This window comes from Cucumis sativus, chromosome 4 (assembly GCF_000004075.3).
Source record: "Cucumis sativus cultivar 9930 chromosome 4, Cucumber_9930_V3, whole genome shotgun sequence".
NCBI classification, from domain to species: domain Eukaryota; kingdom Viridiplantae; phylum Streptophyta; class Magnoliopsida; order Cucurbitales; family Cucurbitaceae; genus Cucumis; species Cucumis sativus.
In genome coordinates, this window is record NC_026658.2 from 19,425,305 (window position 1) to 19,713,662 (window position 288,358).

Genomic DNA, 288,358 nt, shown 5'->3' on the forward strand with positions numbered 1-288,358 from the left:
AGTAGTTATAACAAACGAAATTGTTAAAAAATAAACAACAATAAAATTTGAACTAAAGGCTACAACCCTCTCCCCCCTCCCTCTTCAATTTTCTATTTAACCCTTCACCTTAAAATTCCAATTCACTCCCCCACTTTTAGTTTTTTATTCACTCCCTCTTTAATTTTCAATTAATTCACCTCCTCTTTAATTTTTAATTCAACACCCCCTCCATAATTTTTAATTCATTCAACCCCCTTCAAAATTCCAATCTAACCCTTCTAAAACATTTCAATTCACCCACCTTTAATTGTGAATTATTCTAACCACCCCACCCCTCTTTAATTTGAATTCACCCCTCCCTCCAATTTTCAATTCAACACCTGTCTTACAATTTAAATTAAATCTCCCTTCAATTTTCAATCCAACTCCCCTACAACCTTCCCTCTTTCAAAATTTCAATTCAACCCCCTTAAATTTACATTAATTCATGAATCTAAAAAGCAATTCAAATTCAAATTGAATACCAAAAACTAATTCAAAATCTAAATTCAAAATTTTATTCCTAAAAAATAATTTCTAATCTAAATAAAAATAAATTACATCTAAACTAATATAAAACAAAAGTACTTACCGAAATACGACGACAAGCGACGGAAGACGACGACGACGAAATGGCAGCACGCGGCGGGGACCAGCGACAACAAATCTCTTCTTCTTCTCAGTCTCTCTCTCTCTCATTTTCCTTCCTCTTTCGATTCTATAAATTGAATAATGAATTGGGTTTAATAAAAGGTGAACTCCTGACGCAGACCGAAGAACGTCGAGACAGGCAACCCATTCTCGATGCATCACTAATAGCGTCGGAAGTGGTGATCCTTTTTCTCGATGTTTCTGATGTCACGTCAAAGGAAAGCCAACAGTATAATTAATTCTTTGGCCTCGTCCAACGCGACATTATAGACGTCGGTAGTCCCTAAGGCAGTCTCGACGTCCTCATTATCCACGTTGTGATTGCCCACATTTTCCCGACATGCATTATGGTGCGTTGGCAGAAAGAACCTCCCCCGACGTCATACTTTCTACTTCAGAAGAAACCCCTTCTGTCGATGTTCCTTTTTTCGATGCATTTTTTTGCGTTGGAAAAACTTCGATTTCTTGTAGTGTTATCCAAATAGAGAAAGTTGGTGATAAATGATATCAATTTGATTTTTACTTTAAATTTCAATGATGGAATAATCAAACATTTGTGAGTTGTGTGTTGTAAGCTTAGCTTTGAGAAATTAATTTGTTTCTTGAAAAGAATCTTAATAGAGATGATTGAAAGTTTTTCGATTATGAAATGAAGAGTTATGAGTTGGTTTAAGAGAAGGAGTCTACACTAATAGTATGTTTTCCTTTAAAAGAAGAGACTACATTTTGCTTTAAAAGGAGTCTTGAGTTTAGGGAAATGTAAACTCTTCATTAGTAGTAAGGTTGGTATGATTATTATCATACTGTGAGGTAGGAATCATTTGTAATTGTTTAACTTTATTAATGAAGTTCTTTTCATCGAGCACACTGCCCCCAAACGTAGATGTGGTTACACAAAACTAGGTTAACAATTCTAGCGTATGCATTGTTTTATTCTTTCTTTATATCTTTTGTCCAGTAACATTTTGTGTCAACAACAATAATGTTTGACATGTAGATCATATCTTTAGATTCTTCTGTCTTTTTTATACCATCTAAATAAGGTTTAATTTATAATTAATAATTAAAATCGACTCCTACTCGTTGACATCATGGATTTTCCCAAACTTAAAGGGCACAAGTTTGAAAATTTTATACGTAGATGAAGTAAATATAATAAATTGTATATAATATAAGAAAAAGAGAGACACAAAAGTGAGAAAAAATGCCTTAAACACGAAAATCTCGAAAACACATATTTTAGGATGTTTTTTCGGAAGTCATCCTAAGCTTGTTGAGATATATATCGTCTTATAGTGTTTAACACATTTATAATAATTAGTGTGAAATAGTTGGGAGAATTAATCCAAAAATTCACCCAACAAATGAAATTAGGTTGAAGTCAAGTAATAGAGTTTAAAGACAAATAAAAGATTTAAATACAAAATATAAACGTAGGAGGGAATAAAATAAATAGGTTTGATATATGGAGATTTAATTCTTTTTTAAAAGAAAAGAAAAAGATTGAAATGAAGATTAAAGAAAAATTAAATGCTCCCTAATTAAACCTTACTCATTCAACCCATCAAAATTAGCATATTCTATTTAATTAAATAAATATTTTGATATATTCCAATATAAGAGTTATTTTTTTCTTTCTCAACTTATAAATTTTTTATATATATCATTAATATTAAATCTGAGTGGTCCAAATAAAATCTATGTGAAAAGAATAGACATTTTTTTTAGGTCTTATTCTCTAATGATTTTATTTTTTAATTTTATGTCCTTAAATATCAAACTTGTTTCATAAGTCTTTTTTCTTTTCTTTTTTTCTTTTTATCTGCATCTTTTTAAAAGACTTTTTTACTTTTTCAAAATCTTTAGCCAAAATTTAAAATGTTTTTTTTTTCTTCTTCTTAAGCTTCTCAAAGTATATTTATAAGAATAAAGAAAATTGATATACAATTAAAACAAATATATTTTAAAATATGCCAACAATTTTATTTCTTTCTTTTTTTATTTTAAAATTATACGATTAAAATTATAGGTAAATATCTTGAGAGAATACCTTTTTACAAAATGAAAAAAGAAATTCAGATATAGTTTTAAAAAAAAACAAATATTTTCTTTCACAATATATGAAAATAGTTTTCGTAATTTTCTTCTTCCTAATAACTTTGTAAAAATATTTGTAACGTAACTACTATTTTTGAAAAAGAAAAAAAGAGTTAATTATAATTGATAGCGAAGGGTTTGGGCCCAACACATATGGTTTATGTTTAGAAACTTTGACATTCACGACACAGTTGTGTGCCTCCAATCCATCTGTTTAATTGGTATGCTACGTTTATATTCTTTAGTTGAGTTCAACAATATTTGGAGGAATGAAAACTTGAAGAATATATATATATATATATATATATATATATATATATATATATATATTTTTGTTGTTACTTTTAAGTATAACATAATTTCATGTGATTTTATATTTGAATTTGTATTATATTGAAAGTGAGAATATGCTATTTTTGTGAATATGTACTCCCATGAAAGGATATATGTTTGTAGTATGCATTTTTTTTCTTCAACAAAATTGAGTTTTAATAATTTTCATTTAATTTCCATACTTTTAAAACCTAACATTTTGTTCACTTAAATTTATTTTCTTCTTTTGAATGATCCACACATTTTGTTCATTACAATTATATATTTATGATCAGCTAAATTAGCGATTACGTGTACAACAATGAAAGAAACAAGCTTTTGAAAGCGGATAATAAAATGTAATTAAAAGTTTAAAAACAAAATAAAAAAGTGTTAAAATTATAATGGTGGAACCATTTGTAAAAAATTAGTCAAAATTTTCACTCTATTAAAGACCCTATTAGAAGATGTATGTGTATATATAAAGAAAATTTCAAATCAAATCAAAATAAAGGATATATATCACAAGATCACTCAAATAGAATCCACTCTAATTTCAATCCATTCAAATTACCTTTTTGACAAAGACATCAATGAAAAGCATATCTTTAAAAAACAAAAGAAAAGAGAGAGAGAATCAAATGAAATTGCCTTCTCTTTTACCACCACCACTATTACCTCCACTTTCCATTTTCTCAAAGAAAAATCATGGTAATTTTTTTTTTTCTTTTTTCTTCTTCTCTTATTTATTTTTACCCACTTTATATTTTCTTCTAAAGAAAAAGAAAAAGAAAAGAAAGAAAAAACACCTCATTTTCTGACATCAACTGTATCTCTTTAGAGGATTTGTGTGGGTCCAACATTCTCCCCTCTCTCTCTCTCTCTCTCTCTCTCCTTCCTTTCCTTTTCATTACATTACTTTATACTTTCATTATAATATATATTATATCAAAAATAAAAATTAGAAAAAGAGGAAATTTTCTATCTTTATAAATTTATATATCTCTTCAAATGTCAATGGCTACCCCTTTTTTGTGTAAATAAATCCCAACCTGTCTTCCCATCAAATCTTATACTTAAAGAAAGATAGATAGAAAAATCTTCTCTTTTTTTCTTTTTCTTAAATATTTACTTTTATCCGTTCATTCATTATTCATACAATAATAATCCCTACTAATTAGAGGGTTTACTTACTACGCTGATTCGTTATAGTCCTACCACTATGACTTTTGTTTTAACAATTTTACTATTAAAATTTAAAGAGGGTAGTTTTCTATCTTGTGACAACTTCTATAGACTATGTTAAATTAAACTTAATTTGACGGTAATTTTACATGCATGGCTTGATTTGGCGAGGTTCACTCATTCATTTCTTATTTTTTTTGTTAAGCTTAATAATTATAAGGTGGAAGATGTAACTATTGACTTTGTAATTGACTTCTTATCTACTAACTTAGATTAAAATGACAGTTTTGATAGTCGAGGAATTTTGATTTTCAATCTTAGGAGAGTGAAGAATATTAGCTGAATTAAGCAATATCAAAAAGAAAAAAGAAATAATAGAGAGAATCGTAGAGGTTTGAAAAATGAAAGATTAGGAAGATTTTGGTTGAATATAATATGAAGGGAAAAAATGGGGAGTTTTTCTTTAGGGGTTTAATATTTTGCTTGCCTTGTAATTCAAAGTATATCATCTTGGAAAAATATTGCAAGATTTGGTGAGGAAATCTGGTCGGATCTTGCTTTGTGGGATGTGGATTTTGGTGGGTCTTTGTTTGCAGTACAAAGCTATTCATCTCTTCTCTTCTTCATCTTCTCTTTCTCCTTCACCCACCATTGTTTCCCTTTCAAAAACCCACCTAAGTAAACCTCCCTATTTCATTTCTCTCTCAAAAATCCTCTTCTTCTTCTTCTTCCTCTTCCTCCGTTATGGGATCTTCTGTTGCTGCAATGGGCATGGTTTCCGACTCCAAATTCCATGTTCTTGCCGTTGATGATAGCGTTATTGATAGGAAATTGATTGAAAAACTCCTTAAAACCTCCTCTTACCAAGGTATATACAGTGGATGAATCGAATCAAAGTCCTTTTGGGAATTTTGGATTTTGAGGTTTCTGTTTTTCTTATGCATTTTTCTTTTTTTTTCTATGGCAGTCACTACGGTTGATTCTGGGAGTAAAGCTTTGGAGTTTTTGGGTTATGACCCTGGAAATAGCTCGATTCCTTCTGTTTCATCTAACCATCACCATCACCATCAGGTTTGTTTTGTATTTTGTTATTTGATCTGGTTTTTCTTAATGTTTTTTCCCATCTGGGGGTTTTGGAATTTCTTTCAATTTTTGGTGGGGTACTTCTTTGCTTACTTATTTTCCTCTTTCTGTTGTGGGTTTTCTTCAGGAAGTGGATGTGAATCTTGTAATTACCGATTACTGTATGCCTGAAATGACTGGCTATGATTTGTTGAAGAAGATCAAGGTATGCTGCCTCATCTTCTTGCTTTTATTTGAATACCTTTTATGTTTTGTACTGCATACCAGATGTTTGTTGAAATGCCTCTGAATGGAAATTTGCTTTTCTTATGCTAAAATTAGAATGCTAGCTATCTGGGTCCTTCTTGTATCGAGTTTTTGAGATTTTGTTTAATTTTGGTAACATAATCCAAGAAACTACATAAGGAATTCTGAAAAGTAATTTTCTAGTCAAACAAACTGAGCCTTGGAGGTCTTTTTGAAGAAGTTTCTCTGGTTTTGCAGGGGTCTACAGCTCTGAGAAACATACCTGTTGTGATTATGTCATCTGAGAATGTGCCTGCTAGAATCAATAGGTAAGAAAGAGAGTAAATGCAATTGTTCTTGTGAGATGTGGTTGAATTATGAGATTTTGGTTAAGAAGTACTGTTTATGTTTGAATCTAATTGAAGGGTGGTTTTGATGATTGGAAACAGATGCTTAGAAGAAGGAGCAGAAGAATTCTTCTTGAAACCGGTCCAACTTTCGGACGTCAACAGGCTTAGACCCCACATGTTGAAAACCAAACTCAAATGTGACAAACCAGAAAGAACAACAGAAGACCAACCTGATTCAAGCCAATCTCAAGCACTAGAACAACAACAACAACGTGAACAAGAACAATCACGACCGCTACTGCAGCAGATCCCAACATCGCTGCAAGATCAAGATCAGATACAATCTGTACCACTTCTGCCAACACCACCACAGGAGCAAGAACAGTTGCAATTACTCCCTCCAACACCGCCTCAACAATCAAACAACAACAAAAGGAAGGCAATGGAAGATGGACTTTCTCCAGATAGAACAAGGCCTAGATACAATGGTATTACCACCATGGTGTAGTTAATAATGGGAAAACTCTTTTTTTTTTTCTTTTTTTTTTCTTTTAAAATTTTCTTTTATTTTTATTTCTTCCCATCTTCATCCTCATGCTGGTTAATACAGGTTTTCCTTAGGAATGTAGAGATCAGAATGGTTTTCCTGTATACATATTTCTCATGGAAATATTCCCTTCCCAATTTTGTCAAGCTAATCAAAATCATGACAACAAAAATTAAAAGAAAAAAGAAAAGAAAAAAGATACGATGAGTTGTAGCTGTAGATTTCTTTGACATTACCCAATTTCTTGTTTCTAAGTTCATTGATACCAATTTGCCAGAGCTTGTCATTTTCTACTTTCTGTTTGGTTGAATAACTGTATTGAGCTGGTATCATCTGATGTGTAGCTATGCAGCTTCTGGTTCCATTCATGGTTAAACTTTAATTTGCATCGTTGCATCCACTTATGGAGTATAGGAAAGATAAATGAATGAACTAAGATCATGATCGATGAGAGAGATCTCGGTAATTTAGTATGGTTTAAACTTATATCAACGATGTGTACTTTCCTTTGTGGTGGTTCAACCACAATAATTTCAAAGTTAGGCGAGTTTGAAATAGTTTTATGTTAGATGATTTTTAGAAAAATGACTTAAAAAGCACGTGAGTGATGAAAGATATTATTAAAGAACTTGTGTTGATTTGTAGGTAGTAGAGACAATATTCATTTTCACAAGCAGTTTAAGCCAAACAAGAATGACATTGACGTGACCTTTGGCTTAGGGCATTACAAATTTCTCTCGATTAATTTAGTAGATGTCACTTGAGTTTGAACTAATTCTATCAAAATCTGCATGCATCAGAGTCAGGAAGCCATTTTGGTGGAGCCGAGCTTGAAATATTGGTCTGGCTGTCAAACATTTTGGTTCTTATGCATTTATCAAGTTAGTCCTCATCTTGTTATAAATGTCCCAATTAGTAGCTGTTGTTTGATACAAAATCACATGAAAACTGACAAGATTTTCCGATATAGCAACCATTAGTGTGTAAAGCAAGCCGAGTCCTGACATGACACTGCATTTTGACACTCATGACAGGAATGGAAGTTTTAAAGAGTGCCAGGAGAAAGTTACAAACACTGGAAAAACAAAATATTAAAAAATTGTTTGGTACATGTTAGATTTAAGCATACAATTTAATTCATGGAGGAGGAGGATTGTAAGCATTTCATTGAATTATTTGATTAAGAAACATTTCATTGGAAACATGACATGCTGTCACGTTTTCAGACCCCCAGCAAATTAGTTCCAAGGGAGCGAGACTGTGATGGAAAAATCGTGAAGGAGATGGACAGAAGCATGAAAATAAGAGCTAGAGGTAAAGAATGAAAAAGGAAAACCAACAAAAATCTTGGCAATTTGGTCATTTTATTTGACTATGAAATTTTAGGTCATTTGTACAACTCAAAATTCGATTGTTTGTTCGGTAAAATATCCCTTTAAAAAGATGTAATAAAGCTGTAAATATTGAGACGTTTGCAAAAATAGTAATTTTTTTTTTTTATAATAAAGTTCATGTCACTGCATTTTTTCAAATTGTAACAGTAGCAAATTTAAAAATGGATGGCCCTTTAATAGCTCTTGTATTTATCATATTTGCAATATGCAAAAAGAGGTCTTATGGGCTACTTTTTTCTAAATTTTTCTGTCTCCTAAAATATTTATATTGTATATAACAATTCGAAAATGAAAAAAGCTCACACGTCCACAATGGAAATTAACAAAAATACTTCGTGATTAATTGTCACCTAGCTTCGTAATATATTTGGAAATGATTGTTTAGATTTGACTATTTTTTTCCTTAATCAATCATTTAGATTTGATCGTTAAACGATTTTTTTCAAGATTGTTTGTTACACAATCGCTTAGATTTAATCATTTAAATTTGCGTAACCAAATCTCAACAATTTTTTTTTCAATAATTTTTTGTACGATCGTTTATATTTGGTACGTTTTGATTTGATTTGATTGTTTAAATTTAGCTATCCAAATCTAAGACGATTTTTTTAAAGATTCTTTGCTACACAATCGATTATATTTAACTATCCAACAATCCAACGATTTTTTTTTACTATCTTTTATATTTGGTACACGATCTTAAAAAATCAAATAAAAGTAAAAAAAAAAAAAAAAAAGTAGATACTTGGTGCATAATCTTGAACCCAACACCAGTTTGAAAAAAAATAAAAGAAAAATTGCAGAAAAAATTAAAACGAGGATGAGAAAAGATAAAAAAATCGAAAATAGAAAAAAAGATATGAAAAGAAATATCAAATCTGAAATATTTTAAAAAAATGATCGTCATGAACTTTGAGATTTTGTGACCGTAAATATTTTGTCGGATGATATTGCTCTTACTTTTTTTTTTTTTTCTCAAGTGAGAAAATAAGGTACAACTATCTATATACAAAAATTCTTTTTAGATTTTCTACTATAATAAAGTTTATTTCCCCTATATACTTTTAGATTAAATTTATGCTATAGGCCTCCAATGTTACACTTCATTTTGCTATATAAATATGTTGAAAACCATGACTTTATTCCAACTAATTATCAATCTTCATATATTTTTATGTTAGACAAGGTAAGGGTAAAATATATATATTCTCAAATGAAAGAAGACAAAGTAAATAAACATTAACACTAATATTCATGCCATCTCTAAGAATCATATCAAAAAAAAACCATTCTCAAGGGTTCTTGAGATAACATTTCTATAACTTTTACTAATATCTTTAAAGTGACGTCCTAAAATTTTATTAGATTTCTCAATCAATACATTTATTACTAAAAAAAACATAATATTTTTTCTTTTTTAAGAACAAATTATTTTTCATTTTTCTTTTCCAATAAAATGTAATTTAGTGTTTTTGTATGCTTTCATGAGTTAGTGCTATAAAAATGTCTCTATTGATTATCGAACAAAGCTATTAAAACACAATGTGATAATTTTATGGTCATTGTTGGCAGAAAATACTTTATTCATGTTTGATCTCTTATGAGAAAAGGTAACTTAAGTAGGCCTTAATGTTGAGTTTCAAGTTGAAAATAGGAAGAGACCTAAAAAGCACTAGAAAAGTATCTTCTTTTGTTCTTATTTAAAGTTTTTTTTTTTGTTTTGGTTGGATTTGTTGTGCTTGCTAGTGTCTTTTAGGAATTAAGCAAAGAAAATGAGATTCAAGAGTCAAAAGAATTGTCATGCTAGGTCAAAATTTCCCAAAAATTGAGACAAAATAATAAAGATCATATTGAAAAAAAGTTGGGGAGGCGACATGGTGTCACAATTGCAATATTTCCAATACGAGACAAGCGATTGTGCAACACTTGCTCTAATTCAACAAGCAGGGGTTAGTACGTGGACAAACTCGCTATTTGTGTAGCCTCCTTTCACGTTTTAAGAGAAAATGATTTTATAAAACATGAGAGAAAGAAAAGCTTGGTTAACATAATTAAAGAAAGTATTGAAGATTGTTAATTGCAAGAAAGCTTAGATTGTAAAGAGTACAACAAAATTTAATTGAGGGATATGACTAGTGGATTTTCCCTGTAGTTCATTTTAAACAATTTTAAATTTGACAGGCTAGCACATGCAAAGGTGTGAGCGTCACTTACATGAAAAACAACATAGAGATGAAAAACTAACGTACTAAACTAAATACATGACTATGTATAAGGTGGTTGAGGATGATTTGGGCATGTGGTCATAGTACATCCACCCTAGACGAGCATGCTCAATACATTCTCCCCCACTTAAAACTTGACGTCCTTGTTGACTAGCGAAGCTTGCACTCTTCAATTTTGTGTTTCCATTTTGTTAAGCCTTCAGCAAATACCCATCTTATCTTTTCGACGGGAGGTTCTTTCACTTAATTAGAAATTCATGAATCGTCTTGGTGGGTTTTTTATGCTTTTGGGTCCTATTTGCAATCTTTTCAACTTCCTTGCCATCCTTCTGTTTCAGATTGATGATCAGTCTCACAATGTTATTGCAATCGTTGTCATCTAGGTCTGGGTGGTATGGATTGAGAGTGCTAGCATGATTTATAGGGTGAATCTTCATCCACACGTGGGTAATGTCACCTTGTATGAGGTATTTTCGACCTTCTTTAGAACTTCTACAGGGTCCTTGTATTTTTTGATGAGGCGTAGATCTTTGGAGCCTTGAAAAAAAAATCTGTTTGGGTCACAATTTAATGGGGACTTGGTCTCCCACATGCAATTCAAGTGGGTGACACCTTTTATTTGCCCATTTCTTCATATGTTTAGAGGCTTTCTCTAAGTATGCTTGAGCAATCTTCGTGGTTTGTTTCCACTCTCTAGTTAAGTTGTATGCCTAAGGATTCTTTCCTACATAGGAATGATCAATGATATGAGGTAGTAATGCTTTCCTTCCACTTACAACTTCAAATGGACGTTTCCATGTTGATGAACTTGTTTGGACATTGAAACAAAATTAGGCCACATCTAACAACTGAACCCGGTTGTTCTAACTTACATCTACCAGATGTGGTGCAAATGTTCTTCAAACATGGAGTTGAATTGCTCTATTTGGCCATCGATTTGAGGGTGGTTACTTGATGATATATTCAAACTTTGTCCCCAAGAAAGCGAACAATTCGATCCAAAATGTGATAATGAATCTACAATCTTTGTCCTTAACAATGCTTATTGAAATCTTCCATAACTTTACTACATGTTTAAAGAATCAGTGAGTTGTCAGCTTAGCATGACATAGCTTGGGTCTGAGGATGAAGGTGACATACTTTGAGAATCGATTGATGATGACTAAAATTGCCTCATGGTCACCTACCTTAGGTGGATGAGTAATGAAGTCCATGAATACACTTTTCCATGGTATTGTCAGAACTAGTAGGGTTCAAGAAGTTCAAAAATCTTTGCCTTTTCAACTTCATCTTACTGGCAAACTAAATCAATCTTAATGTACTGCATCACATCATCTCGCATATTTTGCCAGAAGTATCATTTTTTCAGTAAGGCATAATAGTAGAGATGTCCACAGGGTAGTGCAAGGTAGGGGATGCCACTTTTTGTCTTCGTCCCTGCCCCCTATCCCATTCTCCATCCTTATAAATTTCCCCATAGGGAACGAGGATCGAGTTCCGCAGGGAAATATTCTCCTCTTTTATTTATTTTTTAGTTTAATCTCACATATCTTTTTCAATCCACATTTACTTGAAATATACATTTCCAATGTTGTTTTCTTTTCGATAGAATATTATTTTATTATTTAAAAAAAAATAGTATAAATTAAACTATTTGAAGATCCATTTAGAAATTCATCAATAAAATTCAAACATCCATACAAAAAAAATCAAAGATCATTCCATAATTATTCTAACAAAGCTTTCAATTACATCATATTTTTTAAGACAACAACATTTTTTTTTTAAATAAAATTTTATAAATCACAAGTCAAAGAACAACATATGATTTTAAAAAAAAGTTCACAACATAGCCAAAATCCAGCCAAGCCATCAATGCATTTCATCCAACTTTGTAGAAAATGATTCATTAAAAAGATATTATACAAATTGGTATAAATCAATATTTTAAAAAAATAATATGCAAACTTATAACTTACATCATCTTCTAACTCCCGATTGTGAAGAATATTTTCCAACACTTTAGCATCAATAGGAGTATGCTTATCTCTGTTAGCCATGTGCAAAAAAATATTAGATCTCAAATTGTAATCAGTAAAAGTTTGTTAAATAATTTGAACAATAGTGTTAACTTATACCTTCAGCCCACAACCAAGCTTGAGTACACATTAAAGCTTCCAATAAGTTTTTCATGAATTTGAGAACAACGTGGATCTACATGTCTACCATCAATACTAAATGCAGATTCAAAAGTTGGGAACAACTAGAACATCTTTTGCAATTTCATACAAAACAAGATACTAGGCTTCATTCAACTTCCACCATTGCAAAATGTTAAAGTCTTTCGTTCGCGATAAAAGATACTTATCCAACGAAAATGGTGGAAGTCTCCACTTGATCTCAAGTTCTTTTGAGGAACTTCAATAGACTTCTGACCTGCTTTCCTCTTTTGCCCAAATGATGTTCCCTTATCAAACCTCTTTGACTGAACCTCATCCTTCTGAATACTCATGTCCACTGTCAGGCACAGTGCTTTAGTCTGAGTAGATGGCTTAAGTGCTCACACAAAACCTCTGATCTCATCCTTCAGACCTCTAACAAATCTCTCAGCTCTAGCCTGCTTATTATCAACTAACTCAAGGGACGAAACATGACAACATATCAAACTCCTGATCATACTCTTCCACTATCATCTGTCCTTGCTTCAATTCCAAGAACTCATGGCATTTAGCATATCTAAGATTAGTGAAGAGGAACTTGGTGTAAAAGCAATCTCTAAACTGGTTCTAGGTGATCTGATTCAAATTACCACTCAACATTCCCATTGTGGACCTCCACCAGATGTCACCTTTATCTCTGAGTAGAAAGACAGCACACTGAACCTTGTGTTCTTCTGGGCACCTCATATAATTAAAGATGGTTTCCACAGAGGACAACCACAATTCTACCTTAGTCGGATTCTATAATGATCCATCAAAAGTTTGAGGGTCGTACTCCTTAAAATCCCTCAAATGTTTAGCTTCAGCCGATAGCTGATTTGGTACGTTTTGTGGCTACTGTACAACTGGTTCTTGTGCATGAGGGACTGCCGGTGTAGGAGAAACTGTTGGAACAGGCTGGTTCTGAGGCATAGCAACAGTAATAAGCTTTGTAAATCTCTGCTCCAGGTGAGCAGACAGAGTAGCCAAATCAGTATGAGTAACAGGTGTAGCAAGGACATGCTGATGAGCTTGGCCCTCAACAAGCTGGTTACGCCTTGCTCCTCTACCTCGACCTTTGAGACCACCCATACATGCACCATTCCTTGGCGGCATTTTTCTAATATCCACCAATATTCCTTTTAGTCTTAACTATAAATACGTCATGCATTCTAGTTTAACGTAGGCAATGTCATGCTCATTAAATCATACATAAAAATCATGAAAGTGTACCTGACGAGTGACGAAGGATCGTGTTAGCCATATGGACACAAAAACATAGACTTACATCATAAGTTAGTCTACATAACCTAAAAGTTAGGCTCTGATACCAACTATAATGACCCAACTTTTCTATCTAAGCCGAAGTCGTTATTTTAAACAAAATACTTTAGTTGACACAAAATATAGTATAATTTATTTGAAACCATAATGATCAAAGAAAGCATTGTTTGGGCCCTAATTCAAACAAATAAAGTTTCAAAAGTACTATTTACAAAATCATTATCCATAATTCAATTCAATCACAAAAAAATTTGAAAACCTTAAGCAGACGCAAATTTTAAGAAAAAGTTAGGTCCCCATATGGCAGTCACGCATCCTTCTTGTCCCTCGTCAGTTTGCCTCTTGTATTACATTTGCTTGATAAATTAAATATAAAAGGGTGAGTATAAAAATACCTAGTAAGAGACCCACTAATGGTCCTGTTAGGAGTAAAAATTGTTAACTTCCTATTGGGTGGTACCTTGCATCATAACAGTCTTGTGATCCCATAGGATGCACATATTAGTCTAGTGCTCCCGAAGGATGCACCTATCAGTCTAGTGCTCCAAAGGGCGCACTTATCAGTCTAGTGCTCCAAATGATGCACAACAGGTGGTGATCCTGTGGGACACCTGCAAGGCACACTACCCTATAGATAAAGCTAACAATTTCCCCTCAGTACATTCTAACATTTAAAATAGTCAACTCAATTTACAATTTAAACTACCATCATGTCATTCTTTCAGTTCAACACATATACAATTTATTTACTCAAACTAGTACATAATCAAACATTATCAGAACAGTTCCTCAAACAATTAAAATTATACATAAGTATCACCCATCTCAGTTCAATCAATTCAATCTACAGTACTCTTTCTACACATTAATATAACAATCAACAACCCTTAATTCAGTCAGTTTAATATTCTCAGTTCAGTCATCATAACTAAATTCACATATCAGTCAACCCATCTCAGTTTAGTAAGATCCATACAGTCAACATCTTAGTTCAATGGAATCCATACTGTCAATACATTCCAAACTCATTATAGAGTCCAGTAGTAGGAACCTCTTCCCTTAGGTTACCTAAGCTTCTTGATCAAACAAAGCCCAACAAACCAACCCTAAACATAAACCGCAGAAATCAACTTTTTTTTTTCAAATAATATCATCTATCTAATTCACCCAAATCTGAATTTGACACATACCCAAGCAAATGGAGAATCAACTTCAAACGAAGCTTAGTGTGAAACTCAAGGATTTAAGCACAACTTCTCCAAAATCACCTTCAAAACCAAACGACACCCAACCAATTAATCCAACCTTATTGCTTACAGTAGCTAAGATTTCTCATTACAAAACAAACTTACAACAAGATAGCAGTAGTGGTTCTAAATAGATGGAATCAACGCGTGCAAAACCAGATTTGAACAACAAATGAAGGTGGACAGAGAATGAAGCGACACTCCACAACACGCGACTATCGGACCTGAAGGATAAATAGATGTGGGTCAGTCGGATGGAGAAACACGACAACGTGGCGTGATGGCGTGATGGCGTGATCGACTAACGTATTAATTCTTCTTAATTGCAAAACTTATACTTAACCATAAAAGATTTTATTGCTTAATCCTTTCTGCGGATTAATTCAAACGCCAACTTCTTTAATACTTTGACCAAATTTTACTTCCTATACTCAAATTAAAAACGAGTGTTACACTGTTGCTCTATATTTCGATGCTGTTAGGGCTAGGAGAAGAAGATGGTGGTGGATCAGCGAGATGGGTATCTCGAAAGATAGGATTTCTTGTCTGTATAAAGTGCTTCATTTTAGAGAATGGAAATTGAGAGATGGGAAGGGTGAAGATTTTGAGAAAGACGAAGGAGAAAAAAGAGCGAGAGAGAAGGGGAGGAGTAGAGAGAGATTCCGTCGTTGAGAAGAAAGATGAGGAAGAAATTTGAAACGAGAGAGAAGCTGTGAAGGGAGGGTTTAGAAGAAAAGAGAATGAAGCTTTTCATGAAATTTGAAATAGAGTAATCAACTAATTGTATCGTAGAGAAAATTAAACATTTATTTGTAAACATAAATGAATTTAAATGTTTTTTCATTTTTTACCCAAACCCAATTAAATTATGAATATCACCATTTTGTTGTGATGACGTGACATGATTTAATTGGCTAAAATTTCTTGTTCAACAGCGTAAGTCTTAAATGACTTAGTGAGGTTTTATGAAATATTTTTCGCAATACATTTTCGTAATCATTTTTGCAAAAGTAATATTAAGTCATTTAAACACACCAACAAATTATTTCATTTCGCATAAACCTTTCTTTACGCTTAATAAATCATTTTTCAACTATTTCATTTTGCCAAGGATCCTGAATCACTCTCTATGTTAGGTCAAACAACTTCGCGTTTAGACTACCGAATCATCAGATCCAAGAGTATCCTGATTTGTCCTTGTTGCTCAGATGGCTAAGCATTATACGCTCCTTTTAACGCATAAGTCATCTTCATCACCATAAAAGTTAGCTTATTCAAAGGAAGTAACCATTGGTTTGCAAAAACTATATCATAAACATTAGGCTCAAATCATGCTTTGAACATCATAATACTTTTTCATATAAATCTCATTTAGAAATCAATTTGAATCGAAATCACTAACACATATCAGTAGAGATAAGGAAGCACTTGACATAAAATATTATGGAAAACACTCACAAAACTTTGAAAGAAAAGCACTCACCACACTTTACCAAAAATCCTTATTTTCCTTCTCTTCTCGCGAAGCCTTCTAACAGAACAGATTGTCATACTTAACACTTGGTTTTTTCTCTCTTCTCGCTAAAGCAAAACAACAATATTTTAGCTCCTTTTTTTTATTAAAAAAATTCTTATGCTTACTCAAAGATCAAGTCCTCTATTTATAGAGCCCTTAAACTATCTTAGTCATATCTAAACTTCTCTGTTCGTCAGCTTCTGCTTAAAACTTTACACATGTAAATTTAATATTCAACCCATCCATGCTTAACTCCTTAATCTTACATGTTAACCCATGTCAAATCATATATGACATTTTATTCGCCAGACCTTACTTCTCACCTAACCTCATACTGCGAAATAACTTTAATCACTTAACACTTCTCGCGAATAACCTTATCTATATTTTTACTACAAGAAACTTGACTCGCGAACTAACCAACTTTTACTCACTTAGAACTTTTATCACAAACTTAAATTTCAAGGCTTCCTCGCAAACTTCTTCACGGCGAAACACTTGGCTTTCATCGCAAAGACTACCCAAACGCCATGTCTAACACTTAGTCAAAACTTCACTTCTTAACTTACGCGAAGACTTTTCTCTTTTTAACGCATAACTTCTTTCGCGAACCACCCACTTAGTTGACTAATTTTACTTCCTATACTCAAATTAAAAACAGGTCTCACAATTCTTTCCCTCTCAAGAAATTTTGTCCTCGAAATTTAAACAGCAAGACAATAACGTAAAAAAATTACTTTTTACTACTTTAACTTTTGGAATTACAACCTTATAACATTAAAATTACAGATTTCTTGTTCTTCTGACTTCCTTCTTCTCCTTTCTCACATGAGTCAGAGCTTGATCTTTTTAAGCCCAAACTCTTTTCCACTCGCAGAGCTGCATCCACCAACTGTGCGTAGTCACTCCTTATCAAAATCAACACAATAGATGTCCTGATCTCCTCCCGCAAGTCGTTTATAGAACACCTGCATCTTTCTCCCTCATCTACGATTAATATTAAGGCGTATTTCGCCAATTTCGTGAATTTTCTCTCATATTCAGGAACCGAGAGTCTTCTCTGTTCCAAATAGAGGAACTCATCTCTCTTTCCTTCTATACGTCATTGGAAAATATTTGCCATTAAATATTTCCTTAAATTCTCCCTTAACTTAATTTTGAATCATATCCAAAATTAAATTTATAAAATAAAATTTAATTAAAATATAAACTTTATATTATAATGTATCACCACACTATTAATTTTCAAAGTAAATTTGATCATTTCAAATTACAACCAATATAAATAAACCTCATTACCCTTTACGAGCTAGGAAATTTAACATAAATCGGGTTATATTCCAGGCTTCATCTAACATTTTAATCAAACTTATGTCCAAATGCATAGGGCGATTAATTAGACATATTAATTGGAGCCAAAGCCAAGAAAAAACTATTTGTATTTTCGGTTTCAGCTTATCGTTTTCGAGATTTGCTCACCCACACATGTGTACGAATCTAAAAAGGGGCTGTTGAGACATTTTGGAACCAATCACAAATTGCCACGTCATTTACTAAATTAATAATGAAAAATACAAATAATTGAATTTGAGACTAATTAAAAAAATTGGCATGTGTCCCAAATTAAAATTAAAGACATAAATTGGTCAATTTTGATGATGTCACATGTTTTCATTATGACTGTTGGATCATGTTATTTATTTATGTTAAAATAAATATTATTTACTTGACTAAAGTTCAATTCAACCTAAAAATAAATTTTAATTTAGCCCAAAAGCTAAATATGATCAAATCCATGTGGTTGAACCCATGAGCCTAGTCCATTGACCAATCAAGCTCAAATCCTTAAAGCTCAACATAGAACTCTATAACTAGAGGAGTTCTCTTCATTTGTGGGGATTGAAATTTTTTACTCCAAAAAGTCTAGAGAGAATTCTCTGAAGAGCTAGAACCCCAACTCTTGAAGTCGACCATCTCTAAAGATTAAAGTTCCTTTGAAGATGGAATATTTCTTTGAAGACTCCAACTTCAAAAACATCACGTGTTTCGCTTTCTTAAATCAAACATAGACATCCAATCAAGAGAGAATCAGAGGATAAAATACTAGAGATCGAACCACATCGAATCAAATCAACATAAATACAACACCAACATAAGTTCAACTCTATGAATTAAATTTTTTCGAAAATGTCGTGTGAACAAATTGGCATGTCCAGTGGGACATTTCTACCTCACATGTCTCTCTTGAAACTTAAATCAACAAACCAACTTATGGCACTAAGGAAAGTTTCATCCAAAGCTACCATCGAGAACGACACTTACACTAGACTTGTCACCCAGAGTCACTCAAAGAGGAGCATGTAAAAACAAGAACAAAGTTTTGTTCTCACAAAGAAAAGTTGGGAACAACTGATGGAATCTCCTAAAAGTGGGATCATCATCAAAGAGAATCCTTTATTCGAAGAATCTACTCCTGCTTCTAATCTATTAGAGAAAGAATCACATCTTGAAATAGTATCTATCATGTTGGTTGATGTAATGATAACATGTATAGATACTCGTTATTATAGTCCCTTTTATTGGAATAATGAGGCCAAAACACATAAAAAGAGGATCAAAACGTGTAACTTATATTGTAAATTCATAAGTATTTAGAAATACATCTTACATAAGCACCATGCTTGTTTTATGTAATTAAAATGTCTAAACGCAAGATAAGTAGGAAGGAGAAAGTTAGTGAATCACATGAGACATCTTGCGCACTAGAAGACAAGAATGGTAGTTGGAGTTGATGTGACTTCATAAAGCTACAATTAGCACTGATACTTTCAAAAGAGGCTTGCATAGGGCCAGTTGACGCTTGTAGGGGATAAAGGCCTGAGAAGGTCAATCCCTAGAGAGAGAGCGGCAGGAAGGAATAACCTTTCTGCTGTCACTAACGTTCTCTTCTTCTTCTCCGATCAGTTGTAAAAGCAAAAGCTCAACATCTAAGTAGGAAAGAATCCATACTTTCGCTTTTCCCTAACTTGTAATACTTTTCCACTCTTCTTTCTCTCCGTTTTTGTACTTTTTTGTAATATAAGTTCTTCATATTATGCAATGGTCAAAGACCTACATTCTTTATATATATATATATATATATATATTACATGTTTATACATTTTCAATCCATCATTCCTTCATTTCTCACTTGGTAATGTGTTATTAGTAGTAGTTAGATTTGTGATAAGTTCTTGATAAAAAATCTAGCTAGCTTATAAGTCTTATTGCATTAGTTGAGCTATATTCATCACTTGGCTAGTGTCAATCAGCAACTACCTACCTAAAAGGGCAAGTAGCAAGGATATGTCTAATGTGCGCAATGAGAAGTTTGACACCAAACTCCACATTGGCGAGACAACTTCCAACATTTGTATCGCGAAAGGTGAACAAATTAAAATTAAAATTTGTATCGCGAAACCTCATCCTTATCCCAAATTAAAATTGTGTTATATTCTAAATTTTTATCCAAAATCAAATTAAATTTTTTACCATCAAATCAAATCAAATTGCAGATAAAATCGTGAAATTTTCTCAATCTAAGGTCTAACTCTTATTTAAAATTTAAATCAAACTCATGTACTAAATTCATAGTTTGATATGTCGAGTTGACAAAAAAAAAAAAAAAAAAAAAACTCGTATTTTGACTTCAACTTTATTTTTTTCGAGATTCATCAATTCATATACGTGCATAAATCTCGAAAACGGACATTTGTTGAATAAGAGATTTTGGGACCAATCACAAATGGCAACGTCATTTACTAAATTAATGATAAAAATACAAATAATTGAATTTGAGATTAATTAAAAAAATTAGCATGTGTCCCAAATTAAAATTGAAGACATAAATTGACAAATTCTAATGATGCCACGTGTTTTTATTACGATGGTTGGATCAAATTATTTATTTTGGTCAAATTAAATATTATTTACTTGTCTAAACTTCAATTAAGCCAAAAAAAAGTTTAATTTAGCTCAAATGTTAAATATGACCCAAATCTTTGCAATTGAGTCCATGGGTCGGTGCATGAATTACCAACAAACTCAAGCCCATAAAGTTCAGCAAAGAACTCTATGACTAGAGGAGTTCTCTTCATTTATGAGGTTGAAATATTTTATTCGAAAAGATCTAGAGAGAATTCTCTCAAGAGCTAGAAAACTCCTTAACTTTTGAAGCTGATCATCCCTCAAGATTGAAGTTCTTTTGAAGATACAAGATTTCTTCGAAAACTCAAAGACTCCAACTTCCAGAACATCATATGCTCTGCTTCCTCAAATCAAGCATATGCATTCAATCGAGAAATAATCAGAGGAGATAAAAGACTACAGATCGAACCACAAATCAACATAAATACAACACCAAATCAACATAAATACAAAACCAACACAAGTTCAACTTCACGAATCAAGTTTCTCCAAAATTCTCGAGTGAATAAGAACATTTATTGAACAAAATATTTTGGCCAATTAAATCTCATCATGGCCAAAATTTTTAAATTTTTTAACTTTTTAGTTCGAGGTTTTTATGAAACTATTCATTAGTTCAGGAATATTTTAAAACTAAAACTTTAATTGTTTTCATCCAAAACTATGGGTAAATATTTTAAATCATTTTTGAGTTTTGAATGTTGGAAACATTTTTTTATCCAACATTTATATATATATAATTTAACCCATTCGTATTATTTTGGTCCACATTACTTTTAATTATATTTCTAAAAAGAATAATTAATTTGTATAAAACCTAAACCATGGTTTCCTCTTTTAACCTTTTCCTACCTCTCACTCTCTCTCGCTCCGGTTGTTTGTTGTGTAGGCGATAGGCGTGTTCTTCCGGCAACTTCACGCAGCCGTTTCCCATCAAGGTCTTCCCGGATCTCTTCTTTTGTCTTTCTCTTTCTTCTTATTTCTTCACTTCAATTAACTTCAGAATAGGGTAAGTTTAGTATTAATTAGGTCAATAAATCTGAGTTGAATTCGGATTTCTAATGAAATGGAGGGTTAGACTACTGTCATTTCTCGATGCATCTAAGATATCTTACATCTTGCTGATAAATTTTGTTTCTAATTTGTTTTCCTTTTCTTTTGAAACCGTTTATTGGGTTCAGTCTGTTGCTAGAATTGTTGATAGTGTAGGAATATAAAGGAGCATTGTTTGTTACCATGATTGGGAGTTTCACTTTTATCTTTCAGTTTGGTGGGATTATTTGAGGGGCTTGCTTAAAGTGGCTACCTCGATTCTATATCGTTGAATGTATGAGGGAAAATTCGATAATGCTCTCTTCAACATGGATTTATGTTTGTGAGATTTGAACCTGTTGGAAATCTCTTTGCAGTGGCCATAGTGGGTAGAGTTTCCTCAATTTGGCTCGAGTCATTACAAATTGAAACCCTGAGAAATCCGGCACAATATAAGCTCAAATTAGTCGAAACTGAATAAATTAACTCAAACCCATTGGTGTTGTTGAAAACTGGGCCTGTCTAATCCATGCTCACTGGATTTGTTGTCCATTTTCACTACTAATATTCATTTAGCGAAAAAAATCTGCAAAATAGAACGTATATCCTTGGGGCTTGGTCTTATGAATAATGCTATTTAAATTTTTTCAAGAACAATTACCCTCTATATTTGTTGCTACTAATAATAGTAGAGCATAGCCATTACCATTGCCATTACTTTGAAAGCTATGTTAGGAATATTAAACAATGATTTGTTTCGATGCCCTTTTGTCACTTATCATTTTTGTATTTATGTGTTAGGATTCACTTCACTTGATCAGAGGTGGTTTCAGTGTTCTTTCATTGTCTTTTTCTGTACGAAATTGGTTTTTTAGGGCCAAAATGATGAATGAAAATAGGGAAAACAATAGCATTTAAACAAATATATTAATGAATAATTAACCGATTGGTAGCTTAGCTTAAGCTTGAGAGGATTGAAGATTCTGATATTGACCCTTATTTGTGTTGTTTAGAGTATAATTGAATTGGAGTAGCCAAGGGAGATGGTGATTCCTCCTCCAATCAAGCCACCAAGATTAACCCAGTATCTAAAGCCATATGTCTTGAAGATGCACTTCACAAACAAGTTTGTGAGTGCCCAGGTGATCCACTCTGAAACAGCCATTGTTGCTTCAGCTGCAAGCTCACAAGAGAAGGCATTGCAGTCGAGTATGGAGTCGACAAGGGATGTTGCTGCTGCTGCAAAGATTGGAAAATTGTTGGGAGAGAGGCTTTTGCTTAAGGGAATCCCAGCTGTTTGTGTGCACTTGAAAAGGGAACAGAGATATCATGGTAAGGTCAAAGCTGTTATTGATTCTGTGAGGGAAGCAGGTATTAAGCTGCTTTGACCCTTTTTTTCTTTTTCCAATTTGCTTCATTTTGGCCCTCCTTGGAAATAGTTATCTGGTTTAATTGTTGGGCTTCATCAATCAATGCTTAATATTATCTGAATTTGTAATGAAATGTGATGAGATGCATTGTTGGACTTTTTGTCTGTCTTTATGGTCGTTTATAAATGAGTTTGAGATGAATATGAACAGTGAGCAGTGTTTTTAGTTTAAGAAAAATTATAAAACTTAAACTTGAGTTATTTCCAGCTGAAGCCAAGTCTCCAATCTTTTTCATAGATCAAAATTTTGCAATTGTTGCTACCATATCACCAAAAGATTTTTTCCAATGTTAACTCGCATAAATAACTTGTACACAAATGTCAATATTATTTTAACATTCTTAAACATAAAAGAATCCAATAAACTGAAGGCCAAACATGTAATTAATGATTAAAAAAAAACCCACCTAGTATGTGCAAAACTTCATAAAATACATATCATTTTAAACCAACAATGTCACACCCCACCCGAGCACCTTCTCTTACTTGAAAAGAGGTGTGAAGCTAGCAAACATCAGTATTTTGGCAGAGCGACTGAGGAAGGGCCGAAGACCCACAAGAAGGATCCATGAAGGTCAAACACCCACAAGAAGGATCCATGAATAGTTGGTAAAGTAGAAGAACCTTCTTGTGGAAGAAACTAGTTGAGAACATGTTGAAGACCTAGAAGCCTGGATGCAGAAGATTAAAGAGTTCAAGGTTCACCAGTCGACAAAGATGTCAACTATTTAAGTGGAGGAGAATGTAACATGCATACTTGTCCTAAACGATGTTTGCCTATGGTTGTATGTTCAAATATCCTCGATTGATCTTATCTTTATGTCTTGTATTTAATTTAGCTAACTGCTCTCCTTTTTAAGTTATAAAGCTTGTATGTGACGTTTCAATATTTTCATATGCAAGTCCACCAGAGCTGAAAATGTTCAAAATGTGCAATAGGAGAGACATAGTAGTTGAATCCCTACTCAAGCTTTGTCGCACTCTTTGAAATCTAAACTTTTTGTTGCAATTGACAGTCTTTAATGCTTGTTTTAACAACGATTTCAATAAAATTATTTCTCTCAAATTTTCTAAAATATTCTAAAAAACGGGACGGAAGGTTGAATCGTACAGTGAGTTTACATCCCTTCATGCCTCCCTTGGTCACACACTTGCTTGATCATGGATGCAGTATTTGGTAGCCAAGCTGCGAGGTGGCAGTATTTATCATTGCAATTACTAACATAGCACCATCATGGTTCTGTTTTTCTTTAATCTTCCAAGGTTGTTTTTTCTTCGGCTTTTCTTTAATTATTTTTCTTAATGCTCATTCTAAAATTGAATACTATTATTGTTATTTTAATGTAAAATATTTCTTATTATTTATTTTGAAAAAAGAGATGTGTGAAGAAATAGCACAATGGACCCAAACACCACTCTAGGTGCATTGATAGTACTATATCATTTGATATGAATATCACTGTTTACCATACTTTTATCACTCTCAGTATCAATATATTTTCAACTTGAAAACATTTTCTTGCATGAAGCTAATGATGCAAAAAAAAAAAAAAAAAAAATCAGAGCAAGAAAATTAAATCAAACAAACGAGTGGCCGTAAATTTATTTTGACCTAATAGATTATGATCTCAGTTGTAAAATACTATTATTAATCATCATTTATACAATGATAGATGACGGACCATTATGAGTGAAAGATTCAAAATTGACAATAGAATGTCTATTACTGATTTATTTTCATAGTTTACATCATTAATAACATTAAATCTCAGTCTCATTTGATAACCATTCAATTTTATTCAATTTTTTTTTAATTTTTAAAAGTTAAAAGAATTTAAAGACTGATTGCACATATAAATTTCTCGCTTTTTTTAATCTATTTTTTTTATTAATGCTTTAAAACATAATTTAGAAGTTCGAATAAAAATATTTCTATGGCGGGCTAGGCAAGATTTGCTTACAATTATTTTAGGTAAAATAAATTCGATTGACCCTTCAATTTTTAAATTTGTTGCCCCTCTTGAATACAAAAATATAATTTTATTTAACAAACAAAAATATAATTTATCAATATAAAGATTAGAATTTTCAGGTATACAAAATAACCCAACAATCAATGATTCCTAGCTATCGCATTAAGAGATCTTATTTTTACGCATTTATTATTACGATCATAGAACAAGCATTCACTCAATTTGGTAATTTAAATGTTCTTTTTTTCTCTTTTGGCGAAAAAGGTACACTGTAGAGGTAATTTACACTTTTTTTTTTTTCTTTTGTGAAATTATATACATAAATTACAAAATAGTTATTGGGAGGGAGGAAAAAAAGTCATTAGTCACTGGAAAATTATATACAATAGTTAAAGAATAAAAATGATCCTACGGAACAAAATTACAAAACCTCCTTTTCAAGCTTCAAAACAGCCATAAAAGCTTCTTGAGGTACATCAACTCTCCCAATCGCTTTCATTCTCTTCTTTCCCTCAGCCTACACATTAGAACTTGATAGTGTGAATGTAAAGGCAAAATGGGAAAAGACAATGGATAGTTATTGTCATAATTAGTCTAGTAGCTAATAATGTCAAACAAACACCTGTTTCCTAAGTAATTTCTTCTTCCTTGTAATGTCTCCGCCTGCAAACAAAAGCAAACACGAGAAATTTTACCTGCTACCCTCTAATACTGTCAACTTTTCGATGATATCAATAAGATTGAACGTCAAACTAATGAGAAAGCATTAAAAGTTGATGCTGAAATATTAAAAAATGGATATTCTTGAACTGCAAGAACAGTTTCTCACCGTAGCATTTCGCAAGGACATCCTTTCTAATCGCTGATATAGTTTCACTAGCAATAATTTTGGAGCCAATACATGCCTGCCAGATAAAGGGGAAAAAACAAGAAAAGGGGTGCTCCATGAAAACAAAACAAAATAAAACAAAAAAGTGTGATTTCAATGGTTACGTATGACTGACAAATTATTTTTTCAATAACGGGATTTCATTTAACAAGAACAAATCAAGTAGAAATGCTAATTGTGCTACCTTTTAGGTTGACACTGAGGGGCACAAAACCGTTAAATTTGCCAATAGATTAAAATTAGTCGCTTAGATTTGATTTTGTATAATATATTGAATAAATCAAAGTACATAATAACTTATACGTTGGTGAATAAATAGTGACCAAAATACTAATATAGGAAAAATACAAATATGGAAAATATTAAATAAGAATATACCCAATAAATCCCAATTTCCTTTAACAAAGGTGATCATGTTCCACATGATCAAATGAGATTTACTTCTCATGAAATTTCACAGTGAACCTTGTTAATTCTCTTGGTAGAAAATGGCACGGCGGGACATCATTGGCCAAAGGATTTTATTCCCAATCATTGTTCCATTTCCTGATTTTGAAAATTAGCCTCGGGGGTAGGAATCTCCATTTGGGCAATGAAGATCCTTTTAGGGAGACAACATTATCTCCCTTATCTCCCATTAATCTCCTTGATCCTATTTTCAACGAGAAACTAATCCAGTTTTCAATATTTTACCTTTGGAAAAGGCCTTCCTTGATTGAATTGGGGTTATCTTGTACAACATTTATAGGTTTTCTTCTTCTAAGAAGCACATAAACTGATGCATGATATGGATACAACACAACATGAACACAGCGACATAGCATTTTTTTTAAATCTTGGACATGACTCTATGAAGACATGTTTATTAAAATATACATCTTTAAAAATATATACCATTTTCATATTAGAAGAAAATTGAAAGTAAATGGGTTGATGCATTTCTATGGTTATTAATTTGATGCATTTCACACTTAATTTATTATTATTGTCATATATGTGCTTTGTTAGTCAATTAAGTGCTCTATACATGCCAGCAACAAATGATGCACTAACAAGTGTAGTACATGTCCAACAAATGTCGCAGCGTGCAACATATGTTGGATATGAACATTCTAACCAATCTGAAGGGTTTGTACTTCTTAGAAAGAGATACCTTACACATGTTATGCTGGGACTCTGTAAAATATGTTACTTGCCGTTGAAAAGGAAATAAGAAAGGTAAACAGGTGCTACCTTTGGTTAGGGCTTGAAATGTGTTTTTCAAAATAATGCTAGCTACCTTTGGTTAGGGCTTGAAATGTGTTTTTCAAAATAATGCTAGGGTTTTTTTTTTAAATATTTTTTTGGAATAGTTGCAAATTTAGCAATTAAATGCAAAATAATTAAGTATATAACAATATTTTTAAAAAATTGCAAATATAGCAAAATTTGTCGAATTCTATTAATGATAGAAGTCTATCACCAATATGGTCTATCATTGATAGATCATACAAATCTATAAGCGATAGTTTTACTATATTTGCAATTTTTTTTAAATGTTCTTATATCCTTAATTATTATTCCTAAAATGGTCATCAATTATAATTACCTTATTTTTTTCTTAAGAAAAAAAGTACCTCAATCAAAAAAAAATTCAAGAGATTTAAGGAAAAAAAAATTTAAAAAGAGTGGAAGATATTCACGACTTCTACAACAGAAAAGCACATAACTAAGTTATGAAACAGTTCATGTCAATCATCAATGTTAGCATGTCACTGCGAAACACTAATTTTACCTGAATAGGCACTTTAAACATTTGTCGTGGTATCAGCTCCTTTAGCTTCTGAGTTAAAGCTCTTCCGACAGAATATGCCTGAAAATGGTATTTATTGTCAACTTCAGAGCAGAGCAAGTTTGTCTAAGCATTGACAAAAGACATTCGCATAGCGACAATTTCAAAACTAATAAGACAAAATAAAGTCTAAAAACATTGCTATAAAAATTCATTGTCTTCCGTCAAGATAGGAGGGAAACCTCCTAAGCCAAATGTTCAAATTATATGATTTTCACCAACTATCAAATTATATTGAGGCAGATCATTGATTAGATGCACTAATGAAAATTTGTTGAACCTAAACTTTTGGATTAATTGATTAACTATAGATATATGATTGAAAACGATAGTAGTGAATGAGGGTATTTTACATTGATAATCGACATCATGAAAATACTTCCTTATTGAAAACGTGGAAGCACCAAAGATCCTGACTTTATTAGACCCTCAACTTAGATGGTTCTTGAAGGAGATTTAAGAATTCTGGTGTGGCCCTAAGAATGGTTTTCTTCTTCAAAACAGTTTTGATGATTTTGGAAGTACAAGACTTAAAATTTCTGTCAAATGCAAGTTGGGTTACGAAGTGTGTTGCTTGGAAGAGAAACAAAAAACAATGCTTCATCCATATTTGTTCGGTGTCTCTCGACAGGGATGGCAATCCTTCACTAAATGTTGAAAAGTTTCTTGATGAAGCTGTTAGATACCTGGATTCACATAGGGTAGGGGTATAAAGGTAATTAGATTTGTTGGTACTTAGTTGGTTATAAATAGGAAGTTGGGGAGGGAAGAAGAAGCATGAAGAATTTGGTGAAGAATTAGGGCTGCAACATTCCTTGAAAGAGAGGAAGGGCAGAGGGTTAGGGTTCTTACTTTTCTTTTACTTCTTTTACATTGTAATTCTGTGAAGGTATCAATAAAATAGAATATCAGTGTTCTATCAGAAGCACCACTATTTGGATTGGTACCGAAAACATCTCCTAACCTCCTCACAGCTTCCTTCTGAGCCACAAGGGACAAGTTATCCTGAAATGGTGAAGCTTAATCGATCCTCTGTTCAGAAATTGTTAAAATAGAATACCTCTTCCCTTGTTTTGACCACAACAAATTAGAGTTCAACTCAACATTGGGAGATAAAAAATCGAAAAGCTTTCAGAGAAGACTTTGATAATCTATGGATTAATTCAAGATTATTTGCGTTTAATGATTGAAAGAAAATTAGAAAAACATTAGAGGATTTTTCAATAAAAATAATCATTAATACATGTTTGTAGAGAATGCTTTGATTGCAGCATAGGCTGAAGGTTATTGTTAGACCTCCAATCATTTACACCTATAAAAGGGTGAAATCAGGGAAGGGTAGTATGGGAATTACACAGAAGATCAAGGGTGGGGAGGTTCTTGGGGGGTCCCACCCCTGATGAGGTATATAAGGAATGTTTTGGGGATTAGCAAAGGTCATGTTTTTGGGGTAAAGGCTGCTGAGGCTTCTGAGGAGAAAATTCCAGCCTTCTCGAAGGAGCTGGAATCCTAGGCATTTATTTCTGTCTTTTCTTTCTTATTTTACTGTGATGTCCTTTAGTGTATTCTGTGGATATTTTGTGAACTCATCTGAAATTTAACAATAAAATCATAGAATAGTACTGTCTCTGTTTCTCTATTTTTGTTGGGATTTTACTCAGTTTCAAAGAATGAATGCTAACAAATTGGTAATAGAGCCGCAATAGTCCTAAGGTGACACAAGCAATGGCGTAAAAACAAACGAAGGAGAGGTTGGAAACAACATAATGAGAGATTAGAGAGCTGAAGGCAATCATTCTGGGACTGACTAAAGGAGTCGAATGGTTGGTCAAAGAGGTTAAGGAGAATAATGCTAGTCGAAGAAGGGAGGACTCTGGAACATCCGATGGATCAGTCCTTGAAGGGGAAAATTGAAGGAACGGAAGGGTCGATGCCTCTAGGACAAGGAATGTCAAACAAAAGTAGGTACAAGAAACTCAAGATGCCCGTCTTCGCAGGAGAGAACTCGGGGTCCTGAGTGTATCGAGCGGAACACTTCTTTGAGATCAATAATTTAGCCGAAGCTGAGAAGGTGAAGGTGGTTGTCATGAGTTTTGCACAAGATGAGGTGATTTGGTTTCGTTGGAGTAATAACTGTAAGAAAGTAACCTCATGAGAGGACCTCAAGAATCGAATCTTCAAGCACTTCCAACCCACCGGAGAAGGAAGCTTGTGAGCTCGTTTGATTCAGATTCGGCAGGAAGGATCTTCACGAATTATCTGAAGAAGTTTATGAATTACTCGGTTCTATTGCCAGAGATGGCAAAGAGTGTCTTAATGGACGTGTTCGTGATTGGGTTGGAGCCGGAATTAAAAGCAGAGGTGATGAGCCACCCCCCAACATCCTTGGAGCAGTATATGAAGGAGGCACAATTGGTCCCAACATCCTTGGAGCAGTATATGAAGGAGGCACAGTTGGTTAATGACCAAAACATAGCTCTGGAAATAGCCCTAAGCGAACGTCAACGAAGAATCCAGATGGTGGAGTTGAGTTTGATAATGGTATCGAGGGAGACTGAGGTGGCGCTTCAATCTATTATGGGATTCTCCACAAAGGGAACAATTAAGCTGAGAGGCAAGGTAATAGGGCAGAGTGTGTTAATTTTGAATGACAATGGAGCGACTCATAACTTTTGTTAGAATTTGTGGGCTAGGCCCTTAGGGTGTTTATGAAAAAGTTATTTATGGAAAGTCTTATCATAACCAATTTTTTTTATATCTTTGTGTATTCTATTTAATCTCCCTCATTGTACCTTTGTAATTCATCCAAAAATAATAAAAGTAACAATATTGTGATTTTTCTCCCACTACTCGACTTTCCATGTAAGCCTAGTTTTTCGTGTTTATTGCTTTCAATATGATATCAAAGTCGAGCAATAACAAAACCCTAGAAAATAGTCTAGGAGAAACCCAGACCGAACCAAAAGCCATCGCCGCCGCCAAGATCGCTGCCATGGAAAAACTACTCCAACAACTTCAGAAACTGTCTATCTACATAGTGGGCCCACCCTTGTCGCCATCCGCACTACCCTCCGACCATAAACTGCCTCATGCGCCGCTGCATTTTCATCTTACTGCCCAACCCAGCCTCCTTTACATGCCGTTGTCTTTCAAACCATCCAACCCTTCCAGTCAGTCGCAGCCCCACACCACCTATGCTCGCCGGAAAGCAACCCTCTACCGTAAATCTATCAAACCTGTATAGCAAGGCTCCGCTGTTCGTCGACCCTTTATAGCAACCATTTTTCTATGATAATGGGACTGATCAACTCCATAACAGATCGAGAGTTGAAGCGGGCGAGTCTTCGGCACATTCCAAACCAATCGAGTTGCCAATATATTCCAAGAACCAGGTAACTTAGTTCCTTAATTTGCCTTCGAATTATATAATTGGCTCTTTGGGATTGACTACAGAGAATTTTCCAAGTGAGATTAAATGCGTAAAATTATTTTTCATGTTCCCAATTAGTAAAGATGTTCCTTGAAGGTCGCCACCAATTCGAGTTCTTAACTGGAGAGACTATTCGTCCTCCACCGGTGACCACTTGGAACGACTCTGGAAAGGGAAGGACTCACTCATTCAGTCCAGGCTATTTAATAGTATGGAATGTCAGATTGGCAAGCCTCTACTGTACACAGTCACAACAAAAGATCTATGGGATACAACTTAGACCCTTTACTCAAAGCGTCAGAATGCCTTTCGATTATATACACTGAGAAAACAAGTCCAAGATTGCAAACAAGGGACCCTGGATGTGACTTCCTAGTTTAATAAGCTCCCCCTTCTCTAGCAACAGATGGATTTGTGCAGGAGACAGTTTGGGACAAGCCAAATGGCGGTATACAATACGCTAAACTTGAGGAGGCTGACCATATTTATGATTTCCTAGCAGGGCTTAATCCCAAATTTGATACTGTTTGTGACCGTATACTCAGACAAAGACCTCTTCCTTCCTTAATGGAAGTGTGTTTTGAAGTTTGCCTTGAAGAAAACTGTACTAATGTCATGGGTGTACTGACTCTGCTGCCTTTAGTGCTCAATCCTCAACTCATGATAATGAAAAGAATAATGGGAAACCAATCCTTGTTTGTGGGCACTACAAGAAACAATGGCACACCAAGGATTAGCGTTGAAAATTCCACGGTCATCCCCTAGGAGGTAAGAAACGGTCCTCCAATGAGAAACAAAACTCAGGGCATGCCACGTTAGTGAGACTACCATTGCCAACACTTTTAAGTCAATTGGCTCTGCTGCAAGCCAGACCAAGACTCCTACTTGGGTGCTTATTAGTGTTGATGGGAAGAATCCCTAAATTTTAGACTCAAGGGCTACAATCACTTGACAGGTTCCTTGGAGCACTTTATCTCTTATGCCCCTTGAGCTGATAATGAAAAAATTCGTATAGCCGATGGGTCTTTAGCTTGATTGCTGGTAAAGGACAAATAGTTCCTTTTGACAGTCTTGCTCTCCAGAACGTTTTGCATGTGTCTAAGTTATTTATGGGAAGTCTTACCATAAACATTTTTCCTTTTTTTATATCTTTGTGTATTCTATCTAATCTCCCTCATTGTACCTTTGTAATTCATTAGAAGTTATAAAATTAACAATATCGTGGTTTTTCTCCCAGTACTCGAGTTACCACTGGCCTTAACGGAAGAGTTTAAGCTGCAGGTGATACCTGAGACAGACTTGGGAGTTCAATGGAGTAGTGAATTGGGGGCCAATGAGTGGCTGGTTAAGTGGAAAGTGTTGGAATGAGTGGGCTTGGCCCTTGGGGTATTATGGAAAGATTATCGAAATATTTACCCTAATTCCTACATCTTTTCCTTTTTTATTTCCTTGTGTATTCTATTTATTATTTCTCATTGTACCTATTGTAAGATTGATAAAAAAATAATAAGAAAAATATCGTGGTTTTTCTTCAAGTACTTGGGTTTCCAATTAAATTTGTGTTCTTTGTCTCTGCCTTCAGACAACGCCGAGAAATGTATTCCAGTCAATTCTGCCGTCGTCCTCGTCGCCAAAACCCTCACGCCTCCACTCACCGCTGCCGTAGCTACACACGCCGGTTTATTTTCCTCAGAAATTTCTGACCATCCCATTTGACCCTCTTCTTCATTTGCAGCCTATATTGCTCCTCACGCCCCGATTCATGATCTGCCACCTAATTCTGGCTGACCACCACCGTTTCTGCCATCAAAGTCGGATGCCCTGCCACCCACTTACCGTAGTTATCATCTTGATGTTAGGAACCCTCAAATTCACTCAATATTTAAGGTTGGTGGATCTTTGGCACATTTCAACCCTAACGTGCAAGATCTCTCTTTTTCTTTGGTAATAGCTTAACAACAACTGAAAGGGCATTGTCAACAAATTTTAGCAATTGAGGCTACCCTAGGGACGATATCCAACACTCCTGTACTGAAGTATTCTAAGAATCCGGTAACCTCGTTCCCTACTTCATCGTCTTCCTATGTTAATGAGAATGCTAATACAACCACACTTGAAGCTATTGTCCAGTCAAGTATACCTCAGTCCTTTAGTCTCATTAGTATTGATGGTAAGAATCCTTGGATCCTAGACTTTAGTGCCACATATCATTTAATCAGTTCGTCTGAACACTTTGTGTCCTATATTCCGTTTGTTGAGAATGAAAAGATAAGAATTGCTGATGGCTCCTTGGCTTCCATTGCCAGAAAATGGCAGATTTCCCTTTTTGACGGGTTCTCATTACACAGTACGTTGCATGTGCCACGAATTTCAAATAATCTTTTGTCGATTAGCAAGATTACTCGTGAATTAAACTGCCAAGGAACGTTCTTACCTAATTCTATTTCTTTTTAGGACCTGAGCACGAGGAGGATGATTGACACTGTCCGACACAATAAAGGTCTTTACTTGCTTGATGATGATGCCTCTTGTAGGATGAGTCCTTTATCTTCGTACTTTACCACTTCTGAAAAAGATCTTATGCTGTGACATTTCCACACGATCCCAACTTTAATTATATATGAAATACCTATTTTCTCATCTCTTTTCTAAAGTTGATATTTTTTCCTTAGCTTGTGATGTGTGCATAAAAGCTACACAACATCGAGTCTCACTTCCCTCGCAACCTTTTAAGCCAACCTGTCCTTTCACTCTTGTCCACAATGATGTTTGTGACCTTTATTGGTGACCATACTCGTCTTACTTGGGTTTTCCTGATCTCCGACAAATCTGAAGTTACCTCCACATTCCGAGACTTCTATCACACCATAGAAACACAATTCAATACAAAAGTGATAATGGTCGTGAGTTTCAAAACCACTCTCTTAACGAGTTCCTATCTTCTAAAGGAATTGTTCACCAAAGTTCCTGTGCTTACACCCCCAACAAAACGGGGTTGCCGAACAAAAAAATCGTCACCTTTTGGAAGTTGCTCGTTCCCTTATGTTGTCCACTTCTCTTCCTTCCTATCTCTGGAGTGATGTCATTCTCACTACCGCTCATCTCATCAACCGCATGCCTTCCCATGTCCTTCACTTCCAGACACTGTAAGATTGCCCCAAAGAATCTTATCCCTCCACTCGTCTTATCCTTGATGTTCCCCTTTGGGTGTTCGGATGCATTACCTATGTCCATAGCCATGGTCCGAACCAAACTAAATTTACCCCTAGGCTCAGGCTTGGCCCTTAGGTTATTTATGGAAAGATTATGAAAATATTTACCCTAATTCTTAAATCTTTTTCCATAATATGAAAATATTTACCCTAATTCTTAAATCTTTTCCTTTTTTATTCCCTTGTGTATTCTATTTATTATTCCTCGTTGTATCTGTTGTAAGATTGATCAGAAAATAATAAAAAAAGAAAAATATCATGGTTTTTCTCTCAGTACTCGAGTTTCCACGTAAATTTATGTGTTCGGTCTCTATTTTCAATACAAAGGATGTCAGCAAGTTTGATTTTGGTTCTCAAAATATGTATTTTCCAATGTTTAGCAAGTTTGACAGCGTTGAGTTTTTCCTTAACATAATCACAATTTATTTCTCTAATGATAACACAGGTAGTTATAAAATGAAAGTTATTAAAACTAGGAATGGAAAACTCTTAAGTCACCTGTTTACCTAAAGACTTAAGCTAGTGGGTAAAGGAAAATTTAGTTATAGAAATTTAGCAAGTTTGATTTTTGTTCTCAGAATATGTATTTTCCAATGTTTAAGCTAAATGTTTAAGCTAGTGGGTAAAGGAAAATTTAGTTATAGGAATTTAGCAAGTTTGATTTTTGTTCTCAGAATATGTATTTTCCAATGTTCAGCAAGTTTGACAGCATTGACAGTGTTGACTTTTTCCCTAACATAATCAAAATTTATTTCTCAAATGATAACATAGTAGGTTATAAAATGAAAGTTACTGAAACTAGGAATGGGAAACTCTTAAGTCACCGATTTACCTAAAAGCTTAACCTAGTGGTCTTAAAATATTTTGAAGTGAAAATCAATTTTAATTGGGGAGAAAACAACAATTCAGGGGTTTGAACACAGGACCTTCCTAGACAAGTTGCTCTAATAGCATCTTAAATCGTCGATTTACCTAAAAGCTTAAGCTAGTGGATAAAGACAGATTTAATTATATATCACTAACAAAAACTATATATTCTTATTCAGTGAGTGATGAGAAAGACTCAATTTATACAATCGTCAATTAACAATAGAATAAGAAGTATTTACCACAGTTTTGACAGCAAGTATAGTTGATATAAGAATTACCTTATTGTTGTGCACTATAGTCGACAATGGTTCCACTCGATCACCATTTATCTGAATGTCCAGTTTTATCAATTCACTTTCTCTGTACCTGAAAGTTATTCCCCCACCCATCACAAAAATAAATAAATAAATAAATAAATAAACAATCTTAACAATACGTACTATAGCTGCACATCCTTTTTTATTTTGAAAAAAAGATTGGCCTCATTATTAAAATAAGGATGGAGGGTTATATAAAAGTACAAGAGAATTTTACAAAGAGTAAAGATAAAGAAACTAAAATAAGGATCGAGGAGGCACACCCAGACATGTCAACTAGGTTGACACCTCAGTGCCCTCATCATATCCAAGAACGCACCAAACATGGAATAAGAGTGCCTAGACACTCCTAACAATACTGAGTAATCATCAGACAAAACAAAACAAAGCAATAACAAAATAAAGCAAAAATGTGACAGCTTCAAAACTTGTTCAAAAAGAAAACTTGAAAGGAAACAATGGAAAAACAAGTAGTAGGAGGTCTTCAGCAACTTCTTCATGGAGCTTGAGGATCTTGGCCTGCTAAATTAAGATGGAGATCAGAAATGCACCGAAAAAGCCAAGTACAACAACTGTAAGAGCTATCAAGGCTGTGAGATGAAGGCCGGCCAATTTGAGCACAAGTCCTTGATGGAGTATTTATTAAATTCCTTGTTCAAAGTGCACCAAGTGGCAGCATTTCTTTTACCAATGTCTAGTCGTTCAGGCCAGCCCATTGCCTTGACGTGGAAGATTTGTTGATTGCGTTCAAACTAAAGTTCCACGAACAAGGCTTTAGACATGTTTTCCCAAAAAAATCTCAAACTCTTCATCAAAACCAGACCCCTAAGCAACTGAGTTTAGTGAAACATCAAAAACCCAAGCAACTCTGAAAAGAGAAGTTCCCCCAACAGTTGGCTGAATAAGAGGGAAAACCAAGGGTAGAAGGCAGTTATTAGGGAGTTTTCTCTGCATAACGAGGAATAACTATCCTTGGACTACTGGATTTCCACAAAGCTTTGTAAATCCCCCTATCCAACGAGGATGAGGGAGATAGGTGGGCCTAGAGAGATTTAACTGAAAAACTGCCGGATGGATCTGATGACCAATGTCTTCTGTCATCCGAATCTACCACCCTTTTACGTGAGAGTAGGTGAAGCAAAGATTGGAAGTCTGAAATTTCTTCCTCTTTTAAAAGTCATAAAAAAAACAATTCACCAAGACATGGTGGAATAGTCCCACTGTGCAGCGACAAAACCACTTGGTAGCAAGGCAATTCTAAATAACTTTGGGATTTGAAGATTAAAGGAAATATCTTCGATTCCAAAAATCAGACCAGAAATCAATTTTGTTGCCGTTTCAGATCTTGAGTAAGGCCAAGGATTCCACCTTCCTCGAAGCTGTTGAGATGCTAATCCACCTTTAGTAATCACAAACATTCATTTCCCTTATTCATTGATTTCTTGCGTATCCTTCAACAGTTTCTCGACGTTTTTGCTCATAATCAACATTGTTAAATGGTAAAAAAGAGAACACTAGGTTTATATGAAAAACCCTAGAACAGGGAGAAAAAACCACAATACACTTTTTATTGTTTTCACATACTATGAAAGATACAAGAGAAGACAACTTTATAGGCTCTAGCAAACACTGATAGAGAGAAATAAACTTAGGGTAAAATAAAATACTAAAATACCCTCGGGGCTATAAACTATAAACAAAGCCGCTATTTCCATCAAACATCATTTCTTTGAGGATCTTGAGATCCTCATTCCTGTCTAATCATTATTCCAACTGTTTTTGTGTCATTCTCCTCATTTGCTTGGGATGAACGTGCTTTGGTGCCCATTATTAGGTTTCCACCATAGCTTCTGCACTAAGAAAAAGCCATCAGTGCAAAAACAATATAGGGGAAATGCTCTTTTGGCTGATTCAAGGGCACTGATATCCTCTCCTCCAAGCAAACTTCTATTGCTAAAATGAACCCTGCATAAACCTCACCCCTCCCCCTGTTCATAAACTTGTACATACTCCCTTGCACAAACCAACTGTCAAAGGTGAAATTCCCTTCTGACCCCATTTTTATTCCGCCTCTCATAGGTATGCAAAATAGGCCTTGCAACTTGCTGTAGAAGGTCCCCTCTTTTATTCCTCCTTTCTATCAATTTCTCCATTGCAATTACTTTGTTCCTTGTTTGTAGGAATGGGCTAATTTCTATTATCATTGTCAATTAAGGAGGATTCTGATTTCTAAATATAAGAAATGTTCAAAATAACAAGAACAAGATTTCTTCCTCATAAATGACAATGTTGACATATCCAACAAGAATGTAACATGTGAAGCCAATAATTATCCTATTACGCCAAAAAGCAAAAGCACACTAGGAATAATGATTGCGTCCGTCTCAAAAAAGAAACACACTCTAATTTAGAAAGTGTATATTAAAATTTTGTACTTTTACCCAGTAAACGAGTACTCCATGCTTGCATAACCTTTGCTTCTGGATTTCAGTTGATCAAAGAAATCACCTACCATCTGAAGAGAGGGAAGTAAATAAGTATAAATAGCTACCACAAAAATAAAACAAGAAAAAGAGAGAAAAAATATCGGGATTTGAGAATAAAAGTTCATAGATGTTGAAATTTTCAGTTTCTTTTAATTAAAATTACTTAATCATTTTCATTTCTTTTTTAAGTTCCTTTTAGTGTTATTAGATTTCATTTTCAGTGTTTTTCTAATCACTTTCAGTTTTGCATTTAATATTTGTTAGAATTAGTGGGCATAAGCCCAAGGGTAGATTTGCCCTAATATTCTTTCTTTCTTTATAATAAACTTGTCTATTTATTTCCCCCCATTGTATCTTTTGTGAATATGAAAAAATAAAAAGAAAAGTTTGATCGTGGTTTTTCTCCCAATTCTCAGGTTTCCACGTAATTTGGTGTTATTTTTCATTTTTAACGCTTTCAATATGGTAACGGGGAGGGATAACAAAGAAACCCTAGACACCAATATTGATGGACCCAAACAGAGAAAAACCACCAGACAGCCACCGCCCGGATCAGCGCCACTGTTGCCACCACCATGGACAACCTGCTCCGTCAACTTCAGACACCGCCGGCGAGAAGCCAGCTACACCACTTAGGGGACTTTACCAGCAGTACGAGCCAAGTGGATCCGTACACAAACCGTCGCCTATTAACTCTGAAGTTCAGCTAGTGCTATCCTAGTCGTACTGCTCTGTCCAATCGCAACACCCTTTTGTTCAGCTGCCAGTCCACGCACCACAAACCTGCCACTATCAAACACGTTTGTCCATGCGCTGCCGCCAATTAACATGTTTGGCAAATAAAGCATCTTTTGATGAAGTTCGTAACATCCCTATTGAGTTGTGGCCAAAAGAATTTAGAGCAAATTACAGCCAAAGTTTTTTCTCGACTAAAATGTCCTGCCAATCCACTAAAGTGTGCTTCTTTAATTATTGCCTCTCTTAAAGATGTATGGGGAACACACAAAACATCACCTTTGAAGAGAAAGTCATTAACAATGTGGTAATCTTTGCAAGGCTTATTATGGTTAGAGCAAGTTTCCCAAATACTTTTAAAAGCAGTGTCAGTAGGGTACAATGTAGGGATGTGATAAAAGGCAATTACTTGAGATTGGAGTATGGTGAGAAGTATACCCTTTTGGTTGAGAGCATCGGCAGCCTTAGTTTTACCCAAAGTATGTTTAATTACAAAATCGAATCTTTGCAAGAATTGTAGCCATCTAGCATGCATTCTACTAATTGTTTTTTGGGAATTCAGAAATTAAGAGAAAAGTGGTCAGTAAGCAAAATAAATGTCTTCTTCAAGTCTGGACCGGCAAGAATATGAGACACATTATTCTTAAAAACACGATAAAAAATCCAACAAAAATTGAATGCTTGGAGAAGGCTGAACCAACATTTAGAAGCAAATACACAATCAAATAAAAGGTGTTGGAAGTTTTCCATGTTATTAACACAAAGGGGGCAGGCATGAGGTGAGAGGGTATGGGAGGAAAGCTTTCTTTGAAGTACTGAGGCACAGTTTAAATTTTCGAAGAGCATAATCCATATGGAAACATTTATCCTTCTTGGGCTGTTAGATTTTCAAAGCCTTTTGTACAAAGAACTTTCCAAAGGAGAAGATGTCAAAAGATGCTTAACTAGTGATTTTACCGAGAAGGAAACTGAGGTTTCAAGGAACCAAAACCTTTGATCCGGAAAGGAGGCTAGCTGTGAAGAAGAAATCTGACTCAACAAGGTCTGAAAATCTAAAATTTCCTCATCATTTAGCGATCTTCTGAAATAGATGGACCAAAAGTTGGTCGAAGAGTCCCAATGATCTGAGACAGACCCATTTGGATTGAGTGCGATCCTAACCAATCTTGGAAATTTACACTCCAAAGTGATAGTGTCCATCCAAGGGTGCTTCCAAAACAATATTCTGCTGCCATCACCTAATTTGAAAAAAGCCAATGATTCAATTTTGCGCCATTGCGTTGATGTGCAGTGCTGTTTCCTTTAATAACAAAGACTAAGATAGGTGCTGTTTTTTATGGCAGGAACTCCTTACCATTAATTACTGAAAAAAGTTGTTTTCCTTTATTAGGGTTAGGTTTTGTTTCGCAGGAGTTGCCTATAGGTAAAAGAACTACACGACGACTCATCCAATCAAATTCAATAGTGTTAGCTCTACCTCTATGAATGTAATCTATGTCATATTGCCAAGATTGTCAAAGAAGGATGTGGCAAACATCCATATCAAGAACATCACATATAATTTGGCCTTTATAGTGCTGTCCTATTGATAAAGAAATAGTACAAACCTCACTGACAGTAGCTTCTCCTCCCTTTTTTATCGAACTAACCTTATAGGAATTCGGGTGTGGGTCAATTTTTAAATTTAGGGCAGAAACTAGTTTTTTAGACACTAAATTTTCACTACTACCACTATCAATGATAATTTGACACACTTTACCGTTAATGGTGCATCTTGTTCGAAAAAGGGAATTCCTTTGAAGTATTTGTTCAGCAGTAGGAGTGAAGAGAATTCTTTGAACTACACAAGATAGTTGATCTCCTTCATCCGATGTTGAGATCTCATAGATGTTGTCATCTCAGTCATCTTCTTATTCTTCTTCGATTGTCAAAGTTCTTCTTTAAGAGCACTAATTGGAGAGGTGTCCTTGTTGTCTGCATATGAAACATTTACCCAAAGTAGTACGGTTATAAACGTTGTAAACCTTATTTTTTGTAGTATTTTCACCTGATTTAGTAGCTGTTATCTTTGGTGGGTTGTCATCTTTCTTAGTGGGCTATGAGGATGTGAAGGAGCTTCCTTGTTGAAATTTTCTAAATTAATTAGTTGGGTTAGTTCTTTGCTGGGTTGTCATCTTTCTTAGTGGGCTATGAGGATGTGAAGGAGCTTCCTTGTTGAAATTTTCTAAATTAATTAGTTGGGTTAGTTCTTTGCTGTTTGTCCTTGTTCTTTCTTTGACAAGTCTTGGTTTTCTTGCTCTCTTCACTATCTTCAATCTTGGAAGCCAAGGAGATGGCATCTGAAAGAAAAGTTAAAGGATGTAAGTTTACAATACCTTATTTTCATCTCTTAGACCATGAATAAACATGAAAAACTGTTGGTGTTCAGTTTTAGGAAGGTTATTTTGAGTGCCAAGTCTATAGAACTCCTCTGTGTAATCCATGATGCTTCGTGAGCCTTGATGACACTATTGATACTGATTGTAAAGTAGTTGCTGGTAGTTGATTGGTAGGAAACTCTTCTTCATTAGACGTAACATCTTTGGCCAACTTCTTATTAATTGCTTATCGAAGGGTCATCTGTTATTTTGTAATTGATCCCACCAAGAACTTGCGCCACCTTGGAGCTTGAGAGCAACTTATCGGACCTTCTTGTGTTCGGGTGTATTGGCATAGTCGAAAAAATTCTCTACGTTCTTGACCCAATCAAGAAACTTCTCCACGTCCATTCGAGCATTGAAGGTAGGAAGATCCACTTTCATACGTATTTCTCGATCCTCTTGAAAATATGGTTGAAAACCAAGCCCTCATTGCGGTTCTTGATGAATGTTCACCATGCTGTATTCATTGGAAGAGTCAGAATCGTCTAACAAATATCCAGGTAAGTTGTTCCCATATAGCCAGATATTGTGGATGTGAACAAGTTGATTTCTTGGTTGTCCTTGGTTTGCAGCTGGGTTTCTTGGTCCTTGCCTTTCTTGGTTTGCTGCAATTGGGTTTCTTGGGGGTTAGATTGCTTCTTCTAAAGGTTGGGCATGGAATCGAGTAAAAAGATTAGTCAAATGTACCAATGATTGCTCTATATACAACTGTCCTTTTCAAAGTTCTTCAATATCTTGTTCGGCCAACTGCAAGTGTTGGTTTAAGGAGGTTTCCGCATCCATGGTTGTGAATAGTAAGATCCAATTTTTTTGTGGGAAGGGTGAGCTAGGATCACGCTCTGCTACCAATTGATGCTACTATTGTGAAGCTTAGGAAAATTATGAATAATTCTTCTGATATTTTTTATTAATGAGAGGAGAAGCCTTTTACAGGCTGGAAGTTTACAAGAGTTTGTTGAAGTTAGTTATTTTAGAACTAACTTTGGAACTGAGTTAGCTATTTTAGAACTAACTCAAGATATAAGAATTAACTAAAGAATAACTAATCTCAACATACAAGAATGATAATTCAAGATACTAAAAAATTAGTTAAAGAAATATTAACGAACTTAAAGAAACATCGAGAAAGGAGGATGTTCTACATCAAAGAGGTACTTACTTATAGACTTGCCGCCTAGTTTTGAGGTAGATCTTGGGATTAACAAAGTGTGCAAGTAAAAGAAATCATTATACGGTCCTCTAAAGCCTAGTTTGAACGTTTAGAAAAAGCAGTCATGATCTATGGATTTAGTCAAAGTCAAGCCGATCATACTATGTTCTATAAACATACAGGAAAGGACAAGGTTATGGTTTCGATAGTTTACGTTGATGAAATCATTCTTACAAGCAAATATGAGACAGGACTGACTTTCGTGAAGAAAATATTAGCTGATGATATTTTTTAAACGAGAACTGATATCTTTATTAATAGTCAAAAGGAGAGACAAGCTCAAACTATCAGAGGGTTATAGAAGAGATAATGATTTCCAAATCAAAGACCTAGGAACTTTAAAATATTTCCTAGGCATGGAGTTTCCCAAGTCTAAAAGTGACATTCTTGTTAACCAAAGGAAGTACATCCTTGATCTACTAAAAGAAACAGACTTACTTGGCTGCAGGGTACCTAAAACTCCCATTGAGTAGAACCTGAAATTGGAAGCTGCTACTGAAAAAGAAATAAAAGAAAAAGAAAAGTATCAGAGACTTGTGGGGAGACATATATCTCTCACACACATCCTGACATCACTTTGTAGTTAGTATGGTAAGTCAGTTCATCCATGCTCCTGGACCAGCTTACTTTGATGTTTATAGAATCCTAAGATATTTGAAAGTTACTCCAGGAAAAGGCATATTGTTTAAAAAACATGACCGCCTATAAATGTCAAAGTGTACACTAATGCTGATTGGGCAGGTAGCACAACTCACAGAAGATCCACTTCGGGTTATTGCTCATTTGTTTGAGGAAATTTAGTTACTTGGCAAAGTACAAAGCAGAGCGTGGTTGCAAGAAGTAGTGTAGAAGAAGAATTTAGGGCATTTGGATAAGAAGACTATTGGAAGATTTGACATTCTCCCAAACAATGCCTATGTGCATGTATTGAGATAACATGGCAACAATTTCTATTGCCCACAATCCAATCCTTCATGATAGAATGAAACATATTGAAGTTGATAAACACTTCATAAAGGAGAAGATTGTTCAAGGAATGATATGCATCCCTATCTTCCAACAACAGAAAACTGCAGATGTGTTAATAAAGGTCTTCCAAAGTGGCAATTCAATAACTTAATTGACAAGCTGGCTATGGATGATATCTTCAAACCAACATAAGGGGGAGTGTCGAATATTTCTTTTGTTCATTCTTTCCTTTATTGTTAATATTTTCATTGTATGTAAAGATATATTTGTGTATTTATATTTTTCCTTATTTTGTATTTTCCTACTTTGTATTGGGTATTTCTTCTATTAAAGAAAACCCTTTTCTTTCTATGTGAAATAAGAGAATACATTTTAGACAAGAACAACCCACCCATTACAAATAAGGAAAACATAATTTTCGCAAATCTAATACAACTAATACGATAAAATATAATATAAAAAAAGAAATAATCATATGTTCCATGTATTCATGTTGAAGAAGTATATTCTGAATCCTTTCAATGTATTACAAGCACAGCCAGTGAGATTGAAGGAGAACCTATCCTATGAGGAAGAACCAGTGAAGATCCTAAACAGAAGGGAACAAAGGAATTAACCTATACTTTCACCCAATTACCCAACAATCTAAAAAAGTTCAACAACTAAAGGACCTGAACTAAAATTCCAATGTTCCTGAAATATTACATGATACAACACAAGATGATATGGATAGGCACATTGACGTAAGGAAAGGTGTTCGCTCATTACAAATAAGGAATGAGAATAATAATAAAAAAGAAAAATATTGACAATAAACTTACTTCTGCTAGTGGTAGTGCATAAGTGATTGACGCTCTAACTTCTGTGATAAATTTCATTTCTTGAAACTCCCCTCTTCTTTCCTGAGCTAATTCCATCAGGGGTCCAATATACTCTTTTGGTGTAAGCATCTCAATCTATAATTAGATTGAAACAACATATCATGTTATAACATACAATAACTCAGTATGATAAGTGCATCCGAGCATAGAAGAAGACCTTCACAAATGGCTCTTCAATTGACCTCCTTTTTCCAGGCTCAGGAAGTAGGGATGGATTTGAGCATTCAACCTTAAGAAATGAAAAGTTTGTCATAAGGTTACCATGAGATAACAAAAAGTTTTAATTTCCAAAGGTAAATAATTATTTGTCCCATCTTAAGTTATGCACACATACCCACATATGCACAATTGCATTCAATGAACAAAAAGATTATATAACTCTCTTGTATTTCCCTTGTTTACATCTTCTTTATTGTTCTCTTTGTATAGCTCTCTTGTACTTTGGGTTCTTATTAACAATGAAATTTTTTCTCCTTTTCAAGAAAAAAAAACAAAAAGATTATAGAGGAAGGAGCCTTAATATTCCTACATTGGTAAATGGAGAAACAAGTGAAGTGTATAAGTTCAATCTTAATTTTATAGGCATTCTAATGAAAAGGATTCTCGCTCCCTTTGTTGTAAGCTGTCTTTCATTCTCTTTGTTGTAATAGGCATTCTAATGGGATATGAAGTTCTGGTGCTATGAGGGTGTCAACCTAGTTGAGATGTCCAGGTGCACCTTCTGATTCCCCTAGTTTTTTCTTTTTGCTCTTTGTATAATTCTCTTGAAATAAGTTGTCTCCGTTTCAAAAAAAAAATCTTAATTTTACAGAAGTGTTGGTTAAATTGAAAGATGGAGTGGAGCAAACATCAGCTATCACCAAACACCAGTAAAGTGTCACCATAAACAAAAAAAATAGTAAATAATAAAAATTAATTCACTCTTTAATTGAAACGCATTTCACTTTAGCTTATTTTATAAAAGTGAACTGTCTACTTATATCTTTGATTTATTAGTCGCCTCATTGGATTAAAAGTTCCAATATTTTTGTCAGGTCCTCTCCCTACCCCTTTTTCCAAGGTTTAATTATGTGAAGGTACATGAACGTTAAGGTTGTATTCAACCCAAGCTTTTGAGTTTTGCAAACAAAGTTTTTTGAGTCATCAAGATTATTGAGCACTTGAATAGAACTTGAAGTCACATGTTGCTCCAGATTCACAATAAAAACAAGTAGCATGACATACTATTTCCATTCTTCCCACTACCATAGGATAATGAAGCATAAGTCTTGGAATAGAGGAGAAAATTACAGTATCACCGTTTACACAGTTAACTCTATATACAACACTTGGAGCAGTTGTTATCAGGCTTAGGTTGTATTCCCTTTCAAGTCTTTCCTGTATAAAAGAGCCATTTGTAAGCATGATAGCTAGAGCAAAATAAGAAGGCATTCTCTCACTTCATTCTATACAATAGAATTCAATACATATAGACATACATGGAAACCCTAAATAAGGACTAGCAAATCACAATAGAGGACAAAAGACTAAAAACGTTCTATAGTGACATTTATACCATAACACTCCCCCTCAAGCTAGAGCATATACATATATATTAGTCAAGCCCAGCTTGTTGCATAAATACTCTACTCGAATTCCATTCAAAGTTTTTCTAAAACTGTCTCCTAATTGTTCTCCAATCTTCAAATATCTAATAGACTCTAGACCTTGTATTTTTTCCCGAACAAAATGACGTGTACAAAGTTTCCTCTTATTTCTCTTAGAAAGAAAAGGGTTTTCTTAAATAGAAATACCCAATACAAAGTAGGAAAATAAAAATAAATAAATACACAAATATGTCTTAGATACAATGGAAATATTAACAATAAAGGAAATAATCAACACTCCACCTCAAGCTGGTTTGAAGATATCATCCATAGCCAGCTTGTCACTTGGACTCAAAAAGACAGGGTGCAGCTTGTGGGTCATTACTCTGAAGCTAAAATCTCTTATTAGATCTTCCTTATGCAATTTTGGGTTCCCAGGAACAATGAGGTGTTCTTTATTTTTAAAGGAAACAAGTCTCTTTATTAATTAATTAAAATAATGAGACTAATGCTCAAAGTACAGAAGGATAATTCAATTATTAGAAGAAATTTAGGGTTCCTAGACATCTCAATTAGCTTGACACTCCTTTAGCGCCTTCATCACGCCCTAGATGTCTCTGATACCATGTTGTAGTTACAGTGAAATATGAAATAACTCCCTTCCTTCTATAAAATAGAGTTCAATGTATAGAGGCATACATGGAAACCCTAAATAAAGACTAGTAAATTACAGTAAAGAACAAAAGACTAAATAGCTCCTATAGTTATATATATACTATGACAACTATAACAATAAGAAAAATTTTCTTTCAACGCTGAAAATACAAACTAAGGATAAGAAGCAGACATATTTCTTTCCGAAAAGATAAAAGGAAACGAACCTGGACAATTTCCATGTGAAGAAGACCCAAGAAACCACACCTGAAGCCAAAACCCATTGCGCTGGATGTTTCAGGCTCAAACTGTATGAAGTTGGAGTGTCAGAATGATTAAAATTCATATTAGATATTGTTGCAATCAATCAGATTGGCGATTTCCCATCCTGCTATGGTATGAATAATAGGAGGTATTGATTGTAAATAAGATAATTAGCTGTAGAAACATCAAGGATTTTATATTATTCCCAATATAATTATTTCCTTTTATGAATAACCTTTCTTTCTCCTATATACAAAGACTACGTATCTTACACTTCAATCGTTGGAATAACAAAAGAAAAATGATTCCATGATACAAAAAGAATAGAAGTTTGCTATAAAAAACCTATTGTCGAACTAAATGCTAAAAAGTTCCTTTGGCATAAGAATATGAACTAGCTAATCCTCCCCTGTAATTATTTTACAATTTCTACACCTTCTCACCGATCTAATCCGGTTAAGCAGATCAAATTATTGAGCAATTTAAACTATGTAAAGAATCAACTTAAAATTGAAATATAAAAAATAAAATAGATGGTTCAATAACCTTCAACGCAGCATCATTAAGTTGTAGCTTTTCAAGGGCATCGCGTAACTCTGGGAACCTGAAAATGTAAAACACAAAAATTTAGATTAAGAAGAAAACAAGACAACCATAATTTTGTAAAATTCAGAACATAGTAAATAAATGAGAATAAGTAGGGGATCAATACTGGTCTGCATCAACCGGAAAAAGGCCACAGAATACCATTGGTGTGGCCTCCTCATATCCAGGTAGAGAGTCTTCGGCTTTTCTGCCATGGTGAGTAATGGTGTCCCCGACTCTTGCATCAGCTACTGATCTTATAGAAGCTGAAAGATAGCCAACCTGGAAATGAAAAGGGCAACAAAATAGAAGAATAATATTGAAATGAGCAGGCAACCCAAATAATCAAGAAAACAAAGAGTAGAAAGGTAAGTTTTCCCTCTCTCCTCTCTCCTCTCCCCTCTCTCCTCTCTCCTCTCTCCAGCCCAAACCATGTTCGCCAGCCAGTCTTTATTTTTCAGATAAGTCTCAAGAGTTAGTATGGAAGTTGTCAGCTGCAAATTAAATCAATAAAGAAACGGAGACAAAAACTTCTTTATTAATAAGAACTCAAAGTACAAGAGATTTATACAAAGAGAACAATAAAGAAGTAGTAATCAAGGGAGTCCTAGAGGGATCAGGAGGCACACCTAAACATCTCAACTAGGTTGACATTCCCATAGCGCCAAAATCATATCCGAGTACAACCAATCAAAACAATAAAGAAAACATAATCAAAGCAGCCAGTTTAGTACAAAGGTCCAGAAAAGTATATGGGACCAGAAGAAACAACAAGAAGACACTAATAAGGGGGGCCAAAAGACAATCTAAAGCAGGGGCGGTCTTTCAAGGCTTCGAAAAGCAGTAGAAGGCTACAAACTGTATAATCTGCAGACATTGAAACTGAGGCAGCAAAAGATTAGGCAGGTTGAGAAAGAAAGGCAGCCCAATTAAGGAAAATATCTTTTATTACGTCTCTTGACTCCACATATATTCCTCACTTTGTTCATGAAGCTTTATCTCATCCTCTGGTGAAATGCAATGATTGAGGAGATGACTGCTTTAGATGATAATGGTACTTGGGATTCGGTATCTCGTCCTGCAGGAAAGGTCATTGGTTATAAATGGGTGTTTGCTGTCAAGATGATCCTGATGGAACAGTGGCTCGATTGAAAGCTCGCCTTGTTGCCAAAGGTTATGCTCAAGTCTATGTAACTGATTATTTAGATAAATTTTCTCCCATTGCCAAATTAACTTTCATTCGCTTATGTCTTTCCATGGCTGCTACCCATAAATGGTCTTTACATCAACTTGACATTAAGAATGCTTTTTTGCATGGTGATTTTCAAGAGAAAGTTTATATGGAACAACCACCTGGGTTTTTTGCTCAGGGGAAGAGTGATAAAGTATGTCGCCTTCGAAAATCTTTGTATGGTTTGAAACAAAGTACTCGTGTGCGTGGTTTGGTAAGTTTAGTCAAGCTCTTGTATGCTTTTGTATGCAGAAGAGTACATCTGATCATTCGGTTTTCTACCGTCAATCTGATAATGATATAGTTCTACTAGTTGTATATGTTGATGATATTGTTATTACTGGAAATGATGCATTGGGTATTTCGTCTCTCAAAACTTTCCTTCAGAGTCAGTTATATACGAAAGATTTGGGACAATTGAAATAATTTTTGGTGATGAGAAGCAAGAAAGGTATTTATTTTTCTCAACGAAAATATGAACTTGATTTGATGTCTGAGATAGGAAAATTAGGAGCCAAACCAAGTGGCACTCCCATGATGCCAAATCAACATCTTGTTAAAGAAGGAGAATTATGTAAAGATCCTAAGAGATATAGGAGATTTGTTGGGAAGTTGAACTACTTAACAGTGACTCGACCAGACATTGCTTATTCTGTAAGTGTTGCAAGTCAGTTCATGTCATCCCCTATAGTGGATCATTGGGCTGCAGTAGAGCAGATTTTGTGCTATCGAAAAGCTGCTCCTGGACATACGATTTTATACAAAGATCATGGACATACGAGAGTTGAATGTTTTTCTGATGCCGATTGGGTGGGATCTCGTGAGGATAGGAGATCAACTTCTAGATATTATGTCTTTGTAGGTGGAAACTTAATATCATGGAAGAGTAAGAAACAAAATGTTGTTTCTCGTTCGACTGCTGAGTCAGAATATAGAGCTATGGCACAGTTTGTGTGCGAAATAGTATGGATTCACAAACTATTATCTGAGATAGGCTTCAATATTACCGTGTCAACTAAATAATTGTGTGATAATCAAGTTGCACTTCACATTGCATCTAATCCAGTATTTCATGAACGAACTAAACATATTGAGGTGAATTGTCACTTCATTCGTGAGAAAATCCAAGATGGGTTGGTGTCCACATGATATATAAAGACTGGAGAACAATTGGGAGATATTCGGACTAAAACTTTAAATGGAACAAGGATAAGCTATCTGTGCAACAAGCTGGACATGATCGACATATTTGCTCCAGCTTGAGGAGGAGTATTATGATATATATATATATATATAATATATTTATAAACATATGTCCTTTATTGTAATTGTACATAGTGTCTAGGGTTTATTTTATTCTCTATATAGATATGTAACTTTCCTTTGACTCAATATAATAAGAAATATACTACTCTAAATTTTGGATTATAGTATCATGTGTAAGATATACAATAAATTAAATTTTTACACCCGACTATGGAGAACAGTGATGCTAAAAAAGAAAATTGCAGTTAATTTCAACAGAGAAACAATAGTTCAATCAATCATCTACCTCTCCAGCATAAAGTTCCTCCACTTCCAACTGATTGGGAGATAAAACTCCAACTTCATCAGCAAAATAATCCTGTCAATATAGTGGTTTTAAATTAAATGTATTAGAGAAAAGGAACTCCATTAACAGAGTGTTGCAAGAAACAAAAGACCCTAATTTACTTTCAGCTGAATAAATACAAGACAGTATTTTGAGAGTCTAGAGAATTACCTTGTCACTTGCCATGAAATATATTCTATCGCCTCTCTTTATTCTCCCATCAAGCACTCGAAAATAAACTATAACACCCCTATATGGATCATAATAACTGCACAAAAACAAGGTAGCCTCACAAAAGATCCATCAAGTTCATCAACATTTAGATTTTACTGGCAGAACAATGAAAGTCCAAGCATTCCTATCAGCAAACTATTTAGTTGGAATTTCTTCTACTTGTGTGTATATTAGTTGTTAACATTTAGTCTTTCGTGTAATTATCCTCTCTTAAATCACTAATCGACTAAAAATCTGGTGTAAACTACCAAAGGGATTTTGAATGAATATCATTCTACCTATTCTACCTCCCAAAGGGAGAGCAAGGCTTTATTTATAGAAGATTTAATACACAGTTAGTTACTAAGTAAGTAACTAACTGAATTGTTTACACCATAATCCACCCCTAACACTAGACTCGTCCTCGAGATGGGTCAGCAATCTGGAACTCATCTGGGGTGTGGTATTTCTTTAAGTCAGCCACAATAAAAACTGGGTTGATATTCAACTCTTCTGGCAGTTCAATCTTGTAGGCATTAGAATCATATTTTGCTAACGCTTTGCAAGGGCCAATCTGCTTATCATTCAACTTCCCGTAAGTTCAGTTCGGGCTGGGAACATATTTTATATTAAGTGTGCCATAACAAGGTCTCTTTTTATCTTTCTCTTCTTTATAGGATGTTGTATTTTTTATGAAGTGATCATAGACTTCTTTATGAAGCTTCTGTACACGGTCTGTCATATCTTCCACTTCATTTTGTATATCCACACCCAGTGGCGGAGCCAGAAAATTTATTGACAAGAGGCTTTCAGTTGTAACCTAGAGAAAAAATAAAAGTCTGGAAAAAAACTACATAAGGAAGACTTGAACTCTGGTTGGAAGAGGGGCTGACAAAAATAGTTACCACTAAACTGCCTACAAATATTAAATATTAAATGGTTTTGTTTATATATATTATATAAAGACAATAAAGTTGACGGGGGCTCAAGCCCCCTGGGCCTATACTAAATTCGTCGGTGTCCACACCAATAGGTAAGTTGGCTATATCAAAAGTGAGTCTAGGAGCTTTAGCGCAGACAACATCGAAGAGACCTTTGTCGGTGGTTCTAATCTTCATATTACTAAAGTCAAATTCAACATGTGCGAGAGTCATGTCTCATTCTTTTGGATGTGCTCCACTAAGCATCAAATTAAGTTCCCTAACGACCTATTAGTAACTTTGGTCTGACCAGCAATTTGAGGCTGTGTGATGGTGCTCAATTTGAGTGTAGTATCAAATTTCTTCCAAACAGTCCTCCAAAAGTGGCTAAGGAATTTAACATCCCTGTCTGAAACAATGGTTTAAAAATTTCATGAAGTCTCACAATTTCTCTAAAGAAAAAGGTGGCACCATAAACAACATCACTACTACCATGACAGCATCAAATCCCCTTTGAGTCTTAGGCAAGCCAACAACAAAATCAACTAAGAGATCTTCCCAAATATTCATATGAAAAGATAGTGGAGAATATAGGCCAGCATTAGTTGTAGTCCCTTTGGCTCTTTTTTTTTTTTATTTTTGAAACGGAGACAAGCTTGTTAATTAATAAAGAAAAATGAGACTGATGCTCAAAGTACAAAAGAATTATACTAAGAGCAAAAAAAGAAAAGACAAAAACATCCAAACAAACTGCCCAAAGATGATCTCGGCCAATACAAGGGAAAACGACCAAAACAAATAAACAAATGCAAAGAACAAGCTAAAAAGGCAAAATTGAACAGAAAAAATGAAGTTAAAACAGAACCAAAACAAAGAGATCTAAATACAAAGCACAACAAAATAACTCTCTCAAAAGGAAACCATTCGGATCTAGAGACTAGCAAAAAGATGCAACCGGTGATCTCAAAGCTACCTTGCCAAAGTAGTCCAAACCCAAAAAAGGAACAAAACAATCTTTCAAAATATCAGCATCAGCAAAAGGTTGTACTTCCATTACAGCACCTCAACACACCATGTTGAATCTTCAAAGACAAAGTTTGATGTTCCAATTGAAAACTCATCCCTCATTAGTGTAGAAATATTAAAAATATTCACCAAAATATTTCTCCCATAAGCCACTTTAATAGATTCCAGCACCTTTTTCAACCATAACACGATTCATGATGAACAAGATAATCTCAGAGTATAAGCTTGGGAAATATTAGAAGAGCAACTATAGTTTCTGGCAATCAAGACTTCTAAAGATGAGTTGCACAAAAGATTAATATTTTCGCCTTCTGAACTAAATACTTCTTGGGAGTACCTTGGAAAGCCAGTAATACTTTACCATAGGAACCACGAGCAAACGTTTTCTTCAACACATACCTCAATACTGAAGGTGAATGCTCAAATAGTTGATAATCTGAACTAGGAACATGAGAAGGAAATGATTCAAGCAAACCTTTAGTGAAGCCTTCAAGATTAAAGCAGTGATCTTTAGCTTCAATCTTTTTTTTCTTTTTTGAAACAAAGAAAAGTCATTCCACCCAAGTCATCCCGAGCAAAGCCATTACACAAACTTTCGACTTCTCTTTCTGCTTTCTCTTACTATATTGGAGGTCAAACAACATGGGAGGACTGAATTGATAATTTAAGCCAAATAATTCCACAATCATCGACTATTGTCAATAAATCCTTTGGCAGATCCAAGGGAACTTTATTTGGAAGGAAGCCTCCACCCCTTCAATTTCAGAGTCTAATTTAATGTCAAACGCGCTGAGAGCACCGACTGATTCTTCATTACTAACAATGAATGTAGAGGAAATATCAAGTTGGTTCTTGAAAGAATAATCAGCTTTGCAGGGGGAGCCTTGCAAAATAAAAACCTTTGTGTTAGTGATGGTGGATTTAGAAAAATTGAAAAGCTCAAATGTAGAACCTGCGTTTGCTGACCCAATGAAGCATTCAGGGGCCTTAACTTTAGAGTTGTATACTTCCAGAAGATTCGGGTTTTTATCAGAAATGGAGTGCTTGATGGGATAGATCCGAAGAGAGTCCAAAGGGGGAACTTTAAGGTCACATGCCCCATTTAATTTCAATTTTAGTAGGGCAGTCCAAACATTGTCGAAGGAGGTTTGCTTGCAGATGTAATGTTTGAAAATTTTTGGAACATGAGATGATTTACCTCCTTTGGCACACTTGAAATGATTGCAAATTCCATAATCTGGAGAAAGATGGGCCCCTGCACTCCTAGAAGCTTTCTGGTTCATTCTTCAATTTTGTGCGAGGTACTTCTTGTCTCAAAGAAGTGGAGAACCCGGAAGATGAAATAATGGAAGTTGAATCAATCACCAGTGTAAGCAATGCTAAAAATCAACCAAATTGAGGTAGAAGAGTTCCAAACAGAGAGAGAAACTAGAGGATAGTGATTCTCTCAATCCAGATATTTCCAAGCTCTTTTCCTCCCTAGGAAAAGAGAGTTTGTGCAAGCCAGCAAGTATCTTCCCCTCTCAAGAGTTCATTTCATTCTTAGCAGCCTGCAAAATTGAATTGATCTAAGGCAGAGATAGCTAGGATGATGATTATATCGTGGAACACTCTAGAGGGATCTGCAAGGACCCAACGCCTGCCACTCAGTAAAATCCCAACAAGCAATAGAGAAACAGAGACAGTACTCTGTATTTATATATTGATATAGTTCTAACGAAAGACAAGGTTCATATACTACCCTCTAACGAAGGAAACACCACACTAGTCAATATCAAAAAGAAAAAAACAAAGATAAAGGATAACTCTCCAGCTAATTCGAGAATGATGGCCTTCTCATCCAAAAGTTGCTGCTACTCTTTTCTCTATGATGATCCCTCAGCAATCCCAAAACATTCCCTTATATACTCCCATACCTTCCTGTCGGTCCCACATCGGAATATTCCTTCCATACCTTTTCTGCCCCTACGTTTGTATGTGTGAATGATAGGGGGTTTAACAGGATCATGGGTCAATCGAAACAATTGGCTATTAAAAAACTTTTGAAGAAAGTAAATCCAGATATAGCAATGATTCAAGAGACCAAAAGAAAAGAGATTGATAGTTATATTATAAAGGCACTATAGAGTTTAGAAGAAATTGGTTGGGACCTTATTGAAGCTAATGGCAGATCAGGAGGATTGCTGATTATGTGGAACGAATCTAAGTTGTTAGTTATTGAAGTCCTGAAACGAGACTATCTTTCTTTATTCCTTATTCCAACTCATGTGGCAACTTCATTGGAAAAAATCATGAGGAACTTCTTTTGGGAAGGATTTGCCGGCGGCAAGATCAATCATCGAGTAAAGATGGAGGTCTCGGTCTAGGGGGCATTAAAATTCAAAATTCGGCTTTGCTTCCTAAGTGGGGCTGTCGTGAATGGCCGGCTTCTGAATGGAGAGTGGAATGCGAGGAAGCGTAGTTAACAAAAAGGACCTGATCATATTTAGGAAGCATATCCAACCTTGTCGGGTTTCTCCTGAGTAGATGTGGATGAAGGATTGTACTCTAGAGGTACTTCAAGCAACACACCTTAGAAACCAAGCAAATGGAGTTTGGAATTTGGATAGTCTTGTTGTTCCGCTTTCATTGCTCCCAAATTTGCTGAAGAACTTCCAATCTAGTTCTTTGACTAGAACCGCTATTAAATCAATGAACCAATCCAATTGAGTCTTGGATAAACTAAAGATTTTTTTGGAAGTGTACATCTTCAATATTGAAACGCCTCTTTTCGAACCTAATGCAGTAGAAAGAGTCTACAATTTTACAACTTTTAACTTCCATTTTAGGAAAAAAAAAATGGAACTGTGACTCATCAGACTGGGCGGAGTGAGGGAGGACGACGGGATCGCTTAGTGCGATGAGAGAAGATGTGACTGGAAAAACCATGGCCGAAGTGAAGGGAGAAGAGGGTGGGTGAGAGGAGAGAGGAAAGAGGGAAGAGAGAGAACTTACCTTTTAGTTCTCCTGTACTCAGTTTTAATTCCTTTGCAAGACCTCATTCAATGCTCTCTAAATTCTCTCCACCAAAGCTTCCACAAACAGCAAGCATCTCGAAAAGGTTTTTGGAGAGAGGACATGGGTATCTTTCGCCTCTTGATTCTGAGCAGGTTGCATTCCATGCCGGATAGCCATAGGACCCGAGAGCATAAATGCTATGATACCAATTTGGTGTAAACTACCAAAGAGATTTCGGAAGAATATTTTTCTGCCTCCCAAGGGAGGGCAGGGCTTTATTTATAGAAGATTTAATAGAAGTTAGTTACTAAGTAACCTCCAAGACCACTTACTTTGATACCATCTTAAATCACCGATTGATTCAAAAGTTTAAAAAGATGGATTAAGATAAATTTAATATTACATCTAACACAACAATTCATTAAAATAATAGACATGTAAGAACATAAACTATGAAACGACGTATAGTAATTTAACAATACATCCGTATAGAAGGATTTAGTATCCTATTAAATATTAATCTCACTAATTAAAGAATTTACAAAGAGAGATTAATTATTTGGCAGTCTAATACAAACTCTTTGTATAGGATACTCCACTCGCATTTCTCCACATGAATAGTTTGAATCAAACTATTTATAACCATTACAAAGTGAGTCTTATCTATAGTCTCCATAGAATAAGACACCCAACCTTATCCATACGCTATAGATCTTTACGTTATTACTTGAAAAGGATCCAACAAAGAAACAAACATGAGAAACCAGTCTTCAAATTAACAATATCTAGGGTAAAAAAGAGTCATTTGATCATAAACACAAATAAAGAGAGATAACCAAGCTAGTTTATATACCTATCAAATATTAATGCTCGAAGTGGTCTATCAGCAGTATTACGTGGTGGAGGAACTCTTTCAACAATCGCATTTAAAATTTCAATTATACCTATCCCCTCCTACAAAAGATTAGTACTTTTAAGTAAGCAGTATTAAGTATTCACCTCTATGGAATAGCAATATCGAGTTATTTACTGGTCAAGCGGAGCAACCACAAATAACAAGAAAAATATTTGAAAACTAACCTTTGCTGAGCATTGTATTGCATTGCTACAATCAAGACCCACAATCTGCAACAATCATGAAACAATAAGTTTAATTTTGGGAACAATATAATTCTAGTGAATAAAATACAAACACAATTTAGAAATAAGGAAAAAATATATACAACAAATTCCTTACTTACAACTTCAAACTCAATGGAGGTAATGTGTTGTATTCACAACTCTTATTTTTGGGTATAGTGTGAGAAGAACATGTTTATTATTAAGGACTCAAGTAATAATCAGAGGATCTCCCTTCCTATCTCTCATTTGTATTGGTTTAAACTAACATTGGATCATTTACTATAGGATCTGGCCATATGTTCTTTGTTAGGTAACCTATTATATTGAAGACTCTTCGGTTTCTTTCAAACCACAAATCAGTCAGCACAGCTTTCACCCCATTACTCTACATTTTATTGAAAGGAGAGACAGAGCACATACCAATTTACATGGAAACTCGAGTACTGGGAGAAAAACTACGATTGTTTGTTGTTATTATTTTCTAATGAATAATACAATAGGTACAAGGGATAATAAATAGAGTATACAAGGGAATAAAAAAGGAAAATATTTAGGAAATAAGGAAAATATTCCCATAATCTATCCATAAATATTCTAGGATTCTAACAATGAAAATCTTTAGAAAATAAGGATTTCAACACTTCTTAAGCTTTGGCACTGCCAAAATCTGAAAATCATGGCTTGCGGCTGTTTTTTCAAAAACCCAGCTGATGTCAAAAAAATTTAAACCATGCAAATCAACAATTTTGAGCATAATTGCACTCTACAAGGATGTGCTAAATGTCTTCCTCTTCTCCTTTGCACGGTGCACAAATACTTCAAGACAAACCATGGGAAGGACATTTTCTTTGTAAGACCGAGGAGCAATTTAAGTGACCAAAAATTATAATCAATTCCAGAATATTAACTCATCTAGGACTTCTCGTCTTCCATAAACCCTTCTTTAGTGTCGTGTCAAGTGGAGAAGCCAAAGAGAGATGATTTACTAATGATTTGACTATGAAGGATCCATTTGCTTCAAGGAACCAAAAGCATTTGTCACTAGAAACTGTCACCTTTTCCTTGACTATGATACATAACAAAATTTGGAAGTCAAGTATCTCATCATCCTTTCAGAAATAGAATGTAAGTCAGAACAATGACTAAGCCTTTTTAGGACAACTAAGATACTACTGAGAAAATAAAAAAGAAGGCATAGAAATAAGCTCCATGGAAGTCCGGACAGAAAACACCACATCGGAAGTAGTCCTAGGAAACTGACTGAGATAGAAAAACTGCACTGTTGAGACAAAGGTCTCGAGTGGAGTAATTTGCAAAATTCTTGTTTAGAGAACACCAAGTTGCTGCATTAGATTGCACTGGATTGAAAATTTCTGAGCTTGATCTTTACTTGTCATGAAAGATCTGTTGATTATGTTCAACCCACAATTCCGCTAAAAGAACTTTCAATAGTTTTAACCAAATCAGCTGAGGCGTCTTAGGAAGAGGCAGACCCTCCAACAGCTGACGCACCGAGGAGCTGACGGAGGCGTCAAAAACCCATGCAATATCAAAGATGGAGAAGAAATTGTTCCAACAAACAGAAGAATAGGGGCAAAGTAGGAAGAGATGAAGCAATAACTCATTAACAATTCATATAGAGAGAGCAAACCAATGGCTGGAGGCACCTGCTTGGGGATTTCTTTTGAAGAATTTCTGCACAATTTAGGGACCCAAAAAACATGCTCCACATCAGAACGTTCACTCTCCAAGGGCAACGTGATTTCCAAAGGGCTTTAAAGAGTTTTTTATCCGGAGGCAAAATTCAGGTGGGCTGAGAGAGACTTAACAGAGAATCTACCTTGCTGTCCAATTGACCAAGACTTGGAGTCATCAATATCAAACATTTTTTTGGACGCAAGAAGAGCTAATAAGGAACTAAAGACTACTATTTCCTCTTCTTTCAAGCTTCTTCTAAAGGAAACAGACCAAGATAGGGTAGTATGATCCCAATGACCAGCAACTGCGCCTTGTGGTAATAAACCAATTCTGAAAAGCGAAGGAAAGAGTTCCTTAAGAGTAGAGGCACCGACCCAGAAATCTGTCCAAAAACCACTGCCACTGCTAAGTTTAAAGAGGGCTAAATGCTCCACTAGCCTCCACATTCTAGAGACATTGACCCAAGAACTCCTTAAGCTATTTCCAGATTTTCCCCAAAGTGAACCAATCAAATGGCATATTAGTAAATAGTTAGTAAGTTGGTTAAGTTTTGTAGAAAGATTTCCTTGTAAGTGATACATGGGAGAGTCTAGCCCTCTTGAAAAGGGTAGGGTTACTTATTACTTGTTCTTATGATCTTCCAGTATATATTCCATATTTGAATGTTTTTCTAAGTGTTCTTGAGTTCATCTTTTCTTCTTGAGATAAACCTTGTTAGGTGGGATCCTAACAAAGTGGTATCAAAGCCGTACCATCTTGAGGGTGACACAGGCTATGGCGCAGAAACAAATGGAGGAGAGGTTGGAAAAGAATGAGGACATTAGGAAACTGAAAGATTTAGCTTTGGAGTTGTCCAAAAGGGTCGAAAGGCTGGCAGAGGAATTGAGAGAAAACAATGTTAGTTGCTGACGAGAAGAATCGGGTACGTCGGATGGATCAATATTGAAAATGAAAGGAAAGATGGAAGAAGACCAAAGCACGATTGAGAATGGGACTTGGGAGCAAGCGCTTAAATGGGCTGCCGATTGCAAACGTGAAGTGGCTAAGAGAGAAGAAACTCCATGGACATGGAAGCAAATGCAGAATGGATTGCGGATTGCAAGGCAGAAAGAACACAAATGAATGCTAGATCAATGCATCAAAATGGATGCAAAGAGTAAGAAAGAGAGGAGAAGAAACTAGGAGAAATCAAAGTTGGAGAAAAAGAGAAACGGAAAAATGACTTGAAGATGAAGTGATCAGAGAACGACCATGAAAAAGATGGAGGGAAGAGATGGAGCCAAATCTAATTGTGCATTCCCATGGCCAACGATGAAGGGTGAGGTGGTCGGTGACAAATACTTAGTGCAAACAAAAACGCCGAATAGAGGAGGCAGAAGCATGGGAGAGGAGACAAACATTATTGACAAGAAGGGCAGGAGATTGAACGACAGAGAAACGACAAAGGAAGCTATCATTGACAGCCAGTGGTAGTGAAGGAAACAAAAAGAAGAGTCAAACATCAATACCTATGTGGAACAAGTCGACCAGAATACGACCGATGAAAATAGAAGAAATGGCTCAATGGAGTGGCGGTGTTGGAAAGTTGATCGCATACATGGGCCATCAGTTTCTTGAGGTACGGTGCTTTATTTGCTGTTCTTTTGTGGCGTTCGAGCTATATCAAATTAGGAAAGGGACGAGGAAGTTATGTAGCGGAGAAAATGAACGAATGAATTTCAAGTCAAGATTATCAGAATAGTCAAGGTCATCGGAGGAAGATAGAAGGGGTGATGACAAAGAAGTGCCGCTGGAATTAGTAGAGGGATCACAAAGAGACTAGCGAGCGGAATCGTTTCTGGTAATGACGGAAAATCAAGGTGATGATGAACAGAAGCTGCAGCAGAGGAAGGAAACTGAGGTGGTCACCGGTGGCTAAAGAAAGAAGAAGATTGGTTTTTGGAAAGTCCAGTTGTGGGAAGAGGAGATGGACACAGGGTACATCGACAGTAGGCGATCTAAGGCACAGATGGAGTTTGTTGGAATGCAGATAGCAAAGAAGCCTTAAATGAGATCAATAATATTCTCAAAGGATGCTTTGAAATTTGCAAATGGAGTGAGCAGCTATGGACAAATAAGAAAGCAAAGAAAGGAGACGGAAGATTTCGTGAAGAAAAAAGATTCTTCAATCCACATGAAAGTGTCAGACGGTGAGACCAGAAATTAGAGACAGCTACAGCAGCAATTCTGATTTGTTTAATGGGCTGAAACTAAATGAAAATTGAAAAGGCCCAGATTTCCTCAAATGGACTTGGCTTGTGTGGAGAAATTGGGGCTCAAATTCCTAAGAAATGGCAAGGAAAACAAATTGTATATGTCATCTTCTACGATGTCAATGAGAGATCGTGAGTATGATTCAGAGTTTCGAAAGGGTTTCTTACTAAGAGGAGAGCTGCAAAGGTGGATTTGAAGATGTCTAACTCAAGGGGAAAAAAGTAAATGCCAACCTCTTCATCTTTCAAGGCCTCCCTAACTCTCAATTGATCAATGGGATTTTTGAAGTCTTTAACAATAAGACTACGTTTAGTGGGGGATTCATAATCTCAATAGCACCAAAATTCATGAAAATATTACCTCTATTAAAATCTGTAATTTTGATGGTTGAAGGCATAAACCGCATAACTTTTGTTTAACTTGAACCCTTGCATCTAGGGGTGTACATAAGCCAGGTCGAGCTGGGTTGGTGAAAAATTATAGAACCAACCCAAAGTATCCAGGGTGGCAAAAAATGAACCCTACTGTTCACTATGTAATAGTCAACCCAACCCAACCCAAACTAAAAAATCCGGGTTGGACAGGGTTAGGTTGGCGGGTTGGTCTTGTTTTTTTTCTTCATTATTGCTCTACTGTAATGAAAAAATAATGGTTTTTATTGGCATTCTTCTATTTTAAACAGTTTATGCAATATAACTATTTCTTTTTTGTCAATAATCTTTGATTTCTCTCTTCCCAGCTGCAGACATCCATATTGAAAATTTTAAAAAAAAGATTGCTATAAGAGCCAACATGCAATAGATTCATAATGGATTTTTTGGTGAACAAACCCAACACCATTTTCATATATATGTTTTTCAATCCTCCATTACTGATATTAATTTAGTGCGTCCCAGGAATTCTCCCACGTCTCCTATTTTTGAAAATATTGCATGTGAAAAGATTAAAAAAGGAGAGCAAAGGTCACCCAACTCTAAAAGGAATTTAAAAAAAAGGAAAAACAGTTGTATCTTTCCTATTGATAACAGTGTCACCAAGTCAGAATCTCTATATCCAATCTCCAACAGTTTCTCTCCTCTCGAGCACTCAACAACGTTCCTTGGGTGGACTATAGAGCACTCAACAACGTCACGATTCCAGATAAGTTTCCCATTCCTGTTGTAGAAGAGCTCTTTGATGAACTAAATGGTGCCAACCTATTTACAAAGATTGATTTAAAAACTGGGTACCACCAGATTAGAATGTATAGTCGGGACATAGAGAAAACAGCATTTAGAACCCATGAAGGGCATTATGAATTTCTGGTGATGCCATTTGGACTAACAAATGCCCCGGCAACTTTTCAATCTTTAATAAATACAATCTTTAGATCATATTTAAGGAAATTCGTCTTAGTTTTTTTCGATGATATCCTGGTCTACAGCAGGGGAATGGAGGAACACTGCCAACATAATGAATTGGTTTTGGAAATTTTGAGAGACTATAGATTGTTTGCAAAAAGGAAGAAATGCAGCTTTGCCTATCCTAAGGTAGAGTATCTGGGGCATATACTAACTGGAGAAGGAGTAGAGGTAGACCATGATAAGATCAGATCAATCAAGCAATGGCCTATTCCAACAAACGTTCGGGAAGTAAGAGGATTCCTTGGGCTAACGGGGTATTATCAACGTTTTGTTCAGCACTATGGTTCCATCGCAGCTCCCTTAACACAATTGTTGAAACTTGGAAAATTTAAATGGAATGGGGAAGCTCCAAAAGCCTTCGAAAGATTGCAACAAGCAATGATGACCCTACCAATATTGGCTCTACCAGATTTTAACGCACAATTCGAAGTTGAGACAGATGCATCAGGCTACGGGGTGGGAGCGGTCCTTATGCAGAACAAGAGACCAATCGCTTTCTATAGCCATACACTAGCTTTGAGAGACCGGGTCAAACCAGTTTATGAGAGGGAATTGATGGCAATGGTATTAGCAGTGCAACGTTGGCAATCATATTTGTTAGGAAGAACATATGTAGTTAAGACAGATCAACATTCTCTTAAGTTCCTATTGGAGCAAAGGGTAATCCAACCCCAGTACCAAAAGTGGATTGCAAAGCTTTTGGGGTATTCATTCGAGGTGGTTTACAAACCAGGGCTGGAAAATCCGCACCTACCTTGATTGACTTGAAGGTTATAGGAGAGGAGGTTGACAAGGATGAGCACTTGCAAGAAATAATCAAGAAGTTGCAGGGAGGAGAAGAGGTGACACATTACAACCTGCAGCAAGGGGTACTTCGTTACAAGGGCAGATTGGTGATTGCGAAAAACTCCTCATTGATCCCTACCATTATGCACACATATCACGACTCTGTATTAGGGGGCCACTTAGGCTTCTTACGAACATATAAGAGGCTGACAGGAGAACTATTTTGGGTAGGGATGAAGCTAGAAATACAAAAGTACTGTGAGGAGTGTGTTACTTGTCAACAGAATAAAACGTTGGCACTTACCCCTGCAGGGCTATTGACTCCACTAGAGATACCGAATAGAGTATGGGAGGATATATCCATGGACTTGATTGAGGGATACTTAAGTCCTTGGGGTTCGAAGTGGTATTGGTAGTGGTAGATCGCTTCAGTAAGTATGCACACTTCCTAGGCCTCAAACACCCTTTTGATGCCAAGATGGTAGCTGAATGGTTTGTCAAGGAGGTTGTAAGATTACATGGGTTCCCACAAACAATTGTTTCTGACAGAGACAAGATTTTCCTAAATATTTTTGGAAGGAGATGTTCCGACTAGCAGGCACGAAACTGGATAGGAGTACCGCTTATCACCCGCAAGCTGATGGGCAGACAAAGGTGGTGAACAGATCAGTAGAAAGCTATTTACAATGTTTTTGTGGGGAGAGACCGAAGGAGTGGATAAAATGGATTCCTTGGGCATGTACGACACAGAAAGAAAGCCCAGGGCCTAGGGGTCGGGTGGGGCTCGTTCGTGGTGCACAACGGTAGCGCCAAAAACAGTCCAAAAATGGTCAAGGCTTTAGCCTACAAAAAATCGGCCGATTTTTAACCATGTGAAAAAAGTCCCAAAAATTCACAGATAACTACTAAGTGGCCTCACTTTGAGTAATATTAAAGTTTTTTCCCATAAAAACCGCTCGGAGATGCCCCATACTCAGTTTTTATTTTTCTCCCAATACTTTTCTTCCCATGGTTTAGAATATTGGTATAACACTACACACCAACGTTCCTTGGGTGTGTCACCATTTCAAGTAGTCTACGAGCGAACACCACCAGCTCTTATATATTATGGGAATCGAAAGACTACAAACTCCATGTTAAATGTGCAACTAAAAGAAAGGGATATAGCCTTGGGAGCCCTTAAGGAGCACCTACGCATAGCGCAGGAAAAGATGAAAAGCTATACTGATTTGAAGCGACGACATGTTGAATTTGATGAAGGAGATATGGTTTTCCTTAAGGTCAAACCCTATAGACAAGTATCGATGAGAAAGAGGAGGAATGAGAAGCTGTCACCAAAGTATTTTGGGCCCTATCGAGTCCTGAAGAGAATCGGCCCGATCGCATACAGGTTGGAATTGCCTGCTAACGGAACAATTCATCCGGTGTTTCACATATCACAATTGAAAAGAGCCCTTGGAGAATGCGAGAACAGAGAAGAGTTGGTACTGTTCCTGATCGAGAATCATGAGTGGTTAGTTATACAGAAGGAAGTCTATAGGTACCAAAAGAATGAGAATGGACTCTGGGAAGTTTTGATGAGCTGGAAAGGACTACCACGCCACAAAGCGACATGGGAGAACTATGATGATTTCCAGCAATCGTTTCCTGATTTCCACCTTGAGGACAAGGTGAAACTGGAACGGGAATGCAATGATAGACCACCTATAATACACCAATACAGTAGGAGGAAGAAGGGCAAAGAAAAGAAGGAAAAGAATGAGTTAGTTAAGAATTGTAACATAATGGGGGGCCCATAGTGAGTGGGAGGGTAATGTGGAGAGGGACAACAAAAGGAGGAGAGCTTTAGTATAAATAACAAAAAGAAGGAGTGAGGGAGGTAGCTTTTTGGAAGAGAAACTTTTTTGTGTATTCTTGAGAGAAAGGATAACGGAGAGAGAGAGGAATCAACGAAGGAAACATATATTGTTTCATTCGTTCGTTAGTATATTGTAACGTTTTCTTATTTCAATCAATAGAGTGTTAATCCAGCACATTTCGTAGTGTTGGATCAGTGAGAGTTTCATCAAAATCCCAAAGCACTTGGGTGACATCATCAAAGCTTGTGGTATATCTTTCATTTGAGTTCTTTAAACTTTTTCTCCAGCATTGTAAATAGTCTTGGATGTGATAGTGCATTGAAAGTCCTTAATTAAAGGGAACTACGAGCTTTATAAAATAAAAAATGGTACTTAGGAAGCAAATAAAAAAGATCACCCCGATTTTGGTTTTGCTACAAGTATCAAAAAGTAAAGTTTTACTCCAAATTCCTCAATTCCTTGTGAAGATCTTTTGCTCTTTTGTTGCTTATGAACCATTTGTAAAAAGAATTATGGATCACATTTGAATATTGACTGTATGATCATAAAGAAACGGTGTATTTGACTAGAACTTATTTCTTTATCAAAGTTCAATGTAGAGCCTTGATCTTTTGGAGGTAATTAAGTTTCGCAAGACGATTTCCAGCAGTCAGTATGACTTGTGAAAGAAGATGTTTAGTTGTTTAAAGTGAGTGAATTTCAGATTCCTTTGGGGCTTTAGTAACATTGGAAAGAAAGGTTTATAATTGATCAAAGATAGTGGCCGTTGACTCCTGTTGGAAATTTGTTGAGTTATTTCCTTCCTCTGAATAAAAGTTGTGGATCTATGTTTGGAATTTGGTTTTTGGACATGGTTTATCCCCTTCAATCTAGACTAATGCTCTGCCGCTGGTGATTCCTTATAGCACATGTTTGCTTTTTCTCAATTGGTTTGTATTATTGTCAGAATTGTGCTGGGGAAAGTTTCAATAAAGAGGTCGTCTCCTTTTAAAAAAAAACCACCATTACTGTTTATTTAAAGCCTAAATAATTTTCAATTTTTTCCAAACAAACCCTAAACTTCATCTAATACCTCATCAAAACTAAACCCCAAAAAATCATGAGTTGACTTCAATGAAAACCAAGGAAGAATATTCAAGATCAAACCTTAGATATGTTCAAAGAGGGGCGAACGACAGAGAAACCGCAAGGTGGAGGTGGAGGCGGAGACTAAGAGGGAGGTGAATGACAAAGAGGCTGGCTGAAGGAGAGACTGCAAGGTGGAGAGAGGAGGCGAACGACAGAGAGCTTTTGAAAGGAGATGGCTGCATGCAATGACGAAAAGGTTGAAGGAGAGGCGAGCGCAAAGTGGGCTTTTCAATAGTTTAGGTTTTAGGTTATATATATATATATATATATATAATGAATAACCGGGTCGGGTTGGGTTAACCCAACCCCTTACCAGTCCAACTCGGCTACCCGGCCCAAAATTTTATTTTTCCATTCTTTTAACCCAACCCAACTCTTACGGTTTGGCTTTATTGCAATTCATGAAACTTAATATTTCTATAACAAGATTCTCGAGGCCCCCAAAGTGATCACCAATAATTTCAAATGTTTTCCTACATCCATAGTCTAAAGGAAGGTTTTTGATTCTTAACCAGTGTTTTTAAAGGCTCAAGGCGCACTAAGGTGCATTGGTCCTCTGGAGCCTAGGCGCAAGGCGCAAAAAAAAGCGCGAGCTTTTTTTCATAAGGCGCACTATATATAAAAAGAGAAGAAAATATATATACACACATATAGCAGAGCAACAATGTATAAAATATAGGTACCCAATATAAGTTGTTATAAATGGAGGATTGGAGGGGAGTGTGTTATGAGATGGATGGGATGAAGGTTGAGTTTGATGGGTTATCGAAGGAAGTTGAAGTCGAGAAGTATAAGAAGAAGAAGATGTAGACTTTAGAGAGTTTTTTCTAACTCAATGGGTATACCATGCTATGAAAACAGAAAACAATGGAGTTTGATGTTCTTGTCAAAGAGTTACAGAAGAAGGAGAAAGCAATGCAGATGTTAACTGAACGATTGAGATACTCACCCGTGATAAAGCTGAGATGGAGGAGGCGAAAACTGAAGCACTAGCACTGTAGCACAGAATATTATTGTCTTCTCTTTTCCTCTGTTTTTGCACCAAAAAACATAGTAATGGCAGCCGCAGCACCCGTTTTGTGTGAAGAAGAAGGGTGGCCGGAACGGAAGGGTGGAAAAGGAAGCAAACAGTTTTTGAAGTAGAAGCAGAACGGAAGACGAAGAACTAAAGAAGTAGATGAAGAGTCGTGTTGAAGAAACTTCACGCGCGAAAGGAGAAGGGTTCTTTCTTCACGTTTACGTAATAGGTTTAAAAAACCTAGATAATAATAGTTTTTTATATAATTAAGGCCCAGCCCATAACTTATAAAAAAAAAGCCCACGCCTAATTCGACTTGCGCCTAGGCGCGCCTCAAGGGAGGCGCGCGCCTAATATGGGCCTTTTATAATTCGCTGCGCCTCCTCACAAATAAGCCCCATGTGGGCGCCTTGAGCCTAGGCGCGCCTAGGCGCGCGCCTTAGGGCGCTTTTTAAAACACTGTTCTTAACCATCCTTCAAAACCTTTTGCAACAGGAGGCTGGTTATGTTTGAATTTATCCCATTTCTCAAACTTGAGATGAAAGGACCCCATCTCCAGCCATTTCCCTACTTCAAAGATGAAGTCCTTATAGCCCTAATCTAGACTTATGGGAGCATTCTCATTAAACAAAAGATTGAAAATGATCTTTGCTTGAAAATAAACTTCCAGCATTTTCCAAATCTCTCTTCATCATTGAATGAGAAGTCAACTATCCAAAGATGACTGAACTTTGCTTGAATAATTCCAATGTTCTTAATCACCTATTGACTTTGTTTCTCAACCTTCAAAACACAGAAAGAACGAGCATAACCTTCAACGCTTCTGATGTCAGTTTGATCGCCAGTTTTAAGGGCGTCCTCTTTTTCTTTCTTTTTAATAAATTCCTTAGTGTTTTTTGGTTTGACCATGTCTGAATAGATAGAATTGTTGGCCAATGGTGAAATGTTAGCCTTGAAGTAGTTGAGCGAAAACAATTTAATAAATTCCACCTTAGTTAAGAAATTTCCCAACATGTCATGAAAAGACCTCCATCCATGTTTATCTTCCCTTAACACACCTTTAAGGTTGGGTGACATCCTGATTTAGGCCAAAAATCACAACTTAACACCGAACCAAGCTTTGATTTGAACTTCGACATCTTCAGTCTTCCTCTATCCGAATCTCCAAACTTTTGATAATATCTATCTTCTAGACCTTTTAACAATTCAAAGACTTGCCTCGAAAAACCATACAAGTTGATTTTCTGAAACTGACAAGATTTCGTGAGCTTCCACATCTTTAACATGAAAACGATCTCATTCGTTCCAGATACAATAACGCGACTATAGAACTCAGTGAATTCCTTATTTAAAACTCGGGGCATCACATGTGATGCCCCGAGTTCTATACTCTGAATCAATAGATAATAGATCTCGGGCTACCACTGCACCAAGATATGCATTCTGAGAACTAAAATGGCTTTAAATTGACATTGCAATGAAGAAATAGTCGAAGGGAGCAAGATGATGCGTAGTTTCAAAAACTGGGAATAAGAAAGGTTTGAACTAAAAGGGCATTCATTTTTATGCCAAGTCAAAAAAATATATATATATATATACATATATAATCTAATATGATGATTTGTTAAGGTATTTGTTCAATAAATGAAATGAACAAATCAAAAAAGAATACTAGGTAAAGTAATTGCAATTGTTGAATGAAGAAAAAGAATCACCATCGGCCATTTTCATTCTGGTTCTCCAACACCCAAGCTCTATTTTGCCTTCGTAAGTATTTGCAGACTTAGATTCATTTGAAGGTGAGGAAGAAGATGAACTCGACAACCTAAATCTCCCAAAGAAGGAAAATATGTTACGAAATGTTCATCGAATTCCACAGCTCTCTCTTCCCCTACTTCTTGTCGAAGCCCATGAAACTCTTCTTGGAATTATGCTTTGTTGGTTAGATCGTCTCTTCATAAACTTATAAAATTGATTTTCTTGAAAAAAAATTTGAATTATGCTTCTTTTTCATATACAGAGACAATCTAACCAGCAGTTTTGTTCATTCTAGGTTTTAAGCACCCTTTTATAAGTCTCCGTATACGTAAGTCGTCTTCTTCATGATTTTTCTTTTTATTTTTTTCAGATCTAATAGAGAGAGTTGAGATTATGGAGGGAGAGTGTGTGAGAGAAACTGTGGGCTTCGGAGAAGAACGTTCAAGTGACAAAGAAGGGAAAACGAAGGGAGAGGAAGTAGAGAGGAGTGGTGAACAATGCGGTGGGGAGTTGTGAACAGTGCATTGGGAGAGAAGGGAGGTTTGAATAACCCTCATCCCTAACTATGCTAACCTGTGGGCCAAACATGGAGTGGACTATACTCCACTCTAATCCTTAAGCCAAATAGCCCCAAAGAGTTTTCATATTTGGAGATTATCCTTAAGCCAAATAGCCCCAAAGAGTTTTCTTATTTGGAGATTTCAAAGTGATGTCTTTGAGCATTAGCCTCTTTTCATTTTTTCTTTTTAAATTTGGACCATTTCTCGATTTATGCATGTCATCCTTGTGCAAGGCTCATGCTAATCTTCTCTATATCGTTCCAATTTTATCGGATGTTCCAGGAGGAACAAAACATATTTAATTTTCAACAAAAAAGTTTTTTTCAATATATATATTTGTTAATTGAGAGTGGGGATGTACTATGTATCCATTTGGTTTTTTGGGCTGTTTTCCACATCTCCACAAATAGGAGTTTCACGTTTGTAAATTTCCATTTCACCAATAAAAGAAATTTACGTTTTTCCTTTTAGTAAAATATTTTTTTAAAAATAACAACAAAATTTTTAAAATGGTTAATGGATCGTATTGTTCCATCATTGCTTGTATTTCCATTGACAAAATCCAACATAAAAGTATTTTGACTTAAGAAAAGAATGTATTAATACAGGCAGAGCAAATGTTACATCAAACAAAACAATTACTTTCTTTTTTTTATGGTACCAACCTCTTCAATCTCCTTTATAACACGAAGTGGGTCAGCACCCGGAAGATCTATTTTATTTAAAACCTACAACATATTAAATCAATAACCCATCAATGAAATTATTATATTCAAATGCAACAAACAGAACAAAGTGTTAACAAAAAGTTTTAAAAAATAAATTAAAACAGAAACAAGCCACTTTATAAAAGATAATAAGACTAAAGCTCAAAGGACAAAAGTATTATACTAAGAGGAAAAGAACTAAGGGAAAATACAAGCTAAAACCAAAACAAAGTCAATACTCGGGCAACATAAATATGATGGAAACGTAAAAACAAACCCAAACAGAAAATACACGAGCTAACCAAAGCTACTCAAAGACAATACACCAATAGAAAGCTAAATACAAAGCACACTTCAAAAGATAAGTCCTCTCTCCTCTCTCCTCTCTCCTCTCTCCTCTCTCCTCTTTCCTTTCTCCTCCTCCCCCACTCCACGGTTTCTACCCAGCTTCGGCATCCTCTAATTCCAGCAAGACATGTAGTTTCAAACATGGAGGTGAAAAGCTGCAAAATCCAAGATTCGTTTTACTGCATATGGTTTGAAAGAGGATATTTCCATATTGAGGGTGTGGATTTTAGAAAAATTCTGAAAGTGTCTAAGATCCAACTTGAATGGTTCGTTGAAGCTATTACAAACCTAGCGAAAGAACCAGAATGGAAGTTCTTTTTGGAAAATAGAAATGAAGGACGTGAATCCGCAAGGCTAACTAAATTTCGAACTCGTTCAGGGTGGTCCATGAGGTGTGTAGCATGAAAGGATACACTGACTTCTCCTTTATTCACATATTTTCAGCTGATTCTAAGAAAGGATGGTCTTCATTTCTTCATATGATCGAGGACTTTTTGTTGATTCACAAATATGAACAGTGGCATTCCTCCCTACAACATGACTCGTTGACGACAGAATCACGGCCTCCTCCAGCAAACTCCCTGGTTTTAAGCTATGCAGATAAAGTAAAGGGTGCCATGAGAAATTGTCAATCAATCATAGAGGAAAAAAATCAAATTTTGGACAAAAGGCATTGGGTCCAAAAATCAGACGATTTCATTAAGAAAAACTTCTCCAACCTCTGGATATTATCACGTTTATTTGCCTTCGATGAATGGAAGGACATAAAAGCCCATCTTGAGGACTTGTTCAACATCAACATCAACATTAACCCGTTATATGCCGATAAAGCCGTTATCAAAGTACCAAAAGCAAAGGTTGAAGATGTAATTATCACACCCGGAAAATGGTTTAACTACAAAAAATTTCACCTATTATTTGAAAAGTGGGATGATGATAAGCATAGCAGAGCAACACATATTATAGGGTATGGAGGGTGTCTCTCAGTTAAGAACCTTCCCCTTAACTTATGGAGGAAAGATGTCTTCAAAGCAATTGGTGAGTATTTTGGAGGTTTGGAAGAAATAGCTTTGGATACCATTCACCTTATTGATTGTTCTAAAGACTGAATTCAGGTGAAAGAAATGATGTGGGTTCATACCAGCCACCATTGAGATAAAGAACACTCTAAGAGGAAGTTTCTTCCTTAATTTCGGTAACATTGGGTCGATTGAAGCTCCACAGTTGATTAAAAAAAGACCTAGTACTTAGTGACTTCACTAATCCTATTGATTTATGTAGATTAAATGCAGTAGCCTTGGATGAGGAAATTCAAGTGGACCTCCCGTCAATAGATAACAGTCTAAATATGGAGCAGATTCCGGCAATCAATAGAAACCCTTTCGAAGGAAAAAAAAGTATGGCTGGTGCTGTATTTTTCGACCGGTCGGCCTACTCCTTGCCGGAGAAAAAAGAGCATAACAAGCGCCAAAATTCAAATTCTGTAGGAGATCAACAGCCGCGCATGGGGAAAGAGGCAAAAGATTTATGGAGGAAAGAGAAAAACAGTGGCAATAAAGAATCTGAAGTGAATGCTTTTTGTTCTCCCAAAATTCCATCTGTCAACAGCTCCCTAAATGAATTAATTGCCACCAATTCTGTAGGAGAAGAGCAACAGCCGCGCGTGGGGAAAGAGGCAAAAGATTTATGGAGGAAAGAGAAAAACAGTGGCAATAAAAAATCTAAAGTTAATGCTGTTTGTTCTTCCAAAATTCCATTTGTCAACAGCTCCCTAAATGAATTAATTGGCACCAATAAAAAAGAATCCAACTTGATCGGTCCCACAAAAGCACCTTGCAAAGGATCTTCAGGGTTTTGGTATTCCAACAAGGAAGAGGAGGAGATGGGGCCCACAAATATTAAAGATAATGGTTCTCTCTCCCTCCCTAATGAAGCACTCCAACAGTCCATCTCTCTGGGCAACAAAAACAAGCGTAAGGTCAAAGGAAAAAAAAGATCAAACAAAAAGTCCCTTGTTCAAACAGTGGTTAATGACCTCCAGAAATCCAAGAACTACTAGAAATCCTACATCAAAGGAAAAACCACATTCCAAAATGCTTGGACTGCCCTCCTGAATTCTGATTTAGTTGAGGAAAGCTGTGTGAAAATTCAAACTTTTGGACTAGAATGCGAAAGGTCAGAAAATAATACTCGCATCTCTCCTAATTTTAATCTATCTCCTATAAAAATTCCACTCGGGCATTAATCTTGTGCGAGTTACTCTACATTCAGCATCAAATATTACAAATTCCGGAAAAAAAAATTAGATGATGAAGTTGCCATAGTCATTACCAGCAGTGATGAATTAGAACTGTTTAATTTAGAGGAGAGAGACGACGTGTTGGCTGATTTTGAGGCAAATAATCTAGATGATGCATTGGGTCTAGATTTTCCTAAGTTATTTCTCACCCCTAAACCCAAGGCTTGTTGCAAAGAATTCGCAGAAAGCTTTCCTGCAGAATTAGTCCCTTTCATTGCTGCTTGTGGAATTGATTTTATCTAAGGAAAATCTGAATAAGCGAAACATGAAAGTCATATTGCGGAACACTAGAGGCATCCTAAATAAATCAAACAATTAGCCTTGAAAGAAGTACTGAAGTTGACTTATCGGAGACAAAAACAAGAGACTATTGACAACTCCTTAATTAAGGCTCTATGGAGTTCGAAGGACATTGGCTGGTGTTATATTGAATCAACCGGTAGATCTGGAGGAAAGTTGACTATGTGGAATGAACGTAAATACCTGTGACTAAAATCAATAAAGGAAGATACCTTCTCTCGTTTAAATGCAATACTATTTGCAAGAAGCCTTGTTAACATAATACAGAAAGCTTGCTGAAAACTTTGGCAAATGAGGAAGACAAGGATGAGCAGCCAGATTTGGCATTAGAGAGTAGGACCCAAAAATGGTTGGTGGAAGCTAACATTCTGGAACTATATAGGAGGGAGGAAAGACCTTATTCAGAAAAGAAAATTGAACTGAATGGAATTAGGGGATGTGAACACCTAGTCTTTTCATCAGTTCCTAGCTGCCAAAAAATAGTCTAAAGTTTTTGCAGAGAGTAGAGAATTGGTTAGACAGCTTCTAGGGGGGCCTCATCTTAATAAGACTGCACAGTTTCTTTGATGGAATACAGTCAAAGCCTTATTGGCTGTTTTGTGGTTTGAAAGAAACCAAGGACTTTTCACAACAAATCTCTCAATTGGGACGATCGTTTTGAAAATGCTCATTGAAATGCCTCCTCGTGGTGCATTATTTCTAAGGAATTCAACATGTGGTGAGACATAATTATAGTGCAGAAGAAAGGAAAGCCCTTGTTGAGCCGGTTAGCTATATAAAGAGCATTGGGTCAATGATACAGCAGTGTGATACTATGATAGCTGATGCTTTGTGGGAAACAATTCATGCTGAAGGATTGCCCATGTGTAGCCTTTAATTTTGAGATTGTTTTTTTTTTTTTCGGGCCTTCCCTATTGTTTCTTGCTGTTTTTTCTGGTCCCATATTGTTTTCTGGACCATTGTATCAAGCTGGATGTTTTATTATTGTATCTTTGTTGGGTTTTTTATGTTTTTACTCGGGATATGATGCTTGGCGCTATGGGGTGCCTTCCTAGCTGAGATGTTCGAGTGCGCCTCTTGATCCCTCTAGGACTCCTTGATTATACTTCTTTATTACTCTCTTTGTATAAATCTCATGTACTTTGAATTCACATTAATAAAGAGGATTTATCTCTGTTTCAAAAAAAATAAGAAGCAATACTTAAAATCTCTCAAAAATAGCCCACTCGACTTGAACCAAAAATCTTGCATACCCAAATCTTCAAGATGAAAGGAGAGAGAAAGCCAAGAAGATGCGAACACATGCCCCAAAACTAACTTGCCAACGCAATCCAAAGCCCAGAGGAACTCGAAGTAGTTTTCCAATCCACAAAAACTTGCCAGCACTGCCTTCAACACATTACTCCAGTTATCAAAGAGAAATCCTTCATCCGGCATTTCATCTGTATTTTCTATATCCTCATCATCTTCTCTTTCCAGTTCTTCACTGCTTACACTTGCCAATGACTCTTCATTGAAGTCTTTCAAACCTTTATGAGAAGTTGTCTGAAAAGTGCAATGTAATCCTTGCACAGAAGAAGGATTGAAAGACGCTTGGGAATTATATTCGAAATGGGAACCGGGTTTATTCAAAAAAGGTAAAGAAGCTGAGCTGTTTTTATTTAGTCCAGGGACTTGGATCTTGACACAACATGCCTCAAGCAAGTCAGGGTTTGTGATTTTTGTCCAGGAATTATTACAAGAAGTCCTTTACCTGGCTAAGTGTTTTTGGAAAGGCTTAAACAAATACAAACTTCCTCAAGACATTTTATGATGGAAGAAATCTATATATTGTATTCAGCAGTATGGCTCATCATTTTCATTTATTAACTTATTTATCATTTGATAAGAACCAACTTTTTATCAAAACAGGAAAGACTTTGGGCGCAGGTAAGCTTTCTCCCTTCTCTCTCCTCTTTCCTCTCCCCATCCCCTGCAACCCCATTCTTCTTCTCCGTCCAGCAATTCTGTACAACCACCTCTCTACTATCCCGCGATTCTGTCCAGATTCTGGCACCTATTCTAAGCCTTCCGGGTATCCCTGATATGGAAGTGAAGAGCTGCAGAGTGAATGACATTCATTTTTTGTTTCTGGTTTGAGGCTGGGAAGTCTTTGTGGAAGCTAACCGGAAAATGATCCTTTTCGATTCGCAAGTAGTCTGGTTCGTGGATAATATTTCGGAAATGGCAAAGAAACCAACGTCAAGTTTTTTTGAAAGAGAAGGAAAAGATGCAGATGGTAGATCAAAGCTCTCAAAAATCAACAAAGCAGGAAAATGGTCGATGAGATGTGTAGTTTGGCCTAAGGTAGGGGATAAACTATTCATTCATGTACCAACAAATAAAGCCACCAAGGATTAGCAGGTAGCTGAGACACTTAGGGACATTCAACTGCCTCATCGGAGTAGAAGGATTTCAAATAAATATCCCAAGGATTCAGGAGAAAAACACAACAGAATTGGAGAATGTCAATCTTCCAAGGAATGCTCTGATTTGCCTACCAAGAAACAGAGCAATGCTACGACTTTCAAACACATACAGTGCACTTCCCCTGTCACAAAGCTCTATAAACAAAATGCGACTCAGCAATGGACAATCAAAAAAGTGGAAGTTTTTAAGGAGGATTTCAACCTCTGGGTTGTCTCAAGGCTTTTTGAGTTTAATAAATGGCTGGAATAGTTAAACTCTCTTGAAAACACCCAAAAAGGTAAGTTCTCTCCCCTCTCTCCTCTCTCCTCTCTCCTCTCTTCTCTCTCCTCCCTCCTCCCTCCTCCCTCCTCCCTCCTCTCTCCCAAAAGATTGAGAAATGGTACAAGATGAAGCATAGTCATCCCATAGCTGGTGTGCGGATATGGGGGTTGGATATCTATACGGAATTTACCTCTAGACTATTGGTGCAGAAAGAGATTTGAAGTCATAGGAGCTTACTTTGGAGGATTAGAGGCTATTTCAATAGAATCTTTAAATAACACCACATAGCTTAAGCGAAAATATAAGTCAAACGGAATCTTTGTGGTTTTATGCCAACAACAATAGGAATAGAATATGAGAATTGTGAAACTTTTTTCTTAAATTATGGTGATATTGAAGTTCTTAGTCCTCCTTCAAAAGTCAAAGGTGATTTATTCTTAAAGGATTTTTCTTACCCAATTGATTTAGTTAGATTATGACAAGTTATGAAGGATGAAGAAGGTGAAGATCCAGAGATCAATACAGAATGAACATTCAGATCCAATAGTGTTGATGATGGGACTGGATCAATAATACAAGATCAAGCTAGGAGATTTGAAGCATAGTTAGCTTGAGACAAGTACTAACTGTTATGATATATATATATATACATATGTCCTTTATTGTAATTTTACATAGTCTCTAGGGTTTAGTTTATTCTCTTTATAAATATGTAACATTGCTTTGACTCAATGAGAATAAGACATACGTTTCTGAATTCTAGATTACACTAACCATCAGAGCGGAATGAGACCACAAGGCCTAGGAAGTAACTAAGTGGTTCCAAATCCTTCATCTCAAAATGCTCCCTCAAATAGCTTTGCAAATCAGATATAGCTTGAGGACCATGACATGTAATTCTCGTATCATCAACAAAGAGAAGCAAAAGAATACCCCAAGGGTCTAGCGTATAAAAAGAGTTGTGACGTGGGAACGGGAAGTAAATCCAAGTTCGGTGATTGTGGAACTGAAGGTGGAAAACCATGCTCGTGGAGCTTGTTTCATACCAAATAAGGAGCGTCGAAGAAGACATACTTTCTGAGGTGGAGGAGTCGTATTAAGCAGAGGTTACATATACACCTCCTCAAATAGAGTGCCATTGAGAAAGGAATTTTTAACATCCATCTGCAAAAGGGGCCATTATTTGGCGACTGCAACAGCTAAGAGACTGCAAACAGGTATCATTTGAGCTATGAAACCTCTGCCTGATTGAAGAAAACATAACACGATCCAAAATTGAACGAATTTCAGTTTCATCGATGGAAGTTAGAGAAAATTGAAGGGGAGGGTACTCAACGAGACTATGAAGAAGAAAATAAAGAGGAATACATTAAAGATCAACAGCCATTGGTGATCAGAAGTTGGAAGAAGGAAGATCGAAGCTATCTGAAACTAATAACGAAGGTCAAAGGTTGAAAGAGAGGGAGATGAAGAAAGAGAGGGAGATGAAGAAACAAAGGGTTCAGGAGGTTGGGTTTAAAACAGGGACAAATAGCGGCTACATTTGGAAGGGAGGGCAAGACGACAGTGGTTGGGGGTAGGCTGGAAAAGAAAGGAGAGATCTTAAGTAAATGACAACATTTAAAGAAAGAGCAGGGGGCTGCTTTGGTTGGCTAGCTAGTTATTTTCCTAGGAGGAAAATTTCTCAACAGTTCCAATCCTGAATCTAATTTTTTTAACAAAAAACAAGCCTCTTCATAAAGATAATGATATACGACTAATGCTCAAAGTACATTGGAAACAACAAGCATAAAGCTATGGCGAATCTAATTAAAATAAAGGACAACTAAACATAAAAATATATATTAGTACATTAAATAGTAAAACTACCATAAAAAAAAAAATGAGCGTTTGTGGCTAGAGCAGTATAATGATGAAACTTACGGGGATAATTTCTAAGTTATTATCAAGAGCCAAATAGACATTTGCCAACGTTTGTGCCTCCACGCCCTAATACATATTTGAATAGGAGTTAAACATAACAAAAGATAATATAGGTTCAACTATAACAAAAACTAGAAGGTTCATAGAAATATTGATATGGCCAAATTGCACACAATTAATGCATATAGATTCCAGACATGGGTAGCAAATTGGAAGAGAAATAATAAACTATGCAAACACAAAGTATTATCAAGAATGATTTACCTGTGAAGCATCTACAACAAGGAGAGCACCCTCACAGGCAGCAAGAGATCGAGAAACCTAGCAAAAAAGGGGAAGTTGAAATATTATGGCTATTTTTCTCTATAAACATTCATGGAGAAAAATTGAAAGAATACAAGGACATACAAAAAGGCAATCCCACAATAAAAGGAGGGAATCTCAACTAAGAAGAGACTCAAACTATACAAAAAACGCCAATAGAATAATTACAAAAAGTTTCAAAATTAAGACCCAATAGCATACATGAGATATATGAGTGAGACCTAGAGATTAGGTGACGCACCCAGACATCTCAACTAGGTTGACACCCCCCTAGGCCCTAGCGTCCATCATGTCCATACAATACTAGTAAAAGTAGAAATTTTAATAAAAGAGTACCTCAAAATAAGGTAGAGTGCATTGTATGATCAAATCACACAATTCTAGCAAACTTAAGAAGTGAAAGCCGACCAATTCAAACACAAATATTGAATAGAGTATGCGCTAAACTCCTTGTTCTGAGCGCACCAAGCAGCTGCATTTCTTTTTGCAATGCCCATTTGTTCTGACCAACTCATATATTATGGAATATCCTTTGGTTACGTTCAAACCATATTTTCGCGAGCGGTGCTTTGGACAAGTTAATCCATAGTAATCTTGGCCCCTTTTCTATGAAAGGACTCATCATAATCTAACTACATTAAAGCTGAATGTGCCATCAAAAACCCAATCAACTTCAAATAAAGAGAGCAAACTGCCCCAACACTTAGCTGAATATGAGCAGGAGAAGAACAAGTGTTGCAAATCTTGCTCTTCTTGAAGGCAAAGAAGGCATACTGAGGGCAAGAGGCAACTGTTTGGAAGCCTCCTTCGCATGACCAGTGAACAGTTTAATAATTCAAACAACATAATCCATACAAAAATATTAACTCTACTAGGGCTGTTGGATTTCCATAAGGCTATGTAAGTCTCTCAATTCATCATAGATGAGGGTGAAAGGTGAGCCACAAGAGATTTGACTGAAAACTTATCGGATGATTCTAAAGACCAAAGCCTTCTATCTAGAGATTCTGCCAGTCGCCTTTGCGAAAGAAGTTGAAGCAATTGCTGAAACTCTATGATTTCATCTTCTTTAAGTGGTCTTCTAAAAACAATAGACCAAGATAGAGTGGATTAGTATTATTTTTATTTTATAAGGTAAGTTCTCTCCTCTATCCTCTCTCCTCTCACTTTTTCTCTTTCTCCCTCGGCCTTCCCCCTCCGACATTTTCAGATATTTGTTTCTCGAGCAAGAAAGCACGAGGAAGTAGAAAGTTGCAAGGTTTTTGGCTCTCCCTACTACATATGGCACGAGCATGATTTATTCCAAGTTGAAGATTGGAGGCGAATAAAATCCTGTAATTGATAGGGCTGGATTTTAAGACTCGATCTTGAAAAAGCTTTGATAGGGTAGATTGGAACTTTTTAGAAAAGGTTTTATCATTTGAAAAGTTTAGCTCCACATGGACTTCAAGGATAATGGGCTGCCTAAGAAGTCCAAAATTCTCAGTTCTCATTAATGGTAAGCCAAGAGATCGAATAACACCCTCTTAAGGTATCCACCAAGGGGACCCCCTTCCCCCTTTTTATTTCTCTTAGAAAGTGAGGTTCTAGGAGAAATCATAACAAACTTCATATTAATGGTCAGTTTGACGGTTTTCTTGTTGGCAAGGACATGATCCACCTCCCATCGCTCCAATTCGCCTGTGACACTCTCCTATTTTGTAAGTATGATGAGAAAAGCTACTTAAGCTTAAGGATGCCATTAGGCTATTCGAATGGTATTCAAGGCAGAAAGAAAATTTAGAGAAATCAGCACTTAGTGGTGTTAATGTGGGAGAGGAAGATTTGATTCAAACAGAAAATCGGCTATGCTGCAAGGCAGAAAAGTTACCGCTTCAATATTTAGGTTTCCCATTGGGAGGCTACCCTTGACAAAAAGAATTTTGGCGGCCAGTTATTGATCGAATTCACAAGAAACTAGATAGGTGGAAAAGATATACCATCTCAAAGGAGGTAGCACACCTTTTATAACTCATTGCTGGTTAATCTTCCCACCTATTACCTATCTTTATTTTCAATACCTGAAAATGTGCCTGCCTCTTTAAAGAGAATCATGCAAAACTTCTTTTGGGAAGGCTATGCCGGTAGCAAAATTAACCACCTTGTGAAGTTGAACAAGGTCTCACCACCTCTAAAAGATGGGGGTCTCGGCCTAGGAGGAATTAAAGTCCATAACACTGCTTTGCTCGCTAAGTGGAGGTGGAGATTCTCAAAAGAAGAGTCAGCTCTATGGAGACAAATAATTAGAAGCATACACGAAAAGGAGGTTTTTGATTGGTTTACTAAAGGAAAGTCCAGAAACAATCTAAGGAGTCCTTGGGTAAACATTGCTGCAGTTTGGAGGTCGGTAGACTCATTAGCCTCACTTAAACTTGGTAACGGTCGTAGAATCGATTTTTGGACAGATCCTTGGGTTGGTAAGGCCCTTATTAAGGAGCAATTTTCCAAACTCTTTAGAATTGCTCTTTTGCCCACCGGTTCAGTTGCAGCACGTTGGGACTGTGATATTTCATCTTGGTCATTGGCCTTTAGAAGATGTTTGAAAGATGATGAAATTGAGAATTTCAATCATTACTATCCCTCCTCTCAACTAAGAAAGTGAATAAATCCAACGATTATAGATCTTGGTCCATTGATCCCCATGGCCGGTTTTTCATTAAGTCTCTTTCGGCTCACCTAAAAACGGCCTCCCCGATGAATTAACGTCTTTTTACAGCACTTCAGAAATCAGGCAGCCCACAGAGAATTAACATCTTGATTTGGATTATGGTCTTGTCCCTCAACAACTAAGAAGCATGGACACAGATACGAGACACGAATACAACACGACACGGACACAGTGACACACTATATTTCAAAAATTTAGAACACGACAAGGCAAGGATAGTTTATTAAAATATTCATTTTTAAAATATATATATCATTTTTATAGTAAATGAATTGATGCATTTATATACTTAAAAGACTTGGCTTGATGTATTCCATGCTCAAAAGTTAATATTATGGTCATATACGCGTCTTTTTTAGTCTACTCAACGAGTGTTCTATGCATGTCTAATACATTTGTTGCACTAGCAAGCGTCCAATAGGTGTTCAGCCGGTTCCCGATTGTCCAACACGTGTCGGACACGAACATGCTATCCAAATTAAAGTGTATGTGATTCTTAGCTCAACAGTTCAGAAATTTTGCAAAAGAAATCCCCAAACAAATGCCTCTCTTCTTCGATTTGTCCTCTATGTATGAAGGCTTGTGAGAATCTTCCTCATATTTTTTTAATTGCCCCGTCCTTCCTTCTGCTGGGTAAGGATTTTCTACTTGTTCAATTTTGATTGGGTATTGGATCGATCATTAAACGCTAATGTTGCTCAGCTGCTGTTGGGTCCAATTTTACCCAAGAAATCTCATATAATATGGGAAAATTTGTTAAAAGCTCTACCGCAGAATAATTAATGATCAAAGGCCCAACAAATATTGAATGCTTGGAGAAGACGGAACCAACATTTAGATGCAAAGATACAGTCAAATAAAAGGTGCTTAATATTTTCCATGTTACCAACACAAAGGGGGCAGGCATGAGGTGAGAGAACATGAGAGGGAAGCTTACTTTGAAGTACTGAAGCACAATTTAATTTTCCAAACAGCATAAACCATATGGAGATATTTTACCATTCTTGGACTATTAGATTGCCAAAGCCTTTTGTACAAAGAACTTTCTAAAGGAGAAGAAGTCATGAGATACTTAACCAATGATTTTACCGAGAAGGAACCTGATGTAGAACATCTCCCTTCTTGATGTTTCTTGAGTTTTGTCCTCTATTCTTGATGTTTCTTGAGTTTTGTCCTAGAGGAGGGGTTTGAATTACCATTTTTATAGTTTAGGATTAGTTATTTGAATTACCAATTTTGTATCTTGAGTTAGTTATAAATAAACTAACTCAATTCCAAGTTAAACTAACTCAACCCCAAGTTAGTTTAACAACTCTTGTAATCTCCCGCCTATAAAAAGGCTTCTCATTTTCATTAATAGATCATCAAAAAAGAGGCATTATACATAAAGATTTCTAGCTTTGCAATTACTGCATCATTTGGTATCAGAGCGTGATCCTAGCTCACCCTTCCCTCAAAAAACTTGGATCCTACCACTCTTATCCATGGACGTGGAAGCCTCCTTCAACCAACGCTTGCAGTTGGTAGAACAAGCTGTTGAAGAACTTCGAAAAGGGCAGTCGGATATACAGCAATCATTAGTAGAATTAACAAATCTTTTTACCCGATTTCATGTCCAACCTTTAGAAGAAGCAATTCAGCCCCCAAGAAACCCAATTTGTATATGGATATTATTTTTCAAATATTTGTTCCTTTTTATTTTTATTCTTTCCATATTTGTAAGGTCTTTCTTCTATATTAGAAGACCTAATTTGCATATATTCAATAAATGAAAAAGGAAATTGATATTTATTTGCCTCCAATTTCTGCAAAAGAAAATTAGGGCTTATTACTAAATTAGGTTTATTCCTAATTATTATTTTACATTTATGTACTTTTCCTTTATTAGTATTTTGGTTTCTATTTATTTACCAATGTAAAAGGTGATCGTTCTGAATATTCAATACATTATATAAAATTATCATCCTATCAGAGCATTAGGTTTTTTGTCTCAATTGAACCCTAGTCGTCATTGTCATATTTGATCTTTGCCTCCATCGAACGATCGTTAGCGGAGGCAGACCCACGTGTAGATCTCCCACTTCACTCCATGTCTCCAGTTAGATCACCCACCTTCCTCCATCAGATATGTGTCCACAGTGGCATTTTCCTTTATTACCCATTCTTACATATCAATTCTCAATTGGAGGCTTAGCACATTACTAGAGTGATTACTTGTCTTTGGTGAACAAGGTATCTCCTTTTTCTAATCGTATGTTGGCCCTTTTTGTCCACTACTTAGAGCGTTAGGCCTACATTTTAGCTACTTTCAGAATTAATTTATTAAATTGCTGTATATGCAAGTCCACCAATTCTTCTTCTTAAGTTTTATGGTAACTGTTTGGATCAGCTTTATCATTTGGTACATTATATTGCAAGATAGCCATCAAATGCAATTATAAAATATAAGCGTTGCAGAAATCAAAAGGCTTGCACGAAATTACCTCATAAGAGAAGTCAACATGGCCAGGTGTATCAATCAAATTCAAGCAGTATGCTTCATTCTTATACATGTAGCGCATTCGAGCTGCCTGTCAAATTGATTGTTAAGAATAAACAACACAAGCTAAGATGTTAGAAATCATAGCCTTTGGCAAAATATAAATTTAGATTAATTGTTGAGAAATTTATTTCGTCTAATGATGGTACAACAGAAAAATAGATGTCATAAAGACATAATTACATCACTTGAAAAAAAGCATTCCAATTAAGACAACTATCTTGAACTAAAAATCAGAATTTATTAATCTTTTGTCTAGGTCCGGATATGATAAGAGTGCTAAGAGATTGTCAACCTAGTTGAGATGTCCGGGTGCACTCGTCGATCCTTAGGGCTTAGGTCTTGTCTCTTCATTGTATTTTCTATCTTTGTATTGTCTATTCATTTCTTAATGAAGAAGCTCATTTCCTTTTTTCAAAACTTCATTGGAAACCTTGAGAACCTGAAGTACGAATAATAATATTAAAAGGTTCATGACTAGGACAGTTTCCTTACTTAAACGAGGAGAGATAGTACAAGAATCTGAAAAGACCTTAATTTCCTTGGAAAAAACCGTATTGCCAATAATTTCGTTTTTTTATTGAAGAAAATTTCATTGATCCACCATTAATTTCCATGAGCCTTCACCCGCATTTAAGATTATTAAAAGTAATAAAGACAGGAACACCAAGTTACGTGGAAATCCGAGTACTGGGAGAAAAACCACGATATTTTGTTCTTATTATTTTCTGATAAATACAATAGGTAGAGGGGGAATAAATAGAATAATACAATGAGATAAAAAAAGGAAAGATATTTAGGGAAAATTTCCCTTATTTTCCTATGGGCCAAGCCCACTAACTCTAACACTCCCCTCAAGTTGGGACGTAAATATCAATAAGGCCCAACTTGCTCGCAGAAGTCGAAGTTTGGTTTGAAAAGCCCCTTGGTGAGAACATCAGTAACCTGTTGGCTCGAAAGAATGTACGAAATGCAAATGCTCCCATTGTCAATTCTTTCTTTGATGAAATGTCGATCAATCTCAACATGTTTGGTTTTATCATGTTGAACTTGATTGTTAGTGATACTAATGGCAGATTTGTTATCACAGGATAGTTTCATTGGTGTCTCACACTCCTGATGAAGATCAGACAAGACTTTCTGAAGCCAAATTTCCTCACAAATCACCAAGCTCATAGCCTGGTATTCGGCCTCAACACTGCTCCTTAGCCACGACACTTTGCTTCTTACTTCTCCAAGTTACAAGATTGTCCCATACAAAGGTACAATAACTGGACGTAGATTTCCTATCAACAACAAATATTGCCCAGTCTAAGTCAATAGAGGCCTCAATGGTTTTTCTGTTTGTCTTTCTGAACATCAACTCTTTACCAGGTATCATCTTCAAGTATCTCAAGATTCTATTAACAGCTTCCATGTATTCCTCATAGGGAGCCTGCATAAACTGACTAATAACGCTCACAGCAAAGGAAACATCATAACAAGTATGAGATAAGTAAATCAATTTACCCACAAAGCGCTGATATTGTTCTTTATTAACTAGAACTTGATCACCAGAGTTTCCTAGTTTACAGTTGAATTCAATTAGAGTATCAGCTGGAGGACATCCCATCATACCTGTCTAAGTCAACAAATCAAGGGTGTATTTTCTCTGAGATATGGATATGCCTTCTTTAGATCTGGCCACCTCCATTCCATGAAAATATTTCAGATTTCCTAAATCCTTAATTTCAAATCCATCACTCATTCTTTGCTTTAGTTGACTGATTTCTGTCTGATCATCTCCAGATAAAACGATGTCATCAACATACACTATCATAACTGCAATCTTCCCAATCTTGAAAACCTTTGTAAATAAAGTAGCATCAGAATGCCCCAGGGACTTGCAAAGGTAGTGAACCTGTCAAACCATGCTCTGGGTGACTATTTCAAATCATCTAAAGATTTCTGAAGTTTACACACCTGCTGACCAAAATGGGCTTCAAATCCAGGCGGGGAGCTCGTGTAGACTTCCTCCACTAGGCCTCCATTTGAAAAGCCGTAGAATCAACAACCTATTTTTCTGCATTTGGCATGAAGATGAAGCTTTTCACATAGAAGATGTTGAAGATAATATTATTATGTCAATATCGATCTTTCAACTTAGGTGGTTCATTGAAACGGTAAAAGAATTGAATCAAAATTCTGAAGAAGATTCTATCTATAAGAACGAAAAAGTTGAAAATGGAAGGGTTGAAATTTCCAAATTCAGGACCAAAAGTGGGCGGGTTCTGAGATGTAATGTATGGCCTCATACGGGAGAAAGATTATTTATTCATATTCCCGTTGGTGAAGATAAACTGAGGTAGAAAAGTTTCAAAAAAATGTTGGCAGATTTCAAGGACAACATGAATACAAAATCTGGTTCTCTACCCAAATCATGTCCAACACTATTATGAAGCAGCCGAACAAAAGTATAAAGGGAAGCTATGCAGAGATAGCAAAATTAAAAGAGACATCAAGAACTCTGTCTTTGCTACCTAAAACATAGTACAAGCAAATATTGAGTGATAGAATCCAAAAGTCTTCAAAGCTGACTTTGATAATCTTTGGGTTGGTCCAAAAATTATTGAGTTCAATAGTTGGGTAAGAATTAATGAAACATTAGAACTCTTTTTCGACTCAAAAGTTATTATTAATCCATTATTTGCAGACAATGCTTTGATTGAAATGGGACATGGACCTTTGAATGAGTTTATATTGAAAATCCAAGCAAGTGGGAAAATTTCGGTGCCTGTCATTTAAAGTTTGAAAAATGGAACAATCTCAGCCATGGAAGACCATTATATTTTAAAGGCTATAGAGGATGGATTAAAATAAAAAAATCAACCACTTGATTATTGGTGCAATAAAACTTTTGAAGTGATTGGAGCTCATTTTGGGGGTTTTAGAAAATATTGCAGCTGAAACTATTAACTTCATAAACGTCTCAGTGGCAAAAATTCAAGTGAAGGAGAATTTGTGCGGTTTCATTTTGGCCACTATTGAGATATCTGATGAAAGAAGAGGAAACATTTTGAATTTTGGGGATATATCTATCTCTAATCAACCAAGTAAAGTACAAGGTGATTAATTTACTTACGATTTCTCTAATCCTTTAGAAATGTCAGATTAAACCAAGTTATGAAGGATGAAGGTAATGAGAGAGATTCATTAGCTCCAATTTTGATTTGTTTTCCTTCCTTCGAACTCCATTCCAAGCATTCAAAGCAATCCTTTTACGATGGCTGAAACATTGTTCAAGCATCATCATCAGAGGCCATCAACAACTCACAGGAGTTGCAAAGCAGCGTCGGATTTAGGGGAGTCTTCTATTCAACCTTCGACAAATGGAAGTTCTGTTAGAAAACGGATGACTGAAGACAAAAAGAAGTTAGAGAAATCCAAGGACCATTCAAAATCAGAACCACCAATCAGGAGAGTTTTAGTTTTCCCACCAAAGGAGACTATAGTTAGTTTTATACCATTTGAAAAGTCACATGGAGTCCAGCAGTCACGTATTTGTAGCATTAATGATAATAACCACGTTGTCTCTAAAACTAATGGTGCCAACTAGAGATTAATCACCATGAAGACCATTATCAACGTTCAGACTGGAGTTTCATTCATTTCGCTTGAAAACGAAAAGTTGCTATTAAAGAAGAGAGAGAAGAGAGTAGAAGACTACTACTGACTACTCCTATTTTTGAAAATATGGTATGCGAAAAGACTAAAAAGGGAAGCAAAAGTAACATTAAAAAGAAAAGTGGTTGTGTTTTTCCTATAGATAACAATGAAAACAGGTCACCAGTATTAAATGTGATTTCTAACAATCTCTATAATCATGGAACATCAAAGTTGGCACCTCTGCTTCTTCCCCAATCATCAATCTAAAATTCATTCCTTCTGTTTCTATGAATTCAAACTAGCTGGCTCAAATGTGTCCTTTGTGCGAGGTACATTGAACTCACAACAAGAGTGCGAGCAAAATACAAGCAAGGAGCAAAATGGGAATGGTACTATAGAGGAAGTTGGCAGTCCTGATGTTCAAGGAATTCAAGACTCAAAAATTGAATCAGTTGTAAGTGCAAGTAGTGAGGAATTAGAAGAGGTTGAAGCAGGGGAAGAGGCTAAAGATTATGAGAACTTGGAGAACATCATGAGCAACACCAATGAGTTGTTTATGGAGGAATTTGAAGAACTTCCTATCCAGAAAATCAGAGACGAAATCCCCAACACTAGCACGACATCATTGAAGCTTGTGGCTTATCTTTCTTTTGAGTTCTATAATGTTTACTTCCAGCAGTGAAGGTAGTCTTGGATGTGGTAGTGCAATGATAGTTCTTTCGTGGATTACAAGGGAGATTATAAGATAAATCAAAAAGAAGATCGTGGTTGTGGTTCCTGTTGGAGAATTTTCAGTTAGTTCATTGGTTAAACATCTTCAAACCTCTTCTCCTTTGGATAAAAAGTTGGAAAAAGCATTATGGAAATACAAAAGTCCACGTCGAATAGATACTTTGTCTCTCAAGACGTTACTTGCTTTGAGGGTAAGCCTTGCACTACCTCTTCACCTAGTATGAGTTAGTGGGAGGAGGATGATATTTTTCTTTATATTCTAACGTCTCCAACTCCTTCCCCTACTCTATCTCCTCCGACGTCTGCCCCTAATCCTCTACCAATACCTAAAGTCTACTCTCGTCGTAGCAACTTCCAGGTGAATGCTCTATCCTAAAGGACATTTTGTTATCAGGTCCAGAACCAACCATTGTTCTTCGTAAAGCTAAACGCTTTTGTATTTATCCTATTGCATCTTATGTATGTTATGACCAATTATTATCTCTTACATGTTCGTTTGTTAAGTCTCTTAACTTTGTCTTGATACCTAACACCATTCGTGCAGCTTTGTCTCATTTTAGGTGGCACAGTGGAATGATCGAAGAGGTGAATACCTTAGATGACAATGTTACTTGGGATTTAGTGTCTCTTCCTACAAGAAAGAAGACTATTAGGCGCAAATGGGTGTTTGCAATTAGAGTTAATCCCAAGGATTAGTAGCTCATTTAAAAGCATGCCTTGTGGCTAAAGGTTATGCTCGGACGTATGGGGTTTGACTATTTTGATACACTCTCTCCTGTTGCTAACCTTACTTCTATCAAGTTATTCGTTTCTATAGCAGCATCTTACAGTTGGCCTTTACAGCAGCTTGACATTTTTTTTGAATCGGAGACATGCCTCTTTATTAATAGTAATAATAATATGAGAGACTAACGCTCAAAGTACAAGAGAGAGATATAGAGAGCAAAAGGGCTAAACAGATACAAATAATAGCTATTGAAAGTAATAAACACGAAAACCAAGGCTTTCGTGGAAACCCGAGAATTAGAAGAAAAACCACGATGTTTTTAGTTTTATTATTTTTTCTGATGAATAATACAACAAGTACAAGGGAGAATAAATAGCATATACAAGGGAATAATGTATTCCCACGTGAAAAACCTAATTAAAGTTTTTCTTTTCTTATCTTTTCTTTTTCTATTTTCTTTTTCTTTTTTTTTGGCGGCTTAGCATGGGAACAGTAAATTTCATGGGTGATAGGATTTGACGAGGCATATAGTGGTCAGTTTAAGGCGTGCTCAACTGGAAATCTTCTACTTATACCCATTAGCCTGGAGTAACCGACTTATAATATAGCTCGGTGTAAATACTTAATTGTTCCAATTCTTACGGGAATCTGAATAAACGATTAATTGCATCAAAGTGAAACCAAATGAGTAAACTGACCTGTAGTTTAATTGTGATGCCTCTTTCTCTCTCCAAATCCATGTTATCAAGAAACTGATCCTTCATTTCTCGAGTCTGAACGGTACCAGTCATCTGAAGCAATTTATCGGCCAAAGTTGATTTACCATGATCAATGTGCGCAATAATGCTGAAGTTTCTGATGTGCGATATAGGAACCTGCATTTTTGTGACATAGTTACCGAATGCTCGGATGAGTATAGAAGAAGCAAATTCAATCGAGCAAAAAGAGAATAAAAGACGGATAAAAAAAAATGTGAACATAGTGAGGGAGAGAACCTTCAGCAGTCGATTTTGACCTGCTTCAACAGCGTTTTGAGCATCGAAGAAATGCGCTCCAGCAGTCTGACAGAGGACCTTGCCTCTGGTTGTGGCAGTTGAAGAAGAGAAAGGGAAAGTGGTGAGGGATAGAGGAATTGGAAGTGAAGGGAAATGGAAATGGATGTTTGTTCTTGATTGGAAAGGACGAAGATGTTGAGTGCATGTGGATAAGAGAGGCGCGGAAGAAAGCTCTACCGCCATTGCTGTGTTTTAGTTTGTGTTTGTTTGTCGACCCAAAATAGTGAGACCCAGACCTTCGTGGTGGAGTGCGTTGTTTCCAACCACATAAATTCGAAGGGTGTACCGTTTTCCCTCCACTCCACTCCACATCCCTCTGCAGGTATACTCTTGAGAAACCCAAAAGAAAAAAAAAAACCATGTTTGGTTCGGTTCTTTTTGGTTTCAAGTATAAAGGATTATTTAATGCATTTATTCCAACTAATCAATGTTATATTTATCGGATGGGTTTTTGGTTAGCAATAAAAACAAATAATTGAGTTGTAATAATTGTAGAAAAGTTACTCGAACTTGACACAAATAAAGATGTAAAAAATGTGAGTATTAGTTAGAAATGTAAGTTGATACAAATAAGGATGGAAAACCTTTTCAATTATTGGTGAACCAAAAAAGGGCTGGTTTGTTTGTTTTTACCCAACCAATCTAACTCTCCCAAATTATTCAAGTTGTAAAACACCCCCTAATATTTTGCTCGAGAAAGATTATACTCACCATACAATTGTTATTCAATCTATACACCAGAATGATAAAAGGGTAATAGAGACCAATAATGAAAGATAAGAGTTGGTTTTGGCTAAGTGTTTGAAGCTAGGCGTGGAGTAAAGTTAGGTAACCTAGTATGTCAACATAACCTCCAAGGCGAGAGAGCCATCAGTGGCCAAGTAAGGCAAGGTGTTTGGAAGCCCACGTGAGATGGTTATGCGGCCAAAAGAGTGAAGTTAACCTTCCCGCAACCAAGACTAAGATACATCTTGTGACATGGGTTGGTGTTAGGCGATCAAAACAGACTTGTGGGTTCAAGGATATTCGATGGAAGTGGAAAACATGCGTCCTAAGCATGCCAACCCCCAAATTGAGGCAAGCAGGAGATGGGCACCTTCGATCATGCATAAACCTTTATAATTAGACGATTTTCAACTGATTAGAGCTTCCAAAGAATCATGATTGAGTCTAATTTATGATGTATGGCTTTTGGACAAAGAAGAAGGGAGAAAGTCGTTCAATCATTTGAAGAAAGTACAAAATGTTGGTCTTCAAAGGATTCTGACCAAGATTGAATGTTTTGAGGCTACAGAGCTCAAACATGAAATTTGAAGCCGAAATTTGAAGGTAAGATAGTTAAAACATTTTTAAGAACTTTCACTACAAGGACATTGGGTATTGTCGACGCAGTAAAACGTCAAAAAAAATGAAAAAAAAAACATTGAGCAAAGTTTTCTCAATGTCGGCTACAAAAAAACTTTGGCCGACGCGCTAACAACAACGTCAGACTTGTCTTATCTCTGACGTCATCAAGATAACGTTGGCAATGGGGTAAGCCCGACATCACTTCCTCACGTCGGAAAAAGATGTCTCGACGTGATGTCGGGCAAAGGTTTTTCCGACGTCATGGAAAGAACGTCGAGGAAAACCCCTTATGTCAATATATAGTATGCGTCGACATAAATTGTTATATTAGTTTTAAATTTTTTTTTTTTTTTTGTTATCGTGAGTAATGCGTTTTTGATTCCTGAAGGCAACAATTAAAATTTATAACAAATTATTATAATAAAAATTACAATTACGAAATTCGATTGTGTAATAAAAATTACAATTAATATTGTTATTCAAATTGTTCAAAAGGACGACATTAAAAGAAAAAAACTACCTCTATCTCCTAAAATCTCAGCTCGCAGATGCCAAAAGGAATAATTTCAAACCTACAAATGACATAAAAGTACAATTAGATATATATCATAGACGATAAATTAAACAAGTTAAAAGTTGAAAAATACATACCCACCTGTGTTCATGGTCCTCTCTATGTCTGACTCATGTCCTTAATCATCTTCCTCATCTTTACAATTTGTCAGTCACACTCCTCCTCCCTCAATGAGGCGGTCACGCTCCTCTTCCCTTTTGCGTTGTTCTTTAATCAAGCGGTCACGCTCCTCCTTCCTTATTTGTTGTTCTTCAATTAGGCGGGTAGCGTTCTCAAGGCTAGCCTTTAATTTGTAACCTCTCTGAAGTGTGTTTGTTGGTCATAAGAGGTAGGGATGAAATCGGGTTGGATTGGGTTGGCTTGGGAGACATTCTTAACTCAATCATATTTTCGGGTTATTTAGGTTACCAACTCGAATTTAGTTTCTAATTCAACCCAGCCCAACCCGTAAAATATGAGTTGGGTTGTCGGGTTGTATAGTTTTTTTTTTTTTCGTTTCTAGTTTCTAATGGTTATAAAAGTTCAAAACTATTACATTTAAATTTTAAACATACATAATTCAAAATTTCATACAATAAATTCAAAGTTTATATACCTAATTTGTTTTTTGTTAAAATAATATATATATATATTATATTAATTTGGGTTGGGTTGGATTGAACCGAATTTTTCAACCCTCCAACCCGAGACCCAACCCAACCTATATTTTAACCTAATCTAACTCAACCCTTGTAATATGGGTTGGGTAGTTTGAGTTGTTCAGGCTCAATTCATATTCTTACACCCCTAATAAGAGAAGGAAGAATTGGAAGCAGAACTTTTCCAAGACTTGGGCTTGAGGCCTCAACCAAGATCTTTTGAGTAGCCCGATCGTCTACCAAAAACAGTCTCGCAGAACTTTTCCAAGACTTGGGTTGGGACTGGAATTCCAATATTGGATTTTGCACAATACAAGTTGTAAGTTGTGAGATGATTAGAATTAAAATCGAAAGAACAAAAACAATTTTCATAAACTTACATGCACATCCGCCGCTACCTGTGAAACAAACTCGTCAATCCTATTGTCGTGCGTTTCTCATAACAACTCAACACAGTTCATTGGACGATCACGTCCTTCAGTGAGCTCGTGTTATCGTTGAAGGAACAACTTGAATCGACTTCTATGGTTGTAAGGCTGCTTTGCTTTAGCAGCCTTATTGACCATTGGTTGCTCCTACATTCAAACAATGATCAAAACGTTACATCCAAACAACAAATTAAACAAAGTACTGTTAATTGATTTTAAGGTAGATGATATAAATTACCTGAAATTGTCGAGTCATGTAATGATCGCAAAGAAAGTGCCAATCTTACACATGATCGACCAATCTAGGTGGTGGGTTTGCACGTGCTTCTTCAGGGTCGTTGTATTGCTTGAAATGTCGGTGGTTGTCTTCCCTAAATTCCTTCCACACGTTGAGCATCAAATGCTCAACAAACTAAGTAAGTGTTGGATCTTCGAAATCTAGCATGAGCCATTGCTACAAAAGAACAATACATAAAGATTAGTATTTTACATATGTAGGTTCAATATATATATATATATGTTAAATAATTTATAAATTTACCCGTAGGCCGCCCTTGACGACCTCGATGTACTCTCGAGGTACATGAGCCAACTTTAGGGCCTCGATCAGAAACGTGTCTCGTGTTAATACAAGGCATCTACAAAATTGTACGCCTTTGCTAGCTCTCACAAAATTGAGATGCAGCTCTTTTTGTACAAGGCATCTACAAACAAAATAACTTTCTAATTACAAGAAATACAAAGTAAAAAAACTTAGATTGCTTGCTCATCTTCCACGAGTAGCAACTCCTCTTATCCTTTCTTACTTAGCCGAAACGCCTTGTCACACCCCTCCCTACACACGTCCTTGCTTGGTATGCGAGACGCGGTATGACTTTGAGATGTGATATGCAAGACACGTTAAATGACAAAAACACTCAACTTGCGGTTCTTCAGTTTTACTTAATCACCTACCCACTTCTTTCTTAAATTACAATAATACTTTAGGCGATAAAGCAACGTAATAAAGAAGAATAAGACAAACTAACACTTTTATTAATTTCAATAAACCGTTCTACAACAAATAATACTAATTAGTTGAGTTCAACGCTTAAACTATATAATAAAATATTTGGCAGTTTTCTCGCCAAGTAGCTATTCACTCCTTCCTTACATGGCTTTAACGTTTGAAGTCTGAAAAAGAAAGCTTAAATACATAAGTCAAAAGACTTAGTGAGGTTTTAAAAAATGTTTTTCGTGAAATACCTTTCATAAACATCTTTTTATAAAACATGTCAAATGACGTAAATTTATATCAATTTGCATGGTTTCAACATTTCACATAAACATCATAATACACATTAGTCTCTCTCGCAATCCTTCTGCCAAGAACATGAATCATTTCCAACGCCATGACTCATCATCTCGCGTTTAGACTACTATGGTGTTCTTTCCATCAACAACATCCGAAAATGTCTTGATTCATTCCTTGTTGCTCAGGCCGCTTAACACACTGAGGTCTTTTTCTACATTGACTAGCTTCACTCCACTATGCAGTCCTTTTTTACATGGCTACCTTTACTCTTTATGTACACATAACAGTTAGCTTATTGAATAGGAAGCAGACTAATGGTTTAAACACCATTTCTAAATCATAGAAACATATAGAACATGCTTTAAACATAACATAAGCTTTTCATGAAAATTCCTTTGTAATCATTTACATTGAAAAAATTATTTCAAATCAGTAATCACTTAATAAAGAAAGCTTAAATTCATGTAAATCATTTTTAAGGAAACACTCACAACACTTGATAACTTTAACGTGAAATGTTTTTCTTCTTCTCATGTAATTACTTTGGCAGCACTTCAGCCCTTCAATTATTCTTTTGAACTTTTGCAGAGTAATAATACTCCAAAATCTAGCTGAAGACTCCTATTTATACTACTCTCAAATCAGCTTAGTCACCCTTAAACTTTTACCAGCTCGCCAACTCCTACTCTTAGTAGTGCACGTGTGAGCTTAAGGTTTAAATTAACCATGCTTAGCTTAATCTCTACACGTGGCCTCTTAAGTACACTTCAGAAATTTCTGGAAACTTTCCTTACTTATTCTCGCCAAGTCTTTCTTTTCATGTAGTACCTTAATCACATAGAATTACATAAACGCCGACAAGTCCTTATCGCATAACCTTTTCTCAACGCATACTTAACTTAATTGTCAACTTCTTATCGCGTAGACTACTCAAAACGCCTTCTTTAGAACACTTAGTTAAAATTTCAGTCTTTCTTAGGTACGGATCTTACACGTCTGATCACATGGAAAGAAAAAACTTAAAACGTAAGTCAAGACTTAATGAATGATAGTTTTGAAAACTTTTTTGGACAAACAATTATGAAATAACTTTCATAAACATGGTTTCAACTCCTTAGTCATAAAATATTAAAACACATTAGTCTTCCATCTTCCTTTCATCGAGAACATGAACCATTCTCATGCATAGACTACTGTGATGTCCTTTTCATCTACAACATCCCTTGGAGAATGTCCTGGTTCATTTTTCATTGCTCAATACGCTCGTTTTACGCATTGGCCAACTTCACTCCACCATATAGTCATTTTCTACCTTGCTATATTTACTCCTTATGTGCACATAATAGCTAACTTCATTGATAGGAATAAGACTAATGGTTTACAACAAACATAACATACAATACAAAGCATTCATCGCGTATAAAACTTTACTTCAAAAAAAAGCTTTCTTTAGAATAATCATTCCTTTCTTCATAAATGTTAGTCTTGTATAAACAACTTTACAAATGAACAAGAAGTTCTTAAAGAAGCTTTGGAAGCATTAAACATTTGAAATAAAAACACTCACTACACTACGTTTTCCTTCAAAACGCATGGCTTCAGATCTCTTCTTCTCGCCTAATACTTCTTCTTCTTAGCATAATAACACTAATGATATTTGCATAATCCTCCTTTTCTGTCACTTCTCTTCTATTTATACTAATCTTCAAAATAGATTAGTCATCCTTAAGTCCCTAATAACTAGACAGCTCCTATTTGAGACTTTACACTTGTAAGCTTAATATTTATCTTAATCATGTTTAAGTTTAACCTTGCACGTGAACAACCATAAAATCATGATTAGATGTATCCTCGCGTAGCTTCGTCTTGCGTTAAACTTAAGAACGCTCAATTCTTGTGTTGAACGTGTACTTATTCATCGTGTCACCTTACTACAATGTCAGTTGCAAAACACCTTTTCTTTACATTTAGTCAAAATGACTCTCCTATTAAGACACGGGACCTACAAGGTAGCATTAGTAGCTAACAATCGTTGTTGCTGAGGTTGGTTGCCAGCAAGTGCAATCATTGAAACTAATAGAGGTAAGAAGAGTTAGTTATTTTAACCATCGAACTGTAAATAATGCTAACTCTTATCCCTATTATCTTAACACATGCCTTACATTTGGTGAGTTATAATAGCTCACACAACCCATTCCAAATTAGGAGCACAAAAACCTCATAGTTCGTAAGTTTGGTTGATATAATAACATTAAGAGGTTATTTTGGGCTGAGTTAAGTTCATACATATGTAGTTGTATGTTTCTGGTGTTCAGATGTTGTGTGTGGGGTCTTTGATATGTTGAATTGCATTTATTTGTTAAGTGTTTTTTGGTGCATAGAAGTCCATTGAAATCCTATATTTGACAACTTCCAAAAAAAAACCTTTTCCAAAAAATCATTTCCATAAAAGCACTTGTGTTTGCCTTCCATAGTATTTTTATATACAAATTTGTTCAGTTTGATATATACTAAAATTGTTTTTTTAATTAATTGCAAATGATTGTAAATAACAACTATAAACTGATAATTTAAAATAATTTTCGTTACAATTGGTGGAAGTGGTTTCCATTGAAGGTTGTCGGAGTTCTCCGTTGGCAGTGGTAGTCGAATGTGATCAAGGTTGGCTACTTGTGGAAGTCATTGAAGTGAGCCACCAAGAGATGTTAGCTGAAGAGGCAAAATGAGTATTAGGAATGTGATGTTGAGAGCTAAGTGTACTGTTGATAGAGCCCCCAAATACACTAAGTTGAGTTCATATTTCAACTTATAGCAACTCATACCCTCACTTCTACTAATTTGAATCAACAATTTTCTTCCTCAATTAAGAGGAGATGGATTTTATTTACAGTTAAAGGATTACAAGCTCGTAGTATAACAACTATCTGTTTTAATTAACTCACTCTTAACACCTTTACAAAGGGTTTCTCTTGGTACACCATTTTGCAATATTTAAGAGTTTAATAACATCAATTTAGAATCTCGAGGGGTTGATGATCAAATTATTAAATACAAGGATGTGACTGTAACAACCCATAAATAAAGAGTGGTTTTGAACAGGAAGAGTGAAGAGCATTGTTATAACCAAAATGTAAGTTCATATGCATAAGTGAGCAAAGAACATTCTGCCAGCCAGCCTGCCTAGCAAATCTAATGACTAATAATACACCCAAGGCTTTGCAGCTGAGACAAGAAACTGTGTTTCAACAATCCTAACCAAAAGATGAAGTCGACCCAGCTGTTTTCATTATATATTGAAATGAAAACGTTTAGTATTAATTGTAAAAGTAGGAGGGATGGTGATGATGGGGCAGCCGAAGACGAGACAAAGTGCCAGTTTGAGTGCTTCTGTTCTTGGGCAGATCATTTTCGAACACTGCTGCATCAGCAAAATGATAGAGATCAAAATTATTGCTCGTCGAGTGTCCCATGAACCCATATACGGCTGAATAAGGCTCCACGGTTGTTGGCGGTGGCGTAGGGGTTGTTGCAAGTGTAGGCATAGCTTGTTGAATAAAGCTTTGCCCAACTGATATATCTTTGTAAGCAAACTCACGAGTTGGCCCCATTTTGTAAATGGACGCCTCGTTGCTGTCCCTTCCCCTTCCCCATCCCATTCCTCTGGGGAATGGGGCGGCAGCATTGGAGATACCACTACCAATAATATCGGCAGGCAAAACTGTAGTTTCAACCAAACCAGGTCCACGCAAAGACGAAGCAATTTGGTAATTACCTAACTGAGAAGCACGTCCACCATCCAATAACTTTAGTGGCATTGAACTACTACTAGTACTAAAACAGCTCTTGTCCTCCAAAAACGTAGTTGCATTTTGTTCCAACAAGCCATTGACTGGATAAGACATAACAGGGAATCCTCCTTTATTTGCGGACATTCGTGACCGCTTTATTTCTTGACTCAGATACTTCTGTGTGGAAGCTTCATCTGTTTTTCTCTTCAGACTCGCATTATCTTCCATTCTTTTTCCGAGTTCCACAATATCCTTCTCCAAGTTCTTTATCATTTCGTGAATTTTCCATCCAGGAAGAGACTTCACTGGATCCAATTTGTGATCTTCCAAACATTTGAGAACACATTTCAGAGAAGCTAATTTCTCTTCACTCACTCGTCTCTGTCAAAAACAACGTAACTAGAAGGTAAGTAATTACAATACGGGAGAAGAACAAATAAAAGATGTTGGAGCAGAACTTGCTGAGAGAAACCTCAGGGAACATAAGTAAATTCACTGAGCAAAACTAACGAATGGGGAGGGCTTGACAACAAAAACTAAACATAACCTCACATTGAGAGAATTAAAAATAGATGCAATAGAATATGCATTTATTCCAAAATAAATAAAACAAAATATGCATTTATTCTAATCTTAATTTTCTGACTACTTCAAGGGTTTGGAAAACCCTCTCCAAATTCCAAATTTCACCTACTAACTATGCATTTATTCTAATCTCGTCCATAAACTTTTGAAATTTTCAATTGAACTTTTCATTAGACTCCCAGCTCTAAAAAATCAAATGTGGATATGGTACAAAAGATTATCTTCAAACATTGGCTAATATGTTTTTTTAAAATGAAAACAAGCCTCTTAGTTGGATTTTTTCTGATAAAAAATGAGGTTTTCCCCCTTGATTGGGCAAGTGAACTAAGGAAAAGATGTAAATGACATGGGATTAAAAAGCTCGAAGGAGCCTCTTTCCACGTAGATGGATAGACTTGTATTTGTTATACACAATACCCAATGTTTTCAATTGGTTTGGTTGGTCACGAGTTCATTACTTCAATGAAAAGATAAGTTTCTGTTTAAAAAGAAACCTACGTATATTATTTGCTTTCATTATTGTTTATTTGATTAAAAAGAAATCCAGACCAAAACCAGGGTTGTTGAGGCGCAGACAGGTGCTCGCCTGAGGTGAGAGGCAAGGCAAGGTCTTAACACCTTGCAAGTACTCAAAATGCACCTTTAGCAAGGTGCTTGCCTTTTACACTTTCCAATAGCCTTGAACATTCGTTCAAAGGTGACCTAGGCGCTCGGCTTGTCCGATTGTTCAACCTTTTTTTTTTTTAGAACAAAGAAATTCTTCTCCAATACTTTGATTAGGTTGAATAATTAGAACTTGTGAAAATTACTTTATCCCCACCCCCACCCACCCAAAGAAAAAATTGTGAAGATTATAATGAGTTACATCTAACAAATGAAGAAAATAACTAAAGAAAATTAACCAAAACAAAAAATTCAAAACCAATAAAGCTCAAATACAATTCAACCCACATACTCCTTAGGCTTACGATAAACACTAACCAAAACAGCCTATGAAATATATAATTTAACCCCAAAAAATCCTATATACGTAATAGTATTACTGTTTTATTTTTGTTTTTTTATTTGTCTGGATGGGAAGCATAAAACCTTGAAAGGAGAACATTACAAATTAAATGAATAGCAAATTAAATTAATGGAAACATCTTCAGAGAAACTAAGAAAGCGTTTGGAGCAAAGACTATCTTAATACTATAATAACCACTAATTACTACTGTAAATACTTTTTTATACTCCCAAATTAGCTACAATTAACCCTATTTTTAAACTTCAACTTGCTACAGTTTTTACTATTTGCTACAACTTGTACTATTTTACGTTCATTTTTTTTATTCTATGCTACCTTGTTTATCATTTCCTTCTCGAACTAAAATATTTTACATCTCAAACACATAATATTATAACCCAAGCTAAAATAATCTATACCTCAAATGCAAACTTGTTTTTTCTACAACCTACTTGACCCTACAACACTTGAATATCAAGGAACTTGTAGAAAATTCCTAGATAGGTAGCCACCATAGATTAAACCCTTGACCTCTTAGGGCCTATTTGATACAGAATATGAATACAAAAGTTTTGAAAACAAGAGATTTAATGAAAACAAAGTTGTATTTTATGTTTTTAGATATGTGTTTGGTGACAGATTCAGAAATTGGATTCTAACTTTTAAAAAAATGTTTAAATATGTTTCGTATTGTATATTTATAAATAATAAAAATAGTCTTACTTATCCACTAATATTTAGTTGACAATAAGCTATTATTAATTTATTTATGAATATAATTTATGTTTAGAAAATAGATTAAATTGCAAAATTAGTCCCTATGGTTTGGAGAAAGTTAGAGTTTAGTCTATAGTTTGACAAAATCTCATATATAGTTTTTATGGTTTGAAAATCTTCCTAAATAGTCCCTACAAACGAGACTTTTATCACAACAAAGAAACTAAATTCTAACTATAAACCGTAGTGATTAAATTCTATATTTTTAAAACCATAGTAACCAAATTTGTAATTTAACCTAAAAATTTATATAGTTATTATTTTGTAATATTATATAATTTATCACACATTACATAATACATATTATATTAAAAAATAAATTGAGTTTATAACATGGCACATTGTATTTCTAAATATACTTATATGTATTCAATATAATTCTGCTTTTTAAAATGTAAAATTTAAATTCTAGGTACAATGAAAACATAAAAAAGTTGTTTTCAAAATTTGCACTAATCGCAGAGTTCGAAAATAGTTTTCAAAAACAGAATCTGGATTGTTTGTCAAACACATGTCTGCTGAACTCAGTGAATCTAGAAAACATAAAACACAATCTAGGTTCTCTACCAAACAGACCCTTGGTTATCCTTTTTATCACTAGGTCAACCCAAAACTATTATAACCCAACTATAATAACCAAGGAATATACTAACCAACTCTTTCCCCAAACACCCCCTGAAAGAATGCAATCCCAACTTATGACGGAAAGAGCTTCTTGGTATACTCTTTCCAAACATTTTCATAACTCTTTCTTCATATGCAGGTTTGATTAGTGAAGTTATTAGAACTGATGGGTTGCTGGTATTACGATTGAAAGTTAGGAAATTAGTCCTGATATTTTAACTTTTCACAAATCAATGAAATGTTATATTAAAGCAAAATAAAAGAATGAATGCATGCATTGTAATTTATAAAGACTAAATAAATGCCCATAGGTCGAGATAAACTATACCAGTTGCATGGTTGAACCTCGTACTTTATTTATTCTTTTTTTCCACGTTTCATCACACTCTTGGAGAAATGACAACAGAATTTCCTGTGGTGGAAATACATTCTCCATACCAAAAGCATAAATAATATCAACAGCTTCAATATTCTTACTGCTCTTCGTCATCCCCTTTATAATGTCTATTATAAGTCAAGCAGCGAAATAAGAATGACAATTGATCTAAACCAGCATAGGCAATCAAAGCAATCAGACTCCAAGGTTGACCAACCAACTTACAGCTATTAAGGAAATTGAAATATTTGTTACCGTTTATGCATTTATCAGCATTAAAATACCTGAAAGTAGAATTCTTAATTGTGAAAAAAATAAAATTTAAAGTTGACTCGCTTCTAACCTTCATGAACTGGATTCCTTCTATAGGTTGTAGAGCTGTGACCTTGAGGTTATTATTTATTATTTTTTTTATAGGAAACAACAACTGATGAGGTGGAATTACAAAATGTTAATGGGGAGAAAAGTCAATCCCCAATCCAAGGCAGACTTACAAAGAACACCTCCAACTAGACAAATGAGAAAGCAGGCTGTAACTCTGAAGTTGAAGAAAGTTTTCACACTAGGTGAGGGCAGAAAAGCAAAGATTTGAACTATCAAAAGTTTTGTTCTTTTCATTAATCATTTGATAGCTTCTTTCTTTCCAAATGAACCAAATTGATGTCCTGATGGTTGGGCTCAAGGGCAATGTGAAACAAGATTAATAAATTTTGAGGGAAAAGTCCATCATTTCTAAGGCATGCATAAACTTGATTTTGAATTTTTGAAGCAAATTGGGAATGGTACTCCAGAGGAAGCTCGAAGTCCTGATGTTCAAGGAATTCAAGACTCAGATGTTGAATCAGTTGTAAGTGCAAGTAGTGAGGAATTAGAAGAGGTTGAAGCAGGGGAAGAGGCTGAAGATTCTGAGATTTTGGAGAACATTATCAGCAATACCCGTGAGTTGTTTGTGGAGGAATGTGTATAAAAAGAACCACCTATCCAGAAAATCAGAGAATAAATCCCACAGCATTTGAACGGCATCATTGAAGCTTGTGGTTTATCTTTCTTTTGAGTTTTATGAACTTTATTTCCAGCAGTTAAAAGTAGTCTTGGATGAGGTAGTGCAATTAAAATTCTTTCGTGGATTACAAGGGGGGCTAGGAGATAAATCGAAAAGAAGATTGTGGTCGTTGGCTCCTTTTGGAAAATTTGTTAATATGCATTTTTTAACCGTACAAGTTCTTAAACCAAAAAAGTCTAGCCTTTCTTGCTAAATGGGGGTGGCTGTTTTTAGAGGAAGTGGATTTTATAAATGAAAGGCACCAAAACATTGCCATTTGCCTGGACTTTCAATGAACTCCTTCAAAGGACCACGATCCAATTCAATCAAAGCATTGTCTGCAAATAAAGGGTTGATGATAACTTTTGAATCGAAAAAGAGTTCTAATGCTTCATTAATTTTTACCCAACTATCAAATTCAAAAAGTTCAAAAAGTGATAGATGTGAAGTTATCCCCCAAGTTTAACCATGAATTAGTGTAGATTGGTCGTCTTGCTTGCTTTTTGATAGCCCCTTAACAGTTTCAGTAGATTTTTGTTTTATCAAGGATTCTCTCTTTGTTTTCCCTGTATTACAATCTTATGTTGTAAAGACGGTTTGTTTGGTCCTTTTAGTCATGCTTGTTATTAGTTATTTTTGATATGATGAGGGCGTCATAGGGTGTTAACCTAATTGAGATAACCAGCAAGTGCACCTCCTAATCCTTGGGTTATTTTGCTCATTGTATAACACTTTATGAGCTTAAGTCTCATTTTTGTCTAATAAAGAACATTTGTTCCCCTTTTGAGTTAAGTCTCATTTTTGTCTAATAAAAAACATTTGTTCCCCTTTTGGAAAAAATGAACATCATGACTGTTTCTAGTGCTGATTCTGCAATCTTTAGTGTGAAGTCCTCTAGTTCTAACAGTGAAAAGCAAAATGGGGAGCTTGTCCCTATGTGTGAACATTGTAAGAATCCTTGGCATACAAAAGACAGTTGTTGGAGGTTATATGGTCGACCATCAAATGGTAAGAAACGTCCGCCAAATGACAAGTGAATCTATCCTAACTTCACAGCCCCCCACCCCTGCAGGGAATCAAGGTGATCATGGTACTTCTTCTCTTGAACCTATTGCACAATCAGGTACATCTCAATCCTTAAGTCTCATCAGCATCGACCGGAAGAAACCTTGGATACTTGATTCAGGTGTTACATATCATTTAACTGGATCCTCTTAACATTTTATATCATATCTCCCATGTGTTGGCAATGAAAGAATTAGGATTGCAGATGGGTCCTTTGCTCCTATTGTGAGCAAGGGTCATATTTCCCCATCCCCTTTTGATGGTCCAATTTCACATAATGCATCGCATGTGCCTACGATGTCTCACAATTTACTGTCTATTAGTAAGATAACTAGGGATCTAAATTGTCAAGCTGTATTCTCACTTGATATTGTTGTTTCTTTTCAGGACCTCAGCTCAGAGAAGATGATTGGCATTATCCGACACAACAAGGGACTCTATTTCCTTGATGATGATGCTTCTTCTAGGGATTGTAATAGGACTAGTCCATACTCATCTTATTTTTCTTCTGAAACTTTTTTCCTTATGTTGTGGCACTTTCGTCTTTGCCACCCAAACTTTCAATATATAAAATATCGATTTCGTCATTTATTTTCTAAAGTGGATATTTCTTCTTTGTCATGTGATGTATATTCATGCAAAACAGCACAGAGCCTCATTTCCATCTCAGACCTACAAACCTACCCAACCATTTACCCTCATTTGTAGTGATGTTTTATGGCCCTCACAAGTCACTACCACTTCGGGAAAACGTTGGTTTGTAACATTTATTGATGATCATATCCGCCTCAACTCACTTCTCACTGATAAATTTGAGGTCTCGTCAATATTTCAACAATTTTACACAACCATTGAGACACCATTCAATGCCAAAATTGCTATTTTGCTGAGTGATAACGGTCATGTGTTCTTGAATAATACTTTTCGATACTTTCTATTCTTTGAAGGGATTGTGCACCAGAGTTCTTGTGCCTATAACCCGCAACAGGACGATGTGGTTGAAAGGAAAAAACGCCACCTCCTCGAGGTTGCTCTGTCTCTCATGTTGTCTACTTCTCTTCCTTACTACTTATGAGGGAGGTAATCCTCACTACAATGTACCTTATCACTAGAATGTCATCTTGGGTCCTCCACCTCCAAGCACCTCTTGAATGTCTTAAGGAGTTCTAACTTATCACACGACTTATTCTTGATGTTCCTCTCCATGTGTTCGGGTGGACTGCCTTTGTTCATAATCATGGGCCTAACCACACTAAGTTTGCTCCTCGTGCCTTTGTTCATAGTCATAGGCCACCTCTAACTACAATCTTCAACAACTATTTTCGGGCAACCCGACAACAGCAACCTTCAACCGACCATTTTCTCGACAACTATCGCCACCCAGTCGTCGACAATCCTTTTTTCATAGCCACCATCAACCAATTTTTTTAAATCATTTTTTGGCAACATTCATCAAACAACTTTTGACCATGTTTTTGCCAACTGTTTCCCAACAATGATCGACGACCAACTTCTAGTGACTATTTTCCCGGTAGCCGTTACCAGCCAACCTCAAGTGATCATTTTTCGACAACGTCCTTAGCCAACTTCCAATGACGATCTTTTGGCGATCGTTGTCAGTAGTATCCAACCACCATTTCTCGATGACCACCTCTAACCACTATCTTTGACGGTTGTTTTCAGGTGATCGTTGACGACAACTTCGGGTGATCATATTCCCGACAACCGTTTCCGCCAAACTCTCAACGACCGTGTTTTAGTGAACATCATTCGCCAACTTTGGTGACCACTGCCAACCTCTAATCACCACTTTTAAGTGAACACCACCGGCCACCGTTTCCAATGACAGTTTTCAGCAACCGTTGGTGGCCAACTTTTTTATAAAAACATTTTTAAAAACCAAATGTAAAAATAAATTCATAAAAAATATATTATTATAATTAATTGGTTAATTAATTTTCAAATATAAAATATAATTTGGTAATTTTAAAATCACTTTTGGAACCAAACATATAGTAATTCAAAATCACTATCAAAAGTTTGGAACCAAACATATAGTAATTCAAAATCACTATCAAAAGTTTGGAACCAAAGAAAAGTTTGTTGTTAAAAATCACTTTTCCAAAATCAATTGTATATAAATCTCTTCTTCTAAAATCACTACTCCAAGTATCACTCCCAAACATACCCTGAGTATATTAACCGGACACATATGACAAACATAATAAATTTTGAGGAAAAAAATACAATAAACTAATTTTTTAAGTACATAAATGCATAAATTCATTAACCATAAACTTCTTTCTAGGCTTGTAGACTTCTAGACTCCTAGTATAAATTTGATATATATTTTGATACACGTGTAGATTAAAAAAAATGATGTGTTTTTGTGTGCATGTTGTGTCACGTCTTGTATCCATATCCGTGCTTCTTAGCATACATGTGGTCAGTTATTCATCAAAAATAAAAATGATGACATCTATACAATTCATTAAAAACAGTCCCCATCCATACCCAATCACACATACAGAGTCACAAACTAATAGCTCTACACCAAGCTTCCAAACCAGTTTTACCATTCTCCCAATCCTAGCAATTAGCTGGATAAGGTTTTACAAACTTGGGAGGAGCCCAAGAGATGGCCGAAAAACACTCATCAAAGACATTTTATATAAGGAGTAAGGAAGTAGTCTAAAACTTACTAACATATCAGACACAATAGCAGCAAAATTGAACAAAACTAAAATCAGATATAAACAAGACCACAAAGTAAAACAGTTAGAAAAAAAAGGAAGCAAATTCAGTTTTTAAGCAAGGCAATAAATCAGGTAAACGAATCAATTAAGAGATGAACAACAAGGGAAAAGCATGTGTTCTTTTGATAAGTCATGAGTGTTGAAATTACATACCAGGAATACGCGTACGAAGACAATGTGAATGGCAAAGGGCATTCGATAGCCCCTTTGAGTTACTCGATCGTAAGAGATCCCTTAAATCATCGTTTGTAAATACAGTAGGAATTCCGAAAGACGCAAGAAAAAGAAGCAAACCCCTGGCATCTATATCGCTTGCCTGACAAGAACCACTTTCAGTAATAAGTCTTTTTCTCCAGGCAATAGCAGCAAGGTCAGCTTCCACCTTCAAGGAGGACTCAATTTCTGTTCTTTTATCATTTTTGGTCTCAGCTGCACCTGAGATCAGAAAAAGTTCTAGGATGAGGATGGAGGCTTGTCTAGCAGGAATCATAGGAGAGACCTTGGTGTAGGCTTTGCTTCCCTGAAGATAAAAGCGGCCAATGCAATCGAACACGAGTTTGGCCGGGTTAGGAGCCCATTTTAAAGCAAGCGGAATTTCATGATGGAGGCGAGCGAGGTCCGATAGATGAGAAACTATGTACTTGCGTAGGCCACGGCTACACATGGTTCGGCAGAGATGCTCAAGCTGGGAGAGAGAGGAGGATTCTGGTTGCTTATCAACGCCTTCTTTTCCGTCAACTTTGCCAAAATCGGTACGAGTTTCAGGAAGATTGCTTCTAGAACTACGCGACAGATGGGTGCTTGAATAAACAGGATTTCGTCCACTTTCTGCGGTTGGGACGAGAGGAGAAGAATTGGAGAATAAGGAAGATAATTGGCATGGGCCTTCTCCCAATCGTGAATCAGTCTCTGAATGCTCTTCCTCCTTGGAGGAATCAACAGTAGCAGCCATGAGTGACATTGACTTCCTTGGGCTTAAGGACCTCTTACTTAAGCTTCTGGGTTGTGGGGGAAAACGGAAACTGAATTTGAAGAGGTTGAAGTTTAGAAAGGTAAACTAAAGCCCAGTTTTTGGCAATTAAATTCCAAAACTGCTAATTTAATATGTGGACTTCTAAGGCACTGAGGGAAGAAAAGTAAGAATTGGGCGCTGGGGAACAGAGAACTGCACAAGATTGGGGAGAAGAGATGAAAGATTAAGAAACGGAAATTGGGAAAACTATTCAAACTAACCTAGAACAACCAAAATTAATCTTAAACTTCTAAACCTTGAGGGAGGAAGGTAAGAAACAAGGGATAAAGGAGGAATATGAAAAATAAAATGATTATCATAACTTTTTGTTTGAAGAAGGATTACGTGATGGATTATCACAAATATATATATATATATATATTATTTTTTAAAAGAAAATTGTACTCTTGTATTTACTTTTTAAAATAAATTGGTATTGTAAATCTAATACAGAACTATTCATATGTTTATTAAAATTTGGAATTTTTATTATATTAGTATGTCTTTAAAAGAAAAGAAAAGTAAAAATGCATGTTTTTACTATATTATGTCTTTAGTATAGTGGTTGTGCCCCCTTTGAAACCCAGAGGTCTTGGATTCAAGACTCATCCACTACAATCCCCTACATATGATTCTTTTAGAGTCGTACTGTATGGATTCTGACTCAATACAAATACTCTAATGAACATGCGAATAAGTGAAAGAAATTGAGAGAGAGATGGAAATTGGGGTGGAACTACTTAGGGTTGAGATTTGAGAGAGAAAAACTAAGTTATCACCTTCAACAAGAGTTTTGATCTTCATGGTAAGTTCTTGAAGGCTTTATACAAGTGTCAAATTGGAATATTCTTCAGCATCTTCTATCTGATTTATTTTGATACTGGACATCATGTCTCGTTGCACCTGCATGATTGCATCACAAATCCATTGATCTGTAACAATCTAATCTTCGTTGGCTACTAACTTATTGATTAAATGACTATCTAACCACACTTGTCATTTTGTGTTTTCATCACATTGTATGTTCATTGCGTGGTCTTTGGTTCGTTGACTGACATTTTGATATTCTACAAGTTTTGGACACCTTCTTACTTCCTGATTCATTGAGGTAGCTTACTCCTTGCGCACTTCTTTAACAATAACTATGTGTTCAAAGGATAGAAATTTTAGAATAAGCAGACATTTTAAACTTTTGTGGACTTGTGTTTGCTCAATAAGCTTTTTCACTAGACATTGTTGCCTTCCATCGCCTTCTTTCTCAATTATACTTCATTATTATGAATCAAATATTATATATAATAACTTGTATTTCTACAAGTTATCATGTTCTTACATTGTTTTCTACCTTGAACAATGTGAGATTTTGTCGAACCTCAAGTTGCGTACATGCATGTTAGTATTAGAGTAATAGGAATAAAAAATACTAAATATATTACGTGTTTTCAAGACTTATATCAAGAGCAATTAAATACATCGCATTGAAGTATCCTGCTTGGCAATGAATATGTGCATTCCCACATTAAAAAATATATGATGAACTACATAGTTGTTAAGATGAACTGCTCTACTAGACAATTTTCTTATAAGCCTAAATTCTAAATCAACTATGACATCAAAGCTCATTAATTGATTTATGTTTTAGGGTACAAAAAAAATTGAAAAACAACAAAAAAATCACAAAATGAAACATAATGTACTTGGAAGGCAAGGAAAAAGTCCGGAAGAGTGTACTTGATGACAATCCTTCTTCTTCCTAGACTTCTACTTGTATGCCCACACCTTATCCTTCAATGCCTTGTGAAGGAAAACAAATGTTTTATCCCACAAAGTTTTTCCCCAATCCTTATTGCCATAATACTTTTAGTCCTCAACATCAGCAAAATGTGTCTTACGAATCATTCCTTTCGCTTTGTTTTTCTTCGTCGTGCCTTAGTTTGTGAAGTACAGAAGATTGACCTTATTAACATTCGAGTTATTCTTAAATTCTAGCTCCTTATATCGCTCTTCAAATTTCAGTAGGTACGTTTCTTGTAACATTAAAATACACGAAGTATATGTTGCATAGAGATTCATAATTGGATGTGAGCATACTAGTTTCTTCAAAAACCGCCACAATCCAATAATCATAAAAAACTCATCATTTTAAAATTTGACAATCACTTCATTGATGTCAAATCTCATTGAGTCATTTCTATTGCCTATGACCCCCTCAATAAAATGTGATGTACAAAAGGACTGTTGAAGACAACATTATTCATATCCACAAACTGACAAACATGATCCTCTTGAACATGTCAAACTATCATTTCGTCAGATTCTATTGCACAAAATCCTACTTGCAATCCCGATATGAGATGCTAGGCAAGTAGTTTGACTAGGAATACAATCCTCCTCAACAATTTTGAATTTAGACCTTTCTTACTGGCAGTACATAAAAAGAAAGCCCGTATATAAGAAAACAAATGTTATGCTTAAATTTTCAAAATAAAGTGTTTTCTTGTGCCTATTTCTTGTTTTTTTTGTTAGTCTTTGTTGTGTCTAAACCATACTTCTCATTTTGCTTTTTTGTCCTTATTTCTAGTGGGTTTTGCTTAAATGTTTCTCATTCCAACTTTCTATTTCTCATTTTCTAAATCTTGTGTTGTTTGTGAAGTGGTGGGTTAATCTTTGGTTTCTTTGTTGTTCTATGTTTAGTGAGTTCAAATGTGTGATATCTCCTACAACTGTCACGTGTAAGTGCTAATGATGCAGGTTAAGTCGTATACATGCATTCGAAAATGAAAATTGAAAATGGGAAACAAACATGTTACCTTCATCGAAAGCTTCAAAGGATAACTGTTGTGGGAGACGAATAGACAATGACCACTCAACTAGTTGGGAGGATAAAATAAGAGAGAATAGTGATGGAAAACAGAAACATGCACAATGAAATCAGGATAAAATTTTACTTTAATTGCAACTAAACATTTTGGTAATTAACATGCATAACTACCCTTGATTAATAGAAAAAACTAACATTTGGCTTTTTCTATCCTCGTAATCTTCTCACGAACTTGAAATTAGGACTACCACTAGTGTTCACTCGCTATTCTCTAGATTTAGAACTGGACTGTGGGACCCGAACAGTAGAGAAAATAGAGAGAGTGATGGAATTAGGAGGATGAACTTTTTGTTGAGATTCTTGAGAATGAAAGAGTATTTGGTTTATTTTGTAATTCCTAATTATAAAACTAAAATTTCCAAAACCACAAAACAAAAGGTTCCTTTGATTTGTAATTCACATTTTTTTATAAACAAACTACATGCAATAATGTCTGCAATGAACTTTCCATTCTCAACACTTGGCCTATCACCAACTAGGTGTCTTATATGCATGAAGCCACTTGCAAATCACATGCATTGAGCTTGTCAAATCTCAACAACTTAGTCTAAGGGCAATATGGTAATTTGACATTTAAATTAAAGTCAAACTTTGACTTTTTCAAGTAAAAATTCAACATTTTGACTTTTTACCATTTTGTCCACGTTCATTTTTTCAAAATTTAAATCATATTTGAATATAAAGTCGGTCAAAGTTTGACTTTTTAGTGTGAAAAGTCAAACAACTTTCACCATTTCTATCAATTAGAAGCTCTTGAGTATGAATCTGTATTCATATTTTTTAATATTTAAATCACATTTAAACATAAAGCTCTATTTTAAACTTATAATTGATGCCTACATATATTCATCAATTTCTCTCTCTTCACTTAATTTGAACGTTTGAATTATTCCAACAAAATGTTCTAAGTTAATTCCATATGAGCTAGTGGAGAAACCTAATAGACCTATAGATCATGGACTGTAATGATCCAAGATTAACTGGCTAAATTCTTTAGACCAAGCTAATAAACATTCATTAACTAACGGGTCATTTCACTAAATTCCTTAGTTGCACTCCCCTCACTGTAGATATATTTGTGTCTATTTGATATAATCATGATTAGTAAGTTAATCATTTATAGGTTGTTTGTAACCTCGATTGGGTCAAAGTACCGTTTTACCCTCGAGATTACATCTTGCTCCTTAGGTCCCACTAATCCACTATTGAACAATTGGTTTTAGGTCCAACCATAAACCGAATCCCTCTTTAGTAAATAAGAGGGTGATGCCCCCCTTATTCAAGATTGAATTTAGTCATTAAGGAAACAACCTAAACGTGTAGGAGTGAGTTCCGTCTTCCACCTTATGTCCCTAGTTATCCACCCGGTCTTACTCTTAAAATGGGAGGCACATGGAGCCAGTACTGTTGAGGCGCCCTCACCTATGCAGATTTTAGGATAATTTCGTGTGAATAGAAGTTCATAGTTAATTAGCTCAAGATTAAGATTAAGTTATCTAGGTCGTCATAATTGAAATAGTTAGTTTTATAAAGTTAAGGACTTAAAAGTGACTATTTTTGTGGTTCTAGTCTTATGTAAACTCTTTACGTAGGAGATCCTGCTTCCATGTCTCTACATGAACGATTTAGGATCACATCGTTTATACTAATTACAAAGTAGGCTGCATCCATAATATGTCTCCAGAATAGAGTGTCCAACATTTATTCATGTACTACTGTTTGAGCTATATACTCAAACTTGATCCACACTTATGTCTTTACATAAAGTTCAAATATACACTAAAATAGCTTCAGAATTTTAGTTTATTGACTTTAAGATTATAATATTCTATTTCCACTAATAAGTCCGCAATAACCACTTTATTGAAAAGAATATAATTTAAACTATAAGATATGAGTTTTAAAACATAAATTCCAACAAATGGGAGAGAGTTTGGAAAGAACAGATGAGAGAGAAAATGGACATGTGCAAAATGTGATGAGAGAGAAATGACCTCTGTTTATCAAAATTTCCTTAGGCGAGAACGAGGAGTGCCATTTGAGGACGAGTAATGAGAAAATATTCTAAGCAAATAAGCCTAACATGCAAATGGAGTCATTATGAAAACTCATAAGTGGTCGACGTCACCATATGACCATTACTCATTAAAATTTGAAAAATTGAACAATATTCATCCCGATCTCTAAGTAGAGGCCATTCGTACAAAATTTTCCTGGATTAATGAAATTTCACTACGTTACTTTTATAATGGTTGGGTTAACATGGCCTAAAGCAGGTGATAATTATTTATTTACATATTTGACACGGTCATTTTTGGGCATGTATGGAGAAGGAAGGGCATTCGGCTTGAGCCCAATTAAGCATTGCGATAGTGATAACTAAATCAAAAATGGGTTTTGGGTGTGAATTTTGTAGATGGCAATGACGGATCAGAGCCTTGAGTTGCAGGAGTCCGGTTGGGAGGAGCTGAGGCGTGAAGCTCGTAAGATCGAGGGCGATCTCGATGTAAAGCTTTCCTCCTATGCAAAGCTCGGTACCAGATTCACTCAAGGAGGTTTGTTTTCTCTACCTTTTTTCCTTCATTTCACTATCTTCTTATTCCTTACCCCATCATGCTTTACAATCGCTGTATTCAAATTCGTACTGGGTAAAGCTTCAATTTCAGTGTTGCTACTATTTCTCATCGTGCAGAGATGGATGGAATTGGCCCTTCCCGTTTGGTGGAACTTTAAAGAAGAGTAGTGTTTATGTGAGATGGTCAAGGATAACTCTAGATTTGCTTTCTAATTTCCTTTTCTTAGATTACCGATATACAACTAATCAAATCAAAGATCTAGCTTGAGAAATTCACAAAGATTTTTTCATTTGTCTGTTATCTGATGTTGAATACTTACGATGTAAATGATTTTTCCGAAAACACTTCTGATCACATTGGGGCTTTATATTCACTTCTCAGATTGTTTTGAAACTTTGGCATCGATTTTGCATTACAACTTACTTGTTTCCCTTTTCCCTTTTTAAGAAATTTATTATCCCCCTCCCTCTGATTGACTGAATTTTTGGATGTTCATGGATAAAGATTTCATATATGTCTTATGCCCCCAATGCTTCAAAAGCATATTCATTGATACGTGTTCTTCGTTTCCTACTGCTAAATAAAGTTAAGTCAATTGACTTATGTTCTTAATTTACATCATATCGGCCTTAAAGCTTATAAATTGGTCGAGAAAATATCTAATTTTTTAAATTAATAAAAGAATATCTACAACCCTAATCTTTATATGCACCTTAAACACCGCTAAACAAATCTTTTTTACTTCTAGTTGTAGTTTCTGCACTACTTTGATCAAGCTTAATTGATATAAGTTCGAAATATATATATACCAGACTTATATTATTAAGCTTGATCAAAGTAGTGCAGAAACTACGACTAGAAGTACAAATATATGTATATATATGTGTGTGGGTAATTATAATGAGTTGCAATTTTAGTAATAATAATTAAGCATATAGCAATATTTTAAAAAATTGCAAATATACCAAAGTCTATCGGTGATAGACTTATATCGCTGATTCTTATGGTCTATTAGTGATAGACCAATATTTGCAACATGGTTTATTTGTTAGTGATAGACCAATATTTGCAACATGATTTTGCTATATTTACAATTTTTTTAAAAAATATTATTATATATGCTTATATTTTGAATCTAATTGCTATATTTGCTATTATCCCTATATATATATTATATATATCCATATGTCTATATGCTATTGGAGTAACATATTTTTTCTACACGTTTTGTAGGCAGATAGCTTCAAAATCTTTTTCCTTTTTCATAGCCCAAATGAAATATGGCTTGATTACATATACTGTCTTATACAGTAGCGAAGTAGTCTTTGTACGTTGTCGAGATTATATGATGATAGTTTCTGTTCTTGTAATCAGGCTATGTGGATTCTGGTTCACCGTCTGTTGGTTCCAACAGATCATGGAAGTCTATGGAAATGGAAATCCAGTCTTTACTTGAGAAATTGTTGGATGTTAATGATTCAATGAGTCGATGTGCTGCATCTGCAACACCAGCTACCTCCATAAATCAAAAACTAGCAAGACACAGGGATATCCTCCATGAGTTTACACAGGTTCTGGTTTTTTTTTCTGTTTTTATTTCTTTATTGTTGATACTTTTGTATGATCAAAAGCCTAATGAGTGCATTAAAAATTGTAATAATAAAAAAGAGCCTAACGAGTATTGATGATTTGTTGTTCCAAATTATTTGCTTCAACCTAATTGTCTTTCATTGACTACTTTGCTGGTATATATTTGGTTTTTCATCAATCCTTGTTGAGGCCAGCTGGTGGTTCTTCCCTTATCCCTATTGGGCTTCCTTCACATATTAGATCAGATTTAGAAATGTTCTTGGCTTGAAGCTGGCTTGACTTCATTTGCTCTGGACATTTTGATTTTATCCCATGGGCTGCAAGAGCACAAGATGATCCTGAAATCACTTGACGTCCTTTACCATCAATTCCCATCCACCTTGGAGAACTAGCTGAAATTTTGGGTAGTAAGAGTTGTGGTCACCTGTGGATTTAGTATAGGCTGGGGGCGAATGACTTTCAACTTTATGTTCTTTATATAATATATATGAAAAAACTGAAATGTTCTTTATATAATATATATGAAAAAACTGAAACAATTTCAGTGCCAGTAGTTAGCCTAGTGGTAACACTGTGGTGTGTGTCTGAATTATTAGACAGAAACACGTAAAGAAGGCTAAAGTCTTTGTTTTGGAAAATTTTCTATTATTCTCGTAAAATGACGAACTAGGGATTTTTATACTAAACCCAATAGTCAACTAATATATCAGGAAAATATAGAACATTACAGCAGAAACACGTAAAGAAGACTGAAGTCTTTGTTCTGGAAAATTTTCTATTATTCTCATAAAATGACAAACTAGGGGTTTTTATACTAAACCCAATAGTCAATAAAATATCAGGAAATTATAAAACATTACAGCTTCTAAGATATCAAGGGAATATAAAACCAACAGTCAACTAATTACTAACAACACAGTGAGCATAGGGAGCATAATACATCACATTCCTCCCCCTTAAGAAGAGCAAACTCGTCCTTGAGTTTTAGGTTGAAAGACGTAGCTGGTCGGGAGGGAAATACTCGAATATATCCGCCACATTGAAGATAGGATTGATGTGTATGATCAGGGAGATCAATCTTGTATGCATTATCTCCAAATCTCTTGATTATTGGATACGGTCCTATCTTCTTTGGCTGTATTTTGCTGTATTTTCCAGCCGGTAGTCTTGCCTTTCGAAGGTGTATCATTACTAGATCTCCTTCCTTGAATTCTTTAAATCTTTGATGTTTATCGGCTTGAGTTTTGTATGCTTGGTTCATCTTTTCAATTTGGGTGGTTACGTCTTTATGGAGCTTTGTTATTCTTTTTGCCATATTTTCAGCTTGGGAGCTAAGATCAACATTAGAAGGTATGTTAGTAAGATCATAGTTAGTTTAGGTAACTTAGTATACACGATTTCAAATGGTGACTTCCCTGTTGTTCGGTTTTTCATATGATTGTACGCAAATTCTGCTTGGGCTAGGACAAGGTCCCATATCTTAGGTTAATCACCTCCAATGCATTTTATGAGATTGGCAAGCATCCTATTTGTAACCTTGGTTTGCCCATCGGTTTGGGGGTGACTAGTGGTGCTAAACTTGAGAGTTGTGTTGAATTTTTTCCAAAGTGTCTTCCAAAAGTGACTTAGGAACTTGATGTCACGGTCGGAAACTATGGACTTGGGGATTCCATGCAACCGTACCACTTCTTTAAACGGCATCCGATGTTTTCCTACAAGGCAAGAACTGAGATATTTTGCTAAATTGATCAACAATAACAAGGACAAAATCATACCCCCTTTGTGTTTTTGGAAGGCCTAGAATAAAATCCATGGACAAGTCTTCCCAAATGCCTTCGGGAATAGGTGAAGGTGTATACAGTTTGGTATTCTGCTGCTGTCCTTCGACAGTTTTGCACGTAAAACAGTGCTTACCAGTCTTTGTAATGTCTCGGCGGAGTTGAGGCCAATGAAACCTAGCACTCAATAACTGGTAAGTTTTGTCTATGCCAAAATGCCCTGCAAGACCATTGCTATGAAACTCTTTAATTTAGGCTTCACGAAGAGATGTTCTAGGGATGCAAAGAAGATTATTCTTAAAGAGAAAATCGTTAGTTAGATGGAAGTCATTACAATTGACATGATCAACACAAAGAGACCAAATTTGACCAAAATCGGGGTCGTCTTTATAAAGAGTGGGCAAACAATCAAATGCAACTACTTGAGATACAACTTGCCTTACATGCTCCAAAGTTAGATCATGCATGTTTATCACTCAATGAATGAATAAGATAGGTATCTCAAATTCATTGACAGGTCTTGCCTTCTTTTATTTTTTGTATTTCAATATATTTGGGGGTTCTAATGTGATTTTTATCTACGTAGTAGACACCCTGTCCATTTGGCTGCTGCACGGTGCTTGTGCTTATGCTTATGCCCTCCTTCATCATGTTGGGTGCAACTGTTGTTCACCACACACCGCTACTGTTGGTGATTATAGTCAATTAACTGATAGTCACTCAACCCATATAGTACCAAATTTTTTAGGCTAAAAGTCAAATTTTTAGGGTGTTAGACTTGACCTTGAGGATTGGGTTATGTTAATTTTTTTATTGAATGAATGTAGTAAAAAACGAAATAAAGAAGAGTGAGCAGAAAAAAGGAAGAATAAAGGAAGAAACAAAAAGAAGTGAAGAGGACAGAAAAGAGATAGGATATGCTTTCCCTCTACATTGTTTATATCTCTTGCAAGCAAACCTATTGTTTAACTAGACAAGGCAAGGCGTGTTTCAAGGGCAGATAATGACAGAAATGTTATCAGAGTAATTGGGAACATTGTTAAACTTCGAGGGTTAGTCTTTTTTCTTCATTTTAGCAATGAATGTCGTCTTCTTTTAGACAAAGAAGGAACATTGTGTAAGATCCCTAGTTATGGAATAAAGGAGTATTAGTAGAAAATTAATATGGTTATTAGTTGGGGGCATATTAGTAAATAGCTAATAAGTTAGTTAGGTCTTTTTGGAGGGAAAGGGGTAAAGAATTTTGTAGTGGGATTTCCTTGCAAGGGAATTTGGGAGAGTCTATCCCTCTCAAAAGGCTAGGGGTTACTTTGTTACTTGTTCTTATAGTATTCTAGCATATATTTCATATATTTTCATATTTGATTGTTTTTAATTGTTCTTGAGTTCATCTTTTGTTCTTGAGATAATTCTTGTTAGGGGTCCTAACACATTGTTAAGGTATCAAGTCTTAAGACAGGCAATTAATAGTTTTCCTGTATTCATACTGAAAATCAGAACCAAATGAGCTTTTACCCTTGGGCAATTAATACTTTAATTGATTCTCACTTAAAAGGGCTTCTAGGTACCTCAAATACTAGGGGGTCATTTTACTACTTTATCTTACCTATCTGTCTATATATAAGAAGGTTGAAACATCTTTAAAGCCAAAGCCTCAACTGTTGTTGTCAAATGCGGTCAAAGCAATCCTTGCTGAAATTTGGTTAGAAAGGAATCAGACTCTTCCAAGATAAACCACTTGTATGGAGGGATCGTTTTGAAATCGCTAGGATTACTGCTTCTTCTTGGTGCTCTAAGCCCAAGTTTTATGCAGATTTTTCTATTCAAGATTTATGCTTAGGTTAGAATGCCTTTGTCTTCCCAGCTTAGTCTTTATGTGTTGTCGATGGCTTTTGTCTTTTTGTTTTTACTATGGAATTTCCGGCAATATCATCCTTACTTGTCTTGAATGCTTCTATGAGTGAAAGTTGTCCCCACAAACCATCATGGATTCTTTCAGCATGCGTTGTCACATGCATCCTAGGAAAATTCACAGGAGGTCACATAACATAGAATTGCTTTAAGCTAAGTACACTTAACTTTAGAGTTCTTATGATTGTGCCACCAAAATGGAAGAGACACTTTGTTGGTATAGCTGTATAGATAGTAATTTCCAATTCTTTTAGGCTTTTCTTAACCATACTTTCATGTCCTCAAGATCCCTCTCATTCAGACATGATATCAGTTCATTCACATCCTCCTCCTAATATCAATGTGTTACATGAAAAAGTTCATGGTTACAAAAGGGTTAAGAACGAGGAGAGAAGATGAATGTATGTCTTATAGAAATTTCGAGCGAATGCCATGTCATCGTGCTAGACTAAAGGATTTTAGCCCATCCATGAAAAGGAATACTCTCATCACCTTATCATCCAAAATATTTCGTGTACATTCATAGCTCATAGTCATGAAATATTGAAGTGAATTTATAATGGATTTGTGAACTTTAAATATTTTTTGAAATGGAAACGAGCCTCTTAATTGATAAAATGAAATAAGACTAATGCTTACTATACAAGAGAAGCATCTATGAAAAAATGTGGTAAGGCAATGATTTGACCTCATGGTTCTTCTGTGGCTTATAGTTTCTGATTGAAACTTGAAATTGCATACGTCATTTGCTTTAATGATCTAAAGATCCACCTTGACCTTTCTACTTCTTTGTTATAAATGCTTTATTCAACAACATTGAAATAATAAAGAATAAAAGAAATCTATATGCTTCAGGAATTCAAGCGTATCAAAGGAAACATTAATTCAATGAGGGAACATGCAGAACTTTTGAGTTCTGTTAGGGATGACATCAACGAGTATAAGGTTAGCACGACCACCCCTGGGTTGATGTTGTTACATTGAATATGTTTACAGATGTATATTCAATGCATTTTAAAAAATAACCCTTACCCAATTTGTTTCATACAGTCACCTGGAACCATGTCTCCCAGGGTGCAATTACTGAGAGAAAGAGCTGCTATTCATGGAAGTATTGCTCATGTAAGCCTCAATAAAATTTATTGTTGATCTAGTCTCCTCCTTCAATTTACTCTCTTTTTGAAGCAGAATGTTTTATTTAAAGCAACACGTGAGAATGTAGAGGTAGACTCGGGAGCATTGATTTGTTTGCTAGACGTGCAAAAATCACTGATATGTTGAAAGATAAATATTAACTGATAAATAAAATTAGTTCTCTTTTTCTGGATTAGTGTACTAAACTAAAACCCTTCTCTCAAACACTTTCCTCCTTGCATATATGAGTGCTTTTTGCACGTCTAGCAAAAAAAACCAATACTGCTGAGTACCTTTAACCATGGAATGTAGAAAGGGGGTTTTGATATGCAGTTTAGCATTATGATTTTATATTAAATAGCCTTTTAACTCATGGATTTCGATGTTTTGCCGCAGTTCATTTTTTTCCTTTCCCTTTTAATGTCTTTCTGTAGATGGACGAAGTAATAAGTCAAGCCCAAACTACAAGGGCAGTCTTGGGGAACCAAAGGGCCTTGTTTGGAGATGTTCAAGGAAAAGTGAAAGTTCTAAGTGACAAATTCCCAGTTATACGTGGCCTTCTAGGTAATCTACAAACATTGGTAAAGTGAGTCACTATTGTTTCTGGTCCGTTTGGGCTAACCATAGTTCGTTTGTGATAACATAATCAGGTTCAATTAGAAGAAGGCGGTCAAGGGACACAATTATTTTGTCTGGAGTCATTGCAGCATGTACCTTGTTTCTCATTATCTATTGGCTCTCAAAATGATTAGAAAAGGTGCGAATTTGAAAATTTGGAGTTTTGGTTTTGTAACTTTTCTCTCTCTCTGAAGTAAGCGACATGGAGATTAAAGATTTATAGTGTTTCTTGTGCCATTAAATTCGAATGTCTTTCTTACGTTCAATAATGCCACCATTTTGCCATTTCCAATTGGAGGTGAAACTTTGAAGCCTACACGTGCTCGTAGAGCTTATTTGGGAGATAGAATATAATCGGAATTACTAAGCATCAACAACATTAAAATATTAAAATTGGTGTTGTAATAAAATTGTAAAATGTGAAAATAGTAAGAAAGAGGGTTTGAAAACAGTTGGGAGAAAATGTAATAGAGAATATAAATCGAATCAGACGTACATTTCGAATTACAATCCTTTTCCATATATCCTAGCATGGCTTTCCTAGTGCTAAAAGTAAACCCATAAGCTCAAGCCAAATTTCCCAGATTGGCAGATAGAATACACTATGTCTTCTTCAATGTTTCACTTCTATCCGAAGGAAGCACACATTTTGAACATCGCCTCCAATTCCATTTTCACACCATATTCTCCTTTCTTTAATGGAACCATATTTAAAAAAAAAACGCTTTTAAAGCTTAAAAAATTGTTTAAATAGAAACCTTTAGAGTTTTATTTAATTTTTTTTTTGAACCATTAAAAAAGTTCATAAATACCACTGACTTTAGAAAAACATGAAAAAAAAAATACTATTCTCGTTGATCCAAATTTTGTGCAAAATTTTTTCACCAACCCAAATCATATTAAAACAATAATTAGTCAATTAAAAAATGTATTTGACTATAAAAACACACTAAATCCTTAATGTATCATTGTTCCTCTACTAAACATGTTTGCGGTCTAATTATTAAACATAAATTTCTCTTGGACCAGTGAGAGGGTAGAGTTCTTTATTCAATTCTTGAAGTTACCATTTAAGGAAATACTTATCGACTTACTCTAAATCAACAACAATAATATGTTTTAGTTCCCCACTCGTATACCCAAAATGGTAAACATTTTGAATTGGTGATCTGGTCACTCTCACCCATACAAATCAAAATATAATTTCTCATACACATGAGTTCATAATACACTCAGAATTAAGATTAAGTCATATAGGTTTTTCTTTAGAAATATAAACCTAACTAGTCAACGCAATTACACTAGTGGTTATTATTTTGTGGTTTGATCTGATGCAAACTCATTGCATAGAATACTTTCACTCACATGTCACCTATATGAACGCGTTGGATCACTGCGTTTGTATTAAATACAAAGTGGGTCGTATTCATAGTATTACTAGGATAAGGTACAATTTAAAGTAATTGTAAAAAATAAATCATAATGAGGAAGCTTAAACCTAAAAGCAATTGTAATCTCACACAGGCATGTCGCACGCCTCACACGGCCGCGTGTCTGACATCCCACAGCCTTCCTCGCGTGCCCCCTTGGTCGCACGCATCTCGCATACATGTTGTGCATCCAATGTCAATCCTAGCTTAGAATAACCTCTATGACCTCAAAATGCATACTTGTCTTGCCAAAACTTACTTTGTCATTCAACCAACCCCCTTTTGCACAAAACCTCATTTTTCATCCAAAATACATGGCTTGAATTTAAAAAATCATAACTTAAAATACATAACTATTTTTACAACACTTACTTCTACAAAGTTTCTCTAAATTGAGTTAAATTTCTTACCTCAAAATTTTAGAATCTAATTTTAAAAAATGAGTCATGTAGCCCTCTTAGAATGCACCTTGCCCATGTTCATTAGAGAAATAACCTTCTCGCCTTCTCTTGATCAAAACGCAAACCTTCTTAAATCCAAAACATATAGAAGCCCTCATTTATAAACTAGACACAATTTATGAACTTTCAAGACCAATTTTAATGATTTTTCACTAGTGGGTTATGAGAAACTCCTTGCTTAAGTTAGCTATTTATAGAAGCCCTTGCATGAAAGTAACTTAACATCTCATTCTTGCTTAAATCTATCATTAATCCTTCTTAAGACACCACCTACTACCTTTCCACCTCTAAATACATGTCAATATGGCTAAGACACTTGGATTATTTCTTAAATTGATTGCCATAAACATGCCACATAGTTGTCCAAAATGCATGGCTAATCTCACAAAGTCTTCTCGCAGGGTCCTTGGCTGCCTAACCAAAATGTCTATGTTAACCTTTATAATCCTTCTTTCTCGCCTAGCAAAGCGATTTCGTCAAGCACACTTAGAGGTTTTTCTTACCCTTGTCAGCCACACATTCACAACGCAAGCTTGCCTTTCAAATCTTGTTTAAACACCTAGAGGTTATCTACTCCCTTTTTGGTCGCCTAAAATGCCTAACCCATGCCTTAAACGCCTAATGACACCCATTTAGAGGTTATTTCCAATCTTTCGCCCTTCCTTACCGCCCATGTTAACCTCTAAATGCTAAATGCTCAACACTTAGCCAAAATTTCCTTCTTTTCCTATTAAATCATGACACCTTTGTTGGGTTGATGCCCTAAATTTTGTAGTCTTGTAGTTTTTAATTGTATATATTATAAACATTTTATTTATCTAATAAAATAAAATATTTTATTTTATTTGACATTTAGTTGCATTAACCCAAAAAACCAATAAATTAACATCCAAGGTTATCTTTTGTAACCTAAACATGTATGTGGAGACATATAAGTGGATCATGTTTAAGTAATAACCTAAATGGTATGTAGTAGATGGATAAGGTTGGATAGCTTTTTCTGGTGACACTACGAATACGACCTACTTTGTAGTTGTTACAATTGTTTTAAGTGCTACAAATGATTTTTTTTAATCATTCATGTCGAGACATTAAAGCAGAGGTATTCTATACAAAGATTTTGTATAAGACCAGACCATGAAATGAATAGTCTCTCTTATTAACACCATTACTAGTTGAGACTACATTTCACCAAGATGACCATAGATGACTTGACCTGAATCCTAAGTGAGTTATGAACTCCTGCCTATGAAGGCAGTCATTTGATTTACATGGGTGAGAGTGGCCTACCATTTTGGGGATTCGTCTATTAGGGAGCTGGGAACACGACTACACAAGAAGGAATTCACTCTTTCTCTATAGATAGAGTAGGTAGAAAAAATGCTCTCTTAAGGGATGATTCCAAGGCTTGAACAATGTGGTGTCATACTCTCTCTTGACCTGAGAGGAGTTAAGTTATAGTGAGACTATAATTATTGTTCATTATAGGAATTGGTGGTACTTAAGGGGTTAGATGTAACTATAGGGGTAAAACAATAATTTTTGGCCTAGTTGTACTTACGAGCAATTTGTGAAGGGTAATTGCACTGTTGATTGGTTATATCTAATGAACACAAAAATATATCTATAGTAAGAAGAGTGCAACTATTGGTTTTTAGTGAAATAACTGATAGTTAATGAATATGGATTAATTAAATTAAAGAGTTTAATTAATTAATCACACATCATTGGAGCTTCAATCTGTAGGTCCCCTTCTTAGCTCAATAAGAATAAATGAGAATCAAATTTATTTTGGTTTAATTTGAATTGTTCAAATTAATTAAAGAGAATAAATTGTATAAGATACCGTTAATATAATGTATTTGATACATTATAATATAAAGTTTTTATGAGAGAAGTTAATTTTTGAATATGATTCAAATAATAATAATAAAATGAATGAGATTCATAAATAAACTATAGGTTAAAATTAATGTGGATTCGATTCATATTAGAACTATGGATCATATGAGCGTTCTAAACCATTAGCTATATTATATATGATATAATATAAAGTTTATATTATATGTATTAAATTTATATTAATTTATTTTATTAATATATATTTATTAACAAGTGAGTTATTCTACGTGATGGAGAGGGAGAGAGTTATTTGATAAGTTTTCCTCCATCTCTCTTAAGATATATGGTTAAGATACAAATCTTAACAAGCTCTTTGTATTTATTTTTTTCAATTTCTTTGCAAGAAGAAAATCTTTAAGAAAACTAAGTTTTCCTTTCACCAAACAAAAATTCACAGAAGCTCACAAACTTTCTGTTGATTTTTATATTGAGAATAATGAGAAAGATTTTGTGGTGTTCTTCTCCTCCATAGAAGCATGTTTAGATGTTTTCTCTGAATTTTGTATGTGTTTCAAGTTGAATTTTCTTTTGTCTGGCCTTCACACACTTTTGCTATGAGAATTCCATCCCTTTAGCTTTTTGGCCTTAACTTAAACTTCAAATTACTCCAAATGACTTAGGTGTTCCTCCAAGGTTCAGGGTTTACAACTCGAGTTCTGAAGGATCCCGCATTAGATTGAAATCTTTTTGTATGTAATACCTAATTTGAACTTTAACTCTACTTGAAACTCTGAAACCTTCTGAATGTGTGTGTTGAGATACACTTGTTGTGTTGTAGTATTTGAAGTTTGGTTTTATACGTATTGAAGTAAAAATATCTTCCTTTTCAGGTTTGGCTACCCCTTATTTTACGGAGGTGTTGTCGAAATTTTTATTGAATAAGTGTCTTATAAATCTTACTTTTGAAATAAATGTTTTAAGGAGTAGATTCACACCACGATCTAGTTTAGAAGGAAAACCTAGAACGATGGGGGAAATCTCTCTCTCTTGTTCTAAGCTTTCACCTAAAACTTTAAGACAGAAAGGATGAAGGAAAAAATGAGCTTGCTCTCCCAGATCCAATTTTTGCACACTGATTCTAAAGTAAACGCCTCCATTTATAGACAAGAACTGATGTGGCCGGACATTCCACGCCTAATTAATTATTTTGATAAAGCTGCATTGATGTTGCACAAACATCCTTTTGTCATTTTTCTGACATTTGCGCCAACCAACTTTGTCTGCCAGTGCTTCAGATCACCTAACTTGTTGTGATTGTTGCCTTACAGGTTGCACGTGTCTTCTCGCCTAGCGTTCTTTTGCCATACTTATTTTTGCCTAAATGCTAAGATAAGACAAGTAAAACGTGATATAAACGAGGGATAAAATTCTTTTGCAATCTGCAATACATAAATTAATCAATTATTCTACTTTTTCTCGTGTTTTCTTCCCTGCGTTTTATTTCAATCTTATGCGATAAGACTTCATTATTTTACATAAAATGCTATAATAACTTGTATTTTTACAAGTTATCAATGTATATGTTCTTGACATGAATAAAGTCAAAAGTACATGTCTTATCAATTCAAAATGTACCATATATAAATTACATTGTATTTGGAAAACTAAAGTACTTGGGTTTTTTACCAATCAGTGCACATGAGAATGCTGACAAAAGAGCATATGATGACTCAAGAGTACCCCTAATAGAACTCAAAGCAATCTTATGGCCTCTCTACGCCTTGACGTAACTTATATTCACACCGTGATGCCTTTTCATACAGCTAATAACATCGCATGGACAAGATGGAGCTTTGTCATTTAATTTAAAAAAGAACTTTGTACACTCACCAACCATCCAAGATGTTGCTTGTTTATGGTCATCTTTGACAATATCAATAACACATTGGTGGGTACTTGTGAATTTTCGGACCACCCACATACCACTTTTCTTGTAGAACAATGAAAGCAAATACCAACCACAAGATTTTGATAAAGTATGATTTAACCGAACCATAGTAAGTTCAAAATTATTATTGAGAGCAAGCAAATAAATAGCTTTTTTAGAGCAAATTTGGTTCTAAAAAGTGCACATTCTTTAATGAGGATATCAGATTGTGAGGAGTCAAATGCTTCAGAATCAATTATTTTGGAATCCAGATCTGACTGTTGGATACAATGTTTTGTTCCTGTTAATCAATAATTGTCACACCTCATACCAAAGCACCTCCTCACTAGGCCCAAGTTGGTTAAATGAAGCTGATCGACATCGTTCTCCTTCTAACCATACCTATCAATTATGCTTAACCTAAACTTTTAACCAACTCTTTTAAGAACATAAACAATGCTGAAAAGAAAACATCTAAAACTCGGAGAATGAACAAATCTTTATAAAGTATCTTTATATTCATCCATTCTATGGCCAACCTGTTTAAAACGAGTCTTACATAGACATGAATGAGTTCAAAGTTTTATCTACACAACTCTAAAGTCATTAACTAGTTTATTACATAATGTGATGCTAACTATAACTAACTATTTATAGCTCGAGACTCATACACATAGAGTAAATTAAGCTAGGGGAGAGTGAAATGATCTAACTTGTATGCAAATGGAAGTTGAAGGAAACTATACGTGCTATCAATTGCTTAGATTTTGTGATAACCTTAACATGCTATAATTGCATAATGGACACATGATTAAGGCGACCTTCTCTCGAAGTGTTTAAACGTCACACTTGTTTGCCTTTCGAAGTAAAAATGACTATGCTTGCTTAGGCAAATTATACCTAGAGAACTTGACTTATAATACTTATAGAGTTTCTCGTTTAAGGATGGTTACCTCTCAGCACCTATTGTTCGCACTTTTTCACCTTTCAGGATAAAAATGTTGGAAGTTACCTCACCAAGGTGAAATTTGTCTCCAAATTACTCCTTCCGCGCACTAGCCCTATTCTTTCTACTTGCCCTCTCGAGTAGTTAATGATTGACACTAACCAAGTGATGAATATAGCTCAACTAACGTGACAAGAATTATAACTTGGACTCCTTATCAAGAACTTATCACACTCTTTCAGTTAATAGCACGAAGATGGGTGAGATGTTAAAAAATAGAAGATTAAAAAGGCATAAACATGCAATTTATGTACAAATAATATAGGCCTTTGGCCAGTGTATAATATGGATGATACATGTATTACAATGAAATAACAAAATGGAAAGACAAAACAATGGAACGTAACATTACAAGCTAAGAGATAAACAACAAATAATCTTTCCAAGTATCATGGTCGTTTAATCTCCGAGCGTTTTATTCGAACTCTCTCTCTCTATGTGATTTTCTCTGGTCACTTGAGTCTCTCTCTCTATGGCCTCTTCAGGCTCCAAGCCTATTCAGGCCACTCCCCCCTCCCCTTCTTGGTGTAGATGCAATGCTTATTTTAGGTGGGAAAACTTTGTTCCTCTTAATGTGCCAGCGTCGTAATCCACCCCTGTGAAGTCACATTATTTCAATTACCATTTTTGTCTTTTATGAAGCTTTCCTCGCGTGATGTTTAGGTTCATCGCTTGAGGTTGTTAGCTGCTTGGCGTGATCCATCTTCTTGTCTTTACGCGGGATGTCTCATCCGACTTGCTCCTTTTTGCTTTTTCCTACTTGTCCTGCATTTAGACATGGTAAACACGTAAAACAAGAATTACATTTATGTAAGCCTTATTTCTAAGTATTTATGCTTTTACAACATAAGTTATGCATTCTGAGTATCCCTTAGGTGTTTTAATTCTCATTATTCTACTAAAAAGGGTCATAATAACGGTCATTTATGCTCATTATCACTTTGCTTTTAAGTTTACTAGCTTAAATCTCAACTTAGCTACTAGAGCTCTTCAACTCGGTGCCAGTTTTGCGTCATGCTTGGTTAAACATATTTTTTAACTTAGATATTTTCATAAACTCATCATTCAAATAATTTGTTTAGAAATCTCATATTCAAAGAAACATGTTCAAGTCGAATGCTTTTAAACTTAAACTCTCGCTCCTTTCTAAAAACTCTTTCAAAGAAAAATGAGTTCGGAAAGAGAAAGTACCTGAGGAAGAGTAATCTCTACCTCTTCAAAGAGCAATCATCAATTTTTTTCTTCAAACTCTACACTCTCACACATGAGTGTAGATCAATAAACTATGGATTTAGGGTTCACCATGGTAACCCGATCCAGATCAAGATCATCTGGCATACAGATTGAATCTCCCACAAAGTCTTCTACTTCACTTAGGCCTTCGGCCAGTCTCATCCATCCTTCCGATGAAGTTGTTCAAATGAGGCATTCTTCCTCTCCTTCATCAAATAGGAAGTCATCTACTCTTCCTTTTACTACATATTCTTAGGTCGTCACTCCCGAAAAACGATCTGTGTCGAGACCCAAAATTAAAACTTATTTTCAAAAACCAATCATGGTCTATGATCCTATCATAGAAGCAGAATACCAAAGTTTCAACCCTAGATGAGACAATTTCAAAAATCTTCCTTGAAAGGTTCAATTTCCTTCAAGAAGACTTAAAAAATTGGAAAATTTTACGAGTTTATAAATAATAAACAAATGAAATAAATTAAATCTTCATTTTGGTAAATGAAAAATGTTATAGTGAAACAAAATAAACCTAAATGTGAAAAATAAAATCTATACATTTTTTTTTGTAACATGGAAAAAACTATATCTATACTTTCCTTTTATTTTTCAAAAAAAATATTCAAGTTTGTTAATAAAATATTTTGAATTAAATTAAAATGTAAATAATTTTTGTAAATAAATACATATATTAACAAATTAAAACATACCAATTCTTTTTCTATGTTAAATAAAACAAACTAAATGATGTTTGTTAGGTTAAATCAAATCAAAATTATAAATAGGCAACTTCAAATTTTAAATTTGCAGATTTCTATCCAATTTCATAAGACATTTCTCCCAAGTTTTATAGAAATTTATTCATCATGATCACGTTTTTTATAATTTCATTTAGATTGTATAGAAATAAAATACAAAGTATGCAGAAAGTTATAAATGAAACTATATAAAGGTCAAATCTAGTATATTGAAAATATCATGCATGTGTGGTGCGTGTGATTTGCCATAAAACTTATTAACCACGTTTTTTTCTTACAGTACACGAGTTTCATGAATTTGTCGTTTTATCCACTTTACCTTTTATTTTAAAATAAAAAACTTAAAAACCAAATGGAGATGGGTGAGTTTGAGGGTCTGAGGGATGGATGACCCAAAATTGAAGAAGAAAATGAAATTTGCTCTACCTTTTGAAATTTATTTTTCTTTTACCGATGGTTGACATCATATTTGCATGAAATTACCACAATGAAACCTTGCATATGCAGATGGACCTTCCCCTCCCATTGTTTTGCTCTTGGCATTCTCTCAATCTCTTCTCTTGATTTTCTCCTTCTCATTTTCTTGCTTTCACTCTCTTCTTTTGGTCTCTTCTTACTCAGTCACTCTTCCGTCCGTTTGGTAACGTTTTCATTCTCTGTTTCCTTTTCTTTTTTTTTTTCTTGTTTTCTATTTCTTCTTTTTATAACATTTCTTCCTTTTTTATAACAAGAAACGTAGATGTGTTTGATAATTGTTTTTGTTTTTTGTTTCTTGAAAAATGAAACAGAAACATAAAACATGTTTTATAACAGAAACATAAAAGAAGAAGAAACGAAACGGTAGAAACTTTTTCTTTTGTTTCCATAAATGTCTAACCTAAATGAGAAACGTTTCTAATATTTTGAGAACGAGAAACAGGAAACAATATCAAACACAATCGTTTCTTTAAAAATTAGTAAACGAAAACAAAAAATAGAAAACAAAAACGTTACCAAACGGACCTTTGATTTTCTCTAGTTCTAACACTCTTCATATCTCACACTTCGTTCCATTGACATTTCAAGTAACATTTGGATGGTCAACGAAAAATAGAGAATGATTTAGACCACACAACAGACGCAGGGAAGATTAAAAAGAGGAAGAGAGAGAAAAAAAGAAGATTAATAGCAAAGCAGCTTTATAACCTTTTGAGTGAGAGAGAGGATGAGGAAAGCAAGACATAAAAATTGGTTTTGAAAATGGGTCATAGTGGTTTGTTTTAAACCGGTTCACCAGAATTTAGTTAAGCAATTAGGTGGTGGGCGGAGATTCCTATCAAAGCCTCTCTAGTTTTCATCGCCACCATTTCTCTCTTTCCTTCAAATCTCAACTCCCCCTTTCTCTCATTTCTTCGTTTCCCTTCCTCTTTCCTTTTTACACCTTTCCATCTCAAACATGGATGCCGCAATGCCTCTCTGCAAATCTGCTCGCGCTCCCTCTCTCACTGTCAGTTTCTTTTCCACTCTGATCTGCATTTCCTTTTGCTTTATTCTCCGCATTTTTTGTTTACATTTCACATCAATTTATCTCACTACACTTGTTTTTCCGTTTTTTTTTTACTTCAAGGGCTTATTTGCTGGGACTACCAATAGATTCAGGAGCTCTCAATGTACCTTCATGGGTGCAAATAAACTCAGTTTTCCTAGTCAGAGAGCTAGTGGAATAAAATATACTCGTAAATCGTTGAAGAATGGGAAGGGCCTTCAAGTTGTGTGCCGTGCCGAGAAAATTTTGGTGTCTAATAGAGGAGAAATTGCGGTTCGTATTATAAGAACTGCTCATGAATTGGGAATTCCTTGTGTGGCTGTGTACTCAACCGTTGACAAGGACGCACTCCACGTAAAATTAGCTGATGAATCTGTGTGCATTGGCGAAGCACCAAGCAGCCTATCGTAAGGCACCCCAATTGAGTTTACTTTTATCTGTACTCTAAAGCTGTCTCAGTCATATTTTATGTTCATCATCACACCTGCAGCTACCAATTCTTCCATTATACCCTATAATACTTACTATCACAACCATACCTATACATCTTATTTATGTTTCATCTTTTATTCTGACACTGCGAGAATGAAATTCAGGAGAATGACTGTCAACAAATGGGTAGGTCAAAGAATATTCAACTTGATCGAGGATTACGACTGCTGGAGGCTTAATTTTTTTTTCTTAGACGTAACTGATTAATTTATCCCCGTTAGAACTTTGGCCTTTGTCTGATCCAAATATTTTGATGGGTTGTTGATGTATAAATAACTCTGTTGGGCTCCCCAGTCTCCGTTTGAGTCTCCTTGTTACGCTTTTCCCGCCGAAATAAAGTGTAGTTATGGTTGTAATCTTAGTTGATCCATTTTGGAGTCATCTATATTAGAAGGCTATCATTTAACATTCTTCATTTCGAATTGTCATCTCTTTCATTTAACCTTTGACCTTTGTTATTTGTTATCAATTTTTAGTAACTCGTTGAAAGTTCCATTGGCTATTTGAACTTTTGCTCTCTAGCAACTTGAACTTGGCCCCTTAAAATTGAGAAGAAGTTGAAACCGTTGTGTCTTATTTATGAAGGCACGGGGAAGGATCACATTGATTCTTCCATTGTCTTATGGCAGGGATTGTTAGGAGGTTGGGGTTTTCTGGGAAAAGAAAAGGAAAAAGAAAGGCAAAAGAACAAAGGAAAAGAAAACTGTTGGGAGCACTTCCAATCAGCTTTGGCTGCTTTCCGGCATTTGGCAAAGTTTCTAAATACAACATTTCCCAATTGTTTTATGATCATAATTTTCTTGTTTTTCTTCCCTTTCAGACACAACAGAAATTTTTTTAATTGATATTTGAAAAGCTAAATTCATTAGAAAAAGCATACTGAGAAGTTACATAATGTCTTGCTAGTTCTAACCTTTCCTCCTATTGCACTATGGATCTTCTTTCAAGGCTATCCCTCTAAATAATTGGAAGATTACTCTTTGCAGCCGAGTCAAATATCTAAGAGCATCCAAAACCATGGAACATGGAATCCCAACATTTCTGCCAAAGGGACAATGGAGAAGATAGGTGAACTTCCTCCCTGATTTAAAACACAATATACTAGCAGTTTGGGCTGATTACCAAGTAAAGACACCTATTCTATGAAGTTTGTTGGCTGTAGTTACAAGTATTAGAGTATCTGGGACAAACACCCAAATTCTGGCTTAACTTTTCCTAATCATTGAGTGTGGGCATTGAAGTATTCACCCCAAAAATTATGGTATTTGTTTGGTTACCGGCTTTTGACATTCAATATGGGCTGAAGAGATGAAAGATCCAATTTTAGAATAGAAGCATGGTTTGAGTACAAGAATGAAGTACCTTTTGTTCTATCTTTAAGGGATGAGCAATACTGTTAAGCTATTCTTTGGTCTTGCGCTTGAGTTTGCAAGAGGGGAGTCTGAGTTTTTTGAATTGCTTATGTTCTTCTAGCTACAGTTTCTGTTTCATTCTTTTATTTCCATCCTTTATAATTGGTATGGTGCTATTTGATCTTGGAAATAGATTTTGAGTAGCAGATCATATTGTTCGAAAAGTTAGAAATATTGAAGAAATTTAAGAAAGGGATAACATCAATAAAATTGAACACAGATGAGATGAAATTGAAGCAGAATATCAGTTGATGGTACAAAAGGGCAATCTGTATCCGCGGAGTGACATTGAGAAATCACACAGGATATGATAAAACAAGAGAGAAATAAGCTGATCAGATTGGTATAATCTAAGGAGGTGTTTGGTTAGCAATAAAAACAAAAGAGTTGAGTTGAGTTGAGTTGGTAATAATTATAGGGAAGTTATTGGGGAAGTTGACACGAATAACGATGTAAGAAATGTGAGTATTTTGGTGAGAAATTTGAGTTGATGCAAATAACGAGATAGTAAACCTCTCTAATTATTGGTGAACCAAACAGGGGATTGGTTTTTTTTTACCCACCCAACCCAACTCTCCCAAATTACTCAAGTTGCCAAACACCCCCTAAGTGAGAACTGTAAATCCATGACCAGGAGCTATCAAGTGCAAATTAACCATGGATGAAATGGTAAATTTCAAAATTAGACAGAAGAGAAGATGTACATCAACCATTTAGAAAAAAAAAAAGAGTGATCAAATGGAAACTTGACTTTCTAAAGCCAAGCTATACAAATCCTACTTTAAACTAACCCCACTTTTTGTAGTTTCAGTTGCAGCTTATGCTAGAGCATTGATCGAAGGAATCAATATTGCGATCTTTCTGTTATTGGGTTTGGAAAGTTTTTCAATGATATCCTTGATTTGTAGTTTTGAAAGACGTCTCATCTTCATCTCTCCAATTTTTTAGATATTTGATGTCCTTATAGATGAAAAGGATGTCTCAGACTCTTCTCTCCAAATATTGACATTTCATGTCTTTATAGATATTGCTCCTTGCCCAGAGATTTGTTATTTGTTTTCATATTATTTGTTTCCACATTATTTGTTTTCTGTGTATGATAATGATAAGTGTGCTTCAACAGGTACTTACTGATTCCAAATGTCCTCTCTGCTGCCGTGAGTCGGGGATGTACAATGCTGCATCCTGGTTATGGCTTCCTTGCTGAGAATGCATCATTTGTTCAAATGTGCAGAGAACATGGAATCAATTTTATTGGACCTAATGTAAGCAATTTAAGGTTTCCTAGCTAATGTAACTCATGTGGAAGTTTAATTGAAGCTGCCATTATATACGTTCTTTGGAGGAAACTATGAAATTCTTGATGCCTTGTGCAGCCTGACAGCATTCGAGTTATGGGTGATAAATCAACTGCCAGAGATACTATGAAAAAAGCAGGTGTACCAACTGTTCCAGGAAGTGATGGCCTTTTACAGGTATACTGTCGGTCAGTGGCAACATGCTATTTGCTTGCTTTACTATGATTCAACAGAGTAATTATTTTTAATTTCATACATCTAATTTGTTGTGGATATCTCATATTTTAGAGCACTGAAGAAGCCATCAAACTTGCACAGGAAATTGGCTATCCCGTTATGATCAAGGTATATTAGTTAAATTGTCCAAATTTTGTTTAAAGAATGATAAGAATGAATGTTAAATATATATGTTCTAGCTAGAATAGACAGCTTTTCTTATAAGGTTTCCATATATCTGAGAATTATATTAATACTGGAGATGTTCAAAGGTTTGTTGTGTCACCATGGTGGTTGTTCTGATATGGGTACCTTCGGTCTGATTTTGTTTCAAGTATCTGATTGGGTGCACTAGCTGTGGAGCATTTAACAGACAGAGTTGTAAATCATTGAGAACTATCACAAGAGTTGGTTCAAATATTCATGGCAGCATGATTTTGGTTCTGTTGGTTTTTGTGTGGGCTGGTCCTTTTTTTTTTTTTTTTTCTTGAGATGATCTGAATCAGAACAGAGCGAAATGTCGATTAAAAGAACTGAACATGGAGATTTTACTGCAGCAGGCCAAAACACACTAAAAACGGAAATAGGAGAAGAATGAAAACAAAAGAGGAGCTAGGAAACTACCGCATAGCAAAACAAAGAACCAAAAAACAAGAGCCAACATTATTTTACTTAGTTCGTGAATTTTGAAAAGATTTAAGATTCCTTGAAAGCCAAATAAAACAGCCACAAAAGTTTCTATGAAAATGCTATCAATTGTAATCAAACAAGGCCAACTACCATTAAACTGTCACTCCCAGAGATCCAGTAAGAATTGACCCCATTTGAAGACTACAAACCTCACCTAGAGAAGAGAATTTGGCTGGAATTAAATGAGAAACATTGATGTTGCTACTGAAAGAAAATCTATTACAATTGATCCGCTGTTTTCACATGGAAATAGATTCTTTATTATAAGCTTTTGCAAATAAATTCACTTATAATAAGTCTTGTTGCTCTGATTCCTCGATAAGTTCTTCCTCACTGCTTACTTTTACAATTGATTCATCGTCTAATCAATAGAGGATGGGGGGTTTCAGACACATTGAATGAACGGAACATTTGACCCAGAGAGAGATAATTGATTGCTTAAACGGCTTGACAAGATCCCGAGATTTGATGCTGCTTTGAAATGATATTATATAAGGCGTTATCGAATGTGAAGAGAAAACAATAGATGGGTATAAGAATCCTCTAAGGTTTAAAGTATCAAAATTTAACCTCTGGGTATTCGAGATGACAAGAATTTCTTTCTTGTCAAAATAATGAAGTGGGAAAGCTTTTAGAAACCTTGGCTTCACCTCGTTAGTACTAAAATTAAGGAGATAATGCACCAAGGGTGCCTTTGAACCAACAACTACTTCATTCAACTTATCTTCATTCAGCAAAATAAATTCTCCATCTTCCATATCCTCCCTCAATCCACAGAATTTGAAGTCCTTGAATGATGAATCACCATGAAGTGAATTACTCGAACTTGGAGTGTCCACATAAGCTATATCACCAAATTGGAGAGAAAAATTTCTAATATTACCATCCTTGATAACAATTTCACCTAAATGAAGCTACATATGGTTTTATAACTTCTATGAAATTAAGGGTTTGGGAGTCATTGCTGGCTAAACCACCTAAATATTTTCCAGGATTCAGAATTCAAAAGCAAGTTTCTAATCTAATTGATATCTGGCCTCCATGGCTTTTAATAAACTCTGGACGAGAGTGTTTCTTATTAGACCAAATTGACAATTACTCAATCTTCAAGTGAATATCTCTGGAAAGTTTCTACTTACCATCAAAATTGAATTATGAAAAATCATAATCAATCATCACTAATATCTTTTTTCTTTTTTTGAAAAGGAGATAACCCTCGAAACTTTATTAATAAAATCAAGACTAAAGCTCAAAGAGATCTTATCATCCATAAAATGATTAATAGAAACTTTGAACTGAAAAAATTCTGATTCTCAACATCCTTCCAAGAGTAGTGGGCAAGCAACTCATAAATCACTAGAATGGAGTTTCTTACCGAAAATGAAAGGCCAAGGGAATTGCGTTTCTGAAAAATAACTTGAGTTATGGTTGATCACTTCCACATAACTTGAAATTTTCTTGTGAGTAACCAACCCTTCTTGAGAATTTCTTGTTGCTACCTTCAACTCATGAAAAAACTTTTGTACTTCGGTTGCATCTTGCACGTTCATGCCAACAGAAACTCTTGTTGCATGAAAAATATATCACTTACGATTTTCCAGAAAACCATCCATCTCTTTTTCTTTTTAAGTTGATGCCAACAGAAACTTGCACGTTCTTCCATCCTCTTGAGAAGGCCAAGTAGAACATTTAAAATCCCAACCATAAGATGATCTAAATTTAGTTACATAATGCCCTAAAAATCATCTACAAATTTCTTCAGAAAGAATGAATGAACTTTGCAGCAATTCAACCATCGCACCGCACGTTTGGATAAACAGTGGAGAGGAACTGAAAGGGAACTTTCTGATTACTTCCCATTTCTTCCATAAAAGATATTTTCACCCAAAATATTGAAGAAGATACTTCAAATGCAACAACTTTTCAAATCCATAAAGGTAGAATTAAATCTGAAACGAGCAGGGGAGCCAACCAAATCTGAAAAATAATGGGCAAAAGTGAAGGACGGAAAGAGTCTGACAGTGGTGATGGGGAAGGAAGATGTAGAAGAGGAGCTGACAACAAGAAAGAAAGATTGGGAAGGACAAACCAAACTCGGAAATGGATCCACTTGAAAGAGATGAGAAAAGAAACAAAACCCACAGAGACGAGATGGTGACAAAAATCAATGACTAGGCAGTTATTATGGCTAATGGCGACGACCACGGATAAGACAGATGGTGGGGACAACAACAATGACATCATCAGAGGTTGGCAATTAGGATTTGGGGGAGGGAGACGAGAGAGCGGGTGACTTGTTTGGGGCTGGTCTATAACTATTTTTGAAGTTTTCATCAACAATTTCTAAATTCTTCTCCCTACAACACGTCCTTTGCATTCTTCTATGATCTATTTATATTGCTTTCTGTATATGCAGTATAATTCTTCGAAACGGTCTAAACAAATATCTGCATATAGCTATCTTTCCTACCAGGGTGCATTTGAATTAAATTTATCATCAAGATCCTTTTTTCTTAACTGACAACATTGATTGCTTTGAAGGCAACAGCAGGTGGTGGAGGACGTGGCATGAGGCTTGCTAAAGAGCCTGATGAATTCGTGAAGTTGTTGCAGGTACTTGTTAATGCAATTTGTTTAACTGTAAGGATACCATGTGTTTGTACTTTGTATTTTTACTTTCTTCCAAAGAAAAATAGTTCATATTCTTCAAAAAACAAATTTAAATAAAAAAATAAAAAAGAAGAAAAGAAACACACAAAAACATACTCTCTTATACATGTGACACAATCAAGTGTTTCCCTGGTAACACCGAGTTTTTGGGGATCATCCTGCTAAAAGGATGTAACAGCAGGTGATCACAAAAGTTAGAATGTAACAACAGGTGACCACAAAATGACCCAGACAATTTCTCTATAGGGTATTTGTGCAGAACCTTTTATATACTATTCCTCCTATATTTTGTTCACTTATCACTATTGGATGTCTATATTATATGAAAAAGATTAATATATTTATAAGTTTCTTCATATTCCTTGCATTATGAATTGGATATTTCATTATGTTTCTTCCAAATATTGCATAGCTAAATTACAGTGTTGTAGTAGTAGGTGAAGCTTCTAATTATGTTTGATATTTTTACTTCATTACAGCAAGCCAAGAGTGAGGCTGCAGCTGCATTTGGGAATGATGGTGTTTATCTTGAAAAGTATGTCCAAAATCCAAGGCATATTGAGTTTCAGGTAATTATTCCAAAATCTCAGGAAATTATTTTTTAGTACAGACAAAAGTATTTTATCTTCCCACTTCACGGAAATATTAAGCAGTGAAGAATGATCAAACACAAGAATCAACATTATTGAAGGAAAATAAATAAAATGGAAACTAGCTACTTGAAAATTTGAACCTAATGGAATGGATTTTGGTATTTCAAATGACCGGATCCCTTTAGCTTTCCTGCATCTTTTGTAGTTTGTTAGGTTTTGTAATCATTTCCTTTTTTTGTCAGCTTTTCTTCTATTCTTGTTTTGGCCTGATACATTTGAGAAAAGTACACTCAATGAATAAAAAATAGAACAAAAAATACAATAATAAAAGTTTCAATTGACTGAAATAATGGTAAGGGTTCAGAGGATAGTGATGTTAATCTCAAGCATGTAATTTTGTATTTTACAACTGTTGGGAATGATTTTGAGATTGAATGGATACATATCCTTCTCAATCTGTTTAATCGGGAGCTTTATTCCACATTTTTTTTTCCTTTTCTTCTCTAAACATTTACACTGTATATAGCCACTTGATTTATCAATCTGTCCACTTTTTGCTTACGTAGGTTCTTGCTGATAAGTATGGAAATGTTGTTCATTTTGGAGAGCGTGATTGCAGCATTCAGGTTTTCTTGGCAATATCTATTTCACATTTGCCTTCTCTTTAAGATTGTTAGACTGTTGAGCTTATTTCAGTATTTGTGTGGACTTGTGCAAATTCAAACATTTTATTGATTCGTTCATTCGTAAGAAACAAGAAAGTAATTGGAAGCACACCAAATATGAGACAGGTCATGAGAAATCAATTGAAATGACAAGTGGATCAGAATTTTTTTTTCTCATTGTTGACTAAGAAGAAAACGATTGTATTTGCTAAAATGGTTTATGAATGGAACACCACAAGGCCAAATCTGTCTTCCCAGAGGAGTTGTTGAAGGGTCTTTGATTTCTTTAGGGGCTAAGTGCATATGTCTAACATTTTTACCTTATGTTTAAGTGCACTGTGTACTATCAGTTTCTTAAGGTGTTTGATCTAATAAATTATTTAAGTCTGAAGTTTTTAAAGAAGCAGAAAATCAGCCAGGTATTAATTGCTGCTGGATTTTGTATTTTAAAGAAGTCAACTACCACTTCATTTTTTTTCTCATTATTTTCCGGTCTGTGTTTAGCTACTCATCCAAAATGCATTGGTTGCTTTGGGAATGGCAATCTAGTTTGGACTCCACTTCATCCATGATCTAAAGACTTGATGCGAATTTTGAATTACTTTATTTGAAGAAAGAAATATGTTTTAATAACGTCAAAACTTGGATAAAAATGGAAATCCCTATCTGAAAGTGTGTATGTATGCAACTCTGACATGCATGATGATCTTGAATTTACAGATGTGATCATACGTTTTATTTTTCTCTTTAGACATCTTATGCATGAAATATTTCACTAATGTAGAGACGGAACCAAAAGCTTCTAGAGGAGGCACCATCTCCTGCCTTAACACCTGAGTTAAGGAAAGCTATGGGCGATGCAGCAGTTGCAGCTGCTGCCTCTATAGGTTACATTGGGGTTGGGACAGTTGAGTTCCTGTTGGATGAAAGAGGCTCCTTCTACTTCATGGAAATGAACACTCGGATCCAGGTCAAATTTATTTTTTATTTTATAGACTGGTATATCTGTTAGCAGAATGAGATTTCATGCTTTCTTTTTATGGGTTATTGGTCACAACAGGTCGAGCATCCCGTGACAGAAATGGTATTTTCTGTTGACTTGATTGAAGAGCAAATTCGTGTAGCCATGGGAGAAAAACTTCGGTACAAACAGGTGAAAAGGAATGTTGTAACTTGTAAGTGAAAGTTTGTTTGAAAATGGTCTGTCAACCTTTGCTTTATGGTTGTTTATAGGAAGATATTGTACTTAGAGGACACTCGATCGAATGCCGCATCAATGCAGAAGATGCCTTTAAAGGGTTCCGACCTGGACCAGGTATGATGATGGTGCAATGATCTACTCCAAGCTATGCAAGCACTCCTAGCTCTTGTCTTTGATTGTCAATTAATTGATAATCTGGCTTTCTAATTTTACTCCTGAAAATGAAGATTCAAAGAAGAAATATGTTTCCATTCATTGAGTTCTTATTATTAATAAAGGAGTTTGTCTCCATTTCAAAAAAAATATGTTTCTATTTTAACGGTAATTAACTCTAGTAAGCATGTTTCTTCTCAACTGACAGGAAGAATTACAGCTTACTTACCGTCAGGAGGACCATTTGTTAGGATGGATAGCCATGTTTATACTAATTATGTAGTGCCTCCAAACTATGATTCTCTTCTTGGAAAGGTATGTTAGATTATTCCTTTAATTTATAATTTGAAAAGTTTGCTAAGTAATATATTAATGTGTTGGTCTTAATATTTTATAGCTTATTGTTTGGGCTCCAACAAGAGAAAAGGCAATTGAGCGTATGAAAAGGGCTCTTGATGATACTATTATTACAGGTAATGGAGCAAGTTTGTTAATAATCTTGTTTAATTTAATTTATATTTTTTTGGGTGTATATTAAGGGATACATTTTTGTGAATAGACATTAATTTCTTGTGCTGAATCTGTTGGATTCCTTTCTTGTGCAGGGGTTCCTACAACCATTGAATACCACAAGCTAATTCTTGATGTAGAGGTAAAAAAGAACTTGGGATTCTACTTCTGTAAAATTATCGAAAATATAGTTAGTTTCAAGTTCAATGGCATCCATCTGAACAAAAGTGATTTTATGTAATGGAAGCATTCAATCAGACCTGCTAGAAAACTAGAGATGGTGTTTTCATGGGTCGGGCTTTACAATATTTGAGACCCAATCCAATTATTTGGGTTGAGGAATCCTATAATTCAAACCAATACATAAACATTGGGTTGGCTGGTGGGTTTCATCAAATTTTGATAAAAATCTACATCTCGTAGTGTGTCATTTGGTCTAATTGCACAGCATTCAAATCTGCCTCCAAAAAGTGTTGAAAAGGTTGACTATCAAAATTTGAACCCAATCCAACCCATATCATTTTTGTTTGGATTAAATTTAATTTTGGGTAGGAGAATTGGGCTTGGATGCGGTAGGAACAAGGTATTATAGTCAAATCCTTAATCTATTATGATTAATGATTAAGAAAGATTAGTTTGTTTTATTTATTAGGATTAAGATTAATTTCTTTTATTAATTAGGCATATGATTAGGATTGGTTTGCTTTTTAATTATAAATACAGCACTTGTCTTCTTAGATTTGCAACTTTTAAACATTAATAAAATTTTCTGATTTGGTATACATCACATTAAGTTTATAAAATTCAGATCATATATTATCTGTGAACCAACCAACCCATCTACTCAAACCATATCAGTTGGGTTGAATTGTTTGAGTTTCTCAAGTCGTCTCTATCTCTGTGAACACTTCTAACAGTTGATTGTGTTGCAGGATTTCAAGAATGGTAAGGTGGATACTGCGTTTATTCCTAAACATGAAGAGGAATTAGCTGCGGTAAGCCGTAATTTCTTTAACATGTGATTCTTTTTCAATCAAAATAATGAATGAATGCTTAACTTTTTGTGTGTGTGTGTGTGTGTGTGCAGCCTCATAGCATAGTGTTAGCCAGAGATCTATCAGTTGCTTAAAAAAGGATTCTTATTCTCAGCGCAGTTCAGATCAGCTTTATGTATTCTTAGAAAGCTTTTTTTCTTCTTTTGGTGTTAGTAGCACGAATTCCACCATTTTTTTCGCTTCAATTTTCCTCGTCCCTGCTGTATGTGAGCTTTTTTTGTTTGTATGTTTTCTTCCTTTTTTGGTACTAGAAAAGGGTACTTTGTTTTGAAACATTATTTATAAAATACAACCCATACCCTCTCTAATCTGTTTTGTTGATTCTTAAACAGTAGAACGCCTCTAATTTTAAATGGTTATATATATTGTTTTTAAATATATATCTACCAATACAACAAATGGAAGTCTATTGCATTCTATCCAAATTTATTGTAAATAGGGTGATATTTTGTTATATTTATAATATCGACATCGTCTTATTCTTTTTTTCATTATCAGATATGGTATTATTCTTCTTCTTTCTTCCTCTTTTTTAAGAGCACATCGTACACCAAAATTTAAACGTAAGTTATCTATTTTAGATACATAGAGATAGATAGTGATAGTAGTCTATCTATGTCTATCTACTCTAAATAGACAAATATAAATCAATATATATTTTGGATAGATTAGTGATAGATTTAAACGATCGTTTGCAAAGACTTAAATACCAAGATCATGTACGAATATCATTTAGATTTGGTACAAGATCGTTTAGATTTGATATAAGTATCGATTTGGCACAACTACCAAAATTGTTTTACGAATATCTGAACGATTATGTACCAAGCTTTTCTGACGTGTAGCCGATTAATTTAGGAGTATTTTAAATGTTTTTGCGTTTTTGTTCTATTTTTGAAAAAAAATCCAAAATAGAAACTATACCCTCTTCACACAAGAAATCATTAAAAAATGTTTTGTCCATTTTAAATCTATTTTAAAATCGATTATTTTAAAAGGGTCCAACAACCATTTTACATTAATACCTAAAATTTAAATTGATGTAGTTCTAGATTTATATCAACTGCTGCAGAACTTAGAAATAGTCCATACTGGCGTACTTCATTGTTGATCTTTCCAAAAACTGAAAACAAGTCTAACATTATTAGTTTTGTACAAAAATTTTATAATTTAGCTAATTTTGATTAATTTTGATGAAGTTCTGATTTTGAACGCTCAACGGACACGTGTTCTCATGTTATTGATTTTTGTATTTTAAAATGTCACGTTACAATACACGGTCTTTAACTCGTATAGCCTAATTTACTATATGGATATTACAAAAAAAACACAAATTGTTAATATTTTATACAAATGTACCAAATGGGCCACAATATTACACAAAAATAGGCCCAAATTACCAATATCCCCATATGATATTTTTTATTGTTTTAAAATATACAAAAGTATTAATTATAATGAGAAGATCGTAGGTCATTAAAATAGGAAAGTGATGGAATAGTTTTCTTACTTTTCATATTAAAAAAAAAATCAAATCCCTTTCGACATTGAAGAAATTATTCGACGATTTCGTTTTCGACAGTGAAAAAGAAGGGTTTCATCGATTTCGACAGTGAAGAAGTTATTCGACAGCCGACCAGTTTCTCTGTTTTTCGACGGCCGAAAAATAAAACAGTAAAGGTATGTATAAGAAAAATATTTGAAATATATGACATACTATTATCTATATACCATGATATTTTTTAAATGATTAATTAGGAAAGAGAAAGAGATATTTTTGCTTACAAGCAAGCAGTGAGGATGAGCATAAGGAGAGGAAATCATTCATAAAAAATATTTAGGTCACTATTCACAACCAAATTTGGATCAGCCGAGCCAAAGAAGGAAAACTTAGCGATCACTAGTCAAGAGTTTGAAGGTCCAAGTTTCAAATTATTATCCCAATGATTTTAGTAATTTTAAGTTGAATACGATAGAGTTAATGTTCAAGGTTATGTGATGAAGAAAAACTTCAATTTCTGAATTCATTTACTTGTAATTTTCGTTAAGATTAATTGGTGCACTATTAGTATTATGCAATCACTGAAACATTATAAGCATATATTCTTTATATGATGCAGTATATTGTTCCTGACATATTGTTCGAATTAATATAAAATGTTCAATATGAATCTTAAAAGTATATTTGGAACAAGTTGTAATTCTTATAAGGGATAGTATTTAATCTAATGTTATAGCAATTTGATGATATTATATAAATGTTATTTGTATGGAAAAGTGTATGGTTAGAGAGAACATAATAATTTGTTTTTGCTTATCACACAGAATTTAGAAATTTCAAGTTGAATATGATATAGTTAATGTTGAAGGTTATGTAATGAAGAAAAAAAATCAATTTTTGTAATCATTTACATGTACTTTTCGTTATGATTAATTGGTGCACTGTATGTATTATGCAATCACTAAGACGTTAAAGTCATATATTATTTATATGATGTAGTATATTGTTATATGGTGTTCATTGTTCATGGAATTATTGTTTGAATGAAGATAAAATGTTCAATATAAATCTTATAAGTATATTTGGAACAAGTTGTAATTCTTATATGTGATAGTATGTTATTTATATTTAATGAAATGTTATAACAATGTTATTAAGCAAAGATATATCTCAAAATTGTTCATATCAATAAACTATCTGACTTGGATCTAATGGCATTGGACAATTCATTATATGACATATGTTCACAAACTACTATAACTAACGTAATTGTTAGTTTCGCTGAAAAAACCATCGAAATAGACCGCACTACTGACCATCCTGACACACAAATATTACATATAATTATAAGAGGTGGTATATATATAATAAATCACATATACAAAGTATTATATATTACGATAATATTATAAAATTAGTATAATGGTAAATAATATATGATATATATATTATAAAACATCAACTAAAAAGTATTATATCTTAATGATCTAATCATGTAGTTTTGATGTTTAACTATTTAATTTTAAACGGGTAAAAGAACATATGACTTGCTGTTGAAATTATCTTAACTTCAGGTGATGAAAAATTGTAAATACGAGCGACTTGTAAAAGAAGATGCAGCTTACAGTTATTACAAAATTGGATACAAATTTGGCTGTCGAAAAATTGTGAAAACAGAGTAATGAGAAATTAGAAATTTATGATTGAATTTTTTAAAGGTTTAAGTGATGGACAATAATGATTGCCGACGATGGAGAATAATATGTAAAAGGATAGTATTGGAAAGAAAATATCATACGACTATTATAAATTAAAATAAAATTATCCATATTATAATATATTTTGATTTATAGTTAATTGAGAAGATACTTAAAATTTATTACCATATTCATTAATCACGTTAAAACAAGGAAGTTATGAAATTCATATTAAATTCAAATAATTTTCAATAAGAAAATATTTTAAATAATATTATGAATAAAATATCTAATTAATAAACCTAATATCTAATTAATAATTATTGAAAGATTAGAATTGTCTATAAAATATTAGTTTTACTATTTAAGAAAATAAATTTTAAATTAGAATTTTTGTGAAATTTCTTATTCAATCAATCAATGTCTCTGTCTAAATCTTTTTAAATAATATTAAGTTGTATGTAATTGTTGGACGAGTAAGCGTGTGTCATGTAGCAAGAAGCATAGGCATCTTACTAGCGATTCCGACTTCATGCAGGCGAGTTGCAGCCTACAATCCGAACTGAGGATGAGATTTTGGAGTTAGCTCACCTTCGCGGGATCACAACTCTTTGTCCCGGCCATTATAACACGTGTGTCGCCCAGGGCATAAGGGGCATGATGACTTGACATCATCCTCACCTTCCTCTGGCTTATCACCGACAATTTACTCATGGTTCCAACCTCAATGGTTGGAAACTAAACATGAAGGTTGCGCTCGTTGTAGGTCTTAACTCGACACCTTACGGCACGAGCTGACGACAGCCATGCACCACTTGTTTCCCCATTCTTGAAGGCACCCCTCTTTCAAGAGGATTCGCTATTAAGTTGTATGTAATTGTGGGACGAGTAAGCGTGTGTCGTGTGGCAAGGAGCGAGTAGGCACAGGAGGCACACATTGGTTTAAGGGGCAAAATAGTAACTTAGCACCATGTTGATGCGATGAGAAGGCCATATTTCATTAACATACAAAAGTTGGACCAAATTTTGTTTCGGCCCTCAAGAGATCGATCATCCTAACAGAAAAAAAAGAAAAAGAAAAAGAAAAAGCCAAGATAGGAACCTCTTGTAGAATTCTGACAATTTACCATCTTGGCTTCTTCCATTATCTCGATATGGCGTGGGGTTTAGGAGAGTAGTGTCCTCAAACACCCACAACTGGGAACGACGGAACCGGTTCCATTGACAAGCATGGCTTCTCTCCCAACTGCCGCTGTTATTGCCAATGTTGCAAAAACTGCCACCAATGCTCGCTTTTTCTTCTTCTTCTCTTCTTCTCTTTCCCATAACTTCGACCATTATCTCCCCTCCTTCGCTCCACCTCGAACCTTTTCTCGTTTCACTCCACCCCTTCGTACGGATAATGTCGCCGGAAGAATCTCCAGAAATGGTACACAGTTTCCGTTCTCATTTTGCACTACTGCGTCCACTGAGCCGGTCACCAGTGACGCCTCCATTGCATTGTCGTCCACATCATTGGATAAGGACGACGATGATCCGGAAAAGAATATTAAGGATGCGGCTGACATGCTCGATATTAGGGTTGGGCGAATCATTAAGGCTTGGAGACATCTGGAGGCTGACACTCTTTATGTTGAAGAAGTTGATGTTGGTGAACCCGAGCCGAGGCTTATTTGCAGTGGCCTTGTTAAATATATCCCTCTCGATCAACTTCTGGTACTTCATTTTTCCTTCTTATGATCAATACATTTAACTTCTGGTTCATTTATATAAGAAAAATATTTGACTGGACATGCTTAAAACTTGAACTCTACCCATTTTTTATTTTACTGTTTTTCTTTTCATGGCTTATAGATCGATTCCTTTACCAATTGGAGTCTTTTCCTTTTCCTCCTATCTTGTCCCTGGTGTTTTTGCTGTATAAAGTGGAAACCTCAGGAACCAACTCAGATTGCAGTTTTAGAGACTATTAAAGGTAGAGGAACAATGTAGGACTACTTGGTCTTGTGAATCTTTTATTAAAATGATATTGTGTTTCATACAAGAGTGGAAGACTTTCCTATTTATAGAAACAAGTCGGGTGAAAAGAAAATTAACCTAGAATGCTACCCAATTAACCTTCATTCTTCTTATAATCAAGAATTGAGAGAAAGTATATTTCTTATTCATCTAGAGTCAGAGTAAAGTTACACACATATATATATAACAAATAAACCCTAATTGTATGTACAATTATGATAAAGGACATATATTATAAATATATATCATAACACTCTCCATCAAGCTGAAGCAAATATGTCGATCATGCCCAATTTATTTTCGTTGAGACAAATAAATACCTTTCTTGCTTCTATCACTTAAATGCTCAAAAAATATTTCAATTGGTCGAAATCTTTCGTATTAAACTGATTCTGAAGGAAATTTTTGAGAGACGAAATACCCGATGCATCATTTCCAGTAATAACAATATATCAACATATACAACTTGTAAAATTATAACATTTTCAGATTGGCGATAGAAAGCAGAATGATCAGATTTACTCTTCTGCATACCAAAGCATACAAGAGCTTGACTAAACTTACCAAACCACGCACATGGACTCTATTTCAAACCATACAAAGATTTTCGAAGGCGACATACTTTCTCACTCTCCTCCTGAGCAACAAACCCAAATGGTTGTTCCATATAAACTTCCTCTTGAAGACCTCCATGTAGAAAAACATTCTTAATGTCAAGTTGATGCAAAGGTCATTTATGGCTAGCAACCATGAAAAGAAATAGGCAAATGGAAGTTAATTTGGCAATTGGAGAAAATGTATTTGAATAATCAGTTCCATAGATTGAGCATAACCTTTAGCAACAAAGCGAGCTTTCAATTGAGCCACTGTTCCATCATAATTCACCTTGACAACAAACACTCATTTACAACCAATGACCTTCTTTCCTGCAGGATGAGATACCAAATCCCAAGTACCATTATATGGAGTCAATAGACGTAATAAAAGCATATATGATGGGAGACGACCGGTGATAGGAAACAAAGGAAGAAACAGGGTAAGTACAGTTGCGTTTACCTTTTCGAAGAGCAATGGGAAGATCATCACTTGGCCTCGGATCACTTGATGAAGGAGGCATTGATGGAGGACATGAATCTAAAGGTTGTGGTGGAGGTTGTCGGTGTCGAAATAATGGTCAGTTGAAGATGACCTAAACTTAAGCCTAATGGAGAACGAAGCCACCAACTACGATATTCCAAATTCCAAACCCTAACGGCTTTGATACCATGTAATCAAGAATTTAGAGAAAAATATATTTCTTATTCATGTAGAGTCAGAATAAAGTTACATATATATGTATAGAGAGAGAACAAATAAACCCTAGACTGTATGTACAAGTACGATACAGGACATATATTTTAAGTATATATCATAACACTTCTTACATTAGATTTCCAAGATTAGGTCTCATAGATGAAGGAACTATCCTATAGGTGAATTGTTTAGTGTGTGAATGGAAGAAGCCTCAGGGTGGAACTAAAATTAAGATAAAGTTTTTTTTGTTTTTTGCTTTCTAGAATATTTATTCCAAGATCTTGGCTGTGGGGATGGCTGCGTGAGCACAATATCTTGTAGTTCAGCACAATCATTTCACACTAATAACTAATAAGTATGGTCTGGTTTAGGTGATTGGCAGCTTAGAAATATAAAAAATGGAACTTTCAAGTTTTGGGCCTCACATTACCAATGCTTATGTTTGTGTGCTATGCATGTCGTTACCTCTTTGACTGTTATTTTGTATTTGGGACTTAGTACTAGTTGGATCTAGTTAATGTTTAGGTTCTATTAGACCTCCAATCACAAAGGTATGTTCGAAGAAGGGTAAAATAGGAAACTCGGTCCCAAGTGTAGATAACTACCCAGCTTTGCATACTGTTAAATAAAGTTGTATAGTTATTTAAAAGCAGATAAGGATGGGTAATTATTTTAGGGAGTTGTAAATGCATTTCTCTGGATATTTAAGTTTGTACTATGGATAGCTCTTGTATCATGTGGGATGGGGATGTCTGTTTCCTTGTTCAAGTCAAGTGTAAATGTCGGGAGAGAAGGTTGACCTCACCTGTTGAATTGGTCACTAATTGATAGATTGTAATCATTAAACATATTATCTAACAGTAAATAAAGAGATACTTATGATATGACCTATCATATTCATATCAAAGTAACAACTTTGGTATGGGAGAAGAAAAGAACATTATCTTAGAAGGTTTGAAGTGGTAGAAAAAGAGATGAATGCAACAATTGGAGAATTAGAGTGCTTACTCGGGATGGAGTGTGCCATTGGCAAGTTGAAGGATGAAGTCACAAATTTTAGTGGCTTTTTGAGAGACCACTACTCCAAAGAACATTAGTCATTTAGTCGGCGTCTATGCTTCATAGACCTTTTGTAACCTATATTCTTTAACCGTTACTTTGCATAGCTGAAGTCCTTTTTGTAGAGGGGGTTCCTTCTTTATGGGCCTGGTTTTCTGTATGTCATTGTATTTTTTCACTTTTTCCTGATGAAAGATGTTTCCATCCAAGAAAAAAAACTTAGTTTAATATCTCGTGGAAATTTGTGATCAAGATCAAATGGATTATAGACTAAATGGGTCTTTCACCGATGATATTGTAAACTGTTTATCGTGTTTTTATTGTATGAACGGTTTAAACTTTTTACTCTACTGCAACATCCTTTACCTGTCTGATTCGAACATAACCAACATATAGGATAGAAGAGTTATTGTCCTCGCAAATTTGAAGCCAAGAAATATGCGAGGCATCAAATCTTGTGGAATGCTAATGGCTGCTTCTGATTCTTTGCACGAGAACGTTGAACTTCTTTTGCCTCCTGAGGGTTCGATTCCAGGTGAAAGAATATGGTTTGGATCTGAAGATGAAAAAGGCAACCAACCTGATGCTGCTGCCCCAAACCAGGTAAAGAAAATTCTTTTGAAAAATTTGAATCCTGCAAGACATGAATGTCATTTTATAATCTTACATATTTCAGTGCAAATTATAACATAAACTTGCGTTGACATCTACGCATCCATTACCTAAATTATTTTGATATCTGAATATCAAACTGTTACATGTGGATGATTTCCATCTCTATATGACAGTAGAACTTTTTTCCTTTTTTCTAAAAGAAAACAAAAAAGTTCATGTGGTTGATATCAAATGAGTTTTTTTTTGTTGCTGTGCTTTTACATCTTCACAGTATTCATGTCTGTCGTTTTACAGCCTTTTGGGGGGTGTTTGGATATCCGTAATGGGATTGGAATGCATTGTAATGTAATCTAAAATCCATGTTTGGATTGAGCGTTTTGAGTCCAAATTGTAATATTAAACTCATTTTGTTTATGTAGTTTTCAATTAAACTCTATTATCCATTGTTTTCACATTTTATGATTTCATTTTTGTTTCACCCTCAATTCGACACACATTCCAAACACTCTTTTGATTCCCAGTAATTCTTACTACATTCCAGCTCTCTAAACATCTCCTACAATCCTATTGTTCCAGAATTTCTACTTCTATGTACTCCACTAAACAATTTGTTTTGAACTACGAAAGAAGACTGTTATGCTACAGAAACGGACTGAACTTGACAAAAGGGTTGAATGCAGCCCCCACATTATCAACCAACTTACACAAATAATAAAAATGTAACTGGCAAATGAAAAGACAAATAATTACAACTGTATTCATTTTTCTATTTGAAAGTCAAGTTTTTCTATCCAAGAAGTAATAACTAAATACAATTGTCCCCAATTGTTCACATTAACAAAGGGTTTAGGGTTTCTTCGTGTCAATAAAGAAAAAAATGCTCTCTCCTCTCTCCACCAATCCCCGTTGTTTTAGCCTTCTAGCCTCCTCTATGCTACTCTTTGACGACTTAGCCAACTAGCCTCTCACTATTTCAAAGGTGCTTATTGTGGCCTCATGGAAGTCAAATGTTACTTTTTTTGGGAAAAGGAAACTATACCTTTTATTGATAAAATGAAAAGAAGAGAGTAACGTTGAAAGTACATAAATCCTTAGAAAAGAAAAGGAAGAGAACACCAAGAGAACATTTTTTTCTTTGAAAAGGAAACAAATTTCATATGTTAAATAATGAGTCAGAGCTCATAGTACAAGAGGGTTATACAATATGTAATTAAAGAACTAGGGATTAGTAGACGCACCCGGACATCTCAACTAGGTTGACACCCCTTTAACGTCCTCATCATATCCAAAAACAAAAATAAAGATAATGAAATGACATAAAGCTAAAAAAAAGTGGTCGAAAACATAAAACCTTTACATCAACATCCTTTCATGAACAAAAGACTAACTGACAAATCTAAAACGGGAAAAGCAGGGCCCTTTCCTAACTCTCCTTTGCTGGACTCAAAATGACTAAACAATAAAGGCTTGCCAGTTGAGATGAAGTCCTGTGTGGAAGAATCCTGGAATCCTTTGACCATGGAGCACCATGATGAAGCATTTAAACGGGCATACTCAAACCGATGGACCATACTAAAGCCATATTGTGGAAAACGCATTGAATCCTTTCAAACCAAATTTCTACTAATAAAGCCTTGACTGCATTGCACAATAGTATTAACTAGGTCTTCTTTAAATTTGGTCCGGAGATAATTTGTAATACCACTAAGCTGCCATAAAAAACCCATCTGAAATTAAAAATTTGCAGCAGCTTACTCCAACAGTTCGCTGCATAAGGACATTCAAAAAGTGCTGAAGATCTTGATTCATACAGCATAGATGAACCTTGTCTGTCTTTGCCTACAACAAAGCCTTCAAACAATCTCTTCGCATGCATCATTGAAATTAGGCTGCTTAAAACTTCATTTGTTAGGAGGAAGAGAAAAGGGGAAAGTGGGTCTCCTTCTCGAAGGCCTTGATACTTGAATTCTGCCTTGTGGTCTTCCATTTATAAAGATTGAATATTTGGGGTCGCGCACGCAACCCATTATCCATCTGCCATAAAAAATTTTCTGCACCATTACTTTTTCTAAAAAGTCCCAATCGACCCCATCAAAGGTTTTTTCAAGGTCCAACTTAAACAACCACCCCCTTCTTCTTTTTGCTTGGTATTCTTCCACTACTTTGTTGGCAATGAGAATGGGATCGTTGATCTGCCTTCCTTATAAGAAAGCACTTTGAGGAGGCTCAATAATGCTTGACATGATCTTCTTAAGTCTTTCAGCCAATACTTTCGCCACCAGCTTGCAAGTCAAAATAGTAAGACTTATTGGCTTGAAATCTTTCACCTTTGAAGCATCCTCTTTTTCTTGATTAAACAGATGAAGTTTTCCATTACACAAGCATTGAGCTTCCCATTGGCATAGAATTCTTTACAAAGGGAATGGAAATCGCTCTTCAATTCATCCCAAAATTTGATTAAGAATTCTGCTGTGAATCAATCCGGCCCCGGCACTTTACTCCTTCCCAACAATTTCAATGCTGATTTTATTTCTTCTACTAAAAATTATGAGGTCAAGCTTTTATTCTGATAATTGGAAACTACTGCCCAGATTAGGGGTAAAGGAAAGTGGCCAGCTTGTGGAGCTTTTGTGTATTAATCTGTAGAAGTCAAAAATTAACCCTTCAATCTCCACATATGAGGAAGTTGGAACCTGCGACACTCATTGACTAATTTGGAAATCAGATTTCTTCTTTTTTTGACAGCTAGAAACCGATGGAAGAACTTGGTGTTCTCATCCCCTAATTTCATCCAATTTAATTTACTTTTCTGAACAAGGTCTATTTCCTCCCTTCCATATATAGCTCCAGAAGGTCAACATTCAGCATCCATTTTAGGTTCTTCATCTGCTCATCCTTAACTTCTTCATTTGCTAAAGCTTTCAGCAAGCTTTCTTCGTTATATTTTCTGGCTTTTTCACTGTCACTGTTCCAATTTTCAGCTGAATTTTTAGGGGTCGAAGTTTGGATGCTATAACAAAGCCTGACCATCCTTGGTGACTTCCAGAAGCCAAGGAGTTCTCAATGAGCCTGCCACACTGTTTGTCGAATAACCATCTATTACATAAACGAAAAGGGGACGGCCCCCAACTAGAAGCCCCTGCCTCTAATAATATGGGGAAGTGATCCGAGCATGATTGAGCTTGCCGTGTAACTCTAGTATCTGCAAACAGATCTTCCCATTCGGAACTATTTACGAATCTGTCTAGCAAGGATCTGGAAATTATGTTGCCTTCTCGCAGAGTAATTCGTTATTTCCATTGTGGAAGACATGAATCCACATATATTTTCCTTGACTCTTGTCCTTGCTTCAGCCAATGGTTACTAGATTATTTCTTCTCAGATGATACATTAGTCAAGTGCGTTGAGATCTTTTCAGATATTAACCCTCTGGGGAAATGGTCAGTATATGCAATTTACATTCAAAAGTAGAGCATTGGTCTGATACTATTCACTCTCATCAAATGTTATTCTCAGTATGGAGGATGGATTAGTATTAAAAATTTGCCAATAAAGTGCTGGAAACATGCTGTCTTTGAAGCCAGTGGACAGAACCTGGGAGCCATTGGAGGTAGATTAGTATTTGGTCATCTAACACAATTGTTTGGATTGCTCTGCTGCTGTCATTCAAACAGAAAAGAACTTTGGCTTCCTTTCAGCTGAATTGTTATCAAGGATGCAAAGCCTGGGAATTTTTCCTACGTTATGTAGTGCGTTGTAGAGAATGGGCAAAAAATCAATTACACAGCATCTTGTAGTGGGGCGGCTGCATAATTTTTATCGTTTCTAACATCCACGTATTTAGCCACCATTGAGTTGAAAGTTCTTTTTTACTTGAATAAATCCAGGATGGTTAAATAATTTATGTTGGTAGCTGCTGTATAATAATATATATATATGTACATATCTGCGTTTTCTTGTGACAAATTAGAAATAAGATGTCTAATTAATGGTGTTGCATTTGAACAATGAATTGCACAGATTCAGAAGAAGAAAATATGGGAAATGGTCCAGCCTCATCTAAAGACAGATGGTTGTTGCACTGCTGTTTTGGGTTCCCATCCAATGAGGACTTCCGCTGGTGTTGTCACCTCCACTTCCCTTAAACATGCAAACATCTCTTGACTCTATCACCACCTCCCTCACGGCTTACATTGGCACTTGTTTTTTTCTCTAAATTTTTGTTCTATTTTGATATCTGGAACACAAACACGACAAGAATACATTTTCATATAAAAGAAGGAATGAATGTACAGTACCTTGCAATTTGTAATGCATATTTGTAGGGTTGCAGTGCTCATGAAGCTTCCTTAGTTAGGGCTATGTTTCAACAAACACTTTCCATTTAAATTCAGCATTTTTGGTAGTGATTTAAAAAGTGACAATGACCTAGAATCATCTAAAGTTGTTTGTGACAAAGCACTTGCTTTCTGCCCTTTTGCAGTGGAGTTTGATGGTAAAATCATACAATCTCTTCTAGAATCTAGCGACATCAAAATGGTTTTTCCTTGTTTCTTTTTTTCTCCCGAAGAGTAGGTGTTGCAAGCAGGTCTTGTTTGGATGGTATATTTATTATAGTAATGTTGTTGGGTAAAGAATGTATATTAAATCAATCACTTGAATAATGGGAGAAAATTGTCTCGTCTATCTTTTCTTTTGCCCTATTTTTCTTGTTTGGTAGATGCTGCTTCTGCAAATGTGATTTCAATTTGGAAATAGGAAAGAGGTGATTTCCATTTTTGTCAAACCATTTTCATCCCTTTACTTGGTGGATCTCACTACTTATTTTCCATAATACTCCTTGAATGGTGTAGTACGCAATGCATACATTAAAATTGAGTTCATTCACAAGTTATGTTGTAGATATATCTATAATACATATACGTGTGTAATTAATTATGCCTTTGTATTTACATTGTGAAGAAAAACATGGAGAAGTACAAAGAGAATTCCCATTAAATCTCTGTATACGTAGAAAAAAACCTAACAAACTAATCCCTATTTAATTATTATTTGCGTTTTAAAAGTTGCTTACATGCAAACAAGAACAAGGGTGCTCTTCAAAAGAATGGAACTTATCCCCCAATAAATAATTTAGAAGCCTAGCAATCACTTACGGCTTGATATAAGCTTATATAAAGGGTAAAATAGAAACAAAACTTCAGCAATGGTTTTTTTTTAAAAAAATAATAACATAAGTATTAGAATTTTTTTTTTTTACAAAGGTGAAATGACATATTTTGGAGATCAAGATGTTCCAAGTTTAAATCCCTCACTTCAAGTTATTTAATAAACTTTTTTTAGAAAACAAACTATAATAAATGAATACCCGATCTACGATGTCCACCCACATGCACTACATCCCACCTACATCCCACTTGTTACAATCACAATCTTTCAAACTCGGGATAAGCGATTGTGCAACATTTGTTCGATCCAAGCAATAAGTTAGCCGATCAAGATCCAAAATCCGCGAACATAAACTCAGTGTACGATTCAACCTCCCCTTACGTTTTTGGAAAAATGTTTTAGAAAACGTGAGAGAGAAATAAATTCATTGAAATCGTTATTAAAACAAGCATTGAAGACTGTCGATTGCAAAGAGTGCAACAAAGCTTGGGCAGGGATTCAACTACTATGTTCCTTATAGTACATTTTAAACATTTTCAGCTCTGGTAGGCTTGCATATGGAAATGCTGAAACGTTGTACCCAAGCTTTATGACTTAAAAATGAAAACAACTAGCTAAACTATGTACAAGCCATAAAAATAAGATAAATTGGAGGTACTCAGAGAATACGACCGTAGACACACCCTGAACAAGTATGTCTGTTACACGTTGCATACGTTAAAACCTTTCTTTCTTTTGGAATTATATATATATAAAGAAAATAATATTGAACTGAGGAACATTTAATAATTTTAAAAAAACATAATATGATAATTAAATTAGAAAATATTATTTTTATTAAACTAATACACTTTTAATGCAATAATTATAGGGATAGAGGATAAACTTTCAATCTCAGAGGAGAGAGTGAATGATTTAGATGAACTCACTTAATCTTACTAAATGAGTAACCTCGTTTTGTGCAAATTTTTTCTTTTTGGTTAAATTTTCAAGATATGAATTTAAAAATTATTTTGTTGTTTTCATTAAAATCACTCTATAAAGTGCAACAGGAACCTATAATCAATTTTTTTAAAGAATACGTAAAACTTAGAAAAGTTTGTTAGTTTATGGTGATTATTATTAAAAAAAAGCTAAATACATCATAAGAAAGAATTTATGTACACTTAACTAAAAACACTAAATCAAAATACTTACCGCTATATAATAATTATATATAAAGAAAACTCAGAATTCTTGGACTTGGATTTCACAATTGACATTGTTTCAATTTTGTACCGCTTGGATGTGTTCTTCAAGTCTTCCTTTAAATTCCAAAATATTAACCTATTGCAATTGCAACACAAAAGTATATATTGATATAAACAAAGTAATAGACAAAACAAAAGATTGTGAATAAAAAGATAAAAAATACAAACCTAAATAGAAGAGAAAATTCAAATGTTTATAAAAAAGATTGAAAAGAGTTCTTTACTTGTAGAAGATAAAAGTTATAAAATCTTTTGAAATCCCATCATTAATATATATTTATAAATTTTGAAAAATAAATTATAGAAATAAAGAGATAACTTTTTATATTATAACCTCCTGATTTTCTAAATAGTTAGGCATGAAAGTGAGAATTTGAAAATATTATAAATGGTTAATGATAATTATATTTTTTATATTAATTAAATAATCATAAATAAAAAAACCAATTAAATTCGGTTAATATTGTAAATTTAGGATTTAGCAAGAGATAGAATCGTCCAAAAATGATTCTCCCTTAGACCATTTTTAATATGGCAAGGATTAAAAAAAATTCAGACACTAAAAAGATACATTTTAAGAATTCAACGGCTAAACAAGGACAAAAGATATATTTTTTAAACTTGAGAACCAAACATATATCCATCAAAACTTGGAGATTAAAAAGATAACTTCTCCTATTATCTTTTTAAGTTAATCTTAAGAAATGGTATAAATCGATTCACTTGTGACAATTTAGAAAATTTAGAAGTTTAATTGATACAATTGCAAACTGCTAAGTCTCATGATGTTAATATTTTTTCCTATTTTTCTTTTTATATTAAAGAATCTAATTTTGATTTTTTGATGTACCATTTACCAAGAGTAGATGAGAATTTTAAGAGATTAGGATCAAATGGAGAATAACCTAAAAGATAAGTAACCAACCTCAAAATCAAAAGAGCGGCTAAAAACTTGTTAGAGTGAAGGTTGAGCTAAACTTCTCTTCCACCTTCCAATCATCTCTCGTCCCTGTCACAAAATTTAATTCAATCATATTTTGAAGAACATTCAGCACCTACAGAACATGGATAATGTTGCATTTTTCAAAACTAAGTTATAAAAGTCTGTTTTCAGTAGTTTACTTTTGAGTTCAACATACTAGTAGTTAGTTCTGTTATGGTCTAGTTGACAATTGCATGTCTGATGTAATTAAAAATGCAATATTTGTATCTAAAAGATGATGGAATCAAGTCCCTAGGTTCTATACAGTCATTATACCGAATAAGAAAGGAAACACAGAGGAGGCAAATGAGCACCAGTGTATTATAATATTTTAGGGAAAGCATTTTGTAGTACTGAGGTAGCCTTTTGAGGGCGCGTTCAGAGGAAGGAGGGGTAAGTGATATAGAAGTATTAGGTAAATTAGATTATCTTCATCAAATTCTTCATTCATTAGGAAACTAATCCTACTAGCTTTTGGCACTTTGTTTGGAATTCACATTTTGAATGATCTTGGACAGAACAAATCCCTTTGCAATTGTCATAAACCATTGATAAATAAATCGACGCGTATGGAAAAAGTTTCTATATTTACCTTGCGAGGTGGGACGGCGAGTTCATTGTCATTGATCAGTACAGCTTTAAAGCCCAATGGATGTAATACGTCCTCATAACTATCATTAACCGATGTAATCATGAGCCAAGTTTATGGAAGAATGAGAAAGATAAGAAAAGTAATTTTTGTTTGAAGAAACAAAAGCAATATCAAGGGATCGTGTGTGAAAGTGAAAACATCCGACTTGTTCAAAATATAACCTCTTAACTAGTTGAACTATACTAGGATGAATTTGTTTTCTTAGGTCAAAACAAAAGTCTGAGGTAAAACTAAGGATTCATTTAAACATTTTTACAATGTTAAACCAAGGCCTTCTCCCATTCAGCTTTGCTGTCTTTGACCATACCAATCATGTAGCTTCAGCCCATAAGGAGTGGAGTTACATGTCAAAGAACCAACCTAAGACTCCATAATGAATGGAGTTACATGTCCCCCATTTCACCAAATGGCTTCATTAAGCTCCTCTCCCCGGTGAGTAAATAACTTCAATAAATAAAAAGGGCAATCCTTCCCACCTAATGATTTTGTTTATATTATTAATTGAACTAAAAGTTTAAGCTGATGGACGAAGGTAAATTTAATAGTTAACATTATATCAACACTCTAACGCTCCCCTCACTTGAAAACTTTTAATATGTAAAAACAACAAATGAAAATCATATAATTGGAAAGAAAATGAACCATTGTATGAGGTTCGGATACCTCCTAAACCTGAAGCAACTAACCGTGTGGCACAAGGGTGTTCTTGTTTGCAAAGAAGAACCAATGTAAGCCTTTTAGAGGTTGTGGACTTGCTAGGCTTTAAGGGACTCGTGAGAGTGGAAGGGAGTAGGTAAAGTGTAGAGAAGAGTTCGGGAGAATGAATATGTAAGCTTTATTGATAGTTTCCAAGGATGAGTACAAATGGGATCCCTTTGGGGTATATACATGAGTTGCACCATCAATGGACACCTAAACCGCCTTTGAAGGTCAGTTAAAATAGGTCTAGAGCCTTCTAAGGCTTACATGACGCTTTCAGATTGTTATTGAAGGTTGCAGACTGTCATTGAAGGTTGCAGACTGTCATTGAGGATTCTGGATGCATCCAGGCACGTCTGGCATGCGAACAAAGGGCCTCGAATCATCCGGTTCCTGCTTGTGCATTCGTCCATCATCCGGCCTTCTTAGTTTTCCCCGTCCGTCATAGAATCTTCTAGAATTTCCTAGGGTCTTCGCGGCTCTTTTGGGTGTGCACTCATCGTCGGATTGCGTGTGCAAATGCCATGCACATCATGTGTGGGGATATGCCATGCGTAGTGCCACAATCGTAGCGTTTCAACCTCGAGACGGACGACTGTGTGACACTTGTTCTAACTCAATGAACAAGTCAGTCGATCAAAATCTGAAAATCGCGGACAAAGTCGACGTATGATGTAACCTTCCTTTGCGTTCTTGGGAAAATTGTTTATAAAACACGAGAAAGAAAGAAATACATTGAAATCAACGTTATAATATGCATTGAAGACTGTCAGTTGCAAGAGAAAAATGTTTGCTTGCAAAAAGTACGACAATGTTTGGATGGGGATTCAACTGGTATGTCTCTCCTATAATACATTTTGAACATTTTCAGCTCTGGTAGGCTTCAATATGAAAATGTCGAAACGTCACACCCAAGCTTTATGTCTTAAAATGGAAAGCAACTACCTAAACTAGTATAAGACATAAAGATAAGATAAATTGGGGGCATTCAGAGCATACGGCCATAAGCAAACACGCCTTGGACAAGTATGATCGTGACAAACTCCCCCACTTAAACAGTTGACGTCCCTGTCGACTAGCAAAGCTGGAATCCTTCAATCTTCTGCTTCTACGCTTCACGGTCTTTTGGTACGTCTTCCACTTGTTTCTTCCACGAGGAGGTTCTTCCACTTCGCCATGAACTGGTGTCTCCCCCTCATGGGTCTTCTATTTTTCCTTATTTCTTTAGCGAGGACTTCTTCGGCTTTTGCCAGTCCCTCGTGTCTGCTCATGAGGTGGTGAGCTTTGTATCTTCATAACCGAGTCTGTTCAGGTTTCAGCTTAACAAGGACCTGATCTCCCACACAAAAGTCAAGGGGGCGACACTTTTTATCTACCCACCTTTTCGACCGCTTTGTGACTTCCTCTAGATCGGTTCGAACGATGTCTGATTTCCACTTCCACTTCTTGGTAATGGTGCGAGTCTGAGGATTCTTCCTCACATAGGGAGGATCAACAAGGCGCGACAGTACAAGTTGTCCGCCACCAACACTCTCTGTTGGGCTTCTGTCAGTTGACGAATTTATCACTGTTGTAACCCAAGATTGGGTTACCTTCAACAACTGAACCCCATTCTTTTGTACTATCTTACTGGCCTTAGCCAAACTCATGCCATTTTGAGCGACAGAGTTTTTCTGCATGGATTCCTTCGACGAGTCCCGCATTAGGCCATCAACTTGACATGCCTGTGTATGAGCTAACATATACGGAATCACATGATTGTTCCTCTGACTAAGGGCATCAGCTGCCCGATTACTTGCTCCCTTCCTATGTTCTGACCCAAAATCAAGTTTGAGCATGTCTCTCTGCCCCCTTGCTTGACTCGAAGTCAGATTCGGCTGAGTACTGAAGTGGTTGGTAACATTGTTGTTCGTCTCTCTGACAAAAGTAGATCTATGGGAATACTGTCTCCCATCCTTCAGACTGTGTACCATGGCAAACGTTCCTTCTTCAGACACAGTATAACTCCTTTCTGTGGTACTCGGTCTTTGAACCATAGATGTGACGGGTTGTCCATTCTGCACGAGGACATAGCCCAACGCATAATCAAATACACCAATATGAGCTTCAATAGGTTGGGTCACACTCACGGACCCAAAAGTTGGCCCTCTCGTCGAGGCTTGCTTCGGGACACGATTGTTGACACAACGGTCATTTCTCTTCTTCCCGTAAGAAGACTTGAGCTTCATATGGAGCTTTTGCAAGTTTCACAAATCCTGCCCTCAACAATCCTTTCGCCTGTATTCGAAGTTCAGCTAACTCCAACGACGCCACACAACCATCATTCTTCATGGGTGATTCTGACATAGGCAAAACATCAAGCATCCCATCGCAATATTTCTCTGCGACACACCTTGTGTCTTTGTGAACTGTCTCCCCCAAGCTATCCATTAACTCAAACGGGGTGGCCTCAAATGTTGTTTCATCTCGAGTGAGGTCCTCTCTCAGTTGCATAGCTAAGATCATTCTCAATCATTTGGGTTGCCAAAGGTCTGTTTGCACAACGGTGGGGGTAGACCCCGTGATCACCAGACAATTAGCTGCAGGCATCGTGATCACTTGATGTTTGAGGAGGAATTCCATTCCGAGTACTACATCAAAGTCATCCATACCTACAACCACGAAGTCAACAGAATGTCTCTCAACCCAACCCAATTACACCCCTAATTTTCACCTTGATAATAACAAGGAAGACTTTATGGTGTTCTTGGGAGATTCAAGGTGTTCCTAAGATTCTACAAGATTAGAATTTTTTTTCCCTTTCTTCCTTAGAAGCATTTTTAGTTTTTACTTTTGTTTTCTCTAAATTTTTTTCTTTTGTTTTCAAATTGAATTCCATTTGCATGGCGTTCATATGCTTTTGCTATGGGAATTCCATTTCTCCAGTGTGTGGGAATGTCTTGGCTCCTCTTGGGCTATGCTAAAGAGCCTTAATTTCAAAAAAAAAATTGGGGCCAAATTTTGGAACATGACATTTAGCTCTTGTACCATGTTACATCATCGATTGACCTAAAAGCTTAATTAGGATGACAGTAAATTTGATATTCAACACTCACCACAAACCTACTTAACACCCTTCTTTTCCGTGAAAATCTATCACTCATCTTCAATATCATCCCCATGGACAAAGAACATTTCTTTCGTCCAACTACAACTAGCTAATCACAATTTTTTTATTATTATTAGAAGGTACTAAACAAGTAAAGATAAGGAATGTAATCCCTAATATTTATGACCATTAATTATTTTAAAGAAAAAGAAGTTACAATTTTTATAGGGAAAAGAAAAAGGAAAGCACGTTGATCTAGATAAATATTTGAACTACAAGAAACAATTAAACAAGTAGGAAAAAGTTCAAAGTGAAGGTTGAGAGTTACTCTGAAACTGAAACTTTGTAAGGTGGTCCACCAATATGGTCATCATCAATCTGCCAGCCATAAATTGGGTTTCAAACATGACATAATGAAAAAATCGTAAACATATAGCGCAGCACAAGATCAATCACATGACTTTACTGTTAGAAAGAGACAAAATGTGTTAACAGTTCACAGTTTTGGTTGAAAATTATTTTTGTTTATAGAAAACTGACAAGGAAGCTCAAGCAAAAGAATTACTGAAAAAGATAGAAGAGATAAAAGTGCCCTAAAAAAATTAAACGTCACATGAAAAAAAATCTATCAATGGAGTAAAACTGAAATAGGAGGTGAAATTTTGCATTCAGAGCTTGTTAAAATGGTAAAATTTTTAGGAAAAGAATGTTGAGAATATTTGTCTCAAGTAAAGAGGATTACCGGAAACATTAGGGTTATAAGCTCTCCATTTGGTTTTAATAGTCTCTGAATCTGTTGTCCCCAAGCTTGTCTCATGACAGGTTCAATAGCACAAAAAAACCTGCACGGTTTCCAGTAGCGGTCATGTTTGAATCTTCTAAAAGGAAATAATTTTTTCATAATCCAACTTACGTATAATCAAAAATCAGATCAAATAATTCCTTAGGTCTCCAACTGAAAAAATCTTCCTTTAAGAAGGTACAATGTCTCATATTTGGTGATGAGGAAGATAGCTGCAGCTCATTAAAGAAAAACAGAAATAAGTTCTCATGTTCAAATGTAACAGCGAGTCTTAACTGTGCAGCTCGTTTCAGTTTAGTATAAGCACACAAGTGTGTGATATCTATTTGTCAATAGTTTTGCCCACGGCCACAATTTATTTACTTTTTCTTTATTTCGACTCTATTTTTAATTTCTTGTTCAAAAAGAAAACTTTAATTTTGTACTTAGTTTTTTAAAAAATAAAATTCATGAAATTTACCCAATATTGTTAGTTTTATATGTCATAATTATCATGAGCCCTTTATTTATTAGTTCTTTATTTATAATATACCATTTCCTAAACTAGAGCTCTCATATACGTGTTTATTGAATGAAATTATGCAGTTCTCTCATTTACCGTTTGTTTTGTGATGCTAGGGAGCTAAATCCATACCCCTAAAATGTTGTTTCTTTCTGTTTCACATTAATAGAACATCCTTTAGACCACATGCTGAGTTCTAACTAGGCCTCATTTTTTCTAACTTTTTCAACTTATAAGGTGAAAGTGCGAGGGTGATGGGCATTACAGCTTTCCTGTGTCATTCATAGCAAAAGGAAAAACTACTACTACAATCACTCAAAAAATGTTAAAACATCAAGCATTGTTAAAACCAAACATTTAGGAGCCTACACTGAAACCATGTGCATAAAGACACAAACTATCTTTTAAATTGAATTAGATGTTTATGAAGATAGACGACTTGGATATATTTATGTCTAAACGAGGCTTAGGGGAAAGATCGAAGACAAACAAGGCAGCAGAACCTACCTACCAGGGAAGTGACTAACTCAATCTAAACATATATACTACAATTTACATTTAATTAAATATGATAATGTTAGAATAAAATAAACCTTAGATAATTAATAGAACAAAGAAGATGAATATCTGCCAAGGTTCCAACAATTCAATTCACAAATACTTCGCTTATGGAAATTCCCAAAACAGCCTAAAACTTCCTTTGTTCTTCCAATATTTAGGGTCCGTAAAAAAGAAAAGTACAGAAATACATTACTTATACCTCTATTGCCTTTTGAATGGCTTTGTCTGATATGTCCAATCCAACAACATAGCGTTCAGCACATGCCATTTGTACAACATCATAGCCCTGTCATATTTACAAACTTTGATCTTACCTATGACAGAAAAAAACAAAACAAAAAAGATTCTAGCTGACTACTAAATGCAAAGGGAAGCCATCCATCATCTTCAGAATAGGTTTGGAGATGAAAGGAAGACGGAGAACTATAGGAGATTAATAATTAAACATGCCATGGGCCATGTTATGAAATCTCTTAAAAATATATGCATCATTTCCCTTGTCAATCTCTCAAAGAGAAACCTTAAAATGTTTCAATGCCTCACTTCGGTTTCTACTTCTCAACATCTCTACATTTTTCTTATCTTGGTTCTTGGTCGGAATTCATAAATGTAATGTAAAGCGGAGTTCTGGGATTTCTAGCTTGATTTTCGTGCTTCTATCTTTATAGATGAAAACTTTGTTTTATATAGAAAAAATAGGTATAAATTTATAGATACACCAAATGACGTACACTTCCACATCCAGGCACAAGTACACGACCATTTGGAAGAGCTCCTGTTGCACAGAGATGGCCAATCAGAGGCGTTGGTTGTCCCAAGTCCCATGGTGTTAGACCTTGCTCCCAGCATATGTCCCAACCACCTAATTAGTAATTTCACAGCATGAGCACACTGGATGACATATTGTTGTAACAATTGACAATAGAGAAAGAAAGAAACAATATGCAGTCCAACACAGAAAGAAACAATATGCAGTCCAACACAACGTCAAAACATGCAAAAGAATCTCCTTCAAAATCAGACATGCTACATTTGCATGAACCAAACTATGAAATTTAAATTTGGCGTAACCATCTATAAGTTATATGATAGGTCTCCAATTGTGAATACGTAATTAGAAGGGGTAGAAAGGGAAGTTACAGTGGGCTGGAAGTTATTTTGAATTACGTTGTGGATAAAGGTCTGTGTGTGGCAGGTGGCTATTAGTACGTTTGTCTGTTATGTTATAGCTCATGCTTTGCATTTTGGAATAGAACAATAGTTCTTAGGAAGAGATTCCTGACACTCTCAAATTGGCCGGTGGTTTGTAATTGTTACTATTTTGAATCAATATTATCACAAGTGAAACATAGTCTTTACAAGTGGTATCAGAGCAGAATTAAAATCTTGGAAATGTTGAAGATGACATAAAAACAGAGAAGAATGATTGGGTGCATCAGAGTCAGAAATAAAGGAGATAACGAAGGAGATTCAAAGACTACTGGTTTTGAAAAAGAGTGTGGAATCAATGATGATGGAGATGATGGAGGTACAGAACACGCTAAAAATGCTGGTCACCAAGTTAATCGGAGAGCCTAAGAAAGAGGAAGATGTGTCAGCGTTGTTGGAGGTGGCAAATCTGGCAATGGGGAAAAGAAAATTTATCCTAAGTAGTTAAATGTTATACCATCCAAGCAGCTTAGCAACAATGAGACATTACTCAATATACCAGTGATCTTCCAAGAAAACCTCTCGATCTCACACACACCTTTCATTTTTCTAATATTAGTTTCACATTAACAAAATGATTAAAACCTAAAAACCAAAATTTCCTTCAACAACTGCTTGTTAATGTTTTTTTGACCCAAAAGAGATCTTTTCAATGTTCACCAAGACGGCTTTTATTAAAGACAAGGAGTGAGAAACCAAAATTATGAGAACCAACTAGACAGCTAAAGAATAGTTTCATATTTGACCAGCAACTCCTGATTACCATATAAAACGTCCAGAAAGTAATGAAATAAGGTTTTGGTTAGTGATCCATCAAAATTTTATATCGAAAAATATGTCAACTAAAAAGATTCGATCACAATCAACTCTACAATAATTATTGAGTGTTAAAAGCAATTCGAAACAGTAGTCCTAAAATGAAGCAGATATTATCAATCTCAATCATTCCATCGAATTTAAGGCCTAAAAACTCAACAAAATTTTATTACAAAATTATGTGCACATCCTGGAGTATAGATTAGTTAGATGGAGCATTAAGGGCAGAAGAGATATATAATGAATGTGGAATTGTGAGAAATTTGGTGTTACCAGAATGGTCTGTGCCCATAACCTTTTGAAACTCATGAACGCGCGATTGATGATTGAATTTGGAAGCGTTATGTTGTGTAGAATTTTGGTTCATCCTCAATTTCAGCGTCAAAGCTCGATGGGTTTGCAGGGGCGCTCTACTAAGTATTGAACAAAATTTTCCAGCGCCGAGGATCATATTTGACAACTACTATTGCAAAATTCCATGAAATAACTTTAAAAGAAAATTTTAAAAAAAAATTAAAATGACTAAGCCACCAAGTTCTAAAAACTTTATTTTATTTACATTGTTAGCTATATTTACCCCAATTTTAAAGCCTCTCTCAACCTAACCCCTCCTTCAATGATTCTTTCCGCACTTAATGCAACACCAACATTCTCATCAAGCTTTGAATTGAAGGTCACTCTCAATTATTTACTTTCAGTCAATTCTTTCATCACAGGAAAAAGGAGAGTGTAAGTTTTTATGAAGTATTTTTCTTCCAAGATCGCATTCATGATAATAGGAAGTGGAAGATCATTTTTGTAAACCCTAGCTTTGTTTTTCTTAAAATGTATTTGAGATTGAACGTTTAACTTGAACTTGTGATCCGTTTGATGAAAAAAATATAGGTTGCTAACGATAAAAAGAAATAATTAGGTTGGACAAAAAACTTTGGAAGGAAACTAAGTTGAACTCAAGGCCATTGAAGCGTTTTTTAGGTAGAGTGAATTAATTATTTATTTAAGTTTAAAATTTGTTAAAAGAAGAAATGGAGGGGAATTTGAGAAGTGGCCACCACCTTAAAAAGTAAGTAGGAGTTGAAAGTTTCGTGGTTGAAGAAGAAAATGTTGTTGCCAATAAAAGAAAAAGAAGACAAAGGTGATGAAGTTATTCATTGCCCTCATTTTTATTAAGGTTTTCGTCAATTTTCTATAGAGGATTTGGAGAGAATTACTAGAAGAAGAAAGATCTTGGCTGCCACAGAGTGATATGAACGGAAAGTTGAAGAAGATCAGAGAAAAACATCAAGACTGACGGATTCTCAGGCAAAATCAGATTGACCTGGTTGTCACCCCCTTTCAGACCACCTACTCTAAGCTTGAAAGGCAACGTGAAACCAACATATATCGTTTTCCTACTCAACGATACCTGTTGACCCTAAGATATAACTAAAGGCCTGATATAGACATAAACATAGTATTGAACCCCAAAGTTATACAATACTAATGCAAACTCCAAACAATCCACATCTAGTACTTACTAATACAAACTCATGTACAAACAAGAAGATACTACTATACAGTACATACTAGCTAAGAACTTAAAATGACACTAGTAGATAGGCAGTCGAGGTCAAGTGCCAACACCATGAACTCTACCTTAAGTAAGAAAACATTTTTGAAAAATATGAGCTAAAGCTCAATGAGTGACTGATTTTAAATACTAAACATGTTGAATAAATCATGAGTAATCAAATAGCCTTCTATAAATACAATTAAGCAAAGTAAAGCATATATATGTTTATCAAACTCATATAGCTTTCTCAAACATTCTCATTCAATTGCTATACCATAAATCTTTGTGCATCCTTGAGACGAAAATCTAGGCATACAAACTCTAACTCATGATGTGATACTTACGAGACGAAAATCTAGGCATCAATAGTGTTCTATATCGTTATAGCTACTGTGAGATGGAAAATCTAGGCGTCTGTAGAGGTCCTCATATCTAACCTAGTACCAATGATGGAAATTCTAGGTATCTACTGAATATCCTCATCAAAGGACCTTTATGCATAGGAAAATCTCTCTCGAGGGGTTTCTATATATCTTAGAACAACTCAGCTCTAGACTAAAACATGTTGTGAAATCATAATCTCAAACTCAAATAGCATGTTTATAAATAATCTTGCATTCAGCAAACCACAAGCTCTAAATTAACTTTGCTAAAACATTTTGTAAATTCAAGTATTTTGCTCAAACATGCTTTTGGCTTTCTATACTTTAAACACGTGCTTTGCAAATCTCAATATAAATAAATATAGCTTAAGCATTTATCTTAAAAGCATACTTTAAACATCAACTAGTAAAGACATGTTTAGAAATCACTTTTGGAAGTTCATTTTGTCACTCACATATGGATGCTAACTCCTTGGCCAATATGCCTAATTTCTTCTTGCCTTGACATTAGAGAATTTAAACCCATTTTAATCCTCTAAAATCAAAAAAATATCAAAACTTAACTAACAAAATCTCAAAAACACCAAAATAACCCAAATTTGGTGTCATGACATGGCTAGTTGCTGGACATGGGTGGCAAGCAGCACGCTCGTGTGATAACTTGTAAAAATACAAGTTATTATGGTCTTTTAGGTAGAACAATGAAGTCAAAATGAAAAATAATATGTCAAAACGTATAACTTCTTTTGTAAACTCATAAATATAAGATAATATAATTTGCATAAGCCCCATGTCTGTTTTACCATGTTTTCAGTGTTTAATGACATGATTATGAAGAAAAAAAGACACAGTGAATCGCAAGAGGAGTGCGTGCACAAGCTCTATGATAGGAAGCTTTTCTAGTGACTAAATATCCCTTAGCAAGTAACCACATCATCACGCGCTGAAGATTCACTAGCAAACAAGAATTGTAGTTGAAGTTGATGTGACTTGACATGATTGCAATCGGTGCTAACATGAACAAAAGAATAGAAACTTCCTGCCTAAAGTAGTCTATAAAAAGGGCTCATTTCTTACCATGTAAAACTTGTCTAGTCTGAATGGACCAAAACTTAGAGAGCTCCATGAGAGCTGAAGGAAATGACTAGCCTTTCCACCTTCTGTAAAAGATTTCCCATCTCTTCTTCGACCAATCTTGTGAGTGAGAGCTTAGAGATAGATTAGAGAGAGAACCCTTCATCTCCTTCCCCCTAACTTGTAAAGAGCCAATGAATGCTTAGACATTTTGCAGGGCGACTCCCATTTCTTGCTATCCATTTTTGTACTTTCATTGTAATGTATGAGTTTTACATTGTACAATGGTGCTTGATGGAGTTCGAACTTAGGATTAATTCTATGCGTAGTTAGTTCTATGCGATAAGTCATGTGTCATGATCATTGCATGTGAAATACTCACTATGTACCTCCTCATCGTGTAATAGCTAAGTCCTCGTTGTATACAAGTTTTCTCATTACTTGCCCAAGTGTAAGCGAAACAACAGGTTTTCCTAGGTGATTCAGAGTCGAATATAGGAAATTGATATCAAAACTTAATTCTGAGGTCAACTTATCAATCAGGCGGTGTAAAAGAATAAAATAATAAAAAGATATAAAATAATGAGATTATAAACTAAATCTACTTATGTACACCTAGAGAGTTTGCAAAAAGGAAAAATAATGAAAGTGGTTGCGAGAATGTGAATTAACTTCTATTAAAGAAGGGGATGAAGAAATGTCTAATGCTACCAGGCGAATAAGCTTATTGAGTCGGCGATCTGGTCACTCTCACCCGTACAAATTAAAGGACAATCCCTCACAAACGGGAGTTCATAACACACTCAGGATTAAGACTAAGTTACCCAAGTCATCCTAGTGAAATATAGAAACCTAACTAGTTACCAAAGTTACATCTAATGATTACTATTTTGCGGTCTGATCTTATGCAAACTCATTACATAGGATACCCTCACTCGCATGTCAACTACACGAACGCGCTGGATCATTACGTTTGTATCAAATACAAAGTGAGTCATATCAATAGTGTTACGAGGATAAAATACCCAGCATTATCCCTATGTTATAGACCCTTTAAGGTGATCTTGAACATTGATCCCTGTATGTCTCTACATATTTTTCAAGACTCATAAAACAGCTTAGGATATTATTTTATTGGATTTGGGTTATTAAGACAAAACTAATAATTTAAGCAATAACAATTATTGCGATAATAACACTTTATTAATAACGGTCAATGAATTATATTTTCAATCTACGAGTTTTAGGACATAAATCCCAACAAAGCCATCTCCTTCAACCTAAAAAGTGAGGCCCGAATAGGCCAAAAATCCTAGAGAGTGACAGAAAGAAATAGTCTTTCCGCCGTTTGTAAATGTTTTCTTCTTCTTCTTCTCCGATCAATTGTAAAAGCGAGATCTTCACTGCTGAGGAGGGAAGAATCCATATTCCTGTTGTCCTCTAACTTGTGATATCTTTCATTCTCCTTCTTATCCATTTTTTGTATTTTCTTGTAATATATGTTGTTCATATTGTATAATGGTCTATGACCTACATTCTTTATATATATATATATTGCATGTTTATACATTTTCAATCCATCATTGCTTGACTTTCATATGTCAAAGTGTTATTAGTAGTTTAAGTTAGTGATAGTTTTTTTTGAGCTATGTTCATTACTTAACCGGCATCAATCGCCACTTACTTGAGAAGGTAAGTAGTAAGGATAAGACTAAGGCGCATAAAGGAGGAGTTTGGCGAAAAACTCCACCTTTGCAAGATAACTTCCAGCATTTGTGCCTCGAAAGGTGAACAAGTGTGAACAATAGGCTCTGAGAGATGTTGTTCTTAATTGCGAAGTTCTATAAGTTTTATAAGTGAATACTTCTCGATATATGACCTAATCAGACTTAGTCATGTAGATCCTAAAAGGAGACTATATGTGGTACTTATGACTTTGAGAAGAGTACGCCTTAATTATAAGTTAAATCGCATCAAAGCTCTTGTAGTGCTTAATCGCCTAATGGTGCATAGACCTTTACCATATTTCTCGCATACAAGTTAGTTCGCATACAATTCCATTTTGCATCCAATTACTCCCCCTTATAGATTCTTTGGGTGTACATAAGTAGTTTAAACATGGTTCTGATTCTTTTATATCTTAGCAATTAATTCTTATACTGCCAAACTAATGAGTAATTTCCTAGAACTAATGACTATAATAAATTCTCAGTGTTCGATCCTAGATCATCCAGGTAAACCTATTGTTTCGATTGTACTTGGGTAAGCAGTAGGAAAACTTGTACTCAACGAGGACTTAATTATTATGTGTTGAAGAGGTACATCGCAAACATCTTACATGTTATGATTATGACCCATGACTCATCACCTAGAATCAAAGCATGCTATATAGAGAGTTACAATGAGCGCATTACGCGTGATGACTTGACTTAGTGACATATTTATATTGCGTTATACAAACACAAAACTATTAAGTCCAAATATAAGTCAACCATTAAGACACTAACAACATGGTGAAACAGGCATGGATGCTTATGCAAAGTATGTTTCTATATATTTATGGATTTTCAACATATTATATGCATTTTTGCACTTTTTTGCTAAGCATTTTGGCTTCATTATTCCACCTAAAATGCCATAATAACTTGTATTTCTACAAGTTATCAAGTGGTTGAAGGCCTACACTCTTTAATTCATTGCAACTTTATCCCTTTCAATCTATCATTTCGTTATTGTTCATCTGTTGAAGTGTTATAAGTAGTTTAGGCTTGTGATAAATTTGTGACAAGAGATCTAGCTTATATGGTTCATCACGTTTAACTGACCTTTACTCCATTGCTTGGTCAATGTTTGTCGCCAACTGCTTGAGAGGGTAGATAGCAAGGACATAGCTAAACGTGCACAAAAAAGAGTTTGAAAATAAACTCCCTCATGACGATTAGACCTCCATCATTTGTGTCCCGAAAGGAGAAAGTGTAGGAGCTTGACGTTGAGAAGTTTTCACCCTTAAAATAGAGGTAATATGACCCTTATAAGTGATGAAATCTAGATAGCTATCGCGAAATTTATCTTTATCATTTACATCCCAAGAGGAAAGTAAATGTGGCGTATAGGCACTAAGAGGTTCTCTCTTTAATTAGATGACGATTACTTGATCCCTATTGCATCAAGGACTATCATATGACTTAATTTCCTAGAACACAAAAACTTTCTTTCACACCTTCTTAACACAAGTTAGTTTATATTTTACTTTTAACCACCTTTTATAGAATTATCTAATGTAGATAGTAGTTGTAGTACACACACATTTACTTTATATTGTATTGAATTGTATACTGCCTAGATGAGAAGTGGGCTTTATAACTAAGGTTTGATGGAAATTTCCTGTGTTCGACCTTGGATTACCAAAAAAACCTATCGTTTTGCTTACATTTGGGCAATCGATAGGAAAACTTGTATTGCATGTTTATCATAAGAAGTTTAGCAACATATAGATAGGATTTGCTCATCGCATCATCCTTATCTAGTTGCCTAATAGGTTGCTCACTTAGAGCCTAAACATGACGCATCTACGAACAAATGCATGCACATATTGAACGAACAAGCAACGCACACATAGGGCATCAGGATGTCTGGCCGCATGCTTTCCTCGTGCACCTCACATGTCGCACGCCATGGTCGTCGTATCACTTCACACACGTGCTCACACAACAGAATGCCACATCTCATGGGCATGACCTTGTGCACGGCTTAAGCGCATATCTTATGGCACATGACTGTGCTTTGGTCATGTTGCATGCCAACACTTGGGCTAAAATAACCTCCTTAACTTATCAACGCTCCCTCAACAAGCCATTTATGTCTTGATGCTCGACAAGCTTTAAGCCTACCTAAAAACTACAAAAATTTCAGAAAATGATTTTCAACTTCCAAAGCTCATATCCTTTAATCCAACAATCAAAATGAAAAAGTTCATTCTTCAAAATTTCAACTTCAAATTCAAAGAGAATTGATGTGTAGCCTCAAAAGACTCCACAGATTCCTTCGAAATTTGACATTTCTCTCTTTCTTGAACTCAAACTCAAGCTTCCTTGCCTCACCTTTGTCCGACAGCCTCACTCCAAAACTGACTTAAACATGTGCACTTTCTTCATCTGAGTTAACCATTATATAGTGCAGTTTGCATGCCAACCTTTGCCACCTCCTATTTGCCCTCAAAATTACCCTTGCATGATGTAGGCACCTTTTCTCCACTTAGGCAACTTGTCTTAAACGCCTATAGAATTCCTCTAAACACCCAGCCTCAAGCTCCTTACCCACAAGTCTTCAAACAACACGCTTTGCTAAGCTCCTTCACTTGGACGCAAAACCTTTTCAAGTTCATGGCTGTTTAGCTCAACGCCTAAGCTTGCCTTCCAACAACACTTAACTTCTTCAACCTCATTGCCCTGCCTCTTCTCGCCGAAGTGTGTTTAGGAACCTAAGACAAGCCTCCTTAGAGGTTTTCATGCCTACTCACTACAACTTCATGCTTGGGTGCGTAGACATCTGTTTAGTGTTCTCATCATCCTACTTGCCCTCCTAGCATGCTCTTCACATACAACACTTTGTACTTAACCAAAATTCGTCTTATCAACACTTCTTACACTCTTTTGGCCTTCCACAAGATTCATATCAATACTTAATCAGGCTCCTCATCAACATGATTACCTAATCAACAAGAACATAACAACCCTAAGCAACACTGAACTTTCTTCAACCCTTAGAAATTCTTAAGAACTTAAGGTCTAGGGTTTATATTGGTATTTTTAAGATTATGAAGTGTAGAAAATGAATTAAAAGCTAAAATTTGAAGGTTAGTAAGATAAAAGGCTTGCCTACATTTTTTATGAAGGATGTAAGAGGTAATTCTTTCTTAAAATGGCTGGAATTAAAAGAAACTTAATATTGTACATGATTTTTGGTTGAATGTGAGCGAGGTGTTTTTAAGGTTGATGTTGATCAATCCAAGCAAATTTTAAGGTCAAAATTCTAGGTTAGTTAGTCAAGAGGTTTATATAGGTTAATTTAATTGATTTTGGTTGGAAATGAGGTTTATGGATCATCAGAGTGTCATCGGAAAGTTAGCCGAAATTTGGAATATTTTTTAAGGCTAGAGGTTGAAGATGACCTTTGGTCGTCATCATTTTCTCTTCATAAAAAGTGAAAACATTAGACTATGGTGTTTAACTATCCAAATATGGTTTGACCTATTACAATTTATGTCCTAAAACTTATAGTTTGTAATTTAAAATCATATTCTATTTCAATAAAGTTGTTATTGAGTAATTATTAGTTAAGTTGGATACTATAATCTTGAATCCAATAAACTAAGATCCCAAGGCTATCTTGGGTAAACTTGAACTTTATGTAGAGACATAAACATGGATCAATTTTGAGTATATAGCTTAAATCGTCTATAATATATGAATAAGGTTGAGTGACTTATTGTAGGGTTACTATGAATTTGAACCACTTTGTGGTTAGTAGAAACAATGTGATTTTGAGTCGTTCATGTAGAGACATCAAAGTGGGACATCCAATTTAAACTGTTTACATAAGACTGAACCTAGAAATAGGGTGTAAGACGAAATTTACTCCTACTTGCTTTATGGTTAAAAGTAGATAGGTTGTTCTGTTAAGAACTAAATTCAAGTCTTGAACAAGGGCCCCACCTTCTCATTGGTTCGAGAGAGATTCAGTTTATAGATTGTACCTTAAATCAATTGTACGATAACGAACTGACGAGACTTAAGGAGCAAGATATAATTTTAGGGGTGAAACAATATTTTGACCCAGCCGAGGTTATGAACAACCTATGAATTCTCTGTCGATTACATTTATAACACATTATAAATGCTGGTTTGGCATAGGGATTTGCGGTTATGAACAACCTGTGAATGTCGATTACATTTATAACACATTATAAATGCTGGTTTGGCATAGGGATTTGCTTGGTTATTAGTTGCCTTTTCTTTCGCTTTGATGAAAGTTAGTCCACTTGGCCTCAAATTTGACTATCGCTAATTGGCTTTCTGATAAGAACTGTCCAAACATCAAATTATTAAATACAATTTAATTATGATAAGAATTAATTTAATATTTTCTACCATACGAAGAACTTTTATTTTTTATTTGGAAGGACATTTAAGCCTTGCAAAATTCTAAATTGGAAGGATATATGAGCCTTGCTATAAGGTTATTTTAATCAAATTTGACGATAAATCAAATTTAGCTTTTTTTGCCCTGTTGTCAAGATTAAGATAAAATGTTTTCAAGATTAAGATAAAAGATGGTTGAATATTGAAACGTGAAATGGATTTAATGGTATAGATTAAAGTCATTTGCAAGGAATTTCAAATTAAATTGAAAACCATCCAATTAAGTTCATGAAAAATTGTATAGATTAAAGTCATTTGTAAGGAATTTCAAATTAAATTGAAAACCATCCAATTAAGATCATGTTTCATTAACATATTTAACATGTTTAAAGTCAAATTTATACTTTCCTTAATTTGAATGAGTTATGAGTTATTTTTTATTGTACTGAAAGTAACAACTAAACTGAGTTAACTTTGATATATTTTAATTTTTACATTTATTTGATTTATTTTGTATTTTATCGAGTTATTAAGTTGTTAACCTATACAAAGTAGCTTGGTTATTAATTTGTTGTATCTCATCCAAAAATTGAAGAGTTTTCCTTTCTTTCTTTTTCTTTGTTGTTGAGGGCTAAGGGTTTCGTCAGACTCGAGCGAGTAGTTTGAGGCTGCAATTCTATCATCTCGAGTTCACGATCTTTACCTGAAAGTAGGAAAAAATTTTAAAGAGTGTGAACTAAAACACAGTGTATGATTAACTTTTAAATAAAACATGCTTTCTCAAAAATATTATATAAATAATCTCAATAAAAAAACAATTAATAAATTTCCAATAAAAAATATCTAACAAAGCAATTCATGTTTAACCATAACTAGCATGTTGATAAATGGTAGAAATACAAATTATTATAGCATTTTAGGTAGAAAAATGAGGCCTTAACGCATAAAATAGAAAGAAAATCCGTAAATATATAGATACATCGATTAGATTGCGCGTTATGGATTACAAAAACTTTATCCCTATTTATCGTGTTTTGCATGTTTTTATGCAAACAAAAAATAGAAAAGTAGACCGACAATGAAACATCAAATGAGGAGACAACATGACCAACAAGGCAACTAGCATAATGAAGCCCTGGAACACGATAAATACAACCATGCAAAACACGATAAATGGTTGACATGAATGTAAAAAATGGTTGATGTTTCATTAATTGACGATAAATAGTCTGGATGTTTGTGTTATTTGTCCCATTCGGTTAAATACAACCATTAATGCCTTGTCCTATTAGAGAGAAAAGAAAAAGTATTAACTGTTGTCACGAAGACTGTAGCAATGCAATCTTGTCGTCAAACTTATCCTTAGTATACATATAAAAAATGCATGTATGCAACAAAAGCACCGAGTGGTTGTTTGCCTAAATATAGAATGAGTTGCTTGTAATTCATTTAGAAAGATTAGAAGCATCTCTTAACTTCAAGTATTTGGTCCGAAAGACAAGCAAGTACGGTGAAAGCACCAAGAGGATGCTCGCCTTAATTCTAAAGCTAATAAATGTTTTGTATTGCCTCAAACATGTTAACTATTCTATCATTACACTTAATTAGCTAAATATTCATACATGTCATCACCTAATACTTGAGTTCACATTTCGTTTCATTTCATTTCATCTCCATCCTAATACCCTATCGCACAATAGTACAAATATATAGGAGAAAATACATACGGTTCATATCAATATACTGTATAGATACCTCATAAAGTTAGAACTTGCGATTAACCCATTAGGATCACCAATTCTCTGTGTTTAACCCTGACTTACCTAGATAATCTCTCTTTTCGCTTACACTTGAGCAAGAGAAAGGAAAACTTGTACTAAATCGCTGAATTAATGAAGGTTAGCAACATATAGGTAGGAATTAGGATTGTGTCCCTTTTATTGCACAACCCTAGCCCAGTCGCCTAACTCAAATCACATGCTTAGAGGCTATCATGACATCCACGAATTAATTTTGCAATACAATTAAAAAATAAAGCAAGCACATAACTTTTGTACGTTGTAGGGCACGCCCAATACTTTCAACGTCTCTAGCTATACAATAATCTATACGATGTAGTAGGTCACGCCTAGTAACTCCCATCGTCTTTGTAATAGTGGGACATGCCTAGCACTCTCGACAACATCGTTGTCATGGAGTAAACTCAACATCAACAACGAAAACATCTCTATGTGCACATATAATAAAGTACCCTTGCACTCAATATCTCAATCATGTCACTAATAAGAACCTAAAGAACTCACCAAAAATTTTCCAAGTATGTTTTGCTATAAATATACTTGTTCAAACCTCAAGTCAGGCTCAATTACTTAACATAAATCATGCTCGCTTGAATTATATATCATTCTTAAACACTTGAAAACATTTCTAAAATCAAACTCATGCTTTCGAAGAAATTTTCAAAAATCAATGTACAAAGCAAACACTTAAACTCAGCATAAAACATTAAGCTTTTAAAACATGTTTGGAAAACTTTTAAACTCATTTTGTCATTCACTGATTAAAGCTAGAACTCTCGGGTTTATAAATTTGTCCAATCTCTTCTTGACCTGAAAATTAAACCACAATTGGCTAATTAAATCTCCCAGTCTTCTTATTTCACTTTTATGGTAAGCAAATAATGACATATAAGAGTCATCTTCAACCTCTAGCTTAAGAAAATTTATTATTTTCAACCAGATTTCGGTTATCCCTACATCTCATTTACAGCCAAATCAATCGAGCTAACCTATGTAAAGCTCTTACCCATAGTTAGAACAAGTTTACCAAAAAAATTGGGCATCTGAAACACTCTCAACCTCCTCGAAGCAAAGGAACTTCTCATGCCTAAGACCTGTGAACTTTACAGCAGCAAGCATTCACAAAACGGGTTTGTCTCCCTCATTCCTCAACCAAATTGCCTCAAATTTCTTTCATAAAACCCATAAGAAATCAACTAACTAACCTATGAATTTGAAGCTTTGGAATTGCTTGGATTGATAAAACAACCTCACCAACCAGTTTGTTCTGTTCTACCCAATATCTTGTCAAAATAATATTCCTCATTATTCCAGCCCTTTCGAGCAAGAATCAGCTCTTACATCCTTCATAAAGAATGTAGAGAAGACCTTTAACTTGTTAACCTCAAAATTTCAGCTCCTAACTCCTCTTCTACAGCTCAAACCGCTTCCAACATCAGAGGCTACTCCAGATTCGCAAATTAACCGGTCGACTGTCTTCTACCTACAATTTCATCTCTTTCCCTTCATTTTCAGCTTGAGCATCTTTCATAAAAGTTGTTAGTAATCGAAATATCTTTCTAACCTGACCAATATCAGCTTTTAACCTCACTTCCACAGCTCAAAATTATCAAAACACCAGACTACTACTTAGTGATCCGAAATTCTGGTTTGCTTGCTGATTTCTTCCAATTTGCTTCAGCTTCCCGAGCACCAATCTTCAAGGCAGCCCACATCTACCTTATTAAGCAAGTTGAAAATTGATGAAAAAGTGGCTCCACCGCTTGAACCAAGATTTCAGCCTCTTTACTTCTTTCATTGCTAACACCACCTCTTCCACTTTACCATTTAGCTTCCACCTCCTACTTCCCCCACTTTTAGTGGCCACCCTCACTTTTTCACTCAAAATTACAATTTACTATGCTTATCAACTTTCAGTTAAATTTAACTTAAATAATCAAACAATTTACCACTATTTAAAAAAAAAAAAAAGTGTGGGTTTATACTAACGTATTCAGTTTATATTATATTCAAAGTTCCCCCCAACACATATGACAGAAAAAGAACAGTAAACAACAAATTTTACATTGTTGGATATGGTTAATGTCAGTATTAAGGGATATATTGGTCATTAATTGGAAAGTTAGTTATTGGATGTTGTATAAAAAGTAAGAGGATGATTGAGTGAAGGGAGGCTATTTTGTAAGTGATCTAGGACTTGGGTGAGCAATCAAAAGAGAGGTTCCAAGTTCCTTTATACTTGGATTCTATCGAAGTTTCTTCTTTAATCCTCAATATATTTTAGGTCTTGATTCTTGTTAGGAAGTATCCTTACAAATTGGTATTAGAGCAACAACTTGGGAGGGAAGTGAAAAAAATGGTGCAAAAATGGATGGAAGAACAATTAAATGTGATTGATCAAGATTGACCAAGAACTTGCTCGAATTTGTATGAATGTATAGAAATTGCTAGCAATTAAGGAGAAGTTGAGATCCTTGTCCACGGGTGTTGAGCGATTGAGCATCCAAATGGTGGAACAACTGTGCACAACAAAGATTCAAAAGCTACTGATCGATCCTCATGCCTTTGGATCAATGTTAGGGAACGAGACGTGTGAAGAAAGCAAGGAAGACGAAGAATCGAGAGAAATTCTAATATTGGTCGAACAAGTGCGTAAAATAGACACTTATTGTTGTCCACAATAGAAGCAAGTTGTCAAAGATAGGTCAGAACAAGACAAAAGGAAGGCAAGAAAAATCAGAGAAGGGTTGAGTATAGAAAAAAATATCCGCAAAGAATATCAAAGGCAGTCGGAGAGAGATCAGTTGGAGAGGGATCGAGATCTTATCAAATTTAAATGGGCAAGGAGATGAGCATGTTCACACAATGAAAAAGGAACACGAGCATGAGTGGAGGAAGAAAGTTAGAAAGGCATACCTAAAATAATGAAACTTTTGTTGAGTACAAAGCAATGCGTAAACACAAGGAGATTAAATCAAGAACTTTCTCATCTAATTTTTTTGATTATAGGCCAAGAAAGAATACCAAGTCTAACGCTTTATTCTCGTCCATTCTTCGGTTCTTTTACTTCCTTCCTCTTGAATTAAACGTCATCTAATGCCTTCCTTGACTTGCTCGTGTCCTTTGATCTTCAACATTGACAGCAGCTCACCTACAAACCAACATTTCGTTTCACCAAATCGATATTAGAGACCCAACAATAAAATTCAAGAATAGTATGGCCATTATGGGATCAAGCTCGAGATTTTCTTTATGGGACGGTACAAGATTAGAATGAGTCATCACATGTTAGAAAATAATTTGTTACAACAAATGACGTCATGACATGCACAAATTTAGCCAGGCCACCTGGCTAAATCACAATGTAGTGTTATCTCAAAATAAAAGTTATCAATAACGCATGCAAAAACAAGAAATAGTATGGCGCTCGCGCTACACTCTGATAATTAAGTTAAGTTTAAATTTGCATGGAGCTAAGCAAAAATAAGGATAGTGTAAAATACCCTGTGTGTGAAGTTCTTCCTCATACTTCTAAGAAGAGTAGTCTCGAGTTTCCAACCGTTGATTGCTCAATATCTATGACGAACTAAACACACTCGATTATCAGGTATGATCTCTATGAACTCCAAGTCAAATGCATTTCCCTATTTGTAGTTGATTTGATCGTGGTCTTTCCTCAAATCTTAGCTGAACAACTCGAGTAGAGAATTTACTCATAAAAATATGAAAATTTGAACGTCAACAATTTATTGAGCATGCAGACTGGCAACATTTCTAAATCCACAGCCAATCGCTTATGCTTTCTCCTTTTATCTCTTTTTTTTTTTTATTTCCTTAACCATTGAACAGCGTTTTCTTTTCTTTTTTTTTCCATTAAGAAGCTACCACTTTTCTAACTAATTGTGGTGAAATAAATGGGCATGGAAACTAGATCTTTAATCATAATTGATTCATAATCCACCATACAAATAATATGTCAAATCCACCCCAATGAAGGACCAGAACTTTGTAAACGAAGTTCAGAAGCGCAAGAAACAATTACCTGATCCAACTGCAGCCTGGTTGTTTCATTGAACCAGTTTTCTTAATCAATTCCCTCACATTGGCTGCTTCTTCCCAACACCCAGCACTAGCATATATATTTGACAAAACCACATACACAGATGGATTATCACGTTCTTTCTCTAGAAGGATTCTCGCAACAATTCTTCCCAACCTTAAGTTTTCATGAGCTGCACAGGCACTAAACAACGCCCACCAAACGTGTGTATGCTCCCCATATTGTGCACTTTCGATTACACTTTCAGCCTGGTCAATATACCCTGAACGACCTATAAGGTCGACAATGCAAGACAACTGATCCACACTAGGGACAGCACGATAATCTATCAACATTATATCCAAAATCTGACAGGCTTCCTCAACTAATCCAGCATGGCTGCAAGCTGAAAGAATAGTGGTAAATGTGGCCTGATCAGGCATAATTGAGGGCATGTCTTGCATAGCCTTGAAACAATCAACAGCTTCCTTCCCCTGCCCATGTTGCGCATAAGCAGATATTATAGAATTCCATGATACAATATCCCTTTCAATCATGACATTAAAAGTTCTCAAAGACCAACCTAACAGCCCACATTTAGAATACATTGTAATAAGGCCATTGCATAGGGAAGTTTCAGAAGAGTTTCCCGATCTGAGAATGTACCCATGAATCTGTTTCCCAATGTCCAAGGTTGAAATATTTGCACAAATGCTCAGGACAATGCTGAGTGTAAATGTGCTTGGCTTGAGCTTTGACATTATGAGCTTAGAAAAATGCTCCAATGCTTGCAATGGAAGCCCATTTAACAGAAATCCATAAATGACGGTGTTCCAAGAGATTATATTTTTTGAATTGATTTCACTAAATACTTGAAGAGACTGTTTTACCTTCCTACACTTCGCGTATGCAGAAACTAATGCATTTAAAATTTCAATAATGAGGATCAACCCATTTTTATATACATAGGCATGAACCATTTCCACTATCTCAATGAACTCTGAAACTCCTAATAAGCTTCCAAAGGTGAACTCATCTGGCCCAATTCCAGTCCTCTGCATTTGTAGAAAAGCAAGAACAGCTGATTTGCCAAAATTTCCTTGGACATAGCTCGAGATTATGGCATTCCATGAGATGAGATCTTTCTCTATTAGCATCTGGAAAACTGCATTTGCTGCTTGAAACTCCCCACAAGAAGTGTACATGGTTATGGTCGAATTACCTACTAAAGTAAAAGATTCAAACCCTAGCTTAATGGCTTGGGAGTGTACTTGTTGGGCAACCTGTATAATTGAACATGAGCTCATAATGCTCACAAAGGTGAGCTCAGTAGGACTTAGACATGCCCTTTTCATATCCTTGAACATAATCAAGGCCTCTTCATTCCTTCTTACACAGACCAAACCATCTATCATTACATTATAAGTAATCTGATCACGAACCTCAGATTCAGTTCCCTCAAAAACCTCATAGGCATCCTCAAGGTTCTCAATACTAAAATACATAGTAATCAAAGCATTAACCACAGAAGTTTTTCTAAGATATCCAGCTTTAATCACCGAAGAATGCACCTGTCTTCCCAAATCTTCAATTTCCTTGGTACACAAACTCAAGATACAAGCAAAAGAGTAATTATCAGGCTTAACACCCATTTTGTGCATTTCATAAAAGGTGTTCATGGCAACCCAATCAAGTCCACTTTCTGCACTCCCAGTTATCATAGCATTCCAACACGCAACATTACCTTTTGGCATTATATCAAACATCTCAGATGCATATTCGATATGACCCATTTTCGTACAAGCTGACAACAGCGTAGTCCAAGAATAAACATCTGGTTTCTCAATCTCTTGGAATCCCCTTTTCAAAGACACAAAATCCTCTATTTTGGCATAAAGTGAAAGAACAGTGTTTGCAACATGAGGGTAGAATTTGAGCCCAGATCGAATTGCATAACCATGGAGTTGAGACCCGAAAGCAATATCACGAAAGTTGGCACAAACAGCAAGTGTAGTGGAGAGATTGTAGTGGTCAGGCTTGATATTGAAGCAATGTGATGAATGGATTTGAGTGAAGAGTTGTAAAGAGTCAATGTAGCGACTTGAACGCTTGAGCTCAGCAAGCAAGCGATTGTATTCAAGGAGGTCTTGGGAAGCACTTTCAGCAATTGTTTTCAAACTATTCATAGCATGTTGGAGCTTCTTCATTACTCAACTCAAGACACATTTGATATTCACCCAACTTTCTTTTATAATTGCATGAGACATTCCTACATCTTTCTCACACAGTCTCACCAAAATGCATGGGACCTACAACATGGTTCTAATTCTTGATCCATTAAAAACACTCTCAATATTAATCATAAAGTTATTCAAGCATAGCAACAAATAAACATCCTCACAGTCACATCTGAGATCGCATAACATCTCCTCAAAATGCTAGTGATTAGAGCATCACCACAAAAAATGTAAAATTCTACTATATTATATTGTGCTCCTGGAACAATTCTAATGGTTCGTAAACAATAAAGACAACCATTAAAGGTCAAACTGGAGTTCTAACGTCTAAGTACTAATTTAAAACTGAAAGAGTGTACAGGAGATATTTTATAACCCAAACATCCTTAGTTTTTAATTTCAAAACTCTGAATCAAGGCCGAACTACAGAAAGAGAGTTCCAAGAGTTCGAGAGAAAGAGAGTTCACCAATCTAAATTACGCTTAACAAGGCTTTACTACCTAAATCTCACAAAACGAGCTTTGGTGATTGCTGAAAAGTGTTAAAATGAATCTGCTAACAATCCAAAGCTATAAACATAAAGTTTCCAAAGGTTATAATCTAAACTACAACACTTAAATGAGTTTGAAATGAGTTTAGAGCGAACCAGTACCTTCGGGATACCACCAAACAGCATCGAACAGTTCTGCTTTGTGTTAAAAAAACGGTTAACCCTGTAGAATTTGCAGGCGTTGAGTTACTAATTTAAAGTTGATTCAGAATGGGATAGTGTTGAATCTTGTACAAACTGGAGAACAGCCACTGGAACAATGTTGAAACCGTGTGGAAGTTCACATCTGAGTCCGCTGGAGCGTAGACTCGCCAGAAGAGAGGAAGAAGAAGCCACACAGGCTACCATTCAAGGCAAACGCTGGAATTCGCCGGAAATTGAAGTTACCGATGCTCGTGAGTGCGGATACTGTCGTAACGCCGTCGAAGAAGACACGAACCTCTTTCGTGCGTGGGTTACGCGGGCGATGGTGGAGCAGCGGCATCCAGTTCATCGAAGGGCTCGCACCGCTGCCGAAACTGTTCCGCTTGGGTGTCGAATTGTAATTCGAACCTAAAACGGGCCAAAACATCACTGTGGCATTTTTGTAATTTCTCAAAAGTCCGGCATCGAAAAAGAAAAACTGCAATTTATGAAAGAATAGAAGAAAAAAAATATATGAAAGATTAAGACAAAACATATTTACTAGAAAATTTCACAAATGTACTGAATTATTATTTATTTTCTTGATTAAATTTTTTAAAATTTATTATATAAATCATAAATTCCTTAATTATTGATTAAATTTTTTAAAAATTTATTAGATAAATGATAATTTTATTAATTATTGATTAAATTTTTTAAAAATTTATTAGATAAATGATAACTTTCTTAATTATTAATATATATATATACATTTGTATTTGTCAATAAATATTTATTACCTTTGTAATAAATTATTATCTTATTTGGTAATAATATTTTAAATTATATTGCAGAATATTTATTTTTAATTTCATGTCCAAATTAAAATTTTTTTTTTCAGGATTATCAATTCCTGGCTTTCTTGTTTGATTTGCATTTCAAAAATTGTTTTCTTCTTTCTATTTTGATTTGCTTCACAATATGTAATTAATCTTTCTTTTTCTTCTTTCATTTTCCGTTTCTTATATTTTTTTTCTTCTTTTCTTTTGTAATATATATTTTTTTTTATTTTTCCATTTTTAGCATATATTTTGGTATGTTCCTTCCATTTTGTTTAATTTTTTATTATTCAGTTCATATTCTTGTCATGTTCGACTTAAGTTTTTTATTAAATGTCTCGCCATTCGTATATACTATGGTATACCACTGAATAATAAATTTATATTTTGTGATTTATCACATATATACTACTGCATATTTTCAATAATTCTTTGGGTCGTTTACCGATGTCAGTAGTTGATGATTATACAATTAGAACAATTTTGAATTAGAATTTGCCTCAAATTTAAGTTTAAAATAAGTAAATCTGTTGATTAAAGAGTAATTGGAAATTACTAAGGTTCCGTTTTGATCTAAAGAAATGAGGTTTCTTTCGTTTTGTTTGTTTGGTCACTACCTACAACTCCAAACTATTGATTCATGAGAATTGCAGCTTAATTTAGATTGAAACTATATATTTCGAAATATATAGTTTCAATCTACTCTACTCTTTCAGATCAAGACTAAGATTAATACAATAACTGTACCTACATTAATTCACACCCCTTAAGATTTAATTAGGAATTGATTATACATTTTTTTTCCTGGTCAGATCAATAAGGTCATGAAAAACATTTAGATTTATTTATCTCTTTTTTTACTACATATAATGGATTTGCCTGGACCGATACATGATTTTCTTGTAGTCTTGTTGGGATCAGGTCTTATATTAGGAAGTATGGGAGTACTATTATTTAACAACTCCATTTATTCTGCTTTTTCGTTGGGACTGGTTCTTGTTTCTATATCCTTAATGTACTTCAAATATAAAATATAAATTTTTACTAATCTTAAATTTTTGTCAATTTTTTTCTCATAAAATCACTTTATCAGTTAGCCACCGATGTTCATCTTCTTCACCACTTATACTTCCCCCAATCTTCTATTATTTGACGTCTTTTGTGAATAATTAATATTCAACGTATCCGAATAATGAAACTTTTACTTTATTTTTAAATTTTTTAAATCGTAACCTACGTCCCTGATTTCCCTCCTTGTTGGTCCACCTTCTATAGACAAATTGATATAATAATTAATAACTTTCCGTTCATAAAATATATACCGTATTATTTAATATATACACTATAATTAGACGGAATATATAAAAAAGAATGAAAAACGAAAAAAAGAATAGACGAAGAGAGAGATTGAAATGTGAGAGAGAGATCGAGAGGAAAGATTTTTTTGAACAAAATCACTAAAAAAAACAATTAATAAAAAGTCTTTGTTATAATATTACTATAATAAAATTAATCACTTATCATATTTCCATAAGATATTTAATAAATACAAATATTAATTATGATCCACATTCCTTTTTCTATTTTTTAATTTATTATTAATAATAAAGGTGGGCTACATTGGTCATTTAGATTCTATATTTATGTAAAATATTAGGCAATTCATGATATTCCTAGAAGCTACATTGGTCATTTAGATTCTATATTTATGTAAAATATTAGGCAATTCATGATATTCCTAGAAAATTTAAGAAATTTGAATTAATTTTGTAATATAGTATACGATTTTAGGCTATATTAGTTAATGGAAAATGATACAACTACTCCACCATATTTGTAATCATTAATTATTTTATATCCTAGAATATTCCCAAGCCCACTTCCCAAAACCAACTTTGCTAATATATTTCACAATAACAAGATATATAGATTTCATCAATCTCATATGCAATTCAAAGTTACCAAATGCACAATTTTCTGCACAGTTATAAAATATGTTTTCAATCAAATAATCTTGATATGCAGTCTTTATATTTTAAAATAAAGCATCATACACAGTACACAACAATTGAAAGAACAATCATTCAGAATGCTCATATTTTAACTAGAGATCATTATTAATCCCTCTCATTCCCTAGAACTATCCTTTATATTTTCAAAAACCCGTTTCCATGATGTATCATCTTTTAAATCAAGAGGAAAAATGTAAAACCATTAATTTTCAGGAACATTTATCTCTGAATACTTGAAACCCATCCATGTTAGATGAACCATCTTTCAATATTGAAAATGTCAAATTACCTATCTTTCACGTGAATGGGTTGGGATAAATTTAATATGCATGTACATATATATACTTCAACCACAAAATGCCTCCATCTTCCAAAAAACCATTCACATGAATGGAGTGTTCAAAGAAGCAATCCAAGGGGAGAAGACGCCAGTTGAGTTATTTCATCAAGCTGAAACTTCTCGTGTTTCACATTTTCTTTGTTAAAAGGACATGAAGAACAAGGAGAAGGGGTTATTCATATGTATATATATATATAAAGAATGATGTGATTTCTAAGCTCTACTTATATCTCTAACCACACAACAAAACCAAATTTAAAAGAAACAAAGTAGAGACATAGATTAATTGATTACCAATAACTAATTTTTGTCTAGCTTCTTCCATAAGTAGAGTACTCTCCTAATGATTGGATCAGCAGAAAATCTTTCTGCATATGCACCAATAGCAGTTAAGAGGCTTGTGAATTTCTCCCCATTATCCTACACAAGAAACAACATCAGAGTCACAATTTAGAGTTGAATGCTACTGAAGTGATCTATATAATCCAATATTCTATGGCATTTGGGACCAGAAAGAAAGTTGTACAAATCACACGGAAAGGAAACTAGGGAATTCAGTGAAAATATTTAAATCCGTTTATAAAGAGAACGGTAGATCAAAGAGGATATGCGTACACATTGGAACTTTAATTTCATTTTTTCACCCTTAAGCAAAATTTCAAAAGACTATTTCATTGTTGATATATATATTTAAAACGGTAAACAAACTGGAACTAGAGAAGAATAAATACCATCTAGCATTTGAAAAGTGAACAGATTTACAAATAACTAAATATCCAAATCTCACTGTTTTTCGATTATACTATTTAATTATATCAATACTCCAAACTCTCCCTCAATTGAACAATTTGTTAAAGGCCCAACAACTGAAAATCAATATTGATTTTAAAAAAATGACATTAAAAGGTTCAAACACACAAAACCTTTTGCTTGATACTATGTTAAATCCACCCATCAACCCAAAAGCTTAAGTTTATAAGTTATAGTTAAATTAATTATCAGTACTTTAACAATATTCATGGACAAACTTTTACCCTGGAGTGTCATTTTTAAAATCAATAAATTGCCAAATTGAGACCCAATTGGTGGGTCAAATTGTCCCCTAAAGTTTTAATAAGTTCTAGCAATGCTTCACCAGATTGAAAGGTATAAAATCAAGTCAAGAGTGCCTAGCATTATTAGCACAAACCTCCGGTTTCTTGAATAAAAGGTCTCTGGTGGTAAATGGTACCATATAGAATGGAAGATCAGATCGCAAGGTTGCCTGCAACATAAATGATATGGATTATGTAACAAGTAACATGGTGGATGCCAATATATATCAAGTCAAATATAGGTTTTTGCATTTATATGATAAGAAGGAACGATGAATTGTACTCGCTTAGAATTCCACTCCCCTGCCTAACCTAACCCGTCAACAATTTCAAGGGATTAAATGAATATTTGTTTAGAAAATTACCGTTTTCGGAACATATTTCTTAGTACAAAAAAAAAAAAAAAAAGCAATTAAAGTTGAGGGCCATGAACAACATGCCAATGACGGCCATCTTCAGAGTCACGCTTTCCAAAATGCTGGTTATTGATTAAGACCATAAAAAGTAGAGTACCAAGGAGAAAAAGGGTTAAACAGTAAAGAAAAGAAAAAGAAAAAGAAAAAAAATCTACAAAGGTACCCCAATAAAAGCCAAGGGAAATTACCAGGTCCTTGCTCAAGATAGCCTGTTCAGCGTTTGTTACCAACATCTACAAGAAAAAGGAAAGAAAATAAAGAAATAAGTATTTGTTGCATTTGCAAGAACGGATGGATCAGTTCAAAAAGTATCACACCATTTGAATTATTTTGTAAATGCAATTATCACAAAGTAAGACACATTCCTATACTTGTACATACTTATTATTGTTTAAATATTTAACCATTATTGCTTTTATTCTTTTCTTATTTGTAAAAGGTCTTTCTCCTTATAAGAAAACCTACCTTGCATATTTTTAATAATAAGGGAAAACAATAACTTTCGCAAATTTAAGTTGGTATCAGAGCAGAAATAACAATGAAATCCTAAAAACCATAATTTTCTTAAAAACAGAAAAACCCTAGTTTTTGTGTCGCCACCTCTGTCCTCCACTGACAGCCACTGTCCTCCATCGTCGTTTCTGGCCCTTCACGTTGGCAGATGCAATCTATTCCGATATATATGCCGACGAAGTATTGTCGACTTTCTTCCCGACGATACTATATACGTTGGGAGATTCTTTACCGATGTCGTTTGACATATATGCCGACGATTTGCCACGTCGTGAGAACCCCTATTTCTTGTAGTGAGAGTTCGTCAGTTTAAGACATTTTTTGCCCTCTTTTTCACGAGTCTTTCTAGGGCTTTGCTTCTTTACTGTCGGTCGGTCAAGTCAGAGCCACTGCTGTCATGTTATGCTATGTCCAATCACGTTCTGCCACCGCCGGATTTCTCTGATTTTTCTTGTTCTTTTTTCTTCCAGAAATGTTGTTCTTGGCTTTTCTGTTTTTCAGATCTATTAGAAATTTTTTAAAACCAACCCTAGCCACACCAACTTTTTCCTACACCACTAGAACCCTAGCCACCGAAATTATTGGTGCATCCTACTTTAGGTTAGAGTTGTGTTACTGTCAGTAATCAAAGCCATCGATTGCTCGCCTAGTTCAAAGCTGTTAGGTTACTCCAACTTGGTTCAGGTCTCCTTATCAAGCACATTTGTCTCACACTGTCCCACAATTCCTTGGCTGTAAAGTAGCACATGTAATTAGAGATGATGTCTTAAACCATGTAGTTTTCAGCATCCCATGCAGCAAGCAAATAGTCGTCTGGCCTTGGGGCAGTTTTCTCTCCAGTAATGTAGCCAATTTTTCCTTGTCCACAAATATACAGTCTAACACTTTGTGACCAACGAAGAAAATTGTCTCCATTAAGTCGAATAATGGTTAATTGGATAGTGGGGCTATTGAAATGGATACGATTGTCGACTTTAGATATAGGTAACTTAGTATCTGACATGACAAAAGCAACCAAGATTAAAAAACGGAGAGAAAAGATTAGAACATGTAAACCGAACTCCTAACTGGCAGCTGGCAATGGCGAAGGACAGCGGAATCCACAGTGAACAATACAGAATGCAACCGGTGAGGAAAGTAAAAAAAACTAATTTACAGCCAAAAAACACAAGAAAACGAGGCTGCCGGTGGCATCCGGTGAGTGGTGTTCAGTAGTGGCGATCCATCAACTGGCAGCAACAACCCTCAAGGCAGTGGAGCACGTGGGCGGCAGCAGCGGTAGACTGAAAGAGTTTGAGGGTTTTCTAGGTTTCCAAAAACTTCAGGGTTTTTTTTTTTTTGTTTAGGTTTTCAAGAACCTTCTCTAATACCATGCCAAATAGTGTAATTTTCTATATATTTCACAAAGAGAGAAGGGTTTTGTTAAATAGAAGAACAATTCATTACAATTAAGAAAAGAATAAATTTGGCAAATATAATACAAATACAATAAAGAGTAATTTACATAAATGTAACAAAAATCTAAAATATTTACGACCCGTCGGACAAAATAAGAAAGGCCCCTAACGTGTGATCACTTTTTCATAAATTCCATATATACTCTTACGATTTATTAACTCGGGTCATCTTGGTGCAATTAAGGCTCGAGATCGAATAAAAGCAGAAGTCTTTCACACAGGGCATCTCGGAGCAATGTATGCCCGAGATCGAATAACTAAAAGTTTGTCTTTCATTCCGAAGAATCTCGAGGCAATGTATGCCCGAGATCGAATAAGATAAAGACAGAATTCTTTCATCCCAAGCGATCTCGGTGCAATTAAGGTCTGAGATCAAATAACTAAAAGCATAAGTCTTTCATCTTGGGGCATCTTGAGGCAACGTATGTCTGAGATTGAATAAAATAAAGGAAAAAAATTTATTCCGAGCCATCTCGGTGCCACTAAGGCCTAAGATACAATAACTAAAGAAAGAATTCTTTCATTCTGGGGCATGGTATGTCTAAGACTGTGTATCAAAATCTACACAATCGTGTACCGCGGACATGTGGCCGATTTATCGTGTATTGACGGGGGTGATTTTGGTATTTTACATTGTGGGTTTATGGGCTTTTTCTGTTTTCAAAATTGTTCTATATAGTGTAAATATTTTGTCAGTTATATTTTTTAGAAAACCTCTACAATAGAATATAAATACAAAAAAGAAAATAACCAACACAAAGCATATTGAGGTCAATAAACATGCGATTTGACAAGTCAATTGACAAGCTAACAATGGAAAAATATTTTACACCAGCTTAAGGAGAGTGTTTATTTATGCTTGTCAATAAATGTTTATTTATGCTTTAATACTTTTGTTTTTATATTAGTTTTTTTTTAAACAGAGAAAACTTCTTTATTAGTGAGAACTCTAAGTACAAGAGAATTATACAAAAAGAGCAATAAAGAAGAAATAGAAAGGGGACATCTCAACTAGGTTGACACTCCATAGCACCAATCATCATATCCAGAAAAAGTAAATATCAAAGCAAAACAAAACAGACAAAGGAGCAACCTAAAAACAAACAGCTTATTACAAGGGTCCAGAAAAAAAACAGAAAATTCAGAAAAAAAACCCCAAAAAAACAATTACAATCTCAAAATAAAATTAAACAAGGTCAAGACTTCATTTTATGCATTGGGATTTTCTTCTATTTGAGATAGACCATTGTAATATTGGAAAGTAAGAAGAATTATTTAATAGAATTCCAATTTTAATTTGATTTCTTTTTTAGCAGGGAAGGATAATTTGTTTAGGACCAGATAGAAAAAGATATTTTCATAATCTTAGGAGTTAGGAGTGAACGATTGTTTCTGGCACTTCAAATAAAATTCAGATATTAAGGGTGAAATAAGGAGCTTAGTATCAGGTAGCTTCCATAAACCAATCTAATTACACATAAACTAGAAAAAAAATATGAAAAGATGCATGTATATATTTTATGTATATATACATATAAAACTAACTTCAAACATAACTGATATTACTTAGGCCCTGTTTGATTATTATTTTGTTTCAGATTTGTCTTATTTTCTAGTCCTGAAATTGCTTCTCAATCTTAATCCTAGTCGAATATATATACAATCGGCAAACAGAATTTGTTTATAAGTCTGACTTCAATTCAAATCACTCTAAAGAGCCATTTGTGGAGAAGGGTGAATATTCTGTTTTGGACTTTGATGGTGGGAAATTTGAATGTATCCTCAGTTATGCAACATAAATTGCCTAACAGCTGCATCTCTCCCTCCATTTGCCCGTTTTGTTTACAGAATAAAGAAGACCCACCACACTTATTCATTTTATATTCGGCTACGTGTTGGGAATACCTGTTTAAAAAGTTTAATCTCTCTTGAGTTTTTGGAGCAGATTTTAAAGGCAATGTGAAGGCCTTATTAAGAGGATCCAATTTGCATAAAGAAGCCACACTACATTGGGAAAATGTGGTGAAAGCTATCTCGGCAGAAATTTGGTTTGAAAGGAACCAAATAGAAACCAAATTTGGCCGGAGTTGTCTCTTCTTTCAGACCTCTGTACAGGAGCTTGGTGTTTGGGAGGGGATTTCAACATTACTCGAAGGTACAAGAGAGATTTCCAGTAGGAAGATTAACAAGGGGAATGAGAAAATTTAATAAATTCATTAGAGAGTCAAAATTGCTAGAAATTCCGCTGTCCAATGGTAAATTCTCATGGTCAAGAGAAGGAAGGTCAGTTTCACGTTCTCTGCTGGATAGGTTCCTAGTAACTGATGATTGGGACGAATCCTTTGCTGATACCAGAGCCTCTCGAAAGGAAAGACTTGCTTCAGATCATTTCGCCATCTTATTAGAAGCTGGTGCTTTTGAATGGGGCCCCTCTCCATTTTGCTTTTGCAACAGCTGGCTGCTCGATAAGCAGTGCTGCCATATTATAAAAAATTCTTTGACCTCAGGAAATCATCAAGGGTGGGCTGGTTTTTTCATTTGTTCAAAACTTCAAAATTTAAAAAGCTCCTTGAAATCTTGGCTTGTGGACAGTGAAAGAGCCAGAAAAAACCAAGAAGAGTCTTTGCTCCAAGCTCTTGAAAATGAAGAAATTAAGGAAGAATCTCAGACCATGTCATCCTTAGACAATGTTCTGAAATTGTCTATTAAATCAGACCTCATAGCAATCTATAGAAGAGAGGAAAGAGATTTAATTCAAAAATGTAAGTTGAACTGGTTAAAATTGGAAGATGAAAATACTAGTTTCTTCCATCGTTTCCTTGCTGCAAAAAAAAGACGTAGCTTGATTTCAGAATTGATTGATGACCAAGGTACTCCTACAGTTTCATTTAATGGAATTGAAAGTCTCATCATTGAATTCTACAAGTCTCTCTATACAAAATCCCCTCAAGCTGGCTCTCTTCCTAATCCCCTTGAATGGTCAGTGGTTTCGGCAGAACAAAATACAAGGCTCACCTCAAGATTTAGTCTACCCGAAATAAAATCTGCACTTCAACTGCTGGGGAAAAATAAGGCCCCTGGACCAGATGGGTATACAGCTGAATTTCTAATCAGCTTTTGGGATCATTTCAAAGATAATTACCTTGCTCTCTTTAATGAGTTTTATGAGAATGGGAGGTTAAATGCATGTGTAAAAGAGAACTTCATTGGGTATACAGCTGAATTTCTAATCAGCTTTTGGGATCATTTCAAAGATAATTACCTTGCTCTCTTTAATGAGTTTTATGAGAATGGGAGGTTAAATGCATGTGTAAAAGAGAACTTCATTTATTTAATCAAGAAGAAAGAAGATGCAGTAAGGGTAAAAGACTTTAGACCAATAAGTCTTACAACAACAATTTATAAGCTGGTCAGAAAAGTTCTCGCTGAAAGATTAAAGAAAGTAATGCCGAGTATTATTACTCCATCACAAAGTGACTTTCTGGAAGGGCGCCAAATTTTGGACCCTATTTTAATTGCAAACGAAGCTGTGGAGGATTATAGAATCAGAAAAAAGAAAGGATGGATCATTAAATTAGACATTGAAAAGGCTTTCGACAGAGTGGATTGGGCACTTTTAGAAAAAGTAATGCGTAAGAAGAACTTTGCTGAAAAATGGATCTTATGGATAATGGGTGGTATCAAGAATCCTAAATATTCGGTCTTTTATCAATGGAAGGCCAAGAGGAAGAATTTCAGCTTCAAGGGGTCTTAGACAAGGAGATCCTCTTTCTCCCTTCCTTTTTCTTCTGGTTAGTGAAGTCTTGAGCAGTCTCTTCTCCAACCTTCATAAGAAAGAAATGTTTGAAGGCTTTGTAGTTGGAAAAGATAGGGTTCACATTCCTATCCTTCAATTTGCAGATGATGCACTCTTGTTTTGTAAATATGATGAGGAAATGATGGAAAACCTTAAAAAGACATTACTAGTCTTTGAATGGTGTTCAGGTCAAAAGATTAATTGGGAGAAATCAGCTATTTGTGGTTTAAATATTGAGGACAGCAAGGTTATTTCAACAGCAAACATATTAAACTGCAAGGTAGAAAGTCTCCCCTTCATTTATCTCGGTCTTCCTTTGGGAGGTTATCCAAAAAGTGCTCCATTTTGGCAGCCGATTCTTGATAAAATCCATGGAAAGCTAGATAAATGGAGAAGATACAATCTCTCTAGGGGTGGGAGGATTACACTATGAAAATCAGTTTTGTCCAGCCTCCCTACATAGTATATGTCTGTTTTCCTCATGCCAGAATCTGCTCTAAGGAAAGAATCATGAGAAAGTTTTTTTTGAGAAGGAAACAAGGGAGGAAGGCTAAACCACCTAGTAAAATGGGATGTTGTAATTAAATCCTACAGAGATGGAGGACTTAGTTTGGGCAAGTTGAAGCACAAGAATACGGCCCTATTGTCTAAGTGGGGTTAGCGTTTCTCAAAAGAACAAAACTCCCTTTGGTGTCAAGTGATAAGAAGCATCCATGAAAGTAGCACTTTCAACTGGCATTCAAATGGAAAAGAAACCGTGAGTCTAAGAAGCTCTTGGATTAGCATATCAAGGCAATGGCGCAAAATTGATTCTTTGGCTCTTTTCAAATTAGGTGATGGCAGCAGAATATTGTTTTGGAAGCACCCTTGGGTGGACATTATCACCTTGGAGTGCAAATTTCCAAGATTGGGTAGGATCGCACTCAACCCAAATGGGTCTATTTTAGATCATTGGGACTCGTCAACCAACTCTTGGTCCATCTATTTCAGAAGATTGCTTAATGATGAGGAAATATTAGATTTTCAGGCCTTGTTGAGTCAGATTTCTTCTTCATAACCAGCCTCTTTTCCAGATCAAAGGTTTTGGTCCCTTGAAAACTCAGGTTCCTTCTCGGTAAAATCACTGGTTAAGCATCTTTCGACATCTTCTCCTTTGGAAAGTTCTTTGTACAAAAGGCTTTGGAAATCTAATAGGCCAAGAAGGATAAATATATCCATATGGATTATGTTGTGCGGAAATTTAAACTGTGCCTCAGTACTTCAAAGAAAGCTTTCCTCCTATGCGCTCTCACCTCATGCCTGCCCCCTTTGTGTTAATAACATGGAAAACATCCAGCACCTTTTACTTGATTGTGTCTTTGCATCTAAATGTTGGTTCCGTCTTCTCCAAGCATTCAATTTTTGTTGGGTTTTTTATCATGTTTTTAAGAAAAATTTGCTTCAAATTCTTGCCGGACCAGACTTGAAGAAGAAGACAGCTGAACTATTGTGGGAAAACGCAGTAAAAGCACTTTTAGCTGAAATTTGGTTTGAAAGAAACCAAAGAGTATTCCATGATAAATCATCGACTTGGTTGGAACGCTACGACTCTGCTGTTTTGAATGCATCTTCATGGTGTTCATTGACTAAATATTTTCAGGATTACTCTTCGCAGGAGATTGTTCTAAATTGGCCAGCCTTTATAGCCTCCCCACCCTGAAGCTCTAGAGTATCTTGCCTTCTGAATCAGCCTTTTGCTCCAATCAGTTTTTGCTCAATCAAGGACTATTATTTTGTTTTGTATTCGGCTTGCTGCCTTGCTTATGTTTCTGTTTTGGATATTTTGTTTGGCTTTGTATTGTGGCCTTTTAAACTCTTATTTGGCCTTGTTTTATGGCCTTTGTTTGGCTCTTGTATTGCTTTTAGAAACATGGTATTTAGGTTTTGTTTTTTTGTTTCCACTTTTTGAATGTGATGAGGGCGCTAAGGGGATGTCAACCTAGTCGAGATGTCTGGGTGCGCCTGCTGATCCTCCCCTCCTATTGCTTTTGTATAACCCTCATGTACATTGAGCTTTGTCTCTCTATTTTAATAATAGTGAGACTCGTATCCTTCTAAAAAAAAGGAACCAGAAGTCTCTATTGATTTATCAATGGGCTGTTTTGATTGTTTTGATGTAGCACACAGAAATGCTTCTTCCTAGTGCACCCTTTCAAAACTTTTCGGAAGCTACACAATCCAAGATCTCAACTTAAATTGGAGAGGTTTTATCTTTCCACCTTAATTCTGTTGCTTGTAGTTTATTCGGTTGATTCCTTCTCTTCCCTTTATTATGGTTACTTCTCTTCGTACCAAACTCTTTACTAGTCATGAACTAGTAAAAGATTCATTATCATAGCTTAGTATTGAGTTTATTTTTCAATTTTTGCTTTTGTTCTTCTGGATATGATGAGATCGCTAAGGAATGTCAACTTAGTTGAGATGTCTAGATGTGACTATTGATCTCTATTTCTTGTTTAGCTCTTGTATAACCCTCGTGTACATAGAGCTACTGTCTCTTTTTATAGCTATTAATAAAGAAATCTGATTCCATTTAAAAAAATCCTTAAATGCATAAGTTTACCCCATATAATACACTGAAAATAATCCAAGTGTTTTCATAAATATTTTGGTTCAGAAGCCAGTAATTGTACTATGATAGACATACCTTCTTAATACGTTCATCTTCAACTTGATCAACATGTTGCAACAAATTTTCTAACGTGCCTGATTAGTGAGAATTTGTAAATAAGTACAGCAACCGATCACATTTCAGGCACCACAGGCAACAAAATAAAGGATAAAGATTAGACATGTAAAAGGAACAAAAAGATATAGTATCACAGCGTTTTCATTTTATATGGAATAATTCAGTCCTAACATTTACCTTCAACAGTCCCTTTTCCTTTTTCATTTTATTTTTTTAAAGATTTTTGTATTACTTTTGCAGAAAGTGTTTATTGTTCCAAATATCATTTTTCTTTTGGGCAAGGAAACACAATTTTCTATGAATAGAATGAGAAATTATAATCCAAGTATTTAACTTCCAAAAATTGTAAAATAGAAAAAACACAGTCCCAAACACAAAATACAAAATCTACTCCAAGCCATTGCAGGAACTGTTTTAAGTATTTTATTTTTTCAGTTAGAGGACTTCTCATCTATTTACCTCCCTTTCAATAAATTTCCCATGTATATCTTTTATTCCACCAAATCAAAAAAGAGAAAAAGAAAAAGGATATCTTGAACATAAGATTACAAGTTGAAACAACAAAATTTTTTGCTTCAGGACAACCAGCATGGACCTTCAATATTTGGTACCAAGGAAACTTGTAGGAAATATCAAACATTTCCGATGAGATCCATGGAGCTTCCTAAGTAGGTGGTCATGCCCCATAAATTGTGATAATTTTTTTCCTGACTTGTGACTTCTTGCCATTTGGCCTTCCTTTATTGAGGTATCAATCAAATTAATCTGGGAGGAATTTAAATGACTATTTAATGGCAATGTGACTTTTGGTTTCTCATTGGGCAAAGCAAAATTCGTGGCTGCAATTTTTTTTCTCATTTGTGAAATGAACTCTTCGTCTTCTTCAAACAACTTCCCTCCAAATTTGAATCTCTCTCAATTTTAATCCGGTAGGAGGAGGATTCCACTTGTTAGAGGAAAAATGTGTCCATTCTCATTCCTCGGTTCATTCCCGCAGTTCCAAGATGTTTCTAGAGGGCTAGATTTATTGGAAGTTACTTGCACTAAAATGCAAGCTCCAACCCGTTCCACTAAGTCATATTCTCTTTCCTCTCATCCTACGTAGTTTAAGTACTCTGAGTTTTCTTTGACCAACTCGAAGTTGAAAATTTTTTGAGGGTCACGGAGCAAAACCCCTATCTATCCCTTTAGAAAGAAGGGTGAGTCCTCTTTCGAATCTCCTTTCAGTGTTAGTAGTGAGGAAGTGGAGCATATTGATCAGTCAACCGAGCTTGAGAGGCAAAGACATATTGAGCCTTTAGAAACAGATCTTAATGGCCTATTCCAATGTGAGCAAGATCAGAAATTTGAAGAACTGCCCCCTGCTACTCACTTTTTTCCCAGTCTTGCAGAATACCAAATCATCTAAAGTCAATACTCGCCGATTGCAAACTTATTCTAGTTTAAATCTTCAGGCGTAACTGTAGTCCCTCCAGTTGTTGGACCAACTTCTGTCCTTCCTTGATTTCTCTTTGCATGGTGAGTAAGTAAAGTCTTGCTGTTTGTGGTAGCTTGCTTGATATTGGTTTTTGTGTTTGGTCTCGTTTTTTCTGGTTGCCAAAGGGGAGTATCTACTGGAGGTTTCTTTTGGAAACAGATACTGTTTGGTTCGAAAGATTTCTTCGTCCTTTGGATGTGGATGGCATTGACAAGACAAATTTGAGGCAGTCGGTTACTTCTCCTTGGTGTTTCTCATTCTCCTTTCATCTTGAAGATTCGGGGGTGCATACTTCTAGATTTTAATGGGCTCCTCTTGAGAGAGTTTTTAAGTTTTGTTTTGTATTTAGCTTTCTACTGATGTTTTGTCTTTGAGTGGCCTTGTTTAGTTCGTTATTTTTCTCTTTGAATTCGTGTCTTAGGTTGCCATCTTTTTTATGTTGCCTAAGTATAGGTTTGTTTTCATCTTAGACTGTATTCTCCCCTAGTTCTTTTTGCTCTTAGCATAATAATTTAATACTTTAAGCATTAGTCTCATTTATTATTATTAATAAAGAGGCATGTTTCCGTTTCAAGAAAAACATTGGTGAATAAACAGAGACCAAAATACAAATAAAGGAAAAATAAAAATATGGAAAATATTAAATAAGATCAAACCCAATAAACTCTAAGGAAGATTGAATCCTTGACCTCTATTTGAAACAACTTTGAAAAGATGCCAAACCTTGACCTCTATTTGATACAATTTTGAAAAGATGCCAACAGAAATTTAAATCAAATTGTGAACATATTTTATAATGCATCTTACATGTTCACGTTTATTTGAAATACGCAAGAGAAAACAAATTTTATACGCACTTATAACCTTAATAGGTTAATCTTAAATCACCAATTCACCCAAAAACTTAATCTTGTGGTTGAAGGCAAATTTATTATATATGACTAACTCTCCCCCTCACTTGTAGACTTAAAATATTCGAAAGGTTTAACAAGCGGATATCAATTTTAATTGGAGAGGAAACAACAAAACAGGGACTTGAACTTAGGACCTCCCTCGACCACCTGCTTTGATACCATCTTAAATCACCAATTCACCGAAAAGCTTAAGCTTGTGGTTGAAGGCAAATTTAATTATATATGACTTAGTTAGGACCTGTATCAGGAAGGAAAACTTATCTCCTGACTTACGATTGTTTTTCTAGAAAAAAAACATTCTCCTAATTTATAAGATTTATTATTTCTTTGAATCGAATAGGCAGCTGGAGAAGACAAACATCCACCGTTACCTTTATTTCCAATAATCATAAAATTCATGACGTGAATCTTGCACTCAAGAATACTGAAAAATTCTTTATCTTTTTATTACTTTGTAATGAAGGTCTTAAAGACCTATTCATACAAGAGGTTGGTTGGTTATAACTAACCAACAGAAAAATAAAACTGTTCACAATTAATTAACAGAAAGCTAAACTATCTTAACTAATAATCAGCTAAAGGACTTAAGCAGAGGTTAAACTAACTGCTTGAAACTAATCAATTTGTTATAACTTCCTACATCAACTCCACCAAACCAACAGAAACAAACTCAACCCTGAGTTTGATTTGGAAAACTAAAACTGATCTGGGGGTGGTGAGGATAGATGTCAGCAACATTGAAGCCTGAAGGTTGAACTGATCTTCATGTTTGGAGGAAGATCTATCTTGTAGGCATTCTGTCCCAACTTTGCTAGAATAGGAAAAGGGCCAATCTTTTTGTTAGTTAATTTTGAATGTTGTCCAGAAGGTAGGCGTTGCTTCTTTAGATGGATTATTACAAGGTCTCCGACTTCAGTAGTGTTTGGTCTTCGGTGTATATCCGCTTTAAGTTTGTAGGAAGATTGGAAGCTTCTAAGCGTTGGTGGACTTCTTCATGGGTTTTTTGGATTCCGTCAGCCATAAGTGTTCCTTCAGCACTAAGATCAATAGGAACAGGCAAGTTTGCAAGATCAAGAGTGAGGCGGGGTACTTGCGTGTAGACAATTTCAAAAGGGGATTTTCCTGTGGATCGATTGGTCATGTTATTGAAGGCAAATTCTGCTTGAGTGAGCTTGAGATCCCATTGGTGGGATTTGTCTCCACTTAGGCAGCGAAGGAGGTTGTCAAGTGTTCAGTTGGTCACTCCTGTTTGACCGTCCATTTAGGGATGGCTAGTAGAGCTGAAAAGCAGGTTGGTGCTGAATCGTTTCCATAAGGAGCGCCAAAAATAGCTCATGAATTTGACATTCCTATCCGAGACAATGCTTTTAGGTATGCCATGTAATCGAACAATTTCCCTAAAGAAAAGATTAGCAACATTCAAAGCACCATTAGTCTTTTTACAAGCTAAAAAATGTGTCATTTTGCTAAATCGGTCAACAACTACTAAGATAGAGTCATAACTATTAAACCACCAATTCACCCAAAAGTTTAAGCTGGTGGTTGAAGGAAATTTTAATTATATATCACTAACACTCCCCCTCACTTGTGGGTTTGAAATATTTAAAAGGCCAAACAAGTGGAAATCGATTTTAATTGGGGAGGAAACGACAATGCAAGGGCTTGAACACAGGACCTCCCTGGACCACCTGCTTTGATACCATATTAAACCACCAATTCATCTAAAAGCTTAAGTTGGTGGTTGAAGGAAAATTTAATTATATATCACCAACAATAACCACGTTGGGTTTTAGGTAAGCCAAGAACGGAGTCCATAGAAAGGTTTTCCCAAAGATTAGTTGAGATAGGGAGTGGACAATAAAGGCCTTGGTTTGAGCTAGATCCCTTAGAATTTTGGCAAATGAAGCATTTTTTAGCAAAGTTAACATCTTTCTTTAGTTGTGGCCAGTCAACTATGGCTTCTATTTTATGAGGATCTACACTAATGTCTTTAGAGCTGATAATAAAGCCTAGGCAGCATTATTGATGTTGGAAAAAGGAGCATTTTTTTATGTTGATATACAAGGTGTTTTCTTGTAAAATGGTAAATATAATAATCAAATGACGAACATGAGATACATGGTTTTTACTATAGACAAGAATATCGTCAAAGTAAACAACAAATTTATTAAAAAAGTTAATGGTATTTGATTCATGAGGCGCATGAAGATACCAGGGACATTGGATAGACTAAATGGCATGACTAACCATTTGGAAAGGCCCTTATTGGTTTTAAATGTTGTTTTTCCATTCACCCCAGGCCGAATTTGAACTTGATGGTAGCCACTTCTAAGATATATTTTGGTAAATATCGAAGCTCCTCCTTGTTGATCTAGAAGCTCAGGTAGTCTAGGGATTAGAAAACGATATTTGATGGTAATTTTATTAATGGCTCGACTGTTGACACAAAGTCTCCAAGAACCATTTTTTATGGGTTCAAATAAGGTTGGAACTGCACATGGACTAATGCGCTAGGTTGAATGTGTTGATTTTATGGAATAAATCTATATTTCATTCATTATTTAGTAGAGATACAAGCCTATATATAACCATAGAGAAATACACTTAAAGAAATAATATCAAATAATATCTCCAGAATAATATCACCTAAGAATAATCTAATTATATTAATACCCTCCCTCAAACTCAAGGTTGAAATCACAAACTTGAGTTTGCTAAGAACTAAGAAAAGAAACAATATATCTAGAATAGAATAAAAAACCTGAAGAACAAACACACAAAGAACTTCTAGGCTAAAACAAACCCACGAAGAGCGAAACGAAGAACTTCTGGGATAGAAACATAGATCCTCGTACAGAGATTTATAACAGAACCTAGGAAGAACGAAACAAGATCTCTGTGGGCAAAATGAAAGAGCAAAACTGAAGCAAAGTAGAATCAAATCACGATGAAAATGTGGTTTGAATTGGGCAGGAGCGTTTCGTCATCAGAATGGAAACGAACTAAACTAAAGCAAGTCAAAATCAAACTGAACAGGAAATCTGGGTGAACAGAACGAAAACTGAAGAGAGCTGAGAGGTTGAGTAGATAGAGAGCTTTACGGCGTTCTTCGCAAAAAGAGAAGATGTGTTTCATGACGGCGAGCTTCACGAATGGAGAGCGGACAAAGCCGAACCTGTGCGTCGTCGGCTGTGAGTGGAGCGGAGCGGTGGATCATGGATCTGAACAAAGATTCACCCTCTTCAGGATCGGGAGTCTTCAATCGAAAGAGATTGTCTGGTACGAGTAAAGGGCGGCGACGGCGGGTTGGTTTGATCTGGAACAGTATGATTCGAAGGCGAAAGATGAAATAAAACACAGATCTTGAAGTCGAAGACACGAACAGAGATGCACGAACAAATCGGTGCTTGCAATGTGCGCACAAGTAGATCTAAGTGAGGACGAATGGAGAGCGGATATAGGTCGAGAGTGCGACGAACTGTGTGGATGGAAGGAGCAGTGGTGGCGGCAGTCGTGGTGGAAGGAGTAGTGGCGGCGGCGGCAGAATCAGAGACGAGGATTTTGATCTAGGAGGCAGAGCGAATTACTTGGAGACATGATGTGTATTGATTACTGATGGGTATGGCTCTGCCTCCGTCGACGAATCAATGGAGGCAGACGAACGGGGATGTGACAGCTAGAATACAAGGAGACTAAAATCCTATAGCTCTGATACCATGTTGATTTTATGGAATAAATCTATATTTCATTCATTATTTAGTAGTGATACAAGCCTATATATAACCATAGAGAAATACACTTAAGGAAATAATATCAAATAATATCTCCAGAATAATATCACCTAAGAATAATCTAATTATATTAATAGAATGTGGCCTTTGTCTAAGAGGTTTTGTATTTCATTGTGGAGAGCTTTGTATCCATTAGGGCTCATTCTACAGTGGGGAAGGTTTGGTAAGGTCAATTTGATGTTGGATGTTTCGAAGTGGAGGTAAGGCAGTAGGTTCATCTAGAAAGGGCTAGAAAATTTTGTAGAATTTGGAAAACTTGGGGGTGTAGGTCTTGGTTGGGATGTGAAGTGGAAAAATTTTCTTTGGTGATAAAGGCTATTAAGTAAGGAGTTTTAGGAAGAATCAAATATTTACCTTTGCATCAAAGAAAAAGAGGTTTAGACGAGGACGTGTACCTTTTGTGAAGAAATGGAAGAGCCGAGGGAAAGAAGAACAACATTTTTGCAATCCAAGTAAATTTACAAGTGTTTTCACGGCCATTATGTGTAACATTGTTGTAATATTTCCAAGGGAGGCCGAGAAGTAAGAGACAAACATCCATTTCTAGGACATCACAAACAAGTTGATCTTCATAGAGATTACCAATGGAGAGAGGAATAGTGCAAATTTCTTTGATGGTAGTCTCTCCTTTCTTTGTTATCCAATTAGCTTTGAAGGCATTGGGGTGTGGGTCTGCTATGAGTTTGAGGGCCGTAATCAATTTCTTGGACGCAATATTATCCACACTGCCACTGTCTATAACCACTTGACAAAGATTTTCAGTCTTTGGTGTGATAAGGACATGTCGAAGCACACAAGAAAGTTGGTCGCCTTCATCTGGTTCCAAAAATTCAGGTTCATCTCGATAAGTGTTGTCAACAGATTCCTCCTCATTGTTGGTTTCTTGAAGACCAATGGTTTGTGTTGAGGGCATTCATTAGAAAGGTGTCCTTGCTATCCACAACAGTAGCATTTGCCAATTGTAGTCCTTTGGTATGGATTAGTAGTTCTCTTGGGTGGGTTGTATTATTCGTTTTAGGAAGGGTTGGGTTTTTTGTATTTTCGGCTGTCTTGGATTGATGAAGATCAGGGTAGTTTAATGGGCTTGCAAAGAATTATATATCGGATTCTTTCGAAAAGATTGTGGTTGGCAGTCCCAAGGCTGTTTTCTTTAGTAGGTTTTTATACTTTTTGGGGCAATAGTTTCTTCTATGGCAGTTGCTAAAGAAATTGTATTAGAACGGTAGGCTACAGGGTGTAAATTGACCACTTCTTCGATATCATCTCGAAGGCCTAGAACAAATCTTGAAACTAGTCGATGTTCGGATTGCGGTAGGTTGTTTCGGGCACTTAAACGATGGAATTCTCCTGTATAATCAAAGATGGAACGGTCCCCTTGCTTACAAAGTTGATATTGGTTGTAGAGTCGTCATTGATAGTTGATGAGACCATTTCTTTATTAATTTCAAGAGTTTAGGCCAAGAACATATGGGAGTCTTGCCACAGTATCGTCGATTAGTCTCAAGTTGGTCCCACCAAGCTGAAGCACCTCTTTAAAATTTGAAGTCCACTAACTTAACCTTCTTATCCTCTAGAATGTTTGCATATTCAAAATAATTTCTACCTTTGAAGCCCAATCTAGAAATTCTTCTTCATCCATCAGGCCATCAAAACTGGGTAGGTCAATCTTCATTTTATATTCAATGTTTGCATGTTGAGTGTTGTGTCTTCTTCGATTAAAACCCCTTTGACCTTGCATTTAAACCGCTAGAATACGAAAAGATGCTTTTAAAGAAGAGAGAAAAACAGGTAGATGACAGCTGTGATATTAATTTAGTGGGTCCCATACATCCTCCAATGTCTCCTAATTTTGAAAATATAGCAAGCGAAAAGCCAAAAAAAGGAGAGCAAAGGTCACCCAACTCTAAAAATAATAATAAAAACAAAGTTGTATCTTTCCTTTTGATAACCGTGTCGCCAGGATAGAATTTGTATATCCAATCCCTAACAGCCTCTCTCCTCTCCGTTCATCAAAAGTTGACACTCTTGCTTCTTCTCCAATTATTGTGTCACCAAGCAAGTCAGTCTTCAAAGAAAAAAGATCTACTACCTTGCCAGCTCGTTTTAATAAAGCTAAAAAGAACTCTTGCCCCCCAAAGTTCTTCTTGAAGCATTTTATATGGAAAAGGACTTCCACCAACAATGTTTGGACTGCTCTTTTCAATTCGGAGTATTTTGAAGTTCGTTCACTCAAGGCTCAAGAGAAGCATGCCCAAGGTCATCAATCTCATCAATCTCTCAAGCCTTCATTCACTAATGTAAATCCGGATCTTTTGGAAGTTTTCAGCTCTCTAATCCAAGCTACTGGTTGCAATACTAGGCGAGGTACATTGAACTCTCATCAAGAGTGCGAGTAAACTCCAAGCAAGATATAATATAGGATTGCTAATCCAAAGGAAGCTAGCAGTCTTGATGTTGAAGAAGCTCCTCACTCAAATGTTGAATGAGTCCCAAGTGTAGGTAGTGAGGAATTAGAAGAGATTAATACAGGGAAGAGGTTGAAGATTCTGAGATATTGGATAAAATAGTCAGCGATGTCTGTGAGTTGTTTGCATAGGAATGTTTAGAAGAAGAACCTTCTCTCCAAAAATCCAGAGAAGAAATCCCAAAGCACTTGCATGACATCATCGAAGCTTGTGGTATATCTTTCATTTGAGTTTTTTAAACTTTTTCTCCAGCATTGTTAGTCTTAGATGTGATAGTGCATTGAAAGTCCTTTTGGAATTCAAGGGAGCTAGAACTTAAAAAAAAATGGAAGTTAGGAAGCAGAAAAAGAAGATTACCCCGGTTTTGGTTTTGCTGCAAGAATCAAAACGTAAAGTTTTGTTCCAAATTCTTCAATTCCTTGTGGAGATCTCTTGTTCTTTTGATGCTTATGAACCATTTGTAAAAAGATTTCTGGATCACATTTGAATATGGTATGGGCTGTATTATCATAGAGAAATGGTGTATTTGACTGGAACTTATTTCTTTAACAAAGTTCATTTTGGAGCCTTGATGTTTTGGATGTAATTAAGTTTGGCAAGACGATTTCCAGCAGTCTGTAAGACTTGCAGAAGAAGAAGATGTTTAGTTGTTTAACAGAAAGTAGTTTGTTGGAACTTTTGTTTCAAGAAATCTTGAAGGTAAAAGAAGTGAGTAAATTTCAGGTTCTTTTGGGGCTTTAGTCATACCAGAAAGAACGGGTTATAATTGATCAAAGTTAGTGGCCATTGGCTCCTGTTGGAAATTTTTTAAGTTATTTCCTTCCTCTGAATAAAAAGCTGTGAAAACTCTATGGGATTACAGAAGTGTACTTCTCATCGTTAATCTATTAATCTATGTTGGAGAATGGTTTTTGGACACTGTTTGTCTCCTTCAATATGCAATTAGGCTCTATCTCTAGTGACTTTTTACAGCACCTGGTTTTGATTACTTTTTCTCAACTGGTTGACATTGTTGTTAGAATTGTGCTTGGGAAGATTCTAGAGGTTTTTTTTCAGAGCAAGCTTCTTAGCATAAGACCCTGACGGAGTCATCACATTTCAGCCTCCTCGTGGTGTTCCTTCTCCAAGGATCTCGAGTTTGTCTCAGTGCGAGTTTTAAGCCTATTCGCACCTTTTCTTTAGAAGGATGTTTAGTCTGTTTTAGTCTTTTATTCTTTGTATTTGTATTTCTTTGTTCTTCTTTTGTTTTTGTTTTGTCTTTGGACATTACTCCTTTGTTTTGGTTTTTAGCTTGGTTGGATATGATGAGGGTGCTTTGGGGTGTCAACCTAGTTGAAATGCTCAGGTGCACGTCTTGATCCATGTTTACATGCTCATTTGTATAATTCTCTTGTTTTATGAGCTTTTGTCTCATTATTATTTTATTAATATTACTAAAGAAACCGTCTCCGTTTCAAAAAGAAAAAACCCCTTTGACCTTGGGCAGGATGGTAATAGTTGTCACCCTCAATGGAAAAATCAGACTCCAGCATTGAAACCTTACTTGTGGTAATCTTCAGGTTTGAATCTTGCTTGATATAAGTTTCTTGGATTGTGTTCTTTTTTCATTTGGAATTCTGGATAAGGATTTCGGGTGATCTTGGTTTTTCCTAGGTTTCTTGCAAAGTCTGTGCCTTCATTTAGAGGAAAATTGATGTTGGCAGCCATGTCATCTCCAGAATCTTGCTTCTCTAGTATTTGTTTTCTTTGAATGAGGGCTAATTTGGCAGGTTCTTTGTGGGTTTCAAAAGTTATGGTTAGGTTCTGCAAAATCTCCCCTAACATTGAATGGATTTCTCCTAATTCCCCTTGAATTTCACCAACAGTTTTTTCGACATTGGTCAGCCTAGTTTCCATAGCTTTTGAAGAAGAGGAAGCTTCTGCATCCATGAAAAAAAAATTGATCCGAAAAGAGTGTGGATCGTTGCTCTGATACCAATTGATGTGAATCTTGCAGGTCTTAAAGACCTATTTAAGGTTGGTTGGTTATAACTAACCAACAGAAAAATAAAATTGTTCACAATTAATTAACAAAAAGTAAGACTATCTTAACAACCTAATAATCATCTCAAGGTTGGTTGAAAATTAAGGACTTGAGGTTAAACAATCTGCTTGAAACTAATAAATTTGTTATAACTTCCTACATCAATACATTTGGGTTTTTTGTGAATTTTCTGTTCATTGTTTACAGTTTTTTCTGGACCCTTGTAATAGACTGATTGTTATTACGTTTGCTCCTCTGTTGGTTTTGTATTGCTTTGATGTTTACTTTCTCGAGATATGATGATTGGCGCTATGGCAGTGTCAACCTAGTTGAGATGTCTGGGTGCGCCTCCCGATCCTTTAGGTTTCTTTTTTCTATTCCTTCTTTAATTCTCTCTTTGTATAAATTTATTGTAGTTAGAGTTTGTTTAATAAAGGAGGTTTTGTATCCATTTCAAAAAAAAAAAAATCCTACTTCAATGCAGAAGATGGGCAAACATGTGATTGAATAAATTGTAGTCCATAATTCTATAGGGAAGCCATTGGCCTCTTAAACGTACTTACCAAATCTAGTGATAAGTTGCACAGCATTGACATTTCCAATTCCATCGACTCCTGCATTTAGAGTTATGAGAACATCAAGCACAATCAAGTCAATAAACAGTTACAAATCAATAACGATAGAAATACAGTCTACTGCTATATTTTCAGTCTTCAGTTACTTGGGAAACTTCACCTAATCCTGACTAGCACGAGGTCATAAACTTAGCACCTGATTTTTTTTTTAAACGGAAACGAGCCTCTTCATTAAAAAAAATGATACAAGAATAATACTCAAAGTGCAATAGAATTATATAAAGAACAAAAAGAACTAAGGATCAGTAGGCGCATGTGGACATCTCATCTAGGTTGACACCCCTTAGTGCCCACATCATTTCCGAACAAACGAATAATGACTAAATCCCATCTCAAGCTAAAAAATAGCTAGTGCATAAGGATGCATCATAAGACCAAAACAAAACAAGTAGTACAGCACCCTTTACTAATTGAGAACCAAAATAAAAAAAAAGACTGAAAACCTTGATCAAGAACCATGAAGTTGCTATGGTTAACTTTGAAAACCTTTGGATTATATCAAAATTATTTGCTTCAAATGATTGAAGACTGATCTGTAGGAGGCAGGAAGAATTTTTCCAAACGAAAATTGTAATAAATCCTTTATTTGATGAGAATGCCCACGTTAGTATTGAGCAAGGATCAATCGTAGACTTTATCCGTGAGGAAGGAAAATGGCAGGTTTGGGGGAATTTCCACCTCAAATTCAAAATATGGGACGACATCATACACAATCGACCACTTGTTCTAAAAGGCTATGATGGTTAGCTTAAAATCAAAAACCTTCCACTGAATAATTGGTGTAGAAGTACTTTTGAGGTTATTGGAGATCACTTTGGAGGTCTTATTGACATAGCCACTGAAACTCTGAATTTAAAAAATTGTAGTGAAGCCCGGATTTGACTAACCTCATCACTCAAATTCATGTGCAACCCTTCGAAGAAGTCACACCAATTCAACCTCCAAGAAACCGAGCAACGAAAAATCAAGAACATCCAAGAAACCAAGCTATTCACGTCCACAACAATCAACTCTATGGGCACAACCTACCAGACTACATGATGGATGATTCTGACCCTTCCGAAGAAAACAATCTGCTGAGTGTTCATCCCGCAAAGAAGACTCGGTTTTTTTATCATACATTCAAGAAGATCAAGAAATAAGAATGAAGGTGGATCTTCCTACTTTCAACAGCCGAATGGACGTGGAAAAATTTCTTGGTTGGATCACGAATGTAGAAACTTTTTTTAACTATGCTAATACCACATAACACAAGAAAGTCCAGTTGGTGGCCTTCAAGCTCCAAGGTGGCGCTAGTGCTTGGTGGGATCAACTACAAAATAACATGTGGCTATTTGGTAAACAACCTCTTAGATGCTGGCCAAAGATGCAAAGGCTCATGAAAATACGATTTCTGTCAATCAACTACCAACAACTACTCTACAATCCATATCAACAATGTCACCAAGGCTCTTGAAATATCATGGACCACACAGAAGTGTTCTATAGACTAGGCGCTCGCAACAATCTTCCTAACACTAAACACCAACAAATTTCTATATTTGTTCACGGTTTGCATGATGAAATTAATGACAAGTTATATCCACTTACTTTTCTTTCAGATGCTATTTCTTTGGCGTCCAAGATTGAAGAGAGTGACGGGATCAAGAAAACCAAGACTTACCAAAGAAAGAACAATTGGGATAAACAGCAACAAAGAACTAATCCCACTGACTCGATAGAAATTTTCAACAAGGAAGCTCATGCACACCTTCACGGCCCATCAAGAAGGATGACATTCCACCCAAAATTCCAACCAAAAAACCAGGTGAAAACGCTAGAAAAAAGAAAGTTAACATCTATAATCGTCCTACTATGGGAAAACGTTTCAGGTGTGATCAACAAGGACATCTCTCCAACAAGTGCCTACAAAGAAGAGCTTTGACAATTGAAGAAGAGCAAGAAGATGATTTGGATGACAATAACTATAAAGTTTCAACACCGAATGAGGAAGATCAGCTGTCGTGTTGTTCAAAGAATCCTTCTCACTCCAACGGCTGATCCCATACCTCAAAGAAACTCTCTTTTCAGAACAAGATGCACAATTAATGGTAAAGTGTGTCAAGTTATAATTGATAGTGGTAGTAGTGAAAATTTAGTATCTAAAAAGCTCGTTACTACCTTAAACTTAAAAACTGAATCCCACCCAAACCCTTATAAGGTTAGTTGGATCAAAAAGGGGGAGAAGATACTGCTAGTGAGGTTTGCACTGTTTCTTTATCAATAGGGCAGCACTATAAAGACCAAATTATATGCAATGTTCTAGAAATGGATGCTTGCCATATTTTTTTAGGACGTCCTTGGCAGTATGACACAAATTATGTACATAGGGGTAGAGCTAATACCATTGAGTTTGATTGGATGAGTAGACGAGTAGTTCTTTTACTTATAGGCAGCTCTCTCGAAACAAAAATTAGCTCTAGTAAAGGCAAACAACTTTTCACAGTTCTCAAAAGTAAAGATTTCTTGCCATCAAATACCACATCTCTTTTAGCCTTTGTCATTAAAGAAACCAACATTACTTCCACATAAACGAACCTACCTATTCAGATTACTTACCTTCTAGCCGAATTCTAAAAAATCACGAAATCAACCAATTCTTTGCCACCCCTTAGGAATATACAACACACAATAGACTTAATGCCCAGTAACACATTACCTAATCTGCCACACTATAGAATGAACCCTAGGGAATACCAAATTCTACGTGAACAAATAGAAGAACTCCTTACAAAGGTCAAAGAAGCCCACTCTAGTGGCTTGGCAAGACATTTTGGTTGAGACAAAACCTTGACTGCAATTTTCATTAAAGTCTTTTGGCCACCAACTTAATAGGGATGTTACTAATTTCATTAAAAGATGTTCTATTTGCCAAACGCTAAAGGTAACTCTCAAAATACAGGGTTTGACACCTCTTCACCTATCCCTTCCACTATTTGGGAATATTTAGCTATGGACTTGAGTTAGACTTACCAGGAACACAAAGGGATCATTATTCGGTTTTTGTAATTGTAGACGGTTTTAGCAAAATGGCTCATTTTATCCCTTGCAAAAAAACTTCTGATGCTATGAATATTGTCAATCTGTTTTTTAGAGAAATTGTTATATTACACGAAATCCCTAAAACAATAGTGTCGGATCTCAAGTTCTTAAGTCATTTTTGGAGATCGTTATGGAAGAAATTTGAATCCAATTTACTGTTTAGTACCGCCAGCCACCCCCAAACTGACAGCCAAACAGAGGTTACTAACCGTATTCTTGGCAACCTCATTCAAAGTCTTAGCAGGGATAAGCCTAGACAATGGGACCTAGCATTGTCTCAAGCTGAGTTCGCCTTCAATCACATGGCAAATCAGTTGCTTCAAAACCATCCAACCCAAATAAATTTTTCTAGAGATCTTTTTCCCTCCACTGAAAATCATGATGATGAAGACAAAACATCCAAGAGCTAGAACTTTTAAGCCAACTGCATCAATTAGAAACCAGTTGCACGTTTGGTTAGTTGAAAACTCTAACCACGTGACAGTGAGCTTCAAATCTTTATTCTCTTCTTGTTGTTGTTGTGTAATAGTCTTCTTCTTGATCATCATTGCTTAAAGAATCTAAATCTTGGGATTCCTTGGAGTATTTCATGAATATTTGGTTGCCTTGGATTTTGTTGGACTTGTCTTTGAATTCTTGGAAGCCTTTCTTGAAGTACTTCTTGCTGAATTCTTCCATTTCTCATTGCACAGCCGACTCTCCTTCTTATAGTCTATTCTTGCTCCGTTTGGTTGGCCATTGTTTAGGTTTCGATGAGCTGCCACCACCACTTCCATACTTCTTGTGAGGGTATCAATGCTTTTTTGAAGACAGGTAAGTGTCATGTAAAATCAAGCATCATGTTGATGTTCTTGGAGAGGGTGGGTTTTTCTTCCCTCTCTTGTTCTTCCATACGATTGTCCTACACAATCGGTTGATTAGTTCTTCTTCCAGCCATCGTCTTTAACCATAAGACCGAGGAGCAATTTAAATGACCAAAAATTATAATCCATACCAGAATATTAACTCATATGATCCACAACCGAACCATTGGGGCATTGTGCAATTTGAAATAGTTCAGGAAATCTGGTTTTTTGAGAGATTTTATTGACCCACGGACCAAGCCAAAAAGCAATGCTTCTCCCAGTTCCAAGTTTAAACACCGCTAAGGCCTCCACAACGATCTTGAAATATTTATCCATGGGCTTGGAAGGCTGCAACTAATCTTACCCAAGGTGTGCCAACAAAATCTGTCTCTACCATGAATGCTTGCAACGACTTTACTCCAAAGTGATGAGTAGTCATATAAGAACAGCCAACCCAATTTGGCTAAAATGGCCAAGTTTCTTGCTCTTAGACCTCCCAAACCAAGCCCCCGGATACCAAGTCCCATTCAACTAAATGATTGATTTGCCACCTTTGTTCCCTTCTCGAAAGAAATTCCTCAGAACTTGTTCTATCTTTGATAGTTCTATCTTTGATAAGACCTTACCGATCAACAAAAGGGAAGACATGTAATAAATAGGAAGGTTAGAGAGAATTGATTTGCGAAGGGCAGCTCCTCTCCCCGAGAAAGATTATATCTTCTCCACTTGTCCAACTTGCCTTGTAACTTATCAATAACCGGTTGCCAGAACTCCACCTTCTTCGGATAGCCACCCAAGGGTAGGCCTAGATACATAACTCTCTTTATGTTACAATTAACACTCTTTCTTACTCTCGGGTACAGCACTAATCCAATCTGAAGTCCAAACAGGTTCAATGTACGCGAACCATACCAGCAAGACAATTCCAGCTCATCAAAATGGCAATTGCATTAAAATTGGTGCAGAATAAATTTATGGAGGTTTTTGGAAAGAGATTCGTGAATCACCTGGAATATTATCGGACTTGTCACCAACTAAAGACATCACATCAACAAACTGAGAAGGTTCCAGAACTCCAAATTTGTCAGCAAAATCCTCTAACCCAAATGAAACCATCCTGGAAATGGGTAGAGAGTTCAGTAAATGTTGAAGTTGAAGATGCCTAATTAAATTTTTAAAAAAATTGAATCTAAACTGAGGGGGCAACACTTTTAGTAAGTTTCATTTTGTATTATATCATTTAAACAGTCTCGCTCTCTCTATGCATCCCTCTCAAAGCCTCTTTCTATTTTATGACCAATCATTCCTCTCTAAATTCTCTCTATTTCAATATTGACATAAATATTTATTTATATTTCCTTTTAACAATAAAAAAAAATATTGATAGATGAAAATATAGAGAAATGTTAGGACCAAACCCACTAAGAGAGTAAAATCTCCCAGTATTGAAGAACAAAAACGCTAAAAATCTTGAAAGGCCACAAGCCATAGCAGCAAAAACAACTCCTGCAAAGTTCCAAACCAGCACCATGCTATACCACAAGAGAAAAGATCAACTAAAGATCTTTGTTGGAAGCAGAAAAATGAAAATAATGCACCTACCCCTACACCCTCTGCCAAGCTAATTCCATCATCTCTTACATCCAGTACAGATACAAGACCCTTTATCCAACCTCTATTGAAGACCATGCACCTACCCTCAGCTATAGTTTCAGTGTTTCATGACAATGGGCTCACCATACACTAGAAGAATGATCCTCAGTGGTTTAGGTGGTTGTCAACCTAGTTGAGATGTTAAGGTGCACTCGTTGATCCTTAGGGCTTAGGCCTAGTCTCTTCAATGTATTTTATCCCTTATATTGTATATATATTTTCTTAATGAAGAGGCTCGTTTCCTTTTAGAAAAACAGAAAAAGAAAAATAGTCATGTTGCTGCAAATCTTCATCACTTTTAGTGCTTCCTCGTACTTCCTTCCAGGTCCATATTTTTTTAAAAAACGATACCAGCCTCTTTATCGATAATAATAGATCTCAAAGTACAAAAGGTTTATACAAAAGGATAAACAAAAAGAAAGAACAGGATCAACAGGCGTATCCGAACAACTCAACTAAGTTGACACCCCCTTAGTGTCGCTCTCATAACTTTTCCTCTATGCGGTGCCATGATCTTAGCTCAAACATTGCCACTAAAGGTTATCTCTAGCCAATACATTCTTTTCATGAGTGTTCTTACTATGTCGGACCCTTAGGCAGGGTTCTTTTCTCTTCCACGGAGCTTAACTAATCTTACTTCACTACTTGCTTCCAACATCAGCTCTACTAGTCGTACACGTGACCATCCTTTCGCTCAACGACAACGTCGTCCTAACTGAGTGTTCTCAACTCATCACTTGCAACTTAGCTTGTTCTTGGCTGTATAAGTCACTCGCCCGTACATTTCATCTTCTTCCTTCATCTGAGTTCTCGACCTCGCGGTCGTCCCATGTCAAAGGACCTTTCTGGAATGAGTCCTAACCTTAAATAGGGCTAGAACTAGCCTACAAGGCTTACCGGGTACAACCAAGTGATTCATGACATGTCACTATGTCATAACTAGCTTAACAAAGCCACCAGACACTTCTGAGACCATTCCTACCGCATACTAGTTCAAGAGTGCGAGCGAAATCCCAGCAAGGTGCAATATGGGATTGCTAATCCAGAGAAAGATAGCAGTCTTGATGCTTAAGAAGCTCCTGACTTAAATGTTGAATCAGTCCCAAGTGTAGGTACTGAGGAATTAGAAGAGATTAATGTAGGGGAAGAGGTTGAAGATTCTGAGATTTTGGAGAACATAATCAGCAATGTCCGTGAGTTGTTTGTGGAGGAAGGTTTAAAATAAGAACAACCTTCTTTCCAGAAATTCAGAGAAGAAATCCCAAAGCACTTGCACGACATCATCGAAGCTTGTGGTATATCATTCATTTGAGTTCTTTAAACTTTTTCTCCAGCATTGTAAGTAGTCTTGGATGTGATAATGAATTGAAAGTTCATTTGTAATTCAAGGGAGCTAAGAGTTAAACAAAAAAATGGTACTTAGAAAGCAGATAAAGAAGATTACCCCAGTTTTGGTTTTGCTACAAGTATCAAAAAGTAAAGTTGTGTTACAAATTCTTCAATTCTTTATGGAGAGATCTTTGTTCTTTTGATGCCTATGAACCATTTGTAAAAAGATTTTTGGATCACATTTGAATATGGACCGTATGATCATAGAGAGATGGTGTATTTGATTGGAACTTGTATCTTTAACGGAGTTCATTTTGGAGCCTTGATCTTTTCGAGGTAATTAAGTTTGGCAAGACGATTTCCAGCAGTCAGTATGAATTGCGGAAGAAGATGTTTAGTTGTTTAAGAAAGTAGTTTCCTCCACTTTTGTTTCAAGAAATCTTGAAGGTTAAAGAAGTGAGTGAATTTCATATTCTTTTGGGGCTTCAATCACACAAGAAAGAAATGGTTATAATTGATCAAAGTTTGTGGTCGATGGATCCTGTTGGAAATCTTTTGAGTTATTTCCTTCCTCTGAATAAAAAGATTGTGAAAACTCTATGGGATTACAGAAGTCTACGTCTAATCATTAATCTATGTTGGAAAATGGTTTTTGGACACTGTTTGTCTCCTTCAATATGCACTTATGCTCTGCCACTAGTGACTCTTTACAGTACCAGGTTTTGATTGTTTTTTCTCAACTGATTTGCATTGTTGTCAGAATTGTGCTTGGGAAGATTCTAGAGATTTTATTCAGAGCAAGGTTCTTAGCATAAGACCCTGATGGAGTCATCACATTTCAGCCTGCTCGTGGTGTTCCTTCTCCAAGGATCTCGAGTTTGTCTCAATGCAAGTTTTAAGCTTATTCGGTTGCCTTTTCTTTAGAAACATGTTTAGTCTGTTTTAGTCTTTGTCTTTGTATTTGTATTTGTATTTCTCTGTACTTCTTTAGTTTTTGTTTTGCCTTTGGACACACATTACTCCTTTGTTTTGGGTTTTAGCTTGGTTGGATATGATGAGGGTGCTATGGGATGTCAACCTAGTTGAGATGTCCAGGTGCACCTCCTAATCCATGGTTACATGCTCATACTATAATTCTCTTGTACTATAAGCTTTTGTCTCAATATTATTATATTAATATTAATAAAGAGGCTGTCTCCTTTTCAAGAAAAACTAATGAAGCATTCAGAGGCCTAAACTTTAGTGCAGTACACCTCCAAGAGATCCGGGTTTTTATCAGAAATGAAGGGCTTGAGTGGGTGATTCCGAAAAGAAGCAGAAGAAGGGGCTTCAAGGGCACAAACCCCATTTAGTTCCGATTTTAGTAGGGCAGTCTGAACATAGAAGGAGGTTTGCTTGCGGATGTAATGCTTGAGATATTTTGGACCATGAGTGAGTTTACTTCCTTTGGCAAACTTGAAATGGTTGAAAAATCCAGAATCTGGAGAAAGCTGGGCCCCTAAAACTAACAGAATGTGAGTTTTCATTTGCAGAAGCATTTTGTAATATTTGCTTTAAATGTGCTGAGTTGTCATTAATAAATTTGGAGCAAATTTCAAAATTACTCTTAGTAGTAATTAAGTGGACCTTCTTTTCTTTATTCCTCTCACTTGATGGCTCTGTCTACTGGAGTTTTAAAAACAGAATCATTAAATGTGGGCCCCCCTGCCATTTTGCAACAGCTGTTTATCATGGGTTCAGCAATATTCAAAGAGGGGGACTGTTCAGATGCCTTCACAATTAATTCACTGTCAACCTGATTGCCAGCCTCTGTCTTCTTCTCCGGCACTAGTGGGATGGTTGGAAAAAGCTTCAGAACTTCAAAAGGATTTCTACTTCTAGGGAGAGCTGCAAAAACTGATTTCGAAGCATTCAATACTGATAAGGAAGGAGGAAGAATCAAAATCTTCATCTAGCAAGACATCTCTCGTTCAAAAACCATCAATAGAATTTTTAAAATCTTCCAGCAAAATAGGAACAATAGAAGGTCTAGAAGGATTTAGAAATTCAAAATCACCAAAATGTAGATAAATATTTCCCCTCTTTAGATCTGTAATTTCAATCGTTGAGGCACATAGCCACATAAGTTCTTTACCTAAATCCAGGCTTCACTACAATTTGTTAAATTCAGAGTTTCAGAGGCTATGTCAATAAGCCCTCCAAAGTGATCCTCAATAACCACAAAAGTACTTCTACACCAATTATCCAGAGGAAGGTTTTTTTATTTTATGCCAACCGTAACCTTTTAGAACAAGAGGTCAACTATGTTTGATGTTGTTCCATCTTTCAAATTTGAGGTGGAAATTCCCTCAAGCCTGCCATTTTCCTTCCTCACAGATAAAGTCTACAATTGATCGTTGATCAATACTAACATGGGTATTCTCATCAAATAAAGGATTTATTACAATTTTCGTTTGGAAAAATTCTTCCTGCCTCCTACGAATCAATCTCCAATCATCTGAAGCAAATAATTTTGATATAATCCAAAGGTTTTCAAAGTTAACCTTAGCAACTTCATGGTACCGCTTTTTTTTCTTTGGAGGGGAAGGATGACTGGGTGCTTGTAGCTTCCCATTTAGGCTAAAATCCAGGCTGACTTCTTTTTTTTGGACCTTGGAACTCAGAATTTAAAGCTACAGGACTTAGCCTTATCAACATAACTTATCTTTTCTACCATCTGCGGATAAGGAAACTTGGAGATATTACCAAAGTACCATTTAATATAGTCCAGTTTTTCAACAAATTTTTCCAGCATCTTGCAAAAACATCCATCCTTGCTGAGCAAACTCTAATATTGAAAAGACCCCCTAAATATGGCCCTTGATCGCAGCTTAGGACCCATCCAGACTTTGCTTGAAACTTTGAAATTCTCGATCTTCCTCTGTCAATGTCCTCGACTTTTTTGAAATAATTGTTCACTGGAGTTCTGTGTAAATCAGTTATTATTGACTGAGTCCATCTGAGTTGGCTAACGGAAATAGAAATGCTTCTGCAGACTTCCACATCTTCTATGAAACAACTATCTTCCTCTTTCCAAATGCAGTAGTGGGATTGATCAATTTTGCAACTGACAACCTACCTGTTGTGCTTTGAGACTTGTTGGAAAAATCTGTTGAAGAAACCGGCTACGAGAGAAAGAGAGAGGAGAGAGAAGGGAAAGAACTTACCATTCAACCAAGTAGTAGGAGGAATTGGTTTTAATCAGTACATCAGAATGGGGCTTCACACGGCTTTCCTCTAAAAAAATTCGAATACACCAAGACTGTCTAAGCATTGCAGAAGGAAGTACAACCTTTTCTGAAATATTTCTTGAAACGTTGGGAGTTCCTTTTAATAGGTGGGCAGAGCAGCTTGTTGACTGGGGTGCTTCAATTTTTTATGCTATCTGATTTACCATGAGAAGTATTAGAGACTGGGGAAGAGGTAGAAGATAGACAATGAGAAAAACTGGGCAGGGGCATGGTTGGAGTTACAGCTTTTGGAGATTTGGTGGGGCCAAAAGGCCGAGTGGCATTCAATTAATGGCTTAGCATTCGATTAATGGATGAAGAAATTCAATAGGAGGAAGAATCCATTCAATGATTGTCCCAATCTAGAGCAATATAGGCTCGTAGTGAAACAAGTATCTACCTTATCTTTCTTCACCCCATTGGATTATAATATAAGACCTTCCCCACCAAACGGTCCACCCCTACAACACACCATTCTCCCAGGGTTCGAAACCATCTAATCTAGATTAATGTTTCAGATGCAAACCAGCAATATCATAATAGATCCATACCCAATTATTTGTGAAGTAAATTTTTAATGAATAAGAAAGTAATTCATATGTTCGTACTCAATTCCACGTGAAGCTATCCGTAAAAGACGTAATGAAGGAGATAGAATCTGGAAGAAGTCTTTGTCAGGAGAGACAACACGAACCTGTTTACAATCAACAAGATCAAGTAGTGGATTAAATATACCCCCATAACAATCTAGAATTTTGGCAACGATGCAAATAAATATTAAAAAGACCCCAATGTCATTCTGAAATATCATTTCAGTGTATCACCTTACACCCAACCGCAACACTTCTCAAAGCCAATGTGCCAATTACATCATCGGCTTCCACTCCAGGTACCTACCATTGAGTATAATAAAGTCAACTATCAGAGAATCATACACTAAATAGTAAAACAAACAAAAAATACTACTAATTTCTAGAAGATGATAAGTTATACAGGTAATATCAACTGTATGGATTTTAGGAAAGAAAAGCTAAAAGTAAATCTTACATCCTTAAATACAAAAGCAAAACAGGGAAAATCTGGAAGTAGCTAATAGAACCCTAAGAAAAAACATTTTATTTTTTCTCTCAAGTCTCCCTCTCCCTCCCTCTCTAAAAATACGAAAAATAATTAAGACAATAAAGACCAAATATTTGACAATCAACATTATACGCGAGCATTCATAAATAGTAGAAATTCCAACAATTTACTACCTCAATGACCTTTATGGACATGGACTTTATGGATGCCTTCAAGTACTGGAGCCCCTGGACTACGGTATCAGGTGTGGGTGCCCTGTTACTCTTGTATGCAGGGTAAATTGTATGACGAAAAGTGGATCCTACAATACAGAACATAGTGCAACTTAGTTGATAATCAGTTTGAAGAGAACAGACTATTAATACAAGTAGGTTTAAATGTAAATATGGTATCTTAAATAATGCAAAAAAAAATATTTGCCATCAAGTTTTTCATGTCATGAACATGAGACAGAGCTATCACTTAAATGGAATTTCTTATGCGAAAGCCTACAAAGCCTTCTCATACTGAAGCTATAAGAGAGTGCCAGAATTCAAAGTAAAAAATAAAATAAAATAAAAAATCATATTTGATGACTCTATGTACTTTGAGCTTTAGACTCCTTTCATTACATTAATGAAAGGCTTTGTTTCGGTTAAAAAAAAAAGTCTATTGTATTAAATTTTTAGCTAGAGAAACCTGGTACTGTGTAATTCATCAAGTTGTTTCCAATGTTCACATAACTTAGGAGAAACCATGCAGTATTTGCCCCTGGCAACAATTCGGTCTAATGATGTTGGAATTCTTTCCTTTTTTTCTAGGCTTTTTCCTTGTTAGAATCCTAGAATAATTATGGAAAGATTATGGGAATGTATTCCTTATTTTCCTAAATCTTTTCCTTTTTTATTCCATTGTGTACTCTATTTATTCTCCCTTGTACCTATTGCTTTATTCATTAGAAAATAATAACAACACAAACAATCGTGGTTTTTCTCCCGGTACTCGGGTTTCCACGTAAATTGGTGTGAACTCGTTGTCTCTCTTTTCAATAGATATCATTAACTACGTGGTGACTCTTTGGTAGGTTATTAGGCATGACATTGCAAAGCTTGTCTAACACTTGGTAGTTCTCTTTAAACACACTATCCTTAGAACTTTTGTCTTCAGTCATGGGAATGGCAATGAGTGTTAATTTGTCACTGGCATTCCCGTCTTCCACTTGAGAGCTAACATTATATCATCTTTACCCCATTCAGTTTCTCGATACTAGCTTAGACCACAGTGAAGTTGGATCATGTGACTGCCAAACATAACCTTCAAAAAAATTGGATGATTGTGCTTTTCTTGAGGCTAGTTCTCAATAAACAAACAAAATTCACCATAGAGTCTTCATTTCCCTTCAAACTCAAGTACCCTCAGTGAGTTTTTTTTTTTTTTTCAATGAAACGAGAAAATTTATTAAATTTTTGTCTGCCATGAAGGGATTAATCGGGGCAAAAAGAATCCTTAAAATGGTCTTCCAAAGCATCTTTAATCTCCTTCCAATTGCAGTGAGCAAACAATCTAGAAATAACCATTACCTGACAGAAATTCAATTTAACCACTTGGTCTTTTTTAACCCAAAGGGTGTGTTTGGGGTGGGGATTCAGGGGGATTAGGAAAAGGGTTATGGCCCAAACATTGCATTTTTAGGGATTAGGGTTAAATAACCCCCTACAAATTTCCCTACTTCCTCTTTTCATAACCCTACAAATTTCCTTACTTCATCTTCTCATAAACCTACAAATTTGCCTACTTCATATTATCATAATACTACACTCATAACCCTTCCCCCAAACGCATATTATCATAATACTACAACAATAATCCTTCCTCCAAACACATATTATCATAACACTACCGTTCATATTTCTTCCTCCAAACACATATTACCATAACACTACCAATAATAACCCTAACCCCAAACACATATTATCATAACACTAGATTATTATAATCCTAGGATTATCATAATCCTTTTCCTCCATAATTATCATAACACTAGATTATTATAATCCTAGGATTATCATAATCCTTTTCCTCCATAACTCTTTCCCTCCCCTAAACGCACCCAAAGAGAATAAGAAGCCAACGCTTCAGCCCACTAGATTTCTTTTGAAAAAATCATTATATACGAAGATGGAATGGCATGGTGGGTATGACAAAACAAAATAAATTTTGTAAACATTTCTTATAGAAAGCCAAAACTCGACCAATTTTATTGAAGTTTAAATAATTTAATGAAAAAGAAAAGTATGGTTTCCATTTTCAGAAATATGAAAAAACCTAATTATTCCCATACAAAAGCAACCAAAATACTTGTAGTAATAGGATTCAAATAAAAGTCATCGAGATTAAAAAGTGTAACCAATATTGATTTCCTCACTTCTAACATGTTATATCATTGTACACTTAGTTTAATGGAGAGAGAAATGTTACTACCAACTCTATCTTCCAAAGATGAAGAGCATACCTTTTGACATGAAATTTTCATTGGATGAAATATAAGTATGACCATATGGGTGTCCTGAAAGAAAAGGTTTGTTTTTACCAAAAGGATTAGTTCATTCTCACATGTTAGAAATTCCTCAATGACTTACCCATGACAATTGGGAAGGGAAATGAAACTAGATCCCAAGAAACTCTCATCCTGATAGACAGATATCAATTTTAACTTTAGAACTCAAGGACACAATTGTCCGATCTGTAGAACAAATCATGTTCAAGTAAGGTCGTTACATCAATTCTAACTTAACACAGAGTATTAAATCGCCAACTACTCATTGGTATGTCATCAAAGTGCAGAAGCCCGGTCTTGAAAATTAACTAAAAGTCACTAATAAGTACTCACTAACTTGTCTTTGTCCACGATATTGAAATCCTAGATTGAAGTTCAACTGAACAATTTCTGAATTTTTACTTTTTTTGAAACGGAGACAAGCCACTTTATTAATAATAATAAATGAGACTAATGCTCAAAGTACAAGAGTATTATACTAAGAGTAAAATAAGAAAAGGCAAAATCATCCAAACAATCTAAACAAAGATGAACTTGGGCAATAGAAAAGGGAAAACGACCAACAAACAATCACAAAGAACAAGCTAATAAAGTGAAATCCAACAGAAAATTTAAGCTAAACAGAACCAAAACGAAGAGATTTGAATATAAAGCATAACAAAATATCTATCTCACAAGGAAACCATTCGAATCTAGAGACTTGCAAGAAGGTGCAACTGGCAACCTCGAAGCTATCATGCTGAAGTAGTCCAAAAACCAAAAGAGGCTCAAAAAAGTTTTTCAAAATATCAACTAACATAATGTAAACAAAGCAAAGAGAACGATTTTTGAATTTTCAGAAAACTAACATAATGTAAACAAAGGAAATATAGAATTAAGAAAACTCCAAGTGCAGTTCTACATGCCCAATCAAAGAAAACAAGCTTGGAGTATAGGTCAAAATACTATACATATGAGTCATCTTTCTGAATTATTCTACCTTTTTAAATACTTAGTCACATCATTTATCCAACATCTAAAGTATAATTTGACATTTTAAATTACTAAAATGATTTAAAGAAATGCTAAAACAATAGCTAGCCAACCAAAAAACAAAGAAAGCACCTTCACATCCTATTTCTGCATGAAAAAGAAATTTCTTGAGCTACAGTCTAAGGTAAGTTCTCTCCCCTCTCTCTCCTTTCTCCTCTCTCCCTTCTCCTCCCCTTTTCGGTAGCCGCCTAGCCGGTTTCTTCATCAGACTTTTCCGACAAGTCTCAAAGCCCAGCATCAAGGTCGTCAGTTGCAAAATCGATTAGTCCCACTACTGCATTTGGAAAGAGGAAAATAGTTGTTTCATTGAAGATGTGGAAGCCTGCAGAAGCATTTCTATTTCCATTAGCCAACTTAGATGGACTCAGTCAGTAATCTCTAATTTACTCAGAACTCCGGTGGACAGTTATTTCAAAAAATTCGGGGATATTGATAGAGGAAGATTGAGAATTTTGAAGTTTCAAGCAAAGTCTGAATGGGTCCTAAGCTGCAATCACTAGCCACATTCAGGGGATCTTTTCAGTATTAAGGTTTGCTCAAGAAAAGATCAAGCAAGGATGGAAGTCGTTTTGCAAGATGCTGGAAAATTTTGTAGAAAAAATGGACTATGTTGGATGGTACTCGGGTAATATCTCTAGTTTTCCTTCTTCGCAAATGGTAGAAAAGTTAAGTTATGTTGATAAGGTAAGTTCAATAGCTCTAAACTCCAAGCTCCAAGGTTAAATGGAAGTCAGCCAGGACTTTAGTCAAAAAGGGAAGCTAGAAGCGGACAGTCATCCTTCCCCTCCAAAACAGAAGCAGTGGTTGATCAAGAACCATGAAGTTGCTAAGGTTAACTTTGAAGACCTTTGGATTATATCAAAATTATTTGCTTCAGATGACTGGAGATTGATCCGTAAGAGGCGAGAAGAATTTGTTCAAACAAATATTGTAATAAATCCACTATTTGACGAGAAAGCCCTCATTAGTATCAAGGATCAATCATTGACTTTATCCGTGAGATAAGAAAATGGCAGGCTTGGGGGAATTTCCACCTCAAATTCGAAAGATGGGATGACATCAAACACAGTTGGCCACATGTTTCAAAAGGCTATGGTGATTGGCTTAAAATAAAAAAACCTTCCTCTAAATTATTGGTGCAGAAGCACCTTTGAGGTTATTGGGGATCACTTTGGAGGTCTTATTGACATAGCCATTGAAACTCTAGATTTAACAAATTGTAGTGAAACCTGAATTCAAGTAAAGAAGAACTTACGCGGTTTTGTGCCGTCAACGATCGAAATTTTAGATCTAAAGAGGGGAAACATTTTGGTGACTTTGAATTTCTAAAGTTCCACACACACAATGGCAAAACAGAGGCAGTACTCTGCTAACTTTCTTTATGCATAAGCCAAAAAACTATTACAATAGTCAAACTACTCAGAATCACAAAGGAAAACATCAAAGAACATACCCAGCCTCTCATACGCCAACTGATATCTTTCCCAGGCTATAGCAGCCGACTTTTTACGAGAAAGATAATAATAGACCTAGCTACCCAATCCCGAAAAGACCTATTTATACCTCATGCTCTCATTCCGGCTCATGGGCCCCACTTGCACGATCCTTTTCCATCATTCCCTCATTATTAGCCAGTTGTATATTTACTCTTTTGTCCCTTCTTTTATATGTGTGGACAATTGGGGGCCTTACAGTTTCATCTCCTCTAAAAGATAGGGGTCTCGGCCTAGGAGGAATTAAAATTCACAACACTGCTTTGCTCGCAAAATGGGGTTAGAGATACTTGAAATCAGAGTCAACTCTTTGGAGGAAAATAATTAGAAGCATCCACGGTAAGGAGGTTTTTGATTGGTTCACTAAAGAGAAGTCTGGTAACAGCCTAAGAAGCCTTGGGTCAATGTTGCTAGAGTTTGGAGGTCGGTTGACTCATTAGCCACCTCTTGGTAACAATCTTAGAATTGGTTTTTAGTCAGATCCTTGGGTTGGTAACACCCCCATCAAGGAGCAGTTTTCTAGGCTCTTTAGAGTTGCTCTTTTGCCCATCAGTTCAGTAGCAGCACATTGGGACCATGATACTTCATCTTGGTCATTGGTCTTTAAAAGAAGCTTGAAAGATGAAGAAATTGCAAAATTTCAATCATTTCGATCCCTCCACTCACCTGAAAAAGTGGTTAATTCTGATGATTTTAGATCATGGTCCATTGATCCCTCAATAGTTCAGAAATTTTGCAAAAGAAATCCCCCAATAAATATCTCTCTCCTTCGATCTCTTCTCTTTGCTTGAAGGTTAGCAAGACCCTTCATCACATTTTTTTGTACTACCCTGTCTCTTCCTTTAGCTAGGAAAGGATTTTCTCCTTGTTCAATTAGTATGGACTTTTGATCGTTCTGTAAGCACTAACGTGGTTCAGCTACTGTCGGGTCTGATTTTACCCAAAAAAATCTCGCATCATATGGAAAACTTTGTCAAAAGCTTTACTAACAGAATTATGGTTTGGGCGAAATCAACGTATCTTCCATGATAAAGCAAGACAAAGGGCAGAAATTATGCGTGCAGTAGATCTTAATACTGCAGTTTGGTGTTCCTTATAAAGAGAGTTCGCTAAATATTCCATTCAAGATATTTATCTCAACTGGAATGTCTTGCTTAATCAAGCCTAACCGTTGCTGCATCAACTTCACTGCATTGCAGATTTCACAATCTGAAGCCTTGAAGCTTTGAAGAATTGGCCTGACTTATATTTTAATTTTGAGATTGTATTTTTGGGTCTTTTCTGCTTTTTCTGGTCATGTTTTCCTATTTTTCTGAATCCTTGCAATTGGCTGAACAATATCATTATTGTTCCTCTGTTGGTTTGTTTGTATTTATGTTTTTTCGGGATGTGATGCTTGCCGCTATGAGCGTGTCAACATAGTTGAGATGTCCGTGTGCACCTCTTGATCCCCTTAGGACTCCCCCGATTACATCTTCTTTATTTCTCTCTTTGTATAACTCTCTTGTACTTAGAGTTCTTATTAATAAAGAAGTTTTGTCTCATTTAAAAAACAAATATTAACTCGGGGTCTTAGTAGTATTAGTTCTCCTTTTAATCATGAACAAATGATGTTTTGGCATCCTAGATTAAAACATCCCAACTTTCATTATCTTAAACATTTGTTTCCAAATTTGTTAAAAAATATGGATTGTTCTTCTCTTCAATGTGAAAGTTACATATTTGCAGAAAGTCATTGATCCGCCTGTTTTCTAAAACCATACAAAGACTCCAAACTGTTTTACCTCATTCACAGTGATGTTTGAGATCCTTTCTAAAATTTTGACTCATAGTGGAAAAAAGTGGTTTGTTATCTTTATTGATGATCACACACGTCTATCTCGGGTCTACTTGATGACAAATAAATCTGAGGTGAAAATCTTCCTAAAAAATTTGATAATATGAATTTCTTTTATTTGGCTTTGAATTTGTGGCTTTTGGGTTGATCTTGTATTGTTGCTTTTTGGATGTGATGAGGGCGTAAGGGGGTGTCAATCTAGTTGAGATGCTCGGGTGCGCCTGTTGATCCTCCCTCCCCCTATTGCTCTTTTGTATAACCCTCATGTACATTGAGCTTTGTCTCTTTATTTTCAATATTAATAATAGTGAGACTCATTCATGGTTTTTCTCTATATCAAAGTTCATTGTGGAGCCTTGATCTTTTGGAGGTAATTAAGTTTGGCAAGACGATTTCCAGCAGTCAGTATGACTTGCGGAAGAAGATGTTAAGCTGTTTATCAGAAAGTAGCTTCCTGGAACTTTTGTCTCAAGTAATTTTGAAGGTTAAAGAAGTGAGTGAATTTTGAATCCTTTGGGGCTTTAGTAACAATGGAAATACAGGGTTACAATTGATCAAAGATAGTGGCCGCTGACTCCCGTTGGAAATTTTGAGTTATTTCCTTCCTCTGAATAAAAGTTGTGGATCTTTGTTTGTGTTTTTTGCCACTGTTTATCCCCTTCAGTCTGCACTTATGCTCTGCCGCCGGTGACTCCTTACAGCTCCTGTTTGCTTTTTCTCAACTGTTTTATATTATTGTCAGAATTGTGCTTGGGAAGATTCCATAGACAATTTCAGTGCAAGCTTCTTAGCATAAGTCCCCAGTGGAGTCCCCACTTTTCAGCCTCCTCGTGGTGTTCTTTCTCCAATGATCTCGAGTTTGTCTCCGTGTGAGTTTTTGGTCGCCTTTTATTTAGAAGGATGTTTACTCTTGTATTTGTATTTGTATTTCTCTGTACTTCTTTTTGTTTGTTTTTCCTTTGGGCATTACTCCATTGTTATGGGTTTTAGCTTGGTTGGATATGATGAGGGTGTTGTAGGGGTGTCAACCAAGTTGAGATGTCCAGGTGCACTCCCAATCCATAGTTACATGCTCATTGTATAATTCTCTGTACTATGAGCTTTTGTCCCATTTCAAAAAGATATAAAGAGAGAGAGAGAGTGAGAGAGAGAGAGAGAGAGAGAGAGAGAGTGCTTTTTAATTTTGGTGGGCTGTTGAGTAAGTACTTCATCCACTGCTATGCCTTTCCCTTTTAAATCAGGGAAGCCCACATCTGTAATGAGGCCCACTTCATTGGTCAAGCCCAATTTATTAGTCAAATCCATTAGGGTTTGCTTGGGCGGTAAATTTGAATTAGTTCCTCTAATATCTCCGTCAGTTTGCAGAGAAGGACAGATGTTCTCAGCTTCTTCTGTCGCCGTACTCACCATCTCAGAGTTCTGAAAAGCGAAAACTGCCAGCCTTGAGTTCGGCTTCTCCACACGCCAAATATCAATCGGGTTCGGATCCGGACCGCCCGGACCTTTGAAGAAATTCTCAGCTTGTTCCGGCGAGAAGGATCCATGGATTCCGGCGACTTTATCAATAAGAAGATTGGGATCTTGGAAGGAAGCCACCTGCACAAGATAAGAATCGGGACCTTCTATCAGCTCAAAATCCGCCGGAATGAAGCCGCAGTAATTCCCTCTAACTTTGATATTCACTTCCAAACAGTTAATGAGGCTCGAATTTTCTTCCGCAAACTCAATGAAGCCTCCAAGCTTATCACCAACCCTCTTAAACACCTCCTCGTTCCACAGATGCAGGGGAAAATTTCTTAGTTTAATCCATCCTCCATAAGATGGAACAAGCGCCATTCTCCCATGTTTTTTTGGATCACACGCTGACAAAGCTTTGCTCAAATGCCCTGATCAGACGATAGCTAGACTTCTCACGATGAACAAGGGCTGGGCTACCTATGGCCCTTTAACCTTGAAAATGGAATGGTGTGATCCAAAAAAACATGGGAGAATGGCGCTTGTTCCATCTTATGGAGGATGGATTAAACTAAGAAATTTTCCCCTGCATCTGTGGAACGAGGAGGTGTTTAAGAGGGTTGGTGATAAGCTTGGAGGCTTCATTGAGTTTGCGGAAGAAAATTCGAGCCTCATTAACTGTTTGGAAGTGAATATCAAAGTTAGAGGGAATTACTGCGGCTTCATTCCGGCGGATTTTGAGCTGATAGAAGGATCCCGATTCTTATCTTGTGCAGGTGGCTTCCTTCCAAGATCCCAATCTTCTTATTGATAAAGTCGCCGGAATCCATGGATCCTTCTCGCCGGAACAAGCTGAGAATTTCTTCAAAGGTCCGGGCGGCCCGGATCCGAACCCGATTGATATTTGGCGTGTGGAGAAGCCGAACTCAAGGCTGGCAGTTTTCGCTTTTCAGAACTCTGAGATGGTGAGTACGGCGACAGAAGAAGCTGAGAACATCTGTCCTTCTCTGCAAACTGACGGAGATATTAGAGGAACTAATTCAAATTTACCGCCCAAGCAAACCCTAATGGATTTGTCTAATAAATTGGGCTTGACCAATGAAGTGGGCCTCATTACAGATGTGGGCTTCCCTGATTTAAAAGGGAAAGGCATAGCAGTGGATGAAGTACTTACTCAACAGCCCACCAATATTAAAAAGCAAACTGGGCTTTTTATTAGAGAAAATTCCCAAGCTACCCGTGCCAACCAACCCTTTTTACTAAAATTACCCAAGCCCACCAAAATTAAGTTTGCAGAAAAGGAAGAAATTCGACCTTTCTTTAAAAACAGTGTGATTTGCTCCACAAACCAACCTGGAGGCTCTTCAACTTCAACGTTCATATCAGACCGCATTCATGGAGAAATAGATCCAACTTCGGACGTTTCTATTGGGAGCCAAACCAAGTGGCACTCCGATGATGCCAAATCAACAACTTGTTAAAGAAGGAGAATTATGTAAAGATCCTGAGAGATATAGGAGATTAGTTGGGAAGTTGAACTACTTAACAGTGACTCGACCAAACATTGTCTATTCTGTAAGTTTTGTAAGTCAATTCATGTCTTCCCCTACAATGGATCATTGGGCTGCAGTAGAGCAAATTTTGTGTTATCTAAAAGCTTCTCCTGGACGTGGGATCTTATACAAAGATCATGGACATACGAGAGTTGAATGTTTTTCTGATGCTGATTGGGCGAGGTCTCGTGAGGATAGAAGATCAACCTCTGGATATTGTGTCTTTGTAGGTGGAAACTTAGTATCATGGAAGAGTAAGAAACAAAATGTTGTTTCTCGTTCGAGTGCTAAGTCAGAATATAGAGCTATGGCACAATCTGTGTGTGAAATAGTATGGATTCACCAACTATTATCTGAGATAGGCTTCAGTATTACCGTGCCAGCTAAATTATAGTGTGATAATCAAGTTGCACATCATATTACATCTAATCCAGTATTTCATGAACGAACTAAACATATTGAGGTGGATTGTCACTTCATTCGTGAGAAAATCCAAGATGGGTTGGTGTCCACAGGATATGTGAAGACTGGAGAACAATTGGGAGATATTCTAACTAAAGCTTTAAATGGAGCAAGGATAAGCTATCTGTGCAACAAGCTGGACATGATCGACATATTTGCTCCAGCTTGAGGGAGAGTGTTATGATATATATATTTATATATATCTCATATGTCCTTTATTGTAATTTTATATAGTCTCTAGGGTTTAGTTTATTTTCTATATAAATATGTAACATTCCTTTGACTCAAGATGAATAATAAGAACGATACCTTTCTGAATTCTAGATTACACTCCCCACCAAGCCACCAACCCTCTCTGCCCTAACCCTCTCACCGGTCATCGTTGCTGCCCATCTCTCTCACTGGTCGCCGCCAACCTAATCGCCGGTTTCTGTCCATTTTCCCCAAAATTTGGACGCCACTCTTTTGCCGGTTTTTTTCTGCCTCTTCTTTATTTACTCTTTTCTTGCTGTGTGGCCGGACATTGGACAGTTTGATATCTATCAATTTAGTATGACCAAACATTGTTGTGTACTTGTTCATCATATAATGTACTTGTTTGGCACATTCTCTAAATCCAATGTACTCATCTTAGATTTTTATGTTTTCAATTCCTAAACACACCCAAAAGTTTAGTCCATTTTAAAATTTTATTTAGGTATTATAGTGTATAATGGCTTCAAGAAGACAAGTCTCGAGTTCCACCACATCAAAACTTAGAAGTAGCAAGAGAGAGGATGAAGTGTATTAAGAAATATTTTAATTCAGAGGATGAGCACACAAAAGTAAACATTGAATTTGCCAATTTCTCTACAATGTCTGAACAGTTTGCTAATCCTGAATCCATACATAATAGATATGATATGCCTCTAAATAGTTGGTGAACCATCCATGGTGACTTTAATCCAACTTTACAGTCACTAGCTATGAGTTACTGATTCAGCCTTCATCCTCCTCTTGGGGTGAGAGAAATTGGAGTACATATTCATTTGTGCACTCCATGAGAAGAAACAAGATGACACCACAACGTGCAGAAGACTTGGTGTACATCCATAGCAATCTACGTCTTTTATCAAGAACTCCTGAATATCTCACAGAAGAGAAAACAATGCGGGACATTGTTGGGGATTCGTTTGATTCATTTGAAGATGTGGGAATGCTTGAGGTGGCTAGTTTATCTTTGGAGGAACTAGAATTAGAAGCTATAGTTTTTACTAATGAGGCTCAAGTTCAGGATTCTCAAGAGAACATTGGAGAAGAACGAAGACATGATCTTGATTCTATTTTGTAGTTTTGTAGTTTTTACCTTTTGGCTTTTGTTGTGTTGAACAAACTACTCTATGTAATATGTTTATATGCATGACTTATATTTAGTTCTTTAAAAAAACCGACGTGTCCCTGACGTGTCATGTCCTACTTTTTTAAAAATGGCAGTTGTCATGTCAGTGTCGTTGTGTCGTCATGTCGCATGTCGGTATCTATGCTTCCTAGGATTCAGTTGTTGCTCAATGGGACAATTCCACTATGTCTAGGTCAATAGTGTTTCAAAGACTGTTAAAAGGAGACGAAATTTCTAATTTATTATCTCGGTTATACCTTCTCTCTTCTAAGACATAGAGTCGGATGATAGTACATTCTGGTCAATTGATAAGTCAGGAAGATTTTGAGTTAAGTCCCTTTTGGTTCATCTTTCTTCACCATCCCCGTTGGACAAAGGTACTTTCAAAGCTCTATGGAAATCCAGTAGTCCAAGGAGAGTTAATATATTGATCTGGATTATGGCCTTTGGTCTTCTAAATTGTTCCTTGATTATGCAAAGAAAGATTGCCAATAAGTGTCTTTTACCCTCGATGTTCCCACTATGTATGAAGGACAGTGAGGACCTGCTGGTGTAGAGGAATCAAAGGGTTTATTAATAAAGTTTTACATTGTATCTAAGTCTTTACCGATGTTTCAAATTTCTGTTGCTTTACTGAGACTCGTATCCTTTTCAAAAAAAAAAAAAAGATGGCTCGTTTTCTCATTTGTCATCGTTTTTAGGTCATTTTCATATTTGTGTTGCCTGGGTATATCCATTGTTTCAGTTGTAGGCTGTATTTTCCTTACTTCTTTTGCTCTTAGTATAATTCTATTGTACTTTGTGCATTAGTCTCATTTATTTTTATTTATAAAAAGGTTCGTCTCCATTTAAAAAAAAGGCTAAATGTGAATATTTCTCTACAAAACACTTCAATGTGCCTAGCACACCAGGTGAAGTACATGCAAAGAGAAAATTATGAAAATTGTACATCCAAGAAAAATAATGAATACAACCACATACATGTTCTTGAAGAGTAATGTGACAATTTTGAATCCTATATCTTACCATCATGGTCGAACACAACCTGTACAACATTGAGAATACATACATGAGTATTGCTATTCCATATATGGTTAAGAGAATAATAATGAGAGACACAAGCTAAACACCAAACCACATGAAGGGCAGGTTACTGATTAGTTATGCTAAAAAACAGACTGAGTACTTAAAGATGGATGAAGGATTCTAAAACTTGCCAGCCAAATTATATGGATCATCACTTGCTTATTAGTCTAACTACCATTTAAGGGACGAATACCCATTTGATCCCTACTGTTTGAGTTTCAGATGCAATTTGTCTCTAGGTTTCAAAATCTAATGTTTCCGCCATTTAGGTTTCTATAATGCTCCAATTTGGAGACCTATTGAGATATAATGGTTTGGTGCTAAGGGGGTGTCAACCTAGCTGAGATGTTCGGGTGCACCTTCTGATTTCCCTTGCTTATTGCTATCTAGCTTCTTTATTACGCACATTGTATAACTCTCTTGTACTTTGAGTTTTATTATTAATAAAGAAGTTTGTCTCCATTACAAAAAAATAAAAAAACTCCAATTTGGTACCTGATGTTGACTGTTTGTTAGTTTCCTTGATAAAAAGATGCCATAACTTTTGTACATGTTTTCTTACAATAATCATCTATGTTCTAGTTTAATTTTGTTGATGTAACCAAAAATTTACTTTAAAATATTTTTTCTTCATCCCCTGTCACCTCTCATATTTCACCCTCCCCACCAACAATGCCCATCCTCTCTCATTTTTTGCCAAGAAAAGTTAAAAATAAGAACCAAACGGAAGGATTAATGAAACCCAAAAATTTTTATAACAACAAATCAAATAAAACCCAAAAGTCAAATCTCAAAAACCAAACATTGGTGAATGTTTGGAATAACTAATTGAAGAGGGTGTTGAGGGAAAAAGAAAAACTACCGCCACATGAGAAGGCATAATCTCCAGAACATCAACAATCTGCAAAATAATAATAATGACTAAGCACATTAACCACTATAATAAACAGAACTTTTGCTTGCAGAAAAACCACAGATGCTTTTAGAAAAATATATAATAGATATAAGATCTTTAAAAAAATCTTTTATTCTCTAACATAAGAACTACCTACGTCTATCAAAATTTGGAATAAAACTTTACTTTTTGATACTTGTAGCAAAACCAAAATCAGGGTGATCTTCTTTATTATCTGCTTCCTAACTACCTTTTTTTTTTTAAACTCCTAGCTCCCTTCAATTCCAGAAAGACTTTCAATGCACTATCACATCCAAGACTGTTTACAATGCTGGAGAAAGAGTATAAAGAACTCAAATGAAAGATATACCACAAGCTTCAATGATGCCGTGCAAGTGCTTTGGGATTTCTTCACTGAATTTTTTGAGAGAAGGTTGTTCTTTTCCTAAACCTTCCTCCACAAACAACTCACGGACATTGCTGATTATGTTCTCCAAAATCTCATAATCTTCATCCTCTTCCTTTGCATTAAACTCTTCTAATTCCTCACGACTTACACTTGGAACATTAGAACTCTACTTCGGCTCAAAATTTATTGTTAGAAATAGTGGGCTTGGGCCTTGATGAAAGCCCATGGGTAGTTAAGATTTACTTTCCCTAATTTTTATTCTTTTAATTAGGCTCGTGTTGCATATAATTTTTACCCATTTTGTACTTTTTTATTATCATAAAATAATAAGAACAAAAGATCATGATTTTCTCCCGATACTCGGGTTTCCATGTATATTTGTGTGTTCTTTGTCTCTATTTTCAATGTGGTATCAGAACAGAACATTAAACAAACCCTAGACAACATAACTATTGATGAAAATCAAACAAAGGAGATAGTCGCCAGTTTTAGCACCGTCGTGGATGCTTGGATCAGTGTTTCCATGGACGAATGGTTTCACCGCCTTCAAGCAACGTTGGCCAATGCATTCCCATCCAATTATGTCATCACCCGTGTTGTCAAACACCTCTCATGCACCACCACGTGCCGGTCCATCCTCCTCAAACAGTGCCGATCATCTCATCTGTGCAACCCTCTTTTTCATTCACGGCCTATATTGCTCCCCACGACTCAATTCACATACTGCCACCTAATTCCGACCAGCCACCACCTCTTCTATCATCAAATTTGTATGTCCTGTCACCCACTAACCTTAGTTGTCATCCCAATGTTAAAAATTCACAAATTCACTCAACATTTTTTGTTCGTGAATATTCAATTCATTCCAACCCTAACATGCAAGCTTCCTCAGGAATAGCTCTACAACAACTGGAAGAGCTTCGACAACAGATTGCAGCAATTGAGAGGCTACCTTAAGGACGACATCCAACACTCCTGTATTGATGTATTCTGAGAATCCGATAACCTTGTTCCCCACTTTATCCTCTTCTTATGTGACTAATACAGTGGCACAGTTTTCACTCATCTCGAAGCTTTTTGTGGCCATTTTGTCAGCTTACTTTGGGCTCCTTTTGTCATCTAATTTAATTAATTACTTTGTACCTAGTTTACTTTCTAGACTTCATTCGTACTTCTAGGATAGAGGATTTTGCTTAGCTCGTTGTTATTGTTGAGTTTGATTTAGCTATTATCTGTATCAAGTCATACTCCCAAAAACCACCATGTCACTTCTTTTTCAAATGAATCCTATGCCTTATTTAGGACTGGCTCACACACGGTGGACCCCACAAAGCATTCAATGAAGTAACGCCTTTTGGTATGCAAATGGGGAAGAGGAAGAGCCCGAGAAAGCCATTTCTCCTAAGACCACAATTGTTACTTCTCACGGCTTTTCATTTCCTCCTTTCCTTGAGATTCACCTAGTCACTTCTTTGGAAAATTTAAGAAAAAAAAGATACAAGTCCCGTGCAAAGAAGCCCTCTGCTCAAGACTACTCAGAAATTCTAAATAAAAGAGAGAACATCATTCCACAATGCTTGGACGATCTAAATGAACTTCGACCTTTTCGAAGAAAGTTGTGTGAAGATTCAAACCTCTGATTTAGATTGCAACAGGTCAGTAAAATCACATTTTTCTAACTCGAATTTCCATCGGTCTCATTTTAAAATTCCAGGCTAGAAGATCTGCATTGATAATCAATGCAAGCACCGAAGATATAGATTGAGAATTTAGAGGAGTTGGAAGAATACCAAACAGAACAAGAGGAGGCCGAGATTCTTGATACATTGGGGCCAAATTTTTTCAAGTTAGTGTTAGACATGGTGGATTCTGAAATTTTGAAAAGCTTAGATGAAGAATCTGCTTTTACTGACCTAATGAAGCATTCAGGGGCCTGAACTTTAGAGTTGTACACTTCCAGTAGATCCGGATTTTTATCAGAAATGGAATGCTTGAGGGGGTGGTTCCGAGAATAGTCCGAAGAGAGGACTTTAAGGTCACAAACCCCATTTAATTCCGATTTTAGTAGGGCAGTCCAAACATTATTGAAGGAGGTTTGTTTGCAGATGCAATGCTTGATAATTTTTGGAGCATGAGTGGATTTACTTCCTTTGGCACACTTGAGACTACTGGAAATTCCAAAATCTGGAGAAAGTTGGGCCTCTGTACTAACAGAAAGTGAAAATTCCTTTGCTGAAGCATTCTGTAACTTTTTTGCTTTAAATGTCATGAGTTGTCATCAGAAATGAGCAAATTTCATAATTGCTCATAATTGTAAATAAGTGGGCCTGTTTTTCTTTAATCCTCTCACTTAATGACTCACTTAGAGACTCATCATCTGCCGTAATTTTAAAAGCAGAATCAATAGAAATGAATCCCACTGCTATTTTGCAACCGCTATTTATCTTGGGTTCGGCAAAATTCAAAGAAGGGGCCTGTTCAATTGCCCGCACAATTAATTCACCTTCAACCTGATTGCCGGCCTCTGTCATCTTCTCTGGCACCAGTGGGATGGCCGGAAAAGCTTCAGAATTTCAAACGGATTTCTACTTTTGGAAAGAGTTGCAAACACTGATTTCGTAACTCGATACTGATGGAAAGGAGGAAGGATCAAAATCTTCATCAACAAAACAACTCTAATTCTCAATCGATCAATAAAGTTTTTAAAATCTTACAGCAAGCTAGGAACTTTGGAAGGTCTTAGAGTATTTAGAAATTCAAAGTCTCCAAAATGTAGGTAAATATTTATCCTCTTTAGGTCAGTAATTTCAATCGTTAATGGCACAAATCCACACAAGTTCTTCTTTACCTGAATCCGGCATCACCAACATTTGTTTAGTTTAGAGTTTCGGTGGCTATATCTAGAAGACCACCAAAGTGATCCACAATAGCCTCAAAAGGTACTTCTACGCTAGTAATCCAGAGGAAGGTTTTTTATTTTAAGCCAACCACCATAGCCTTTTTGAACAAGTGGCCGGCTATGTTTGAGGTTATCCCATCTTTCAAATTTTAGGTGGAAATCTCTCCAGGCCTGCCATTTTCCTTCTTCACTAAGAAAGTCTAAGATTGAGCCTTGATCAATACTAATGAGGGCACTCTCATCATATAAAGGATTTATAACAATTTTCATTTGGAAAAGAACTTCTAGCCTCTTACGGATCAATCCCCAGTCATCTGAGGCAAATAATTTTGATATAATCCATAGGTTTTCAAAATTGACCTTTGCAACTTCATGGTTCTTGATCAACCACTGCTTCTGTATTGGAGGGGAAGAATGGAAAAAGCGCTTGAGGCTTTCCTTTTTAACTAAGAACCTGACCAACTTCCTTAGTTTCATATCTTGCGGCAGTGGAAATAGAACTGGCTTTTACCTTTTCAACATAACTTATCTTTTCGACCAACTGTAGAAAAGAAGTCTTGGAGATATTATCTGAATGCCATCTAACATAATCCAATTTTGCAGCATCCATCCTTGCTGATATTTCCCTTAACACACTCTTATATTAAAGAAGCCCCCTGAATATGGCCCGTGACTGCAACTTAGAACCTATTCGAACTAAGATTGAAACTTTGAGATTCTGAATATTCCTCTGTCAATGTCCCCGAATTTCCTGAAATGACTGTCCACCGGAGTTCTGTGTAAGTCAAATATTACTGACTGAGCCCATCTAAGTTGACTATAGGAAAGAGAAATGCTTCTGCTGGCTACTACATCTTTAATAAAACTGCAATTTTCCTCTTTCCAAATGCAGTAGTGTGACTCATCGATTTTGCAACTGATAACCTCCATGTTGTGCTTTGAGACTTATTGAAAGGGTCTGCTAAAGAACCCGGCTACTGAAAAGGGGACGAGAGAGAAGAGAGGATAGAGGGGAGAGAACTTACCTTTTGGTTTTCCAAAGTGACAATTCAATAATTTGATTGACAAACTGACAACATATACTTTTATTTAAGAAACCTCTTCCTTGGGTGACAAAAAAAGATTTTAAATAATAAGAAACCTCTTCCTTCTCAATGAAGAAAACACAAAAATTATTATTTTCTTCTTTTTTTCTTTTTGAAACGAAGACAAGTTTCTTTATTAATAAAGGAAAATGAGACTAATGCTCAAAGTACAAGAGAATTATACAAAGAGCAAAAAAAGAAAAGACAAAAACATCCAAACAAACTGCCCAAAGATGATCTCGGCCAATACAAGGGAAACGACCAAAACAAACAAACGCAAAGAACAAGCTAAAAAAGCGAAATCCAACAGAAAAAATGAAGTTAAAATTATTATTTTCAGTAGTATCAATGCCACAAATTTAATTGTATCAGAATTTCTTTATTTTTAATCAGAAACAAGAAGTGACGAAAATTGATATCCAATCTTTTATTGTAATATTTTACATAAATTAATTCATAGCAAACAATAACAGAGATGAGCATAAGAGGAATGATAACACCAAGGTTTGAGTCATTATTAGTAGAATATCTATCATTGTTGGAAAACAATAGCAAATAACATTTTAAAACCAGAACCTAATAAGAATGTTACTTACAAGTGACAAAGCAGTAAATATTGTTAGCACCCAATCTCCATTTCCATCCGCATGTGATAAATGTCCATGATGAAGCTTTGCTGCTCCCACGACAAAAATCCAATCAAACAAATTAAATCAATGAAGTAAATATTGTAAAAACGTATGTTCCTTTGGGTTGATCCAGTCTTTTCCAAATCTTAAATTTAGGATGCGTTTCGATTGACTTTCTAAATGTTTATAAAAACTTTTTCTTTTGCACTTATAAACACTTTTTTAAACATTTAGAAAGTCAATCCAAACATGCACTTAAGCTGGATGTTTGGAGGATTTAACTTGTTTTCAGTTAATTTATGGGACTTCTTTTTTGGGGGGGCAAAGCTAGAGTGTTATGATTCAATTCAGTGGCAGTGCTTTTATGGGTAACAAGAGGACTTTTTAAGGCAGTCAATCCTCTCATGATGAATGCAGAGAGCTAGCTAGATTGTTTCATCAACATGGCGTACTTTGCTCCCCCAGATCTCTAATTTTAATTTGATGCAAATTAATGCCTATTGGGGATCCTTTTTGTAACCCCCCCGTTCCTGGGAGATCTCGTCTCCATTTTTGCATATCTTGTTTTCTATTAATGAAGTTCGTTTGTGTTTCTTAACAACAAAATATAAATGGTCAGAATTTAACATCTACTTATCTTTACCAACGGGTTTAAGTGGACCACTTTTCTGTTATCAATCATCCTCTTGGCACATAAACCATTCCAGTGAAAATACAAATTGAAAATATATGTTATGACGATGTAAATAAGAATGGAGCTAATTGGGTAATTGGATAAAAGTCTAAGTTAGTTCCCTTTTTACCCCACATGTACTAAACTCTATAAATAGGAGTTTTCCCCCATGTATGCACAATTAATAAAATTCCTACTCCAAAATTCTTCCAAGATTTCTCCGAAACTCTTTAGTCTACACACCGTTGAACAAGTTTACTTGATTCATTGTTTGCTTCATAACTTTTTTTCTTTATAGAACTTGCGAACGAGTTTTCTTTTTGGAGGAGTAGAATGATGTAAGAAGAATAGAGGTTAATTGAGTAATTAGTTAAAATTCTAAGTTAGTTTCCTTTCTACCCCCACTTGTAATAAAACTCTATAAATAGGAGTATTGCCTTCTTGTATGAAACACATTATTCATTCTAATAAAAGATTCAGGCTACATTATAAGAACTTAAGATAACAAACCAAGTAAAACTAAAGCATTCTGACTGACACGTGTAACATACCCAAAAGCTTGTAGTATGCTCTAAAAATGATTGATGTGCCATCAATGAGCATGACTCTAGCATCTGCAGGATTATCAATTCCAGTATCTTCTTTGAACGTAAGCGGGTTCGATAATGAATCTTGGAATTGCACCATTGGCTGGCATCTAGTAGATGCAGAACTACCATGATAAGTTGGAACCGTATCCATGGTATTGGCAGAATTTATACTTCCGGATGAACTGCAGTAACCCTGAGAAACAGAGAAAATTCCTTAACAAAAGTCAAAACTGCAGCAAAAAACAAAGGCAAAAGTTGTAGATTGCTTTGAATAAAACCAAACGCTACAATTAGAGTACATATAATAAATTAAAAGATCATTCCAATGATGGGCATCTTCCACATTCTACTCATAAGTGATATCTCGAACTACACTTGCAACAAGAATATTATACTTCACCCATTTCACACCTACACTGTAACACCCAGCCAGTAATGAGGCTCTTAATGTTATGAAAGTAGGTTAGGTTGTAAATAACAGAATCAATTAAGAACAAGAAGTAGGAATTAGCAGAAAGAGAGATACCTTTGGGGATAGCAGAAGGGAGAACGAAGGAAAAGAATGAATCCTCGAAGAAGAAGTAGAGAAGCGAAAAGGATGGGGAAATTTGGAGGTGAAAATGAATCCCAAAAAATTTCTGCAAATATGCGAAGCACTAGCAGTAGCAGTGTGAAGATGGTGGGAGGCCATGAGAACTGAGGGAGAACAGCCCAAGCGTTTCAACAACCGCTGCCCAATTCGCATGTACCTTTGTTGTCTACAGTCTTACGGGTTCCTTTTTTTTCTATTATTACTATTAATTACGGAAATGGTCAGATTTGCCCTTTCAGAAAATACAACTCTTTTCCTTTTAACTATTTAAATTAGTTTTTTTCTGTCTCTCGTTGGAAATCAAACTCACATATCACAAATATTTAAATTTTTACATCTCATCCTTTTTTGTTAGATTGTTGCAAATTTAGTCTGCAAAATAATTAAGTATAACATTTTTTAAAAATTACAAATGTAGTAAAATTTGTCAAATTATATCAATGATGTAAGTCTATCATCGATAGACCATGTTGTAAATATTGGTTTATCATTGATAGATTATCGATACAAGTCTATCAGCGATAATTTTGCTATATTTGCAATTTTTTTAAATATTACTATATCCTTAATTATTATTCCTAAAATGGTCTTCAATTATAGTTATTATTTAATATGATAATGGGTTCATAACTTATTTTATGACCCATAAGTCATAATTGGTCTCTAGCAACACATTTTGTGTATACATATTAAATTAAGTGGGTGATCCAACATAATCTAATATAATTATTGCTTTAATCCTTTTATCGTGTAATATCTATAATTGAATATAATGCATGGACAAAGTTAACTTATCTAATTCAATTACTTTCTCGATCAATAAGCATACTAAAATAATAAATGACATTGATACTTATTCATTTATTTGTAGCACGTCCATGCATTTCTATAGTCACGCTTAATCGAGTGGCCCATAGATATCTCTCTATAACAAGATGGATAAATTACATCTTGATTAATCATTGTCAAGTACATAATTCATAACGTAATTAAGTACAACCTTTATAATTATCCGATTAAAGATAACGTTTGATTACATCAGAATAGATTAATTTTTATGTTTGACACTATGATAATCTTAGGTTTAAGGATCAAAACAATCAATTATTTGAGATTATTTATGGCTCATGTCCATGTAATAATATAAAGAAAGATCAGTCTAATTCTTATTCTCTAATAAGAAAATATGATTATAATTTATGTCTCCACATACCTAATCATCTAGTGATTATCAGTTATAACTCATACTAATCTTACTTTATTATTGTTCCTACTATAGTAATCGATTATGGACATTTAGAATACAATAACATATTCATGTATAGTATTATACGATAACATACAATTGAATAATAATGAGAATAGTAACTTTTATTAAATAATTAAACAATAAACCAACTATCCATAAAATTATTATAGAGCATATAAAAAACCAACACTATGGATGTGACCTGCTTTGTAGTTAGTACAAACGATGTGATCTTGAATAATTCATGTAGAGACATGGAAGTGGGGGCATACATAAGACTAGAACCATGAAATGGTCACTTTAAAGTTCTAATACCGTTAACTATATGAAATTGACTATTTCGATTATTGATGACCTAGGTAACTTAATATTAATCATGAGCTAGCTATGAACTTCTGTTCAATGAAGTTATCCTTATATCTGCATAGGTGAGGGCAGCTCAACAATGTTTGTCCAACAAACCTTCCACTTTAGGAGGTAAGACCAAGCGGATGATTAGGGACATAGAGTGCAAGATAGAATTCACACATCCGTTTTAGGGTTTGTAGGTAGGTTGTTCCCTAAGGACTGAATCTAAGTCTTAAAAAAGGAGCCTCACTCTTTCATTGGCCCGAGGGAGATTCAGTTTATAGGTTGGACCTTAAACCAAGTGTTTAATAATGGATTAGTGAGACTTAAGGAGCAAGATGTAGTCTTAGGGGTAAAATGATATTTTGACCCAACTAAGGTTACGAACAACCTGTGAATGATTAACTTATTGATCATGGTTTGTATCAAATGAACACAAATATATATATAGTGAGGGAAGTGCGCTGCATCCACTATGGTTATTTCATATCCTCCTTTTTCTTTTCGTATTATTTTGCTTACTATCCCTGCTGCTGTAGCATTATAAACATTATTATTACTCTTACTCCCGTCGGGATAAATCTGACCCCTTCCCCTGTTCCCGCCTACGTATATGGGATATTTTAAGAAGTGAACATCTTTCTTAGTCGCAGGGTCCGGGGAAAGAATAGGAAAGGTGATTTCACTATATTTCTGACCAGGAACAGGACCTATCACAAGAATATTTTTTTTAGTGGGACGATAGCTCTGAAAAGACAGATTGCCCATCTTTTCTTTAATCTCGGGAGAAATACGATCGGGGGGGGCTAATTCAAACCCTTCGGGTAAAATAAGAACAGCCCCCACATTCAAACCGCCCTTTTTACCATTCGCAACTACGAGACTTTAGTATAATGACTTATTATTTAACGAATGTAGATTAGCTAGGTCTAAAAGAGTTCAGTCAGTCAATATCGAATCGTTGGAGCCCATGATCTATGTGTTCATTCGGTTCCCCTACTAGCTCATATGAAGTTAACTTATAACAATATGTTGGAATAATTATAATTGTTCGAATTAGGTAAAGAGAGAGAAATCGAAAAATGTGTGTTATAGCTGTCAGTTATAAGTTTGAGATAGAGTTTTATGTTTAAATGTGATTTAAATATTAAAAATATGAATTCAAATTCATATTTAGAAGCTCGAAATTGATTAAAATGGTCAATGTTGACTTTTGACTTTGAAATATTAAACTTTGACCGACTTTATATTCAAATGTGATTTGAATTCTAGACAAATGATTGTTGATTCATGCTCGAGAGGTGAAAATTAGTCAAGACGGACGAAATGATAAAAAATCAAACTTTGACATTTTCAAGTCAAAATGTTACTTTTGACTTAAAAATATCAAAGTTTAACTTTCACTTGAATGGTCAAATGACCATTCAATTAAGATTAGTGGAAAAATCTAACATTTTATTGGATAATTTCACTTGGGATAAGTGGCTACATTAGATGTAAACATCTAGCCCACTAAGTTTCACTAATAGTTAGTGGAATGTTAGGTGTTGAGATTTAATAAGCTAATTACATGCAAAATATGTTTTTCAATAGTTAAAAAACTTCTGCCAATTTTGTAATTTAGAACGACAATTTTCTCTCAACAAATTATTTCTCTCCCTAATCTCAAACCTAAGTTCTTTCTCAATTTTTCAATCTTGCTCTCCAAATTTCCTTCACTTAACGAGTTCCACAACCCGATTCTAAGTTTGAAGAATAGCGGGTAAACTCTAATGGTGATCATGGATTCGTGTTCATGAGGAGATTACAAGAATTGAAGAGCTTTAAAGGTATGTCCTTCCTTTAACCCTAATTTCATTTATTTAGGATAGTCTTGAACCATGTCAATTACTAAATAGCTTAGTTGTTATTAGAGTAAAATTGATCCATTATTTCTACTCTGCATGTCTCGTGTTCCATCATCAAGACTCATCAAACAACCTAGAATGTTAGTTTACTAAATTTAGGTTAATAATAAAAAAACTAATAATCAATAACACTTTATTAATAATAGTCAAAAGATTACATTTACTATCTATGAATTTTAGGACATAAAACTCAAAAATATAGTTAGCAGCTTTGTTGAGATCAGGAGATTAAAGACACATCTACCTAACTTCGACATGTAAATTTTATTTTACTAATCAAAGAACATGTAAATTTGCTCGTATTTGAACAATTACATTGGTATATCAAAGATATAGTTGTTATTCGTTTTGATGTAACTACGACAAAATGTATTGTTTTAATATTTTTTAGCATATTAATGTAGGGTTTGGATAGGTTTTTTTAGTATATTTCATGACCGTCTGATTTCTATTTATTTTTTATTTTATTACTATACGATTTTTTTACAATTGTCATGTGATTACTGTATGATTGCATGATATTAGATACATTGTGATTTCTTTTCGATTTTTATTTGATTCTTCATGTTATTTTCTTTAGATATTATGCATTAGATTTATGGTTTCAGGTTTATTATACTTTGTGATTTTCATTAGACGATATTTTGAAGTACATTGCAGTTTTTATTTGATTATCATGTGATTGAAACCTTATTTTGTGATTTTTATTAAACCTATCAAATATGCGAAAAAAATATAAGATGATCATATGACAATCAAAAGACAATTAGATGACTGACTAATTGACAAAATTAAAAGGCTTTCATATGGTAATTGGATTAAAATCAAATCACTATAAAAGGTTACTATATATTATACTAAGAATTAGACACGATGGATCTCTTTTAATATTATAATTAGCAAACACGAAGGTTTGGTACTTTAAAAATCTAATTTGGTGATTCGACATTTGATGTTGACAAAAGAGATAAATTGAATTCACACGAAGTTAAGGAAAATAAATAAATAAATGTAGTTGGCTTGCAATCTCTTACATTCCTTAGCTCGATTGTTGGTAAATTTTGTGAAGTAGTACATTTTTAGTTTTATATTTAAAAAAAAAAAAAACTCGTAAATTTATTTTTCTCGGTCAATTTCAACCAACCTCAACATCGAGATTCTTCTCAAACTTTAAAAAACCGTTTCAACATAATTTCTCGATCCATCCCGGTTGAGATCGTCACTAAGATTGTGGATTTTGTTTTTAAATTTCAAAATAAAGGGTATTCTCAAATGTTCAAAATACCCTTAAAAGCCCAAACATTAGAATATCGACATTTTCACCACACCTTGTTGTTTTCAAATTGAAGGGCTGGGCAATCCTTCTCGAATTTAGAGTCGTTCATGCTTTTCCTATCCTCAAAATATAACCTTCTTAATCAAAGAGCCTTGTGTCTGTTTAAATTATATTCTCACGTTTGGGTCATACCCCTATTATGTCAAAGTCCTCCCACCCAAAGGAGACGTTCTCACCCAGTAACTTAAAACTAATTGTGTTCTTTTACCCCTCCTCGACCTTTCTCAACAAAATGTAATGACAGAGAGGTCCATTAAACACCAACTTCACATCCAAGAAGTGTTCAAAGATGATTTTCTAAACATGTGAAGTTGCTCGAGTGTTAACTTGTTTTTTTTATACTTGACATGGTCTTCGATAGATGTGAACAACAGGTCAAGTTTGCAAGGAAGAAGTTCTTTGAATCAACTTTGGTCACAAAAGGCGTATGCAAAACACAAAAAATTGAATAAAATAAGTATTTTGTGGGTTAATCTCGCGACAATCTTGAGAAATTATCAAACAACATTTCACCGGGATGCCACACGATTAGGGTTTTACATGCATTATGTTTGGTAATCTTGATCCAATCTCGGGTGAAATTGACCTTGAGATTACCCTACAAAAAGCATGTGAAACTCATATGATCTTAGAACTTCTTCAACAAATCTTGGGAAAAATTAATAAAATCTCGACCAAGATTCATTATCTGCACTTACCAAGATTGATGAAAAGTCGAAAATTCTTTGAAGAAGTTCGAAATAAACAATAACATCAACTCAAATTAACTCAACATCTCAACAATAACTACATCAAAACACCAAAACTACATAATTTTCCATCTGCCTCATATTTCAAACTAAAAATTTAAAAACAAACTAAACAACGAAAAATATAAACTAAAACAAAGTAACTCCCTTTGATTGATTTGAGTTCAAGAATGACTTATTTAAATTTGGGGAAGCAAGAATCAGTGAAATTCGAAAGATTTGAAAGTGTTCTCGCTCAATTCTGTACTGAATGAGAAAGGTTTCGAGAGTTTAATGTGTTTTGTTGTTAAAGATTGATTTTATTAGAAGAGTTTTTCAAAATTTGGAAAGAATGTTGGAGTCGTTGTCAATTGACGGACAAAAACAAAATTAATTTTCCAAAACCATACTATTAATGAGATAGTTGCAAATTTAGCAATTAAATTTAAAATAATTAAGTATATAACATTTTAAAAAAATTGCAAATGTAGTAAAATTTGTCAAATTCTATCAATGATAGATCATGTTGTAAAAATTGGTCTATCACTTATAGATCATACGAGTCTATGAGTGATACAAGTCTATCAACTATAGTTTTGTTTTATTTACAATTTTTTTTAAATGTTGCTATATACTTAATTATTATTCATAAAATGTCTCCATTATAATTACCCAATTTTATAATATAAAATCAAAATAATGACGAAGCTTTAGCAATTTGTTCGTAATTTTCGATTTCACGCTTAAGAGTTTTAATTTCACGCCGCCTCAATCATCTCTCTCTAACTCACCTTCTCGTTTCGGGCTCTCATCTCACGCCGTCGCCGGCGTTCAATCTCTCTCCTTCTCAGTCTTCGGTCGTCTCTCCTTCTCAGAAGTCTCTCAATCTCCCATCTTTCAATCTCCGATCGTCGCTCGCGCTCGGCTCTCTCTCACCATGGCGTTGCAGGACTAACCAATCGGATTATTTTTCTCAAGGTAAATAACTTTTTGCTCCAGTTGGAACTTTTGGATGACATTTATGACCATATTTGAACAAGATCTATTCTATTGATTGTAGACATTTTGCCTTTGCTTTGGTAGTTTTATCATTTATTATCTATTGGGTTTCATTCCACTTTGTTTGAGAGGGGAGATTGGGAAAAACATTAAGTCAAATTGTCTTCGAAACTTACACTCTTATTTTCACTTAAAATAATGCAACCCGATGACCCAACCCAAGAAATAATGTTTGAGGCAGGATCACTATATTTTGAAAGATTGTATTTAGTAAGTATTTAGGAAGCATCTTAAGAGTTTGATAGAAACAATCATAATTTTTAAGTTGTTTTCATGGTCAAAGTGTCACACATAGAGTTGTAATTTGTAGTTGGTTATGAGTTTAAAAGTCACATTTAAGATACTTTTTAGGTTGGTTCGAGAGTAAAATGTATCACTTACACATTTTAAAGTTATGTTGAGATTTGATTCACAGTTTTACGTTGGTTGATTTTTGAAGGCATACTTAAGTATTTTAAAATTGTTTTGAGAGTTAAGTGTCACTTATACACTTTTAACCTTTTTGGCTTCAGCTATCACATTGACTTTGTTCGGAAAAGTATTTCTTTTCCACTCGGTCACAACTTGGAGTTTTTGAATTAAAGTTTAAGGTTATTTTGGTCGAGAACATTCCCTCTGAACCTTTTTGGTTTCAGCTGAGGTTTTCAACGAAATTATAATATTAAAATCTCGTTCTTATTGTTTTAGGGACATATCCAATAGTTTAGTAGCTGTTTAGGACGTCTAGTAAGTAGAATTCTACTTGCCGAAATTTTTTGTTGTGTCTTAGCATACTTCATGTTTTACTTATTTCATTAGAGTATATGCTTTATGATGATTTTTGAGCTGAATGTGTGATAGATACCTACATTTAGATAGGGCTAAGGGTAGTTAGTTATATAAGGCAGTTAGATGGTTATAAATAGGGAGGTGGGGAGGGAAGAAGGGCATGAAGAATTTGGTGAAGTTAATGGGCTGCAACACTCCTTGAAAGAAAGGAAGGGCAGAGGGTTAGGGTTTTTTTACTTGTTTGTTCTTTAATATTGTAATTTTCTGTTTGAGATATCAATAAAAGAGAAACACTATATCAGTGTTCTATCAATGTGTTGCTGTGATTTTGGATGTTAAAGCATGATGAGTTGTTAAGTAGAATTCTACTTGCCGAATTTTTTTGTTGCGTCTTAGCATACTTCATTAGAGTATGCTTCATATGCTTTATGATGATTTTCGAGCTGAATGTGTTGCTGTGATTTTGGATGTTAAAGCATGATGAGTTGTTAAGTTACAAGAGTATTGTGGTGATGAACATACTTATATGTTGACTTTTTTGGGAAAAGTATAACTTCTTTTAAGTTGTCACTGAGTGTGTGTTTAAATGTGATAATAAAGTATAGTCTAAGTCTAGAAGGCATGTTTAGGTTATGCAGGGCAGCCTATTTAGTGTTAGTTTGGGGTATGGGTATTTGTTAAGCCCCCAATCATCCACACGTACCAGAGAAAGGGAAAACGAGGAAAAATGGGGAGTATTGGTACGGAAGTGAATGTTGGCACAAAAATAAATGGTTACTCGAGCGGGGGCCATCTTTGAGGGGTTTATGAGTGGTTTTGGAAATTATTTTGAGGTTTGATCATTTTGGAAGCTCTTGAGACTTTTGGAGAGGGACGCAGCTCTTGAATTCTGCCCTATCTTCTCTTTATGTTTTTCTTCCTTCTTGTTCTTAGTCTTGTGCTGTGTTCTTGCTTTATATGAGTATTTGAGATTACCTTGTAGTTGTTGGACATTTTTCATTGAATATCATCTTCTGAAGTGATTGTTACTGTTTAGAGTTCTTGTTGGGTATTTTTCTGAGTGCAGGGAAGTCAATACTTAACAGTATTTTGATTGTGTTTGTAAATTGTAATGGTTGCTTTGCTATATATCCCACACCTTGTCCTCAAGGTGTGTTTGAAGGGCGATATAATGTGAGGTTTGATCATTTTGGAAGCTCTTGAGACTTTTGGAGAGGGACGCAGCTCTTGAATTCTGCCCTATCTTCTCTTTATGTTTTTCTTCCTTCTTGTTCTTAGTCTTGTGCTGTGTTCTTGCTTTATATGAGTATTTGAGATTACCTTGTAGTTGTTAGACATTTTTCATTGAATATCATCTTCTGAAGTGATTGTTACTGTTTAGAGTTCTTGTTGGGTATTTTTCTGAGTGCAGGGAAGTCAATACTTAACAGTATTTTGATTGTGTTTGTAAATTGTAATGGTTGCTTTGCTATATATCCCACACCTTGTCCTCAAGGTGTGTTTGAAGGGCGATATAATGTGAGGGTACTAATATGCTAAGCTTCAACACAACCTGCAAAACTAATAAAACCAGAACACATAACAACCAGAATTCTGGGAGGAAGCTATTGTATTGAATTCTTTCAACACCACAAAATAGTTCTTCAAATGATACCAGCCAAATAAGAGGGCTGTCCTCTCCCTAATGAACAGAGTTCATTCAAAATACATAACAAAGATGATAACCAACCCTAGTACAAAACACCCACATATATATTCCCTCCCCTTTTCTGCCACATTGTTCTAGGATCACTGACCTCTCTAACTAGTAACTACCATGTTGTCTATGTGGAATTTCCCTTTTTACACTTCTTCTTATACACTTGAGTAACGGGTGACCTAGCATAATAGTGGTACTTTTGGAACAGTAGTAGAGTAAGGGTGTAATGGTAATTAGATAGAGGTAGTTTCGTTATAAATAGGAGTTAGGTTTTGTAGGAAGGGAGGTCATATTTTGGTAGGTTAGTCCATGGCGGGTTGATCGTGGGAGAAAGACAACCCTCTCGAAAGGCTATTAACATACATTATTATTTTTTCATTGATGCTGCAATGCTATCTTTTGTGTTTTTCATATATTTTTCTGTGTTGGATACCCAACACTTTAGTTTATACTTTGAGATCCTAATATGATCCTACTTTGTGATCTAAGCGCAGAAGTTTTTGATTTGAGGAAATTCCATCTTTTGATTCAAGTAATCAGAAAACTCACAAGTTGTTATTATGGGCAAACCAGTCTCCCGGTAAGGCCGTATTCTTTGAGTTATCTTCTCTTATGTGTAGCTTCTTATTTCGTTTTCATCAATCCTAAGTTTCTTTATCCATTGTCCATGAAGGTCGGATGTGAAATCTAAAGCTGAACGCAAATTTGAGAAGAAGGTCCAGTTTTATGAGAGTGAGTTCGGATTTCTGACATTAACTTGATGGTGTTTGTTCCATAAGTTGCTTCACTGTCCTTGTTTCAAAAAACTATTCATCTATTGATTCTATCTGATTTGAAATAACTGGAGCTTCTCTTTTAAAGAAATATTATTTGAATACAGAAATATAGATTAACAAATGACAAAACATATTTGATTGCATACTGCTAATGTGATGCAAATTGCAAAAAATGCAGACCTAAATTGGCCACCTAGTGCAGGTTATCAAAAGAATACAGGCCTAATTTTACTTCAGTTGTCAGTTTTCATTCTAAAACTTGTTCTAGTACTTTTTCAAAGCAAATACCAATGTGTTTCAGTTGATTTTTTGATTTCCGAATAAATGAAAGGTCACCTTTCAGAATTGCCAATCAAGTTATATTTCAATACCATTTTGTTGTTTAGTATCTTCAATTTAACTCTAGGGATGTTTATTTTCATTTTTGAGCGTTGTTTCTGGTATCATAAACAATTACATGTTAAATCTGGCCACATGCAGGAGTTGGAGAAACTATTACTACCTTGAATGCTCAAAAGAGTATTACTAAGGTAAAATTAGATATTCATTCTATTACTTTGCGGCTCTATATTTCCTCACTAATTATGGCCATTCAGTTTTCTTATTATTCCTTTTCATTTTTGTCATTGATGGCTTTTAATACTCTTCCTTTTTTATTATGTGAATAGTTCTCGAACAATCTTTTGTTTCTCCTTTTTATCTTTTAAACTAACTGTAGCTATAATCTTGTACGACATAAGCACAATCAACCTCATGTATCCATTATAGTTAGTGCCATCTAATAATAGTTTGTGTCAAAGTTAAGCCAAGCTTTTTTTTAATATGACCAAACGTTAGAAGGTTATACATTAATCATGGAACCACATAAACACCTATATGAGCTCTGTCAACTTTATGCTCTGTACATAATATATAGATAAAACCAATATAATACTAATAATTGCATGAGTCCTAGGTTTAGATCTCATGCATTTATTTTTAATTTTTCCTTCATTGATATAAATCCTCCTGCCAATAAAATTTATTTATCCGTCACTACACATAAACATAGTTACAAGGGTTTATTGGTATACCCTGAAAATTTCATCCTCTACTATGATGAATTTGACGTGGAGTGCTTCAATCTTTCTACTTTACTTTTAAATTTTAACATTTGAAAATAGTCATTTTAGTTACTAGCATAATTGCTGGTTCAATAATATGAAGTGATTGTCAATAACGAGGAACTTAGGAATTGGCTATAGTTAGAATAGGAGCATTTTGATTGGTTCAGTGTTCTAATTCCTTGTACAAAGTATCCCCCTCCCCCTCAAACCCCCCCCAAAAAAAAAAAAAAGAAAAAGGAGAGAGAATAATTGATGCATTTTTTGTCACCATGCTTTCATTTTGCTCTTTTAGTAATATTCTAAAGTTGAATATATGTAACAGAAGAAAAACCATCGAAGACGTAAAAGAGACTTGAAGGCTTTTGATCTTTCTACACTTTCAGAGTTTCTTCCTGGATTGGAGGCGACAAAACAAAAACCTTCTGCAGCCGAGTTAAAACTAAATTGCAAGTCTAGGCTAAAATTCATGTAGGTTGCTTGTTACTTGTTAGCAATTATTTGACATGTTTTACAATTTATCCTTATTTTATGCATTATTGTAATGATGGTTCATTTTATCAGATTGAAGGAGAGAAAGCAAATGGGTACTGTTCTTAATCACCCTGTGTTTCAGGCAGACCCATTGAGAGCTGTTCAGCTACATTTAGAGGGCACACAACCAATTGAGGAACCGAAGAAAAAGAAAATGAATAAAAATGGGAGCAAAAAAAGGAAAGAGAAGAAGTCAAAAGCCTCGGCAAAACCTTCATCTATGGAGATGTGACTAATCTTCTTTTGCCATGTAAGCCTCTTTGGTAAATACTTACATGCTCATTTTGATCCGTGAGATTAACTTGTTTGTTATCATTAACAAGTTGATCTCGCTTGAGCTTTGAATTTTCTCCTGGAATCAGATTCCGGTAGGCAATTCTTGTTTTTGAATGCATAGGCAACCCACCTTCATTTTGTTTGTTTATAGATAGGAGCAGCTCCCCTGCAAACATTGTCATGATATTTTAAATATTATCTTTGACTGAAATAATGGTCTATTTCTTCTTCTATAAAAGTACAAAAAAAAGAATAAAAAATCAAAAGGTCTAATGTACAAATAATTCTTCACCCTCTCTATCAAACTAGAAAGAAAAGAAGAATTGGGTGGTATAAGGTTTGTAAGTTGGTATTCTCCTCATTTCCTTCAATAATTATGTTTACATAGCTAATTATCACCCAATTCCAATAGTAAGTAATGGGTATGAGTTTTTAATATTTTCTTTTTTAGGCGTGTTTAGGGAAATGTCTGATATAATATGGAGGGTTAGAGTTATGATAAACTTAGGATTATGATAAGATGTGTTTGGGGAAGGGTTAGGGACAAAATGTTATGATAAGATGTGTTCGGAGAAGAGTTATGTGGGTAGGGTTATGGTAGTCTTATGATAAGATATCTTTGGGGGAAGAGTTATATGGGTAGTATTACGAAATTTTTTATTTTTTAAAATTTATATTATAGATCTAATACACAAATTTTTATACTTAATTTACTCCATCGTCTTGATTTTTGTAAAATAATTTGCCTAATTTTCTTTAGATGTGATGCTCATTCTCAACATTTTTTTAGTAATCCTTATTTGCGAATAACTTATTTTTTTAAAAAATTCATATTCTAAATCTAATACACTAATTCTATGCTACTTTTAAAATATCAACTTTAATTTTTATTCTTTGTAACTGTGGTTTATATACTTTCAAAATATTCATTTTAGCAATAATTATTGGGTAAAAAAATCATGAACCTACCATCCCTATAACAATATGTTTCTTATGTTAATTTAACAAAACTTAATTTAATAACCAAAATAACATTATGAAAGTGGCGAAATATAGACAATCACCTTTAGGTTTGTTGAAATTACGGCCTCCATTAATTTTTAATTTAATAAAAAAATCTTATAGTTTGCTAATTGTTGTAATCAATTTATGGCAATTTGTTAAAACTATACCATTGAATTGAATCAAAATAATCTTAATTGAACTATACCATTGAATTGAATCAAAATAATCTTAATTGGTATAGAATCAAAATCTTAATTTCATAAATATATTGATGTGAATTCTTATTGATTGAAAGTAATTAAATTTCATAAATATATTGATGTGAATTCTTATTGATTGAAAGTAATTAAATTTTTAATTGTGTAATTTACAATAAATTATCTAATTCAAGAGTAAAAGAAGAAATTAAAATTTTAATAATATAATTGTACCAAATTTATAACTTAAAAATAAGTGTTTTTAAAATAAAAGTAACAAAACTCATAAGTTTATAGAAACTATAAATAAAAAAAGAATTAAATAGTATTTAAACTTAAATGGATTAATTAAAAAAGAGAAAGAGTTGAGAAATAGTTGGAAAAGAGGTAAGGAAGGGTTGAGGGGAGAGGTGAGAGGTGAGGGATAAAACTAGGGTTACCATGACCTTCCTCAAAACATGGGTTGAATTATATAATCCAATCCCTACCCTAAACACACCCTTAATCTTTTACACAGCTCCTACCACGTCAACTTATATCCATCGTTTTTCCAACAAATAAATAATTAATAAGAGGAAATTTGTCAAAAGATAGTACATTTTACTTAATATTTTACTTAATATTTTGTAAATAGAAAAATCTAGTGCAGTAAATTGTTCTTTAGTGATTTTATTCTATAAATAGTTTGTCAATTTTTTTTACTTTTTTTTTAAAAATCATAAACAAAATCTCTTTCTTAAATTTTTTAAATAATTTACATTTTTATCTCCAAAATTTTGTACTAAGTAATAATTTTTATAACCTTAGTCCACAACAAATTAATCTTTATACTTTCATATTTGAAACAGTTTAGAGGTCTAAACCTCGAGAAGAATTAAACTAATTTCTATTGTCACGTAGTTGTTAATTTTAGGCAATTAAAGGAGCATTTGAGACGATGAAAGACTTATGAGAGGATAAAGATTATAATACTCTGCATATGGAGTGTTGTATGTTATTATAGTTTACGTTTGAGGTCCAGGCTATTATAGTCTGTTTTCATCGTTTGCTTTTGGATATAGACTATTATAATTAACGCAAACGATTATAATTTGGATTTTTTACTATTATTTTGACATATTTACTATACATAAAATACACATTTTTCTAAAATTAATTTTATTAAGTTTTGTAAATTATAATATTCATTTAATATTGAGTTTTCCACTGCACAGCAAATATGAATATCCTTTTATATGTAATTTTATAAATATGATGAAGAAACTATCAAAATTGGACACGTGTCTCATACACGTAATTAGGTTTCTAAATTTTTACATAATTTCACTTTCTGTTTCTACCAATCATATCTCACTTCATCCTAAATTAAATTATCAATTTTTATAAGTTACCATATGGACTAACATCTCCAATTCTCAAATAATCCTGTAATTCTTTTTAACAGAACGACAAATACACATTTTCATTGTTTCATGTATAAATTAATTAATACTCAATAATCAATTAATTCTCATCATTTTACATAATTAGTTTTTATTGACCACAAATTCTCTCTTAAAATGGTATAGAAAAAATATTATACCGAAACGAGAAAATTCTATTTCTTTAATAGAATAATTATTATGTAAACTAAATATGAAAATAAAACTTCAGAATAATAATATTAAAGCATAATTTGACAATTTCTTCGACCCTTAAAATTCATCCTCATGAGGTTTTTCTATTAGAGTTATTCTTTTATTCTATTTTCAAAAATTCAAATGCATTCATTCTAAAAATAGAACTCAATTTTAATTTATTTTTCTGAGTCTTAATATTAGCATTATTAATATTTAAATAATTTTTTAAAATAAGCCATAAGATTATAAAAATGTGAACTATATATAAAAAATATGTAGAAAATATTTCAATGACGCTTATAATAAAGGTTAACTAATTCCATCCATTGATGTTTTTCTTATTGTTTTAAATGAAACCTTACTTGAATTTTTTGTGATAATATAAACACTTTCATACACATACCACAAAAAAGTGATCTAATAATTATTAACCCCTGAGACCAAAATTATTATCAATTAGTTGATGAGTAAAACACCCATGTTCATTTCATTTACACAAACCTTCGTGAAAAATGATAACAATAGAATCAAAAGTCCACTTTAAAAATCAATGATAAAGAATTAAATAAAAAGAAAGAAGATGAAAATTGACTGAGTCTAACAAGTAAATGTCAATATCAATTTGGGAGTGAACAACTACAAAATAATACAAATCACTACTTATTACTGAACTCAAAAGCTATAGAGGAGGAAATTAGAGATGCCATGATGAATTTTGGAAGTAGAAGCTGCAGTGGCATCATAAAGAAGAGTGATAGAATAGTTTTAACCAAATTTATATTTCAAGCCCTTGTGCTAACTCTGCCCTGCATGTTGCAGCCAAAAGAAAGTGTGCAGAAGAAGATCAAATGGCAAAATACATTTTTTGAACCCATAGTTTCACAGGAAAAGCACTTCAAAAGTTCTAAAGCAGTGAAGAAATAGAATTGCTTGCTTACCTTACCAGAATAAGCTCCATATCCCGAGTAGCTGTAGCTGAAATTCAGTACAAAATGTTATTGGTATATCTTTTGTAAATGAAAAACAACAATGTACCACAATGAATTGAGAGACATGAAATGATGGTGCTAACATTCGAAAGCTCTGGTGTGGGAAATTAATGGTAGCATGAATAAGGGCAGGAAGATCACACAACAAGTAATGCAAATTTCAAAATTGTCACAAATTACACAAACCCAACCAAACAATAGAACAGCCCTAGAACAGAAACACAAAACATAAAAGAGAATTAAAACATATGCCATACTTGGACATGATAAACAAGAAATCTCTCTGTGACGAAGAATTGGAAGAAAGAGATTGATTATGGGAGTAGAGAAGAGGATTGACTTAGGAAGAAAATAAAAGGGAAAAAAATTTGTTGCGTGTCTTATTCTCTTTGGAGTTCATATTTTCGTTACAGAAAGATAGGTGAAGAAAGGGAAAGAACATCCAAAGAACACACTTATGAAAGTCCGCAGTCCTCTTAAACTTAGCAGTAGGTCGAGCTATTCAAATTGCGTAGTGGGCATTGTAACCTCAAATTTAACATGGAGTCGTGCGAAGCAAAATTTACAAATGTTATCGAATATCTAGAAAATTGGTTTCTTAAAACCCAAGAGAAATTTCCACTTCGTCTTCCAATACGAACTCACTGTAGCAATGATCAGATGGACTAGAGGCAAAGAGACGTCGTGCGTGGTGTTTGTGCGCTTGCAATCGTCTTCCTCGTGGACGTTTCTTCCTGCTTTATGGTCTATCGGTGCTTAATTGGGTCTATTCGACCGACTTCCGTCAAGGTTTCTTCCACTTTTGATTTTGTTAACAATGGTGGTTTTTCAAGAGTGGGGAGCACAACGAAGAGTGTTGCCGAGGAATTGTTCAATTGGAGCTGTGGGGAGATGCTGTGAAATGGGGTTGTGATTTTAAGCTCAATTCGTCGAGAGAGTGTTGTTTGGCTTGCAAAGCCATGTGTGATGATCAAAGTAGATGTGTTGGTGTGATTCTTGGATGTTCTGTGATGTCAAGAGAGAGATTCTCATTCATATTTCACAGTGAAGAAGTTTTTCACAAAATCAAAAGAGATGAAAGGAAGTGTGAACATCTCTCCTCTGTATGATGAATAAGAATTTCTCCATTTCATTTTCTACGAAGACTATTCTCTCTTATGGAGTCCACACTTGGAGGCATTCATAATTCTCAAGGAGCTTCCAGCTCCACCGACGAGAGGGAGTGGTCGGCAACGAGTTTGGAGTACCATTCGACAGTGAGAAAATGGCATGAAGAAATTTTATCAGCCGAGTTTGGAGTACCATCCTGAGTTGAATCATGTACGTGACTCTCTCTCAGTCGAGATTGTGGTGTTCGAAATTTTGGGTAAGTTGTCAAATTTTAGAAGAAATTTTCTCCTATTTAATTGATTATTTAATACTAATTTATGCATTATAGTTATTTATAAATTTAGCAATTTTAATGGATAATAAGTAAGTAAAATAAAAGGTACAAATGATAATTTATTCATTGCATGATTGGAAAATATAATGCATAAGAAGTTTTGATTAATTGACTTGATGTGACACATTTATTTGGTAAATATTTGGGCATAATAAATTGAAGGTTAATAATATAAATAAACCAGTGAACAACTTAGGAAATGGTGATGAAACACCAACCAAATGCACTTAGTGCCTTGGTTGCTTCTTATGAAGGCCCTAACCCTTGCCCTAACCCTTCTGCATATAAATTTGCCAAAGAGTGGTAAGAGGAACAATATATTATAAGGACATGTCTTGAAAAGGCAACCAAACAAATGACGAAATGGGTAAATTAAAAGAGATGATCGAAGGAGTACCAAGTGGGTGACAAAGTAATAATAAAATTCCTACCAAACCAATTCAAGTCACTTTGCAAGGCACACACAAAGGCTTAATCCAAAAGATAAGAAGACTCATTTCTTATCACGGAATGAGTGGGAAGAACAACATATCGTCTCAGTTTACCATAAAAGATATCTTTCATGTGAGCATGTTAAAGCCTTTCTATGAAGACATAGAAAATCCAAGTTAGAGTGAACCCTCTCAGCTTCGATTTTCATAGAATCAAAATTCAATAAAAAGGTTAAAGAAATGTTGGTCGAACAAACGATAAAGTGGAGGGCAATTACCATCTACATGAAATACTTAATTGTATGGGATGGTTAGCCTAAAAGCGTGACAAGTTAGTTGGAAACATGATAACTTACTTTGGCAATTCTTGGACAAAATTGAATAATTCAAGCCAAGCGTAATAAGGACATTGCGAGATTGAGTTGAGGAGGGTGTCACACCTCAAAATAAGCCCCACAATAATGAAAACATTTTTGCAAGACTCCCCAGCACAACCAAGGAGTAGTTTAATCATGCCCCGACAAAGTCCAAAGGCATCAGGAGTAGCTCGTGCTATCGCAAGTCCTACACAACCAAGGTCATATGCACATGGCCAAGTGCGTGGGGATGTGCGCGACCATGCAGTGCACACGACTATGTGCATATGACCAAATGATGTGTGTGCCTATGATGATGTGCGAGTTCCTTATGATTATACCCTTGTTCAAGTGACTCCAAAAAATATGTAGAGACTTTAGAAGCTTCTAGAATGTGCGCAACAAGTTCTGGAGTTGCACATATGTTCTAGGCATGTTTGGAAGGCCCTAGATAGGTCCACACAACTCTAGACGGTGCTTGGTGGTTCTAGAATGCTCGTGAAGGCTCTAGACAAGGCTAGAAGACTCTAGAACATAATAAAGTGTGATGAACTAGGCCCAAACCTATGATCACAATCAAAAGGCAACCAACACTAGAAGTATCTGATGGCGTCTAGAAAGTTCTTTTATAAGTTAGAATGCTCGTAGAATCATTTGGTAAGTTATAAAATGACAATCAATGACCATCTAAAGGTAGTTAAAGGCCATTATGTCGGTTAGGCTTGTCTACAAATAGCCCAAAAGGGGCGTTTGTAACCATCTATGTGAAGCATCGATAAAACTCATTCAACCATTCTCTCAAACTCTTTTACTCACTTTGGCTGTTCTCTCTCATACTCTCACAAACTTCTTTGTGCCCTAGCAATTCTAAAATCTCTAAAGACTTACTTTTGTGCTCTTTAGATAACAAGGACACCTTTGTGTTGCACGCCTATAGGCACTGTGCTCTAAAATGTGTAACAATTGCTAATGTAAGTGTAGCCTAACTGACATTTGTATATTTTCAAAGACAAAAGTTTCTAAGTTTAAATTCTCCCACCTCTAAGTTGTACTTAAAAAGACCTTAATTTTTTTTTTTAACAATTACAGTCCATATCATGAAAATTGTATCAATTTTACTAAGTAACCATTTAAATAATTATTATTGGATCTTAAATATACTTTTACCATAAAGACTAGATCGTGGGAAAATATAAAGCATAAAAACTAAATAGTATGAATAAGGATCAAACTTAAGAAATTGTGAACTTTAGGACACAAGGTAAGAAGTTGATGATGTATAAATCAATACTTTATAGTAGTGGGACCTACCAATTCCTTGGGTTTTAAGAGTGCAATTTACAACTCCTACTTTACAACTCTTATTTCACAAGTGCTTGGGCTAAACACACTCTAAATTGATATTTATTAAAGTTGGAGTCTTAATTCTTACCAATTTAAAAGTAATGGAAATAAATGGAAAAATTGTCAGAAATAGCACATTTGAGTTTTCCATTTATAAAACTAGCACCTTTTATGAAAAATATTTTAAAAAGTTCTTCTAGGTCCGTTTGGACAAGATTGATTGCCGAGATTTGGTTAAAAAATGAACTTTTTTCAACTTATCGATTGTTTTGTTCCTTCATTTATCTTGGTAGAGATCATGGCGAGTTTCTATTAATCTTTTCTAATGTTCTCAAATATTATACCAAACCCTATATATTTTTTATTTTCTAAGGGATCTTTAAAAAATACAACAAAACAGCAAAATATTTACGAACAATTTTGAAAACGAAAAAAAGCCCACAGACCCACAATGTAAAATACCAAAAATGCCCTCGTTAAGATGACACCCACACACATAATATATTTGGTAATCATTTAGATTTTGGTTACACAATCGTTTATATTTGGCTACCAAAATCTAAACAATTTTTTTCAAGACTTTTTGGTACACGAATGTTTAGATTTGATCGTTTAGATTTGACTATCAAAAAATAATTAACTTTTTTTTTTCAGATTCTTTGATAGTCGATCATTTAGATTTGGTTACACGATCGTTTAGATTTGGCTAGAGACTTGTTTAGATTTGACTACACAAACCTAAATCATTTTTCCAAGATTCTTTGATATACGATCGGTTAGATTTGACCGATCGTTTAGAATTTAAATGTGACTACATGGGTACCAAAACCTAAATCTCATACCAAGTCTAAACAATCTTGTATCAAATTTAAACGACATTGTATCAAATTTAAACGATATTGGTATCTAGTTTAAACGACCTTGTACCAAATTTAAACGATTTGTTAGTGATAATGGTCTATCTCTGTCTATTTGAGATAGACAGCTGATCATTTAAATATTGGTGCACGATTGACGATTGTTTAGATCCTATACCAACATCATTTAAATTTTGTGCCAAGAAGAAAAAAAGAAGATGAGAAATGAAGAAATTATGAAAGAGAAAATAAAAAATTTGATAAATATTTACCTAAATAATCATACTATTGTAAACTAGTGAGGAAATAATAATATGAAAAAATCAATAATGTGAAGAGGAGATAAATAGATCACAAACAAGAAAAAGAAGTGACAAGTCGTTCACATTAGTCAAGAGCAAATCTGAAATTTATAAAAATATCATGAGATTTTTTTACTATGTTACTCGAGATTTAAATATTCTGGTGTTTTGTTTTATTTATGAAAATTAACTTTAAAAATAATAACTTTAAAAATTTAAATATCTTATCTAATGATTTTCTTTTTCTCAAAATTTAATCTTTTTTCAAAAATTTCTTTTTCCAAAATTTAAAAATCAAATGCAGTCATCTATCTAAAAATCGATATATTCATTTGGAACTTGAGCAATTCATATCATCGTCGAAATAGAAATTGACTTAAACAATTTGAAAATTACATAGGATTCCAATATAATATTTGACAAATAACTGAATTTAGAATAATTTTGAAAGTATATAAGATTTGGAAAATTTTAAAAAAATTCTTAAAATCTGAATGGATGTATCCCGAACACCAAAAAAAGAATTGATTTTTTAACTAAATCTTGGTGGTCAATCTTGTTTAAGATGGATAAAAAAACAACTATGTAAACAATTTAAAGAAGGATGCAAGTTTTGAAGATGAAAACTTAAACAAGGTAGTTCGACAATTATCTAAATAAAAGGTTAGAACCTAATGTGCAACGCTACATTATTCTTTCATGAAACTTCACAATTATCACCTTAACGTTTCTTGATTCTCGTTAATGAAAACCTTTATATAAAATTCTTTCATTATATTTTTTTTGAAAAAGAAACCCTTCCAAAGCAATTTTTTCAAAGGAAACAGAGAGGTTTAGTATGTTAAGAAAACAGCATTTTGCTTCTTCAAACAAAAATCAATGAATAACTGTTTAGATATTTATTTATGAAAGGTTTTCTTCTTTCAGCCATCTGTCTTTTGAAAGAAGGGTAGCTACACGGCTCAACATTAACAGCTCCCATAAATTAGCATCACTAATGATAAAATTAGGAATAAAGTTGAAGATCCAAGAAAAGAGTCACTGTGAGGAGTAGAATAATTCAAATGAAAAAACCAAAAGTGACTGAATGAAATTTGGAGATAAATGAGCCGAAAAATTAAGAAGTTACTTGTTCAAGTGTTCTTTCCTTGTTCAAGTGTTCTTCCTCAAAGAGGACCGCCTTTCACTAGTTGATAACTGACCAGCCACAGCAGCATAAGATCTGAGTTTCTTGAGGATCGTCCTCTCGCTTACACGCAACATCAAAGAATGATACAACTTCCTATTATCTTGTATGCCACACAACGTCTCAAGGTCTTCTTCTAAATGACTTGAACCATGTAAAGCTTCACGCATATCTGCAAGTGACACAAGAGCTTTACGAACATCTTTGGTAAGCAAAACATCCTTCCTAATTTTTGAATCTTCAATCCACATGCTCTTTCCCTTTTGATACAACATAACACCACTAAAATTCCCAGAAACTGATATAGTTAGATCAAAGTGATTAAATGCATCCTCTGATAGCAACATTATGTATATTAATATCAGTAGTTCAGTTTGTGGTTCCCCATCGTATGATATTTCAAAATATTCAATGTTTTCATTATCACAACCATAATACTCCAACTTTCTCCATAATGATACTCTTGCTCTACTGTATCGCCTGGAAAATAGAGATGAACACCAATCAATAACTAGCTCCAAATCAATGTTCACGATATCGTATGGGTTATTTGCTTCTGTAAATCCATATCTGTGAAGCAAAGCAGCATTTCCCAAAGACCCATATGTATTGAACACCTAACGTGCAGCAGAGGAAACAAAAAAGTTATTCCAAACACTCTTAGACTGAATAATGTTTTCCTACCAACCATAAACAGAGATCGACAAGATCTAATTAAAAGATCATTGAAAGATTGAATTCTAACCTCATTGCCAGCTTTGACATTCTTCACCATAATCATCTCAAGCGTTGTAGGATCATCTCTGAGATCAGAAGAGTTTGAGTCAGTATCATCTGCATTGTTTGCCTCATTTTCAAGAGAATCTGATCCTACTTTATCCAGAGGAGAATTCCAGCATTTGGACTCGTCATCATATGGATGCACATCATTTAGTTGAGAAGTACTATCATCGGACTCAACGTCAGAAGACACCAAGGTAAAATGTACATCCTCAGCATTGGTCTTGTGGTTAAACCTGAATTCATTGAAATGACAGAGTGAGAAATCAAAAACTTTTTATTTTTCAAGGTCAAGTTTCTTCAATAACCCTCGAGCCACTCTTGGCTCCAAAATCAAAATAATTGTGGTTTATTGCTTGCTGTTAAAGCAGTTGAGGCTCATCCACAACAAGCAACTTCTTTAGCTATATTTTTTCAGCTTCTTAAGGCTTTTTCCTAGTGTTGCCTTATTAAATTCAATGATGAGTTTTCTGTTACGGATATATGCTTGTTAAGGCTCTTTCACAACAAGTAACTTCTTTGGTTGATCGTTTCAGCTCAGCTTTGTCTTAAGGCTCTTTCTTAGTGTTCTCTTTTCAGATTCTATGACGGATTTTCTTTTCAGAATATATGCCCCAATTGGAATTCTTAAAAAGATGCTAAGATTTAGAGAAAAATGTGTTGGACCTTAATGGCTTAAATGGGCAGAGTGCAGACAATGGCTTAAATAGGCAGAGTGCAGACAGTGGCTTAAACCATCGTTTCTTTTCTTTGGGGGGGTTACCCATTTGGCCAAACGTTTGAGAAGTGAGTGCCACTCACTCTATTGGCCATAGGTAAGCGGTGCACAGAACAGAAATTGCAAGGAAGTATATAAATTGATAACAATATAGAAGATGGATTAACTTACAGATCTGCCAAAGGGACCATTCCAAACCCATGAAAGTCATCAATATCGAAAGATCTAGACGAAATGAGGCTCCTTGCAGAAAAATATTGTTCAATGCCAAAAAATTCTGGACTGAACATCAGAGGTGCAGACATCATAAGAGGCAGGATATTCTCTTTCCAGTCCTCATACATAAGAGTCTTGTCCTCTTTCACCGTCTGCCTACATGTGTAAGAAAAATCATCTACATAGATTGCCACTTCACATTCACTGCATCATTACATTATGAAAACTTCATTTCTACAAATACAAAATAATGAACAAAAATACTTCAAGGAAGTGAAAACAAAGCCATATGACATTTAAGTATCTTCTTTTGCCAATTAAATTATTCCGGCTGGAATGTTCAACAGATTTATTATATAAAATTTAACTTGTATAAAAGCAACTGGGACTTTTGTATTATCTCACATACATCGCTCTCTCTCCAGCTAAAAGAACCCTTTCGAAAGATATAGTTATCACCCTTCAGTCCTTGACCTGTTGAGCATGGCCACCACTAAGGAATAGCGTATCGAAAGCTTCTTTCATCACCTTCTCTTAGCCTAAAAGAATCAAGAACTTGATTGTTGAAATCCCCTTGTGAATCAGAATGTCTTCCTGGTTAATAATCTGGAAAGACAATAAGAATAGTGGTGCAGTACTGGAGTTATGTTACAGACTTGCCAGGGATGCTAGTCTGTTTTTGGCTTATTCCCCCTGCTTTAATAGTTTTCTTTTAATATACGTATTGTCCGGACCTCAAGTAACCTCACAGAATAACCTGCTAGATCCCACAACATTTGGGTGCCAAGGAAATGAACCAATAGTGCATCAGTATAGTAGGAGAGGAAAGAATAGTACGGGCAAGGGAATTGTAAGGGGTGGGAACCACTCGGGAGAATAATACAAATATTCTCAGAGTGCATTGAATAAGTCAGACATTGGAAAGTATCTTCTTGGGAGTGGGAGATAGGGAGCTAGGGCTGATCGTCTGTGATTGTGCCCTAATTATTCTACTGTAATTCTACTGTTCGATCCATTACTACTACAATAAAGATTGATACCTTTCATATCAATATCAGAGCAATCAAACCTGGGAAAAAAGCATCCAATATGGCGCAGAAACAATTAGAGGAGAAGATTGACGCAAACAAAATCAAAACTTCGATGATTCGTGTGGAAAATCACAAAGTACCGAAGATGGAAGAATCCATGAAATCCTTATCGAAGAGCGTGGAACAACTTAATGAACAAGCATATAGTCAACAGCGTAGTTTTGAAGAAATGAAGAAGTTGTTGACAGATCTCTTGACTGAGATCGCACAATCGGGATTAATACACCTTTGAATAATGAACGAGGCAAATCAAGCGGAAGTAAGAATGAGAACTAAATGCTGACAGGAATGATTGCAATTACAAAGAGGAAACATCAACTTTAGAGAAGAGATGGGAAAATAAATACTTCATATATTGAAATTTTGGGTGGCCTAATCGGAAATGCCACAACATACAATATTGTTAAAAAATAGTCAAATATGAAGATAAGAAACTAGTGCTAAAGTTGCTACTAGCAGAGGTATCATCGTCAAGAAGATAGAGTCCCCTGCTATGCCGAGTAGTGTCAATCATCCTCCCTGAGCTCAAATCTTGAAATGAAACATAATCGGGTAAGAAAGTAGCATTGCAGTTCAGCTCTCGAGTTATCTTGGTTATAGAGAGCAAATTATAGGAAATCTTAGGCACATGTAGTGCATTATGGAGGGATAACCCCTCAAAAGGAAGAATTTGCCCCTTCCCAGAAATTAAAGCCAAGGAGCCTAAGCTATTATGATCTTTTCATTACCCGCAAATAAAATATAAGAGACAAAATTCTCAGAGGAAACTGTCAAGTGACCTGTAGCACCTGAGTCTAGGATCTAAGGATTTTTCCATCGATATTGATATGACTAAGGGACTGAGACATACAACAACGACGCCTAGCTTGGAGGGTTGACTAAGACTGTTTTGGTTTGCAATAAGGCCAAATGGTTGAGAGGTTCCAGCAGACTAACTCATATAAGCACACAATGAATTTTATTTATCATTTAAGGACAGTTTCTTACCTCCTGGAGGATGACTATGAAGTTTCCAACACCGATTCTTGGTGTGCCACTATTTCTTGCAATGCTCACAGATATGGATCAATTTTCCATTGTTCTTCTCATTATCGTGGACAAAGGATCTAGAATGGAAGGCAACAAAGTCAGTAGTAGGAGTAGTCAGAACAGTCATGGCACTTGTACAATCTTCTTCAAGACAAACTTCATAACACCTCCATTAAGGAGGAAAGAGTTCTATTCAAGTATACGACCACAAGCAATGTCAAACTTGGGGTTGAGACCTGCAAGGAAGTCATAGATCCAATCAGCTTCTTCAAGTCGCACATGTTGTATGTCATCATTCGGAGTATCCCATACTGTCTCTCTGCACAGGTCTATCTCTTGCCAGAGTAGGGAAAGTTTATTGAAGTAAGGTTACATCAAGAGTTCCTTGCTTGCAATCATGGACTTGTTTCCTCAAAGTATACAAACAAGAGGCGTTTTGAAACTTCAAATAAAGTTTCTGAGTAGTGTCCCATAGATCCTTCACAGTTGCTACATAATGGTTGATCATCCACCTAAAGCTGACCAAAAATCACGGCAAAGAATCCAAAATTGTCAGCCTTGAATTTGAATAGCTTTAATTTGTCACGTTCTAACTCTAAAATCTCTAAATGAAGCAATCCTTTGAACCTCTAATAAGCTCTGCTAAGACGTCAGAATACCGTTTAACTGACTCTCTAAAATAACCAAGATGATCTGAGCTTCAACATCTGCTAAGTGGACTCGTTTGTTCTCAATCCAAGCATAATAGTATGAATGAAGAACCTTATAGTTTACAACTTCCATTGTATCTAACAGTTGAGAAGTTGAGCTGTAACTGAAAAAAAACATCAGAAGGTTGCTGAAGAAATGCTGGAGGTGATGTCCGAGGGTGGAGATGGAGCACATGGTTGCCGTATAATTTTTCGTGGAAGATGGGTTGAAGGGAACCAATCGAACAGAAGGGAGGAGAAGAGAGGAAAAAAGGGAGAGAGAGAGAACTTACCTCATCCATCTTCCTGTTTGGAATGAGGAAGATTTTTCCCCAACAATTATCTCATGAGAGAAAGCTTATTGAAGAAGTAAGTTTTGTGTTACATAAATTTGGAATTAGAGTGCCTTTGAGAAAGGACCTAATAGCAGTAAAGAAGGCTCACGTGACTTCCAGTGATGACAAAGCATAGTCCATCAATGACATCAAAATCCTCCTCCCCCCAAATTCTCTGCACTTCCTTAGAGCGGGAGTGTCTGGAAGAATTCAAAAACAACCAACTTGAACTTCACCAAATGCTGAAGCTATTCCCAGCTTGAAAACTAATATAGAAACCATAACTTCTTTAAAGAAAAACGGTAAGGCTTAGTCCGAAAGATCAGGATAGTTCCTCAACATTAGTTCCTTTGGACAAAACCATCTAGCTTGACTTCAACGAATGAAGAATGAGGTGGTATTGATTTCAATTACAAACTACATTTTCCAATCAAAGAAGATAATTTGGAAAGAATAATGGGTGACTTATTTACTTTATCAACTTCACCTTTTGAAATAGGTATCAAAACCATCTGTGAAGAAAACCTCTGAATTATCATCAACATATTCTCATTGCCTAAGAATCCACAAGCTCCTCACTGCTTACACTAAACCCTTAATTATTGTCAAGATATTTAATTAGCTTTAGCATTTTTTTGATAATCAATAAACATATGGTCACAAGGAAAAGCATACTCATATCCTAAATATTTACCAAGGCCCTAATAGCCATAGAGTTCGGAAGTATGTTTTTGAATTGGAGAGTTGTTTAGTTTGAGTTATGAAACCTGACAACCTGTGCTTAGAGTGTTAAGGTAGTTATTATAAGTCAGGTATATTTGTTGTAGTTTTTTTTGTAATCTTGAGAAGTTGGTTTACTGTCGAGTGCAGTTTTTTTTTTTGTAGTTCTTTCCACTCCCTGAGAAGGAAAATGCCAGTAGAGTGAGGGAGTTTAGACCTATTAGTCTCATAATGAGTTACTATAATATTTTGGCTAAGGTTCTTGCTAATTGTCTAAGAAAAGTGCTCCCTTTGACTATAGTTGAGACCCAGGGAGTCTCATAAACCCTGAATAATCGATAAGATATCTAATTGTGCTTGAGAATCCACAAGCTCCTCACTACTTACACTAATCATCTACTACTAAAAGATGTGCACAAGACTCCTCAATAACATCAAAGTTCATCTCTAAAAGTTCTTATATGGCTAGTCCTACTTCGAGGGTAAAAAAGAGGATAAATTACTTCAACTGAGTAGAGAAGCGGGAACCTTTTCATTACTTACCTCCACAAGACCATGAAGTTAATCAAATTTATTGAACGGAAGAGAAAATTGAAAATGGAAGCAATTGTCTTATAAAAGAGGGGGCAGGTGAGGGACAAATCAGTTGATGCAGGTAAATGGGTGTCATATCCCAATAACATCCAGATTAAGAAAATATGTTCTCTTTTGGTTGAACAAATGAGTAAATAGCACAGTCACTTCAGAGAGTTGCAATTACAAAATTCAACAAAACTAATTCCTTTAATATTAATAACTCCATACATGAACTTAAAGAAACAGAGAAAAAGGAAGTGGACTTACCTTGTGTAGCTCAGTTCCACAAAGAAACTGGTCTACATCTTGCAGAGACCAAAGCAATGGCACGCATTCTTTATCAGGCAGAAGCTGGAGGTAGCCAGCCCAATTAGAGTTCTCCCCTAAACTTCTCTCATACATGAGAGCAACCGAAAGCCCCAGATAGCCACCCAAACCGACTTCTTCTATAATGGAAGAGGCGCTGGTGGTCTTGACGGTGAGGCAAGCAAGTTTAGGAACGTTTGCAACAACATCACCTTCCCGTAAATCGTACAAGGCTTTGACGGAGATTCCATTGTCGGGAGTATCCGTGAATTGAAGAGCATCGCTGCATTGTATGCCTTGGGATGTCATCCATCGCTTGAAAACTCTCAATCGCCTGATTGTAAGGGAAAAATGGAGAAAAATAAGCAAATATTCAAAACTTGAGAAGAAGAAAAGAAGAAAGTTGATCGGTAGGATAACCTGGAAGTCATTGTTGTCAGCTAGGAAGGATCTGGTGACTGCAGTTGCAGGCCGTTGAGGACCAACGATTGCTTTGCTTTACCATTTTATTTTTATAATAAATAATGTTTATAACGAAAACCACACCCTTAACCTAAACCTAAGGGGGCGGCAGGATTTTGAAATTACAAATGAGATTTGATGGGGGGTTTTTGATGTCTATAGATTATGAATGCTGTGCCTGGCTCGACAAATTTCTTATCTATCTGTCGTAGAATTTGCTATACGTTGTAAATATTTTAATTTTTGTATATCAAAATTTTAGTTAATTTTTTTCTTGTACTTTTATTTTAATTTGTTGACTCGGTTGGCTTTCATGGCAATAACATAAAAATGAAAATTTTTAATATTCAATAATAATAATTTTGATTAGAGTTTCATTAATATAAATGCTCTAATTAGGAATATTGCAAACCATTCACATAATATAATAAGTCATGTAATCAAATGAGTTTACAAAGGTTTCAATTGAGCAACATTAAAAAGGGGCTAATCGGTTTCAAAATAAGCCTAATCAAAAGGATCATGTAAAAGTGAAAGTCAACTAAAATTACATTTAACCATAGTTATAGTTATTTTTTTATAATACACATGTAATGTATTTTAAGTCGCTTTTGTAAAAATGTTTAAATAAAAATTAGTATTTTTTTAAAAAATATTTTTTTCTTAAGGCAATCCAAATAAGTTTAAATTGAAAAATAAAAAATGTTATTGAACTAAAAATAAACCAGGGTATATGTTATATATTTACAATTTCTATTGTATTACTAATATATTAATATTTTATTTATATAGTTGAGATCACATAGATAGATCATCAATTTCCACCTTGAAAATATAACAAAATAAAGAAAATCTCCAAAAATGAAGGAAAAATTGATTTTTAAAAAGAGAATTAAAAAAGATGATCTAATAATTATTATTATTAAAAAAATACTCCAAAAGAAAAGAAAAGAAAGGAGAAGAATGAAAAATGTGTATTTTAAAAAATATTATTGTGATTAAATCAAATGCGAATTTGAAATGACTCACAAAAAAATGTTTTTCAAAAATTTATTTTATTAATTTTTCAAGGTTTGCGGCGATTGCCGGAGTTGGTGACCAAAAGTTCACTGGCAGAGTTGTTAGAATTGACACTCAAAGGTTGATCGAAAATGGTCACGAGGAGTGGAGTACGGAGTTGGCCAACAAATTTTCTATATTGAATTAGAGAAAAAAAAAGTATAGAATTTCTGTTTTCCTAGTCCACAGAGACGTCAACTGTTTAAGTGGGGGAGAATGTCATGGTCATACTTGTCCAAGGCGTGTTTGTCTATGGTCGTATGCCCGATTACCTCCAATTTATATTATCTTTATGTCTTGTATTTAGTTTAGCTAGTTGCTTTCCATTTTAAGTTATAAAGTTTGGGTGTGACATTTCGGCATTTTCATATGCAAGTCTATCAGAGCTGAAAATGTTTAAAATGTACTATAGAGGAGATATACTATTTGAATCCCTGTCCAAGTATTGTCGCACTCTTTGCAAGCAAACATTTTTCCTTACAACCGACAGTCTTCAATGTATATTGTAACTCTAATTTCAATGATTATTTTTCTCTCTCACGTTTTCTAAAATATTTTCTTAAGAAATTTCTTTCCATTTTGGTAGCTAACTGGATTTTTTTATATGTCCGTGTATTCTTTCATTTTCTTTTTCAATGAAAGTTGTTGCTTTCGTCAAAGAAAAACAAAAAAGAAAAAGAACAAGTCAAACTTATACTAATACCTTACTCCGGATTCAATCTTTTGACACAAGCATAAGTTATCTGTTCAAACAAGAAATTGAGTTAGTTCTTGATTTTGGTTGCTATGGAATTATAAAATACTTCGAACGTGTAATTCGAGTGTTTTGATCTTTCTTTTTAAGATAATCTCTTATTTCAACATGAGAATAATATCCCAAGAAACCTGAGAATGAAATGTTGTTATGCAAACAGTTGGTCGTTAGGTACTTGAAATAATGTTTTTGTGTACATATCTTATAATTGAAATTTTAGATTTGGTTTCTTGTAAATGCTATGCTGCCTAGTTTAGACATGTAAACATTTGAAGTTATCTACCCCTAACATAGGCCATGCATGTTGGTTAATTTAAACCTTCACATTAAATTGAGACTTATTCATTTTAATGTACCTTTTTCAAGTTTATGTAGTTTGAATGATAGGGGAATGAAGACTTTCTGACTGAGTTAACCACTTGATTGGAAATGTCATTGTTTCTATATGGTGTTATGTATTATAACATTATTGTCGACCATTTGTTTCTATATGGGTGTTATGTATTATAACATTATTGTCATTCAAATGGTTCGTGTAATGACAGAGCTACAAGGAGAACAGGAAAAAACGGTAGTAGTTGAGAAATTTGCAATAAAAAATAACTGTTATAATATATAAAATTGTTACACTTCATAATTGTCGTCAATATTAAAACAATGACATTTTTGTTACAAAAAAAAAAAAAAACAAACTGTCACGATTGCCCTATATTTGATAGAAAAAAATGTCGTCAATAGCAAAACAATGACATTTAATTTTCTAAAAAAACTGTCACGATTGATATATTCTTGACATTTAAAAAATGTCATAATAAATGAATTTGCAACATTTTTAAACTGTTGTTGATACGCAAATGATGATAGTTATTTGTTGTCATAATATAAAATATGACAGTTATTTGTTGTCATAAAATAGTAATTAACGACATTTATTTTCTGTCATGAAAAAACTTATTGCGACAATTTTCGAAAACTGTCATGGAAGGACTTTCCATGACTCCAGATACTATGACCGTAAATAATTGTCACAGATTTTATGCGTGACAGAAAGTAAGTGTCGTTGTAGACCATTTTTGTTGTAGTGTATATATCTCTTGGCTTATATATCTTTACCATTTGTGTCCTGAAAGAAGAACAAATGTTGTGTTTAGGTGTCGAGAGGTTGCTTAGTTTAAATATAAGATGGTCAAGTGATGTATATCGCATCAAGGGCATGTTGTGTAGCTTAGATCACCTAGAATACAAAGACTTTCTTTCATCCCTCTTAATGCAATTTAGTTCACATTCCATCTTCATTCCCCTCTACAAAATCCTCAGTGTAAATAAGTAGATTAATATAGTTTTATATGCATACATTATAGAATTTATATCGCCTAGTTGAGAAGTAAGCATTATAACTAAGTTTTGATAGAAATTCCCCTATGTGTGATCCTGGCTTACCCAAGAAACCTCTCATTTCGCTTACACTTGGACAAGCGTTAGAAAAACTTGTACTAAATGTTAATCATGTATGAAACAACATATAGGTAGGATATACATCTTTTATCGCATAATCCTAGCCTAGACGCCTGTATTAGTCGAAAAATTAGAACTCAACATGATATATTTACGAATGAATTTTTCATAGCGTAATAAAGCAATAACAATTAGCATGCAAAGAAATTTACAAGCAGTTCACAAAGCATCCTTGGGTGCTAGCACTATGTCAACGCCTAGCTCACCAACACTTAGCCAAAATTTCACTTAACTTCCTCTCTTTCCTTCTCTTGGCTGCCAATCCTAAGTCCTAACTCTTAGGTAAAACTTCCTTCAAAGCCACCTAAGCTACAAAACAACAACTCTAATCTTTAGCTTTCTTTATAACTTAGAGATTCTAAAAGAAGAATAAGTTTAGGATTTATAATATTTAATTGATTCAATTTCCTTTGCCAGCGAGTGCATGTTTGAGATTAGAGGTTGTGTAAACCTTGGAAAGCAACTGATAATGGCGATTTAGCATCAAGGTTGTGTCAAATTTTGTTTTCAAGGTAGTGGATTTATCACGACACAACAATGATTGCAATTTAGAGTTGATGATGATTAACAAATGTAACTGAGAATGGATCATACTTTTAAAAATAAAATTCAAATAATAAAATATTTTGATTTTTTCGACGAACAATTTCGTTAGGAAAAGTCCAGAATGTGTGAAAAAGGGGAGACTATAGGCAGTAGACGACATCAAAAGTGGGTGGTGAACTTAGTGATAGAATACGATATACACGAAGAAGCTAGGTTAATTAGGAGTATGAAAAGTTGAGGAATGGAGATAGAGTCACTTGAGATTTTAAAAAGAGATCTGCTGATGCAACTTAATGGTGTGTGGGAAGATCCAAACTTTCTCGACGCTAATACTAACAATGTTGGGAGTTCTTCTCGAGACAAACAATATTGTTGTTTAATACCAATGATAGTTTAAATTATCATTGAGAGGAAAAGCGTCACCACCACATTTTTTAAATTTAGCATTAGGAAAGCTACTTTCTGCCGATGGAGTCTTTGGCATCAGGAGAGACTAAAATTCTTGTAGTGTAAAGATCATTACCGGATAATTAAAACTATAAATCTACACGTTTTTTTAAAAGAATAATATGTTGGTTCATGAATAAGCTTATTTTTTGTTTGTATTGTCATCTCCCACAAATAGGGTGTTCAAAAAACCGGTAACCTGAACCAACTTGGATTATCCAACTCAAACCGTACGGGTTGAGTTGGGTTAAAAAATTGAAAAAAAAAATTGAGTTGGATCACTGGGTTGGGCAATTAAGGGGTCGGGTTTCAACCAAACCCGACCCCGTTATTTATAATATATATATAATCCCAAATACATTTAGCCTCACTCATAATTTTGTTTTTCTTGTGGTTAATCTCTGTTAAGATCGACCTCGAGATTTTTTCTAAATGTTAAAAACTCTTTGAAGGAAATTTCTTGGTCTCTCGACCGAGTGCGTTATCGAGATAATGTGTTTTTTTATTAAAAATTTAAAATTCTCAAGTCATCATGGCTCTAAAATGCACCGAGCTGAAAAACGGAAGCAATTATGTCAATAATCTCGAATCAAAGTTGTGATGAGATGACTCCAAGCTAAAGAATATAAACATTATGTGGTATGATCTCAAACTATAGTTGTTTTGAGATGTCGCCTTGTGTTTAAAATAACAGAAGCTCCTCCATCGTTATCTCACTTGCAGTTGCTTGTATTCCTGCTCCAAATTGCTACTTTAAATGAAACCTTCGTTAATAATGATGCTGGAGAGATAGGAGTGAAAAAGGAAGACGAACGTAGAACATATCATAGGGATAGGGCCTTCAACTGCGTTTGGTTTTGATTAGAAAACCTAAAAAGAAAAAGAACAACTCAACTGCCACGCCACTAAGAAAGCTCGAAGAGGAAAAAACGTGTGAAAAGCACTTAGACGTTGAAAAATGAGCAACACAAAACTTTTATATATGTATATAATAGTTAGAAGGGAATATGGAAGCCAGCTGAGGAGGATAAGACACTTTAATTTCTAACCCATTTTGACTTAAAACCATCATTTTCTTTTCTTTTTCTAAATGCGACACAGCTTTTTCTCCAACCATTACATGCATACATACTCACCCTTCTTTTTCTTTTTCCTTAATGGCCTTGCTTCATTTCAAATATACAGTCCACTTTTGCCACACCTTCCCCATCTCAATTTAGCTTCCTTTTACATTTCTCTCTCCACCCAAAACTTTTGAGGATCTCACATTTTAAAATGAAAGAGATTTGATTTTGAGAATTAAACTCATGTTTAATTTCAAAAAGATACCTATTTAATTCATTGTCATTCAATCAAACTCATGTTTTTATCCTATAAAGGTCACTAGTCTTCACAACAACGTTATAACTTTTATGTCTTACGACAAGTTTACACTTTTGCAACCATCTAAAAACGAAGAACGCATGCATACTAATAAAGGGTTAATTGTCTTCACTTATTTACCATCACCCCTCCACTAGAAAATGAGATTTTGTTCGCAACAACTAAAATTTGTTTGTGTAGTACTTTAATTTTACGTTTTTGTTTATATTTTATTGATGAACTTTGTTTCTTGAAATGCTCGTTTAATTTTATAAATGATATTAATGTTAAACATACACAACTCTAGGTCTAAATTTAAAAAGTAAAACAAAAAATTTGTAAACAAACAAGTAAAAGCAATATGGTTTGAGGTTTCAAAGAAATTTGTCAGGGAAATGAGATAAAATTGTAAGATAAAATTAGATCAATTATAGTGAAAAACTAATTAACTTTTATTAACGATTTTAAGTTTTAGATTTAGTTTCTAGCTTGTTCTTTTGACTTTAATAGGTTTAGCTTTTGGTATTTCTCCAATTTGTTTAGTTTAGTTATAACTAGGTTTTAATATGTTACCTTCTTAATACTCATTAAATTTAATTTAGTTTAGTCTTTAAATTTTAAAATTTTATAAACTTTACTTTTGATGTTTGAAATTTTTATTTCAATTTGTTCTTCCAGCTTTCCACATCCATACTTTTAAACTCAATACTCACAACTTTCCTACTTCAACTTTTGTATCCTCTAATTTTGTCATTTTCTTTTATAAGCTTTTCAAATATTTTTTTCTTTTTTGTTTTCTTTTTCAACAATATATACGAATAAAGCGATAGGTTTATTTAGGGCGTTGAGAGCTACAAATTAAATTAACTCAAGTTTAAGAATATATAACATTTGAATAAAATAAATAAATAAATAATTATAAAGATTGGGATGGTGAGATTTCAATTATTAATTATGTGAATTGGAATCCAGGTTTGATTGAATAATTTATGTTGGTGTTAGGTTTGAGAAGCCAACATGCAATGAACACACATGTCAAACAAGTTGTATAAATTATCATTATTTTTATTATCATGGCTTTTGTTTTGAGTGGACAATGTGATAAAGCCACTACTCATGAATCTATACACTACTCTCTCTCCCACACACACATATATATATTATATATATACATATTGCCATCTATAAATACACAAACTCCAACACAACTCTTCTTTAATTTAGCCACCTTTCTATTTCATATATATCTTTCAATATGATACCAACAATGTCAAAATGGATGAGTTTAGTAAGCATCATGTTGTTGGTGGGAGTGAGTTTAAGGTTTAGAAGTGTAAATGGGTTGAATATGGGATATTACTTGATGAGTTGTCCGTTTGTTGATCCTATTGTCAAGAACACAGTCAACCGAGCTCTTCAAAATGATCCCACTCTAGCTGCTTCTCTTATCCGAATGCATTTTCACGATTGTTTCGTTGAGGTAGTCAAACTTTAATTTAAATATACGTTTACTTTTTCTTTCTCTTTTTTCTCTTTATGATCCATGCTTAAAATATTGATGTTAATATCGTTATTGAGTATTAAGTTTACAACTATATATCAAAGAATAAGATATATATATATATAGCAAAATTCTATCAAATTTTCAAAAATAACAAATTTGACAATATATTTATATCCTATAGCAAATTCTATCACTGATAGTTATAGATATACTATAGTGATAAAAATTATCACTGATAGAATATATATATTTTAATTTATTTTGCTATTTATAAAATTGTCTTTAGAGTGATTTTTTAATAAAAAATATCAATTTATTATTTTGCATTTTGTATAATGTATGAATTAAAATCTTAAACCTTCTTAAGTGTATATCAATTTACTATGTACCATCCAAATCATTTTGTTTGAAGAATATGTTTTACGAGATAAATTAATTTTTTCAATAAAATTATTAAATTATCATAAACGAATCACCATTTAGATATTTTAATTATACTAAGCTTTTAGTTGTGAGTGGATATATTTTTACGCATTCATTTTAATTAACATGAATGTGTTGTTTAAAGAGACCCATTCCAAACAAAACAAAAACCACTATTTCTATCTAAGTGTTCTCAAAGGAACTTTTTTTCAAAGTATTTTTCAAAAGTGTGTCCTACTCATCCAATTAACCCTACAATAATAATAGATGTTAGTTGATATGGAGAAATGAGATATATTGAGATATATATATATATGCATGTGTAGGGATGCGATGGGTCAATATTGATTGATTCAACAAGAGACAACACAGCAGAAAAGGACTCTCCTGCTAACCTTAGCTTACGAGGCTATGAGGTTATTGATGAGATTAAAGAGCAACTTGAACGCGAATGTCCTGGTGTTGTTTCTTGTGCCGACGTTATCGCTATGGCAGCCAGAGATGCAGTCTTTTGGGTATTTTTCTTAACATTTTCTAACTCAATCTTGCGGATTTTATATAAGACATACATGCGTACATATATATGTATATGTGATAATTTATATAATCTTCATTTATGGATTATTATTGTTTTTTTGAAAATAATTATAATTAAAAAAAATAATGATGTGAACACATAACAGGCAGGGGGTCCATTTTACGAGATACCGAAAGGAAGGAAGGACGGAAGCAGATCGAGAATCGAAGACACTGTTAACTTACCTTCTCCTTTCTTAAATGCTTCTCAGCTAATTAATACTTTTGCTCAACGTGGCTTTACTCCTCAACAAATGGTTGCACTTTCCGGTAAGTAGATTAAATATACGAAACAATTTAGTTCTAAATTGAAAGTTTAATTAGCATCTAAACACTTACAAGGACAATCCATATTGTGCTTTTTATATAGGAGCACATACATTGGGAGTGGCAAGATGCATATCATTCAAAGGGAGACTTGACGGCAACGACCCTCTTCTAAGTCCAAACTTTGGAAGAGCATTGTCAAGAACATGCAGCAATGGAGACAATGCGCTACAAACATTTGATGCCACACCTGACAGCTTCGACAACGTCTATTACAATGCGGTGTCGAGAGGCGCTGGAGTTTTGTTTTCGGACCAGACATTGTTCGCTAGCCCTCGTACGAGAGGCATTGTCACAGCCTATGCCATGAACCAAGCCCTGTTCTTCTTGGACTTTCAACAAGCCATCATAAAAATGGGGTTACTTGATGTGAAGGAAGGTTATAGAGGCCAAGTTCGTCGCAACTGCCGTAGAGTTAATTAATTGACCACATTCATGCATATAATTAATATTTAGATAATATATAATTTAATCTAAGCTAAACCTACTACTATACTTTAATATATATAATATAAGAAGTTAATTAATACAAATACAACACTAACTCACATGGCAGCTTTAGACTATATTATATCATGTGGGTGTATGTTATAATTAAGGTAATGGTTTTGTTATTGTTAATTATCTTGTAATTAATATAATTAAAATATGGCTTTCTCAATGACCCACTGCAGTTCTGGTTTTTCATTTTTTTCATGAAAAAAATATCTAAAATCAAACAAATAACAAATACATCCTCTCTTCTCTTTTAGAATGGAACAAAAATATTTTAAAATACAAAAATAACATCTAGAATTTAAAATTATGTTATATTTTGTAAATATTTTATTTCAATAGTTTTGTCATCTCCAATAATATCTTAAAACAAGACAAAGTGAATCGAATAACTGTGGGTTATTGGAATTTATTTTAAGTATAAACACTTAAAAGGAAAAAGTTGAAATAACTAAGTTTTCAATGAATAACAAAAATGAACATACAGAATACAACGTCTATAAGTTAGTGTGGTTGTGGCATGAAGAGAGCATTGTTGACAGTATCACATTCAATAGTAATAAGGGATCAAAATCGTTCATCCCACTGCTTGTTGACCAACATTGATATCGCTATACCGAAACTTATAAAAGTTTAAATGCTTTTCTTGAAATCTCAGCCAATAATAATTATTCTTTTAGTGCATTATTGTTATAGCTGAGAACCAAAAGATGAATATTTGAAATTCTAACACTTGAAAAATAATATCAATAAGATATCCAACTTCATTATTTCCACCGCTTCAAACATCGTCCCTACTGATATAGGTATTTTACTATATTAGTTTATAAATCATTGAACATTACACATATAGGAAAGGAAGAATTCTTTTGATTGCATTATTATTATTAGTGATTGAGAAAACACACAGTTAATTAACTTTTTATCGTTTGTTAGTACTTGTGTTAATAGCAGAAAGAACAACTCAGGAGACACGTATACAACACATATAGAACACCAGACATTGTTAATTCATTTAGATAACACAACATCTACATCTGGAAGGGTCCTTGATTCATGATAGGAGATCATATATTCTTTTGTGTAATATTACATGATTTCAATGTTATTACTCAAAGTACAAATATCTTTACATATCTCAACATGTGTTGTACATAAACTGATATTTAACATCAGAACATAGATTATGCATAACCAATGTCAAGAGAGTTACTCTCCCTCAATGAGTATCCACATGCAATGACAGTGTCAAGGTCTCTTGATTTCCTTTTATCTCTTTATAAAAAACAGAACGCACACAATCTTTCTATCATTATCTGATTTATCAACTCACCACTTATCTTTCCCTTTAACTTTTTCACACGCCACCACCAACACACATACTTGAGAAAAAGGCACAATAATAATAGTTCACACACAACACAACACCAATCTAAAAATAAAGATCGCAACCACAAAATATCCAACAACCGCAAGAAAATAGGAAACAATCCAAATAACCAGTTGAAATCCCAACAACTCAATCTAGAAGGAATAATAAAGAAAATATATAAATAAAGGAACTGAGGCCACACAAACTAACAGTAATGTCAAATTGACAAATGACAAGAAGAACGAGTACAATCATACCAACAATAATGCACCGGATTCCATCATAACTCCGTGGTTAAGCGTGTTTGGACAAGATTAGTTCTAAGTTGAGTGACCACTTGGAAAGTCTTCATGTAGTTGAGTGACCACTTCGGAAGTCTTCATGTTGCACCTCAAAAAAGACAAATGACAAGAATAATAAACTCACGTCATTGCAGTTTTTGACAATAATAAAGAATAAAAACAAATAAATAGTACATCACACAAAAAGGTAATGCATCCCTTGATCTCATCCCTCACACGAAAAGAAGAATTAAAATATTTCAAAAGTGAAGAAAAATTTGCTATATGGCAAATCATAACAAGACAATTTGGTGTGAGATATACAAAGATAGATGCCACACACAAAATGGACGTAAGTATTTATTAAGAAAATTAAAAAAAAAAAGGAATTCAAAGAAGGGTGGATTTTGAATTAGAATGACTTTAGGTAGAAAAAACATAGATTGAGGGGAAGTGAAATGGTAGAGGCACAAGAGATGGTGCCAAGTCCGAACCATATGATCACTACTACAAATTTGGTTTTTTTTTTACACATGTAAATTTTGAATTTTGATGGTCATGGCAAAGGAGCATCATTTTCTTGATACAATGTTTATCTTGATGGTCATATACGTCAAGAAAAGTCTCATTATTTTGTTGATGGGAAAAGTTTCCTAATTAGTTTTGTTGATGGTCCACAAACGTTAAGAAATCTATTTCTCGATGGACAATAATAAATATCAAAGATAATATATTAGTTGACTGACAATGCTTAGTTGACTGACCATGCTTATTAAGCTAGTTATGTTTTTTTTATGGACAAGACCTATCAATGGATGAATTTTCTTGATTTGCAATGACCATTATGTTTTTTTTATGGACAAGACCTATCAATGGATGAATTTTCTTGATTTGCAATGACCATTATGTTTTTTTTGTGGACAAGACCTATCAATGGATGAATTTTCTTGATTTGCAATGACCATTATGTTTTTTTTTATGGACAAGACCTATCAATGGATGAATTTTCTTGATTTGCAATGACCATTATTGAAAAATTTAATATATTTGTGTTAGATATCTTGACGTGTTTAAAATTTTCTTGATGGGTCTAGGGTTTCTTGATGAACAAAGACAAAAAAAAAAAAATCATGAGCAAGATCCATAAAGAAAAATGATATCTTGATAGGAATTGTCTATCAAGAAAAAACTATTTCCCCACAAAACACGAAATTTGGACCCTCGTTAACTGGCTCATAAAGTAGGATATTCTTCAATAATATTCTTAAATCTTTAGTATTTTTTCCAATTATTACTTTTTATTCATCAATAATACAATATTACTTTTTCTAAAAGTTAACTGTTGTAATTATAATTAGATTGAAATAAGTGACGTTATAAAAATTAAATTAATTATTGTGTTCAACTTTAATGAGTTGATTTGAATGTTTGTAATTTAGGGGTTTTTAAAATATGTAGAAGTTGTAGAAGTTGACCAACATGAACTTAGCTCAACTGGTACCTGTATGTACCTATGGAGGTCTAGGGCTCAGATCTTCATCTCTGCATTAACAATTTGTATAAGTTGTTTATAATTGTTAAGTACATGAATCATTGAGGGTGGAATAAAGATCATAGCACGGAGCTAAGGTGGGTGTGAGAAAAGAAAAAGAAACATGTTTTGGCTATCAAGAAAAAGATTCGATTTTCTTACTGGGCAAAACATCAAAGTCTTCTTTCTTGATGGTTAATTCCATGAAGAAAATAATTTTTTATGACCAATTTTATTTATGGTTAGGTTTTCTTGATGTCTGTCTACTTGATGAGTATTAGCAAGTTAGACTTTTGTACTAATACTTGATGCCATATGCATGACTCTACTTAAGACATTTTCCAAGAACTTATGCTCTGATACCACTTGTCACCTCTGTCCCAAAGTCACTCTCTACGACTAAGGGGAGGCATGCCGCCTAGACTCTCATCGTGTAACCCTTTTAAAGTAAACATTGACTGTCTAGTAAGTAGAGATAAGCACGGAATGCAAACAAATATGAAATGAGACAACTTCATTGATTTTCAAAATAAGAGTACATTTGGTATTTAACACAAAATTTCTCTTTAGAGAACAAAATGCAACTTAGCAACGTCTAAACTCTTCTTGCCTAGCTTTTATATTGACTATGATATGACAGTGACCACTACCAAAATGATGCAATTAAGGAGGCACGATAGGCAATCAAAATAGCAACTTTAACGCTGGATGTTTTTTGCTACCTTGGGGAGAGGAGAGAGTAAGACAAACATTTAAAAGGTTAGAAAAATTGTCTAATGTGTGGGATCTTTTATCCAATAAATTTAGATCATTCAAATGGAGGCAACATGATAACATGTAATTTAAAAACATAGTCGTTCTTTGATTTCATCATCACGAGTCATCTCGCATCACGGGTCTTCTTGCATGTCGCACAGTCGACCCGTAAAATCATCATGTAAGTTGAATTAAGTCTTTGTACCCTTGCCTTGGCTCAAGCATTTACCACACTCTTTTGCCAAGTTGCAGCTATTGGGAATAAATTCAACGCCTTTAGCACGCCTTTTTAATTTCTCTATCCATTACGGGTTTTCTATTGCTAAATCACACAGAAAGCAACGAGCCTCCCATATAAGTTCACACAGCAAGTATGAGGCATCTCATCCAAGATCACACAACATGGATGAGGCATCCCATCCAAGATCACACATCATGGATGAGGCATTCCATTTTACATCACACAACAAGAATGGAGTATCATAACGCGTAGGGTACAAAAGTCATTCTATTTTAGTTTTTTAAGCTTATGTATACCTTAGAGCTCAATAATTTCTCCCATTCAAGTAATCATAAAAGTACCAGGATATATGCACACACGTATTTATATATGTACCCACAATGCTTTAGGCATATTCTCATATTAAAAAAGATATCTCCAAATATATTTTCTTCAAAGGGATCATTTGCAGGACATTCTTTTACTTGTAAGTGTTATCACCATATGCATTTAACCATATGCATTTTAAAATCATTAGTGGTCACTTCTCATGCATGATATGATCATTTCATTTCTACGCAACTAAGTTCAATTCAAGCATAAGATGGTGCATTTTGGAATTAGAAAACATAAAGGAAAAAGCATATAATTCTAATATTTTAAAGAAGCACATTTACAGATTCATTCAAGTAAACTTTCGAAATTTTTTTTACGAAGAATAACTACTCACAATCACAAACAGTTAGCGTCTGCGTTTGTCCTTCAACTCAAGTTCTCCTTTTTGAACTTGCTTGCAAATCCTTGTTGGATTCTAGTTTATTTGATTCTCTAAGGCTTTGAGGATTCTTCAAATTTCTCTTAGAGAAACATATGTCCAAAACAGAACTTAAAATGAATGAAATTCTTCTATTTATAGCCTTTTTCAGGTGGAGTCTGTCCATGTCGAAATGATTACTACTGTCGACGGCGAGAAGAGGTCCAATACTAAAATGCCACGTGCCTCTATCATATCCTTATCTGATGAGGTTAAATTGTTCACCAACTTCCTTACATAGGCAATGATATCATTACTTTTCTGGAGAAGTGAGCCAATCTCGCCACAAGGTTCTTTGTTTAGTCTTTTACTGCCTAGTGCTTCTTTTTCACCTGGACCATCTTCGTCATGTGTAGTGTTATTGCGTAAGGTATAGTCCGCAATCTGGGCCTCACACATCCAAATTCTGAGAGAATATACACAATGTGTTCTTGTAGAGAGATGTGACAACCTACCTTACTCAACGCCGAAACAAGATTCTTCACTTTTGTTGTATAATCTTTGATTGATTGGCCTTTCCTTTCTTTATATTTTGTAGTTTTTCTTTCATTTACATAATCTTGGTTGTAATCAACATGGAGTAGATTTGTTCCAATGTTAAACCAAATTTCTCTTCCTGTATTACACCCAATCATTTGAGTGATAACATCTTTGTTCATCGATCCTATTAGCCAAGAATTAATTAGTCTGTCTTGCCGCATCCAACTGAGGTACTCTGGATTATCAATCAATTATGCTATGTTAGTACCTATTTAGAGTTGATTTCTATGGGTTTGGTGTTTCTTCTTTTCTGGTTGAGAGTCACTAAGGATGTGATCTTTCAAGGAATGCCCATACACGATATTTAAGATCTGTAATTTTCATGTTAGTTAGTTGCTATTTAAGTTTGATGACTGTGAGATGATCCTGCCCTGGGTTGATTATTAGTGTACTGTTCTTCGAAGATGAAAAAGCTTCATTATTTAGGGTTGAAGTTGATGAAGCCATGGGTGTGAGGCTAGGGCTATGATACCATATGAGTGTAGTAGAGAAAGGGCAATAAGAACACCCATAGAGAAGAAAAAGTAAAGATATTTGTCATGAATTTTCTCAAGTTTTATTTGTGAACAGAGAGCATATCCTTTTATAATGTGAAAATGGCTCAAATTTGAAAAACTTATATTTACAACAAAGGAAAATGGGTATAAACTATAGGGTTTGGTTTTAAAAAATGTAAAGAAAACAAAAATTATAAGAATTATAGCAAATAGTATATACTATACATGATTTCACTTTTGGATAATCCTCAAATACCCTTGAGAGAATCTAGATTGATTGTAACTATTTTACTAATTAGTAAAATCTTTTCTTTCTAATACAATATATATTTTATATATTTATATTTATCAATTAAATTTGGGGCGTTCGAAAAAACAAAAAAAAATTATGATAATAGGATCCAAGTCACTACATTTTCTAAATTACAAAAGTAGCAAATTTAAAAATAGACAGTCTTCTGGATAGCCCTTTAATAGTCCTCCCATAAATCTAATTACTTGTCATATTTGCAATATGAAAAAAAAAAAGTGGTGTTATGAATTGCTTTTTTATAAAAAAAAAATTGTCATCTGATCCAATTTTCCATTAAGTATTATATATACATTCTTTCAGTTTATTTGCACAAATTTTTTATCAACTAACAATTTGTTAAAAGATTCTATATTCAATAAAAACTCAATTCATCGTACAATTCTTTTAAGAAGAACACAAGATTTACCAATTGCCCATCAACAGCTGTTTTGATTTTGTTAAAAAAAGGTAAGGAGGAGATTTATAGAGATCAAAGAGGATTTGCATGGAAATGGGAGGTTATGTTATGTTCATAGTGAGACGAGAAAAGTATAGTGATTAGTGAGAGGAGATGACTCTTAGCAAGAATTATTTGGTTCAAACTTCTTGTTCTAGTAGAGTTTTTGGGGTGCAATCTATTGATCAATAGTTTCAAAGTAGCTTTAATACCATGAGTTCCCTCTTTAAAACTTAAGGAGATCAAAGAAGAAACATACACCATACAAACTTGCTAAATATCTCCAAGAGCTAAGCCAATCACTCAAGACATTTAAGACATTGAAAACCTATCACAGGTGGTTTTGTTAAGACTATCGTAGTTTGAAAATAAATAAAAAGTATTTTTAAATGCTGTTAGAATCTTGATTTTTGAAAATATTAGATTTAAATGGTTAATCAATAGATTGCACCCCAAAAACTCTACTAGAACCATCCATATTACGCTGCGATGGTTTACCAAATATATTATCGAATGTCAATTAACCAAGGACCATTTTTTGTATTTCATATTGTAGGCTAGAAAAAAGAAAATTCTATTAGTTTTTCTCATTAATCCATTATAAAATATATTTATCCTTTTTATTCTCATGGTAGTATTCTTCTATCTATGAAATTTGAATGGAGATGAAATTGTATTTAAAATGGTGATCAAAATTTATATACCTTAGTTTATTAAAATAATTCTACTGATAAAAAACACATATTGAATTCAAATCTTGAAGCAAATTTGTAATAAGGTATGTTTTCTTCTTCTCATAGTTTGTGAATGTTTTAGACATAGGTAATTTCTGGTGCAACGATTGGAAGATTATGGAAGAAACAAATAAATACTAAATTTGTATATATTTGAATTGTATTTTATCTTTTGGTAATTAATGTTTTCTATTGTTAAAATTAAATTTGCTATTTTTACTCCATTGGAACTTTTTGGTTATTTTCTCAAATGAATATTTAAAATTTGCTTTTCTTAGTCCTACAACAAATAAAGTGTAGAATAACAAGAGATGGGCTTTATAATGGGCTTTATAATGGGCTTGTGTTTGTTTGTTTATGTATCAATTTGGTTTGAGAGGGAAGAGAGAGCACTGTTTTACCAACCGCGGAGGGACCCAGCAAAGCAACTACAATGGCACAATCACCTCCACCTCCAAATATATAATAGACCCCATTCCCCTGTTTGACCTTCAAATTCATTGCTTCAATCTCAACCATCACAATTTCATCGTCTAATGGGTTTGAAGGAGACCTTTTATCTTTCCCATGGATCTCCTATGATGAGCATCGATGATAGCATTCAAGCAAGACAGTTCTTTAAATCGTGGAAGGACAGTTTTTATGTGATAAAACCCAAAGCCATTCTCTGCGTTTCTGCTCATTACGACACCACTTTCCCCACCGTCAACGTTGTTTCCGGTCCCAACGACACCATCTACGACTTCTATGGCTTCCCCTCTTCTATGTATAAGGTAATATCTAACATTCTCTTCTTTTGGGCCTTTCTCTTTTTCCAAATCATCTCTTCTATTGATTTTGTTTTCGGAAATTGTTTGATTTCGTTATCCAATTACATTTTCTTTCTTTTAGCTATACCCGATTTTTCGTTGACTTTTCTATTCTTTCTCTGTTTTATTATTAATTCTTGTTTGTGTTTATCTTTATGTTCCGATTTTTCATTACCAATTAGCATAGATACAAACACGACTTACTTAATTAACAAATGAAAAACAACAGTTAAAGTATCCGGCACCGGGAGCTCCGGCGCTGGCGAAGAGTGTGAAAGAGGCTCTGGTAAGAGCAGGGTTCGAGCGAGTCGAGGAGGAGCGAGGACGGGGATTGGACCATGGTGCATGGGTTCCTTTAATGTTCATGTATCCAGAAGCAGACATCCCAGTATGCCAACTCTCAGTACAATCACACCTAAATGGAACACATCATTACAATTTGGGCAAAGCATTGGCTCCCCTTAAGGATGAAGGAGTTCTTATAATTGGGTCAGGAAGTGCTACACATAACCTTAGGACTCTCAATCATAGTGGAAACTCTTCAGCCATTGCCCCATGGGCTCTTGAGTTTGATAATTGGCTCAAAGATGCTCTCCTCCAAGGAAGGTATGTGCATTTTTTCCCCTCTAAATTATTAACAGTATAAGGTCAAAACAATATATAGATATATCAAAATTTAGTACTCATAGTAAACTTTGGTAATCGTCTATTAAAGATAGAATCCAGTCCTTGTTGTTTGATAAAATCTTCCATAATACTCATGAAACTGTAGGGAGCATTTATGAAATTTTGTCAGAAAATCACAGGGACACTGAATTGTAATTTAGTCAATCTAGAGTCCATTGGTTACATGGGATGAGATGAATTAGTAGATGAATATTATTTGGTAGTGTAGATACAACGACGTGAACGAGTACGAGAAGAAGGCTCCTCATGCAAGAATGGCACATCCAAGTCCGGACCACTTATTCCCGTTGCACGTTGCGATCGGAGCAGCGGGAGGCAATCCGAAAGCAAAGCTTATCCACCATAGCTGGGACCTTGGAACCATGTCTTATGCCTCCTACCAATTCACAGCCTCTTCTCCCACCCACCAATCACAAGAATTATGACATCAACATTTCTCTCTGTTGCTTTTATTATAGGCTGTGTGTTGTGAATGCTCTCTTTTCCAATTAAGTTCAAATGTAGCTCCTCGCTCTATGCTCTGTTGTTTACAATATTGGCTGTTTAATTCTGTTGGATATGATATACCATGTGATTTTCTTTTCCTTCTCAACTCATGTGATTTAATTAACAATGCATAATATTGATGTAATAAGATTGACACAAAGTAGAAGATTTCGTTGCTTGAATTAGTGCATATTTGGGAGTGATAGTCAATGTGGTGGCTTTAGAAAGAAAAAAAAAAATAGATACAATCTAGTTTTGTACGAACACATTGATGTAGGAAGGGAGAATAATAGCCAACAGAATAGATGAAAAACCAAAGAAAAGTTATCTTCTCCTACAATGAATTAGATGAATGAACAAATAAATCTTCCAATGTTTCTGTTTAATTTTGAAAATAAGTCGACGAAATACTTAACAAGTTTATTTTAATCTATTTTTATCTTAAAGATTTAGGTAAAAAAAATGATTTTTACTAAAGAAAAAACAACCATATCTTTTATAGTCAATTCAAACTTGCCCAAATATTGCATATGATTAGTTTGTGTGGTTCATAGGATTTCACTGTTTTTAACTCTCCTAGGAGGCATACTAATTAAGGGCATATATCATATATCATGTGGACCTAAGGTTGAACAACTTTTTTCATCAACTAATTCTGTTAAAAAATTGCAACATGTTTTAATTAGATAAATCAGTTTATGACAGTAGACAATATTAAATTAAATTAATGTAAGAGTTAAATTTAGTGCGTTTAAATTGTGATATGAGTTATGTATTTATATTTGTATGTGACAATCATATTGTCATTTACATAGTTCGAGCAACCAAGCGTGAATAAGAATGGACACAAAAGAGTTAATTTAGAGATTTTTTTAAAAATACTCGAAAGGAATACACACAAACGGAATTAATATGAAATTTATATCTATTCTAAAACTAGTTTTCATATATATAAACGTTAATTTACATATATAGAACAAAACAAAAAATGTTCACGGGCACGTGTAACAAATTTTTTTTATAAATTCCAGATTTGTCATTGTTGGTTTTGAAGTTTGCATGGAATGTCTTCACATCTTCTCCATATTATTACCTTTCCTTCTTCATATTTTAACTTTTTCTTATTAGCTTCATCTCCCCTTTCAAAATTTCTTCTTCATCTCTCCTTTTTTTATATACTACATGATTCTGTAACAAATTTTAAACAATCATAGATAGAGGTAGATCACTATCATTATTTATCTCAAATTAATAAATGATAGATCTAAATGATTATTTACCAAGATCTATGGTTGGAGACTTGTGTAAATATTTTTAGTTTTTGTCTTGTTATTTAAAAGCCATTATAGAAAAGTGATATGTTATCATCTGTTTTTGTCAAGCATATTTTTATCATTTGTTTATTTTCTTATTTTCATAATAAATTAGTTAATGATTATTTTTGTAATTTTTAAAACTATCTTATTTTTGGAATCAACCCTTCAAATCTAGATAGACAACGTTCCCTAAAATCTACACACCGGAACAACTTTTGAAGTCTAGACTAAACCCTAAACAAGCAATATAGCGAGAACTTAATTTCAGGCATAAGGACAGATAGGGAGACATTCGTTCAGAAAAAATAATATTCATACATCTACTTTTGAATCAACCTTCAAATATTGAATCAACAAATTATATTATCAAAGTTGATGATGCATGAAATGAAATTTCTAAAAGATATCCAATATTTACGGCCCCAAAATAAAAAAGCACCACATCACATGACAAAACACATCTAACATCTCCACAAGAATTCGAGAATTAGGGAGTTTCATTTCATCTTTTTTTTTTCTTTTTTTCCTTTACTTTCCAGTTGCGTAGTGACAAATCCCAAGTTTCGCCATCAGGTGAACATGTACAAGAATAACAAAACGAGGAAACAAATCTAACCAGAGATTTTGGCCCAAACTTACCTGTACACATTCACTAGGCCCTAACAAACCCCAATCCTTCTCTACTTCTCATCCTTCTACCTCACCCCCAACCCAAAAAAAAAAAAAAAAAAAAAGAAGGCCCAGAACCTCAAATCAAAACTATATACAAATTACAAAACACTGCCTCAATTAACATAGCCTAGTCTAAACAGAGTATCTGCCTCCGTTTCCCCATTAGTATTCATTGCAACAATAGAGCTTCTGCATTTATAACATACAAATTTCCCCGGGACATCATCCGAGTCTTGTATCCCTGAACATCTCGTATGCCTCCATACACCGCACAAGTCACAAGCTAGCATTCTCTCCCCATCGTCATCCTTCGCTCCACAACTACAATCAACTGTCCACCGTTCTACCCCTCTCTCCATACGAAACCTGTTCAGTGCAGTCTTTACTTGGCATCTTCCTCTAACACGAACAGATTCCGTTTGTCCAAACAACAACTTGACCTGGGTGGAATCGTCTACACCCCCATGGTCGACTATTTCTTCTGCTTGAAACCTTCTGAACATCAAGTATACATCTTGGAAAGCTTTCGATGCTTCCAGCTTCAAGTCAGACATGGTAGCATTAGATGGAAGTATAACTAGTTCTGGAGGAGGTCTTGAGGAATTGTCTTTTGAGTCCTCCACGACTTCGACCTCACATAAGAGGCATATTGAAAAAGGATTCAACTTTGTCGACAGCTTCTCTGGTTCATAATCTTTCACAAACTGCTTGCAGTCTATGAGCTTCAATGCCGAGCTCACTGCTGCTTCCCTAGTTGCCTGGGGGCCATAGTTCACCATAGAATTTGGATGAAGCATGGCGTCATACAAAAATCTCAAATCTAACAGAAGATTTTCTTCAGATGGGTAGCTAGAAATGGATGATTCAGTGGAGTCGGAACCTGTATTCAGTGAAGCACTGCCCGGTTCAAGCCTGCAATAACAACAAATAATGAGAACGATTTGCCAACAAGTGTACGAACAATATCATGAAAAGGATCAAAGAAAGACCATTTCATTTACCTGTATTCGAAAGCACCGGATTGAGGATTGCGTTGAGCATTAACAACCATACCATCAGATGATACTTTCCCTCCAAGATTTTTAAGACAATAATCAAGGAGTTCAGGTGGACCTGCTTTGCACACAGCACCACGAAGGGTGCGCCACGTGACCCAATTCGAACCAGATACTGCATGCAGCACTTTCAACATTGCTTCCTCAACACGTGTAACATCACTTTTTGTCCACGAGCACAAGACCTTGGACTGCTGCTTCTCATCCATTATGTCATTAGTGGTTGATGATGACTTTCGAACATTATGAATCAAGCTCATCAGAAACTTGAAGAGATCTCTTACATTTACAAGCTTACGCTCTGACAAAGACTGATAATATAAAATGATATCCTGCAGGTGAGAACGGGGCTTCCGTCCTTGAGATGTAAAGATTGACAACGGTAGACTGGAGAGGGTTTCAACGGCCATTTTGTAGGCATCGGGAGTCACAGCAAAACTACCGGCACCAAACTCATAACCCCACTCGCCATACCATGGATGACTTTTGGTGATGGCGTGAAGCAGCCGGTACTCAACCCCATACTTCTTGGACACATCCATTACGCTTACCTTTCTGCCAAAAGAGGGAACAAAAATCAATTATTCCAGGAATCCATAACAATGAATAATATGAGA

General features: G+C 34.9%; 16 protein-coding genes, 1 long non-coding RNA gene and 1 other non-coding gene across 37 annotated transcripts in view; 8 read left to right on the forward strand and 10 right to left on the reverse strand.

The window, feature by feature from the left end:
- The first annotated feature begins 4,540 nt into the window (after nucleotides 1-4,540).
- On the forward strand, nucleotides 4,541-6,764 carry LOC101220999 (two-component response regulator ARR8). The gene is made up of 5 exons (XM_004144290.3): nucleotides 4,541-5,134; nucleotides 5,234-5,337; nucleotides 5,477-5,554; nucleotides 5,833-5,903; nucleotides 6,024-6,764. Exons 1-5 carry the CDS (start codon nucleotides 5,011-5,013, stop codon nucleotides 6,430-6,432), a joined length of 786 nt encoding a protein of 261 aa, XP_004144338.1. The 5' UTR covers nucleotides 4,541-5,010; the 3' UTR covers nucleotides 6,433-6,764.
- Nucleotides 6,765-21,046: 14,282 nt separating this feature from the next.
- LOC101221233 (50S ribosomal protein L18) lies at nucleotides 21,047-22,975 on the forward strand. Its single transcript, XM_004144291.3, has 2 exons — nucleotides 21,047-21,239; nucleotides 22,347-22,975. Exon 2 carries the CDS (start codon nucleotides 22,377-22,379, stop codon nucleotides 22,719-22,721), a length of 345 nt encoding a protein of 114 aa, XP_004144339.1. The 5' UTR covers nucleotides 21,047-21,239; nucleotides 22,347-22,376; the 3' UTR covers nucleotides 22,722-22,975.
- A 1,981-nt stretch (nucleotides 22,976-24,956) lies between these two features.
- Nucleotides 24,957-88,982, reverse strand: LOC101208563 (translation factor GUF1 homolog, chloroplastic). 6 transcript variants are annotated; one of them, XM_011655558.2, is made up of 22 exons: nucleotides 88,614-88,979; nucleotides 88,317-88,493; nucleotides 82,459-82,545; nucleotides 77,209-77,265; nucleotides 76,945-77,010; nucleotides 69,303-69,365; nucleotides 56,133-56,177; nucleotides 55,906-56,006; nucleotides 50,068-50,164; nucleotides 49,858-49,929; nucleotides 47,202-47,356; nucleotides 47,036-47,093; nucleotides 46,453-46,533; nucleotides 45,276-45,362; nucleotides 44,143-44,214; nucleotides 43,926-44,060; nucleotides 37,726-37,799; nucleotides 35,246-35,333; nucleotides 27,399-27,476; nucleotides 25,565-25,640; nucleotides 25,358-25,398; nucleotides 24,957-25,252 (listed from the first exon to the last, which is right to left on the reverse strand). In XM_011655558.2, the coding sequence occupies exons 1-22, from the start codon at nucleotides 88,854-88,856 to the stop codon at nucleotides 25,157-25,159; spliced, it is 2,049 nt and encodes a 682-aa protein (XP_011653860.1). In that variant the 5' UTR covers nucleotides 88,857-88,979; the 3' UTR covers nucleotides 24,957-25,156. The 6 variants fall into 6 exon arrangements, 5 of the variants coding, with proteins under 5 accessions (XP_011653860.1, XP_031740279.1, XP_031740276.1 ...); XM_031884419.1 differs by lacking the exon at nucleotides 88,614-88,979 and adding an exon at nucleotides 85,636-85,873 and having other exon boundaries at nucleotides 88,317-88,453; XM_031884416.1 differs by lacking the exon at nucleotides 45,276-45,362.
- Nucleotides 68,824-68,926, reverse strand: LOC116403577. Its single transcript, XR_004216383.1, has one exon. It is a non-coding gene; the product is annotated as a U6 spliceosomal RNA (small nuclear RNA).
- A 6,941-nt stretch (nucleotides 88,983-95,923) lies between the features above and the next one.
- On the reverse strand, nucleotides 95,924-106,257 carry LOC101221469 (protein FRIGIDA). The gene is made up of 3 exons (XM_004144292.3): nucleotides 105,127-106,257; nucleotides 100,063-100,238; nucleotides 95,924-97,123 (listed from the first exon to the last, which is right to left on the reverse strand). Exons 1-3 carry the CDS (start codon nucleotides 105,932-105,934, stop codon nucleotides 96,269-96,271), a joined length of 1,839 nt encoding a protein of 612 aa, XP_004144340.1. The 5' UTR covers nucleotides 105,935-106,257; the 3' UTR covers nucleotides 95,924-96,268.
- Nucleotides 106,258-111,183: 4,926 nt separating this feature from the next.
- LOC101221937 (Golgi SNAP receptor complex member 1-2) lies at nucleotides 111,184-118,765 on the forward strand. Its single transcript, XM_011655560.2, has 6 exons — nucleotides 111,184-111,421; nucleotides 112,817-113,013; nucleotides 117,577-117,666; nucleotides 117,772-117,843; nucleotides 118,290-118,419; nucleotides 118,506-118,765. The coding sequence occupies exons 1-6, from the start codon at nucleotides 111,283-111,285 to the stop codon at nucleotides 118,601-118,603; spliced, it is 726 nt and encodes a 241-aa protein (XP_011653862.1). The 5' UTR covers nucleotides 111,184-111,282; the 3' UTR covers nucleotides 118,604-118,765.
- A 6,597-nt stretch (nucleotides 118,766-125,362) lies between these two features.
- On the reverse strand, nucleotides 125,363-126,780 carry LOC116403471. Its single transcript, XR_004216231.1, has 2 exons — nucleotides 126,331-126,780; nucleotides 125,363-125,904 (listed from the first exon to the last, which is right to left on the reverse strand). It is a non-coding gene; the product is annotated as an uncharacterized LOC116403471 (long non-coding RNA).
- Nucleotides 126,781-128,315: 1,535 nt separating this feature from the next.
- On the forward strand, nucleotides 128,316-139,927 carry LOC101221707 (biotin carboxylase 2, chloroplastic). Its single transcript, XM_004144293.3, has 16 exons — nucleotides 128,316-128,613; nucleotides 128,734-129,059; nucleotides 131,680-131,821; nucleotides 131,933-132,031; nucleotides 132,143-132,199; nucleotides 135,302-135,373; nucleotides 135,910-135,999; nucleotides 136,590-136,649; nucleotides 137,473-137,658; nucleotides 137,749-137,841; nucleotides 137,922-138,003; nucleotides 138,251-138,357; nucleotides 138,440-138,515; nucleotides 138,648-138,694; nucleotides 139,485-139,547; nucleotides 139,640-139,927. Exons 1-16 carry the CDS (start codon nucleotides 128,563-128,565, stop codon nucleotides 139,679-139,681), a joined length of 1,593 nt encoding a protein of 530 aa, XP_004144341.1. The 5' UTR covers nucleotides 128,316-128,562; the 3' UTR covers nucleotides 139,682-139,927.
- A 3,915-nt stretch (nucleotides 139,928-143,842) lies between these two features.
- LOC101222174 (aminoacyl tRNA synthase complex-interacting multifunctional protein 1) lies at nucleotides 143,843-152,249 on the forward strand. Of its 3 annotated transcripts, XR_004216131.1 has the most exons (4): nucleotides 143,843-144,521; nucleotides 147,573-147,779; nucleotides 150,773-151,231; nucleotides 151,308-151,734. XR_004216131.1 is itself a non-coding variant. In XM_031884384.1 (3 exons), exons 1-3 carry the CDS (start codon nucleotides 144,036-144,038, stop codon nucleotides 150,782-150,784), a joined length of 705 nt encoding a protein of 234 aa, XP_031740244.1. In that variant the 5' UTR covers nucleotides 143,843-144,035; the 3' UTR covers nucleotides 150,785-151,734. The 3 variants fall into 3 exon arrangements, 2 of the variants coding, with proteins under 2 accessions (XP_031740244.1, XP_004144343.1); XM_031884384.1 differs by having other exon boundaries at nucleotides 150,773-151,734; XM_004144295.3 differs by lacking the exons at nucleotides 150,773-151,231; nucleotides 151,308-151,734 and adding an exon at nucleotides 151,812-152,249 and having other exon boundaries at nucleotides 143,849-144,521.
- Nucleotides 152,250-154,048: 1,799 nt separating this feature from the next.
- On the reverse strand, nucleotides 154,049-164,272 carry LOC101222411 (probable thiol methyltransferase 2). Of its 3 annotated transcripts, none has more exons than XM_031883721.1 (10): nucleotides 164,099-164,272; nucleotides 163,795-163,981; nucleotides 162,228-162,358; nucleotides 161,696-161,782; nucleotides 160,545-160,645; nucleotides 160,374-160,473; nucleotides 159,960-160,009; nucleotides 155,785-155,863; nucleotides 155,136-155,219; nucleotides 154,049-154,286 (listed from the first exon to the last, which is right to left on the reverse strand). In XM_031883721.1, the coding sequence occupies exons 2-9, from the start codon at nucleotides 163,970-163,972 to the stop codon at nucleotides 155,166-155,168; spliced, it is 780 nt and encodes a 259-aa protein (XP_031739581.1). In that variant the 5' UTR covers nucleotides 163,973-163,981; nucleotides 164,099-164,272; the 3' UTR covers nucleotides 154,049-154,286; nucleotides 155,136-155,165. The 3 variants fall into 3 exon arrangements, with proteins under 3 accessions (XP_031739581.1, XP_031739580.1, XP_004144344.1); XM_031883720.1 differs by having other exon boundaries at nucleotides 163,795-163,984; XM_004144296.3 differs by lacking the exon at nucleotides 164,099-164,272 and having other exon boundaries at nucleotides 163,795-164,066.
- An 8,844-nt stretch (nucleotides 164,273-173,116) lies between these two features.
- On the reverse strand, nucleotides 173,117-181,920 carry LOC101208803 (pentatricopeptide repeat-containing protein At3g49740). Of its 7 annotated transcripts, none has more exons than XR_969297.2 (5): nucleotides 181,398-181,920; nucleotides 178,512-180,817; nucleotides 177,973-178,045; nucleotides 177,494-177,620; nucleotides 173,117-173,373 (listed from the first exon to the last, which is right to left on the reverse strand). XR_969297.2 is itself a non-coding variant. In XM_004144320.3 (2 exons), exon 2 carries the CDS (start codon nucleotides 180,713-180,715, stop codon nucleotides 178,508-178,510), a length of 2,208 nt encoding a protein of 735 aa, XP_004144368.3. In that variant the 5' UTR covers nucleotides 180,716-180,817; nucleotides 181,398-181,920. The 7 variants fall into 7 exon arrangements, 1 of the variants encoding a protein (XP_004144368.3); XR_004216264.1 differs by having other exon boundaries at nucleotides 177,973-178,055; XR_004216266.1 differs by having other exon boundaries at nucleotides 177,973-178,156.
- A 2,346-nt stretch (nucleotides 181,921-184,266) lies between these two features.
- On the reverse strand, nucleotides 184,267-237,968 carry LOC101222649 (DNA polymerase I). Of its 4 annotated transcripts, XM_031884068.1 has the most exons (16): nucleotides 237,714-237,968; nucleotides 237,149-237,380; nucleotides 235,892-235,971; nucleotides 230,870-230,908; nucleotides 229,948-229,966; nucleotides 219,667-219,720; nucleotides 217,349-217,476; nucleotides 216,920-216,988; nucleotides 216,704-216,789; nucleotides 210,852-210,961; nucleotides 205,847-205,897; nucleotides 194,572-194,630; nucleotides 186,308-186,352; nucleotides 185,799-185,873; nucleotides 184,904-185,029; nucleotides 184,267-184,745 (listed from the first exon to the last, which is right to left on the reverse strand). In XM_031884068.1, exons 1-15 carry the CDS (start codon nucleotides 237,930-237,932, stop codon nucleotides 184,910-184,912), a joined length of 1,386 nt encoding a protein of 461 aa, XP_031739928.1. In that variant the 5' UTR covers nucleotides 237,933-237,968; the 3' UTR covers nucleotides 184,267-184,745; nucleotides 184,904-184,909. The 4 variants fall into 4 exon arrangements, with proteins under 4 accessions (XP_031739928.1, XP_004144345.1, XP_011653865.1 ...); XM_004144297.3 differs by having other exon boundaries at nucleotides 184,354-185,029; XM_011655563.2 differs by lacking the exon at nucleotides 219,667-219,720 and having other exon boundaries at nucleotides 184,354-185,029.
- A 6,103-nt stretch (nucleotides 237,969-244,071) lies between these two features.
- On the forward strand, nucleotides 244,072-249,783 carry LOC101222893 (putative ribosome biogenesis protein slx9-like). Its single transcript, XM_004144298.3, has 6 exons — nucleotides 244,072-244,325; nucleotides 247,368-247,453; nucleotides 247,547-247,605; nucleotides 248,130-248,179; nucleotides 249,078-249,223; nucleotides 249,317-249,783. The coding sequence occupies exons 2-6, from the start codon at nucleotides 247,434-247,436 to the stop codon at nucleotides 249,516-249,518; spliced, it is 477 nt and encodes a 158-aa protein (XP_004144346.1). The 5' UTR covers nucleotides 244,072-244,325; nucleotides 247,368-247,433; the 3' UTR covers nucleotides 249,519-249,783.
- A 3,187-nt stretch (nucleotides 249,784-252,970) lies between these two features.
- On the reverse strand, nucleotides 252,971-255,906 carry LOC105435266. Of its 2 annotated transcripts, XM_031883950.1 has the most exons (3): nucleotides 255,604-255,906; nucleotides 253,322-253,358; nucleotides 252,971-253,189 (listed from the first exon to the last, which is right to left on the reverse strand). In XM_031883950.1, the coding sequence occupies exons 1-3, from the start codon at nucleotides 255,888-255,890 to the stop codon at nucleotides 253,166-253,168; spliced, it is 348 nt and encodes a 115-aa protein (XP_031739810.1). In that variant the 5' UTR covers nucleotides 255,891-255,906; the 3' UTR covers nucleotides 252,971-253,165. The 2 variants fall into 2 exon arrangements, with proteins under 2 accessions (XP_031739810.1, XP_031739809.1); XM_031883949.1 differs by having other exon boundaries at nucleotides 252,971-253,358.
- Nucleotides 255,907-258,980: 3,074 nt separating this feature from the next.
- Nucleotides 258,981-266,334, reverse strand: LOC101223125 (N-lysine methyltransferase setd6). The gene is made up of 5 exons (XM_004144299.3): nucleotides 266,173-266,334; nucleotides 265,714-266,086; nucleotides 260,962-261,158; nucleotides 260,038-260,308; nucleotides 258,981-259,909 (listed from the first exon to the last, which is right to left on the reverse strand). Exons 1-5 carry the CDS (start codon nucleotides 266,181-266,183, stop codon nucleotides 259,259-259,261), a joined length of 1,503 nt encoding a protein of 500 aa, XP_004144347.1. The 5' UTR covers nucleotides 266,184-266,334; the 3' UTR covers nucleotides 258,981-259,258.
- Nucleotides 266,335-273,089: 6,755 nt separating this feature from the next.
- Nucleotides 273,090-275,400, forward strand: LOC101202852 (peroxidase 47). Its single transcript, XM_004144300.3, has 4 exons — nucleotides 273,090-273,377; nucleotides 274,151-274,339; nucleotides 274,508-274,670; nucleotides 274,771-275,400. The coding sequence occupies exons 1-4, from the start codon at nucleotides 273,153-273,155 to the stop codon at nucleotides 275,148-275,150; spliced, it is 957 nt and encodes a 318-aa protein (XP_004144348.1). The 5' UTR covers nucleotides 273,090-273,152; the 3' UTR covers nucleotides 275,151-275,400.
- A 7,737-nt stretch (nucleotides 275,401-283,137) lies between these two features.
- LOC101203088 (extradiol ring-cleavage dioxygenase) lies at nucleotides 283,138-284,880 on the forward strand. The gene is made up of 3 exons (XM_004144301.3): nucleotides 283,138-283,489; nucleotides 283,755-284,131; nucleotides 284,421-284,880. Exons 1-3 carry the CDS (start codon nucleotides 283,253-283,255, stop codon nucleotides 284,635-284,637), a joined length of 831 nt encoding a protein of 276 aa, XP_004144349.1. The 5' UTR covers nucleotides 283,138-283,252; the 3' UTR covers nucleotides 284,638-284,880.
- A 1,601-nt stretch (nucleotides 284,881-286,481) lies between these two features.
- LOC101203327 (PHD finger protein At1g33420) overlaps nucleotides 286,482-288,358 on the reverse strand; it is a 5,400-nt gene continuing 3,523 nt past the window's right edge. Inside the window, exons 4-5 of the mRNA XM_004144302.3 lie at nucleotides 287,688-288,296; nucleotides 286,482-287,598 (exon numbers count right to left, since the gene is read on the reverse strand). Coding sequence (XP_004144350.2) covers nucleotides 286,800-287,598; nucleotides 287,688-288,296 — 1,408 coding nt within the window. The 3' untranslated portion in view covers nucleotides 286,482-286,799. The remainder of the gene's footprint in view (nucleotides 287,599-287,687; nucleotides 288,297-288,358) is intronic.

Excerpts from the sequence above, each read along its gene's own strand:
- LOC101220999 (XM_004144290.3), top strand. The coding sequence starts at position 5,011 with ATGGGATCTTCTGTTGCTGCAATGGGCATGGTTTCCGACTCCAAATTC. Across the intron at positions 5,338-5,476 it reads ACCATCACCATCACCATCAG|GAAGTGGATGTGAATCTTGT; the intron begins GTTTGTTTTGTA and ends GGTTTTCTTCAG. Across the intron at positions 5,555-5,832 it reads ATTTGTTGAAGAAGATCAAG|GGGTCTACAGCTCTGAGAAA; the intron begins GTATGCTGCCTC and ends CTGGTTTTGCAG.
- LOC101221233 (XM_004144291.3), top strand. The coding sequence starts at position 22,377 with ATGGTGATTCCTCCTCCAATCAAGCCACCAAGATTAACCCAGTATCTA.
- LOC101208563 (XM_011655558.2), bottom strand. The coding sequence starts at position 88,856 with ATGGCGGTAGAGCTTTCTTCCGCGCCTCTCTTATCCACATGCACTCAA. Across the intron at positions 50,165-55,905 it reads CGAGCATTAATATTTGATAG|TTATTATGATCCATATAGGG; the intron begins GTATATAAACTA and ends GTTTTTGTGCAG. Across the intron at positions 45,363-46,452 it reads TTCACATGGAAATTGTCCAG|GAAAGACTTGAAAGGGAATA; the intron begins GTTCGTTTCCTT and ends TCTTTTATACAG.
- LOC101221469 (XM_004144292.3), bottom strand. The coding sequence starts at position 105,934 with ATGTCACTCATGGCTGCTACTGTTGATTCCTCCAAGGAGGAAGAGCAT. Across the intron at positions 100,239-105,126 it reads TCTTCGTACGCGTATTCCTG|ACATTATAAAGGGGATGACG; the intron begins GTATGTAATTTC and ends GACTTATAATAG. Across the intron at positions 97,124-100,062 it reads GAGGTTCAACCATGCAACTG|AGACGAGTGAGTGAAGAGAA; the intron begins GTATAGTTTATC and ends TGTTTTTGACAG.
- LOC101221937 (XM_011655560.2), top strand. The coding sequence starts at position 111,283 with ATGGCAATGACGGATCAGAGCCTTGAGTTGCAGGAGTCCGGTTGGGAG. Across the intron at positions 111,422-112,816 it reads TACCAGATTCACTCAAGGAG|GCTATGTGGATTCTGGTTCA; the intron begins GTTTGTTTTCTC and ends TCTTGTAATCAG. Across the intron at positions 113,014-117,576 it reads TCCTCCATGAGTTTACACAG|GAATTCAAGCGTATCAAAGG; the intron begins GTTCTGGTTTTT and ends TATATGCTTCAG.
- LOC101221707 (XM_004144293.3), top strand. The coding sequence starts at position 128,563 with ATGGATGCCGCAATGCCTCTCTGCAAATCTGCTCGCGCTCCCTCTCTC. Across the intron at positions 138,516-138,647 it reads TGATGATACTATTATTACAG|GGGTTCCTACAACCATTGAA; the intron begins GTAATGGAGCAA and ends TTTCTTGTGCAG. Across the intron at positions 139,548-139,639 it reads ATGAAGAGGAATTAGCTGCG|CCTCATAGCATAGTGTTAGC; the intron begins GTAAGCCGTAAT and ends GTGTGTGTGCAG.
- LOC101222174 (XM_004144295.3), top strand. The coding sequence starts at position 144,036 with ATGGCTTCTCTCCCAACTGCCGCTGTTATTGCCAATGTTGCAAAAACT. Across the intron at positions 144,522-147,572 it reads TCCCTCTCGATCAACTTCTG|GATAGAAGAGTTATTGTCCT; the intron begins GTACTTCATTTT and ends ACCAACATATAG. Across the intron at positions 147,780-151,811 it reads ATGCTGCTGCCCCAAACCAG|ATTCAGAAGAAGAAAATATG; the intron begins GTAAAGAAAATT and ends TGAATTGCACAG.
- LOC101222411 (XM_031883721.1), bottom strand. The coding sequence starts at position 163,972 with ATGATCCTCGGCGCTGGAAAATTTTGTTCAATACTTAGTAGAGCGCCC. Across the intron at positions 161,783-162,227 it reads TTGTGCCTGGATGTGGAAGT|GGCTATGATGTTGTACAAAT; the intron begins GTACGTCATTTG and ends TAAATATGACAG. Across the intron at positions 160,646-161,695 it reads CCATTCAAAAGGCAATAGAG|CTATCTTCCTCATCACCAAA; the intron begins GTATAAGTAATG and ends AATGAGCTGCAG.
- LOC101208803 (XM_004144320.3), bottom strand. The coding sequence starts at position 180,715 with ATGAAGAAGCTCCAACATGCTATGAATAGTTTGAAAACAATTGCTGAA.
- LOC101222649 (XM_031884068.1), bottom strand. The coding sequence starts at position 237,932 with ATGCGAATTGGGCAGCGGTTGTTGAAACGCTTGGGCTGTTCTCCCTCA. Across the intron at positions 205,898-210,851 it reads CAAGTCCGATAATATTCCAG|GAGTCGATGGAATTGGAAAT; the intron begins GTGATTCACGAA and ends CTCTAAATGCAG. Across the intron at positions 185,874-186,307 it reads CTATCTTGAGCAAGGACCTG|GCAACCTTGCGATCTGATCT; the intron begins GTAATTTCCCTT and ends TTTATGTTGCAG.
- LOC101222893 (XM_004144298.3), top strand. The coding sequence starts at position 247,434 with ATGGGCAAACCAGTCTCCCG. Across the intron at positions 247,454-247,546 it reads ATGGGCAAACCAGTCTCCCG|GTCGGATGTGAAATCTAAAG; the intron begins GTAAGGCCGTAT and ends TTGTCCATGAAG. Across the intron at positions 248,180-249,077 it reads CTCAAAAGAGTATTACTAAG|AAGAAAAACCATCGAAGACG; the intron begins GTAAAATTAGAT and ends TATATGTAACAG.
- LOC105435266 (XM_031883949.1), bottom strand. The coding sequence starts at position 255,890 with ATGCACATAGTCGTGTGCACTGCATGGTCGCGCACATCCCCACGCACT. Across the intron at positions 253,359-255,603 it reads TTTGTCCAAGAATTGCCAAA|CTACAGCTACTCGGGATATG; the intron begins GTAAGTTATCAT and ends ACTGAATTTCAG.
- LOC101223125 (XM_004144299.3), bottom strand. Across the intron at positions 261,159-265,713 it reads GTGGAACTGAGCTACACAAG|ACGGTGAAAGAGGACAAGAC; the intron begins GTAAGTCCACTT and ends ACATGTAGGCAG. Across the intron at positions 259,910-260,037 it reads ATGTCAAAGCTGGCAATGAG|GTGTTCAATACATATGGGTC; the intron begins GTTAGAATTCAA and ends GCTGCACGTTAG.
- LOC101202852 (XM_004144300.3), top strand. The coding sequence starts at position 273,153 with ATGATACCAACAATGTCAAAATGGATGAGTTTAGTAAGCATCATGTTG. Across the intron at positions 274,340-274,507 it reads CCAGAGATGCAGTCTTTTGG|GCAGGGGGTCCATTTTACGA; the intron begins GTATTTTTCTTA and ends AACACATAACAG. Across the intron at positions 274,671-274,770 it reads ACAAATGGTTGCACTTTCCG|GAGCACATACATTGGGAGTG; the intron begins GTAAGTAGATTA and ends CTTTTTATATAG.
- LOC101203088 (XM_004144301.3), top strand. The coding sequence starts at position 283,253 with ATGGGTTTGAAGGAGACCTTTTATCTTTCCCATGGATCTCCTATGATG. Across the intron at positions 283,490-283,754 it reads TCCCCTCTTCTATGTATAAG|TTAAAGTATCCGGCACCGGG; the intron begins GTAATATCTAAC and ends GAAAAACAACAG. Across the intron at positions 284,132-284,420 it reads GATGCTCTCCTCCAAGGAAG|ATACAACGACGTGAACGAGT; the intron begins GTATGTGCATTT and ends TTGGTAGTGTAG.